The following is a 288,358-nucleotide window of genomic DNA, read 5'->3' as shown; positions in this document are numbered from 1 at the left end:
AGGAGGAGAGGGGAGAGTACCGCACTGAACGTGGAGTAAAAGGAGTTAATAAAACCATCAGGGCCGGGGGCCTTACCTTTTGGCAATTGATGAATTAGGAGTTGTATCTCTTCCAAAGACCAAGGGGCATTAAGGGATTGCAGGGTGTCTCCATCCAAGGAGGGGAAGGAAAGGCCATCCAAGAAGGCAGAGATAGAAGCCGCTGAGGGCTGAGGTATAGTAGAATCCTCACGCAGGTTATATAATTTGGCATAGAATTTGGAGAATAAATTAGCAATATCAAGGGGATTGAGACACGGTTTGCCTGAAGGGGCAATGAGGTATTTGATTCGATTACGGGCTTGGCGGCTACGAAGCTTGCGTGCTAACAAATGGGTGGCCTTGTTTCCTGCTGTGTAAAATTTGCTGCAGAAGCAAGCTAGGGCCGATTGCATACGAAGCATAAAAAGCTTCTGGAGTTGGGCTCGCACCTCCCGAAGCTGTTTACGTAAAGCCCGAGTAGGGTGGGTTTGATTCTGAGACTCCAAAGACCATAAAGACAACTCTAAGTCCGCCTGCGTTTTCTTAGCGCGAGCCTTGAGTTGAGCCCCCTTTTGGATAGATGGATAGACGTGCCACGGAGCACGGCTTTCAGAGCGCACCAATACGTGAAGAAAGAAGTATCCTCAGGGGCATTGGACTGCATATACATTGATGGAGAGTCAGTAAGGGCCTTTAGAGTCTCAGGATTCGTCAATTGATATTCCGGGAGTCGCCAAAGGCGGGGGGAGGGGATGCGAACCCAGGTCCCAGGACCACAATACACGGGCATGGTCCGACCAAGTAATGGGAAGGATTTTAATTTTACGAGTGTGTTGGAGAGTTCTCTTGTCCAGAAGAATAAGGTCGATCCTAGAATAACTGTTATGGACAGCAGAAAAAAAAAGTATAATCTCTCTCCGTAGGGGAGAAGACGCGCCAGGAATCATACAAGTCGAACTCCGCAAGGGACGGGCCCATATCTTGAGGAGGGGGATCAGGGCCTTGCGAGGAAGACCTATCCACTTTAGGATCGAGGACTAGATTAAAATCCCCTAATAATATAAGCACCCCTTGTCTAACCTTACATAACTCCTCGAGGAGTTCCCGCAAAAATGGAATCTGACGGGAATTGGGGGCATACAAGGATACAAGGGTCACTAAGGTGTTGTCAATAGTACCAACAAGGATGAGGTAACGGCCATTTCTATCCTGAATTTGTCGCTGTAGAGTAAAAGGGGTGTGTCTATTAAACAGTATAGCCACGCCGTTACATTTAGCGGGGCCATTAGCAGTATAATACGTGGGGTACCTATGATCTCGAAAAACAGGGGGGGGACAAAGAGGAGAAATGTGTCTCTTGAAGAGCCACAATATCAGCTCTGTAATTATGAAATGTAGAAAGAGCCAACCTACGCTTATGAGGGGAATTGAGGCATTTGACATTGAAAGAAATAACCTTAACCATCAATGAACAGAAAAGCATAAGTGCGTATGGGTGCCATGGAAGTACCTGTCAGGGGAACATGAGAAAGGGAAAAAATACAAAGGAAAAAGAAAAAGAGGGTGGGAAAAATCAGGAAAACACAACAAGAACCCAAAAGGCCCAGTATATCGGGCCACAGTAGGTGTCGCAAAAAAAAAAAGGTGGCAACATAGTTAACTTGTGGGGGGAGGCCATTGCAAGCCCCACCCATGGAACCTAAGACATAACAACACATGGAAGAACCACAAAAGGTACGTATATAAACGAAGCATGAGAGCATAAAAAATACGTCAGGCATCATATAGAGATACAAGAAATAAACAACACTTGCGAGTGCAACATCAGAACACAGTGCCAGTCCAGGAAGCAGAGTAACGAAAGTCCCTTCAAAAACCAAAATCCACGGCAGGGACAATCCATAATAACGTGAAGAGGTAGCAGAACCAAAGAACAGAAATTGTCGTGGCATCAGGCATCCTGGATCCAATCAGCAAGGACCAGAAAGGGTAAAGGCATCGAGTTGATAGAATGTCAGCCCACCTTGGACCAGTCCGATTGTACTGGAGGGCCTTGAGAAGACAGCGGGACCGAAGCAGGGATGTTCCAGTTAGAGATGAGCGGGTTCGGTTTCTCTGAATCCGAACCCGCCAGAACTTCATGTTTTTTTTCACGGGTCCGAGCGACTCGGATCTTCCCGCCTTGCTCGGTTAACCCGAGCGCGCCCGAACGTCATCATGACGCTGTCGGATTCTCGCGAGGCTCGGATTCTATCGCGAGACTCGGATTCTATATAAGGAGCCGCGCGTCGCCGCCATTTTCACACGTGCATTGAGATTGATAGGGAGAGGACGTGGCTGGCGTCCTCTCCGTTTAGACACTTGATTTACTAATTTTGGGGAGCATTAGGAGTACTCAGTAGTGTACAGTGCAGAGTTTTGCTGATAGTGACCAGTGACTGACCACCACTTTTATTTATAATCCGTTCTCTGCCTGAAAAAAGCGATACACAGCACACAGTGACTCAGTCACATACCATATCTGTGTGCACTGCTCAGGCTCAGGCCAGTGTGCTGCATCATCTATTATCTATATATAATATTATATATCTGTCTGACTGCTCAGCTCACACAGCTTATAATTGTTGGGGAGACTGGGGAGCACTACTGCAGTGCCAGTTATAGGTTATAGCAGGAGCCAGGAGTACATAATATATTATATAGTGAGTGACCACCAGACACACAGTGCAGTTTATTTAATATATCCGTTCTCTGCCTGAAAAAAGCGATACACACAGTGACTCAGTCAGTCACATACCATATCTGTGTGCACTGCTCAGGCTCAGGCCAGTGTGCTGCATCATCTATATATATTATATATCTGTCTGACTGCTCAGCTCACACAGCTTATAATTGTGGGGGAGACTGGGGAGCACTACTGCAGTGCCAGTTATAGGTTATAGCAGGAGCCAGGAGTACATAATATTATATTAAAATTAAACAGTGCACACTTTTGCTGCAGGAGTGCCACTGCCAGTGTGACTAGTGACCAGTGACCTGACCACCAGTATATATAATATTAGTAGTATACTATCTCTTTATCAACCAGTCTATATTAGCAGCAGACACAGTACAGTGCGGTAGTTCACGGCTGTGGCTACCTCTGTGTCGGCACTCGGCAGCCCGTCCATAATTGTATATACCACCTAACCGTGTTTTTTTTTTCTTTCTTTATACATACATACTAGTTACGAGTATACTATCTCTTTATCAACCAGTCTATATATTAGCAGCAGACACAGTACAGTGCGGTAGTTCACGGCTGTGGCTACCTCTGTGTCGGCACTCGGCAGCCCGTCCATAATTGTATATACCACCTAACCGTGGTTTTTTTTTCTTTCTTTATACATACATACTAGTTACGAGTATACTATCTCTTTATCAACCAGTCTATATATTAGCAGCAGACACAGTACAGTGCGGTAGTTCACGGCTGTGGCTACCTCTGTGTCGGCACTCGGCAGCCCGTCCATAATTGTATATACCACCTAACCGTGGTTTTTTTTTCTTTCTTTATACATACATACTAGTTACGAGTATACTATCTCTTTATCAACCAGTCTATATATTAGCAGCAGACACAGTACAGTGCGGTAGTTCACGGCTGTGGCTACCTCTGTGTCGGCACTCGGCAGCCCGTCCATAATTGTATATACCACCTAACCGTGGTTTTTTTTTCTTTCTTTATACATACATACTAGTTACGAGTATACTATCTCTTTATCAACCAGTCTATATATTAGCAGCAGACACAGTACAGTGCGGTAGTTCACGGCTGTGGCTACCTCTGTGTCGGCACTCGGCAGCCCGTCCATAATTGTATATACCACCTAACCGTGGTTTTTTTTTCTTTCTTTATACATACATACTAGTTACGAGTATACTATCTCTTTATCAACCAGTCTATATATTAGCAGCAGACACAGTACAGTGCGGTAGTTCACGGCTGTGGCTACCTCTGTGTCGGCACTCGGCAGCCCGTCCATAATTGTATATACCACCTAACCGTGGTTTTTTTTTCTTTCTTTATACATACATACTAGTTACGAGTATACTATCTCTTTATCAACCAGTCTATATATTAGCAGCAGACACAGTACAGTGCGGTAGTTCACGGCTGTGGCTACCTCTGTGTCGGCACTCGGCAGCCCGTCCATAATTGTATATACCACCTAACCGTGGTTTTTTTTTCTTTCTTTATACATACATTCTAGTTACGAGTATACTATCTCTTTATCAACCAGTCTATATATTAGCAGCAGACACAGTACAGTGCGGTAGTTCACGGCTGTGGCTACCTCTGTGTCGGCACTCGGCAGCCCGTCCATAATTGTATACTAGTATCCAATCCATCCATCTCCATTGTTTACCTGAGGTGCCTTTTAGTTGTGCCTATTAAAATATGGAGAACAAAAATGTTGAGGTTCCAAAATTAGGGAAAGATCAAGATCCACTTCCACCTCGTGCTGAAGCTGCTGCCACTAGTCATGGCCGAGACGATGAAATGCCAGCAACGTCGTCTGCCAAGGCCGATGCCCAATGGCATAGTACAGAGCATGTCAAAACCAAAACACCAAATATCAGTAAAAAAAGGACTCCAAAACCTAAAATAAAATTGTCGGAGGAGAAGCGTAAACTTGCCAATATGCCATTTACCACACGGAGTGGCAAGGAACGGCTGAGGCCCTGGCCTATGTTCATGGCTAGTGGTTCAGCTTCACATGAGGATGGAAGCACTCAGCCTCTCGCTAGAAAACTGAAAAGACTCAAGCTGGCAAAAGCACCGCAAAGAACTGTGCGTTCTTTGAAATCCCAAATCCACAAGGAGAGTCCAATTGTGTCGGTTGCGATGCCTGACCTTCCCAACACTGGACGTGAAGAGCATGCGCCTTCCACCATTTGCACGCCCCCTGCAAGTGCTGGAAGGAGCACCCGCAGTCCAGTTCCTGATAGTCAGATTGAAGATGTCAGTGTTGAAGTACACCAGGATGAGGAGGATATGGGTGTTGCTGGCGCTGGGGAGGAAATTGACCAGGACGATTCTGATGGTGAGGTGGTTTGTTTAAGTCAGGCACCCGGGGAGACACCTGTTGTCCGTGGGAGGAATATGGCCGTTGACATGCCAGGTGAAAATACCAAAAAAATCAGCTCTTCGGTGTGGAGGTATTTCACCAGAAATGCGGACAACAGGTGTCAAGCCGTGTGTTCCCTTTGTCAAGCTGTAATAAGTAGGGGTAAGGACGTTAACCACCTCGGAACATCCTCCCTTATACGTCACCTGCAGCGCATTCATAATAAGTCAGTGACAAGTTCAAAAACTTTGGGTGACAGCGGAAGCAGTCCACTGACCAGTAAATCCCTTCCTCTTGTAACCAAGCTCACGCAAACCACCCCACCAACTCCCTCAGTGTCAATTTCCTCCTTCCCCAGGAATGCCAATAGTCCTGCAGGCCATGTCACTGGCAAGTCTGACGAGTCCTCTCCTGCCTGGGATTCCTCCGATGCATCCTTGCGTGTAACGCCTACTGCTGCTGGCGCTGCTGTTGTTGCCGCTGGGAGTCGATGGTCATCCCAGAGGGGAAGTCGTAAGCCCACTTGTACTACTTCCAGTAAGCAATTGACTGTTCAACAGTCCTTTGCGAGGAAGATGAAATATCACAGCAGTCATCCTACTGCAAAGCGGATAACTGAGTCCTTGACAACTATGTTGGTGTTAGACGTGCGTCCGGTATCCGCCGTTAGTTCACAGGGAACTAGACAATTTATTGAGGCAGTGTGCCCCCGTTACCAAATACCATCTAGGTTCCACTTCTGTAGGCAGGCGATACCGAGAATGTACACGGACGTCAGAAAAAGACTCACCAGTGTCCTAAAAAATGCAGTTGTACCCAATGTCCACTTAACCACGGACATGTGGACAAGTGGAGCAGGGCAGGGTCAGGACTATATGACTGTGACAGCCCACTGGGTAGATGTATGGACTCCCGCCGCAAGAACAGCAGCGGCGGCACCAGTAGCAGCATCTCGCAAACGCCAACTCTTTCCTAGGCAGGCTACGCTTTGTATCACCGCTTTCCAGAATACGCACACAGCTGAAAACCTCTTACGGCAACTGAGGAAGATCATCGCGGAATGGCTTACCCCAATTGGACTCTCCTGTGGATTTGTGGCATCGGACAACGCCAGCAATATTGTGTGTGCATTAAATATGGGCAAATTCCAGCACGTCCCATGTTTTGCACATACCTTGAATTTGGTGGTGCAGAATTTTTTAAAAAACGACAGGGGCGTGCAAGAGATGCTGTCGGTGGCCAGAAAAATTGCGGGACACTTTCGGCGTACAGGCACCACGTACAGAAGACTGGAGCACCACCAAAAACTACTGAACCTGCCCTGCCATCATCTGAAGCAAGAAGTGGTAACGAGGTGGAATTCAACCCTCTATATGCTTCAGAGGTTGGAGGAGCAGCAAAAGGCCATTCAAGCCTATACAATTGAGCACGATATAGGAGATGGAATGCACCTGTCTCAAGCGCAGTGGAGAATGATTTCAACGTTGTGCAAGGTTCTGATGCCCTTTGAACTTGCCACACGTGAAGTCAGTTCAGACACTGCCAGCCTGAGTCAGGTCATTCCCCTCATCAGGCTTTTGCAGAAGAAGCTGGAGGCATTGAAGAAGGAGCTAAAAGGGAGCGATTCCGCTAGGCATGTGGGACTTGTGGATGCAGCCCTTAATTCGCTTAACAAGGATTCACGGGTGGTCAATCTGTTGAAATCAGAGCACTACATTTTGGCCACCGTGCTCGATCCTAGATTTAAAGCCTACCTTGGATCTCTCTTTCCGGCAGACACAGGTCTGCTGGGGTTGAAAGACCTGCTGGTGACAAAATTGTCAAGTCAAGCGGAACGCGACCTGTCAACATCTCCTCCTTCACATTCTCCCGCAACTGGGGGTGCGAGGAAAAGGCTCAGAATTCCGAGCCCACCCGCTGGCGGTGATGCAGGGCAGTCTGGAGCGACTGCTGATGCTGACATCTGGTCCGGACTGAAGGACCTGACAACGATTACGGACATGTCGTCTACTGTCACTGCATATGATTCTCTCAACATTGATAGAATGGTGGAGGATTATATGAGTGACCGCATCCAAGTAGGCACGTCACACAGTCCGTACTTATACTGGCAGGAAAAAGAGGCAATTTGGAGGCCCTTGCACAAACTGGCTTTATTCTACCTAAGTTGCCCTCCCACAAGTGTGTACTCCGAAAGAGTGTTTAGTGCCGCCGCTCACCTTGTCAGCAATCGGCGTACGAGGTTACATCCAGAAAATGTGGAGAAGATGATGTTCATTAAAATTAATTATAATCAATTCCTCCGCGGAGACATTGACCAGCAGCAATTGCCTCCACAAAGTACACAGGGAGCTGAGATGGTGGATTCCAGTGGGGACGAATTGATAATCTGTGAGGAGGGGGATGTACACGGTGATATATCGGAGGGTGAAGATGAGGTGGACATCTTGCCTCTGTAGAGCCAGTTTGTGCAAGGAGAGATTAATTGCTTCTTTTTTTGGGGGGGGTCCAAACCAACCCGTCATATCAGTCACAGTCGTGTGGCAGACCCTGTCACTGAAATGATGGGTTGGTTAAAGTGTGCATGTCCTGTTTTGTTTATACAACATAAGGGTGGGTGGGAGGGCCCAAGGACAATTCCATCTTGCACCTCTTTTTTCTTTTCTTTTTCTTTGCATCATGTGCTGATTGGGGAGGTTTTTTTTGGAAGGGACATCCTGCGTGACACTGCAGTGCCACTCCTAGATGGGCCCGGTGTTTGTGTCGGCCACTAGGGTCGCTAATCTTACTCACATAGTCAGCTACCTCATTGCGCCTCTTTTTTTCTTTGCGTCATGTGCTGTTTGGGGAGGGTTTTTTGGAAGGGCCATCCTGCGTGACACTGCAGTGCCACTCCTAGATGGGCCCGGTGTTTGTGTCGGCCACTAGGGTCGCTAATCTTACTCACACAGCTACCTCATTGCGCCTCTTTTTTTCTTTGCGTCATGTGCTGTTTGGGGAGGGTTTTTTGGAAGGGACATCCTGCGTGACACTGCAGTGCCACTCCTAGATGGGCCCGGTGTTTGTGTCGGCCACTAGGGTCGCTTATCTTACTCACACAGCGACCTCGGTGCAAATTTTAGGACTAAAAATAATATTGTGAGGTGTGAGGTATTCAGAATAGACTGAAAATGAGTGTAAATTATGGTTTTTGAGGTTAATAATACTTTGGGATCAAAATGACCCCCAAATTCTATGATTTAAGCTGTTTTTTAGTGTTTTTTGAAAAAAACACCCGAATCCAAAACACACCCGAATCCGACAAAAAAAATTCGGTGAGGTTTTGCCAAAACGCGTTCGAACCCAAAACACGGCCGCGGAACCGAACCCAAAACCAAAACACAAAACCCGAAAAATTTCAGGCGCTCATCTCTAGTTCCAGTTAGAGATGAGCGCCTGAAATTTTTCGGGTTTTGTGTTTTGGTTTTGGGTTCGGTTCCGCGGCCGTGTTTTGGGTTCGAACGCGTTTTGGCAAAACCTCACCGAATTATTTTTGTCGGATTCGGGTGTGTTTTGGATTCAGGTGTTTTTTTCCAAAAACACTAAAAAACAGCTTAAATCATAGAATTTGGGGGTCATTTTGATCCCAAAGTATTATTAACCTCAAAAACCATAATTTACACTCATTTTCAGTCTATTCTGAATACCTCACACCTCACAATATTATTTTTAGTCCTAAAATTTGCACCGAGGTCGCTGTGTGAGTAAGATAAGCGACCCTAGTGGCCGACACAAACACCGGGCCCATCTAGGAGTGGCACTGCAGTGTCACGCAGGATGTCCCTTCCAAAAAACCCTCCCCAAACAGCACATGACGCAAAGAAAAAAAGAGGCGCAATGAGGTAGCTGTGTGAGTAAGATTAGCGACCCTAGTGGCCGACACAAACACCGGGCCCATCTAGGAGTGGCACTGCAGTGTCACGCAGGATGTCCCTTCCAAAAAACCCTCCCCAAACAGCACATGACGCAAAGAAAAAAAGAGGCGCAATGAGGTAGCTGTGTGAGTAAGATTAGCGACCCTAGTGGCCGACACAAACACCGGGCCCATCTAGGAGTGGCACTGCAGTGTCACGCAGGATGTCCCTTCCAAAAAACCCTCCCCAAACAGCACATGACGCAAAGAAAAAAAGAGGCGCAATGAGGTAGCTGTGTGAGTAAGATTAGCGACCCTAGTGGCCGACACAAACACCGGGCCCATCTAGGAGTGGCACTGCAGTGTCACGCAGGATGTCCCTTCCAAAAAACCCTCCCCAATCAGCACATGATGCAAAGAAAAAGAAAAGAAAAAAGAGGTGCAAGATGGAATTATCCTTGGGCCCTCCCACCCACCCTTATGTTGTATAAACAAAACAGGACATGCACACTTTAACCAACCCATCATTTCAGTGACAGGGTCTGCCACACGACTGTGACTGATATGACGGGTTGGTTTGGACCCCCCCCAAAAAAGAAGCAATTAATCTCTCCTTGCACAAACTGGCTCTACAGAGGCAAGATGTCCACCTCATCTTCACCCTCCGATATATCACCGTGTACATCCCCCTCCTCACAGATTATCAATTCGTCCCCACTGGAATCCACCATCTCAGCTCCCTGTGTACTTTGTGGAGGCAATTGCTGCTGGTCAATGTCTCCGCGGAGGAATTGATTATAATTCATTTTAATGAACATCATCTTCTCCACATTTTCTGGATGTAACCTCGTACGCCGATTGCTGACAAGGTGAGCGGCGGCACTAAACACTCTTTCGGAGTACACACTTGTGGGAGGGCAACTTAGGTAGAATAAAGCCAGTTTGTGCAAGGGCCTCCAAATTGCCTCTTTTTCCTGCCAGTATAAGTACGGACTGTGTGACGTGCCTACTTGGATGCGGTCACTCATATAATCCTCCACCATTCTATCAATGTTGAGAGAATCATATGCAGTGACAGTAGACGACATGTCCGTAATCGTTGTCAGGTCCTTCAGTCCGGACCAGATGTCAGCATCAGCAGTCGCTCCAGACTGCCCTGCATCACCGCCAGCGGGTGGGCTCGGAATTCTGAGCCTTTTCCTCGCACCCCCAGTTGCGGGAGAATGTGAAGGAGGAGATGTTGACAGGTCGCGTTCCGCTTGACTTGACAATTTTGTCACCAGCAGGTCTTTCAACCCCAGCAGACCTGTGTCTGCCGGAAAGAGAGATCCAAGGTAGGCTTTAAATCTAGGATCGAGCACGGTGGCCAAAATGTAGTGCTCTGATTTCAACAGATTGACCACCCGTGAATCCTTGTTAAGCGAATTAAGGGCTGCATCCACAAGTCCCACATGCCTAGCGGAATCGCTCCGTGTTAGCTCCTCCTTCAATGCCTCCAGCTTCTTCTGCAAAAGCCTGATGAGGGGAATGACCTGACTCAGGCTGGCAGTGTCTGAACTGACTTCACGTGTGGCAAGTTCAAAGGGCATCAGAACCTTGCACAACGTTGAAATCATTCTCCACTGCACTTGAGACAGGTGCATTCCACCTACTATATCGTGCTCAATTGTATAGGCTTGAATGGCCTTTTGCTGCTCCTCCAACCTCTGAAGCATATAGAGGGTTGAATTCCACCTCGTTACCACTTCTTGCTTCAGATGATGGCAGGGCAGGTTCAGTAGTTTTTGGTGGTGCTCCAGTTTTCTGTACGTGGTGCCTGTACGCCGAAAGTGTCCCGCAATTCTTCTGGCCACCGACAGCATCTCTTGCACGCCCCTGTCGTTTTTTAAAAAATTCTGCACCACCAAATTCAAGGTATGTGCAAAACATGGGACGTGCTGGAATTGGCCCAGATTTAATGCACACACAATATTGCTGGCGTTGTCCGATGCCACAAATCCACAGGAGAGTCCAATTGGGGTAAGCCATTCCGCGATGATCTTCCTCAGTTGCCGTAAGAGGTTTTCAGCTGTGTGCGTATTCTGGAAAGCGGTGATACAAAGCGTAGCCTGCCTAGGAAAGAGTTGGCGTTTGCGAGATGCTGCTACTGGTGCCGCCGCTGCTGTTCTTGCGGCGGGAGTCCATACATCTACCCAGTGGGCTGTCACAGTCATATAGTCCTGACCCTGCCCTGCTCCACTTGTCCACATGTCCGTGGTTAAGTGGACATTGGGTACAGCTGCATTTTTTAGGACACTGGTGACTCTTTTTCTGAGGTCTGTGTACATTTTTGGTATCGCCTGCCTAGAGAAATGGAACCTAGATGGTATTTGGTACCGGGGACACAGTACCTCCAACAAGTCTCTAGTTGGCTGTGCAGTAATGATGGATACCGGAACCACGTTTCTCACCACCCAGGATGCCAAGGCCTCAGTTATCCGCTTTGCAGTAGGATGACTGCTGTGATATTTCATCTTCCTCGCAAAGGACTGTTGAACAGTCAATTGCTTACTGGAAGTAGTAAAAGTGGGCTTACGACTTCCCCTCTGGGATGACCATCGACTCCCAGCGGCAACAACAGCAGCGCCAGCAGCAGTAGGCGTTACACGCAAGGATGCATCGGAGGAATCCCAGGCAGGAGAGGACTCGTCAGAATTGCCAGTGACATGGCCTGCAGGACTATTGGCATTCCTGGGGAAGGAGGAAATTGACACTGAGGGAGTTGGTGGGGTGGTTTGCGTGAGCTTGGTTACAAGAGGAAGGGATTTACTGGTCAGTGGACTGCTTCCGCTGTCACCCAAAGTTTTTGAACTTGTCACTGACTTATTATGAATGCGCTGCAGGTGACGTATAAGGGAGGATGTTCCGAGGTGGTTAACGTCCTTACCCCTACTTATTACAGCTTGACAAAGGGAACACACGGCTTGACACCTGTTGTCCGCATTTCTGGTGAAATACCTCCACACCGAAGAGCTGATTTTTTTGGTATTTTCACCTGGCATGTCAACGGCCATATTCCTCCCACGGACAACAGGTGTCTCCCCGGGTGCCTGACTTAAACAAACCACCTCACCATCAGAATCGTCCTGGTCAATTTCCTCCCCAGCGCCAGCAACACCCATATCCTCCTCATCCTGGTGTACTTCAACACTGACATCTTCAATCTGACTATCAGGAACTGGACTGCGGGTGCTCCTTCCAGCACTTGCAGGGGGCGTGCAAATGGTGGAAGGCGCATGCTCTTCACGTCCAGTGTTGGGAAGGTCAGGCATCGCAACCGACACAATTGGACTCTCCTTGTGGATTTGGGATTTCGAAGAACGCACAGTTCTTTGCGGTGCTTTTGCCAGCTTGAGTCTTTTCAGTTTTCTAGCGAGAGGCTGAGTGCTTCCATCCTCATGTGAAGCTGAACCACTAGCCATGAACATAGGCCAGGGCCTCAGCCGTTCCTTGCCACTCCGTGTGGTAAATGGCATATTGGCAAGTTTACGCTTCTCCTCCGACAATTTTATTTTAGGTTTTGGAGTCCTTTTTTTACTGATATTTGGTGTTTTGGTTTTGACATGCTCTGTACTATGCCATTGGGCATCGGCCTTGGCAGACGACGTTGCTGGCATTTCATCGTCTCGGCCATGACTAGTGGCAGCAGCTTCAGCACGAGGTGGAAGTGGATCTTGATCTTTCCCTAATTTTGGAACCTCAACATTTTTGTTCTCCATATTTTAATAGGCACAACTAAAAGGCACCTCAGGTAAACAATGGAGATGGATGGATTGGATACTAGTATACAATTATGGACGGGCTGCCGAGTGCCGACACAGAGGTAGCCACAGCCGTGAACTACCGCACTGTACTGTGTCTGCTGCTAATATATAGACTGGTTGATAAAGAGATAGTATACTCGTAACTAGTATGTATGTATAAAGAAAGAAAAAAAAACCACGGTTAGGTCACTGGTATATACAATTATGGACGGGCTGCGGAGTGCCGACACAGAGGTAGCCACAGCCGTGAACTACCGCACTGTACTGTGTCTGCTGCTAATATATAGACTGGTTGATAAAGAGATAGTATACTCGTAACTAGTATGTATGTATAAAGAAAGAAAAAAAAACCACGGTTAGGTCACTGGTATATACAATTATGGACGGGCTGCGGAGTGCCGACACAGAGGTAGCCACAGCCGTGAACTACCGCACTGTACTGTGTCTGCTGCTAATATATAGACTGGTTGATAAAGAGATAGTATACTCGTAACTAGTATGTATGTATAAAGAAAGAAAAAAAAACCACGGTTAGGTCACTGGTATATACAATTATGGACGGGCTGCGGAGTGCCGACACAGAGGTAGCCACAGCCGTGAACTACCGCACTGTACTGTGTCTGCTGCTAATATATAGACTGGTTGATAAAGAGATAGTATACTCGTAACTAGTATGTATGTATAAAGAAAGAAAAAAAAACCACGGTTAGGTCACTGGTATATACAATTATGGACGGGCTGCGGAGTGCCGACACAGAGGTAGCCACAGCCGTGAACTACCGCACTGTACTGTGTCTGCTGCTAATATATAGACTGGTTGATAAAGAGATAGTATACTCGTAACTAGTATGTATGTATAAAGAAAGAAAAAAAACCACGGTTAGGTCACTGGTATATACAATTATGGACGGGCTGCGGAGCGCCGACACAGAGGTAGCCACAGCCGTGAACTACCGCACTGTACTGTGTCTGCTGCTAATATATAGACTGGTTGATAAAGAGATAGTATACTCGTAACTAGTATGTATGTATAAAGAAAGAAAAAAAAACCACGGTTAGGTCACTGGTATATACAATTATGGACGGGCTGCGGAGTGCCGACACAGAGGTAGCCACAGCCGTGAACTACCGCACTGTACTGTGTCTGCTGCTAATATATAGACTGGTTGATAAAGAGATATATTATAATATACTGGTGGTCAGGTCACTGGTCACTAGTCACACTGGCAGTGGCACTCCTGCAGCAAAAGTGTGCACTGTTTAATTTTAATATAATATTATGTACTCCTGGCTCCTGCTATAACCTACTGGCACTGCAGTAGTGCTCCCCAGTCTCCCCCACAATTATAAGCTGTGTGAGCTGAGCAGTCAGACAGATATATAATAAGATGATGCAGCACACTGGCCTGAGCCTGAGCAGTGCACACAGATATGGTATGTATGTGACTGAGTCACTGTGTGCTGTGTATCGCTTTTTTCAGGCAGAGAACGGATTATAAATAAAAGTGGTGGTCACTGGTCACTATCAGCAAAACTCTGCACTGTACACTACTGAGTACTCCTAATGCTCCCCAAAATTAGTAAATCAAGTGTCTAAACGGAGAGGACGCCAGCCACGTCCTCTCCCTATCAATCTCAATGCACGTGTGAAAATGGCGGCAACGCGCGGCTCCTTATATAGAATCCGAGTCTCGCGATAGAATCCGAGCCTCGCGAGAATCCGACAGCGTCATGATGACGTTCGGGCGCGCTCGGGTTAACCGAGCAAGGCGGGAAGATCCGAGTCGCTCGGACTCGTGAAAAAAAACATGAAGTTCTGGCGGGTTCGGATTCAGAGGAACCGAACCCGCTCATCTCTAGTTCCAGTCAGTCAAGATTTTGACGCCAGCGTCCAACGATGAGATGACGAAGGTGGAGCCATCCTTCCGAACCAGCAGTTTAATCGGGAAACCCCATCTATATTGTATTTCCTGGTCACGGAGGGCCTTCGTAATAGGTTGGAAGGATCTGCGTTTATTTATAGTGTGGAGTGACAGATCCGGAAATAATTGTAGATTATCCAGGACACCCAAGTCCTCTGCCATACGGGTGGCCTTGAGGATATCCTCCTTGATGTGAAAGAAATGGAGACGTAGGAGGACGTCTTGGGGAGAGCTACTCGGAGCGGAACTAGGCTTCGGCAGACAATGAATTCTATCAATCAATAAATCTCGGGCGTCAGCAGAGGGCAGCAATTTTTTAAAAAGGGAGAGAGCGAAATCCTGGAGGTAGTTGGTCAAAACCGGTTCCGGGACACCCCTGATTTTAATGTTTCTTCGGGATCTGTCCTCAAGATCGGCTAGCTTGTCTTTAACAGCCGACAGTTCCGCCAAGGCCGAGTTGTGGGAGGTAAGTAGCTCGTTGTGAGAAGAGACCAACTCCTGCACTTTATCCTCCAAGTTGTTGGTGCGGATGCCGATATCGGTCACTTCACCCGCAAGTTGAGTGATAGGAGACTGGAGATCGGTGGTGATATCCATTCGTAAGGCCTGGAGCATCTGGTGAAGCGTACGGACAGTAAGAGGTGCATCCGAGGCAAGGTCCGGCCCAGGGGCGGGGAGTGGGGAGTGTGTAACGGTGGACGTGGATATCGCACCGAACTTCCCCTTTGATACGGGTTCAGGGGTGCGGTTAGAGACAAACTTCATAGGAGGTGCGAGGGCGGATATCTTGGACTTTTTAGGAGGCATGATGCTCGTTCGAAGAGTGTAATAATAAACAGCAATAAAAATGTCAAAAAGGTATAAATTTGTGGTTCTGCTTCAGGCAAGAAGAAGTGTTAGCGGTTCCATCGGTGCATCGGAGAGACGTCACATGGGCAGCATGAAGGGAGAGAGCAGGTTAACCATCGAGAGTGTAAAATGTGTAAACCCCACCCGCTGCACCGGGGGTCTAGGAAAGCAGGTATCCAGACAGCAGTTTAGGATAATCTAGGGCAGAGTCGTCCAGCCAATAGACAATGTGATCGCCCCTAACAGCTGGGTGTGCCCTCAGGTGTTATCCTGATGAGAGGGCCCGAAGTGTAGCAGGGCGCACAGGCGGGGAAGCGGGGCGTAGGTGCAATAGACACTACCGCAGTGGCGCCAATCAGCAGGGTGTGGAGGCCAATAATAATGAAATATCAGCAGGGATCCAGCCCAACTCAGGGGGAGCTGGCTCTGTGTAGGTAGAAAAGCAAGCAGGGGATTCAAGTCGTAGTGCACCAGAGCCTGGGGGGGAGAGATGGACGACAGCTCCGGCGCAGTGCGGCCGGGGCTTCCGTGGCGGCGGGCGGGGATCCTAAGCCAGCGGGCGTGCAGGAGAGCAAGGGGGTCTCAGCCACTGCAGAGCGCCCACGATGTGAAGGGGAGCAGCCGCTGGACGTCTACACCATACCTGTGGTGATCTGACCCACGGGAGCAGGCTGCAGAGCGCTGAGGTCCTAGGTCCCGTCCGAGCCCTTTTCCAAGATGGCCGCCGGGCGTCTCTTCAGCCTGCTGGGCTGCAGGCTTCTCCGTCAGTCTCAGGCTGGATATGTAAGGTGAGGCAGCCAGGGAGGCAACAGCGGGGGGTCCGGCGGCAGCGGGTGTGCTACGGCGCAGAGGAGGCGGTGTGCAGCCGCGTAGGGGCCTCCGTAACAGAGTGTCGGGGCAGAGGTAGAATTGAGGCCTCGGCCTGAGGGGACCGGACAGGCCGCAATCCGCGGGTGCTCAGAGAGACTCTCCCCGACTCTGCAACCAGCGTCCGTCCACTCCAGGCGGTGCAGCAAGGTTCGGGCTGGCAGGGGAGAGGAATAGCAAACTCGGGTAGGGGCACTTATGGGGTTTTATTCCCCTGTCCAAAGGTGGCTATTCTCATTAGCAGCTAGGCCACACCCCTCCCGCCATCTTATTTTCTGTCATATTTGTATTTACTACTAACCTTAGCTGGCGATTAAGACTGTTGATACAGACCTACATTTTTTTGTTACACAACACCTTCACCGCCTGATAAAAAGATGTAAGAAGAACACCTGTTATACCCAAATAAAATGTATATTTTATACAAACTGACGCATTTGTTCCTGTTCTAGAAAGAATAAAAAAAAGTATAGTAGCAAGCCAACCAGATCGGACTTTAATCCTTCACAATTGAGTAACTAATACTCTCTTGTGTAAGGTAACGCTAATCCTGTGACTAACTGAGACTACATTTCCATATTACCACCTGGGTGCAAATACTCTGCCCGTTTAGTTTTACTAGTATGACACAGGGCCTGCTCTAAGCCGGACGCATGCCAGTTTACAGGGGGTATCTTGCAGTTTTTTGCACACTCTGGAATGAAGCAGACGCAAGTATGAGTGATGCAGCAAGGCCGCATTTCAGTTGCACCTCCACTTGCGACTGGCCTGTAATGGAATGTCACGTAAACAAAGTCCAGTGAGGTAATGTCAACAGCACTATGGCCAAAGTAGGCTCAGAAACAGGAAGCGTGACGTCCTTCAAGTACATGTGATACCATGCACAAGAAGCAGGGCCTTAACTAGGAGTGTGCAAGCGATGCTGCTGCCCAGGATTCAAGGCCCTGTGGGCACCACTGTCGCTGTCCCATGGCACCTGCACTTGGCTTGCCTGCACCATTCTAAAAAAAAATCAAAAAAAATCAAGACAAGCGATTATTATATTGCCTGTGTTTTCATTGCTTTAATTTCGGAACACTGGCCTCCAGAACACATCCTAACCCCTGGCCTCCAGAACACACCCTACCGCCGGCCTCAAGATCTTACCCTAACATCCCCCCCCCCCCATCCCCCCCGGCTTCCAGAACATTCACTACTGCTGGCCTCCAGAACATAACCCACCCCAGCCCCCGGCCTCCAGAACATATTCTACTTTTACAATCAACCTACAGAACAAAGCCTCCTCTTGGCCTCCATAGCATACCCTACCACTGGCCTCTAGAACATAACTTCCCACCTACTTCCAGAACATAACCTCCCCCTGGCCTCCAGAACATACCATTCCCCCAGTTTCCAGAACATACCCTACCCATGGCCTCCAGACATACCCTCCCCCCCGGCCTCCATAACTTACCCTCCCCCCAGCCTCCACAACGTACCCTACCCCTGGAATCCAGAACAAAGCCTCCTCCAAGCCCCGGAAGCAAGCCCGGCCTCCAGAACATATCCTCCCATCAGCCTCCAGAACATAGCCTCCACCCGGCTTCCCAAACATACTCGCCTCCAGAACATACCTACTCTACCACCACAGTACCAGAATGTACCCTACCCCTGGCCTCCAGAACAAACTCCCCCCCCCCCCCCCATTCCCCAGCCTCCAGAACATACCCTCCGCATCTAGCATATGGAACAAACCCTACCCCCAGCCTTCACAACATAACCTCCCGCAGCCTGCAGAACATACCCTCCCCGGCCTCGAGAACATAACCTCCCCCCGGCCTGCAGATCATACCCTATCCCTGGCCACAGGAACATAACCTCCCCACCGGCCTCCAGAACATACCCTCCCCTGGCCTGCAGATCATACCCTATCCCTGGCCACAGGAACATAACCTCCCCCCATCTTCCAGAACATACCCTCCCCCTGGACTCCAGCACATAACCTCCCCCCGGCCTGCAGATCATACCCTCCCCCCGGCCTCCAGGACATATCCTTCAATTCACAGCTCAGCTCGCACTGCATGGAGCCACAGCACTTTTATACGTACGTGGACAAACGCACTGGAGGACAGCATACAGACAGAACAATATTTTTTTTCCTTTTTTCACTTTGCAGCTCAGCTCACAATGGGTAGAGCCACATTGCTTTTATATGTATGAGGTAAACGCAGTGGGGTACATAACAGAAGAAGTAATGCAAACAATAGAACTATATATTATATGTATATATATTTTTCTGCATATGACGCTCACACTGCGGCGTATTACGGCGCTTATATGTATGTGAACAAACGCAGTGGTTTACAGCACACACAGCAATTTGTACAAAAACCAACATTTTTTTTTTTTTTACTTTTTTTAAGTTGTTTTTAATGTATTAACTTTTTTTCAAATGACACTGCGGAGTCCCACCGCTTGTATTTGGAGTGGACACATCACAGCGCAACAGCAGCCAGTGACTGGAGTGTATGGGCAGAATACATTGGAGACAGTACAGCCCTGCAGCCAGCACAGCAGCGTGGGCAGTGCGAAATGGCGTGAGTCACCGCCGCGGGGTCCTTATATAGAATCCATGGTGGAAGGAGTACATGATTAGCTATTTATATTATGCGGGATGCCACTCAAACACGGATGCTTTTTTTAAGGAGCAATCACTTACAAGGCATGGTTTTGGCTTGTAAGTGATTGTCACTTTAAAAAAAGTCAGAGTTCGGCTGGCATTCTGAACTTGGGCGTCAATACATAGTGAATTAGACTCTATGGGTGGAATTCAATTGTTTGAAAAGTCGGTTGGGTGTCTGTTTTTACCTGTCTATTAGAAAACAAACACCCAACTGACTTTTCAAACAATTGAATTCCCCCCTATGTGTTTATTACACTCAAAACGGCAATCAGGGTTTACAGAAATAGATGTTTTACGAAAAATGAGTCAATAAATAAAATATTTTATTGTCAAAGTTATATTGTAAAACACACATTTATCTCAAAGCGTGACCCACCAAAATAATCTGTGGGAGGTAACCAATTACCCACGGTCATTGACTGCGGGTAATCGCTTCACCAGGGATATCCAATTAGCCCCAATAAGCCGGCACGGCAGCCAGGCAAAACGAAATCCCCGAAAGCAGCCCTCTGCGGCTGGCGAATAGTTACACACAGGTTTCACTGAACCTGTGTGTTTTTGTGAGAAAATTTATTTTTTAAAGGACGATCTAGTTACATAGCCTATAAAAAAAATATCGTTAAAAAAAAAGCAATTTTTTTTTTTTTTGCACACTATGGTGGTCATTCCGAGTTTATCGCTTGCTAGCAGTTTTTAGCAGCTGTGCAAATGCTATGCCGCCGCCCACTGGGAGTGTATTTTAGCTTAGCAGAAGTGCGAACGAAGGGAGCGGCTACAAAATAATTTTGTGCAGTTTCAGAGTAGCTTCAGACCTACTCGGCGCTTGTGATCACTTCAGACCATTCAGTTCCTGATTTGACATCATGAACACGCCCTGCGTTCGCCCAGCCACGCCTGCGTTTTTCCTGGCACGCCTGCGTTTTTCCGAACACTCCCTGAAAACGGTCAGTTGACACCCAGAAATGCCCTCTTCCTGTCAATCACTCTGCAGCTGCCTGTGCGACTGAAAAGCATCGCTAAACCCTGTGTAAAACGACATTGTTCGTTGTAATAGTGCGTCACATACGTATACGCATTGTGCCGCATACGCATGAGCAGAAGTGCCATTTTTTGGCCTCACCGCTGCACAGCGAACAAATGCAGCTAGCGAACAACTCGGAGTGACCCCCTATGTTCTGTCGTGGGTTATTGGATACCCCCCTAACTCTTTATGTTGTGGTGCTCTGTGGCAATAATTTCAACATATAAATACATACATACTGGTTTTAATTTTGACTGTGGGGAGCGCCACCAACATCACTAATAGCTAACATTCTGCTAGGTCAGGGGTGGGGAACCTTTTTTCTACCGAGGGCCATTTGGATATTTATAAAATCCTTCGGGGGCCATACAAAAATTCTCAACTGAAAAAATTACCCTGCCCCCCAGTAGGTCTGCCCCTTAGAGGCTCTGTGTGTGCGCGCCGGAGGCGCGCGCGCGCCAAAAAATGGGTGTGGCCAGTTAAAATGGGACGTGATACACATATGCCCCCAATAGTGCGGTGCCAGATCCACAATTGCCCCCACAGTGCCAGGTATACAGATGCCCCCACAGTGCCAGGTATACAAATGCCCCTCACATTGCCAGGTATACAAATGCCCCTCACAGTGCCAGGTATACAGATGTCCCCACAGTGCCAGGTATACAGATGTCCCCACAGTGCCAGGTATACAAATGCCCCTCACAGTGCCAGGTATACAGATGCCCCCACAGTGCCAGGTATACAGATGCCCCCACAGTGCCAGGTATACAAATGCCCCTCACAGTGCCAGGTATACAGATGTCCCCACAGTGCCAGGTATGCAGATGCCCCCACAGTGCCAGGTATACAGATGTCCCCACAGTGCCAGGTATACAGATGCACCCACAGTGCCAGGTATACAGATGCCCCTCACGGTGCCAGATATAGAGATGCCCCCACAGTGCCAGGTATACAGATGCCCCTCATAGTGCCAGGTATACAGATGCCCCCCACAGTGCCAGGTATACAGATGCACCTCATAGTGCCAGGTATACAGATGCCCCCCACAGTGCCAGGTATACAGATGCCCCCCACAGTGCCAGGTATACAGATGCCCTGCCCCCCCCCCCCTCCCCTCCGTCATGCTTACCGTGCTGCTTTCGGCGGGACACGGAGGAGAGCGCGGCTATGTTGGGCGGCGGCGGCATGTAGGATTTGAAACCAGCCGACGGTTCGAGAGCCAATCAGAGCTTGCGGAACGGCAGCCACGGCTTCCGATTGGCTGCCGGTCCGCGAGCTCTGATTGGCTCACGAACCGGCGGCTGGTTTCAAGTCCTACACGCCGCCGCTCCCACCCGACAGCCGCGCTCTCCTCCCTTTTCTGACAGCTGAGACACGCTGCTGCCGGACTGAGCGGCAGCGTGTCTCACTGACACAAGCTGGTGGGCCGGACCAAACGGCTTTGCGGGCCTTATACGGCCCGCGGGCCAGAGGTTCCCCACCCCTGTGCTAGGTACAGAATCAGGGCCGAACTGCCCCTCAGACACTGCTGGCAAATGCCAGAAGGGCCGATGCGCTGGTGGGCCAGTCCGGTCAACAGAGAGCCTGGAAGGCCGCGCACAGCACAGCTTCCGGCTCTCTGGTTTGTACCCCGCTGCCGCCGCCCTTAGTGCCCTGTTGTAATCAATATGGGAGTTTGCCACGAGTCCTTGCGGCACGCCCCCATTTGCAGTGTCCGCTAGCCCCTTTTGCGTCACGCGCCCATTTTAACATGCGCCAGGGCCGCAAAGAGGTCCCAGTCCGTTCCTGCACAGAATATTGAGTATTTCTTATATGGTTGGTTTGACACAGGACTGATGGTAGCTCTCACCCTTCCTTCTCTGGACAACGGCCATAAAGAAACCACTTCTCTCCAGGAAAAACCTCAGGGACAGACTGATATTCTGCAAAAGGTACAGAGATTGGACTGCTGAGGACTGAGGTAAAGTCATTTTCTCTGGTGAATCCCCTTTCAGATTGTTTGGGGCATCTGGCAAAACGTTTGTCCGGAGAAGGAAAAGTGAGCGCAACATCAGTCCTGTCTCATGCCAGCAGTAAAGCATCCTGAGACCATTTATGTGTGGGGTTGCTTCTCTCAATTATACCAAAACATCCTTCAAGAGCAACTTCTCCCAACCACCCAAGAACAGTTTGGTGAGAACAATGCCTTTTCCACCATGATGGAGTACCTTGCCATAAGGCAAAAGTGATAACTACTGTAAGTGGCTCGGGGAACAAAACATCAAAATTTTAGGTCCATGGTCAGGAAGCTCCCCAGACCTTAATCCCATTGAGAACTTGTGGTCAATCCTCAAGAGGCGGGTGGACAAACAAAACCATACAAATTCTGACAAACTCCAAGCGTTGATTAGGCAAGAAATGGCGGCCATCAGTCAGTATGTGGTCCAGAAGTTGATTGACAGCATGCCAGGGCGAATTGCAGAGGTCTTGCCTTTGACACTTATGAAATGCTTGTAATTTTACTTCAGTATACCATAGAAACATCTGGCAAAAAGTTCTAAAAACACCACAGCAGCAGACTTTGTGAAAATCAATACTTGTGTCATTCTCAAAACGTTTGGCCACGGCTATACATTCATCTTTCATCCTATGTATACTCTCTAATATGTTTGTTGTCAATTCTTGTGCAAGTTCACACTTCTTAGTAAAAGTTGGGTAACTCCATGGGAAAATCTTGCAACATATGTACCAAAGAATATATATGTCATTAATATAAAATGCTGATGAAAGACATTACCAGAAGTGTGAGTGATGCCACCAGCTGCAGATTAGCCAAGAGCACCTGGGTAATTTCTAACACAAATGTTGTTGCCCCAGGAGACGGCTGTATCTGTGATCTGGGTGGGTCTGAAGGAAGCCCTGGGTTAGAATCTCCTTAACCAACGTCCTAATTAGTTATTCTGATTTGTGGTTTTGCAGAGGTTTGGCGATAAGTGTAAAAAACAATTTCCTCACCAAGCCCTCTGTCTTCATCTCCAATGAAGAAAGTGGAGAAGTTGCCCATAGCAACCACACAGCTCTCCAAGATTTGGTAAATCTCCCCCATAAGGTCAAATTTCAAACGTAACTAATCCTATATAATAAAAGGCTAACGCTACTCCTCACCTCTATGGGGGGGAATTCAAGTGTTTTGTGGGCTGGTGGGTACTAGATGGTGTGCTGTAGGAGATTGAATGGAGTTACACGGGTCTCGCCCACTGTGACACAGATGTGAGTGGGATACAGGAAGGCTAGTGCTCTCCAGGGAGCTCAGGGAACTCCCCCGAATTTGTGAGTCTCCCGGACAGTCCGGGAAGCTAGAGAGGGTTACATTGCGCCCACGGATTGTATGCTCTGCGCACGCTGATAGCCTCAAAGCGTGACATTGCGGGAACATTTCGAGAGGAGCATCATACACATCTACAAATATTAGGCCAGAAACCAGACTTCTCTCATGTAATGACACTGTTTATATTAATATAAAATAAAAAAACATTTTTCCCTAAAATCGTGCTGTTTATTTGTTACATATTAGAGTGAGGTGTTTTTTTTATTACATGTGGCATTTTTATATGTCTGATGCCTCTTAAGATATTGCTCTCGCAGAGCACCTAGAACAGAGCTTCTATGCAAAGCGCAACATGGCGGGCCCAGTATGGGCCCCTGTAAAAAATGTAAAAACATATGACAAGACCCAAAGACAACCAGTCCCGGGTGGAAATGGCTGGGTGCACTGACGCATCTATAATGGGTGCAGTATGTGCTGTGCACAAGGGCCCCTGGGTCCAAAGGGGGCCCACACCACACACACTGCACCCATTTCTTCTATATACTTACCTTTCTGGTGTCTGGGTGTGGGTCCCCTCCTCTCCCGAGTCCCGCAGCCGGCAGCTGCAGCAGCTAGAGCGCTAGAGACTCTGGCACAGAGTCTACAGCGCATGCGCAGGTCTCCGAAAAAAATGGTCGCTGCGCAATTTTTTCGGAGACTTGGGCATGCGCTGTAGACTCTGGCACTGAGTCTCTAACGCTCAGACAGAGCGCTAACAGCGCTGCTGCCGGCGATGGGAGAGAAGAGGGCCCACACCCGGAGACTGCACACGGGTCTCCTCCTCTCTAGATACGCCCCTGGCTGGCTGCCTCTCCGCACAAAATGGACGCCCCTTGAAATGCCGCCTCCCCTCCATGGTTTTGATTTGATAGATTTGCTCCTCAAGGGGAAATAGCAATCCTGACACCAACTCATTGTCATCACATACTAAAGCCATTCATGGGGATAGATTTATCAAACCTCCTAAAGACAACCCGCAGCCATCACCAGTGCTGTACCTAGACATTTTAGCGCTGTGTGCATCGCCCCTCCCCCCCCCCCGAATTTAAAATAGGGCCAGTGCTCGGCATAGGCGCGCAACAACCATTTGGGGGCGTGGCTTCATGGGGAAGGGCATGGTCACAAAATAATACCATTTCATATTACACTGCACAGTAATCCACTATAACACTTTAAACACATTACGCCAGGTAGGATCCCCTTTTACACATTACTGCAGGTAGAGTCTCCTTTTACACAGTACGGCTGGTAGAGCTCCCTTTTACACTGTACAGCAGGTAGAGTCCCCTTTTACACATTAAGGCAGGTAGAGTCCCATTTTACACATTACGCCAGGTAGAATCCCCTTTTACACATTACAGCAGGTAGAGTCCCCTTTAACACATTACTGCAGGTAGAGTCTCCGTTTACACAGTACGGCAGGTAGAGCTCCCTTTTACACAGTACAGCAGGTAGAGTCCCCTTTTACACATTAAGGCTGGTAGAGTCCCCTTTTACACAGCACGGCAGGTAGAGTCCCCTTTTGCACAGTGCGGCAGGTAGAGTCCCCTTCTACACATTACGGCAAGCAGAGTCCCCTTTTACACAGTACAGCAGGTAGAGTCCCCATTTACACATTACGGCAGGGAGAGTCTCCTTTTACACATTACGGCAGGTAGAGTCCCCTTTTACACATTACAGCAGGGAGAGTCTCCTTTTACACTTTACGGCAGGTAGAGTCCCCTTTTACACAGTACGGCCGGTAGAGTCCCCTTTTACACAGTATGGCAGGTAGAGTCCCCTTTTACACATTACGCCAAGTAGAGTCCCCTTTTACACAGTACAGCAGGTAGAGATCCCTTTTACACAGTACAGCAGGTAGAGTCCCCTTTTACACATTACGCCAAGTAGAGTCCCCTTTTACATAGTACGGCACGTAGAGTCTCATTTTACACATTACGACAGGTAGAGTCCCCTTTTACACATTACGGCAGGTAGAGTCCCCTTTTACACTTTACGGCAGGTAGAGTTATGAGAGAGAGAGAGATAGGGTTGGGAGGGAGAGAGAAAGAAAGGTGGCAGGTAGAGACAGTGGTGGATCAAGACTTTACTTTTAAGGAGGGGGGCAGTTTGAGAATACTGACTTCTCCCTTCTACTCATATAGTTATGCCCTTCCCATTTTCAATATTGAAGAAGAAAAAAACAGAATATTCATTAACAAGAAATAGATCCAAAGCAGAGGCATAAGGACACTGAGGAGGAGGAGGAGGAGCGGGCACGGCCAGGGGAAGGGGGAGAGGGGGAGCAGGCGTTGAGGAGACAGTGACACACTGCTCACCTCTAAGACACCTGCATCATTAAGAACACATAAGTATATAACTATAAATGATCTGCTCTTGCAGATAGGTCACTCCCTTGGAGGAGGTAATGAGTTGGGTTTGTGGGTGTCACCAGCACCGCCTGAGGCTGTGGAGGGAGACCCCAGGGGAGGGAGAGTGTAACAGAGACACATATATGCCAGAGGGAGGGTGACGGAGTCTATGATAAGGATGAGAATTAAAGTTTGCAGAGCGCTGCAGTCCAAGCTTCCCCAAATACAGGGAGTGGGGACACTCCTCATATTAGTGAAGCGTTAGGTCAAAGCCGCCTCCAGCTGACAGACCTCCAGCTCTCTGCAATAAGACTGTGTAGATAGACAGAGAGAGAGTGGTGGGAAGGAGACAGAGAGAGGGGTGGGAGGGGGAGAGAGAGAGAGATGGGGATACATGATGGCTGGAGTGCAGGCAGCCATAGCGGCGGTGGGGGGATGTTTCTGTCCTGGTGACGGCTGTAGCTGTGGTACACTATGGAATCAGAGCTGCTGCTGCTGGAGCTGCCACCACTCCATCCTTTCCGGCTCCTGGCATACCCTGATGGCTTCTGGCATCCCCTACCTGGCTCCCAGCATCCCCTGCGCGGCTCCCTGCCTGGAGGAGGCGCGGCTTTCGCCAGGGCTGGTGCAAGAATGCTGCTGAGAGGAGCGGGCAGAGCACATGGGGAGACTGAGCAGCGCTGCCGGCTATAATGTACATAAGCAGCTGTGCGTCTGGCAGAGGAGCCGGGGGCGCAACGCTACTGTTATAGCGGGTAGCGCTGCAGCTGGCGGTGGCCAATCAGGGTGAATGCGGATGGTGCACCCACAGTGCAAATGCGCTGTGGGCGAAGCACCATCCGCCCACACCTAGTTACGGCCCTGGCAACCACTGCCCGTAGCAACCACTCAGATTCTAGCTATTATTTTATAGAATGTACTAGATAAACGAGTCACCTGTTTTAGGGATGCAGAAGATTTTTGTCGCGGACCGCAGTCAAACATTAACTAGGGCTGTCTGACTGACTCATATCGGCAGCCTCCGTCCCTGCCAGCACCCGTTTGCCTCAGAGAGGAGCTGCTGTATCTCTGCCAAATGTTACGCTTTGACTCATCATCGGCAGAGATTTCTATCATCTGATTTCTGCAGGCAGACGGGAGGGGACGAGGGGTTCTCAGAACTACTTAACCACAATGTGAGGCACGGTGGCAATGTGCTATTTAGGACACACGGGCCTACTTTAGAGATTACTGATATAAGTTAAAGGGGGGGGGGGGGGGGGGGGGAGTTCATTTACCACAGGCAATACCACTCTGCAAAGGAACATGATTTTTGCAGCCGGTCCCGTCCTGTATTACTAATATAAAGCACTGTGGGGGGATCTCAATTCTAAGTGTGCTATGCCTAATGTAGAACAACACACAAAGGTTTCACATGCTGCGTCCATCACTCAAAGTGTTATTTAGTGTCAGCAGTGGTTCCAAAAGTGCCTGGAGGCTGGACTACAGCAAAAATGCATAGGCACCTGTAGGGCGGGGCCAGATTTACAGTGGGGAGAATGGGACCGCAGTCCCAGGCCTCCACGCATAAATAGGCCCATCATCATGATAGCTAGTGGATGACCAGCTGCCTACACAGTTGATAATCATACATAGGGGTCTATTCATGAAGTAGTGAAAAGTGTGGAGAAGTGAGCCAGTGGAGAAGTTGCCCATGGCAACCAATCAGCATTGAAGTGACATTTATAATTTGCATACTATACAATTGTACGGAGCAGCTGATTGGTTGCCATGGGCAACTTCTCCACAGGCTCACTTCTCCACTCTTTTCACTGCTTCATGAATAGACCTTCTAAGAATTAAATTGTAGCCCAGATTTATCAAGCCTTGGAGAGTGATAAATAGCACAGTGATAGAGTACCAGCCAATCAGCTCCTAACTGTCATTTTTCAAACACAGCCTGTGACATGGAAGTTAGGAGCTGATTGCTTGGTACTTTATCACCGTGCTATTTATCACTCTCCAAGACTTGATAAATGGGGGGGCCTAAATTTCTGTTTTCCTCACAAAATGATATAATTTTTCCACTTGTACGTATTTAGGTAGAGGTTGGGGCTGATTGATACAGGGGATGTACATGCCCACATGGCACTTGCCACACCACACAGCACTGGCCACACCCACACAGTACTGGTCACACCTCCTCCGCTTCTTACAATAGGCCCTTGATCATTTTCAGCCCCAGGCCCTTACGGCCCTGCTGTCAGGAGATGAATACCTTGCGGCAGGGCCGGCTCTAGGCATGTTCGAATAGAGCGGCCGCGCAGGGCGCCACCCTTAATGAGCGCCGCGCGCTGGCGCCGCCATATTCGAAGCTGGAGCCGGCCCTGTGTGTGCAGCGCTGTCCCGTCCGTGTGTGCGCTATGCGGCGCCGGTGTCTAACGTCAGACGCCGGCGCCGCGCATAGCGCACACAAGTGGCCGCCCGCCCACCCGCACCCGGACCCTCACTCTCCCGCCCGCACTCCTCCTCCCCCTCTCAGCGCCTCAGGTATTTGGTGGGGGGGGGGTCGCACATTTATGGATCGCACTGTGGGGGCATTTATCTGGCACTGTGGGGGGCATTTCTGGCACACTGGGGGCATATCTGGCTCTGTGGGGGCATTTCTGGCACTGTGGGGGGCATATCTGGCTCACTGGGGGCATATCTGGCTCACTGGGGGCATATCTGGCTCTGTGGAGGCATATCTGGCACTGTGGGGGCATTTATCTGGCACTGTGGGGGCATTTATCTGGCACTGTGGGGGCATTTCTGGCAATGTGGGGGCATTTCTGGCAATGTGGGGGCATTTCTGGCACCGTGGGGGCATATTTGGAACACTGGGGGCATATCTGGCACACTGGGGGCATATCTGGCACACTGGGGGCATATCTGGCTCTGTGGGGGCATTTCTGGCACTGTGGGGGGCATTTCTGGCACTGTCTGGCACCGTGGGGGCATTTCTGGCACCGCAGGGGCATTTCTGGCACTGTGGGGGCATTTATCTAGCACTGTGGGGGGCATTCATTTATCTGGCACTGTGGGGGGCATTCATTTATCTGGCACTGCGGGGGGGGGGGGGCATTTATCTGTGCACTGTGAGGGGGCATTAATGTATCTGGCACTGTGGGGGCATTTCTGGCACTGTGGGGGCATTTATGTATCTGCACTGTGGGGGCATGCATGTATCTGGCACTGTGGGGGCATTTCTGTATCTGGCACTGGGGGGGCATATCGGCACTGTGGGGGTATTTATGTATCTGGCACTGTGGGGGTATATCTGCACTGTGGGGGCACTTATTTATCTGGCACTGGGGGCATTTATTTATCTGGCACTGTGGGGGGCATTTATTTATCTGGCACTGTGGGGGCATATCTGGCACTGTGGGGGCATATCTGGCACTGGGGGCATTAATGTATCTGACACTGTGGGGGGCAATAATGCATCTGGCACTGTGTGGGCACTTATGCATCTGGCACTGGGGGCATTTATGCATCTGGCAATGTGTGGGCATTTATGTATCTGGCACTGGGGGCATTTATGTATCTGGCCCTGTGGGGGCATATCTGGCACTGTGGGGGCAATTTTATATATGGCACTGTGGGGACATATCTGGCACTGTGTGGGCATTTTTATATCTGGCACTGTGGGGGCACTTATGTATCTGGCACTGTGTGGGCATTTATGTATCTGGCACTGTGGGGGGCATATCTGCACTGTGGAGGCATTTATGTATCTGGCACTTTGGGGGCATTTATGTATCTGAACTGTGGGTGCATATCTGGCACTGTGTGGCCATTTATGTAGCTGGCACTGCTGGGGGGCATGTCACGTGTAGCTGGCACTGCTGGGGGGGGGGGGCATGTCGCGTGTAGCTGGCACTGCTGGGGAGCATGTCGCGTGTAGCTGGCACTGCTGGGGGGCATGTCACGTGTAGCTGGCACTGCTGGGGGGCATGTCACGTGTAGCTGGCACTGCTGGGGGGCATGTCACGTGTAGCTGGCACTGCTGGGGAGCATGTCATGTAGTGTTCCCGCTAGGCGTCTGTGGCTAGGCAATGTGTCTCAGTGCTGTGCCTGGCGCAAAGTGTATAGGAGGTTCTACCTGGTGCAGTGTGTATTAGCTGCACTACTGTGTGGTGTAATGCAAATTGCCACTATTATGTGGCCACGTACCTTCCCCACGAAGTAACTCCCCTTAAGTTTTGCTGCGCGCCTTCGGCGCGCACTGTCCATTCTTTGACATATAGGTATGGGAACAACAAGCAGTATGTACATCATTTTGCCCTCCTAACTTAAAAATGTGCCCTCCCTGTGATCAGCACCATGCCCTAAAAAGTGAACACTATCATGTGTAGCTGGCACTGCTGCGGGGCATGTCATGTGTAGCTGGCACTGCTGCGGGGCATGTCATGTGTAGCTGGCTAGCTGGCACTGCTGCTGGGCATGTCATGTGTAGCTGGCTAGCTGGCACTGCTGCGGGGCATGTCATGTGTAGCTGGCACTGCTGCGGGGCATGTCATGTGTAGCTGGCACTGCTGCGGGGCATGTCATGTGTAGCTGGCACTGCTGCGGGGCATGTCATGTGTAGCTGGCACTGCTGCGGGGCATGTCATGTGTAGCTGGCACTGCTGCGGGGCATGTCATGTGTAGCTGGCACTGTTGCGGGGCATGTCATGTGTAGCTGGCACTGCTGGGGGGCATGTCATGTGTAGCTGGCACTGCTGGGGAGGCATGTCATGTGTAGCTGGCACTGCTGGGGGGCATGTCATGTGTAGCTGGCACTGCTGCGGGGCATGTCATGTGTAGCTGGCACTGCTGCGGGGCATGTCATGTGTAGCTGGCACTGCTGCGGGGCATGTCATGTGTAGCTGGCACTGCTGCGGGGCATGTCATGTGTAGCTGGCACTGCTGCGGGGCATGTCATGTGTAGCTGGCACTGCTGCGGGGCATGTCAGTCGTGTATCTGGCACTATACTGGAGACATTGTGTGTAAGGAACACTACTGTGGCTATGTGTAAGGCTGCTAATTGTGTGAAAATATGTTTATAGTTTGATGATATGAAGTTATGAGGCCACGCCCACTTTTCCAGAGGCCACACCCACTTTTCCGGGAGCGCGCGCACATGGGGGGGGGGGGGGGGGGCACTTTTACATTGCTAGTAGGCCTGGAGCCGGCCCTGCCTTGCGTTCTTGCGGGCACCTGCTACTGCTGCAAGATATGCACGGATTAGTGATTATGTCAGTCAGCAGTCACTTCTGATTGGCTGAAGCGGGTCCTGACCCCTCCTACGGATTCTATTAATATTATTTTTATGACTGCAGCAATCTATTTGTATTATTTAATAGATATTTGCCATCGGTCAGTGGCAGGAAAGAACATTCTCATTTGATTTTGTGAAAACAAAGACAGTGGATGTTTTGGATTTATTTGAACTTTTTATTTTGTATTTGCGTCCGGATTTAAAAGTATTTTATATGGTCAATATTCCTCAAATTGTGTCTTTTCCTATGGGCACGTTTCATGCCTGTGATTTGTGATCAGTGATTCTGGACAGCAATGTATTAGACTGGGATGCTACTGTGATTTAGGGTGGGATGTATTAAGATACGTCGCCGCCCCTCGCCGCTTACCGCAGCGATGTTGATCGCATATGTACTAACATATGCGATCAATATCGCGATGCGGTGACGGAGGCACCCTGCGATACCTGTGAGGTGGTCTGCTGGGGGTCTCCGTCACCTCCCTGGGATCTTTACACTGGCTAGACGCCGGGAAGCAGCAGCAGGCTGCCCCCGGCGCCTCCTCCTCCCCCCTGCAGTCGGAAGGACCTCCGGCTGCGTTGCTAGGGGGAGACGGAGATTACCTTCCGGGTCCAGGGCAGCCTGGAGGAAGGTAAGCCGGGGGGGAGGGGGGTTGGCGTCTGCGGCAGGGCCGGCGGAGGCGGCGGTCGGCGATAAGAAGCCCATAGGCTTCTATAGGGTACCGCCTATAGCAGGGACGGATCTAGACTTTTCTTTAGGGGGGGCGGTTTACTGTTTAATCTTGACTCCTCCCTCTACAGTCCCAACTCCTCCCATCTGCAATTCTAACTCCTCCTCCTCTCAATTCTGACTGAACTTTTTGAGTGAGACTGAGCTAGAGCTTTGTGATTGTTCTATGTACATGTGACTGTGCTATGGTGTAATTGTATTTATTAGCCCTAGTACCCACACACCAGCAAGTGAGGGGCAAATGCTCTGTAACCCTTGCTCTCCTGGCTCCTCTGTGCTGCTGTGGTATAAGCTGCAGCACATCGTTCTGCCTCAGGCTCTCCCCGGAGAGCTCTCTTCTGCTCAAAAGTGGGCATGGCTATGACTGTGTTAGGGGGGGGGGGGGCGATCGCCCCCTTCGCCCCCCCCTAGATCCGGCCCTGGCCTATAGACGAAAACGCTGCGGTACGGTCTTAGTAAATTTGAAAATACGGTAAAACCCCCGTTTTCGGGGGTTTTACCGCATTTTTGCTTTAGTACATCCTGCCCACAGTGAGGCAGACACCTCCCTTGCAGTATAATGGGCCTAATTCAGACCTGATCGCTGGGCTGCTAATTTTGCTGTCCTGCAATCAGATAATCGCCGCCCAAGGGGAGTGTATATTCGCCTGTGAGAGTGTGCGATCGCATGTGTACGCTGTGTGAAAATGTCCCTCAGACAGCGGACAGCTGCAAATCCGTTCCCACCTCACTCACCATCGAATGTTATTACCAGTGTGTGCAGTGTGTGCGTAGCCCAGGACTTACTCCTACAGTGCGATGAGAACGGGCTGATCGGGGCCGGAGCTGACGTCACACACCCTACTAGAAAACGCTTGGGCACGCCTGCGTTTTTCCTGACACTCCCAGAAAATGGTCACCACCCGCAAACGTCCTCTTCCTGTCAATCATCTTGCGAATGGCTGTGCGATCGAAATTTTCGCACCAGCTTGTTGCTGTTTGGTGATGCTTGTTGTTGTTTGACGATGTGCGTGCGCATTGCGGTGCATACACGTGCGCAGTCAATTGATAATCGCCCACTGTGCGAAAACGCACAGCAGCAATCAGGTCTGAATTAGGCCCATTATTCTGTGTTCCTCATCAGAACTAAAATATCAAGGGCCTGATTCCGAGTGTGTACGCAGCTCTGTATACGGCCGCAAATAGCAAATGTTATCAAACTGCGCAGGCACCAAGGACGTGCGGTGAGCTAAATGGCTCAGGAGGGGCTGGCTAGCACCATAGCCAGATTTACACACAATTTGCAGGATGTACTAAGGGAAAAATGTGGTAAAACCCCCGTTTTCGGGGTTTTACCGCATTTTTAAATGTACTAAGACCCCACCGCCGGTTTTTCGCCGCCCAGGGTATCGCCATCTCTGGATGGCGATACCCTATAGAAGCCTATGGGCTTCTTATCGCCGGCCGTCGCAACCCAAATAATGCAAAGAAGATATTTCAAACATATTCTTTGTATTTTTCATATACTTTATACAGTAAAAACTCTGGCTCAAACGTTAGTATGACAGGAAAGGCTCCCCCTCATCTGCCTCACCCCACCACACGTCACTGGCATGCACAGAATCTATAGTGGGTGCAGGGTGTGTCCAGGAGAGCCACACCGCACACCCTGCATCCGTATAATTATACGTACCCCTCCGGAGTCCTGCGGCGGCCAGCATTGCAGACATAAATCACTGGGAAAATGGTGCGGCAGCCATTTTCCTGGTGATTTGCCCATGAGCAATAGGTATGTCCCCGGAAACAAGGCGTGGGCTCCATGTTCCCGGAGACCTGCACAGTAGACTCTCACACAAAGCCAGAGTCTACAGTGCTGTTGCCACTGCCAGAGAGGAGGGGGCCTGAACGGAGCCTGCACATGGGCTCTCAGGGGCTATTTAAGAGAGGAGGGGGCCGTGTGCAGACTCCTGATGGGCCCCCACCTCTCCAGTGCACAGTAGGCTCCAGCATTGTGCCGGAGTTTACTGCACATGTGCAGGTCTCCGGAAACATGGCGCCCGCCATGGTTTGGAGACTACCAAATACGTATGCGCAGTTCCCATTTTTAAAGTGATTTTTGCAGCGGTTGCAGCATCTTCCCATGGTTTTTCATCTTCTCCGAAGAGGATCTAGCCACTACCGTCGCAAGACTCTGGAAAGGTATTAAATCAGCATGGGTGGTATGTCCTAAGTGGTCTTTTACAGTAGCGGATCTTGCCACGGGCAAGCAGGACTTTTGCCCGGGGCGCCGCCTTCCGGAGGGCGCCGCACCATGGCAAGATCCGCTACTGCTGTGCCCTCCGCTGCCCGCTGTGTCCCCCTGTGAAGGGAACTAGACACGTAGCGTCTAGTTTCCCTTCGTGGAGAGGACCTTTGCTGTGCGGTGCACAATGACGTCATCGCGCACCGCTCAGCATTTAAGCGGCGCTACTACTGTACAGGGGGCGTAACTGACCACGCCCCCTGTATTAAGCACGCACCCATTTCCTGCCCGGGGCGCAGAGAGGGCTTGAACCGGCCCTGGTCTTTTAACAAATCCAGGGCTGTTGCATTCCATATTGCAGCTGTCTGAAGATGGGTAATGGGAGATATACGGGGAGATTTATCAATGCTTGCAGAGAGATAAAGTACTGCCCAGTCAGCTTCTAAATGTCATGTTAAAGGCTGTGTGTGAAAAATGACAGAAGTTGATTGGCTAGTACTTTATCTCACTCCACTTTATCTCACCCCAAGCTCTGATAAATCTCCCACAAAGTTTGTCCACGGTGCTGAAGGTTACAAACCTTTACAGTAAGTATACTGCCTGTGGATACGATGCACAGTTGAACACAAATCAGGCTTAATTACACAAGCATTGTATGTACGAAATTAACTGTGGATGTTCGCCCATATGCTGAATAATCTGCTGCATGTTTATCATGTAATAATATAAACACATGTAATACAGGAAACCTATATGGGCACAGTCATTAAACAGCCTTTAGCTATCTGTTATCAATTAGCTTCCCTATGCCGCTACAAATGTCATTAAATACACTTTCTGGCGCCAGTCTGTGCTTTTCAGTAGTGTCTTCATAGTGTGTGTGTGTGTGTGTGTGTGTGTGTGTGTGTGTGTGTGTGTGTGTGTGTGTGTGTGTGTGTGTGTGTGTGTGTGTGTGTGTGTGTGTGTGTGTGTGTGTGTGTGTAGGGGGGTACGCTGCTCTGGGATTTGACACAAAGGTGCAACAAAAAAGTCTGCCTGATATAAAGAGACAACTGAAAAGCACTAAAGGTAGGCAGAATGATAAAGTAACGTGCATGGTAATCAATGAAAGTCATCTGAAGGGGTTGGTTATGAAATGCCGAAGGTTGGGATGCCGGCGGTCACCTGACCGGCTGCGGCATCCTGACAGTGAGAATCCCGACACCAGACAGGGGTAAGTATTTTGGGTGTGGTATGCAAGGTCGACCACACTTAGGTCGACAGTAACTAGGTCGACAGGGATTCTAGGTCGACAGGGTCTCTAGGTCGACATGATCTAGTTCGACAGGTCAAAAGATCGACATTAGTTTTCTGGTGTCGTTTTCGCCGTACGGTGACTGGGAACCCCAATTAGTGCACCGTGTCCCCTCGCATGACTCACATCGCTCGCCATGCTTCGAGCAAGGTGCCTCACTCCGCTACCGCTGCGCCCGGCACAGGTTACCGTTTCCAATCGTAGTCCACGTGGATCGTAAAGTATGAAAAAGTTCCCAAAAATTTTTTTTTTTTAAAAAACTCATGTCGATCTTTTGACCTGTCAACCTAGAACATGTCAACCTAGAAACCCTGTCGACCTAGTAACTGTTGACCAATAGTGGTCAATCTAGACACTGTCGACCTAAGTCTTGTTGACCTAGAGACCGGATACCAAGTATTTTTCCGTCTCCCCTCCCTTACCCTGACCCCGTGGGAGTGTTGGCTAGGGATAACTCTCCGGGGGTGTCAGCTACGGCTAACCCCCATCCCCAGTGCCTAACACTAACCCCCCCTAGTGCCTAACCCTAACCGTCCCCCCGCCACAGGCTCTACCTTATCCCCCACCCCGATACTCACCTTAAGGATTTCGGCTGTTGGTGTTCTTGCTCCGGTCTCCTGAGGGGTGTCGAGATTCATTTATCGGGTAAGAAAAAGGGGATCCAATTGAATAGCCCCAGGCGGTAAAGCTCAGGGCTACCACTCTTTTTCACCCCCGTTAAATTAACGGGGCTAATTGAATTCCCCCCTAAGGCCAATTATATAGTAGCACTGTATTAATATGAGCACCTATAACAGAGTGTTTATTCTTCAGTATAATAAACGCCTATCACTCAAAATGTACATATAGCAAGGATCATTTTCACAGTGATCATTTATTTCTGCTAGTCATATAAGGAGACAGCTGAGAGAATCCTATCCTCCTGAATCCAGACCACTTCATAGATGAAGTGTCTAGGATAGAGGCGCATCGACGCGTTTCGCAGTAGATTATATCATTGCAGCCTCACTTCCCCTTTATGATAACGCATAAAACAAAACTCCTTACACAGCGTTAATTGATAAGATTCTAATACACTCTTTAGAAGCCAACAATAAAACTAGGTTTCATGTTTTGCACCATTAAACCAGCCTTCTAAATTGCTGTACGTTTTGGTCTTGGGCAGGCCAGGGTATTTTGAACCAATTGTGCAAAACCTCTGCCTCCAGTCCATGTATACTTTCACCCCATAGGTTTCCCGCCAGCGGAAGAACTCTTGGTAGCGTTGTGGCGTCATTGACACTAGAAAGTCTGCCAGGTGTTTGGGCGATAGAAAATCGGACACATGGATAAACGAGTCAGCTGGTATGAACTTCTCATAGTTTTCCCGGGGTGGACCTAGCACCACGGGAACTGTACCGGCAAGAAAGGAGTTTTGCCACAACTTCTCTGTGATGTAGTCTTGGTGGACAGAGTTCTCCAAAGCCAGGTAGAAAAAGTAACGGGACAGAGTGGGGATTAAACACGTCGAACATAACGTTCTATTGCTAGCTTTTCCATAAACATCCACCTTGAGGTAGGAAGAAAACTCTTTGAAGAACAACGCTCTTTCTTGGGAACGATGGTAGTTACTAACAACCCAGGCCACCAAACCAGTCTTGGTGGAGTTATGAAACTTTGTTACTGGCTTAGGAACCAATTGCCCATAAGGTACGAAGATGTCAGAATCTTCTCGATAGGTCAAAGTCCAGTTGAACACGTTGCTCAATTTTTCTAGACCATTAGTGTTGGAAGGAGACTCTAGATTTGCCCAAACCCACATCTGTTTAGCAGGTCTAGATTGAGAGGGCATCTCACAGCCATTCTTACCAAGTTCCTTGTGGTGAAAGACCACCACATCGCTATGGTTGTAAATGTTCCGATCGGCAGTCAGTCTACAGTTCTTGATGTTGTAGAGCTCGGCGCAGACGTCTCCTGAAACGTTCATTGGCTTGTGGAAAGGCCAATCCCAAATCAATATGGTGGTCACTTTATGAAGGGGATCCATGCTTTCTTCATAGCCAATAAACAGTACAAACCTTATATTCCAGACTAGAGTTATCAGTGCGCAGACAAGTGCCAGCCGATGGAGCAGTGTGTATGCTACAGGCATGGGTAACCCAATTCTGATGTCACTACAGAGAGACACATACATGAAGTTTGTTAAACAGACAACTCAAAACAGTCACGGTAAACGTTTTTCTATGACGACGGGTGTCTCTGAGATGATGATCCCCCCTGTAAACATTGCCTCTCAGCTCTGAAGTACAGCCTTATTTTTCCTGATATTACACGTAGTAAGCATGATTTGGTGGTGGTAGTGGTGGTGGTGGTGGTGGTGGTGGTGGTGTGTGTGTGTGTGTGTGTGTGTGTGTGTGTGTGTGTGTGTGTGTGTGTGTGGGGGGGGGGGGGGGGGGGGTTTGAATCTTTTGGGCTCATAATACAGTGCATTTTTTTTGCCAATTTTTCGATGATTGAGGGGGGTGGGTGTATCAAAAGCAAAAAGTAGAGAGTGGAGAAGTTGCCATAGCAACAAATCAGCTTCTGTTAATTTTTAGAAGGTGCTAGATCCTCAGGGCAATAACAGTCCACGTTTAAAGGGTAGCCATGTTTGAGCAAAGATGCTTATATCAGAATAACTGAGGTACTTATTGAATCATCTGTGCTCGAGTATAGCTATCCTTGAAACCTGGATTGCTAGTATGTCTTGAGGACCGGGGTTGGGAAACATTGTGCTAAATAATACATAGAAACTAGTATGGTTTCTATGGACAACTACCCCACTTTTTCTCTTTGGATATTTGATACATCTCCCCTGAATCCACACTATTTACTAAAGGCCAAATTTTTAAAAATTCACATTGGCAATCACCGTCTCAATTTTTTTTACATGGTAAGAATATGAAGTGAACCATGAAATAGAAGAAGCTGCAGTTTGACTTATCACCAGGAAATGAGGTGTGAGGTGAGATTGCTGAAGCTGCATGCTGTCTGGAGGCACAATATACTTATTAGTTATGAAGGCAATCATTATCAATTGATTAAACAGTAAAAAATCAATGAATAATTGTTTTACCACCGGAATGTATTTTATTAATGTATTGGGAGGGGGATTAGTAAGGGGGAAAATGTGTTAATGATGGAGTCAATACTTTACTACATTATTTCATGATGTGGACACCATTTATTGTGCCATAAAACATACCTCCCAACATAACCCTCTCCAGGAGGGACACAATGCTCTGCCCCTGGACTTCTCTCTTAATTTGTTATTGCCATCACCTGTTTTGAATAGGTTCATGGATAAGAAAGGTGTTTCAGCACAGGTGACGGCAATCATACATTAAGAGAGAAGTCCAGGAGCAGAGCATTCTGTCCCTCCTGGAGAGGGTCATGTTGGGAGGTATGCATAAAATAAAAATAAGTATTGCCTAATTATAAATACACCCCCCATTCCACCCCCCATGATCAAATGAACAATCAGATGTAGTTCACCCTTTATTCTAATTTGGAAATAATATTACGCTCTTCCCTACAGGAGTTTGAGGGAAATGATTGTCTGCGATGTGCAGTGGTTTAAAAAAAAGATTTTTACTAAATGCAACCTCTAGCCATTTACATTTATTATTATTATGATTACTATTATTTATTATTATTATTATTATTATTATTAGTAGTAGTAGTAGTATTAGTAGTAGTAATATTGCTCATATTAGCAATTTTATTTTATAATTATTATTGTTTATGACCGGTTTTTGACACAAAAAACAAGACATGATAAAAGGGGTGTGGTATGGAAGGTAGATAGTAACTAGGTCGACAGGTCAAAAGGTCGACGTGAGTTTTTTATGTTTTTTAGGTGTCGTTTTCTTCGTAGAGTGACCGGGAACCTCAATTAGTGCACCGTGTCCCCTCGCATGGCTCGCGAGCTTCAGACAAGGTGCCTCGCTCCACCACCGCTTCGCACAGCACAGATTACCATTCCAATCGTAGTCCACGTGGATCGTTAAGTATGAAAAGGTTAAAAAAAATAAAAAATTGTGAAAAACTCATGTCGACCTTTTGACCTGTCGACATAGAGACCCTGTCCACCTAGTTACTGTCGACCAATAGTGGTCAACCTAGATAGTGTCGACCTAGTTACTGTCGACCTAGAGACCAGATCCCGATAACAGGAATCATCATTTAACAACACACGTGAGAGTATGTAACAAGATTATTATTCATTTATAACACAGTAAAGACACTTCTTTCAGTTGCTATATATATGATAGACGGGTGTGGTATGTTGGATAGACTAGACTAAAGGTGGGTACACACTGCGCGATATATCAGCCATTCTCTTGAACGGCCGATATATCGTGGGTCTGTCGCCCAGTGTGTACGGGCGATACGTCTGTGAACTCCGTTGTTCACAGACGTATCGCGTCGGCCCTGCAGCACAGCCGACGGCCAATATATCTACCGATATATTGGCGCGCCGCTGTGTGTGTACGGGCGGTCGGCCGACCCCCCGTACACATGCTGCGGCAGAGCCTGATCCTTCTATAGATATATCTGCCGATCAATTGATCGGCAGATATATCTACCAGTGTGTACCCACCTTTAGGTCGACAGTGTCTAGGTCGACCAATATTGGTCGACAGTACGTAGATCGACATGGTTTCTGTGTCGACAGGACTCAAGGTCGACATGTACTAGGTCAACATGACAAAAGGTCGACATGCGGGGGGGGGGGGGTCCACTTTTCTCTTACGTCCTAGAGGATGCTGGGGACTCCGTGAGGACCATAGGGTATAGATGGGCTCCGCAGGAGACCAGGGCACCTATAAAGAACTTTTAGTATGGGTGTGCACTGGCTCCTCCCTCTATGCCCCTCCTCCAGACCTCAGTTAGATCTTGTGCCCAGAGGAGATAGGGTGCATTACAGGGAGCTCTCCTGAGTTTTCTGTGTAAAAGAATTTTGTTAGGTTTTTTATTTTCAGGGAGCACTGCTGATAGGCTCTGCTTCTTAGGCTACTGGACACCATTAGCTTCAGAGGAAGTCGGAACACAGGTCTCACCCTGGGGTTCGTCCCGGAGCCGCGCCGCCGTCCTCCTCGCAGAGCCGGAAGATAGAAGCCGGGTGAGTATGAGAAGAAGAGAAGACTTCAAGGCGGCAGAAGACCTCAGATCTTCATTGCTCCCACACAACACACACAGGCACAGATGGGTGCAGGGCGCAGGGGGGGCGCCCTGGGCAGCAATAAACCTCGTTTTTGGCACAAATATATATATTAGGCTGCGGAGGCAGCAAATAGACGATCCCCCGCCATTTTTCTGAAATTGAAGCGGGACCGAAGCCCGCCGCTGGAGGGGGCGGAGCTTGATCTTTCAGCACTAACCAACGCCATTTTCTCCACAGAAGCTGCAGAGAACGCTGGCTCCCCGGACTCTCCCCTGCTGAACGCATCAGAGGGCTGAAAAAAAGAGGAGGGGGGCACATTTCAAGCGCAGTGAATGGGAATGGCATTGGCATTATATATAAAAGTGCTATCTGGGTTTTCCAGTGTCAGTTTGGCGCTGGGTGTGTGCTGGCATAATCTCTCTCTGTCTCTCCAAAGGGCCTGGTTGGGGAATTGTCCCCGTATAGTTATATCCCTGTGTGTGTGGGGGGTCGGTACATGCGTGTCGGCATGTCTGAAGCGGAAGGCTTATCAAAGGAGGAGGTGGAGGAGATGAGTGGTGTGTCCCCGACGGTAGTGCCGACTCAGGAATGGATGGATATGTGGCATATGTTAAATGCAAGTGTAGCATCATTCCATAAGAGGCTAGATAAAGCAGAATCCAGGGAGACATCAGGGGGTCAATCCATGGATTGGACCGACTCACAGGGCCCGTCAGGGTCTCAAAAGCGTCCCTTGTCACAAATTGTGGACACAGATACCGACACGGACTCTGATTCCAGTGTCGACTATGATGATGCTAGATTGCACCATAGGGTGGCAAAAACTATTCAGTATGTGATTATTGCAATAAAAGATGTTTTGCATATCACAGACGACCCCTCTGTTCCCGACACGAGGGTGCGCATGTATAAGGAAAAGAAACCTGTGGTAAACTTTCCTCCATCTCATGAACTTAATGAGTTATTTGAAAAAGTTTGGGAATCTCCAGATAAGAGACTGCAGATTCCCAAAAGGGTTCTTATGGCGTACCCTTTCCCTACACAGGACAGGGCACGTTGGGAATCCTCTCCCATAGTGGACAAGGCTATAACACGCCTGTCCAAGAAGGTGGCGCTGCCGTCTCCAGATACAGCGGCCCTCAAGGACCCTGCGGACCGCAGGCAGGAGACTACATTAAAGTCTATTTATACACATACTGGTACTTTACTTAGACCGGCAATTGCGTCGGCATGGGTATGTAGTGCAGTTGCAGCTTGGACAGATACCCTGTCAGCTGAACTTGATACCCTAGATAGGGATACTATTTTGCTAATTTTAGCACATATTAAAGACGCAGTCTTATATATGAGAGACGCTCAAAGAGACATTGGATTGTTGGGTTCCAGAGCCAATGCCATGGCTATTTCAGCAAGACGATCCTTATGGACCCGCCAATGGACGGGTGATGCGGATTCAAAAAAGCATATGGAGGTTTTACCCTAAAAGGGTGATGTGTTGTTTGGGGATGGGCTCGCGGACCTGGTTTCCACAGCTACCGCAGGTAAATCTACCTTTTTACCTTTTGTTCCCCAACAGCAAAAGAAAACTCCACAGTATCAGATGCAGTCCTTTCGGTCGCAAAAGCCCAGAAGAGGTCGGGGCTCCTCCTTCCTTGCCAGAGGTAAGGGTAGAGGGAAAAGAACACCTGCCGCGGCGGGTTCCCAGGAACAGAAGTCCTCCCCGGCTTCTACAAAATCCACCGCATGACGCTGGGGCTCCCTTGCGGGAGTCCGCAGCGGTGGGGGCACGCCTTCGACTCTTCAGCCAGGTCTGGGTTCGGTCAGACGTAGATCCTTGGGCGATGGAGATAGTTTCCCAAGGCTACAAGCTGGAATTCGAAGAGGTGCCCCCACGCCGATTTTTCAAGTCGGCCTTACCAGCTTCTACCCCAGAGCAGGAAGTAGTGTTAGCTGCAATTCAAACGCTGTGTCAACAGCAAGTGATTATCGGGGTTCCCCTGAGCCAACAGGGAAAAGGGTACTATTCGACCCTCTTTGTGGTCCCAAAGCCGGATGGTTCGGTCAGGCCCATTTTAAATCTAAAATCCCTAAATCTGTACTTGAAACGTTTCAAATTCAAGATGGAATCGCTCCGAGCTGTAATAGCCAGCCTGGAAGAGGGGGATTTTATGGTGTCACTGGACATAAAGGATGCTTACCTTCATGTCCCCATATATCCCGCTCATAAGGAGTACCTGAGATTCGCGGTACAGGATTGTCTTTTCCAGTTTCAGACGTTGCCGTTTGGGCTTTCAACTGCCCCGAGGATTTTCACCAAGATAATGGCGGAAATGATGGAGATCCTGCGCAGGCAAGGAGTCACAATTATCCCATACTTGGACCTGATAAAGGCGAGATCAAAAGATCAATTACTGAAGAACGTGTCACTCTCTCTGAGAGTGCTCCAGCAACACGGTTGGATTCTCAATCTGCCAAAGTCACAGTTGGTTACAACAACTCGACTATCGTTCCTAGGCATGATTCTGGACACGGAACAGAAGAGGGTTTTTCTCCCGTTGGAAAAAGCCCAGGACCTCCAGAACATGGTCAGAGACCTGCTAAAGCCAAAAAGAGTGTCCGTTCATCAATGCACTCGAGTTCTGGGGAAAATGGTGGCAGCCTACGAGGCCATTCCCTTCGGCAGGTTCCATGCGAGGACGTTTCAATGGGACCTTCTGGACAAGTGGTCCGGGTCCCATTTACAAATACATCAGAAAATAACTGTCCCCCAGGGCCAGGGTGTCTCTCCTATGGTGGCTGCAAAGTGCTCACCTTCTAGAGGGTCGCAGGTTCGGCATTCAGGACTGGGTTCTGGTAACCACGGACGCGAGCCTCCAAGGATGGGGAGCAGTCACCCAAGGAAGAAACTTTCAAGGACTATGGTCAAGCCAGGAGTCCTGTCTGCACATCAACATGCTGGAATTAAGGGCCATATACAACGGCCTTCGACAAGCGGAGGGTCTTCTTCGCAACCTACCGGTTCTGATTCAATCAGACAATGTCACAGCCGTGGCTCATGTGAACCGCCAAGGCAGGACAAGGAGTAGAGTCGCGATGGCGGAAGCCACCAGGATTCTTCGCTGGGCGGAAAATCACGTAAGCGTTCTGTCAGCTGTCTTCATTCCGGGAGTGGACAACTGGGAAGCAGACTTCCTCAGCAGACACGATCTCCATCCAGGAGAGTGGGGACTTCATCAAGAAGTCTTTGCAGAGATAACGGGTCTCTGGGGAGTTCCTCAAATAGACATGATGGCATCACGCCTCAACAAGAAGCTTCGGAGGTACTGTGCCAGGTCCCGGGACCCTCAGGCAATAGCAGTAGACGCTCTGGTAACGCCATGGGTGTTCCAGTCGGTCTATGTGTTTCCTCCTCTGCCTCTCATCACAAAGGTGTTGAGGATCATAAGACGGAAAAGAGTACAGACAATACTCATTGTTCCAGACTGGCCTTGAAGGGCCTGGTACTCAGATCTTCAGGAGATGCTCGCAGAAGATCCTTGGCCTCTTCCACTAAGGGAGGACCTGTTACAGTAGGGACCCTGCATGTTACAAGACTTACCGCGGTTACGTTTGACGGCATGGCGGTTGAACGCCGGATCCTAGCTGAGAAGGGTATTCCGGAGGAGGTCATACCTACTCTAGTAAAGGCTAGGAAGGAGGTGACGGCGAAACATTATCACCGTATCTGGAGGAAGTATGTATGTTGGTGTGAAGCCAAGAATGCTCCTACGGAAGATTTCCACCTGGGCCGTTTTCTCCACTTTCTACAGACAGGAGTGGATATGGGCCTGAAGTTAGGCTCTGTTAAGGTACAGATTTCGGCCTTATCGATATCCTTTCAGAAGGAATTGGCTTCTCTTCCAGAAGTCCAGACTTTTGTGAAGGGAGTGCTACACATCCAGCCTCCTTTTGTTGCCCAAGTGGCGCCATGGGACCTGAACGTGGTGTTACAGTTCCTTAAGTCACATTTGTTTGAACCCCTTAAAACGGTTGAGTTGAAATTTCTCACCTGGAAGGTGGTCTTGTTATTGGCCTTAGCTTCGGCAAGGCGGGTGTCTGAATTGGCGGCATTGTCTCACAAGAGCCCCTACTTGATTTTTCATGTGGATAGAGCACAATTGAGGACTCGTCCTCAATTTTTACCTAAGGTGGTGTCTTCATTTCATATGAACCAACCTATCGTGGTGCCTGTGGCTACGAGTGACTTGGAGGATTCCATGTCCCTGGATGTAGTCAGGGCCTTAAAGATTTATGTAGCCAGGACGGCTAGAATTAGGAAAACAGAGGCTCTGTTTGTCCTGTATGCAGCAAACAAGATTGGCGCGCCTGCTTCAAAGCAGACTATTGCTTGCTGGATCTGTAACACGATTCAGCAGGCTTATGTTACGGCTGGATTGCCGTTACCACATTCGGTTAAGGCCCATTCCACTAGGAAGGTGGGCACTTCTTGGGCGGCTGCCCGAGGCGTCTCGGCATTACAGCTTTGCCGAGCGGCGACTTGGTCGGGTTCAAACACTTTTGCTAAATTCTACAAGTTTGATACCCTGGCTGATGAGGACCTAGCATTTGCTCAGTCGGTGCTACAGAGTCATCCGCACTCTCCCGCCCGATTGGGAGCTTTGGTATAAACCCCATGGTCCTTACGGAGTCCCCAGCATCCTATAGGACGTAAGAGAAAATAAGATTTTAAAACTACAGGTAAATCTTTTTCTCCTAGTCCGTAGAGGATGCTGGGCGCCCATCCCAGTGCGGAAAATCTGCAAGACTTGTATATAGTTATTGCTTACATAAGGGTTATGTTACAGTTGGAATCGGTCTTGGACCGATGCTGTTGTTTGTTCATACTGTTAACTGGTTGTGTATATTCCAGGTTATGTGGTATGATTGGTGTGGGCTGGTATGAATCTTGCCCTTAGATTAACAAAATCCTTTCCTCGTATTGTCCATCTCCTCTGGGCACAGTTCTCTAACTGAGGTCTGGAGGAGGGGCATAGAGGGAGGAGCCAGTGCACACCCATACTAAAAGTTCTTTATAGTGCCCATGTCTCCTGCGGAGCCCGTCTATACCCCATGGTCCTTACGGAGTCCCCAGCATCCTCTACGGACTAGGAGAAAAAGATTTACCGGTAGGTTTAAAATCTTATTTCTCTAATGTCCTAAGTGGATGCTGGGGACTCCGTCAGGACCATGGGGAATAGCGGCTCCGCAGGAGACAGGGCACAAAAATAAAGCTTTAGGATTAGGTGGTGTGTACTGGCTCCTCCCCCTATGACCCTCCTCCAAGCCTCAGTTAGGTTTTTGTGCCCGTCCGAGCAGGGTGCAATCTAGGTGGCTCTCCTAAAGAGCTGCTTAGAAAAAGTTTTTAGGTTTTTTATTTTCAGTGAGTCCTGCTGGCAACAGGCTCACTGCATCGAGGGACTTAGGGGAGAGAATTTCAACTCACCTGCGTGCAGGATGGATTGGATTCTTAGGCTACTGGACACCATTAGCTCCAGAGGGAGTCGGAACACAGGTCTCACCCTGGGGTTCGTCCCGGAGCCGCGCCGCCGACCCCCCTTACAGATGCTGAAGATTGAAGGTCCGGAAACAGGCGGCAGAAGGCTCTTCAGTCTTCATGAAGGTAGCGCACAGCACTGCAGCTGTGCGCCATTGTTGTCACACACTTCACACCAAGCGGTCACGGAGGGTGCAGGGCGCTGCTGGGGGCGCCCTGGGCAGCAATATTTAATACCTTTATGGCTAAAGAATACATCACATATAGCCATTGAGGCTATATGTATGTATTTAACCCATGCCAGATATCTAAAACTCCGGGAGAAAAGCCCGCCGAAATAGGGGGCGGGGCTTATTCTCCTCAGCACACAGCGCCATTTTCCTGCTCAGCTCCGCTGTGAGGAAGGCTCCCAGGACTCTCCCCTGCACTGCACTACAGAAACAGGGTAAAACAGAGAGGGGGGGCATTTTTTGGCGATATTTTGATATATTTAAGCTGCTATAAGGAACAACACTTATATAAGGTTGTTCCCATATATATTATAGCGCTTGGGTGTGTGCTGGCAAACTCTCCCTCTGTCTCCCCAAAGGGCTAGTGGGGTCCTGTCTTCGATAAGAGCATTCCCTGTGTGTCTGCTGTGTGTCGGTACGTGTGTGTCGACATGTATGAGGACGATGTTGGTGTGGAGGCAGAGCAATTGCCGATAATGGTGATGTCACCCCCCAGGGAGTCGACACCGGAATGGATGGCTTTGTTTATGGAATTACGTGATAATGTCAGCACATTACAAAAATCAGTTGACGACATGAGACGGCCGGCAAACCAGTTAGTACCTGCCCAGGCGTCTCAGACACCGTCAGGGGCTGTAAAGAGCCCTTTACCTCAGTCGGTCGACACAGACCCAGACACAGACACTGAATCTAGTGTCGACGGTGATGAAACAAACGTATTTTCAAGTAGGGCCACACGTTATATGATCACGGCAATGAAGGAGGCTTTGCATATCTCTGATACTGCAAGTACCACAAAAAGGGGTATTATGTGGGGGGTGAAAAAACTACCTGTAGTTTTTCCTGAATCAGAGGAATTAAATAATGTATGTGATGAAGCGTGGGTTAACCCAGATAGAAAAGTGCTAATTTCAAAAAAGTTATTAGCATTATACCCTTTCCCGCCAGAGGTTAGGGCGCGCTGGGAAACACCCCCTAGGGTGGATAAGGCGCTCACACGCTTATCAAAACAAGTGGCGTTACCGTCTCCTGATACGGCCGCCCTCAGGGATCCAGCTGATAGGAGACTGGAAACTACCCTAAAAAGTATATACACACATACTGGTGTTATACTGCGACCAGCCATCGCCTCAGCCTGGATGTGCAGTGCTGGGGTCGTCTGGTTGGATTCCCTGACTGAAAATATTGATACCCTGGATAGGGACAGTATTTTATTGACTATAGAGCAATTAAAGGATGCTTTCCTTTATATGCGAGATGCTCAGAGAGATTTTTGCACTCTGGCATCGAGAGTAAATGCGATGTCCATATCTGCCAGAAGGAGTTTATGGACGCGACAGTGGTCAGGTGATGCGGATTCCAAACGACATATGGAAGTATTGCCGTATAAAGGGGAGGAATTATTTGGCGTCGGTCTATCGGATCTGGTGGCCACGGCAACTGCCGGAAAATCCACCTTTTTACCTCAGACCCCCTCCCAACAGAAAAAGACACCGTCTTTTCAGCCGCAGTCCTTTCGGTCCTATAAGAACAAGCGGACAAAAGGACAGTCATATCTGCCTCGGGGCAGAGGAAGGGGTAAGAGAGGGCAGCAAGCAGCCCCTGCCCAGGAACAGAAGCCCTCTCAGGGTTCTGCAAAGCCCTCAGCATGACGCTGGGGCCTTACAAGCGGACTCAGGAGCGGTGGGGGTCGACTCAAGAATTTCAGCGCACAGTGGGCTTGCTCACAGGTGGACCCCTGGATCCTGCAGGTAGTATCTCAGGGTTACAGGTTGGAATTCGAGAAGTCTCCCCCTCGCAGGTTCCTAAAGTCTGCTTTGCCAACGTCTCCCTCAGACAGGGCGACGGTATTGGAAGCCATTCACAAGCTGTTTTCTCAGCAGGTGATAGTCAAGGTACCCCTCCTACAACAGGGAAAGGGGTATTACTCCACGCTATTTGTGGTACCGAAGCCGGACGGCTCGGTAAGACCTATTCTAAATCTGAAATCTTTGAACCTGTACATACAAAAATTCAAGTTCAAGATGGAGTCACTCAGAGCAGTGATAGCGAATCTGGAAGAAGGGGACTTTATGGTGTCCCTGGACATAAAGGATGCTTACCTGCATGTCCCAATTTGCCCTTCACATCAAGGGTACCTCAGGTTCGTGGTGCAAAACTGTCATCAGTTTCAGACGCTGCCGTTTGGATTGTCCACGGCACCTCGGGTCTTTACCAAGGTAATGGCCGAAATGATGATTCTTCTGCGAAGAAGAGGCGTATTAATTATCCCTTACTTGGACGATCTCCTGATAAGGGCAAGGTCCAGAGAACAGCTGGAGGACGGAGTAGCACTAACCCGACTAGTGCTGCAACAACACGGGTGGATTCTGAATTTTCCAAAATCTCAGTTGACCCCGACGACACGTCTGCTCTTCCTGGGAATGATTCTGGACACGGTTCAGAAAAAGGTGTTTCTTCCGGAGGAGAAAGCCAGGGAGTTATCCGAACTTGTCAGGAACCTCCTAAAACCAGGGAAAGTGTCTGTGCATCAATGCACAAGAGTCCTTGGAAAGATGGTGGCTTCTTACGAAGCGATTCCATTCGGCAGATTCCACGCACGAACTTTTCAGTGGGATCTGCTGGACAAATGGTCCAGATCACATCTGCAGATGCATCAGCGGATAACCTTATCGCCACGGACAAGGGTGTCTCTTCTGTGGTGGTTGCAGAGTGCTCATCTGTTAGAGGGCCGCAGATTCGGCATACAGGACTGGGTCCTGGTGACCACGGATGCCAGTCTGAGAGGCTGGGGAGCGGTCACACAGGGAAGAAACTTCCAGGGAGTATGGTCAAGCCTGGAGATGTCTCTTCACATAAATATACTGGAGCTAAGAGCGATTTACAATGCTCTAAGTCTGGCAAAACCCCTGCTTCAGGGTCAGCCGGTGTTGATCCAGTCGGACAACATCACGGCAGTCGCCCACGTAAACAGACAGGGCGGCACAAGAAGCAGGACAGCAATGGCAGAAGCTGCAAGGATTCTTCGCTGGGCGGAAGATCATGTGATAGCACTGTCAGCAGTATTCATTCCGGGAGTGGACAACTGGGAAGCAGACTTCCTCAGTAGACACGATCTACACCCGGGAGAGTGGGGACTTCATCCAGAAGTCTTCCACATGATTGTGAACCGTTGGGAAAAACCAATGGTGGATGTGATGGCGTCCCGCCTCAACAAAAAACTGGACAGGTATTGCGCCAGGTCAAGAGACCCTCAGGCAATAGCTGTGGACGCTCTGGTAACACCGTGGGTGTTCCAGTCAGTGTATGTGTTCCCTCCTCTGCCTCTCATACCAAAAGTACTGAGAATTATACGGCAAAAGGGAGTAAGAACGATACTAGTGGCTCCGGATTGGCCAAGAAGAACTTGGTACCCGGAACTTCAAGAGATGCTCACGGAGGATCCGTGGCCTCTACCTCTAAGACGGGACCTGCTTCAGCAGGGACCGTGTCTATTCCAAGACTTACCGCGGCTGCGTTTGACGGCATGGCGGTTGAACGCCGAATTCTAAGGGAAAAAGGCATTCCGGAAGAGGTCATTCCTACACTGGTAAAAGCCAGGAAGGAGGTGACTGCACAACATTATCACCGCATTTGGAGAAAATATGTTGCGTGGTGTGAGGCCAGGAAGGCCCCCACGGAGGAATTTCAACTGGGTCGATTCCTACATTTCCTGCAAACAGGATTGTCTATTGGCCTCAAATTGGGGTCCATTAAGGTTCAAATTTCGGCCCTGTCGATTTTCTTCCAGAAAGAATTGGCTTCAGTTCCTGAAGTCCAGACTTTTGTAAAAGGAGTACTACATATACAGCCCCCGGTTGTGCCCCCAGTGGCACCGTGGGATCTTAATGTAGTCTTGGATTTTCTCAAATCCCATTGGTTTGAGCCACTCAAATCGGTGGAGTTGAAGTATCTTACATGGAAAGTAACCATGCTACTGGCCCTGGCTTCAGCCAGGAGAGTATCAGAATTGGCGGCTTTATCATATAAGAGCCCATATCTGATTTTCCATACGGACAGGGCAGAACTGCGGACGCGTCCTCATTTTCTGCCTAAGGTGGTGTCTGCGTTTCACCTGAACCAGCCTATTGTGGTGCCTGCGGCTACTAACGATTTGGAGGATTCCAAATTGTTGGACGTGGTCCGGGCATTGAAAATATATATTTCAAGAACGGCGGGAGTCAGAAAGTCTGACTCACTGTTTATATTGTATGCACCCAACAAGATGGGTGCTCCTGCTTCTAAGCAGACGATTGCTCGTTGGATTTGTAGCACAATTCAACTTGCACATTCTGTGGCAGGCTTGCCACAACCTAAATCTGTCAAGGCCCATTCCACAAGGAAAGTGGGCTCATCCTGGGCGGCTGCCCGGGGGGTCTCGGCATTACAACTCTGCCGAGCTGCTACTTGGTCAGGGGCAAACACGTTTGCAAAATTCTACAAATTTGATACCCTGGCTGAGGAGGACCTTGAGTTCTCTCATTCGGTGCTGCAGAGTCATCCGCACTCTCCCGCCCGTTTGGGAGCTTTGGTATAATCCCCATGGTCCTGACGGAGTCCCCAGCATCCACTTAGGACGTTAGAGAAAATAAGAATTTACTTACCGATAATTCTATTTCTCGTAGTCCGTAGTGGATGCTGGGCGCCCATCCCAAGTGCGGATTGTCTGCAATACTTGTACATAGTTATTGTTACAAACAAATTCGGGTTGTTATTGTTGTGAGCCGTCTGTTCAGAGGCTCCTACGTTTGTCATACTGTTAACTGGGTTCAGATCACAAGTTATACGGTGTGATTGGTGTGGCTGGTATGAGTCTTACCCGGGATTCAATATCCTTCCTTATTGTGTACGCTCGTCCGGGCACAGTATCCTAACTGAGGCTTGGAGGAGGGTCATAGGGGGAGGAGCCAGTACACACCACCTAATCCTAAAGCTTTATTTTTGTGCCCTGTCTCCTGCGGAGCCGCTATTCCCCATGGTCCTGACGGAGTCCCCAGCATCCACTACGGACTACGAGAAATAGAATTATCGGTAAGTAAATTCTTATTTTTTTTGTGTCGTTTTCTCCGTACAATGACGGGGAACCCCAATTAGTGCACCGTGTCCCCTCGCATGGTGAGCGAACCTACGGGCAGGGTTACCGTTGACCAATTGTAGTCCACGTGGATCGTAAAGTATGAAAAAGTTCAAAAAATGAAAGAAAAAAAAATGTGAAAAACTCATGTCGACCTTTTGTCATGTCGACCTAGTACATGTCAACCTAGAGTCCCTGTCAGCCTAGAAACCCTGTCGACCTACTTACTGTCGACCAATAGTGGTCGACCTATACATTGTCGACCTAGAGACCGGATCCCGTGATAGACACAGGGGCAACATGATTATCCTTAATGCATGGTAAAGTATCTTAAGTTGATTAAGGGATTACTTATTGAGAATTTAGAGATTCTTTACAGGAAAAGCACCTGCCAGCGAATGTTTTCCAGATATCCTCAGTTCACAAGTGAAATACTTAGCTCCACCTGTGGATCTTTTAAAACGTGTCAGCCAGTAATGACTACACCTGTGCACCAACTGGGAGATCTGGAAAACATGCACTGTTGGGGGTCCCTCAGGACTAAGGGGGTCATTTCGAGTTGATCGCTCGCCAGATACTTTTTGCAGCGCTGCGATCAGATAGTCGCCGCCTACACGGGAGTGTATTTTAGCTGTGCAAGTGTGCGAACGCCTGTGCAGCCGAGCGGTACAAAAAAGTTTTGTGCAGTTTCTGGGAAGCTCAGAACTTACTCAGCCGCTGCGATCACTTCAGCCTGTCCGGGCCCGGAATTGACGTCAGACACCCGCCCTGCAAACGCATTCCCAGAAAACGGTCAGTTGACTGCCACAAACGCCCTCTTCCTGTCAATCTCCTTGCGATCGGCTGTGCGAATGGATTCTTTGTTAAATCCATCGCACAGCAACGATCCGCTTTGCACTCGTACGATGCGCATGCACATTGCGGTGCATACGCATGCGCAGTTTTGACCTAACACCGCAGCGAAAAAACCTAGGTGCGATCAAGTCGGAATGACCCCCTAAGTTTGGGATACCCTGGCAGAGAGCTATAAAATGAAATGCATATACAAACATTAATTAGTCTAAGGGGGACATTTACTAAGCAGTGATAAGAGCGGAGAAGCAGCCACTGGAGAAGTTGCCCACGGCAACCAATCAGCACTGACGTAACATCTATAATTTGCATACTATAAAATTATACAGAGCTGCTGATTGCTTGATGGGGCAACTTCTCCACTGGCTCACTTCTTTGCTCTTATCACTGCTTAGTAAATGTCCCCCTGACTTCCCATTCAGGCACAATTTCTTACTTTCAACTTTACTGTGCATTTCATTACTTTGCTCCTAAGAGCGGAGGGGATGTGGGGAATAATTAACATTTCCCTTTATTATTTATTTTCCACAAAGTATCTGAAAATAATAAACATGTCCAAATATGTTTTGTATTACAGGTTGAGTATCCCATATCCAAATATTCCGAAATACGGAATATTCCGAAATACGGACTTTTTTGAGTGAGAGTGAAATAGTGAAACCTTTGTTTTCTGATGGCTCAATGTACAGAAACTTTGTTTAATAAACAAAGTTATTAAAAATATTGTATTAAATGACCTTCAGGCTGTGTGTATAAGGTGTATATGAAGCATAAATGAATTGTGTGAATGTACACACACTTTGTTTAATGCACAAAGTTATAAAAAATATTGGCTAAAATGACTTTCAGGCTGTGTGTATACGGTGTATATGTAACATAAAAGCATTCTGTGCTTAGATTTAGGTCCCATCACCATGATATCTCATTATAGTATGCAATTATTCCAAAATACGGAAAAATCCGATATCCAAAATACCTCTGGTCCCAAGCATTTTGGATAAGGGATACTCAACCTGTATTATAATAATAATAATAATAATAATAATAATAATAATAATTAATAACTTGGAGCACATTATTATTTTATAGACTAGGATTATATATCTAGTCAATAAAAGCACTTTATAATGAAGAAACTAAATGAAGATTCTATTTTAAAATATATGGGTTCATTTATCAGTGAGTGATAAATTTCACTGTGAGTGTTAAATTGCACCAGCCAATCAGCTCCTAACTTCCATGTCACAGGCTGTTTTTGAAAAATGACAGTTGGGAGCTGATTGGCTGGTGCAATTTATCACTCACAGTGAAATGTATCACTCATTGATAAATGAGCCCAATAGTTTTAAACTGTTGGATAATAACCTCTCCCCAATCTCGCTGCATGCTGAGTAACCTACCACAAGAGGAGCAGCTGCAGGTACCCTGGCCCCACAAGGGTGAGGAAATACAGATCCGTGCTGCAGGGAATACTGACTGGGAGCTCTCTGGCTGGAAGCAGTGTCACTCCATAGTGTGCAGCTGTCTCCTCTGTGCTGTGGCTGGCACTGTGCTGGGTGGCTGGAACTCTGTGGGGAAGCTGTAGACAGGTGCCTCTGGCAGTGCTGCTGCGGGGAGTCCGTGGGCAAGTGTTTGCTCTTCTGCCATTGTACAGAGTTCCTTCTGCTTTTGGCTTTGCTGTGCCCTCCTTCTTCCTTTCCACAAAACCTCTGCTTGTGTGAGCTGTGGCCATGGTGTTACGGTGATCTGCTGACTGTGCACAGTGCTGCAGGTTGGCATCTGTTCGCTGGCAGTCGTGTTCAGCGCACTTATATATAGATAGATCACTTTGCTGTGCCACGTCTGGGTCCCTGGCACCTGTCGACCACACAGGAAGTATCTGGGAGCGGACATTTTAGCTTGTTAATGACAGTGTAGAGAAAAGCTTCACATAATGCACTGGGTTCCCAGTTTTCTAATAGTACAACATAACCCTTGTGGCTTTTTCACACACCTCTGTGTTTGGTGCTCTCCCCCCTCATACAAATGGCGCTACTGGTGATTTAATCCCATTTCTAACCCTTCTTGTCTTCCAACAGTCCCTGTCTGCCTGTAAACCATGGCCTTCCACTTGATTCCTGTCAGTGAACCCACCTCAACTCCTAGCTTCGGCCTATGCTATCAGTGTTATGTGGCTTGTCCATCCATTTATGGTCTGTCTTTATTGCTATTGCTTATTGTTATTGTTTAGTTATACGGCGCCGCAAAGGTTCCATATTGCTGAAAGTGGAGTACGGTACTGCGCAGACTCCATATTGGTTCCTGAGAAGAGGCTTTCTTCCCTAACCAAGATTGCTGACCCAATTGCATCATGCTTTTGTCTTTTACTGTTTTCTGTCTGTCATGTTTCGTATATTCTTTAAAACAGGCACTTTATGTCTACTATCGTAACAAATAAAGAGAATAAAAAAAACAAAAAATGGGTTACAATGATTAATGCCCCTCAGTGCCCACTGGGCCTTAGGCAGGAGCCTAGGTTGCCTAATAGATGATCCAGCAAACTCTGTGGCAGATTTAAACCCGCACTGAGAAGCCCCTGCCTGGTATTTATGTAAACCTACTGCACAAATGTTAGTTTATGTTATTTGTTCTATCTCATTTGATATAAATGTTTATTTTTTTATTTTGATGACAGAGTTTTAACTGTTGGATTAGCGAACAGGTGCAAGAACCCCTTGATTATGATCAGGGTACACTGAGGTACAACAGGTGGTGAACCCTCTAATTAATGCCCCCCTGTTACGTGCAGCGTGTTCTGTCCCCTATTGAGATTTTTCCTTTATTCGTAGACAGAACTGGGTATAAATCTGTTACTGTGTTTTCTACCACATCAACTGAAAGTTTACTCATTTCACCTACTACACATTACTTTCAGTATAGAATTATCTTCTTGTACTTCCCCTGATAATTCCTACATCGGTTGCAGAAGGACTCCTCATGGGGCCTAATTCAGACCTGATCGTAGCAGCAAATTTGTTAGCAGATGGGCAAAATCATGTGCACTGCAGGTGGGACAGATATAACATGTGCAGAGAGAGTTAGATTTGGGTGGGGTGTGTTCAAACTGAAATCTAAATTGCAGTGTAAAAATAAAGCAGCCAGTATTTACCCTGCACAGAAACAATATAACCCACCCAACTCTAACTCTCTCTGCACATGTTATATCTGCTCCCCTGCAGTGCACATGGGGGGTAATTCAGACCTGATCGTGGGGGTAATTCAGAGTTGACCGCAGCAGCAAATTTGTTAGCAGTTGGGCAAAACCAGGGCCCTCATTCCGAGTTGATCGGTCGCAAGGCGATTTTAGCAGAGTTACACACGCTAAGCCGCCGCCTACTGGGAGTGAATCTTAGCTTCTTAAAATTGCGAACGATGTATTCGCAATCGCAATATTGCGATAACAAACTTCTTAGCAGTTTCAGAGTAGCTTCAGACTTACTCGGCATCTGCGATCAGTTCAGTGCTTGTCGTTCCTGGTTTGACGTCACAAACACACCCAGCGTTCGCCCAGACACTCCCCCGTTTCTCCGGCCACTCCTGCGTTTTTTCCGGAAACGGTAGCGTTTTCATCCACACGCCCCTAAAACGCCGTGTTTCCGCCCAGTAACACCCATTTCCTGTCAATCACACTACGATCGCCGGAGCGATGAAAAAGCCGTGAGTAAAAATACTATCTTCATTGTAAAATTACTTGGCGCAGTCGCAGTGCGAATATTGCGCATGCGTACTAAGCGATTTTTCACTACGATGCGATGAAAAATACCGAGCGAACGACTCGGAATGAGGGCCCATGTGCACTGCAGTGTGGCAGATATAACATTTGCAGAGAGAGTTAGATTTGGGTGGGGACGGGGTGTGTTCAAACTGAAATCTAAACTGCAGTGTAAAGATAAAGCAGGCAGTATTTACCCTGCACAGAAACAAAATAACGCACCCAAATCTAACTCTCTCTGCACATGTTATATCTGCCACACCTGCAGTGCACATGGGGGGTCATTCCGACCTGATCGGACACTGACGTTTAATAATAAAAAGGTCACTACTGCTCATGCGTATGCACCACAATGCGCAGGCGCGTCGTACGGGTACAAAGCGGTTAGTTGCTGTGCGATAGATTTAACGAAGAATCCATTCGCACAGCGGATCGCAAGGAGATTGACAGGAAGAGGGCGTTTGTGGGTGTCAACTGACCGTTTTCTGGGAGTGTTTGGAAAAACGCAGGCGTGTCCAAGCGTTTGCAGGGCGGGTGTCTGACGTCAATTCCGGGACCAGACAGGCTGAAGTGATCACAAGGGTTCAGTAAGTTCAGACCTACTCAGAAACTGCACAAAATGTTTTTGCAGAGCACAGCTGCACAGGCGTTCGCACACTTGCAAAGTGAAAATACACTCCCCTGTGGGTGGCGACAATGCGTTTGCACAACTGCTAACAAATTTGCTGCTACGATCAGGTCTGAATTAGGCCCATGGTATTACAGTTCCACTCATTGAAAGGTATTCAGTTGGCAGGCCCAGCGTGATACGGCATGGTTCCCTGCATAGAAAGGTAGGGATTGCAGCTAGTAGATGTGTCCTCACTTACTGTTTATCCTTGCATCATGCAGCGTGAGACGCCTGGCCCGAATGAGGCGCGCCAGGAGGAGTAGACTACTGTATTTTCCTTTAAATGTTGCATCTTATTCACACTGCGGATGCAGCAAAAAGCTGCTTACAGTGTACCAGAGGCGCTGGATGTGACTTTGGTGGCACAAAAATTGGTTTTACATACGTACAAAGTCACAGATGAAGCACAACAGAACTTGGCTTGAAGAAAAGCCGCAGATATTCGCATCGGAGCCCAAAGTTTTTACCCAGCTTCAGGCTCCGTCGCGTATGAAGGGCTCCGATACGAGCATCCATTGGCTTTTCTTCACGCCAAGTTCCGTTGTGCTTCATCTGTGACCGTATGCGTGTAAAACCATTTCCTGCGCCAAACACTGTGATCATTTTTTTGCTGTATCGCAAATAAGACACAAAATTTTCTGAAAAAATTGCTGCACTGCTCATCTTGTCCTCTCGTAGCATCTCCAGGCTTCTGACGCCATATGGCGTACTGACAACTAGTCCATGAGGACACAGCTGTAACATCTAAATGGAAAACTGCCACAACCTGAGGTGACATAAACTGTTATAAATAATCTGTTCACAGACTGGGGAAAGCGGGTGTTAATAAATAATGAGAACACTACACGTTATCACTACAACTGTCTGCATGTAGGAAACCACAAGAGGACCCTTCTTGGCCAGGCCTACAGTGCAAAGCAACAACACAAATGTATTTTAATTGTTAGGCACTTGTTACTGTAATACATCACACACCTGTGAACAAGCACTAAGCTACTCATATAAAGCAAAGCTAAATTTAAGGCACAACACACTTGATACTGTACGTGTAATAATGCACTACTCTTATAACACAGTATATCACTGTATGTAATACAGTACAATATTCCACTGATATTACTGCTCTTAGGGTCTGATTCGTATTTGTACGCAAAACCCAATGGTTTGTGTACAAATATGATGTTTGAGGGCTGCACAAAACAAGATTGACATAGGTGGTCATTCCGAGTTGTTTGCTCGCTAGCAGTATTTAGCAGCCGTGCAAACGTTATGCCGCCTCTCACTGGGAGTGTATTTTAGCTTAGCAGAAGTGCGAACGAAAGGATCGCAGTGCGGAGGCATAATTTTTTTTGTGCAGTTTTAGAGTAGCTCAATACCTACACAGCGCTTGCGATCACTTCAGACTGTTCAGTTCCTGTTTTGACGTCACGAACACGCCCTGCGTTCGGCCAGCCACGCCTGCGCTTTTCCTGGCATGCCTACGTTTTTACGAGCACTCCCTGAAAACGGTCAGTTAACACCCAGAAACGCCCACTTCATGTCAATCACTCTGCGGCCAGCAGTGCGACTGCAAAGCTTCGCTAGACCTTGTGTGATATTACTTCGTACGTGCGCATTGCGCTGCATACGCATGCGCAGAACTGCCATTTTTTTGCTTGAAGCATGTCCCGCTTCAAGCATACCAAAAGTTGGGCAGTATGTGATCTGGTGGTGAGTTTTGACTATAAAATGATTAGAATAATCAATTTATAGTTATTTTATAAAGAGGTCTATTCATGAAGCAGTGAAAAGTGTGGAGAAGTGAGCCAGTGGAGAAGTTGCCCATGGCAACCAATCAGCACTGAAGTCACATTTATCATTTGCATACTATACAATTGTACGGAGCAGCTGATTGGTTGCCATGGGCAATTTCTCCACAGTCTCACTTCTCCACACTTTTCACTGCTTCATGAATAGACTCCATAATCATTTGATTAGAATAATACAAAGATGATAATTATAAGTAATAAATATCTTCTTTGTTTTATTCTAATAATTTTATAGTCTACACTCTAGTATTCTGGAGTGCTAGTTACCAGCCCGTAAAAATAAGGAAATAACATAACAGTAATGTCGTGCGCGCCTGAATGGAGCACCATCTAGTGGCCGCCGGTGCGCAAAACACTTGAATTCCTCCCACGGATGTGAGGTGTAGCGTACGCATGCATTCGCACACTTGCACGGGGCGGGTTTTCACTCTATATGGGCGGCGGTTATCACATCGCAGACCGCTACAAAAACACAGCAGCGATCGGGCCCTATGATTGCGGCGCTGATGCAGCGATGTTTATAAGCCCTGTCCGTGTTCCGCAATGTTCTGTACTGTAAGTTACTTGTTTTGTTCATACTGTTTTTGTTTATGTACTCTGTAAGGCGCTGCGACCCCAAGTGGTGCCGTTTAAATAAAGGATAATACTATATAATTACTCACATACAAATGTGATTTTTACTGTGTTGCAGGCAGCACATAGGTATGTTATAAGGTGGTTTTGGCTCTCAGAATTCATATGATTTATTTTTTATTAGCTATAATTTAACGGTTAAACAACCTTAGCACATACTTTCCCCGTCATGTGTGTTTCACATGAACAAATCTGCCCTGACAACCAGTCTCTCTCCCTTCCCTGTGTGATTAGGTTCAATTTCTATTCCTCTGATTACGTAAACCACCAGTGGGTATGAAAGGTTCATGTGTGGTGACCCGCCCTACTGTAACATCCCCTTACTATATATTTCCTGTGTTTTATTTCAGCAGGTGCCAACCTCAAGTGTCACGTACCACACATGTGTCCAATATAGAGACGTGATAAAAGTGTAAACCTGTTCTGCAGGATACTGACCTCATTGCGCATTTGAGATACACAGTGATGGAAAATATCTGTATACCTTTATTTATTTATCTATCACACCCTCCTACATTTCTAATATCGTCTGCCTATTGGACGCCTCCACTTCTTGTGTATTATGTAACTGCAGGTGGGTTCAGATTGACTGGTCGTACAGAGGCCTCAAAAGTCAGTTCCCATGATGCACTGGTAACACGCGTTTCGCTAGCTTTATTGTAAAAGTTCAAATGATATGTTGTTATTTAAACATCCCTCAACCTACACATAAACCAACATAACTGTTCTGCATATTGCATGTCTGATGCTTCAAACCCACATTCAAACTCCCAACAGATTTTGGAAAGTCTTTTAACCCTAATCCTAACCCTGCTTCCACAGCCTAACCCTAACTGCACCCCCCCCCCCTCCCCCTCCCTACAGCCTAACCTTAACCCTCCCCCTAGTGCCTATCACCCAGTACTTACCATTGGGATCTGTGGGGATTCTGAAAGCTGAACTTGATAATTCAAATTGTATTAAGGATGGAAATCGACCATCAATGATTCATAATCATCGATGCTTTATGGACGATGTAGTATTTTTGCTATCGATGGGGGAGAACCAGATGGTTTCCCTCCATCGATGGCACAGCATAACCAAATTTGTATTTTTTTCCCAAGGTGCCGGGACACCGAGCATAGCGCCAACCCTGACACCCATCAAGCTCCACCCCCAGGTTCTGATTTGCCAACGGGCCAGTTAGTCGAAGATAAGGGATGACCCTTGGTTGGTGAAACCATTGATAGCCTAAATTTGCCATTTTAGCGGTCCCCATGGGAACCTATGAGGGCTGCTTTTGCGGTCAACCAGTCATGGGGACCTTAGTACCTCCTGAAAACAGACTGTTAAGATTGATAAATATGCCACATAGTAACCAAAGTGTCTTGTAGAATTGCATTAGTCTTATAAAAAGGCAGAATGTGTATCACTTTACATCAATGAGATCATTCTAGCTTCCTTCCTCATCAGCACCACCCCAAAGTCTTACTCAGTTCTTTACATCCTACTGACCATACGTTCTTCAAGATTGTTTTTGTGATTTGGGAGGAAGTTCTGCACTGCGCTGTGAGAGGCTTAAATCTGTCACAATCTGACCACGCGTTACTTATATATCGCCTGCGTGCTGCAGTAGCCGCTGGTGTGAATGGCCGGCTTGTCATGCCAATGTATATTGGGCCTAATTCAGACCTGATCGGTGCTGTGCGTTGTGGCAAAGCAGCCGATCAGGGTCTGAACTGCGCATGCCAGACAGCCGACGGCCGCCTCAGCCCTCCGATCACGTCTGCCTGATTGACAGTCGCTGGGCAGGAGGGGCGGGCCGGCGGCGTTTGGCAGACGTTTAGGGGGCGCTGTCCGGGCAACGCAGGCGTACCTGAAATGCGCGGGGAGCGCGCTGCGGCGGCTGTGTGACGTCACACGCAGCCGCTGCGACCCGCTGTACAATGCTTTTGTACTTGTACGGTGGTGCTGGGGGGGTCAGGCCTGACATGCGGGGCAGACTAGCCCTGTGCTTGACGTTCCCCTGAATGTCTGTCTGACTGATCGTAGATGTGCTAAATTTATCACATCTATGATCAGGTCTGAATTAGGCCCATTGTTGGACTAGTAAACTATAGACAATCAATAACTCCTGCTGGTACACTACAGTACACTATAGGCAACCAATAACTCCTGCTGGTACACTACAGTACACTATAGACAACCAATAACTCCTGCTGGTACACTACAGTACACTATAGACAACCAATAACTCCTGCTGGTACACTACAGTACACTATAGACAATCAATAACTCCTGCTGGTACACTACAGTACACTATAGACAACCAATAACTCCTGCTGGTACACTACAATACACTATAGACAACCAATAACTCCTGCTGGTACACTACAGTACACTATAAACAATCAATAACTCCTGCTAGTACACTATAGACAACCAATAACTCCTGCTGGTACACTACAGTACACTATAAACAATCAATAACTCCTGCTAGTACACTATAGACAACCAATAACTCCTGCTGGTACACTACAGTACACTATAGACAACCAATAACTCCTGCTGGTACACTACAGTACACTATAGTCAACCAATAACTCCTGCTGGTACACTACAGTACACTATAGACAACCAATAACTCCTGCTGGTACACTACAGTACACTATAGACAATCAATAACTCCTGCTGGTACACTACAGTACACTATAGACAACCAATAACTCCTGCTGGTACACTACAGTACACTATAGACAACCAATAACTCCTGCTGGTACACTACAGTACACTATAGACAATCAATAACTCCTGCTAGTACACTATAGACAACCAATAACTCCTGCTGGTACACTACAGTACACTATTGACAACCAATAACTCCTGCTGGCACACTACAGTACACTATAGACAACCAATAACTCCTGCTGGTACACTACAGTACACTATAGACAACCAATAACTCCTGCTGGTACACTACAGTACACTATAGACAACCAATAACTCTTGCTGGTACACTACAGTACACTATAGACAACCAATAATTCCTGCTGGTACACTACAGTACACTATAGACAATCAATAACTCCTGTTGGTACACTACAGTACACTATAGACAACCAATAACTCCTGCTGGTACACTACAGTACACTATAGACAATCAATAACTCCTGCTGGTACACTACAGTACACTATAGACAATCAATAACTCCTGCTGGTACACTACAGTACACTATAAACAATCAATAACTCCTGCTGGTACACTACAGTACACTATAGGCAACCAATAACTCCTGCTGGTACACTACAGTACACTATAGACAATCAATAACTCCTGCTGGCACACTACAGTACACTATAGACAATCAATAACTCCTGCTGGTACACTACAGTACACTATAGACAACCAATAACTCCTGCTGGTACACTACAGTACACTAAAGACAACCAATAACTCCTGCTGGTACACTATAGACAACCAATAACTCCTGCTGGTACACTACAGTACACTATAGAGACAACCAATAACTCCTGCTGGTACACTACAGTACACTATAGACAACCAATAATTCCTGCTGGTACACTACAGTACATTCTAGACAATCAATAAATCCTGCTGGTACACTACAGTACACTCTAGACAACCAATAACTCCTGCTGGTACACTACAGTACACTATAGACAACCAATAACTCCTGCTGGTACACTACAGTACACTATAGACAACCAATAACTCCTGCTGGTACACTACAGTACACTATAGACAATCAATAACTCCTGCTGGTACACTACAGTACACTATAGACAATCAATAACTCCTGCTGGTACACTACAGTACACTATAGACAATCAATAACTCCTGCTGGTACACTACAGTACACTATAGACAATCAATAACTCCTGCTGGCACACTACAGTACACTATAGACAATCAATAACTCCTGCTGGTACACTACAGTACACTATAGACAATCAATAACTCCTGCTGGCACACTACAGTACACTATAGACAATCAATAATTCCTGCTGGCACACTACAGTACACTATAGACAATCAATAACTCCTGCTGGCACACTACAGTACACTATAGACAATCAATAACTCCTGCTGGTACACTACAGTACACTATAGACAATCAATAACTCCTGCTGGTACACTACAGTACACTATAGACAATCAATAACTCCTGCTGGTACACTACAGTACACTATAGACAACCAATAACTCCTGCTGGCACACTACAGGTTATGCGTTCAGGATCCCGGCTGTCGAGATCCCTGAAGCCGTAATACCGACACCGGAATCCTGACAGCCGTCAGAATACCGACGACGGCAACCCGAAAATATGAGGATCTCGATTACGAAATCCCAACAGCCAGGATCCTGAAGGTAAGTATGACCTGCTGTGGTAGGTTTAGGCTAGGGTTAGGATGCAGGGGAGGGGGAGGGGGGGGGTTGGGTTAGGCTGAGGGGTGGGGGAGGTCAGGGTTAGGATGCAGGGAGGGGGGGGTTGGGTTAGGCTGTGGGGTGGGGGAGGTTAGGGTTAGGATGCAGGGAGGGGGGGTTAGACACCACTGGGGAAGTGTTAGGGTTAGGCACTAAGGGGGGAGGGTTAGTATAGGCTGCGGGAAGGGGGGGTTAGGTTTAGGCACTACCGGGGGGAGGTTAGGGTTACGCATCAATAGGGAAGGTTAGGGTTAGGCTGCGGACAGATAGGGTTAGAGGGTAGGGGAGGGAGGTTAGGGTACCGAATGCACCCTTGTCGGAATTGCCGCGATCGGCATGCTGCTGTCAGTATACTGACCGCTGGCATCCCGACTACTGGATTTTAATGCTGAACCCACTACAGGATCCTATAGACCAGTGGTCAGGGAACAGGGGTAAATTACCCCACATGGGGTAAAAATGAAATTCCTGGGGGTAATGGACGGTCGCGCTGCCGAGACACAGCCTCGTCCAGCACCGTCCGGCTTGCGATGTGACGTGCTGACGTCACAATGTGCTCCCTCCTGCCCGCCCTGCGCTGTGCTCCTGGCCGCCCTGTGCTGTGTTCCTGGCCGTGGTGTGGCATGCTGACGTCACACCGCGCTCCCTCATGCCCGCCCGTCCTGCGCTGTCCTGTCCGCCCACCCGCAGCACGCCATCCCACACACAGAACTTGAAGTGTTCTGTGGCTGACCGCTGACGGAGTTCCGCAGGATCAGACAGTGGCCACATAACAGTGGGAAATTCCCACTGACATTACTGAGGTGAGGATGTGACCATCTGTCTCCTAAAAGTCGTGTCCTCTCCCCTTCCGCCCACCTTCCCCCCTCATCCATCTTTCTTACATTCATTCTGGTGTTTTGGGGAGAAAGTGTCAATTAACCCATTCATTGCCAAAAAATAATTGCCGAAAATAATAATAAAAGAATAATTATATATATATATATATATATATATATATACACACACAGTATCTCAGAAATGCCATATAAACAGTGATAACCAGTACATACTGTATGCACAATAATATATGATTTCCTTCCTTTCAAATCAAGGGGGTAACGTCGGCGTATCTAAATATATTTTGGGATAAAAGGTAAAAAAGTTCCCTGACCCCCTGCTATAGACAATCAATTAAATCCTGAACGGTATAGGTTTTGTTGCTGTCCAAGCAGGGCGTATCTACAACGGGTCACACACCCTGCACCCATGCTCTTCAATACGTATCTCTGTGGATTCCCGCGTCGGCAGGGTTGCACTGGGAAAATGGCATTTCTCTCTCTTCTTCTTCAGATGGCATTAGCCATTGAGGCCTATGGGTTGCACTCTGCAAGATGTACCAGGAGACCGATCCCTTCCCTCAGAAGGATGGCTGCCAAGAGTGACCACGGACTTGGCTAATTGGGGGAGGGGATCAGTTTGTCCCTAATATTCATATTCTTTGTAATTTGATGAACTGTTGTCTGTCTGAGGGACTAAACAGGTCTGCTCACTCTCCGTTCTGCTCCAGCATTCAGCAGCCGTGCACTCAGGCCCAGTCTGCTGGTCCACTGTGTGTACACTTTAACAACTGCCACCCACAAACAATTCGGCCATTTTGATAATACTCGCACCGCTGGGGCTAAATAGGTTCTCAAACTCAGTCCTCAGGACTTCAAACAGTTTCCATTTACAAGGAGTACAGGGGCAGGGATGGCGCTCCCACTAGGCAGAGTTAGGCAGCTGTCTAGAGCAGAGGTTCTCAAACTCGGTCCTCGGGGGCACACACAGTGCATGTTTTGCAGGTAACCCAGCAGGTGCACAGGTGTATTAATTACTCACTGACACATTGTAAAAGGTCCACAGGTGGAGCTAATTATTTCACTTGTGATTCTGTGAGGAGACCTGCAAAACATGCACTGTGTGGGGTCCTGAGGACCGAGTTTGAGAACCTCTGGTCTAGAGGGTTGTGGAACCTGAGGGAGGCGGCCTGCTGGGGCTGCCTAGATAAGGTGGCATGGTACTACTTCTTTCTGGACAGCTTGATGTCGGGCCGGTAACAGCCGCCCCAACAAACCACCCCTGGCCGCCAAGCGATCCCATATTGCAGCCTCCAGCTCCGCCCCTACCCGGCACAGGTAATAACTTTGACAGCTCCTGGAGTTCTAGCCAGGGGTCACGTGCGGCACTGATCCACATTCCAGGCTCCTTCCCAGACTGAGACTACTCAGTCCAATCTCCACATCTCAGCCCGCAGGTAAGGTGGCTGCACAGTGCACTGTCTGCATTTGATAAGGGAGCGGGGAAGAGCAGCAGTCGGGCGGTGGGGGAGGTGGGGGGGAGCAGCAGGCATGCGCACAGATGGGGGAGGTGGGGGGAAGAGAGCAGAGTTGCTACAGACTGGAGTTGGGGGAGAACAGCAGCATGCACACGGAAAGGGGGGTAGTAGCATACTGCCAATATTTCAGGAGCGGGCAGCCTGGTCGGCGAACAGGGGGGCGTTTCCGGTAGTGAGGGTGTGTGTTTGGGTGCGTGTTGGCATGGAAACGTCATTGTGCTCCGCCCCCCGCTATTCAGTGCCGGGGAAACAGGTACTAGAGACCGGGGGGTGGAGCTACGATGGCTAATCGCGTCATCGGGTCCCCCTTGGACCGCCCACTGGTGCTCCGTTGTGGGCGGCCAAGGGGGGGATGCAGGAGCTGCTGGTGGATGCGGGAAACTTGCCGACCTTTCCGGGGGGCCGGGAGCGCCACCCAATTGTCGGGAGCCTGCCGGACATTACGGGAGGGTAGGCAAGTATCGGGAATAGTGCAGCTGCCATGCAACAATCTTTTACCTGAGGGAAGGGAGAAGGGGCGCTAGGCAGAAGTTTTGCCTAGGGTGCCGAGAACCGCCCCTGCACAGGTGTATTCATTACCCACTGACACATTTTAAAAGATCCGCAGGTGGAGCTAATTATTTCACTTGCGATTCTTTCAGGAGATCTGGAAAACATGCACTGTTTGGGGTCCCGAGGACCGAGTTTGTGAACCTATGTATTAAGAGCTGCTAAGAACAAGCCCCCTACCCTATGCATGTCTATCTGTATAAACTCTAGTATATACCTGCCCCTATCCTCCCACAAAATATAACCTACAATACAGTGTATATCACATAATACCAAGGGGGTCATTCCGAGTTGTTCGCTCGGTAAAAATCTTCGCATCGCAGCGATTTTCCGCTTAATGCGCATGCGCAATGTCCGCACTGCGACTGCGCCAAGTAAATTTGCTATGCACTTAGGAATTTTACTCACGGCATTTTCATCGTTCTGGTGATCGTAATGTGATTGAAAGGAAATGGGTGTTACTGGGCGGAAACAGGCCGTTTTATGGGCGTGTGGGAAAAAACGCTACCGTTTCCGGAAAAAACGCAGGAGTGGCTGGAGAAACGGGGGAGTGTCTGGGCGAACGCTGGGTGTGTTTGTGACGTCAAACCAGGAACGACAAGCAGTGAAATGATCGCAGATGCCGAGTAAGTCTGAAGCTACTCAGAAACTGCTACGAGGTGTGTAATCGCAATATTGCGAATACATCGTTCACAATTTTAAGATGCTAAGATTCACTCCCAGTAGGCGGCGGCTTAGCATGAGCAAATCTGCTAAAATTCACTTGCGAGCGAACAACTCGGAATGACCCCCTATATTCACCCATAAACATACAGCCACATACACAGTCATACCGACTCCGGAATCCCAACACTACTCGAAACGCTGGCTCCAGCATCACGACTGGGATCATGGGCCCAGCGCTGGAAGCACGACAGAGACGGAATCCCACACGAGTGTTTGCGGGGCCGCCGGAGAGAAGGAAGGGGGGGTTTAGGCTGTGGGGGAAGGGTAAGAGTTAGGCTGCGGGGAGGCGGGGTTAGGGGGGTATTGGAGAAAGGTGAGTATACTTACCTTGCCCCTGTCGGGATTCTCACCTTTCGGGATGCTGGGGTCGGTATTGTGACCGGCTGGCATCCCCACCGCCAGTGTATCAGACCCGACCCAACTGCCTGCTCCTCTCTTTGTTGTTGTTCACGTTTTGATAACATAAAAATGATGCAAGAAACCAAAACAAATCATAGTTACTATTTTTTAACATTATGGAAAAAAGTTATGGGTGATATCGCCCATGGGTAACATTACATTGGCGGTTCTGTAATGGGTGCACACATTGCACCAATATTTTAATACTTACCTCTCCGGAGTCCAGCGTCGGGCGCTGCAGCCGCAGCGAAAATTGCAGCCAAAATTGCTGCTGCGCATGCACAGTACTGATTTTGGTTTATGGAACATGGCGCGCGCCATGTTTCCGGAGACCTGCACATGCGCAGTAGACCGTGTACTGCGCCGTGCAGAGGGGAGGGCCCACCCACCCGGAGTCTGTACAGGGGCCCCGTCTTCTGTTAAAACGCCCATGGTGCATTGTGTATGTAGGCTCTCAGACACAACTGCAGCAACAGATCCAAAGAAGGCCGCAACTGTGTACAATCAGGCCCTATGATGAGAGTGAGATCCCTGCCCCTTCATCAGATCCCACCTCCTCATCAGACCGCACCTCTATTAGGGCTGCTTCCATAAATTTCTCGGGCTGGTTTTCTATCCTAATCTGTCCCTGTATGTAGTTTATTTTTAATACCAACATTTCACTTGTCACCCCTAATTTCCTGCGATGCACCCAGCCTAGCATAATAATACAGACATGTTCCCTGATACACTCACTGACTCACCCCATAAACTCTTATCACACAAGACCCATGCACTCACCTCTGTGCACCCATACCCACTGTCGGACTGGGGCATGTAGGGCCCACCGGGGGAATACAGTGGTAGGGGCCCATGTTTAGGGGTGTGGCCAGTCTGCAGAGGGGGTGGGGTCTGCCACCTCATTGGTTTGACTAACCATTAGAGAGTGCAACGTCTGGGCCCCTTCATAAATATATACAGTAAATTCAGCTGCTGCATGCATGATAATGTGCCAGATTAATAACAGATTAATAACTGCAATGCACTGTAGAATATACACCATAGTCCAGTATAAGGTAACATATGTATGATGTATAATTCAAGTGCACAGTCTAGAACCTGATCCTTAGAGCAGGAGGTGGGTCCCCAGGCAGTGGGGACAACAGTGGTTTCCCCTGTACCCCTGTGGGCCAGTCCAAGTCTGCCCATACCTGCTATATCCTGAATATTGGGAGTTCTCCTGCTCTCCTGGGAGACTCAGCCAGTCTCCTTCCTCCCGCCCACTTCCCCATGGCTTGATGACGGGATTTGCATGTCAACCAGCGTCAGCGTGGTTGCAGCATTACATAGAGAGGTGCTGGACTACAATGATTGCACCATCGTGACACCACTCACCTAGCAACCTAACCCACCTACCTTACCCTGGGACAGCGGCACAGTCCTAAAAAAACAATACTGTCCCGCTAAAAGTTGGGAGGTATGCAGTTAGGAGCTGATTGGCTGGTACTTTATCTCTAGGCTTAGTACATAGACCCCCTTAGACACATGATCAGTGTTGGATCCTTAACTACTTTTCCTGCCTCTCCTCCAGGAGTTCCAGGGAAAGGAGATACCAGTGGCGTAACTACTGCCCCCGCAGTCCTCGCGGTGGCTTGGGGGCGAGGGGCTGCGGGGGCGCCACTGACTTTGCACAGATTGACATGCGGACGAGCGTCCGCATGTCAATCTGCGGTCTCCCTCCCTGCTGTAAGGACTTGGAGGGACACGGAGCGCATAGCGCGTCTCTCCTGTGTCCCTCCTGGCTCTCCCCCGGCCGGTCTAAGTGCCGTTTGTGAGCTCTGATTGGCTCACGAACCGGCACTTCCTTTATTAGACTTGCCGGGGGAGAGCCAGGAGGGACACAGGAGAGACGCGCTATGCGCTCATTGTCCCTCCAACACAAAGGTGCGGGGGGGGGGGGGGGGGGGAGAGGAGAGCAGGCATTGGGCGCATATACCTGGCACTGTGGGGGAAGATCTGGCACTGGGGGCATATACCTGGCACTGGGGGCATATACCTGGCACTGTGGTGGTAGATCTGGCACTGGGGGCATATACCTGGCACTGTGGGGGTAGATCTGGCACTGGGGGGCATATACCTGGCACTGGGGGCATATACCTGGCACTGTGGGGGAAGATCTGGCACTGGGGGCATATACCTGGCACTGGGGGGCATATACCTGGCACTGTGGGGGTAGATCTGGCACTGGGGGCATATACCTGGCACTGGGGGAATATACCTGGCACTGTGGGGGAAGATCTGGCACTGGGGGCATATACCTGGCACTGGGGGCATATACCTGGCACTGTGGGGGAAGATCTGGCACTGGGGGCATATACCTGGCACTGGGGGCATATACCTGGCACTGTGGGGGCATATATCTGGCACTGGGGGCATATACCTGGCACTGGGGGCATATACCTGGCACTGGGGGCATATACCTGGCACTGGGGGCATATACCTGGCACTGTGGGGGAAGATCTGGCACTGGGGGCATATACCTGGCACTGGGGGCATATACCTGGCACTGTGGGGGAAGATCTGGCACTGGGGGCATATACCTGGCACTGTGGGGGAATATCTGGCACTGGGGGCATATACTTGGCACTGTGGGGGAATATCTGGCACTGGGGGCATATACCTGGCACTGTGGGGGAATATTTGGCACTGGGGGGAGCAGGCACTGAGGGGGATTATGTGGCACTGTGGGGGAAGATCTGGCACTGGGGGCATATACCTGGCACTGGGGGCATATACCTGGCACTGTGGGGGAAGATCTGGCACTGGGGGGCATATACCTGGCACTGGGGGCATATACCTGGCACTGTGGGGGAAGATCTGGCACTGGGGGCATATACCTGGCACTGTGGGGGAGCAGGCACTGAGGGGGCATATGTGGCACTGTGGAGGAATATTTGGCACTGGGGGTAGCAGGCACTGAGGGGGCATATGTGGCACTGGGGAGGGTATATTTGGCACTGGGGGCATGTACCTGGCACTGGGGGCATATACCTGGCACTGTGGGGGAATATCTGGCACTGGGGGCATATGTGGCACTGGGAGCACGGCACTAGCAACAAGCACTACCCCCTAGCAACGAGCATGACACCCAGTGCATGAAACCCCTGGCAACGAGCATGACACCCAGTGCATGAAACCCCTGGCAACGAGCATGACACCCTGAGCATGAAAACCCCTGGCACCATGCATGGAACCAAGAGCATGAAACCCCTGGCAACGGGCAGGTAATTTAAAAGTAATTAGAAGCCTTACTGTAGAACTTAATGTGTAATGGGCATTACGGTGTGTGGCATAATATATCACGGACATTGCGGTGTGTGTCATAATGTGTCGCGCATTACGGTGTGTTGTATACTATATCACGGGCATTGTGGTATGTGGTATAATGTCTCAGGATCATTGTGGTGTGTGTCATACTGTGTCACAGACATTGTATGTGCTATAATGTATCAGGGGCATTGCAGTGTGTAGCATAATGTATAACGGGCATTGCGATTCCTGTCATAATGTGTCACAGGCATTACGGTGTGTGGCATAATGTGTCGGGGGCATTACAGTGTGTGCATATTGTGTCATGTGCATTGTTGTGTGTGGCATAATGTCTAAGGGCCATTGCAGTATGTGGAATAATGTATACTGGGCATTACTATAAGGAGGAAAAATGACAAATAATGTAAGGGGCATGAATCAGGATTATTTTTCTTTCCTGTGGTGGCTAACGTCTGGGCGTGCAGGTTGCAAAACTGGGGTATAAGGTAGTATTTTCCTGCAATACCACGCCCCTTTACGCGAAGCCACGCCCATTTTTACGAAGCCACACCCCTTTTTGGCGGCGCGCGCCGTAGGCGCGCACATATTTGTCCCTTTGCTAATGCCAATTATGGGGGGTATGGGGGGGGGGGGGGGGCGCCGAAGGATTTTTTGGCTTGGGGGAGGAAAATTTCTAGTTACGCCACTGGGAGATACCGTGTGGGCACTGGGATGGTGGGTGACACAATGAAGCAATTGTGTCACCGAACCACCGGGCTGCCCGTTAGTGACATGGGCACCATCTGCGGGGCTGGTCTACTCTCTTGGGAACCCAGAAGTACTCCCTGGAACTTGGGAGTTTCTCAGACATTCCATGAGAGGTTGTAAGTTTTGTCTATAGTAAGAGATGTCCTAATGTGAGTCCAAACTTCTGTACGTGTCACGTAACCAGTCATTTGTGAATCACAAAAGTGCAGTGCAAATGATTATTTGTGATAACACATTTCTGCTTTGGAACAATTGTACACGGGTTTATAGGGAATACCGTTTGCCTTTGATGTCACCCTTTTTGGTGTTTCCTCTGTCCGCCAATTTGATTCCAAAGATCAGTACTTGGGGCATGCACCGGCTTAAATAGTGCTTAGTGGACAAGTGGGTGAACATGTACACAAAAGGGCACATTGTGTTATTCACAGATTTTGTTGTTCTCTCGAGGGAGATTTACAAATTCTTGGAGAGCGCTAAAGTTCCAACCAACTAGAAAAGTGACAGTTGGAAGCTGACTGATAGGTGCTTTAAATCTCTCCATTTTATCTTTCTCCAAGATTTTATAAGTCTCTCCCCACCGTAGTCTAAACCGATAAAGCCGACAGGAAAGCTTCAGCTTGAAAATATACTGTATGGTTATATAACATTGATTACAGGATGTACACTATACTTTAAAGCTTAAAACACACTGAAGATAAGACAAAACATTTTATTCAATGAGTTTTTGCATGAGAGATCCTAGCTTGACCCAGGATCCAGTTTCAAATCCGTGGAACAGTCTGTCTCTTCATTCCAGGGTACTGATAACGCCAAAGGTAATACTGTTCTGGAAATGTCAGCTTGCGTTACTGATATGGGAAAAAGCACCAATTATATTCTGCCCTTCACTGCGTATTATAATCTAGGCGCATTATAATTGGGGGCGTAATAAGCAGCTTTCTGACATGTCCCTATGTCTACTTTTACTTAACCCTTTCCTTTCTAAAAGCAATTATTCCCCCCCCACACACACACTCCCTGTATGGCAGGGTCCCCAGCAGGGAACTTCTGCCTCTTTACTACGAAGACCCCCTGAGACGACCAGACTTCCACAATGCAGGACTGGGTTTTCACAGCCGACCACAGCAGTATGTTATGTCGTTCTTGTGGTTTATTCAGCTGGTATAAAATCAACCCATGTGTTATTTTACATAGGCTCTCTGACCTGGTATAATAATCACTGGCGTGCGCAGCACATTTTATTAGGGGGTGCACCGTGGGAGGGGTGTGTCTAGCACCGCCTTGTGGGCGTGTCTAGCACCATCTATTGATGGTCAACGCATATAAAATATCCACCTTTGTACCAATCCTAATAAAGCAGATACATTGTCAGATGTTGTGGTGTGCACCAAACAAGCACCCCTGATGGCACTCATGCAGTTACACTGCTCCTCCTCAGCCTGGTCTGGCTCCCCCTCTCTTTCCCCTGCAAGCTGCAGCAGCTTACTTACAAGTCAGTCACTCACTGACACTGACAGTCACAGACTAGTTACTGCTGCTGCTGGAAAAACAAGTGACCTGTCAATGCTGCTGCCGGCCGTCTGCCAGTATTGAATTTGTCTTCCTAAGAGGAACGCTGGCTGCATGCTGCTCCTCATCAGTGGCTGGCGTTGGCATAGCAAAGAAGGAGAGAGGTGGGCGTGTGACGGATGGGCGTGCGAGCAGCATGAGGTAATCACATCACATCACACTGTTTTTGTACATGGAGGTGGAGCTGGGAATTTGAAAGCCGGTGGCAGTGGCACCCTTGATTAACCCAGGCGTAAGGTCAGTAATGCAGTCCTGCAGCGCAGAGGGGACAGTAATCAGCCTGCTCGGCAATCGCTGCATCAGGCATGTGAGATCGGGGTGCCAGACATTAGGGGGTGCCTGTGCGCACCAGGCACCCCCCCTGCGCACACCTATGATAATAATACAGTGGAAAGGACATAATAAGCTGCTGTGGCCTGGCCTGCAGATCAGGTCCTGCTTTGCGATGCTCCAATTTAATTTGGGCAAGAGGGCAGAGGCGGGGGAACCTCTTATAGTCAGGCACAACTGGTGTGAAGTGGGGTTTAGACTGTAAGCTCTAGCGGTGCATGGGCTAGTAAGAAAGACATATGTTCTCTGAACTGCACTGCGTAAATTGGTGGCTCTATAATATATATATGTGTATATATACAGTATATATATATATATAAATAAAAATAATAATATCATACAAAGTAATGATATGCTGCATATAATAAGGTACCACTGCATATGTCTGCCCTCTGCTGGTATATTCGAGTACTGCCACTAGCTGCAGTAGCTCCCATATACACAGTTTACAAGGCAGCACGTGTACCCTCCTGAGAGTGTGGGATATAATGGGAGATGTAGATAGTCGTCACTACAGAGACTTCCAACACATTAACAAACAATACCAGCATAGGTAAACAAAATACTTTTTAATGCATTTGCAAAGATTTTATTCTGCTTTATTTGCAGACAGGATTTTCTATCGTATCCAATTAAAATCCAATCAGAAGTGACATCACAGAGACAAAGTTATTGCGCTGCAGTGATGTCACTAACTATTAATAGCTTTATGGGTTACATATTCTGCAATCAAAATGACCACCACCATGGTGCCTTAGTGCTGTCACTGGTTCCACTTCCTAGTGAATGAATGGGCTGCATTTTCATAAATATTTGGTTCAGCCAACAAAATGGCCGCCTCCATGGTGCCTCAGTGATGTCACTGGTTTCTACTGAATCGAAAAGTTGCAGTTTCATAATGATTGGTCCGGCCAGAAAAATGGTCGCCACCACAGTACCACATGGAAGTCACGAGCTTCTAGTGGATTGATTGAATTTCCATGAGGACTAATTTAGCCCCACAAAAATGGCTGCTGGCACAAAGGTTTAAGTCAGGGGTGGGGAACCTTTTTTCTACCAAGGGCCATTTGGATATTTATAAAATCCTTCAGGGGCCATACAAAAATTATCAACTTAAAAATGAGCCTGCCCCCAGTAGTTATGCCCCCAGTCAGTATTTATGCCCCCAGTCGGTAGTTATGCCCCCAGTAGATATACCCCCAGTCAGCAGTTATGCCCCCAGTAGATATCCCCCCAGTCAGTTGTTATGCCCCAGCAGATATGCCCCCAGTAAGTATGCCCCCAGTCAGTTGTTATGCCCCATTAGATATGCCCCGTCACTTGTTATGCCCCATTAGATATGCCACCAGTCAGTTGTTATGCCCCATTAGATATGCCCCCTAGTAGCAACGCTTACACACACACATTAAAAGAAAAAAAAAACAATACTCACCAGCCCCACTCCTGCTTTCGGAGCGTTGCCCTCCGCCTGGCCGCTCGCTCCTCAGAACTATGGGAGAGAAGTCACGACATCTCTCCCATAACACCGCACAGCAGCACACGCACACTGACAGAGCCGGAAGCCGGAGCTCAGGAGTGAGCTCCTGCCTCCGGCTGCTACTGAGGGTTAGAAGCCAAACGTCCACTAGTAACAAAATCTCAGCGGGCGCCTGGCTAGGTGAGCCTGGCGCACCGGATCAAGTGGCTCTGCGGGCCTTAAAAGGCCTTCGGGTCTGAGGTTCCCCACCCCTGGTTTAAGTTAAAGGTCTACTCAAGAGCTACCCAATCCCGTACTCTGCTGGGTGCAGAGGACATTCCTGTGTAGTTTTGAGGGCATAGCGATGTATTTATTGTGACCTTCTTACAGATTATTCTTCATGCTACGTTGCATCTGTAACCTCGAAAAATATTATCTGCAAACAAAGAACTTGGAATACATTACCTCGGCAACCAAATCATCTCAGCTGCCTGCAGAGCATTGTCACTGCGGAAAATACGGTGTCATCGCCAGGGTTTATGTCTGCAGCTGCTTAGAAATGCAAGGGACAGATATCAGTGGTCGCATCCACAGCATACCGTCTCTTGCTGCTTAAAGTTTAGACATGCTTGCCTACCTGACCCTCTCCATGAGGGAGAAAATGCTCTGTTCCTGGACTTTCCTGGTAATGTATGATTGCCAACACCTGTGGTGAGCTAGTTAATGGATAAGAAAGGCGTTTCACCACAGGTGATGGCAATCATACATTACCAGGAATGTCCAGGAACAGAGCATTTTCTCTCATGGAGAGGGTCAGGTAGGCAAGTATGAGTTTAGAATGACTCTATGAGGATCTATTATCAAACAGTGGTGGTTGTAATGTCTTCATAAACCCCAGGCAATCACAATGATTGTGCCCCCTCCCTGGATCTGTTTGAACTTAAATTCATAAAGATCTGTTTTCTTCCAGCATTAGTCTGACATGAACCTCACATGACCACTCTGTGCTTTTGGGGGAACCTGCTACTTTATTTATCCAACTCAATCTGTTTCTTCCTGCTGCCTCCATTCTCCTCTTCACATCATGTCATTGACCCTGTCACATGCAGCCCTGTCTTTCTAACACATCACTTTTCTCCTGATATACTCTGTGCTGCTGGGGGACTCTGTTCCTTCCACTATATAAATCCCACTATGTGGATTCATGCTGCCTCCATTCCCTCATCACATCATGCATACCCTCCAACATTTGAAACATAAAGGGGGTAATTCCAAGTTGATTGCAGCAGGAATTTTGTTAGCAGTTGGGCAAAACCATGTGCACTGCAGGGGAGGCAGATATAACATGTGCATTGAGAGATAGATTTGGGTGTGATGAGTTCAATCTGCAATCTAAATTGCAGTGTAAAAATAAAGCAGCCAGTATTTACCCTGCACAGAAACAAAATAACCCACCCAAATCTTGCTCTCTCTGCACATGTTATATCTGCCCCCCCTGCAGTGCACATGGTTTTGCCCAACTGCTAACAAAAATACTGCTGCGATCAACTTGGAATTACCCCCAAAAATCGGTACAAATGCGAAAAGGGGGCGTGCCACGGGTAAAGGGGGCGTGGCCACGCTGCTTTTCCTATACTTTCAATGGAAGTTAGGAGAGCCAGAAATCGGTACAGACCATAAAAAAAGGTACTGTACCTACCAAAAAGGTGCAGTTGGAGGGTATGCATCATGTTTGTGCTCCTGTCACATACAGCTCTGTTCTCGCTAACATAACATCACTCATCTGATATACTTGATGCTGCTGGGGACCCTGCTCCTCCCACTATATAGTTAGCAGTTTGTGGCCTCCTGCTGCCTCCATTCCCCTCCTCACATCATGTCACTGCCCCTGTCACACGCAGCCCTGTCCTCACTGACACATCACTCATCTCCTGATATACTCTGTGCTGCTGGGGGCCCTGCTCCTTCCACTATAACATTAGCAGTTTGTGGCCTCCTGCTGCCTCCATTCCCCTCCTCACATCATGTCACTGCCCCTGTCACACGCAGCCCTGTCCTCACTGACACATCACTCATCTCCTGATATACTCTGTGCTGCTGGGAACCCTCCTCCTCCCACTATATAACTCTCAGTCTGTGGCTTCCTGCTGCCTCCATTCCCCTCCTCACATCATGTCACTTCCCCTGTCACCTGCAGCTCTGTCCTCACTAACACGTCACTCATCTCCTGATATACTCTGTGCTGCTGGGGACCTAGCTCCTCCCACTATATAACTCTCAGTCTGTGGCTTCCTGCTGCCTCCATTCCCCTCCTCACATCATGTCACTTCCCCTGTCACCTGCAGCTCTGTCCTCACTAACACGTCACTCATCTCCTGATCAGTGGTGCAAGTGGGCGGGTACGGGTGGGTACGGCGTACCCGTAAGAATTTAGCCGTGGGTACACCGTACCCACACCGACGGGCCGCCGCTCCTCGCACCGCCGCTGATGTGAGGGAAGGAGAGCGCAGCCTGTGCCTCTCCTTCCCCTCAGTCTCCGGCGGGTGTCATAGTTTAATTCAGCGCCGATCCGTGAGCCAATCAGAGCTCGCGGTGCGAGCTCTGATTGGCTCACTGATCGGCGCTGAATTAAACTGTGAGACACCCGCCGGAGTCTGAGGGGAAGGAGAGGCACAGGCTGCGCTCTCCTTCCCTCACACAGGACGGCAGCGGCAGCGGTGAGCAGGGAAGGGGGGGAGGGAGGGGGGGGGCATGTTATACCTTGCACTGGGGGATATCTGGCACTGGGGGGGCATTTCTATCTGGCACTGGGGGATATCTGGCACTGGGGGGGCATGTTATACCTGGCACTGGGGGATATCTGGCACTGGGGGGGCATTTCTATCTGGCACTGGGGGATATCTGGCACTGGGGGGGGGCATTTCTATCTGGCACTGGGGGATATCTGGCACTGGGGGGCATATATACCTGGCACTGGGGGATATCTGGCACAGGGGGGCATGTATACCTGGCACTGGGGGATATCTGGCACTGGGGGGGGCATTTCTATCTGGCACTGGGGGATATCTGGCACTGGGGGGGCATTTCTATCTGGCACTGGGGGATATCTGGCACTGGGGGGCATATATACCTGGCACTGGGGGATATCTGGCACTGGGGGGCATATATACCTGGCACTGGGGGATATCTGGCACTGGGGGGCATATATACCTGGCACTGGGGGATATCTGGCACAGGGGGGCATGTATACCTGGCACTGGGGGATATCTGGCACAGGGGGGCATGTATACCTGGCACTGGGGGATATCTGGCACTGGGGGGGCATGTATACCTGGCACTGGGGGATATCTGGCACTGGGGGCATATCTGGCACTGTAGCGGCATTTCTGTATCTGGCACGGGGGGCAATGTATATCTGACACAGTGGGAGCATTTGTGTATCTGGCACTGTGGGGCAATGTGTATCTGGCACTGTGGGGCAATGTATATCTGGCACTGTGGGGCAACGTGTATCTGACACTGCGAGGCAATGTATATCTGGCACTCTGGGGGCATTTCTGTATCTGGCACTGTTAGTCAATGTATATCTGGCACTGTGGGGCAACGTGTATCTGGCACTATTGGGGTCATACGTGTATCTGCCCCTCCCCCATATGTGTATCACGCCCCCATTTTCATTGGCCACGCCCCATGTGGCATTTGGCCACACCCATTTTTGCGCGCGCGCCGAAGGCGCGCGCACACAGTACCCGTAAGACATTTTTTCTACTTGCACCACTGCTCCTGATATACTCTGTGCTGCTGGGGACCCTGCTCCTCCCACTATAAAATTAGCAGTTTGTGGCCTCCTGCTGCCTCCATTCCCCTCCTCACATCATGTCACTGCCCCTGTCACACGCAGCCCTGTCCTCACTGACACATCACTCATCTCCTGATATACTCTGTGCTGATGGGAACCCTCCTCCTCCCACTATATAACTCTCAGTCTGTGGCTTCCTGCTGCCTCCATTCCCCTCCTCACATCATGTCACTTCCCCTGTCACCTGCAGCTCTGTCCTCACTAACACGTCACTCATCTCCTGATATACTCTGTGCTGCTGGGGACCCTGCTCCTCCCACTATAAAATTAGCAGTCTGTGGCCTCCTGCTGCCTCCATTCCCCTCCTCACATCATGTCACTGCCCCTGTCACACGCAGCCCTGTCCTCATTGACACATCACTCATCTCCTGATATACTCTGTGTTGCTGGGAACCCTCCTCCTCCCACTATATAACTCTCAGTCTGTGGCTTCCTGCTGCCTCCATTCCCCTCCTCACATCATGTCACTTCCCCTGTCACACGCAGCCCTGTCCTCACTGACACATCACTCATCTCCTGATATACTCTGTGCTGCTGGGTGACCCTGTTCCTCCCACTATATAACTCTCTGTCTGTGGCTTCCTGCTACCTCCATTCCCCTCCTCACATCACGTCACTGCCCCTGTCACATGCAGCCCTGTCCTCACTGACACATCACTCATCTCCTGATATACTCTGTGCTGCTGGGTGACCCTGTTCCTCCCACTATATAACTCTCTGTCTGTGGCTTCCTGCTACCTCAATTCCCCTCCTCACATCACGTCACTGCCCCTGTCACATGCAGCCCTGTCCTCACTGACACATCACTCATCTCCTGATATACTCTGTGCTGCTGGGTGACCCTGTTCCTCCCACTATATAACTCTCTGTCTGTGGCTTCCTGCTACCTCCATTCCCCTCCTCACATCACGTCACTGCCCCTGTCACATGCAGCCCTGTCCTCACTGACACATCACTCATCTCCTGATATACTCTGTGCTGCTGGGTGACCCTGTTCCTCCCACTATATAACTCTCTGTCTGTGGCTTCCTGCTACCTCCATTCCCCTCCTCACATCACGTCACTGCCCCTGTCACATGCAGCCCTGTCCTCACTGACACATCACTCATCTCCTGATATACTCTGTGCTGCTGGGTGACCCTGTTCCTCCCACTATATAACTCTCTGTCTGTGGCTTCCTGCTACCTCCATTCCCCTCCTCCCATCATGTCACTGCCCCTGTCACATGCAGCCCTGTCCTCACTGACGCATCACTCATCTCCTGTTGTACTCTGTGCTGCTGAAACACTCTGTCCACTTCAAACGGGGCATCCCAGATGAGCACAAATGGAGACTGATAGCAGCAAAGTGCTCGGACCTTTGTCAAATGCATTCTAAAAATGTATTGTTGTGTTGCCTTCGCCTTTATTTCACTGTGAATGTCTCTTATATGATTATCATTATGCCTCACACACATTGCACTGCTTCGCTATGCCCATAATTCCCGGTATCTTTATATTATAGCAAGTAAAATTGGATTCCTGTCACTAACTGTGAGTGCAAGTACTGGTATATAGATGACAGATGGGTCATTTCCTGTCATCCATATTCAACTTGTCTTATGCAACTTTATTGCTGCGATTTAGATGACACCCAAGGTTTATATTACTCACATTTATAATATATTAAATACAGGAGTGATGGGTTTCTTCCTGCGCTTCTTATTCCCTTACACATCAGGGGCCTGCTTCAGATGTGGCTGGAGGAGACATCGCTGCTGCTTATGTGGAAGCAGAGGCGAGGCACCAGTATAGTAATGCAACAAGAGGCGTCTGATATAATCAGACGCCTCCTGCTGCGCCCCAGGATGCAGTATCAAATTCCCTGCAACACCATTGGCCTGACCACAGTTCGATCACTGACAGTTTGCAGCCGTAGTGCGTACAATGATGCAGGACGCGTACTGCCCACGTGCAGTACAGGTTAGGCGCATGCACAAAGTACTGACCATCGATACTTTGCGCTAAGTGCCGCACCTCCATCCCCTATGAATCAGGCCTCAGGTGTGAAGTAACCGCCACACCACGTCCCAGACAGCAATTTGTGCTTCTAATATCCTTCCCACCACATGTAAGCATATAAAACATTTGCATGAAATAAGTTTCTGTGATAGACGACAGAAGATGCATTGTTCCACAGTGCTCACCCGAGTCTATTACATTAGTAACAGCAATTACATTCACACTATGCAACTGACTACACTATGAGCACAATGGCCCTCTTATACAAACTATCCGATCGGCAACGTTGGCTGTATTAGCGGAATGGCTGTGTGACTTCTGCAGTTTTCTGTCACTTGCATTAGATAGGACTTACCTCTGAAGGTGGGCGAATAGCCACACCCGCAGTGCGCCACTACCAGCGATTCCAGAGCCTGGTCAATTTATGGCCCCAGAACAATACCCAGGGTATAAACATTAAATTCCATACTGTGACGGACTGGGCAGGGTGGCATTGGGTCATAGTTGATTCTAAATCGGAGTGGGGTAAGGTACCTCTGACATCACCGGGGGCGGAGACACGTGACCAGGGGGAGGAGCCACGGCCTAACAGGGTACACAAAATGTGCCCTCGCGGGCTCCCTTCGCTCGCCGGGCTCCCTTCGCTCGCCACCCTTCGCTCGCCACGCTTCGGGCTTGGTGGCTCGCTCCGCTTCGCTCGCCACCAGGTTACTAAAGGTAATAGTTGGTGGCGTGGATAGTAAAGGAACTATTCCACTGGCCTAGCTCCTCCCCTTGTGTCGTAGCTCCTCCCCCTGATGTAAAAGGTCCCTTAGGCCACTTGAATCTAGCATCTACCATTAGGTCATGTGCCCCTGTCAAGCCGGATCCTAAAGAGAGCCCCTCCTACTGCAAAAATGCTTCCCATTTGTCTCAGGGCTGATGTGGGAGGAGCTTCCTGCGGTGCTGCAATTGGCTGTCCGTATCCCCCGGGAATGGCGTGAAGTGATCCACCCCGGCTGGTGCTTGCAGCAGGACTTGCCACCACTGGTGCAGCCAGGGCAGCCAACAGGGGGAGACTGTGGGGACTGGTGTTCCGTGCCCTTACAGAGAGGGGGGTCCACCCCTGGGTCCGACCACCAATACCTGGAGAGCTGCACAAGGCTGTGAGACAATAGCAGGCTGATGCACAAGGAAGACTTCTTGAAACAAGCCTTCCCTGAAAGGTAGATAGTGTATAAGGTCGACAGGCAGAAAGGTTGACATGACAAATCACATGTTTCTCAACAGTTGCGTGTTTTGCAGCCCACGTGGACATTTATTGGGAATAGTAACCTGTGGTGACTGATGGTGGTCATATGACATGAAATATACAAGATTAGGCCCCCCAAAAATAATGTGTTGACCATTTGTGTGTCGACCATTGGCATTCCGGTGTTGATTGGTATGCTGGTACAATAATGGAGCCCATACACCAGGCAGCTCTCAGGGCAATTCCCAGCTCTGCCGGTGCCTGAGTCGGTGGTTCGGGGAAATCCGGCTTGTTGGAAATCCACGATTCGCCAATTTGAAACATAAAATGAATGGGGATCATTGAGTCTGAGATTTTTAACATGCTCTACTTTGCAGATTCCTCAATGTATCAGTGATCATCGATGTCCACTGATTGGTATTTATAATTGCCGACAGGCAGATCGGATTGGCATCATCAGTATAGGGAATCACGGCTCAGATGTAAGCCCGCATTACTTGTTGGACAAGTGTAAAAGTATCAGCGCTGTTTAAAATCCCCGAACTGGATGCAGTGTGTGTATGTTAAATTATTCAGCCACGGAGAAAGGAATTGGTTTATGTTAATTCAATTTAAACATTTCATTAAAATAAATAATATATGAAAACAACAAACACAATAATAAGAGACGTGTTTTAGGACACCAAATTTGATGGGGACACATCAGCCTCTGATTGATCTGTAACACATTTTGTGACGTCTATACCAGCAGTGTTCAAGATGTTGCAAAATAATAGCAATTGTAGCAGCGGGATCAATTCCAGTGTACTGCTTAGCAGAGCTGTAAGTAGACATTTTGATGTCCTGGGCCTGAAAGATAATTGGTGCCCCCCCCCCCCCCCTCCCAATAATTAATTTAGGGACAGGGCGCAGCCCCCCCCCCCCCATAAAAAAAAAAAATAAGGGAAGGGGCATGGCCACATAACAGTACCAATTCCCATTACACCGCACAGTAGTATCCGTTATTAACATTAAATCACACAGTAGTTCCCCTTACACACGTTACGCCAGATAAAGCCCTTTATACACGTTATGCCAGGTAGAGCCCCTTACATACATTATGCTAGGTAGGGCCCCTTACACATATTACATCAGGTAGAGCCCCTTACACATGTTACGTCAGATAGACTCCCTTACACATGTTACGTCAGGTAGAGTCCCTTACACACTTTATGACAGGTATTGTCCCTTATGCACATTACACTAGGTACAGTCTCTTATACACGTTACGCCAGGTAGAGCCCCTTGCACATATTACGTCAGGTAGAGCCCCTTACACATGTTACATCAGGTAGAGCTCCTTACACACTTTATGACGGGTATTGCCCCTTATACACATTACACCAAGTACAGTCCCTTATACACGTTACGCCAGGTAGAGCCCCTTACACATGTTACATCAGATAGAGCCCCTTACACATGTTATGTCAGGTAGAGACCCTTATACACGTTATGCCAGGTAGAGTCCCTTACACACATTGCGCCTGGTAGAGCCCCTTACACATATTACATCAGGTATTGCCCCTTATACACGTTACACCAGGTAGAGCCCCTTACACACATTACGTCAGGTAGAGCCCCATACACACGTTACATCAGGTAGAGCCCCATACACACGTTACGCCAGGTGGAGCCCCTTACACACGTTATGTCGGGAAGAGCCCCTTACACACGAGACATCATGTAGAGCTCCTTACACACTTTATGACAGGTATTGTCCCTTATACACATTACACAAGGTACAGTCCTTTATACACGTTACGACAGGTAGAGCCCCTTGTACATATTACGTCAGGTAGAGCCCCTTACACATGTTACATCAGGTAGAGCTCCTTACACACTTTATGACAGGTATTGCCCCTTATACACATTACACCAAGTACAGTCCCTTATACTCATTACATCAGGTAGAGTCCCTTACACACATTACGCCAGGTAGAGCCCTTTAAACATAGTACACCAGGTAGAGTCCCTTATACACATTATGCCAGGTAGAGCCTCTTACACACGTTATGCAAAGTAGAGCCCCTTACATTATGCCAGACAGAGCCCCTTACACATATTATGTCAGGTAGAGCCCCTTACACACGTTATGCCAGGTAGAGCCCCTTACACATGGTACACCCGGTAGAGTCCCTTATACACATTACGCCAGGTAGAGCCCCTTACACACGTTACGCAAAGTAGAGCCCCATACACACGTTACGCCAGGCAGAGCCCCTTACACATATTATGTCAGGTAGAGCCCCTTACACACGTTACATCAGGTAGAGCTCCTTACACACTTTACGACAGGTATTGCCCCTTATACACATTACACCAGGCTCAGTCCTTTATACACGTTACGCCAGGTAGAGCCCCTTGCACATATTACATCAGGTAGAGCCCCTTATACATGTTATGCCAGGTAGAGTCCCTTAGACACGTTAACCAGGTAGGGCCCCTTACACACGTAACCAGGTGAGGTTGTCACAGTGACTGGTGACATTGTTACTGTCGACCGTGGGCAATAATGTTGTTCCAATTCGTGGGCTGACCCTGGTAACTAGGGTAGAGTATATAGTAATATAGTATATAAGTATATAGTATAGCAACCACTGGGGTGGTATGCCTAGTACCTGTCTGATTATCAGGTATGCAGTAACTTCTTTTAAAACCAGTCTATTTTGTTACCCCACAATAGCGGCACATGTGGGGTTCCAGATTAGAAGGCTGTGCTACCCTGATGTGGATTCTATTTTCAGCAATGTCAGTGTGCACATGATCACTTATTATGGAAGGTCAGGTTTTTATGTTGTTTAGTGATGCGCGTGCGCATTGCGATGCGTAAGCATGCACAGTCAATTGATAATCGCCGGCTGCAAGAAAATGCACAAGAGCTATCAGGTCTGAATCGGGCCCCAAGTTCCTTCCTACTCAGCATAGGAAAGACATAAGCAAAAATGCGCTAAATTTGCATATGTGCACGCAAAACTTGAGTTTGTGGCTGTACAGGGAGATCAGTCCGACTCGACATCAGGCCCCTAAAGGCTAATTGCAGCTATAATTCAAGTTGCACGATATTCAGAAGAAGTAGATCAGTTCAGCTCTATGAAAATGACCCCTTGCGTAAAGCTCATCCCAAGCAATGGTCTGCGTTCCCTCACTGACTGTGGGTTGCACAGCTTGTGCTCTGTCAGTAGGGGGTGCCAGCTCCAAAAAAAATAGAACAACCCACTATCATATCCAGATTCCAATCACAGAGATGACAGACAGATTTGTGTGATACGGGTAAACTATCATATCTCCCAACATGACCCTCTCCAGGAGGGACACAATGCTCTGCTCCTGGACTTTCTCTTAATTTATGATTGCAGGCACCTGTTTTGAACAGGTTAATGGATAAGAAAGGTGTTTCAGCACAGGTGATGGCAATCATACAGTAAGAGGGAAGTCCAGGAGCAGAGCATTGTGTCCCTCCTGGAGAGGGTCATGTTGGGAGGTATGAACTATCCATATTTGACCTTGTTTAACATATTTATTTAATAAGGCACCAACATATACTGTAGTGCAGTACAACTATCACCTATACAAAGAGGTTGGTTTTGCAGGGTTTACAGACATAGGCGTGCGCAGCACATTTTATTAGGGGGTGCACCGTCGGAGGGGTATGCCTAGCACCGCCTTTTGGGCGTGTCTAGCACCATCTATTGGCGTCAATGCAATATAAAATATCCACCCTTGTGCCAATCCTAATAAAGCAGATACATTGGCAGACAAACACCCCTGATGGCACTCACTGCAGTTACCCTGCTCGTCCTGAGCCTGGTCTGGCTGCCCCTCTCTTTCCCCTGCAAGCTGCAGCAGCTTACTTACAAATCAGTCACTCACTGACACTGACAGTCGCAGACTAGTACTGCTGCTGCTGGAAAAACTAGTGACGTGTTAATGCTGCTGCCGGCCGCCTGTCAGTACTGAACTGCATGCTGATCCTCATCAGTGTCTGGCGTTGGCATAGCATAGAAGGAGAGAGGTGGGAATGTGGCAGGTGTGATGGGTAGGCGGTGGCATCCTTGATTAACCCAGGCGTCTGGTCAGTAATGCGGTCCTGAGAGGGTGCAGCGCAGAGGGGACAGTAATCAGCCTGCTCGGCGATCGCTGCATCAGGCATGTTAGATCGTGGTGCCAGACATTAGGGGGTGCCTGTGCGCACCAGGCACCCCCCCTGCGCACACCTATGTTTACAGACACATGTAATATATAGGTCTGGTAAGCAATAAATATGGAAGCACACACTTGCAGCAAGGAGCATTCATTAGAGAAAAGATTTTCAAAGAGTTAAACTCACAGATGTCAGGGTCGGAGCTGCCCTGGACAGACACACTCAAGCTTCCGTGCACCAGCATGCACAAGGGGAGGGGGGTCTCAGAGACCCTAGTGCGGGAGGGGGGGGGGGGTGTCTCAGAGACCCTAGTGCGGGAGGGGGGGGTGTTTGCTTCACTTCATAAATCACCAGCAGCCAAGAACAAAAAGTATAAGCAGACAGCCCGTGCGGATGGAGTGAGACCCTACTGCATGCTCTGCTGGGAAAGGGAGGGAAGGGAGATCTGCTGGGGAAACTGGAGCCTCATGCTGCCGACACCACTGCCCATAGGCGCCAACTTCGTGGGTGCTCCTGGGCCTGAGCACACACGGACACTCAGGAGCACCCACGGAACCAGCCGCTAGCCGCCGTAGCCCCCGCAGTGCATTGAGACGCGCTGGGGGCTGCGGAGTTCTGTACAGTCACAGTGCAGTGTAAAAAAAGAACCCAGCAAAAAAGGCCGCAGACAGATGCTTGAGGTCACATTTGACCTCTAGCGCCTGTCCCCCCCATGCGGCGGCCATTTTTGCTGTTTTTTTTTTTTACACTGCACTGTGAATGTACGGAACTCCGCAGCCCCCAGCGCGTCATAATGTATCAGCGAGTGCAAAATATCACCAAGCTTCCCCTCCCCCAGGACAGTGTTTCACCATGCCTTCCTACCCCAGGACCCACTGTGTGTGTGTCACAATGACCCCACTTTCCTCAGGCCCCAGTATGTGTCACCATGTCATTCCTCATAGGACCCAGTGTGTGTGTGTCACCATGCCCCCCCAAGCCTGGTATGTGTATCACCATATTGCCCCCCCCCCCTCCCCCGGGCCCCAATTTGTCAACACACATGAAACCTCTGGCAATGCGCAGGAGACCCCTGTGAGCATGGAACCCAGAGCACGAAACCCCTGACAACGTGCATGAAACCCTTGGTAACGAGCAGGAGACCCCTGACAACAGGAAGGTCATTTAAAAGTAATTAGAATTCTTACTGTGTTGCTTCATTTGTAAGGGGCATTATTGTGTGTGGGGCATAAAATGGTGTCAGGGTCATAACTGTGTGGCATAACGCATAATGGGCATTACGGTGTGTGGCATATTGCGTAATGGGCATTATGGTGTATGGCATAATGTGTAATGGGCATTTGTCACTGCCGCGGACGCCCGTTCATTCCCACTGCCACCTCCCGCCAAGCACACCAGCAAAAACATAAATCGGCACCTATGCCACTGCCTATACAGTCTAACTGGCGGTGTGGCAGCCGGCAGCAGCAGAGTCACAGAGCAGGGAGAGCGCCTCTCTAAGCCGGCACCTACCTACTTTGCAGACTCTGAGTGGGTAGTGCCGGCACTGCTTCAGTGGAACCAGGATGACACATCTGACATGTTCCCTAAACCAGGCTGTGACGGGGTGATTACCAGGGTGAGTGAGACTCAGGCTGTGACAGGGGTGATTCCCAGGGTGAGTGAGACTCAGGGGTGATTCCTGGGGTGAGTGAGACTCAGGGGTGATTACTGGGGTGAGTGAGACTCTGGTATGATGGGGGTGATTACCGGGTGAGTGATACTCGGGCTACGACAGGGTGATTACCAGGGTGAGTGAGACTCGGGCTGTGACATGGTGATTACCGGGGTGAGTGAGACTCTGGTATGATAGGGGTAATTACCGGGATGAGTGATACTCAGGCTGTGACAGGGTGATTACTGGGGTGAGTGAGACTCAGACTGTGACAGGGTAATTACCAGGGTGAGTGAGACTCGGGCTGTGACAGGGTAATTACCAGGGTGAGTGAGACTCGGGCTGTGACAGATGTGATTACCGGAGTGAGTGAGACTCAGGGGTGATTACTGGGGTGAGTGAGACTCTGGTATGATGGGGGTGATTACCGGGGTGAGTGAGACTCAGGCTGTGATGGGGGTGATACCCAGGGTGAGTGACACTCAGGCTGTGACAGGGTGATTACCAGTATGAGTGACACTCAGGCTGTGACAGGGGTGATTACTGGGGTGAGCGAGACTCAGGGGTGATTACTGGGGTGAGTGAGACTCAGGGGTGATTACTGGGGTGAGTGATACTCAGGGGTGATTACTGGGGTGAGTGATACTCAGGCTGTGAAGGGGGTGATTACTGGGGTGAGTGACACTCAGGCTGTGACAGGGGTGATTCCCGGGGTGAGCAAGACTCAGGGGTGACAGGCGTAATTACTGGGATGAATGGGACTTAGGCGGTGATGGGGTAGATTACCGGGGTGAGCGAGACTCAGGGGTAATTACTGGGGTGAGTGAGACTCAGGTGTTACGATCCGTATACATGCGCAGTCGTTCGATAATCGCCCGCTGTGTGATTGGGTCTGAATTAGGCCTTTTATCTATGTAAAAAAATAAAACACTACATTTATAATGTTGACATTCCCACCACAATGTGGACAAGATGCCGACAGGTAAATAACGCAGACACCCAATCCTCAGCCTAGCTCTGACCTTAACATTACTGACTGTTATTTCCTGTTACGTCATTTTGGTGGTATTGACAATTTGGTTGTTGACATTATGACAGTCGACATCATAGTGTCAACCCTTTGACTGTCGGCGGTGTGACTGTCTATATAAGGACTGCAATGTGGAAATAGAACTTAGACACATTCTCTGTCACACCTGCAACAACTGGCCCGGGAATTAATGGTATATTCATATAAAAATACTGGCATGTATATCTATCTACAGCATGTATATAAAAACGGATGTACAGTATGTGTGTGTGTGTGTGTGTGTGTGTGTGTGTGTGTGTGTGTGTGTGTGTGTGTGTGTGTGTATATATGTACGTGCCAGCATAACTCTGGAATGCTTGGAGCAATTTACACTACACTTGGTACACATATGACTTACAATCCAGAAAAAATACTGTGAGGATAAGACACCCCTAGGGGTGGGGGTGGGGACTGGAGGGGGTGACATATAAAAATCCATCTTTTTTTAGGTCGCTGAGATGAACAGTGACACTCCTGATGCCGTTTAAGTCCAAGTTCAGCCCCCATCAGCCTGGGGGTGTGTGTGTGAGGTGTGAAAAATAAAATGTCCAAAATGACCGACATTTGTGTCAAATCCATAGTTTCCGGGTCCCTAAGCTGATCACATGTTGATAATTGATATGTTCCTTAGACCAGAGGTTCCCAAACTGTGTGCCGTGGCTCCCTGGGGTGCCTCGGGACACTTGCAGGGGTGCCCTGGGTTGGTGGTCAGGAACAATTCAAATTATTCATGGTCAATATAATAGGCAAAACCAGTGCTGGTGGCTGCCAGTCATAAAATATGTGGCCAAACAGAAGCAAATCTTGTGCCTCACCACACAACTGACCCTAAGGATGACATATAAACGCGATCTACTTAATGTAATATTTCTTTCTAAATTTCTCAATAAGAAATTTTTGGCCTAGGGGTGCCATGAAAAAAATTCTGATATTCTAGGGTGCCCTGATTCAAAAAAGTTTGGAAACCACTGCCTTAGACTGTCCGTTAACATATAGGCTATGGATCTTCACGCCAATTCTTTTAGGGGTTGGGTAGTGAACTTAAAGTTGAAGATGGGCGCAATGAAATCATATTGCGTTAAGCTTTCCACGTGGCTGATCTATATATATATTAAAGCGTAAGCCTTCACTCACTCACTCACTCACTCAATCACTCACCCACCCCCTCACTCACTGACTCATCACTAATTCTCTTACTTCCCAATACGTTAGGAAGATGAAATGTAACACAGGTATTCTTCAGGTGGGAAAAAGGAAATATACTGTATGTCATGAGAATTTTAATAAATCTCCCCTACGGGGATAAAAAGGGGTTGACATAATTATGTCATTGCTGATGCTTGGCTTGCGTTGCATGATACATTTGGATTGCACCTCCAGTGTGTGGAATGTAATAAACTACAAATATTGGGGGTCATTACGAGTTGATCGCACGTAGCAACTTTTTGCTGCTCGTGCAATCAACTTGACGCCACCTATGTGGGAGTGTATTTTAGCATAGAAGGGCTGTGATCGCTTGTGCAAAAAGTTTCAAGTAAAACAAGACCAGCCCTGCAGATAATTACCCAGTATGACGGGTCCAGCGATGAAGGTCCCAGCCGTGACATCAGACATCCCCGATCCTCCTTCCTGCTGTCAATCTTCTTGCGATCGCACCTGCGATAACTTTCGTCGGTCCAGGTGTTGTTGCCCGGTGACGGCCATTGCTGGGCAACCACGCGCATGCGCAGTTCCGACCCGTTCACACCGCAGCGAAGAACCGCTGCATGCGAACGGGTCGGAATGACCCCCATTGTCCTGTTACTTTTTACCGTATCTGCTACAGGTGCTCCTCGGGTAACGCCAAGAACCATGGATTAAGATGTACTTACATGAAGATATCTCAAATTTACATCTCTACATTTACCAACCCGCGCAAATCAGAAACTTCCATGCAAAGAACGGGTAAAACAGCTAGTTGAAAATAAAATGCAAGAATTCCTCTTGTAATAATATTATCCTACTGGCCGGGAATACGCTGATAATTGTGGGGTACTTGGATTACCCTTATTTACAAATATAAAGTGAATTTGTGAATTTCTGTATGCTATTCTGCCCTGCTTACCCCTATACACAGTCTGATCCTATATGTCATACAATTATTTCCCTGTATGGCTGCTGCTAATGTCTGTGCTATGACATCATAATGGCCCTATGTGCTGTGACATCATACTGATCCTATGAGCTATGACATCACAATGGCCCCACACGGTATGTTATAAGCCAGAGCAGCACAGTAGGGGCTTATTCTGTTACCTGACCTCAGTAGAGCAGGAAGCGATTGCTGAAGCTCAATTACCGAGTAATTATCAGGTTCCAGAGTTGAGAAGCGCCCTTCGTGTAAGGATAGCTACTTATATACAGGTTTTTTTGGATCAGAAGTGAGGAGGCTTTAGACATGGGTGGATCATTGCCGATTAAGTTTCGCTGGCCGATCCTCCGGGATAAGGTAAGTGAGATGTTATTTTTATTTATTGTACTTTGCACAATTAGGGGTTTTCACGGTTCTCAAGAGGGGCGGGGCTCGCGTGAAAGTGGGCGTGTCTGGGCACAGAAGGCGGTGCTTTGTCCCAATTTAGTAGGCCTAAATGCATAGTTGCCGACTTTTGGGCTGCTCTCTCCGGCAGAGAGCAGCCAGTCGGCTCAGCAGGGGGGCGGGCAGTGAGCTGATGTGAGGAGGGGGGCGGGCCAGAGGCGGCACGGGGGCGGGCCAGAGGAGGGACGGGGGCGTGGCTGCTGGATCGCGTCATGCAAGCCACGCCCCCACTGTGTAATGCCGCAATTACCGTCATTATACAGTGGGGGGCGTGGCTTGCATGACGCGATTCAACAAGAATCGCGTCATCGCCTGCCCGGACCGCCCACTTCACTCGCTAAGTGGGCAGCCGGGCAGGGGGGGACCCCTGTAATCGGGAGACTTGCCTGCTCTTCCGGGGGGCCGGGAGGGTCACCCGATTTTCGGGAGCCTCCCGGCCATTCCGGGAGGGTAGGCAAGTATGCCTAAATGTCAGGAGGTGTCTGTGCCTAAATCTGACTAAGCTAAGAGTATTATTATTTGCAGCATTTCTGGTTCTCAGTAGGCATTACATAGGAGCGGAAATGGCTGTACTAGCCAGAAACCTGTTAGTAGTTCAGGACTGGAGCTGAGAACCCTGGAATGAGGGGTTAGATCTGCTCCTATAGCCCTATATCTGTCATGTATTATATACAGATATGTGGCTGCATTAGTGTGTAGCAGTTACACAATAGCTGTGTATGTAACTAGATAGTGAATTGTGTCTTTCTGTAACAGGTCTCCAGATACAACTTGGCTGACACAGTAACAGTCTCTCTGGTAAAGGGGGATGGACATCTTGGAATGAGGCTGATTCAGAATGACGAGAACTTTCTCGAGGTTTCCCACATAGTACAGAAAGGACCACTCTTCAATGTACTACATATAGGTAATATAATCCTTCATATATGTAACAGCACATTAAGTATTATCTAAATAAGAACGTAACGTATATGTATTAGTACAAAGTAAGAGTAAAAAGGCACTTATATGACAATGGCAGTATATGGCATGCTGTAAGCTCTCACGTGCAGGGCCCTCTGCCCTCATGTGCTTCTCCTTCCCTTATACTGCCATCTACTCCCTACAGTGGCACATAACCCTCGGGTTCTGCCACCATGCTGCTTATTTGGCTATAATGACCACTGATGCAGCAACGTGTATATAATCCATGTCCTGCTATAGTCTGGCCTGTAAGTCGCTGCTTTCTTCTATTGTTTATACTGTTCCTGATTATATTTTATATTCAACAATGTTATCATTTACAGGAGACGAATTGATAAAGTTCAACAACAAAAAAGTTCTGGGATGGACCGTGAAGGAATTCTGGGCTCATGAGAGGAACACCAAGCCTGGAGATAAGATCAAGATATTAGTGTACCGCGGTCGCCCAGAAGGTTCAACTTTAAGAGTAGATGATTCGTCAGAGGAAGGGTGAGTTCCATATAAGCGCTATCTATATATGACCAATGCATACTGTAACAATACACAGCCATAATGTTATATACTAGAATGGTTCCTATTGTTATTATCATTACTGTGTGTGCACATTTAGGACTCAGCCATGTGTATATGATAACGCTGCCACATCAGGTGGAACATAACAAGCAGAAAATAGCGCTAATGCAGGTGACAGCCTGATGTAGAGTAGGCCGCCCAAACATCAGACACCTTGATGAGAATAAATCAGAAATATATATTGTGTGGCGTAACCCGTGGGCGAGGCAGTATTGCCACGTGGTATCCTCCTACATCCATGAGGAATATTTTTCCATCTGTCGGGAAGAGGTCCTATTCTACAAAAAGGAATAAAACCCTGATAGGACGATGAGGACTTGCTCCTAGCAGGGAGGACAGAAGGAAGAAGATTCCTCATAGATTTACAGTAATAATACAGTGGTAATCAAGAGACTTGGGTGACTATTTACTTCATTTGAACCATTAGTACGCACCCAATGGAATACATGGGCGGCATACAAAGGCACGGCTCAGCGCACTAAGCTGCACACGTACCTAGGCATTCCGCAGGCTGGATGAGCGTGGCTACATCTGTAACTTGAGCTTGCACGCCCCTGAACCAGGTACATATGACTTGTATATTTGCCATCTTCCGCCACTGGAAAATTCCAGGAGGGGACATGCAGCGGGTCACTGAGGGGGCGTGGCTGGACCCACCCCCTCACAACATAACGCTGTATATTACAGGTGTCGGGAGGGGACAGGGCCAAGATGATGCGATTCTCTGAGAATCAGGTCATCGTGTCACCCATTTCTCCCACTTCAGTAGGGAGACCGCTGGACTTCCTAAATAAATGTGGATGTTCCAGAAGAGTAGGCGAGGACAGCTTAATAGTATGCAGGGAAAAGGCGCTAATTGTTCAACTAGCGAGCACAGCACTAATGAGCAAATGATTTACTCACTCTTTATGTTTTACAGACCAGCACCAGCAGTTCAGCACGCCGCATCTAGCAGAGGACCAGCAGATAATGCCACACCTGCTGTATCACCAGTTCCTCATCATGCCGCATCTGCAATATTACCAGCATCAGCAGTTCAGCGTGCCGCATCTGCCATATTATCAGCAGTTCAGAGATCCGCATCTGCCATAGTCCCATCACCAGTTCCTCAGAATGGAGCATCTGCAATATTACCAACATCAGCAGTTCAGTGTGCCGCATCTGCCATATTATCAGCAGTTCAGAGTGCTGCATCTGCCATATCCACATCACCAGTTCCTCAGAATGGAGCATCTGTCGTAGATCCGGCGGAGAATCAGAGTGGCGCATCTGCCGTAGATCCAGAAGAGTATCAGAATGGCGCATCTGCCGTAGATCAGGAAGAGAATGAGAATGGAGCATCTGCCGTAGATCCGGAAGAGTATCTGAGTGGTGCATCTGCCAGTAAGCGTAGTGTTATCTCACACGCAGATAGGGTTGAAATATCACACGCAGCGCATGTTATAATCTCGCATGCAGCTCGCGTAGAAATCCTACATGCAGATAGTATTGAGATCGCCCACGCAGATCGCGTTGTTCTCCCACAGAGAGCCAGAGGAAAAAAGGTCAAGAAAATCAATTGGATGGGCAGATTTGTTAAATTCGTAGATGAAGCGATTGCAGATTTGAGTGACTGCTATAGCGCACCAGGATTACTGTGGTGCCTGTTGTAAAGCTGAATGCAGCACAGCGTAAGTGTCATGGCTCCTGGCACCGCTGCCAGCCACTTACCTCTCCATGGCTGAGGAGGTCTCCAGGGCTCTGCTGACCTCCTGCTGCTTCCATTCCAATGAACTACTCCAGCATAGCCGTTCCAACCCACTATACCAGAATAGCCAGTTGCCAATAACAGCACGGCATAGGTTTCCCAGAGGTTTCCCCCACAGGGGGTTTTACTCTGAGGATGACTCTTCGTGAGTCACGAGACTTAAATTACCAAAAGATCCAAGTTGTAAATAAAATATCTGATCCCTTTTCCCTCTACATCCGTCTCCTTGTCTTTATTTGAGTTGAAGTTCATGGGGTGGTGTAATCTGGGCTGAGAAGAGAGGGGAGGGGGGCATCAGCCATAAGACAGCGTATAGAGCCTGCTGGGGGAATTGAAATGTTATCGCACCCCCAATAAGATGGAAGATCAAGGGGCGAGATTCAAATGCCCACAGTTCTCGCACTGATCGCGCCCATTACACTCAGGTTTAGGCGCGCAAAGCACCTAAACCCGTTGAAAGTAATGGGCGCGAGCGTGAAAATACTTGTTTGGGCGCCCAAACGGGTCTCTTTATGCGCATTTCAACTTATCTATCCGGCCAGTCAGGAGGAGGGGACTAACCATACACTTAAAGATCAATTCATTTATACGTTAGGGAGCGATATACTGTTGTAACAGCGTGTAAACACCACCAACGTCACCGCAACTCACTCGTGTATGATCTCGCCCCTGACTGGTGGATTATTGGGGGTAATTCCAAGTTGATCGCAGCAGGATTTTTGATAGCAACTGGGCAAAACCATGTGCACTGCAGGGGAGGCAGATATAATATGTGCAGAGAGAGTTAGATTTGGGTGTGGTGTGTTCAATCTGCAATCTAATTTGCAGTGTAAAAATAAAGCAGCCAGTATTTACCCTGCACAGAAATAAAATAACCCACCCAAATCTAACTCTCTCTGCACATGTTATATCTGCCTCCCCTACAGTGCACATGGTTTTGCCCAGTTGCTATCAAAAATCCTGCTGCGATCAACTTGGAATTACCCCCTTTGTACACAGCGCTATGGGGCTGCAAACACAAATCTGCGAGTCCGGAGGTAATGTAAGTGTGCCGCATATAGTCGCACTTACTCGCGGACGTAATTAGCGGCTAACTGAATCTATCCTTATATTGAAGGTAATTATTATATATTGCAAAAGAAGTCAAAAACTGTTACATTGATAATGCTTTTAATGATGGCAGAGAATTAATTATTTTATGGCTATGTAAATGATACCCACATCATAAAATATATCAGGGCCTATTTATCACTAATCGCATGCTCAGTGTGTTCTGCGTGTAATATTGGCGCCCAGAGTCGCATTTTGGATGCGCGGTGGCCATTGCTGGGGAGAGTACCGGTGGAACCCTCTGTCGGCTAAATTTGCAATTTGTAGCCCATAAGTTACAATGGGCTAACGCCATCTTCAGATGGTATCAGATGCAGGGACAGGGCCGGTGCAAGGTCTCACTGCACCCTAGGCAAAGCTTCAGCCTAGCGCCCTCTAACCTTTTACAGCCCCACCACCTAACCTTCAAAACCCCCAGTACTGCATCTGCACATGGGGTCTGGTGGGGATATTTAATTGAATGTGTATATATACACTTACACTTGTATGCTCCTTATTGTGTTCCATCCCCCCATCTGTAAGTTCATTACTAACCCCCCCTCCTCCATATGTACTGTATTGTACCCCAGTTCCTGTGTTTTCTCTATTATGCTGTTTACAAGTGCAAACCACCCATTAGACGGTAAGATCTGTACTGCCTGTGGTCCCGCAGAACCCCCATAGGTTACATACACTAAAGTTGTTTTAACTTTTCCCTCATAATTGCCATGGTTCCTCTTACAGGCGTCATCAGCATTACAGCGACACTGCGGGTGCAGACATTTAGTCAGGTGATGCTTGCTGCTGGAGAGTCGGGATACAGGGGCCTGGAGGAGGTGCATCAGGGCTATGAGAGGCATCCGGGGGAGTTCCCCTTGGGAGCCATAGTTACATCCACCTCCTATGTGCCCTCACATGACTTGATGTTACACGTGTCAACAGAAGGAAGCGCTGAGTCACTATATGGTACAGCCTTATGTCAGCAGCTGCACCATATTAGACCCACAGCGGCAGCCAGCGCAGTGTAAGGAGGAGGTCGCATACAGGGACATACTTAAGTTTTTTTCTAGATGAATTTAGTGGCGCCCTCCAGGGGCCGGCGCCCCTAGGCAGCTGCCTAAAGCTGCCTAATGGTAGAGCAGGGACCAAGTTTAGTAAATCGGACTACTGTGATTCCTTCTTCCTGCTTGCTGTTGATACTAAATATCTACTAAACTTATTTACTAAATATTTGCTGCAAATAAATAAGCCACACATATTTAATGATACATGGGCCCCATAATTCCTCCAGAACTAAAAGCATTTTTAAACACCAATTAATAATTACTTAATATTGCCCCTATATAATATAATAAATAAATATGATCACTCTCTTATTAAAATGAAACAATCATTTTTCCAGTAAAATATGGCTAACATAGGGGGTAATTCCAAGTTGATCGCAGCAGGATTTTTGATAGCAACTGGGCAAAACCATGTGCACTACAAGAGGGGCAGATATAACATGTGCAGAAAGAGTTAGATTTGGGTGGGTTATTTTATTTCTGTGCAGGGTAAATACTGGCTGCTTTATTTTTACACTGCAAATTAGATTGCAGATTGAACACACCACACCCAAATCTAACTCTCTCTGCACATGTTATATCTGCCTCCTCTGCAGTGCACATGGGCCCTCATTCCGAGTCGTTCGCTCGGTAATTTTCTTCGCATCGCAGCGTTTTTCTGCTTAGTACGCATGCGCAATGTTCGCACTGCGACTGCGCCAAGTAATTTTGCTATGAAGATAGTTTTTTTACTCACGGCTTTTTCTTCGCTCCGGCGATCGTAATGTGATTGACAGGAAATGGGTGTTACTGGGCGGAAACACGGCGTTTTATGGGCGTGTGGATAAAAACGCTACCGTTTCCGGAAAAAACGCGGGAGTGGCTGGAGAAACGGGGGAGTGTCTGGGCGAACGCTGGGTGTGTTTGTGACGTCAAACCAGGAACGACAAGCACTGAACTGATCGCAGATGCCGAGTAAGTCTGAAGCTACTCTGAAACTGCTAAGTAGTTTGTAATCGCAATATTGCGAATACATCGTTCGCAATTTTAAGAAGCTAAGATTCACTCCCAGTAGGCGGCGGCTTAGCGTGTGTAACTCTGCTAAAATCGCCTTGCGAGCGAACAACTCGGAATGAGGGCCATGGTTTTGCCCAGTTGCTATCAAAAATCCTGCTGCGATCAACTTGGAATTACCCCCATAGTATATACCGCTTAAGAGATTTATCAATGTAACAGTTTCTAACTTCTGCAATACGGAATAATTATCGTCCTTATGTGTATGGCGATTCCTCGCCTCTGATTGGCCAGGTAGCTAAAACAGCAGCGTTTGAAGCCATCTCGCCTGTCACAACCACATCATCTATTGTCGGTGGTTTTTCAGCGGTTTCTGAAGCTGGAGTTTAGTAAATCTGGGGTTTCTATACTTGTATTGTTACAAACATCAACAGTAAGCCGATATTCTATTCTAAAGCGTGATTTTTTTTGGTGGTTTGGGCTTTAGTAAATGCAGGTATTGCAAAACTGATGAAGACCCCTAGAAAACCCACAACCAGCTCTTAGTAAATATTCCCCAAAATCATACTTACCTACTTTGCTGCCCCCTCCTCCAGGAGGAGGCAGCGTTGTAGGTGCATGGGGGCGTGGCTGGCAGCAGGATGGTCGTTCTGGGGGCGTGGCCAACAGGGTAGTGGACAGTCCAGGGGCGTGGCATCAGGATCACGTCATTGTGCCCCCCCCCCCATTATGCAGTGCCGAGAAAAGAGGTGGTGTATAGTGGGGGGCGGGGCTACGATGACGCGATTCAGCACGAATCGCGTAATCGGACCCCCTCGGACCACCCACTTGTTCTCTGCTACGGACGGCCGAGGAGGGTCGTGGAGGGGCAGCACGGAAAGCGGGAGGCTTGCCCACCTTTCCGGGGGGCCTGGAGGGCCACCCGATTTTCAGGAGCCTTCCGGCCATTCCGGGAGGGTAGGCAAGTATGCCCAAAATCCTTGCGTACCACACTGGTCACATGACAAAGTAGCTAGCTCATGACGACACATATAACACAGTAATTAACCCTTTTGCTGCCAGTATACACACACGTGTCAAGACTGTGCAACAGTAGATGCAAACAGACCAGGAAGCAATGTATAGAAACGAGGCTTTCCGGGGGGCCGGGAGGGCCACCCGATTTTCAGGAGCCTTCCGGCCATTCCGGGAGGGTAGGCAAGTATGCCCAAAATCCTTGCGTACCACACTGGTCACATGACAAAGTAGCTAGCTCATGACGACACATATAACACAGTAATTAACCCTTTTGCTGCCAGTATACACACACGTGTCAAGACTGTGCAACAGTAGATGCAAACAGACCAGGAAGCAATGTATAGAAACGAGGCAGCCTGTAGGCTGGGACTTGTAGTTCCACTTCTGCAGGTATGCCATATGTTGTCTAACTACTGGTGACTCTCCAGCAGCTGTGGAACTACAAGTCCCAGGATCACATTAGCTGGAGAGCCACAGGTTGTTGGAGTCAGACTCTATCCCCCCCCCCCCAGCATTTTGTAAGAGTTCCTGGCAAGGGCCTCTGCCTGAGCAGGGAGTTATTATTACACGCAATAAAATGCAATCAGCGGCCGGACTGGTGCGCTCCTGTAAATGAATGAAATATGTGTATGCAAGTAAATGAAAATAAGATTTTACTCACCGGTAAATCTATTTCTCGTAGTCCGTAGTGGATGCTGGGGACTCCGTAAGGACCATGGGGAATAGCGGCTCCGCAGGAGACTGGGCACAGCTAAGAAAGAATTAGGACTACCTGGTGTGCACTGGCTCCTCCCACTATGACCCTCCTCCAGACTTCAGTAAGGATACTGTGCCCGGAAGAGCTGACACAATAAGGAAAGGATTTTGAATCCCGGGTAAGACTCATACCAGCCACACCGTATAACGCGTGATATTATACCCAGTTAACAGTGTGAACATAACAGAGCCTCTCAACAGATGGCTCAACCATAACCCTTTTAGTTAACAATAACTATATACAAGTATTGCAGACAGTCCGCACTTGGGACGGGCGCCCAGCATCCACTACGGACTACGAGAAATAGATTTACCGGTGAGTAAAATCTTATTTTCTCTAACGTCCTAGTGGATGCTGGGGACTCCGTAAGGACCATGGGGATTATTATACCAAAGCTCCCAAACGGGCGGGAGAGTGCGGATGACTCTGCAGCACCGAATGAGAGAACTCAAGGTCCTCCTCAGCCAGGGTATCAAATTTGTAGAATTTTGCAAACGTGTTTGCCCCTGACCAAGTAGCAGCTCGGCAAAGTTGTAAAGCCGAGACACCTCGGGCAGCCGCCCAAGAAGAGCCCACTTTCCTCGTGGAATGGGCTTTTACAGATTTAGGCTGCGGCAGGCCAGCCACAGAATGCGCAAGCGGAATTGTGCTACAAATCCAGCGAGCAATAGTCTGCTTTGAAGCAGAAGCACCCATCTTGTTTGGTGCATACAGGATAAATAGCGAGTCAGTCTTCCTGACTCCAGCCGTCCTGCAAACATAAATTTTCAAGGCCCTGACTACGTCCAGTAACTTGGAGTCCTCCAAGTCCCTAGTAGCCGCAGGCACCACGATAGGTTGGTTCAAGTGAAAAGCTGATACCACCTTAGGAAGAAACTGGGGACTAGTCCTCAATTCTGCCCTATCCATATGGAAAATCAAATAGGGGCTTTTGAATGACAAAGCCGCCAATTCTGACACCCGCCTTGCCGAAGCCAAGGCCAAAAGCATGACCACTTTCCACGTGAGATATTTTAAATCCACGGTTTTGAGTGGCTCAAACCAATGTGACTTTAGGAAACCCAACACCACGTTGAGGTCCCACGGTGCCACTGGAGGCACAAAAGGAGGCTGAATATGCAGCACTCCCTTGACAAATGTCTGAACTTCAGGCAGTGAAGCCAGTTCCATTTTGGAAGAAAATCGATAGAGCCGAAATCTGGACCTTAATGGAACCCAATTGTAGGCCCATAGTCACCCCTGACTGTAGGAAGTGCAGAAATCGACCTAGCTGAAATTTCTCCTTTGGGGCCTTCCTGGCCTCACAGTACGCAACATATTTCCACCATATGCGGTGATAATGGTTAGCGTTCACTTCTTTCCTAGCTTTAAATAGCGTAGGGATAACTTCCTCCGGAATTCCCTTTTCCTTCAGGATCCGGCGTTCAACCGCCATGCCGTCAACGCAGCCGCGGTACGTCTTGAAACAGACAGGCCCTCTGCTGCAGCAGGTCCTGTCTGAGCGGCAGAGGCCATAGGTCCTCTGAGATCATTTCTTGGAGTTCTGGTTACCAAGCTCTTCTTGGCCAACCCGGAACAATGAGTATAGTTCTTACTCCTCTCCTTCTTATTATTCTCATTACCCTGGGTAAGAGAGGCAGAGAAGGGAACACATACACCGACTGGTACACCCACGGTGTTACCAGAGCGTCCACAGCTATCGCCTGAGGGTCCTTGACCTGGCGCAATATCTTTGTAACTTTTAGTTGAGGCGGGACGCCATCATGTCCACCTGTGGCCTTTCCCAACGGTGTACAATCATTTGGAAGACTTCTGGATGAAGTCCCCACTCTCCCGGGTGGAGGTCGTGTCTTCTGAGAAAGTCTGCTTCTCAGTTGTCCACTCCGGGAATGAACACTGCTGACAGTGCTAACACATGATTTTTCGCCTATCGGAGAATCCTTGTGGCTTCTGCCATCGCCATCCTGCTTCTTGTTCCGCCCTGTCGTGTACATGAGCGACCGCCGTGATGTTGTCTGACTGGATCAGCACCGGCCGGTGTTGAAGCAGGGGTCTAGCCTGACTTAGGGCATTGTAAATGGCCCTTAGTTCCAGAATATTTATGTGTAGGGAAGTCTCCTGACTTTTCCATAGCCTTGGAAGTTTCTTCCCTGTGTGACTGCCCCCCAGCCTCGAAGGCTGGCATCCGTGGTCACCAGGACCCAGTCCTGTATGCCGAATCTGCGGCCCCCTAGAAGATGAGCACTCTGCAGCCACCACAACAACGACACCCTGGCCCTTGGAGACAGGGTTATCCGCCGATGCATCTGAAGATGCGACCCGGACCACATGTCCAACAGATCCCACTGGAAAATCCTTGAATGGGACCTGGCGAATGGAATTTCTTCGTAAGAAGCTACCATCCTTCCCAGGGCTCGCGTGCATTGATGCACCGACACCTGTATACGTATTAGGAGGTCTCTGTCTAGAGACGACAACTCCTTGGACTTCTCCTCCGGGAGAAACCCTTTTTATCCTGTTCTGTGTCCAGAACCATACTCAGGAACAGTAGACGCGTCGTAGGAACCAGGTGCGACTTTGGAATATTCAGAATTCAGCCGTGCTATTGTAGCACTTCCCGAGATAGTGCTACTCCGCCGAACAACTGCTCCCTGGACCTCGCCTTTATAAGGAGATCGTCCAAGTACGGGATAATTATTTCGGCCATTACCTTGGTAAATACCTCGGTGCCGGGGACAGACCAACGGCAACGTCTGGAATTGGTAATGACAATCCTGTACCACAATTTTGAGGTACTCCTGGTGAAAAGGGTAAATAGGGACATGCAGGTAAGCATCCTTGATGTCCAGTGATACCATCCAGGCTTGCAATAATCGCCCTGAGCGATTCCATTTCGAACTTGAACCTTCGTATATAAGTGTTCAAGGCTTTCAATTTTAGAATGGGACTCACCGGACCGTCTGGTTTCGGTACCACAACATTTTGGAATAGTAACCCCGGCCTTGTTGAAGGAGGGGTACCTAGATTTCACCTGCTGGAAGTGCAGCTTGTGAATTGCCGCCAGTACTACCTTTCTCCGAGGGCAGCAGGCAAGGCTGAGGTGAGGTAACGGCGAGGGGGAGTCGCCTCGAACTCCAGCCTGTATCCCTGTGATACTATTTGCAGAACCTAGGGATCCACCTGTGGGCAAAACCACTGGTCCCTGAAGTTCCCGAGACGCGCCCCTACCGCACCTGTCTCCACCTGTGGAGCCCCAACGTCAAGCGGTGGACTCAGAGGAAGCGGGTGAAGATTTTTGATCCTGGGAACTGGCTGCTGGTGCAGCTTTTTCCTTCTTCCCTTGTCTCTGTGCAGAAAGGAAGCGCCTTTGACCCGCTTGCTTTTCTGAAGCCGAAAGGACTGTACCTGAAAATACGGTGCTTTCTTAGGCTGTGAGGAAACCTGAGGTAAAAATTTTTTTCTTCCCAGCTGTTGCTGTGGATACGAGGTCCCAGAGACCATCCCCAACAATTCCTCACCCTTATAAGGCAGAATCTCCATGTGCCTTTTTATAGGCAGCATCACCTGTCCACTGCCGGGTTTCTAATACCCTCCTGGCAGAATGGACATTGCATTAATTCTGGATGCCAGCCGGCAAATATCCCTCTGTGCATCCTTTATATATAAGACAACGTCTTAAATATGCTCTATGTTAGCAAACTATTTTTCCTGTCTTAGAGTATTAATATTATCTGACAGGGTATCAGACCACGCTGCAGTAGCACTATTTATGCTGAGGCGATTGCAGGTCTCAGTATATAACCTGAGTGTGTATATACAGACTTCAGGATAGTCTCCTGCTTTTTATCAGCAGGCTCCTTCAAGGTGGCCGTATCCTAAGACGGCAGTGCCACCTTTTTTGACAAATGTGTGAGCGCCTTATCCACCCTAAGGGATATCTCCCAACGTGACCTATCCTCTGGCGGGAAAGGGTACGCCATCAGTAACTTTTTAGAAATTACCAGTTTCCTATTGGGGGAACCCACGCTACTTTACACACTTCATTCATTCATCTGATGGGGGAACAAAACACTGGCTGCTTTTTCTCCCCAAAAATAAAACCCCTTTTATGTGGTACTTGGGTTCATGTCAGAAATGCGTAACACATTTTTTTATTGCCGAGATCATGTAACGGATGTTCCTAGTGGATTGTGTATATGTCTCAATCTCGTCGACACTGGAGTCAGACTCCGTGTCGACATCTGTGTCTGCCATCTGAGGTAACGGGCGCTTTTTTGAGCCCCTGATGGCCTTTGAGACGCCAGGGCAGGCGCGGGCTGAGAAGCCGGCTGTCCCACAGCTGTTTTACGTCATCCAGCCTTGTAAGGAGTTGACATTGTCGTTTAATACCTTCCACCTATCCATCCACTCTGGTGTCGGCCCCACAGGGGACGACATCCCATTTATCGGCCTCTGCTCCACCTCCACGTAACCTTCCTCATCCCACATGTCGACACAGCCGTACCGACACACCGCACACACACAGGGAATGCTCTGACTGAGGACAGGACCCCACAAAGTCCTTTGGGGAGACAGAGAGAGAGTATGCCAGCACACACCAGAGCGCTATATAATGCAGGGATTAACACTATAACTGAGTGATTTTTCCCCCAATAGCTGCTTGTATAAACAATATTGCACCTAAATTTAGTGCCCCCCCTCTCTTTTTAACCCTTTGAGCCTGAAAACTACAGGGGAGAGCCTGGGGAGCTGTCTTCCAGCTGCACTGTGAAAAGAAAATGGCACCAGTGTGCTGAGGGAGGTAGCTCCGCCCCTTTTTTGTGGACTTTTCTCCCGCTTTTTGATGGATTCTGGCAGGGGTATTTATCACATATATAGCCTCTGGGGCTATATATTGTGATATATTTGCCAGCCAAGGTGTATTTATTGCTTCTCAGGGCGCCCCCCCCCAGCGCCCTGCACCCTCAGTGACCGGAGTGTGAAGTGTGTATGAGGAGCAATGGCGCACAGCTGCAGTGCTGTGCGCTACCTTGGTGAAGACTGATGTCTTCTGCCGCCGATTTTCCGGATTTCTTCTTGCTTCTGGCTCTGTAAGGGGGCCGGCGGCGCGGCTCCGGGACCGAACACCAATGGCCGGTTCCATGCGGTCGATCCCTCTGGAGCTAATGGTGTCCAGTAGCCTAAGAAGCCCAAGCTACCACCAGTTAGGTAGGTTCGCTTCTTCTCCCCTTAGTCCCTCGCTGCAGTGAGTCTGTTGCCAGCAGATCTCACTGTAAAATAAAAAACCTAACATATACTTTCTTTCTAGGAGCTCAGGAGAGCCCCTAGTGTGCATCCAGCTCAGCCGGGCACAGGATTCTAACTGAAGTCTGGAGGAGGGTCATAGTGGGAGGAGCCAGTGCACACCAGGTAGTCCTAATTCTTTCTTAGCTGTGCCCAGTCTCCTGCGGAGCCGCTATTCCCCATGGTCCTTACGGAGTCCCCAGCATCCACTAGGACGTTAGAGAAAATAAGAATTTACTTACCGATAATTCTATTTCTCGTAGTCCGTAGTGGATGCTGGGAACTCTGTAAGGACCATGGGGAATAGCGGCTCCGCAGGAGACTGGGCACAAAAGAAAAGCTTTAGGACTACCTGGTGTGCACTGGCTCCTCCCCCTATGACCCTCCTCCAGGCCTCAGTTAGGATACTGTGCCCGGACGAGCGTACACAATAAGGAAGGATTTTGAATCCCGGGTAAGACTCATACCAGCCACACCAATCACACCGTACAACTTGTGATATGAACCCAGTTAACAGCATGATAACAGAGGAGCCTCTGGATAGATGGCTCACAACAACAATAACCCGATTTGTTAACAATAACTATGTACAAGTATTGCAGATAATCCGCACTTGGGATGGGCGCCCAGCATCCACTACGGACTACGAGAAATAGAATTATCGGTAAGTAAATTCTTATTTTCTCTGACGTCCTAGTGGATGCTGGGAACTCCGTAAGGACCATGGGGATTATACCAAAGCTCCCAAACGGCCGGGAGAGTGCGGATGACTCTGCAGCACCGAGTGAGAAAACTCCAGGTCCTCCTCAGCCAGAGTGTCAAATTTGTAAAATTTCACAAAAGTATTTGACCCTGACCAAGTAGCAGCTCGGCAAAGTTGTAAAGCCGAGACCCCTCGGGCAGCCGCCCAAGATGAGCCCACCTTCCTTGTGGAGTGGGCTTTTACAGATTTTGGCTGTGGCAGGCCTGCCACAGAATGCGCAAGCTGAATTGTACTACAAATCCAGCGAGCAATAGTCTGCTTAGAAGCAGGAGCACCCAGCTTGTTGGGTGCGTACATGATAAATAGCGAGTCAGATTTTCTGACTCCAGCCGTCCTGGAAACATATATTTTCAGGGCCCTGACAACGTCCAGCAACTTGGAGTCCTCCAAGTCCTTAGTAGCCGCAGGTACCACAATAGGCTGGTTCAGATGAAACGCTGAAACCACCTTTGGGAGAAATTGAGGACGAGTCCTCAATTCTGCCCTGTCCGTATGAAAAATCAGGTAAGGGCTTTTACAGGATAAAGCCGCCAATTCTGACACACGCCTGGCTGAAGCCAGGGCCAACAGCATGACCACTTTCCATGTGAGATATTTTAAGTCCACAGTGTTGAGTGGTTCAAACCAATGTGATTTTAGGAAACCCAAAACAACATTCAGATCCCAGGGTGCCACTGGAGGCACAAAAGGAGGCTGTATATGTAGCACTCCCTTAACAAACGTCTGGACTTCAGGCACTGAAGCCAGTTCTCTCTGAAAGAAAATCGACAGGGCCGAAATCTGGACCTTAATGGATCCTAATTTTAGGCCCATAGACACTCCTGTTTGCAGGAAATGCAGGAATCGACCCAGTTGAAATTCCTCAGTCGGGGCCTTTTTGGCCTCGCACCACGCAACATATTTCCGCCAGATGCGGTGATAATGCTTTGCGGTTACATCCTTTCTGGCTTTTATCAAAGTAGGGATGACTTCATCTGGAATGCCTTTTTCCTTTAGGATCCGGCGTTCAACCGCCATGCCGTCAAACGCAGCCGCGGTAAGTCTTGGAACAGACAGGGTCCCTGCTGGAGCAGGTCCCTTCTCAGAGGTAGAGGCCACGGGTCCTCTGTGAGCATTTCTTGAAGTTCCGGGTACCAAGTCCTTCTTGGCCAATCCGGAGCCACGAGAATAGTTCTTACTCCTCCCCGCCGTATAATCCTCAGCACCTTGGGTATGAGAGGCAGAGGAGGGAACACATACACTGACTGGTACACCCACGGTGTTACCAGAGCGTCCACCGCTATTGCTTGAGGGTCCCTTGACCTGGCGCAATACCTGTCCAGTTTTTTGTTGAGGCGGGACGCCATCATGTCCACCTTTTGGTTTTTCCCAACGGTTTACAATCATGTGGAAGACTTCTGGGTGAAGTCCCCACTCTCCCGGGTGGAGGTTGTGCCTGCTGAGGAAGTCTGCTTCCCAGTTGTCCACTCCCGGAATGAACACTGCTGACAGTGCTATCACATGATTTTCCGCCCAGCGAAGAATCCTTGCAGCTTCTGCCATTGCCCTCCTGCTTCTTGTGCCGCCCTGTCTGTTTACGTGGGCGACTGCCGTGATGTTGTCCGACTGGATCAGCACCGGCTGACCTTGAAGCAGAGGTCTTGCTTGGCTCAGAGCATTGTAAATGGCTCTTAACTCCAGGATATTTATGTGAAGTGATGTCTCCAGGCTTGACCACAAGCCCTGGAAGTTTCTTCCCTGTGTGACTGCTCCCCAGCCTCGCAGGCTGGCATCTGTGGTCACCAGGACCCAGTCCTGAATGCCGAATCTGCGGCCCTCTAGAAGATGAGCACTCTGCAACCACCACAGGAGAGACACCCTTGTCCTTGGGGACAGGGTTATCCGCCGATGCATCTGAAGATGCGATCCGGACCATTTGTCCAGCAGGTCCCACTGGAATGTTCTTGCGTGGAATCTGCCGAATGGGATTGCTTCGTAGGAAGCCACCATTTTTCCCAGGACCCTTGTGCATTGATGCACTGATACTTGGCCTGGTTTTAGGAGGTTTCTGACTAGCTCGGATAACTCTCTGGCTTTCTCTTCCGGGAGAAACACCTTTTTCTGGACTGTGTCCAGGATCATCCCTAGGAATAGAAGACGTGTCGTTGGGATCAGCTGCGATTTTGGGATATTGAGAATCCAACCGTGCTGCCGCAGCACTACTTGAGATAGTGCTACTCCGACTACCAACTGTTCCTCGGATCTTGCCCTTATCAGGAGATCGTCCAAGTAAGGGATAATTAAAACTCCTTTCCTTCGAAGGAGTATCATCATTTCGGCCATTACTTTGGTAAAGACCCGGGGCGCCGTGGACAATCCAAACGGCAGCGTCTGAAACTGATAGTGGCAGTTCTGTACCACAAACCTGAGGTACCCTTGGTGAGAAGGGTAAATTGGGACATGGAGGTAAGCATCCTTGATGTCCAGAGACACCATATAATCCCCTTCTTCCAAGTTCGCGATCACCGCTCTGAGTGACTCCATCTTGAATTTGAACCTCTGTATGTAAGTGTTCAAAGATTTTAGATTTAAAATAGGTCTCACCGAGCCATCCGGCTTCGGTACCACAAACAGCGTGGAATAATACCCCTTTCCCTGTTGCAGGAGGGGTACCTTGATTATCACCTGCTGAGAATACAGCTTGTGAATGGCTTCCAATACCGCCTCCCTGTCGGAGGGAGACGTCGGTAAGGCAGACTTTAGGAAACGGCGGGGGGGAGACGTCTCGAATTCCAATTTGTACCCGAGATACCACCTGAAGGATCCAGGGGTCCACTAGTGAGTGAGCCCACTGCACGCTGAAATTCTTGAGACAGGCCCCCACCGTGCCTGAGTCCGCTTGTTGAGCCCCAGCGTCATGCTGAGGACTTGGCAGAAGCGGGAGAGGGCTTCTGTTCCTGGGAACTGGCTGTTTGCTGCAGCCTTTTTCCTCTCCCTCTGCCACGGGGCAGAAATGAGGAGCCTTTTGCCCGCTTGCCCTTATGGGGCCGAAAGGACTGCGCCTGATAATACGGCGTCTTCTTATGTTGAGGGGCTACCTGGGGTAAAAAAGTGGATTTCCCAGCAGTTGCCGTGGACACTAGGTCCGATAGACCTACCCCAAATAACTCCTCCCCTTTATAAGGCAATACTTCCATATGCCTTTTGGAATCAGCATCACCTGACCACTGCCGCGTCCATAACCCTCTTCTGGCAGATATGGACAGCGCACTTACTCTTGATGCCAGTCGGCAAATATCCCTCTGTGCATCACGCATATATAAAAATGCATCTTTTAAATGCTCTATAGTCAGTAATATACTGTCCCTATCCAGGGTATCAATATTTTCAGTCAGGGAATCCGACCAAGCCACCCCAGCACTGCACATCCAGGCTGAGGCGATTGCTGGTCGCAGTACAACACCCGTGTGAGTGTATATACATTTTAGGATATTCTCCTGCTTTCTGTCAGCAGGTTCCTTAAGGGCGGCCGTATCAGGAGACGGTAGTGCCACCTGTTTAGACAAGCGTGTGAGCGCTTTATCCACCCTAGGGGGTGTTTCCCAACGTGCCCTATCCTCTGGCGGGAAGGGGTATGATGCCAATAACCTTTTAGGAATTATCAGTTTTTTATCGGGAGAAACCCACGCTTCATCACACACTTCATTTAATTCCTCAGATGCAGGAAAAACTACAGGTAGTTTTTTCTCACCAAACATAATACCCTTTTTAGTGGTACTTGTACTATCAGAAATGTGTAAAACATTTTTCATTGCCTCAATCATGTAACGTGTGGCCCTACTGGAAGTCACATTCGTCTCTTCATCGTCGACACTGGAGTCAGTATCCGTGTCGGCGTCTGTATCTGCCATCTGAGGTAGCGGGCGTTTTAGAGCCCCTGATGGTCTTTGAGACGCCTGGACAGGCACAAGCTGAGTAGCCGGCTGTCTCATGTCATCAATCGTCTTTTGTAAAGAGCTGACACTTTCACGTAATTCCTTCCATAAGCCCATCCACTCAGGTGTCGACTCCCTAGGGGGTGACATCTCCATTATAGGCAATTGCTCCGCCTCCACATCATTTTCCTCCTCATACATGTCGACACAGTCGTACCGACACACAGCACACACACAGGGAATGCTCTGATAGAGGACAGGACCCCACTAGCCCTTTGGGGAGACAGAGGGAGAGTATGCCAGCACACACCAGAGCGCTATATATATGTTGGGATAACACTATACAGAGTGTTTTTCCCCTTATAGCTGCTGTTTATATTATACTGCACCTAATTAGTGCCCCCCCTCTTGTTTTACCCTTTTCTGTAGTGCAGGACTGCAGGGGAGAGTCAGGGAGACGTCCTTCCAGCGGAGCTGTGAGGGAAAATGGCGCCAGTGTGCTGAGGAGATAGGCTCCGCCCCCTTCTCGGCTGACTTTTCTCCCGCTTTTTTCAGGAATCTGGCTGGGGTTAATATACATCCATATAGCCCTGGGGGTTATATGTGATGTATTTTAGCCAGCCAAGGTGTTCATATTGCTGCTCAGGGCGCCCCCCCCAGCGCCCTGCACCCATCAATGACCGGAGCGTGTGGTGTGCATGAGGAGCAATGGCGCCCAGCTGCAGTGCTGTGCGCTACCTTGGTGAAGACTGATGTCTTCTGCCGCTGATTTTCCGGACTTCTTCTTGCTTCTGGCTCTGTAAGGGGGCCTGCGGCGCGGCTCTGGGACCGGACTCCGAGGCTGGGCCTGTGTTCGGTCCCTCTGGAGCTAATGGTGTCCAGTAGCCTAAGAAGCCCAAGCTGGCTGCAAACAGGCAGGTTCGCTTCTTCTCCCCTTAGTCCCTCGATGCAGTGAGCCTGTTGCCAGCAGGTCTCACTGAAAATAAAAAACCTAAAACTAACTTTTCCTAAGAAGCTCAGGAGAGCCCCCTAGATTGCACCCAGCTCGGTCGGGCACAAAAATCTAACTGAGGCTTGGAGGAGGGTCATAGGGGGAGGAGCCAGTGCACACCAGGTAGTCCTAAAGCTTTTCTTTTGTGCCCAGTCTCCTGCGGAGCCGCTATTCCCCATGGTCCTTACGGAGTTCCCAGCATCCACTAGGACGTCAGAGAAAATGGTTTTGACACACTGGCGTATTTATAATGGTCCAGGGGGGCCACACCGCACACGCCACACCCATTTTTCAATACTCGCCTCTCCGATCCCCCATTGGCGGCAGCAAGCGCACAAATAATCACGGGAAAACAGCGTGGTGGCTATTTGCCTGGTGTTTTGAATGTGCGCACTAGAGAAAGTGTCGGGAAAATGTTGCGACGGCCATACCGCCCCTCGAGATCCCGCCCTAGCGCTGGTATTCTGGAGGGTGGGATGCCGCTGTCGGGATATTGGCAGCCGGCATCCCGTCCACAGGTAAATCATACTGAAGCCGTCATCAGGGATGAATAAAGGGTCACACAGGCCTGGGGTAATAGTCAAAGGCCTATTTTGCAAAGCATCACTTTGATTTGTAGCTGACGGCGTTGCAGCTGGCCATTATCATGCTTTCATAATGGTGGCCCTCCTCCGTCTTCCTCTGTCTGTTATTACCCAATTGTAAAGCGCAATGGTATATGCTGGCGCTACATAAGCAACTGTTAATAATAAGTATCTGGTTCTGCATGTTGGTGCATTATAGGTACGAGTTGGATCATTTTGCTGTGCAGGGATATCACGTGACTGTCCCTTTAACAGTGGGCTGGGCCAGGAGAGACTGGCAGGGGATGTAGCTGTATGCAGCAGCAGCAGCAGAAGAGGAGGAGGAGGCAGCAGCAGCAGCAGCAGCATAGGAGGAGGAGGAGGCAGCAGCAGCAGCATAGGAGGAGGAGGAGGCAGCAGCAGCAGAGCAGCAGCAGCAGCAGCACATAGGAAAACACAGCTGATCCCTGTCCAGAGTCCAGACCACAGAACTGGGCTGAGTGCTGGTCAGTGCGGATCAGCGCAGAGAGGGGGCTCTGGGATCCAGCACAGGCTTTCTCCCTATCCATTGCTGCCCTATGTTCTGCACAGCCTTGGTGGGGACTGGGTACACTGGGTGAGACAATGTATCTGCTGTCAGCACCATGGATGGGAATTCTGCATCTTCCCCCCTGTTTACATAAGCTTCTGCTGTAAGGATCAGGGGGAAAACCCGGGAGCTGACAGGAGACCACCGACCATGGGTTTCCTGCACCAGCTGCATCTCCTGCTCTGGAAAAATGTCACCCTGAAGAGGAGAGGCCCGGTGAGTACCAGCAGGGTGCAGGCTGAAAGGGTTAATGCCACCTGGCACAGGATGGGTTAATGTGAGTGTGGCAGGGCCTTGGTTCAGGCTGGGTGGCACATTCCTGCGCTGCTATGTCTGTGGTGGCTGTGTCAGTGACAGGAGGCTGCTGGGTGGCTCCTGGGAGAAGGTGATAAATGTCACCAGCAGCAACAGGGCACAGCCAGGAGCTTCCAGCATCTCACTGACCTGGTTCTCACTACCTGCCATCTTGTCTCCCACCTGCCTGCGTGTATCTGTCACTGGCTGTCCTTCTCATGCTGGCTGTCTCTTGTGTAACCTGGCGCTCTCTGCTTCATCCTCGCTGTCTCTTACCTGTGTAACCTGGCGTTCTCTGCTTCATCCTCGCTGTCTCTTACCTATGTAACCTGGCGCTCTCTGCTTCATCCTCGCTGTCTCTTACCCGTGTAACCTGGCGCTCTCTGCTTCATCCTCGCTGTCTCTTACCTGTGTAACCTGGCGTTCTCTGCTTCATCCTCGCTGTCTCTTACCTATGTAACCTGGCGCTCTCTGCTTCATCCTCGCTGTCTCTTACCCGTGTAACCTGGCGCTCTCTGCTTCATCCTCGCTGTCTCTTACCTGTGTAACCTGGCGTTCTCTGCTTCATCCTCGCTGTCTCTTACCTATGTAACCTGGCGCTCTCTGCTTCATCCTCGCTGTCTCTTACCCGTGTAACCTGGCGCTCTCTGCTTCATCCTCGCTGTCTCTTACCCGTGTAACCTGGCGCTCTCTGCTTCATCCTCGCTGTCTCTTACCCGTGTAACCTGGCGCTCTCTGCTTCAACCCTGCTGTCTCTTACCCGTGTAACCTGGTACTCTCTACTTCACCCCTGCTGTCTCTTACCCGTGTAACCTGGCACTCTCTACTTCACCCCTGCTGTCTCTTACCCGTGTAACCTGGTGCTCTCTACTTCACCCCTGCTGTCTCTTACCCGTGTAACCTGGCACTCTCTACTTCACCCCTGCTGTCTCTTACCCGTGTAACCTGGCACTCTGTTCCACTCTTGCTGTCTCTTACCTGTGTAACCTGGCACTCTCTGTTCCACTCTTGCTGTCTCTTACCTGTGTAACCTGGTACTCTCTGTTCCACTCTTGCTGTCTCTTACCTGTGTAACCTGGCACTCTCTGTTCCACTCTTGCTGTCTCTTACCTGTGTAACCTGGCACTCTCTGTTCCACTCTTGCTGTCTCTTACCTGTGTAACCTGGCACTCTCTGTTCCACTCTTGCTGTCTCTTACCTGTGTAACCTGGCACTCTCTGTTCCACTCTTGCTGTCTCTTACCTGTGTAACCTGGCACTCAATGTTCCACACTTGCTGTCTCTTATCTGCGTAACCTGGCGCCCTCTGTTCCATCCCTGCTGTCTCTTACCTGTGTAACCTGGCACTCTCTACTTCACCACTGCTGTCTCTTACCCGTGTAACCTGGCACACTCTACTTCACCCCTGCTGTCTCTTACCCGTGTAACCTGGCACTCTCTGTTCCACTCTTGCTGTCTCTTACCCGTGTAACCTGGCACTCTCTGTTCCACTCTTGCTGTCTCTTACCTGTGTAACCTGGCACTCTCTGTTCCACTCTTGCTGTCTCTTACCTGTGTAACCTGGTACTCTCTGTTCCATTCTTGCTGTCTCTTACCTGTGTAACCTGGTACTCTCTGTTCCATTCTTGCTGTCTCTTACCTGTGTAACCTGGCACTCTCTGTTCCACTCTTGCTGTCTCTTACCTGTGTAACCTGGTACTCTCTGTTCCACTCTTGCTGTCTCTTAGCTGTGTAACCTGGCACTCAATGTTCCACACTTGCTGTCTCTTATCTGCGTAACCTGGCGCCCTCTGTTCCATCCCTGCTGTCTCTTACCTGTGTAACCTGGCTCTCTCTACTTCACCACTGCTGTCTCTTACCCGTGTAACCTGGCACACTCTACTTCACCCCTGCTGTCTCTTACCCGTGTAACCTGGCACTCTCTGTTCCACTCTTGCTGTCTCTTACCCGTGTAACCTGGCACTCTCTGTTCCACTCTTGCTGTCTCTTACCTGTGTAACCTGGCACTCTCTGTTCCACTCTTGCTGTCTCTTACCTGTGTAACCTGGTACTCTCTGTTCCACTCTTGCTGTCTCTTACCTGTGTAACCTGGCACTCAATGTTCCACCCTTGCTGTCTCTTACCTGTGTAACCTGGCACTCTCTGTTCCACTCTTGCTGTCTCTTACCTGTGTAACCTGGCACTCAATGTTCCACCCTTGCTGTCTCTTATCTGCGTAACCTGGCGCCCTCTGTTCAATCCCTGCTGTCTCTTACCTGTGTAACCTTGCACTCTCTACTTCACCCCTGCTGTCTCTTACCTGTGTAACCTGGTACTCTCTACTTCGCCCCTGCTGTCTCTTACCTGTGTAATCTGGCACTCTCTGTTCCACCCTTGCTGTCTCTTATCTGCGTAACCTGGTGCCCTCTGTTCCATCCCTGCGGTCTCTTACCTGTGTTATTTTCTGCAGCTCTTTTCCATTCCAGCTGTCTCTTACTTGTGTTATCTGCAACACTGTTCCATCCCTGCTGTCTCTTACCTGTGTTACAGTATCTGCAGCTCTGTTCCATCCCAGCTGTCTTATACTGTACCTGTCTTATCTGGCTCTCTCAGTTCCAGCTGTCTCTTACTTTACCTGTGTTATCTGCCTCTCACTGTTCCATCATAGCTGTCTCTTACTGTACCTGTGTTACCTGCCTCTCTCTGCTCCATCCCAGCTGTCTCTTTCCTGTGTTGTCTGCTGCTCACCTCTCCTTCTCTGATGTCTATTATCTGCATATTCCTGCTTTGACTACAAGCTGTATTTCACTAGTGTACTGCCAATACGTGACCCTGCCCTGAACAGAGAGTCTCTTACCTGTGTGATCTCCTGCTGTCTCTTACCTGTGTGATCTCCTGCTGTCTCTTACCTGTGTGATCTCCTGCTGTCTCTTACCTGTGTGATCTCCTGCTCTGTCTCTTACCTGTGTGATCTCCTGCTGTCTCTTACCTGTGTGATCTCCTGCTGTCTCTTACCTGTGTGATCTCCTGCTCTGTCTCTTACCTGTGTGATCTCCTGCTGTCTCTTACCTGTGTGATCTCCTGCTCTGTCTCTTACCTGTGTGATCTCCTGCTGTCTCTTACCTGTGTGATCTCCTGCTGTCTCTTACCTGTGTGATCTCCTGCTCTGTCTCTTACCTGTGTGATCTCCTGCTCTGTCTCTTATCTGTGTGATCTCCTGCTGTCTCTTACCTGTGTGATCTCCTGCTCTGTCTCTTACCTGTGTGATCTCCTGCTGTCTCTTACCTGTGTGATCTCCTGCTCTGTCTCTTACCTGTGTGATCTCCTGCTGTCTCTTACCTGTGTGATCTCCTGCTCTGTCTCTTACCTGTGTGATCTCCTGCTGTCTCTTACCTGTGTGATCTCCTGCTCTGTCTCTTACCTGTGTGATCTCCTGCTCTGTCTCTTACCTGTGTGATCTCCTGCTCTGTCTCTTACCTGTGTGATCTCCTGCTGTCTCTTACCTGTGTGATCTCCTGCTCTGTCTCTTACCTGTGTGATCTCCTGCTCTGTCTCTTACCTGTGTGATCTCCTGCTCTGTCTCTTACCTGTGTGATCTCCTGCTCTGTCTCTTACCTGTGTGATCTCCTGCTCTGTCTCTTACCTGTGTGATCTCCTGCTGTCTCTTACCTGTGTGATCTCCTGCTCGGTCTCTTACCTGTGTGATCTCCTGCTCGGTCTCTTACCTGTGTGATCTCCTGCTGTCTCTTACCTGTGTGATCTCCTGCTCGGTCTCTTACCTGTGTGATCTCCTGCTCGGTCTCTTACCTGTGTGATCTCCTGCTGTCTCTTACCTGTGTGATCTCCTGCTGTCTCTTACCTGTGTGATCTCCTGCTGTCTCTTACCTGTGTGATCTCCTGCTCTGTCTCTTACCTGTGTGATCTCCTGCTCTGTCTCTTACCTGTGTGATCTCCTGCTCTGTCTCTTACCTGTGTGATCTCCTGCTCTGTCTCTTACCTGTGTGATCTCCTGCTCTGTCTCTTACCTGTGTGATCTCCTGCTCTGTCTCTTACCTGTGTGATCTCCTGCTGTCTCTTACCTGTGTGATCTCCTGCTCGGTCTCTTACCTGTGTGATCTCCTGCTCGGTCTCTTACCTGTGTGATCTCCTGCTCGGTCTCTTACCTGTGTGATCTCCTGCTCTGTCTCTTACCTGTGTGATCTCCTGCTCTGTCTCTTACCTGTGTGATCTCCTGCTGTCTCTTACCTGTGTGATCTCCTGCTCTGTCTCTTACCTGTGTGATCTCCTGCTCTGTCTCTTACCTGTGTGATCTCCTGCTCTGTCTCTTACCTGTGTGATCTCCTGCTCTGTCTCTTACCTGTGTGATCTCCTGCTCTGTCTCTTACCTGTGTGATCTCCGGCTCTGTCTCTTACCTGTGTGATCTCCTGCTCTGTCTCTTACCTGTGTGATCTCTGGCTCTGTCTCTTACCTGTGTGGCCTGCATCAGTCTGTCTGTCTGTGTGGGTGGGTTGAGGAAGGGGTGGAGAGGGGTTCTAGTAATATATGGGGTACAGGAAAATAAGAATTTACTCACCGGTAATTCTATTTCTCGTAGTCCGTAGTGGATGCTGGGAACTCCGCAAGGACCATGGGGAATAGACGGGCTCCGCAGGAGACTGGGCACTCTAAAAGAAAGATTAGGTACTAACTGGTGTGCACTGGCTCCTCACTCTATGCCCCTCCTCCAGACCTCAGTTAAGGAAACTGTGCCCGGAAGAGCTGACACAACAAGGAAGGATTTGGAATCCAGGGTAAGACTCATACCAGCCACACCAATCACACCGTACAACTTGTGATAACCATACCCAGTTAACAGTATGAACAACAACTGAGCCTCATTCAACAGATGGCTCATAACAATAACCCTTTAGTTAAGCAATAACTATATACATGTATTGCAGAGAGTCCGCACTTGGGACGGGCGCCCAGCATCCACTACGGACTACGAGAAATAGAATTACCGGTGAGTAAATTCTTATTTTCTCTGACGTCCTAGTGGATGCTGGGAACTCCGTAAGGATCATGGGGATTATACCAAAGCTCCCAAACGGGCGGGAGAGTGCGGATGACTCTGCAGCACCGAATGAGCAACGGCAAGGTCCTCCTCAGCCAGGGTATCAAACTTGTAGAACTTAGCAAATGTGTTTGAACCCGACCAAGTAGCAGCTCGGCAAAGCTGTAAAGCCGAGACCCCTCGGGCAGCCGCCCAAGAAGAGCCCACCTTCCTTGTGGAATGGGCTTTTACTGATTTAGGATGCGGTAACCCTGCCGCAGAATGAGCTTGCTGAATCGTGTTACAGATCCAGCGCGCAATAGTTTGCTTTGAAGCCGGAGCACCCAGTTTGTTGGGTGCATGCAGGATAAACAGCGAGTCAGTTTTCCTGACTCCAGCCGTCCTGGCTACATAGATTTTCAAAGCCCTGACTACATCAAGTAACCTGGAGTCCTCCAAGTCCCGAGTAGCCGCAGGCACCACAATAGGCTGGTTCAAATGAAACGCTGATACCACCTTAGGGAGAAATTGGGGACGAGTCCTCAACTCTGCCCTGTCCATATGAAAGATCAGATATGGTCTTTTACATGACAAAGCCGCCAATTCTGACACACGCCTAGCTGAAGCTAAGGCCAACAGCATGACCACCTTCCATGTGAGATACTTTAGCTCCACGGTCTTAAATGGCTCAAACCAGTGTGATTTCAGGAAATCCAACACAATGTTAAGATCCCAAGGTGCCACTGGAGGCACAAAAGGGGGCTGAATATGCAGCACTCCCTTAACAAACGTCTGAACTTCAGGCAGTGAAGCCAGTTCTTTTTGAAAGAAAATAGATAGGGCCGAAATCTGGACCTTTATGGACCCCAATTTTAGGCCCATAGTCACCCCTGACCCATTTCTTGTAGTTCTGGGTACCAAGTTCTTCTTGGCCAATCCGGAACGATGAGTATCGTTCTTACTCCTCTCTTACTTACTATCCTCAGTACCTTGGGTATGAGAGGAAGAAGAGGGAACACATAAACCGACTGGTACACCCACGGTGTCACTAGTGCGTCCACAGCTATCGCCTGAGGGTCCCGTGACCTGGCGCAATATTTTTTTAGCTTTTTGTTGAGGCGGGACGCCATCATGTCCACCTGTGGCAGTTCCCAACGATTTACAATCTGTGTGAACACTTCTTGATGAAGTCCCCACTCTCCCGGGTGGAGGTCGTGCCTGCTGAGGAAGTCTGCTTCCCAGTTGTCCACTCCCGGAATGAACACTGCTGACAGTGCTAGCACGTGATTCTCCGCCCATCGAAGAATCCTTGTGGCTTCTGCCATTGCCATCCTGCTTCTTGTGCCGCCCTGGCGGTTTACATGGGCGACCGCCGTGATGTTGTCTGACTGAATCAGTACTGATTGGTTTTGAAGCAGGGGCTCTGCTTGACTCAGGGCGTTGTAGATGGCCCTTAGTTCCAATATATTTATGTGTAGAGAAGTCTCCAGACTTGACCACTGTCCTTGAAAGTTTCTTCCCTGAGTGACTGCCCCCCATCCTCGGAGGCTTGCATCCGTGGTCACCAGGACCCAGTCCTGTATGCCGAACCTGCGTCCCTTGAGAAGATGAGCACTCTGCAGCCACCACAGCAGAGACACCCTGGCCCTTGGGGACAGGGTGATCAACCGATGCATCTGAAGATGCGATCCGGACCATTTGTCCAACAGATCCCACTGAAAGTTCCTTGCATGGAACCTGCCAAAGGGAATTGCTTCGCAAGAAGCCACCATTTTTCCCAGGACTCGCGTGCAGTGATGCACCGACACCTGTTTTGGTTTCAGGAGGTCCCTGACCAGAGATGACAATTCCTGGGCCTTCTCCTCCGGGAGAAACACCTTCTTCTGTTCTGTGTCCAGAATCATTCCCAGGAAAAGCAGACGCGTCGTAGGAATCAGCTGCGACTTTGGGATATTCAGAATCCAGCCGTGCCGTTGCAACACTTCCTGAGAGAATGCTACGCTGACCAACAACTGCTCTTTGGACCTCGCCTTTATGAGGAGATCGTCCAAGTACGGGATAATTATAACTCCCTTTCTTCGAAGGAGTATCATCATTTCGGCCATTACCTTGGTAAATATTCTCGGAGCCGTGGAGAGACCAAACGGCAACGTCTGGAATTGGTAATGACAATCCTGTACCACAAACCTGAGGTACTCCTGGTGAGGTGGGTAAATGGGGACATGCAAGTAAGCATCCTTGATGTCCAGCGACACCATAAAATCCCCCTCTTCCAGGCTTGCAATAACCGCCCTGAGCGATTCCATTTTGAACTTGAACTTCTTTATATAAGTGTTCAAGGATTTTAAATTTAGAATGGGTCTCACCGAACCGTCCGGTTTCGGTACCACAAACTTTGTGGAATAGTAACCCCTGCCCTGTTGAAGGAGGGGGACCTTGATTATCACCTGCTGGAGGTACAGCTTGTGAATTGCCGCCAGTACTAACTCCCTTTCCCTGGGAGGAGCTGGCAAGGCTGATTTGAGGTAACGGCGAGGGGGAGTCGCCTCGAACTCCAGCTTGTATCCCTGAGATACAATTTGTACAGCCCAGAGATCCACTTGTGAGCGAACCCACTGGTTGCTGAAGTTTCGGAGACGCGCCCCCACCGCACCTGGCTCCGCCAGTGGAGCCCCAACGTCATGCGGTGGACTCAGTGGAAGCAGGGGAGGATTTTTGTTCCTGTGAACTGGCTGCCTGGTGCAGCTTCTTTCCTCTACCCCTGCGTCTGGCCAGAAAGGATGCGCCTCTGACCCGCTTGCCTTTCTGAGGCCGAAAGGACTGCATTTGATAACACGGTGCTTTCTTAGGCTGTGAGGGAACCTGAGGTAAAAAAGTCGACTTCCCAGCTGTTGCTGTGGATACGAGGTCCGAGAGACCGTCCCCGAACAATTCCTCACCCTTATAAGGCAAAACCTCCATGTGTTTTTTAGAATCAGCATCACCTGTCCACTGCCGAGTCCATAATACTCTCCTGGCAGAAACGGACATTGCATTAATTCTAGATGCCAGCAGGCAAATGTCCCTCTGGGCATCCCGCATATATAAGACGACGTCTTTTATATGTTCCATGGTTAGCAAAATAGTATCCCTGTCGAGGGAATCAATGTTGTCTGACAGGGTATCAGTCCATGCTGCTGCAGCACTACACATCCAGGCTGAAGCAATAGCAGGTCTCAGTAGAGTACCAGAGTGTGTATACACAGACTTCAGGATAGCTTCCTGCTTTCTATCCGCAGGATCCTTTAGGGCGGCCGTATCCTGAGATGGCAGTGCCACCCTTTTAGATAAGCGTGTGAGCGCCTTGTCCACCCTAGGGGATGTTTCCCAACGTAACCTATCCGTTGGCGGCAAAGGGTACGCCATCAGTAACCTCTTAGAATCACTAGTTTCTTATCAGGGGAACTCCACGCTTCTTCACACAAATCATTTAATTCATCAGATGGGGGGAAAGTCACTGGCTGCTTTTTCTCCCCAAACATAATACCCCTCTTGGTGGTAACCGGGTTAACGTCAGAAATGTGCAATACATCTTTCATTGCAGTAATCATGCATCGGATGGCCTTTGTAGACTGTACATTTGTCTCATCCTCATCTACACTGGAGTCAGACTCCGTGTCGACATCTGTGTCTACCATCTGAGCCAGAGGGCGTTTATGAGCCCCTGACTGCCTCTGAGTCGCCTGGGCAGGCGCGGGCTGAGACCCCGGCTGTCCCAAGGCTGCTGCGTCATCGAACCTTTTATGTAAGGAGTTGACACTGTTGGTTAAGACCTTCCACATATCCATCCAATCAGGTGTCGGCCCCCGTCGGGGGCGACACCACACTAATCTGCCCCTGCTCCGCCTCCACGTAACCCTCCTCATCAAACATGTCGACACAGCCGTACCGACACACCGCACACACACAGGGAATGCTCTGACTGAGGACAGGACCCCACAAAGTCCTTTGGGGAGACAGAGAGAGAGTATGCCAGCACACACCACAGCGCTATATAACACAGGGATGTACACTATAATAAGTGATTTTTCCCAATAGCTGCTTACTTATCTTATTTGCGCCTAAATTTAAGTGCCCCCCCTCTCTTTTTTACCCTTCTTGTATCCAGATACTGCAGGGGAGAGCCTGGGGAGCTGCTTCCAGCGGAGCTGTGAAGGGAAAATGGCGCTGGTGTGCTGAGGAAGAAGGCTCTGCCCCCTCAGCGGCGGGCTTCTGTCCCACGTTTTGTGTGAATTAATGGCGGGGGTCTGCACACATCTACAGTGCCAGACTGTATTATGTGTATAATTTGTGCCAAAAGATATTATAATTGCTGCCCAGGGCGCCCCCCCAGCGCCCTGCACCCTACAGTGACCGGAGTGTGTGGTGTGCTGTGGGAGCAATGGCGCACAGCTGCAGTGCTGTGCGCTACCTTAATGAAGACAGGAGTCTTCAGCCGCCGTTTTCGTCGTTCTCTTCTGTCTTCTGGCTCTGCAAGGGGGACGGCGGCGCGGCTCCGGGAACGGACGATCGAGGTCAGGCCCTGTGTTCGAACCCTCTGGAGCTAATGGTGTCCAGTAGCCTAAGAAGCACAAGCTAGCTGCACGCAGGTAGGTTTGCTTCTCTCCCCTCAGTCCCACGTAGCAGTGAGTCTGTTGCCAGCAGATCTCACTGAAAATAAAAAACCTAACAAATACTTTCTTTTCTAGCAAGCTCAGGAGAGCCCACTAGGTGCATCCAGCTCTGGCCGGGCACAGATTCTAACTGAGGTCTGGAGGAGGGGTATAGAGGGAGGAGCCAGTGCACACCAGATAGTACCTAATCTTTCTTTTAGAGTGCCCAGTCTCCTGCGGAGCCCGTCTAATCCCCATGGTCCTTACGGAGTTCCCAGCATCCACTAGGACGTCAGAGAAATATAGGAAAGTGTTGGCACTGAGGCTCTGCAGCTGATGCTGGACATATGAATGGACTGTGTATTGTGTGATGCTGTCCGTAAGCGATCACTGAGCCTCATGTTATATTGTGTATATAACTATCTGCACATCTTTCTCTCTGCATTCCGCTTCTGTATATATATGTCTGTGCTCTTGTCCGTCTATATACCATCAGCAGCATACAATACAGGAATCTCAGGCAGAGGCCGCCTTTCATATGCTTTCCCTGCTTATGACCTGTAGTTTATATACTTCCCACGCTGCAGGCAGTAAATGACTAAATACTGCTCACGCTGGTTAACAGCCCCTATTTCTCTATCGTCCTAGTGGATGCTGGGGTTCCTGAAAGGACCATGGGGAATAGCGGCTCCGCAGGAGACAGGGCACAAAAGTAAAGCTTTCCGATCAGGTGGTGTGCACTGGCTCCTCCCCCTATGACCCTCCTCCAAGCCAGTTAGATTTTTGTGCCCGGCCGAGAAGGGTGCAATCTAGGTGGCTCTCCTAAAGAGCTGCTTAGAGAAAGTTTAGCTTAGGTTTTTTATTTTACAGTGAGTCCTGCTGGCAACAGGATCACTGCAACGAGGGACTTAGGGGAGAAGAAGTGAACTCACCTGCGTGCAGGATGGATTGGCTTCTTGGCTACTGGACATCAGCTCCAGAGGGACGATCACAGGTACAGCCTGGATGGTCACCGGAGCCTCGCCGCCGGCCCCCTTGCAGATGCTGAAACATGAAGAGGTCCAGAATCGGCGGCAGAAGACTCCTCAGTCTTCTAAAGGTAGCGCACAGCACTGCAGCTGTGCGCCATTTTCCTCTCAGCACACTTCACACGGCAGTCACTGAGGGTGCAGGGCGCTGGGAGGGGAGCGCCCTGGGAGGCAAATGAAAACCTATTTGGCTAAAAAATACCTCACATATAGCCTCCGGGGCTATATGGAGATATTTAACCCCTGCCAGAATACACTAAAGAGCGGGAGACGAGCCCGCCGGAAAAGGGGCGGGGCCTATCTCCTCAGCACACAGCGCCATTTTCCTTACACAGCTCCGCTGGTCAGGACGGCTCCCAGGTCTCTCCCCTGCACTGCACTACAGAAACAGGGTAAAACAAGAGAGGGGGGGCAAAATAGTGGCAAAAATTATATTATAAAAGCAGCTATACAGGAGCACTTATTATAAGGCTATCCCTGTCATATATAGCGCTTTTGGTGTGTGCTGGCAAACTCTCCCTCTGTCTCCCCAAAGGGCTAGTGGGGTCCTGTCTTCGTTAAGAGCATTCCCTGTGTGTCTGCTGTGTGTCGGTACGTGTGTGTCGACATGTATGAGGACGATATTGGTGTGGAGGCGGAGCAATTGCCAAATATGGGGATGTCACCTCCTAGGGGGTCGACACCAGAATGGATGCCTTTATTTATGGAATTACGGGATAGTGTCAACACGCTAAAGCAGTCGTTTGTCGACATGAGACGGCCGGACAATCAGTTAGTGCCTGTCCAGGCGCCTCAAACACCGTCAGGGGCTGTAAAACGCCCTTTGCCTCAGTCGGTCGACACAGACCCAGACACAGGCACTGATTCCAGTGGCGACGGTGACGAATCAACCGTATTTTCCAGTAGGGCCACACGTTATATGATTTTGGCAATGAAGGAGGCGTTACATTTAGCTGATACTACTGGTACCACTAAACAGGGTATTATGTGGGGTGTGAAAAAACTACCTATAGTTTTTCCTGAATCAGAAGAACTAAATGATGTATGTGATGAAGCGTGGGTTGCCCCCGATAAAAAGATGCTAATTTCAAAGAAGTTATTAGCTTTATACCCTTTCCCGTCAGAGGTTAGGGCGCGCTGGGAAACACCTCCTAGGGTGGATAAGGCGCTCACACGCTTATCTAAACAAGTGGCGTTACCCTCTCCTGAGACGGCCGCACTTAAAGATCCAACAGATAGGAGGATGGAAAATATCCAAAAAAGTATATACACACATACAGGTGTTATACTACGACCAGCTATAGCGTCAGCCTGGATGTGCAGTGCTGGAGTAGTTTGGTCAGAGTCCCTGATTGAAAATATTGATACCCTGGATAGGGACAATGTTTTACTGTCTTTAGAGCAAATAAAGGATGCATTTCTTTATATGCGTGATGCACAGAGGGATATCTGCACACTGGCATCACGGGTAAGTGCTATGTCCATTTCGGCCAGAAGAAGTTTATGGACGCGACAGTGGTCAGGCGATGCGGACTCAAAACGGCATATGGAAGTTTTGCCGTATAAAGGGGAGGAGTTATTTGGAGTCGGTCTATCAGATTTGGTGGCCACGGCTACAGCCGGGAAATCCACCTTTTTACCTCAAGCTACTCCCCAACAGAAAAAGACACCGACTTTTCAACCGCAGTCCTTTCGTTCCTTTAAAAACAAGAGAGCAAAGGGATATTCATATCTGCCACGAGGCAGAGGAAGGGGGAAGAGACAGCAACAGGCAGCTCCTTCCCAGGAACAGAAGCCCTCCCCCACTTCTACAAAAGCCTCAGCATGACGCTGGGGCTTCTCAAGCGGACTCGGGGGCGGTGGGCGGTCGTCTCAAGCATTTCAGCGCGCAGTGGGCTCACTCGCAGGTAGATCCCTGGATCCTGCAGATAATATCTCAGGGGTACAGGTTGGAACTAGAGACAGATCCGCCTCGCCGTTTCCTGAAGTCTGCTTTACCAACGTCCCCCTCCGAAAGGGAGACGGTTTTGGAAGCCATTCACAAGCTGTACTCTCAGCAGGTGATAGTCAAGGTACCTCTTCTACAACAGGGAAAGGGGTATTATTCCACTCTATTTGTGGTACCGAAGCCGGACGGCTCGGTAAGACCTATTCTAAATCTGAAGTCCTTGAACCTGTACATAAAGAAGTTCAAGTTCAAAATGGAGTCACTCAGAGCAGTGATAGCGAACCTGGAAGAAGGGGACTTTATGGTGTCCTTGGACATCAAGGATGCGTACCTCCACGTTCCAATTTACCCCTCACACCAGGGGTACCTCAGGTTCGTTGTACAAAACTGTCACTATCAGTTTCAGACGCTGCCGTTCGGATTGTCCACGGCACCTCGGGTCTTTACAAAGGTAATGGCCGAGATGATGATTCTTCTTCAAAGAAAAGGCGTATTAATTATCCCATACTTGGACGATCTCCTAATAAGGGCAAGGTCCAGAGAACAGCTAGAGAGGGGATTAGCACTGTCTCAAGAAGTGCTAAAACAGCACGGCTGGATTCTGAATATTCCAAAATCCCAGTTAATGCCGACAACTCGTCTGCTGTTCCTAGGGATGATTCTGGACACGGTTCAGAAAAAGGTTTTTCTCCCGGAGGAAAAAGCCAAGGAGTTGTCCGAGCTTGTCAGGAACCTCCTAAAACCAGGAAAGGTGTCTGTACATCAATGCACAAGAGTCCTGGGAAAAATGGTGGCTTCTTACGAAGCAATTCCATTCGGCAGATTCCATGCACGAATTTTCCAGAGGGATCTGTTAGACAAATGGTCAGGGTCGCATCTTCAGATGCACCAGCGGATAACCCTGTCTCCAAGGACAAGGGTATCTCTTCTGTGGTGGTTGCAGAGTGCTCATCTATTGGAGGGCCGCAGATTCGGCATACAGGATTGGATCCTGGTGACCACGGACGCCAGCCTGAGAGGCTGGGGAGCAGTCACACAAGGAAGAAACTTCCAGGGAGTGTGGACGAGCCTGGAAACGTCTCTTCACATAAACATTCTGGAACTAAGAGCAATCTACAATGCTCTAAGCCAGGCAGAACCTCTGCTTCAAGGAAAACCGGTGTTGATCCAGTCGGACAACATCACGGCAGTCGCCCATGTGAACAGACAGGGCGGCACAAGAAGCAGGAGTGCAATGGCAGAAGCTGCAAGGATTCTTCGCTGGGCAGAGAATCATGTGATAGCACTGTCAGCAGTGTTCATCCCGGGAGTGGACAACTGGGAAGCAGACTTCCTCAGCAGACACGACCTTCACCCGGGAGAGTGGGGACTTCATCCGGAAGTCTTCCACATGCTGGTAACCCGTTGGGAAAGACAAATGGTGGACATGATGGCGTCTCGCCTCAACAAAAAACTGGACAGGTATTGCGCCAGGTCAAGAGATCCGCAGGCAATAGCTGTGGACGCGCTGGTAACGCCTTGGGTGTACCAGTCGGTGTATGTGTTTCCTCCTCTGCCTCTCATACCAAAAGTATTGAGAATTATACGGCAAAGAGGCGTAAGAACGATACTAGTGGTTCCGGATTGGCCAAGAAGGACTTGGTACCCGGAACTTCAAGAGATGATCACGGAAGATCCGTGGCCTCTACCTCTAAGGAGGGACTTGCTTCAGCAGGGTCCCTGTCTGTTTCAAGACTTACCGCGGCTGCGTTTGACGGCATGGCGGTTGAACGCCGGATCCTAAAGGAAAAAGGCATGCCGGAAGAAGTCATTCCTACTTTGATTAAAGCAAGGAAGGAAGTAACCGTGCAACACTATCACCGCATTTGGCGAAGATATGTTGCGTGGTGCGAGGATCGGAGTGCTCCGACGGAGGAATTTCAACTGGGTCGATTCCTACATTTCCTGCAATCAGGATTGTCTATGGGTCTCAAATTGGGATCTATTAAGGTTCAAATTTCGGCCCTGTCGATTTTCTTTCAAAAAGAATTGGCTTCAGTTCCTGAAGTCCAGACTTTTGTTAAGGGAGTGCTGCATATACAGCCTCCTGTGGTGCCTCCAGTGGCACCGTGGGATCTCAATGTGGTTTTGGAATTTCTAAAATCTCATTGGTTTGAACCACTAAAAAAGGTGGATTTAAAATATCTCACATGGAAAGTGACCATGTTACTAGCCCTGGCTTCGGCCAGGAGAGTGTCAGAACTGGCAGCTTTATCTTACAAAAGCCCATATCTGATTTTCCATTCGGACAGGGCAGAACTGCGGACTCGTCCGCATTTTCTCCCTAAGGTGGTGTCAGCATTTCATCTGAACCAGCCTATTGTAGTGCCTGCGGCTACAAGTGACTTGGAGGACTCCAAGTTACTGGACGTTGTCAGAGCATTAAAAATATATATTGCAAGGACAGCTGGAGTCAGAAAATCTGACTCGTTGTTTATATTGTATGCACCCAACAAGATGGGTGCTCCTGCGTCTAAGCAGACGATTGCTCGTTGGATCTGTAGCACAATCCAACTTGCACATTCTGTGGCAGGCCTGCCACAGCCTAAATCTGTAAAGGCCCACTCCACAAGGAAGGTGGGCTCATCTTGGGCGGCTGCCCGAGGGGTCTCGGCATTACAACTTTGCCGAGCAGCTACGTGGTCAGGGGAGAACACGTTTGTAAAATTTTACAAATTTGATACTCTGGCTAAGGAGGACCTGGAGTTCTCTCATTCGGTGCTGCAGAGTCATCCGCACTCTCCCGCCCGTTTGGGAGCTTTGGTATAATCCCCATGGTCCTTTCAGGAACCCCAGCATCCACTAGGACGATAGAGAAAATAAGAATTTACTTACCGATAATTCTATTTCTCGGAGTCCGTAGTGGATGCTGGGCGCCCATCCCAAGTGCGGATTATCTGCAATAATTGTACATAGTTATTGTTAACTAATTCGGGTTATTGTTAGGAAGCCATCTTTCAGAGGCTCCTCTGTTATCATACTGTTAACTGGTTTTGATCACAAGTTGTACGGTGTGATTGGTGTGGCTGGTATGAGTCTTACCCGGGATTCAAAATTCCTCCCTTATTGTGTACGCTCGTCCGGGCACAGTACCTAACTGGCTTGGAGGAGGGTCATAGGGGGAGGAGCCAGTGCACACCACCTGATCGGAAAGCTTTACTTTTGTGCCCTGTCTCCTGCGGAGCCGCTATTCCCCATGGTCCTTTCAGGAACCCCAGCATCCACTACGGACTCCGAGAAATAGAATTATCGGTAAGTAAATTCTTATTATATTCAGCATTGATAGGCGGCCATTTTGCCCTCATTATCACCTGTATCGGGTCTGTGAATTCTCTGAGGAGAAAATGCAGAAGGGACTGTTCTGATAGAAGTTGTCCCCCGTTATTTGGCCAGGCAGTTAGGCCACTCGCGTGGCGGTAACGGCAATAATGCAGCCTGAGTGTAAGCTTTATCACCATGGGGGGAGATGTATCAAGCCTCAGAGAGAGAGAGAAAGTGGAGACGTTACCCATGGCAGCCAACCATCTTCTGTCATTTATCTGGCACGTCCTTTAAAATGACAGTCAGCCACTGATTGGCTGCTTTGGGCATCTGAAGTAATGGGCGCCCCCAACGACAGCTATTCAGCAGTTTGCCGCTTGGGCGGTTTCTGCTCGCTGCCTCCTGAGGTGCTGAGCAGAAATCGGCGAAACGTCTGCTGTTTTGGCGCGCTAACTGGTAATGCGCAATAGTCGAAACAACTGAAAAGCTCCATCAGGTGTTTATTGCATAATGCTGGCCAAAAAATTTAATTGAATTCCCCCATAAGGCTTGACACATCTCTCCCTGTGCCTCTGACAGCCCATAAATGTGTTGCTGTGTTGTGCCCCCCTGCTCCTGTATGAGGCTACAAGCACACTGGCATTAGTATTCTGCATTTCAGGTGCGTTACTAACACAAATGAAATAAATGTAAAGAGCTGTGAGAATAACCACCGTTGCACCAACCGTGACCTTATGTATTGGTTTTTATATTTGCATATAACTTGCCGTGTGTCTTTTTTTTTTTGTTAAACATCCCTGGTATGTCTGTGTTGTTGGAAACTGCCTCCTATTATCAGAGACAGTCCCTGGTTTTAAGGAATAACGACAACATGTAACTTCTCGTTTAATACAGATCACTATTTATCGTGTGTAGAAGGTACTATTTACTGAAGATGAGCACGCATCTTACATTGTAGCCCAGATTAGTACACATGTGTAAGAAGTACCGCAGTGTAGTGTAAGAAGTACCGCAGTGTAGTATAAGAATTACCTCAGGGCATTACGTGTTTGCTTCTGGGGAAGTGCATTTAACCCGTCCCAGGAAATTATTTTCAAATGTCAGCTGTGGCTGCTGTATGCCGGAGAGACGTACCAGTCCGACACTAAATCTCCGCTCCACCTTTCAGATTTCCTATCACCCACAGGGCAGCCGATTTCACAGCCTGCTTCTGCAAGACTTCCATTGTAGGGGAGTTTGTACTATTTACTTGTACCAGACAGACAATTACCATGCCATGACAGGTGGTAGAATGTAGATGTTTGTGCTTACGCAAATAGCTATTTCAGATAGAGTACATTATGTAGCTGGAACGTTGCTGTGGTTATTAGAACTTTCCTGTTACCTGGCACTGGGGAACCGCTATGGGGTCCGCGACCATGTAAGTTGATATTGGACCATCAGAATACCCACCATGAACCTCCATCTCAAGCCACAGAGGGGGTCATTCCGAGTTGATCGCACGCTAGCTATTTTTTGCAGCTCTGCGATCAGGTCAAAACTCGGCAAAACTGTGCGGCGCGTCGCACGGGTACAAAGCGAATCGGTGCTGGGCGATGGGTTTAACGAAGAATCCATTCGCACAGCCGATCGCAAGAAGATTGACAGAAAGAGGGCGTTTGTGGGTGGCAACTGACCGTTTTCTGGGAGTGTTTGGAAAAACGCAGGCGTATCCATGCTTTTGCAGGGCGGCTGTCTGACGTCAATTCCGGGACCAAAAAGACTGAAGTGATCGCAAGGGCTGAGTAAGTCCAGACCTACTCAGAAACTGCACAAAATGTTTTTGTACCGCTCGGCTGCACATGCGTTCACACACTTGCAAAGCTAAAATACACTCCCCCATAGGCGGCGACTTTCTGATCGCAGCATTGCAAAAAATAGCTAGCGAGCAACTCAGAATAACCCCCAGAGACCGCTCTACCGGGCAGATTGAGCGATGGATGCCGTGGGTCTTTGTACGCAGTGGTTGCGCTGGAATATGTAAAGGCAGCAGGCGGCGGCTTGAGTATGAAGATGCCCGCTGCCAGCTTTTGTGATCCACTGCTGCTTCCAAATACTTGGCATCGGATCAGTCTACGTGAACATTGGTCATCTGAGTAACCCTCAGGTTATTCAGGGCGGCCGGTGTTTTCACGCTTCCGGGCCAGTGAAGCTGCATCGGTACAATGCGCCGCTGTTTTTTCAGTACACTGCCCGTCGCCGCCCCTTCCAAGCCCCCAAACCTCCGCAGCATGTCAATCACACGCGGCTTAGGGGGCACTGCCTGCGGTCTTGCAGAACAACATCTGCACGTGTGCAGTGTACGTAAACCATCCGGTTTTTGTACATCTGTGAGTTAGGCCCTACATCTCATGGTGGCCATAGACACACTGTCACCCTATCGCACGCTCGCCTAGATGGCGAGATTGGCCAAGGTGTTGTCTATAGTCTCCCTGATAGGTCGCTTCTGGTTTCGTTGGTGCACTTTGAAGTTGACCTCAGGCTTTGGCCAATTCCTGTTGTCTTCTAAGTAAATTTACCTATGTCCCTGATAAAGATCCAGTCGATGCTCTGTGATATGAGGTTCATTACTGGATGTCTGGCCAGCTTAATATTCCATGCGTGAGCTGTACGTCGTTCACATCAGCGCCGTGTATAAGTGAGAGCGTTATTAGTGTCTACCTGAAGCCACATTCAGCCCCAGTGCTTTCACACAGCAAGTTTTGCATTTTCTTTTCCTTCCTATGTAAAGCAGGTGCATGGCGTGCACTTTTTTTCCCTTTCAGATGACCAGTGATGAGTGTAAGAGAAAGAAACCTGCATGTTTTACCCAGAAGACACTAGGTTATGCTGTTTTTAAAACAAATGATGTTTTGGAACAACTGCCCAGGGATTCCAGTTCAGTCAGGATTACAAGCACGTGGCAATGTCAATTCCGGGAAATTCTTGTAACTAGTTGCATGGCGCGATCTCTAAGCTATGATCTCTCAGCTCCGAGCTGCTTTGGTGCAATTGGCTGACAGTATTTAAAGTAAGCTGCAGGTATTGATGCACAAATGTGTCCTTATACACCTAGCCTCAATACGCCATATGGCGAGAGACTCCCAACATAACTGAGCAGCACTGAGTAGTGTAGCGCAGCAACATTTTCTTATCGCATTCGTATCGCAGATGCAGAGAAACACCACTCTTGGTGTACTAGAGACTCTGGACTGTGACTTCAACCACACAGGAATTTGTTTTAAACACGTGCAGGTATTGAAGCACAATGGAACTTGGCGTGATAAAAAGCTGCGGCTGCTGCAACGCAGCACTACGTATACAGATTCAGACTCAGTCGCACACATACACAAATGTCGCACATCATATTGATCAGTGCATCTGGCTAAGTCGTTTTGTCGCTTCCACTTGTTTTATTTGTGCGAATAAGATGCTCGGCGCGGCTGAGTCGGCCGGGACCTGGTGCGCAGAGAGGGACTGTTTGGCGCAACTGGAGCAGATAACTATGTCAGAACTTTGGGCCTAATTCAGACCTGATCGCTCGCTAGCTATTTTTTGCAGCGCTGCGAACAGATAGTCGCCGCCTATAGGGGAGTGTATTTTCACTTTGCAAGTGTGCGAACGCCTGTGCAGCCGAGCGGTACAAAAACAGTTTGTGCATTTTCTGAGTAGCTCAGGACTTACTCAGCCGCTGCGATCACTTCAGCCTGTCCGGGCCCGGAATTGACGTCAGACACCCGCCCTGCAAACGCTTGGACACGCCTGCGTTTTTCCAACCACTCCCTGAAAACGGTCAGTTGACACCTATAGACGTCCTCTTCCTGTCAATCACCTTGCGATCGGCTGTGTGAATGGATACTTCGTAAAACCCATCGCACAGCAACGATCCGCTTTGTACCTGTTCGACGCGCCTGTGCATTGCGGTGCATGCGCAGTTCTGACCTGATCGCAGCGCTGCAAAAAACGCTAGCGAGCGATCAGGCCTGAATCACCCCCTTTGTCTTATATTTGGATATCTAACTGCATTTTATTGTCCCAATACAGGAGATCTGACATGATTGGTTATTTTTCGTAGTAGGTAATATCCCATGATGCAATTGGTTGCTCATGCAGTGGCGCCAAGAGGGGGGGTGCAGGCCGCTCACAGGTGTCACCCTTCCAATGGGTGACACCAAAATGCCGACTCCTCCACAGGAGCCGGTTGTTGCAGTGTGACATTAACCTGCAGCACTCGGCTCCCGTTACTGAGAAGTAGCAGAGTCTCTGGGGAAGCCTGCACGCCCCTGGAGTGAGGTAATTGGGGGGCTTCCCCACAAAGCCACACCCCCTTTAACGATGTCAGCGGGGCTTCTGTGAGGCCACACCCACTTTACGTGAAGCCGCACACCCTTTTCAGACGTGTGCGCGAAGGATCTCTTGGTAGCACCAGATGCAACCGACACTGGTGCCACCACTGCATAAGGGCAAACATTTTTGTGGGCTTTCATTCAGTTCACCAAAAGCCAGTGATGGCATTGAGACCAAGGGGGAGATTTATCAAACCTTTCTAAGAGGAGAAGTGGAGATATTGCCCATAGCAACCAATCAGATTCCACGTCATTTTTCTAGTACATGCTATAAAATGATAGCTGGAATCTGATTGGTTGCTGTGGGCAACACCTCCACTTCTCCTGTTTAGAAGGTTTATTAAATCTCACGCAAATTGCTCTCCTCCCAACGATGTCACTTGCTCCAAGTAAAACTATGGCTGACTTCTAGCCACACAAAAGATGGCTGCCTCCACTCTGTGTACATGGTTGGTGATAATGCTGTGCAGGGGCATTTAATGTGAGGGCCAGGTAACAAATTACCGAAGCCCAGACCTACCAAAGTGCTGCAGCCACCCTCCAAAATGGCATGGCCACTTTGCCTTCTGTGGTGTGTAATGCTGTGGTCAGCGTTGCGTCATGCTGTGGTCAGCGTTGCGTCATGCTGTGGTCAGCGTTGCGTCATGCTGTGGCCAGCGGTGTGAAATGCAATGGTTACTTAGTAACGGGGCAAAAAAATCTCATGGCAGCCGTGATGCGGTGCCGGCGGTTACACTGATATACAGGGGGTAATTCCAAGTTGATCGCAGCAGGATTATTTTTAGCAGTTGGGCAAAACCATGTGCACTGCAGGGGAGGCCGATGTAACATGTGCAGAGAGAGTTAGATTTGGGTGGGGTGTGTTCAATCTGCAATCTAATTTGCAGTGTAAAAATAAAGCAGCCAGTATTTACCCTGCACAGAAATAAAATAACCCACCCAAATCTAACTCTACCTGCACATGTTATATCTGCCTCCCCTGCAGTGCACATGGTTTTGCCCAACTGCTAAAAAAAATCCTGCTGCGATCAACTTGGAATTACCCCCACAGTTCAATGATATTCTGCACATACCGGCATCTATCTATAAAATATTAATAGTCTTCTCACTGTGTTTGCTTAAGAAGCCTCCAGAGACCAAGACTTGTTTTTAGAGCAGCCGCCTTTCCCCCAAGGTGCCGGCCTCAGGAGCCGGCTGTTGTGTATAGAGTGTAGGCAGTAAACTCGGTGTAATTACTAAACAAAGAGGACACTATTAACCATGAAATGTCAAGTTGTCAATTATAGACGTTCTCTAAAGGTCATTTCCAGGACTGTAAAAATGAAGGCCTGCTGTGCGCTCTCACTGTAACGATCCGTGTCACCGCTTACAGTAGGGGTGCACTTACTGTCCTTGGTCCGAGGGCTGCATTGGAAGATACACTAGTGCACATTTAAAGGTCCTGCAATAACATGAAACTCTGGACATTGTGAACACAATAAATAACAAATTTCATATATAGCAAACAAGTTAAATATAATTTCAGCTAAAACCGCCTCCACCCCCTTTTTTACTAGCATTTAACGGATCATTTTTTTTCAAGCATCTAACCCAGCCAGATGTCTCAGGGGTAGATGTAGTATGTCGCGGTACGTCAGAATCACGATCAACGGCGTCTTTGACAGATTGGGCGAGATTCAAATGATTTCTTGGCCGGCAGCCACTAGATGGGCACCGGACGGAGATTTTCAAATGTAGCTCCGCTCAGGTGAGATCGGCTGCCAGCGTCTACATTTCAGCAAGCGCCCACCCGGGGGGGGGAGCTGAAATGTATCACGAACTGATCCGTTTGGGTGCCCAAATGGCACTTTTCTCGATCGCGCCTAAACCTGACACTAATGGGCGCGATCAGCGCGATAGGGGGCATCAAATGAATATCGTCCCCTGCGATCTGCCGTCACTTTAGACTGGAGATCGGGGTCGATAACATTTGAATTCCCCACATTGTTTTAAAACCTGATTTGGCGCTTATTACAAATGCCATTTTAAATCCATCGGTCAAAGCCGCTGATGCATCTTCTTGGCAATGCGACACAACTGGATGCACCAGGTGACTGTGCTGATTGATTTGATATGCGACACTTGTATATCCGTGTGCGACTGAGTCTCGGAACCTGTATGTGCTGCAGGGTAGCAGCTGCAGCTTTTGCCCACACCAAGTTCCGTTGTGCTCCGTATGCAGACTCAGTCCACTGGCGTATCTATAATGGGTGCAGTGTGTGCGTTGCACACGGGCCCCTGAGTCCAGAGGGGGCCCCCACCGCACACACTGCACCTATTTTTAAAATACTCACCCCTCCGAAGTCCAGCGCCGGCATCCGCAGTGCTATTAGAGCTCCGTGAAAATAGCTCAGCGGCCATTTTCACGGAGTTCTGCGCATGCGCAGTAGAGAAATCTCAGGGAAAATGGGCGCCGCACCATTTTCCCGGAGATCTGCGCATGCGCAGTAGAGTCTGAGCCCTCTAGTGCGCAGATCTCCGGGAAAATGGTGCGGCGCCCATTTTCCCTGAGATTTCTCTACTGCGCATGCGCAGAACTCCGTGAAAATGGCCGCTGAGCTATTTTCACGGAGCTCTAATAGCACTGCGGATGCCGGCGCTGGACTTTAGAGGGGTGAGTATTTTAAAAATAGGTGCAGGGCCGCCTCCTCTCTTAAAACGCCCCTGACTCAGTCGCACACCGATACACAAGTACCGCATATCTAAGGAATCAGCACTGGCTCCTGGTGCGTCCTAGTCGCGTTGCAACTAAGACACATTTTTCGGTAAAAAGATTTAGAAACAATCCCCGACGCTACCAGAAGTTGCACAGAACCTGGCGGCGCTACCAGGTGTATTGAGGCTTGATGTATGAGGACACATCTGTACTACATGACGGCCAGTAAGCTTCCAGCCTAAGGGCAGAAGGGAGAGATTGCCGGAGAACTAGCTCATTGGTACCTTTATATAGTATTTAGCTAGAGAGAAGCGTCACAGCCTCCTCTCTGTACGCCTGCAGCCGAGGACATTGGATTTCCATTAAATGACCAATAAATCAGGGCGATTTGCGTATCTACAGAGTCTCTGTGCACTCTCATCATTCACCGCTCTCAATAGGAAGCTAAATCAATGGGGATTGCAGAGGACTTGCAGATGTGGGGCCAGGAAAATTTATTTGCAGATACGTATGGATGGAACACAGAGTTTGCAATAAGTCGTGAGTTTCAGCTTTGAACTGATGATTAGGACCGGTAGAGAACTGGGGAGAGGGAGGGTTGTTTTTACCATATGGCTGAAAGCCCTATAGCGGTAACCCCTTGATGTGTTGGCCGAAGCCATTTCGCTGATGCAACCCCCCATTACAGTTTGCCAGGTATCGCTGTAAGAGGGAGGCAGTGTCGGCCCCTCACCCTAAATCCATGACATCGTGACATCACACCTAGGGGACCCTGATGCCAATGTCTGGGATGTAATTAAAATGCCGCCAAAATACAGACGCCGGAATCTTGAACAGCGGCATAATGCCGGCATCAAAATCCCTGCGGTGCTTGGGATCTCGGCGGCAAAATACAGACACCTGGAATCCTGAATGTTCTTTTAGCGGGACGCGCTTGCATCCTGCCGCGCGGGGGGGGCGGTTAGGTTTCGGCATTAGAATGGGGGGTTAGGGTGCAGGGACAGGAAGGGGATGGTTAGGTACCGGAGACGGAGGGTTAGGGTTTGGCACCAAGTGGGGAGGGTTAAGTTTAGGCAACGGGGAAGGGAGGGTTAGAGTGAGGCACCCACAAAGGAGAGTTGGGATAGGGGGCAGGGGTGGGTTAAGGTACTTTCTGGGGGGATATGGCTTTTACAAGACGCCATAAGTGGTAAGCGGCGGCTTTTACAAGATGTCTAATAGCAAATAAGCCCCTATGTGAATTTCTTACTAATTGATGCATTTATTACGTTCGAAAATAATTGAAAGACGTGTGTCGGTGACACCACTATGAATTAGCATAAAAGACGCTAGTTATTCAGACGTAATCAATACTCGGCATATTATAAGGCTGAATGATATGTGGGTTCTATGCCAGTGATTGATGGATAAATATAGATTTTTCTTTAAGGAGCGCAATATCCATGTGATGTAATGACTACTACAGCAAAATGAAGAGTTATCGACTGAAATACCGTAGCTCCTGGTGGTGGGCGTAGGATAATGGGATTGCTGTGAAGGCTGACGCGTAAGGGAAAAAATAAATGAATGTCATGATATATATGTGGTATATGAAACCTAGACCACATTATAATTAAGTAGGTCAGACAACATGACTCAATAAGGAACCCACATTGTAAGCGTGATGCAATATTTCCCAGAAAGGCCGACCCATATCATTATTTCCTGGCTTTAACTGATTTCTTTTAGATACAACCCAATTACATTTTTATATATTTATATTTATATATATAATTGTTTTTTGTTGTTTTTTTTACTTGCCTTCCGTGCTCAGTTAACTGGATCGACCTTGTGGTTCAGCGCTGTACTCCAATCCCTTCATTCCGCTAGGCCTGTCTGACAGATAGCCGGTGGTGGTCTGCCACCCCTTTCATTATCTCAGTTACCCTGAATTGAAAGTCCGCAGGGGACCCCCATTGTATCATCCAGGCAGAGTGGAATGAGAAGTGAGTACTACGCCAAAGCATTTGACCCATTGTGAGCGCAGCCTGATCTGACAAACTGAATGGACGATAAAGTTGTTTGTTATTAAGTGTCACCCAAAGCTAAATTGTTAGTTATAAATAACGCTCTCCTTTCATCAATGGATATTCAGTCCCCTGAGCCATGCTGGATGCACGTGTGTGTGTGTGTGTGTGTGTGTGTGTGTGTGTGTGTGTGTGTGTGTGTGTGTGTGTGTGTGTGTGTTTATACATCTCAGACTAAGCAGCTTTCCTAAAATGCTAGGGCCACTCTCCGCTTCTATGGCACGCCCAGAGAACTTCCCCCGGCACGCCTGCGTTTTTCTAGCCATCCCCCTTTACCTCCCCCGAACGCTGACTACCTGTCACTCACTTTGCAAATAAATCTCCTGCGTGTCTGCAATCGCTACTCATTCCCTGAGCATGCTCAGTGCGGCTTTGGCACACGCACCGTGGCAACAAATCGCTCCACCAAAGGGTGTATTCAGTAACTGTCAGAAGCTGCCGTTTTGTCGGAAAGACGGCAGCTTACGACAGAAATAGGTGGGAAGTGGTTCCGACCGATACAATAGGGGCTGATTTTTTCCGACAAGTTGGGAATTCCTGACTTGTCAGAAAACACGTGGATCGGCGGAGTAGCCGCCGATCCGCGTGCTTCTGTCGGAAATGGGGCCAAATCCGACAGGTTTTGGCCCCCTTTCCGACAAACTCAATCTGACTTGAAAACAGAAGTATAGATTTTCCAACAGGTGCGCACTAATAAAGCAGCTAGATTGCGTACAATGGTGACTCTGAGGTAACTTCCTAAAAACCTCCACCCTATAAAATAGGATCAGTGCAGAAAGAAAAAGGTACCAGTACGTGCAACCATGCGCATCACAGGGGGAACTTCTTGGAATGGTAAGCTTCCTGTACTCAATGGTCTGTTCCCGCAGATTTTGGATATAATCCCCAATGCAAAAAATATATAAAGTGCATATAGTGAAGTCCAGTTAAGAAAACATTTATTACAGTACAATGATAACAAATTCTCTAAAAAATGGCAACATCTTGAATAAAATAGCAGCAAGTGGTAATGATCACATATCCATCCCCAATGAGAAATATAGCCAATGGGTGGATATATACAATGGATAATGTATAGTCACATAAAGCATCTGTCCAGACAGGGAGTCCAATCAAAGTAATTACCAGAGGAAAGTTTTCATGAGCGTTTGGGTAAAGATGTCCCGTGGCAATCGCAGCGCCTTCTCCCCCTCTCGTCTGGTATCGCGTCAATGTTCTCCCTGTGGTCCTGGAGTGGCTATATGCACTTTATATATTTTTTGCATTGGGGATTATATCCAAAATCTGCGGGAACAGACCATTGAGTACAGGAAGCTTACCATTCCAAGAAGTTCCCCCTGTGATGCGCCTGGTTGCACGTACTGGTACCTTTTTCTTTCTGACTTGAAAACAAGTCGGAATGAGGTGAGGAGACGAGCGGTGCTGCGGGCGGCTGGGGGAGCTGAGATCGACGGGTGGCGGGGGGAGCTGGCAGCAGGGGGAGGCGCTGCAGGGAGAGAGGTGCCTGGCCATCCCCCGGCCAGGTACCTCTCTCCCTGCAGCACCTCCCCCCACCGCCGCAGACATGTCCCCCCCCGCAGCCAGCTCCTCCCGCCGGCCGCCGATCTCCGCACCCCCGCCGCCGTCCTGCTCACACCCGCCGCCGTTAATCCCCCCCTGCCGGCCGCTGCCGTCTGCACCCCTGGCCACTGCTGTCAGCGCATCCGCAGCCTCTGACAGCAGCGGCAGCACAGGACCCTGTGTACGGCCAAATCCGAAAGTCGGATTTGGCCGTCCATTGAATAGGGGTTGTCTGATCCATTCCGACAACTGCATGTCGGAATGGATCCGACTCTTATTGAATATACCGCTAAGTCTGACATCACTGTTGCGTCATCTCTGAACACGGCCTGTAGGCCATAGCATTTCCGTCATGATGCCATCTTTTGTGTTGTCAGTGTATCCGGCAGCGCACACTTCCTGCGGGTTAATCATTACTGCTCCCAGACAGGTGAGCCTGAGATTGTAGACCTGATATACGTCCCTTATAAGGCTGGTTACCCGCTGGCAACAGTAAAGTTGCCAGCTACACCCCGAGGCAAATGCAGCTGGCATGCAGGGCGAGGTAATCTGGTGCTTGTGGATGGGGGGTGGAGAGGTTCCATTGATCCGCTTGTGCTCACCTGCAGTGACAGATAGTAAATGATGCATGCAGCGTGTAAAATCCTATGCAGGAATATGTGGGTCTGGAGTCATTGGATCTAGAAGGTTCCATCCGCAGACCTGTTTACGGGCCTGATTGTAAGTCGGACACTGGAGCGTCCGTGTCTGCGTCTATTACCGGTATTGTGTCTGCGGCTGTATGCAGCTGTCGCTACAAAGCGATTCCCTGGTGTGTATCTGTGCGTCTTGATTGTGCCAGGACTGAGACACCCACTGTCAGTGTCTTCAGGGACTCGGATGCCGACTGGTGCGTCTTTGGACGCAACCATCGGCTGCACCACCAAAGCCTGCACCAGCCCCACGGTAGATGCAGATTCTCCATCTGAGTATGGCCCCCATTGTGAGCGACTATGCATCTGGGCTCCCAACCACTTCAGTAACACACCCGTAATATGCGCATAAGATGGACTGTCTCCCAATATATTATCATGTGCAACACAGACTCGGATGTTGGGTCTGAGAATTGTAGTGGGTGTTTCTGAGAGATAACTGGGGGGTGGGGGGAATCAAAGCCGGCACAGGCCTGTCTACCTCAGAATCAGGGACTAGAGCTCAAGCAATGTAATAAAGCCTAGATTCCGGCTTTCAGTTCCAGTCATATAAAAAATAGAACCCTATAAAGTAGGATTTTAATTACCTACTGGTAAATCCTTTTCTCGTAGTCCATAGAGGATACTGGGGTCCATTTAGTACCATGGAGTATAGACGGGTCCACTAGGAGTCATGGGCACTTTAAAAATTTGATAGTGTGGGCTGGCTCCTCCCTCTTATTGCTGACGAGTTACGAGTTCAGCTCTGTCCTCATGGAAAATTAGGGACTATTATGAGACAAAGCCCCCAATTCCGACACACGTCTTGCTGAAGCCAAGACCAACAGTGTGACGGTCTTCCACGTAAGATATTTTACGTCCACTTCCTGTAACGGTTCAAATCAGTCCGATTGGAGGCACTGCAGCACCACGTTGAGATCCCAAGGTGCAGTGGGAGGCACAAAGGGAAGTTGGATGTGCAGAACATCTGGACCTCGGGGAGAGAAGCCAATTGTTTTTGAAAGAAAATGGACCAGGCCGAAATCTGGACTTTTATGGAGGCCAGACGTAGGCCCACATCCACAACTGCCTGCAGAAAATCAGGAAACGTCCCAGATGAAAGTCTACCGCAGAACAAATTCTGCTCTCACACCAAGAGACGTATTTCTACCAAATATGATGGTAATGCTTAGACGTAACCCCCTTCCCGGTTTGGATTATAGTCTGGATTGAGCTTCTTGTTAAACCGAGAGACCATCATGTCGATCTGTGGATATTCCCATCGACTTGTCAAACACCTGAGCACCTCCAGTTGAAGGCCCCACTCCCCCGGGTGCAGGTCGTGTCTGCTGAGGAAGTCTGCTTCCCAGTTGTCTACACCCAGAATGAAAACCGTAGACAATGCCACAGCATTTCTTTCTGCCCAGAGGAGAATTATTGACACCTCTGACCTTGCTGCTCTGCTCTTCGTTCCGCCCCGTCGGTTTATGTACGTCACTGCCGTCACATTATCCGACTCGACCTGAATGGCCCGATCTTGAAGAAGATGTGAGGCCTGCAGAAGGGCGTTGTATATGGCCCTGAGTTCCAGAATGTTGATTGGAAGGACGACTTTTCTGACTTGACCATCTTCCTTGAAACTGCACCCCCTGAGTGACTGCTCCCCAACCTCTGAGGCTTGCGTCAGTGGTTAACAAAATCCAGTTCTGAATTCTGAACCTCCGACCCTCGACGAAGTGAGAAATCTGTAGCCACCACAGAAGGGAGATCCTGGCTTTTGGCAACAGACAGATCATCTGGTGCATGCGAAGATGCGATCCGGACCATTTGTCCAACAGATCTAGCTAAAAGGGTCTTGCGTGAAACCTTCTGTATTGTAGAGCCTCGTAAGAGGCCACCATGTTCCCCAGAAGGCGAATGCGTAGATGTACCGACACCCGGGTTGGCTTCAGGACATCCCGAACCATCGACTGGATCACCAATACCTTTTCCAACGGAAGGAACACTTTCTGCGACTCCATGTCCAGTATCATTCCCAGGAATGGGAGCCTCCTTGTTGGCTCTAGGTGAGATTTCGGAAGGTTCAGAATCCACCCGTGATCCTGGAGAAGTTTGGTTGAGAGACCAATGCTGTCCAGCAACCTCTCCCTGGATGGTGCCTTTATCAGAAGATCGTCCAGGTACGGAATTATGTTCACTCCCTGCTTGTGGAGTATAAACATCATCTCTGCCATCACCTTGGTGAACACACTCGTGCCGTGGAGAGACCAAAGGGTAGTGACAGTCCTGCAGTGCAAACTGTAGATAGACCTGATGAGGCGGCCAGATCGGAATGTGAAGGTACGTATCCTTGATATCCGGAGACACAAGGAATTCCCCCTCCTCCAGACCTGAGATTACTGCCCTCAGAGACTCCATCTTGAATTTGAACACTTGTAAGTACGAGTTCAAAGACTTGAGGTTCAGAATCTGTCTTACTGAACCGTCTGGTTTCGGTACTACGAACAAGTTGGAATAGTACCCCTTGTTGAGCAGATGAGGTGGAACTGGAACAATGACCAAAGTCTGTACCAGTTTTTAGATGGCATACTGTAAAGGTATACTTGCCTTTTGTGAAACTGGCAAGCCTGATTTGAAGAATCTGTGAGGTGGAAGCTTTTGGAACTCCAGTGATTTAGGTTAATGGTTAAATGTCCTACAACTTGTGTGTAGGATAAGCTGACAACGGCAGGCCGGGCAGCTGTACAGTTGGACTCGCGTCACTTGGAATTCCTTCTCATATCTGACTTGCAGATTAGCTGTATCTCTATGTAAATGCATCTGAACCCTGTTCCTGCAATCAAGCGCATGATTGTCACACATCGGTCACACTTTAACCAACGAGGCTAGGCCTAGCCCGTCCATCCTCCTTCAGCCGGAGCTGAGGGCACCCTGGGTGTACTGTGTGCTCCACAGATGTGTAACTCTACTCACAGATATCCTGTAATTCTTTTCATGCCACTGAGGTACAATCTATGTCAGCGATGTCCCACGTTTAGGTCGCCTGTCGCCGACACAGATTGTGCAGCAGGTGGTTCTCTTGCAGACGGGATTGCTAGCTGCTGTTTGAACGTGGGTCACATACACCCTTGACCTCTCCTGGCCAAATTGTATATCTATTACATACTTAAAGACAATTTTAGATTAGAATTTTATATTATTTACCGGTCACCTTGTTAGATGTTTGCAGATGCCATAGAGAAAAGTGTTTTTTCTCTATGTTATCTGCTTTCATACATGACGATGTTTAATGTAAGTGTCAAATAGTGCTGGTTATCACCTGCCGTGGCCACCATCTGCGGTCACCTGCCGTGGCCACCATCTGCGGTCACCTGCCGTGGCCACCATCTGCGGTCACCTGCCGTGGCCACCATCTGCGGTCACCTGCCGTGGCCACCATCTGCGGTCACCTGCCGTGGCCACCTTCAGAAACATAATTAAGAAGAAACTATTTCCACCTTAGATGTTGCTTTGGAACTGCACATCCGGTGTTACTTTGATTATTGACGGATATCCCTGCCCATGTCGCAGTGGGTGTGGCCAGCATGACTTACTTAGTCTGCAGATAGGAACCTGAAGTAAAACAGGAATTGACTCCTGACAGACAACAGCGCTAGAGAAAACCTTGTTTGTTCTACCTTGGTTTTTTAAATTAATATTTACATAGCACATGCAGTTATACACTGCGCTGTAAACATAGAACAGTTCTGCCGCCCGGAACGCTGAGGAAAGAGACTTGTCTGGGCTGACAAATGGCTGAGGAGCTGGATACAAATGTAATAAATGTGGAATGATGATGTTTTCTAGTCTGCTGATAGCATTGTAGAAATGCGTCACTGTGGTCAGGCAGTGGCGGGTAATGCATCTAATCCCTCACCGCTGCCAGAATGCGTATTCCAGTACACTGCATGTAATCCCTCACCGCTGCCAGAACGCGTATTCCAGTACACTGCATGTAATCCCTCACCGCTGCCAGAACGCATATTCCAGTACACTGCATGTAATCCCTCACCGCTGCCAGAACGCGTATTCCAGTACACTGCATGTAATCCCTCACCGCTGCCAGAACGCGTATTCCAGTACACTGCATGTAATCCCTCACCGCTGCCAGAACACGTATTCCAGTACACTGCATGTAATCCCTCACCGCTGCCAGAACGCGTATTCCAGTACACTGCATGTAATCCCTCACCGCTGCCAGAACGCATATTCCAGCACACTGCATCTAATCCCTCACCGCTGCCAGAACGCATATTCCAGCACACTGCATCTAATCCCTCACCGCCGCCAGAACGCATATTCCAGCACACTGCATCTAATCCCTCACCGCTGCCAGAACGCATATTCCAGCACACTGCATCTAATCCCTCACCGCTGCCAGAACGCGTATTCCAGTACACTGCATGTAATCCCTCACCGCTGCCAGAACGCGTATTCCAGCACACTGCATCTAATCCCTCACCGCTGCCAGAACGCATATGCCAGCACTCTGCATCTAATCCCTCACCGCTGCCAGAACGCATATTCCAGTACACTGCATCTAATCCCTCACCGCCGCCAGAACGCATATTCCTGCAGACTGCATCTAATCCCTCACCGCCGCCAGAATTCATATTCCAGCACACTGCATCTAATCCCTCACAGCCGCCAGAACGCATATTCCAGCACACTGCATCTAATCCCTCACCGCCGCCAGAACTCATATTCCAGTACACTGCATCTAATCCCTCACCGCTGCCAGAATGCATATTTCAGCACACTGCATCTAATCCCTCACCGCCGCCAGAACTCATATTCCAGCACACTGCATCTAATACCTCACCGCTGCCAGAACGCATATTCCAGCCCCCTGCATCTAATCCCTCACCGCCGCCAGAACTCATATTCCAGCACACTGCATCTAATCCCTCACCGCTGCCAGAACGCATATTCCAGCACACTGCATCTAATCCCTCACCGCTGCCAGAACGCATATTCCAGCACACTGTATCTAATCCCTCACCGCTGCCAGAACGCATATTCCAGCACACTGTATCTAATCCCTCACCGCTGCCAGAACGCATATTCCAGCACACTGCATCTAATCCCTCACCGCCGGCAGAATGCATATTCCTGTACACTGCATCTAATCCCTCACCGCCGGCAGAATGCATATTCCTGCACACTGCATCTAATCCCTCACCGCTGCCAGAACGCATATTCCAGTACACTGCATCTAATCCCTCACCGCCGGCAGAACGCATATTCCTGCACACTGCATCTAATCCCTCACCGCTGCCAGAACGCATATTCCAGCACACTGCATCTAATCCCTCACCGCTGCCAGAACGCATATTCCAGCACACTGCATCTAATCCCTCACCTCCGCCAGAACGCATATTCCAGCACCCTGCATCTAATCCCTCACCGCTGCCAGAACGCATATTCCAGCACCCTGCATCTAATCCCTCACCGCCGGCAGAACGCATATTCCTGCACACTGCATCTAATCCCTCACCGCTGCCAGAACGCATATTCCAGCACACTGCATCTAATCCCTCACCGCTGCCAGAACGCATATTCCACTACACTGCATCTAATCCCTCACCGCCGGCAGAATGCATATTCCTGTACACTGCATCTAATCCCTCACCGCCGGCAGAATGCATATTCCTGCACACTGCATCTAATCCCTCACCGCTGCCAGAACGCATATTCCAGTACACTGCATCTAATCCCTCACCGCCGGCAGAACGCATATTCCTGCACACTGCATCTAATCCCTCACCGCTGCCAGAACGCATATTCCTGTACACTGCATCTAATCCCTCACCGCTGCCAGAATGCATATTCCAGCACCCTGCATCTAATCCCTCACCGCTGCCAGAACGCATATTCCAGCACTCTGCATCTAATCCCTCACCGCTGCCAGAACGCATATTCCAGCACTCTGCATCTAATCCCTCACCGCTGCCAGAACGCATATTCCAGCAGACTGCATCTAATCCCTCACTGCTGCCAGAACGCATATTCCAGCACACTGCATCTAATCCCTCACCGCTGCCAGAATGCATATTCCAGCACCCTGCATCTAATCCCTCACCGCTGCCAGAACGCATATTCCAGCACTCTGCATCTAATCCCTCACCGCTGCCAGAACGCATATTCCAGCACCCTGCATCTAATCCCTCACCGCCGGCAGAACGCATATTCCAGCAGACTGCATCTAATCCCTCACTGCTGCCAGAACGCATATTCCAGCACACTGCATCTAATCCCTCACCGCTGCCAGAATGCATATTCCAGCACACTGCATCTAATCCCTTACCGCTGCCAGAATGCATATTCCAGCACACTGCATCTAATCCCTCACCGCTGCCAGAATGCATATTCCAGCACACTGCATCTAATCCCTCACCGCTGCCAGAATGCATATTCCAGCACACTGCATCTAATCCCTCACCGCTGCCAGAACGCATAGTCCAGCACACTGCATCTAATCCCTCACCGCTGCCAGAACGCATATTCCAGCACACTGCATCTAATCCCTCACCGCCGCCAGAACGCATATTCCAGCACACTGCATCTAATCCCTCACCGCCGGCAGAACGCATATTCCTGCACACTGCATCTAATCCCTCACCGCTGCCAGAATGCATATTCCAGCACTCTGCATCTAATCCCTCACCGCTGCCAGAACGCATATTCCAGTACACTGCATCTAATCCCTCACCGCCGGCAGAACGCATATTCCTGCACACTGCATCTAATCCCTCACCGCTGCCAGAATGCATATTCCAGCACTCTGCATCTAATCCCTCACCGCTGCCAAAACGCATATTCCAGCACACTGCATCTAATCCCTCACCGCCGGCACAACGCATATTCCTGCACTCTGCATCTAATCCCTCACCGCTGCTAGAACGCATATTCCAGCACACTGCATCTAATCCCTCACCGCTGCTAGAACGCATATTCCAGCACACTGCATCTAATCCCTCACCGCTGCCAGAACGCATATTCCAGCACACTGCATCTAATCCCTCACCGCTGCCAGAATGCATATTCCAGCACCCTGCATCTAATCCCTCACCGCTGCCAGAACGCATATTCCAGCACTCTGCATCTAATCCCTCACCGCTGCCAGAACGCATATTCCAGCACTCTGCATCTAATCCCTCACCGCTGCCAGAACGCATATTCCAGCAGACTGCATCTAATCCCTCACTGCTGCCAGAACGCATATTCCAGCACACTGCATCTAATCCCTCACCGCTGCCAGAATGCATATTCCAGCACACTGCATCTAATCCCTCACCGCTGCCAGAATGCATATTCCAGCACACTGCATCTAATCCCTCACCGCTGCCAGAACGCATATTCCAGCACACTGCATCTAATCCCTCACCGCTGCCAGAACGCATATTCCAGTACACTGCATCTAATCCCTCACCGCCGGCAGAACGCATATTCCTGCACACTGCATCTAATCCCTCACCGCTGCCAGAATGCATATTCCAGCACTCTGCATCTAATCCCTCACCGCTGCCAGAATGCATATTCCAGCACTCTGCATCTAATCCCTCACCGCTGCCAAAACGCATATTCCAGCACACTGCATCTAATCCCTCACCGCTGCCAGAACGCATATTCCAGCACACTGCATCTAATCCCTCACCTCCGCCAGAACGCATATTCCAGCACCCTGCATCTAATCCCTCACCGCTGCCAGAACGCATATTCCAGCACTCTGCATCTAATCCCTCACCGCTGCCAGAACGCATATTCCAGCACTCTGCATCTAATCCCTCACCGCTGCCAGAACGCATATTCCAGCACTCTGCATCTAATCCCTCACCGCTGCCAGAACGCATATTCCAGTACACTGCATCTAATCCCTCACCGCCGGCAGAACGCATATTCCTGCACACTGCATCTAATCCCTCACCGCCGGCAGAACGCATATTCCAGCACACTGCATCTAATCCCTCACCGCTGCGAGAACGCATATTCCAGCACACTGCATCTAATCCCTCACCGCTGCCAGAACGCATATTCCAGCACACTGCATCTAATCCCTCACCGCTGCGAGAACGCATATTCCAGCACACTGCATCTAATCCCTCACCGCTGCCAGAACGCATATTCCAGCACACTGCATCTAATCCCTCACCGCTGCCAGAATGCATATTCCAGCACACTGCATCTAATCCCTCACCGCTGCCAGAACGCATATTCCAGCACACTGCATCTAATCCCTCACCGCCGGCAGAACGCATATTCCAGCACACTGCATCTAATCCCTCACCGCTGCGAGAACGCATATTCCAGCACACTGCATCTAATCCCTCACCGCTGCCAGAACGCATATTCCAGCACACTGCATCTAATCCCTCACCGCTGCCAGAACGCATATTCCAGCACACTGCATCTAATCCCTCACCGCCGGCAGAACGCATATTCCAGCACACTGCATCTAATCCCTCACCGCTGCCAGAACGCATATTCCAGTACACTGCATCTAATCCCTCACCGCCGGCAGAACACATATTCCTGCAGTTGTCTCACAACCCCATAGAGATACTTTATTGTGACCACCAAAACTGTCTTTGATTAATGGTGCCAGGTACAAAGGAAAGACCATCCTAGACATGGATACATGGCTATGAGCAACCTGCCACCTCTATAACATTATTATTCTTTATTTATATAGCACACACATATTCTGTAGCGCTTTACAGGGAATATTTCTGTCAGTGGGATCGGTAAACGCCCCAGTGGAACTCACAATCTATATTCCCTCCTCATGTGGCGTAGTCGGGAGGGTGGTGCAGGGGAAGCAACTGCACCTATACATGTACTAATGGCGCCCAGAACCCGTGGTTAACGTGATTTAACAACTTCGACACTGCCGGAGGAGGAGGCATGAGCGTCAGCACTGCAGGAGCGGAGGCTGACAGGATTGATAGATGGTATGTGTGTGTATGTGTGGGTGGGGGTGGGGGGGTGTTAGGAGCACCGTAATAAACATTGAGACTGTATGTGTGTATTTGGGGAGGGAGGTGAGAGCACAGTAAAAAAAAACATAGAGACTGGGGTAGGGAAGAGTGGTGGATACAAAACATGCAGATGAGGGGGGCAGCTCAGTATACAGGACATACAGATAAGATTGTGAGGGCCAAACAGAAATGGGGCCGTGTATACAACAGAACATACAGGTGAGGGGAGCTGTTAGACGCTGTGTGCATGGCATCTATTCAGTGATCACCAGCTGCGTTGCTGTGTAGAGCAGTGATAATCAAAGGCTCCCCCAACCTTCCTCCCACCCCGCGGGTGGGACAGCGAGACGGTGTCCGAATAGTGGGGCTGTCCAGCTGTAATCTAGATAGTTGGGAGGTATGTTGATGAGTCCTAATCATCAATGGTTTATGGCCATTGTCAAATGACTTTGCCATTGATGGGGGAAAACCAGATGGTTTCCCTCCATCGATGGCACAGCATCATAACCGTTTTAGGGGGTAATTCCAAGTTGATCGCAGCAGGAAATTTGTTAGCAATTGGGTAAAACCACATGCACTGCAGGGGGACAGATATAACATGTGCAGAGAGAGTTAGAATTGGGTGGGTTATTTTGTTTCTGTGCAGGGTAAATACTGGCTGCTTTATTTTTACACTGCAATTTAGATTGCAGATTTAACTCACCTCACCCAAATCTATTTCTCTCTGCACATGTTATATCTGCTCCCCCTGCAGTGCACATGGTTTTGCCCAACTGCTAAAATTTTTCCTGCTGCGATCAACTTGGAATTACCCCCTTATTTATTTATTTTACAAGGTGCCGGAACATGGAGCAAAGCTAATCCACCCTCCTCCTCACACACACATGTTATGACTGCACCACCGGCCAGTCTGTTAAAGAGCAGGGATAACCATCAGTTGGTGAAATCCTTTGTTGACCATCCTTTGTCTATTTAACAACCATCGATGGCCACTTGCCATTTTACCATTGATGGTAACCACACCGATGGCGATCCCTAGCACAAAGTCCCGCACTTCTGGCAGCTCGCAGGCTATTACATTTAGGGGGTCATTCCGAGTTGATCGCTAGCTGCCGTTGTTCGCTGCGCAGCGATCAGGCTAAAAATCGGCATTTCTGCGCATGTGTATGCTCCGCAATGCGCACGTGCGACGCACGGGTACAAAGCCCTTTGTGGTTTTGCACAGGTTCTAGCAAAGTTTTCATTCACACTGGCGGCCGCTAGAAGATTGACAGGAAGGGGGCGTTTCTGGGTGTCAACTGACCGTTTTCAGGGAGTGTTTGCAAAAACGCAGGCGTGTCTGGAAAAACGCAGGCGTGGCTGGGCGTTCGCTGGGCGGGTGTATGACGTCAAATCCGGACACGAATAGGCTGAAGTGATCGCAAGCGCTGAGTAGGTTCAGAGCTACTCAGAAACTGCACAAACTGTTTTTGCAGAGCTCGGCTGCACAAGCGTTCGCACTTCTGCTAAGCTAAAATACACTCCCCAGTGGGCGGCGGCATAGCGTTTGCACGACTGCTAAAGCTAGCCAGCGAGCGATCAACTCGGAATGACCCCCAAATCCCATGGAGAGTACAAAACTAACCTAACATCGCACAAGTACAAAATAAAGTGACACGATCATCATACAGGGCGGGATGTATTAACATACATCGCCGCACCTCGCCGGTTACCGCAGCGATGTTGATCGCGTATGTACTAACATATGCGATCCACATCGCGATGCGGTGACTGAGGCCCCCCGCGATACCTGTTAGGTGGTCTGCGGGGGGTCTCCGTCACCTCCATGGGGTCCCCACACTGCCTTGATGCCGGGTAGCAGCAGCAGGCTGCCCCCGGCGCCTCCTCCTCCCCCCTGCAGCCGGAAGGACGTCCGGCTGCGTTGCTAGGGGGAGGAGGAGATTACCTTCCGGATCCGGGGCATCATGGAGGAAGGTAAACTGGGGGGGACGGGGGTCGGCGTCTGCGGCGGTGTCGGCGGTCGGCGAAAAGAAGCCCATAGGCTTCTATAGGGTATCGCCATCCAGAGATGGCGATACCCTGGACGCCGAAAACGCGGCGGTAGGCTGTTAGTAAATATGAAAATGCGGTAAAACACCCGTTTTCGGGGGTTTTACCGCATTTTTGCTTTAGTACATCCCGCCCACAGTATGTTAGAGAGTGAAGAACCCCTGGGAGATGGATCAAACCTTGGAGAGAGATAAAGTACTAACCAGCCATGTTATAGGCTGTTTGAAATACGACAGGAGCTGATTGGTTTGTACTTTATCTCTCTCCAAGCTTTGATACACCCCCCCTTCCTTCCCCGTTCACTGTATGTTTCTGACATGTTCCTTTCAGCAGTGCAGACCTAAAAAACATAGGAGCATATGTATCAAAGCTAAGTCTTGGAGAGTGAAAATTGGAGAGAGCTAAAGTACCAGCCAAACAGCTCCTCACTGCCATGTTACAGGCTGAGTTTAAAAAAAGACTGGAGCTGATTGGTTGGTACTTTATCTCTCTCCACATGATCACTCTGCAAGGCTTAGTACATCTGCCCCATAAACTGGAGAGAGATACAGTAACAGCCTATTAGCGCCTAACTGTCCTTTTTCAAACACAGCCAGTGCAAACTGACAGTGAGAAGATGATTGGTTGGTACTTTATCTCCAAGCTTTGATACATATGCCCCATAATTACATAAAATGTACTGTTGTTTTGTCCAGTAACATAACACATAGGGGGTCATTCCGAGTTGTTCGCTCGGTAAATTTCTTCGCATCGCAGCGATTTTCCGCTTAGTGCGCATGCGCAATGTCCGCACTGCGACTGCGCCAAGTAAATTTGCTATGCAGTTAGGAATTTTACTCACGTTTTTTTCCTCGTTCTGGTCATCGTAATGTGATTGACAGGAAGTGGGTGTTTCTGGGCGGAAACTGGCCGTTTTATGGGTGTGTGTGAAAAAACGCTGCCGTTTCTGGGAAAAACGCGGGAGTGGCTGGAGAAACGGAGGAGTGTCTGGCCGAACGCTGGGTGTGTTTGTGACGTCAAACCAGGAACGACAAGCACTGAACTGATCGCAGATGCCGAGTAAGTCTCGAGTTACTCAGAAACTGCACAGAGATGTCTTATCGCAATATTGCGAATCTTTCGTTCGCAATTTTAAGAAGCTAAGATTCACTCCCAGTAGGCGGCGGCTTAGCGTGTGCAAAGCTGCTAAAAGCAGCTTGCGAGCGAACAACTCGGAATGACCCCCATAGTGCACTGAGTGCATGTGGTGAAATGGCAACATGGGGGACAAATACAAAACATCTCGGAGACACAAAGCTGGTATTGAGGACACACAAGGGCCCCACTCTCCTCTCCTCCTACACACCCCGAACGCTACAAGGCGGGGGGGGGGGGGCGGTGATACACATAACTGGGATAACAAATGTCCCGCTCTCTGCCACTGAGACAAACCCCTGCTGTATTGCTGACTGACTCACACAAAGCCGATATTTGCGCAAATGGTCAATGCTTTTTAACCGCACATATGCCTGAGGTCACACATCGCATGCATCCCACATCATAGCTGTCATCGAGACGCGTGGTCTCAGAAAATTATTGAGCAGGACGCTAAAACGGGCGCAGCAGTGAGCCACTCAGGACTCCGCTGTGTGTGTTAGTTTGCGGGATAAACTATTACCAGCGTTAGATCAGTGAATATGATGTGATATTGTAAAAATAAATCTCAGTCCTTTATTTAAGATGATAGGATTATTCTCTGGGTGCCAAGAACGTGACAATGCTGCCTGTAGTAGTGATCACTACGGGCCGAATTCAGACCTGATCGCAAAAGCAAAATCTTTCTCTAATGGGCAATACCATGTGCACTGCAGGTGGGGCAGGTGTAACATGTGCAGAGAGAGTTAGATGTGGGTGGGTTATATTGTTTCTGTGCAGGGTAAATACTGTCTGCTTTATTTATACACTGCAATTTAGATTTCAGTTTGAACACACCCCAGCCAAATCTAACTCTCTCTGCACATGTTACATCTGCCCCACCTGCAGTGCACATGGTTTTGCCTATTAGAGAAAAATGTTGCTGTTGCCATCAGGTCTGAATTAGGCCCAATGTTTTCTCTGTACAGTGGAACCCAGACTTGGCTAGTGGTTGTTATACGCTATATAAATCCCCTCTCCCCCATCGCGCCCCAGCAACGAAAACTCTCCACCACTTACCGGACACCTAAAACGAGCCGATGCCCCCCTCCTCTCTCACTAATAACCCCCCCTTATCCCCTCCAGCTCCCTATCGCCAGATGCCAGCGCGGGCTACAGCCTGCCCATTTTCCCAGTGAGAACACCAGCAACAATCCGTCCCCAGCCCTTCTATAATCCTCTTTTGTACCTAACATATCTCATACATTGGAACAGAGGCCAAGGGGGGACCTATTTGCATAAGACTGAACTTTTACGTAACATGTGACTCCAGGCTTCTTTCTCTCAGCCATATAATGGTGCTTGGCGCTAAGCGCAGTGAGCATAAACCTCCTTTCTTCCCCGTATAAACACCCCCAGTGTTTGTGGCTGCATGTTTATCTCAGCCTGCCCCTTATAATTGGTTCCTTGTTCTGGAAATGACTGGTACGGGTAACGCAGTCTAGACTCCGACCATCTGATTAGAGGTGGGTGGCCACAAGTTCTGTAACAAGATAGAATAATAAACCACTGCGGTCTTCTCTGACAGGTGCCAGCCAAGCAGACGATTGTGACTGAAAATAACGCTTTATAGACTAATGCTGACCTATTGTCTGAGCGCAGTATCATACGCCATTGTGTGGGTGGAGCCTGTGTTAGGAAGTCTGCGCAGTACCCCACATGTGACCCCCCAGCATCCTGGTAGGGCTGGCCATCGGAGAATTTCCATTGATGGTTACCATCAATTGAAATTATGGATGGAACCATTGATGGCAAGAATCTGTGCAATGGAGTAACATCGATGGGTCCTGCCGGCTGCAGCGTAGGGCTACTGGCTGACAGCCTAGTAACTCTGCGCTGTAGTGCAAATGCAAAAAAAAAAAACATCGGCCCCACGGCTACCATCGATGGTGGAAAACTATCGCCATCTTCTCCATTGATGGTAAAACCATCTATTTCTTCAGTTCTGACAAGTACCCGATGAACGCTTGCAGCAGCTCTTTTGGGGACTGGGTGAAAGCCGGAATGGTCCGGACTCCGGAATGCCAGACCGGCTCCCTGCAGCGATCTGTGGAGCTCACTGTGCGTGTCCCCATGTATGACCCACAGCAAGTGGTGCAGTGAGATGTACAGCCCTCTCCTGACTCGCAGCTGCCGCACTCAGGCAGAGAGAATGGAAGTAGCGTGGCCGGAACGGTCCGGACTCCGGAGCGCAGGACTGGGCCAGCTCCCCGCGGCGACTTTAGCCGCTGCCGATCTCTCTGTGCCGTCCCCGTGTATGTGACCGCCATCACACAGCAAACCGGGCACAGAGGACTCCACAGTGGCCAAGGTCGCTGCCCTGGCGGTCCGGAATCCGGACTGTTCCGGCTTTCACCTGCTCTTTTGTATCTGGCTGTAGTGCATTGGAAGCAGGGCTCTCGTCAGTATATGATCATTTAATATCTTCCCATTGTATGTATATCCTTTCCTTACCCAGGGACAGAAACACTGAGGGGTAAATTTACGAAGATGGGAGTTCTATTCAAGATGGGATGTTGCCCACAGCAACCAAACAGATTCTACTTCTAGAAGATAATACTTGGAATATGATTGGTTGCTATTGGCAACATCCCATCTTAGTAAATTTACCCCTGAGTCTGGCACCTGTTTCCAGGCTGAATCCATCGCTTGGTATAATGTCCAGGCCCCATTGTAATGTCATTAATGTCCCTCCCTTCTTCCAGCTCGTGGGGGCACGGATTGACCGTAGTGTAAATGGGTCATAGATTCCTGCATACACTATGAGGATTTATCAATGCCACATCTCTATCCGAGTCCTGTAGGGGGGGGATGGCAGAACCTGTCTTCCTGCGTCACAGTGTCTGTGGGTGGGAAATATCTCTCTGATCATTGCAGAGCTTCATTACCGAGTCTTGATGAGTCTACAAACATCTGTTGTGTTTACCAGCTTAGTGTGTCAGCTACAGGGTAAGCGCGGCTCCCAGGCCGCAGCATCAGCCTCCTGAGAGGGGATTGTCGTGTAATCTATAAGTGCAAAGCAGGAAACCAATTCTCCGCTGCTCGTCTGTTTCATAGGGTCACATTTATAAGGAATGTATTTGTGCGAGTGTAAGCATTACAATATATATGGAAAGGGCTGTAACTAGGGTGTGCAAGCAGGGCCCGGGGGGCAGTGGTTTGCCTTGTAGGGTCCCTGAAATGGCTCCCTGCAGTCAGTGGGATTGCTGCAGAGCTGCCTGGAGTGCACATGTTGTAGATCTGCTTTAACCAACAGCAACCGATCAGATAAAACATTTAAGAATATTCTGACTACGTTATACAGGTTGAGTCTCCCTTATCCAAAATGCTTGGGACCAGAGGTATTTTGGATATCGGATTTTTCCGTATTTTGGAATAATTGCATACCATAATGAGATATCATGGTGATGGGACCTAAATCTAAGCACACAATGCATTTATGTTCCATATACACCTTATACACACAGCCTGTAGGTCATTTTAGCCAATATTTTTTATAACTTTGTGCATTAAACAAAGTGTGTCTACATTCACACAATTCATTTATGTTTCATATACACCTTATACACACAGCCTGAAGGTCATTTAATACAATATTTTTAATAACTTTGTGTATTAAACAAAGTTTGTGTACATTGAGCCATCAGAAAACAAAGGTTTCAATATCTCACTCTCACACAGAAAAGTCCGTATTTCGGAATATTCCGTATTTCGGAATATTTGGATATGGGATACTCAACCTGTATATCTTCTATGTGATTGGGGCCTATTTTTTTCTGAAAATAGGCTGTAGGGGCCACAGGTCTTCTGTTCTTTCTTGAGCAACCAAATAGAAGCTTTCATTCTCCCTAAACTGGTGTAGAAAAATGACATATACCTAATAAATATATATATATATATATATATATATATATATATATATATATATATATATATATAACCTCCTCTCTTGGCCTCTCCCAATGGACTGACTCCCCTACTCATCAGGAGGGCCACTGCCTTGATCTTGTATTCCCCAGACTATGCTCAGTTTCTGAACTCACTGACACTCCTTTCCCTCTCACAGATCACACACAACCTTATCACCTGCATGCTCTCCTCTATTACGTCAAACTCAATGGGGGTGATTCCGAGTTGATCGTAGCTGTGCTAAATTTAGCACAGCTACGATCAGGAACACTGACATGCGGGGGGACGCCCAGCACAGGGCTAGCCTGCCCCGCATGTCAGTCCCTGCCTCTTCACAGAAGTACAAAAGCATTGCACAGCGGCGATGCTTTTGCACTTCAGGAGTATCTCCCGGCCAGCACCCTCTCATCCCCTCTCATTATATCAAATATAATGTAGAAGGTGCACATACATGAAACCCCCCCATCCTTACAAATCATGTTTGCCTTTAACGACAGCATATACATTTACTAGGAACCAGTGACATCACTGAGAATGCAGCCTATCCATTCACTAGGAGCCAGTGACATCACTGAGAATGCTAACTATTCATTCGATAGGAGCCAGTGACATCACTGAGAGTGTAGCCTATCCATTCACTAGGAGCCAGTGATATCACTGAGAATGCAGCCTATCCATTCACTAGGAGCCAGTGACATCACTGACAGTGCAGCCTATCCATTCACTAGGAATCGGTGACATCACTGAGAATGTAGCCTATCCATTCACTAGGAATCAGTGACATCACTGAGAATGCAGCCTATCCATTCACTAGGAATCAGTGACATCACTGAGAATGCTGCCTATCCATTCACTAGGAGCAGTGACATCACTGAGAATGCAGCCTATCCATTCACTAGGAGCCAGTGACATCACTGACAGTGCAGCCTATCCATTCACTAGGAATCAGTGACATCACTGAGAATGTAGCCTATCCATTCACTAGGAATCAGTGACATCACTGAGAATGCAGCCTATCCATTCACTAGGAATCAGTGACATCACTGAGAATGTAGCCTATACATTCACTAGGAGCCAGTGACATCACTGAGAGTGCAGCCTATCCATTCACTAGGAATCCGTGACATCACTGAGAATGCAGCCTATCCAGTCACTAGGAATCAGTGACATCACTGAGAATGTAGCCTATCCATTCACTAGGAACTAGTGACATCACTGAGAATGTAGCCTATCCATTCACTAGGAACTAGTGACATCACTGAGAATGTAGCCTATCCATTCATTAGGAGCCAGTGACATCACTGAGAATGCAGTAGGGATGGCCATCGGTGGGTTATCCATCAATGGTTACCATTGATGGATAACCTAAATGGTGGGAAACCATCTATAAGGTAACCATTGATGGTTTCAGCCATTGATGGTCAGCCCTAGTTTAGTATAGAGCAAGTCACGGACCAATCAGGGCCCGGAGGCATGGCTTTGCAGGTGTCATGCGGCAGAGCTATGCTCCATGTCCCCGACACCCTGGAGAAGGAAAAAAAAAATCAAAAACTTCTTATTGATGGCGGGAAACCATCTATTTCTCCCCCATCGATGGTAAAAGTACGTAACATTGGTCATAGACCATCGATTATTTTGAATAATCGATGGTCGAAGGCCATCCCTAGAATGCAGCCTATCTGCTCACTAGGAATCAGTGGGTATGGGTCGTTGGGTCGACACAACTTAGGTCGACAGTCATTAGGTCGACCACTATTGGTCGACGTACATTAAGTCGACAGGGTCCCTAGGTCGACATGTACTAGGTCGACAGGTCAAAAGGTCGACAAGAGTTTTTTTTACTTTTTTTGGTGTCGTTTTTTTCGTAGAGTGACCGGGAACCCCAATTAGTGCACCGTGTCCCCTCACATGGCTCGCTTCACTCGCCATGCTTCGGGCAAGGTGTCTCGCTGTGCTCGGCACAGGTTACCGTTCCCAATTGTAGTCCACGTGGATCGTAAAGTATGAAAAAGTCCATAATTTTAAAAAAAGGTCAAAAAATAGGATTTTAATACCTACCGGTAAATCCTTTTCTCTTAGTCCGTAGAGGATGCTGGGGACACCATAAGAACCATGGGGTTTATTTCAAAGCTCCAGAACAGGCGGGAGAGTGCGGATGACTCTGCAGCACCGATTGACCAAACATGAGGTCCTCATCAGCCAGGGTATCAAACTTGTAAAATTTAGCAAAAGTGTTTGAACCCGACCAAGTAGCTGCTCGGCAGAGTTGTAATGCCGAGACCCCCGGGCAGCCGCCCAGGATGAGCCCACCTTTCTGGTAGAGTGGGCCTTCACTGATTTCGGTAACGGCAATCCAGCCGTAGAGTGAGCATGCTGAGTCGTATTACAGATCCAGCGCGCAATAGTCTGCTTGGAAGCAGGCGTCCCAATCTTGTTGGAAGCATACAGGATAAACAGAGCTTCTGTTTTCCTAAGTTGAGCCGTTCTGGTGACATAAATCTTTAAGGCCCTGACAACGTCAAGATATTTTGACTCCGCGAAGGCATCAGTAGCCACCGGTACCACAATAGGCTGGTTCATGTGGAACGATGAAACCACCTTCGGCAGAAATTGTTGACGAGTCCTCAGCTCTGCTCTATCTTCATGGAAGATTAAATTAGGACTCTTGTGAGACAAAGCCGCTAACTCCAATACCCGCCTTGCGGATGCTAAGGCCAATAGCATGACCACTTTCCAAGTGAGAAATTTCAACTCTACCTCCTGTAAAGGTTCAAACCAATGTGATTGAAGGAAATGCAACACCACGTTAAGATCCCATGGTGTCACTGGGGGCACAAATGGAGGTTGGAAGTGCAAAACGCCTTTCACGAAAGTCTGAACTTCTGGAAGGGAGGCCAATTGTTTTTGAAAGAAAAACCAATAAGGCCAAAATTTGTACTTTAATCGAGCCTAACTTTAGGCCCGCATCCACACCTGCTTGCAGGAAATGGAGAAAACGCCCTAGCTGAAATTCTTCCGTAGGCGCCTTCTTGGATTCACACCAAGACGCATATTTTCTCCAAATACGGTGATAATGTTTAGACGTTACTCCTTTTCTAGCCTGAAGAAGTGTGGGAATGACTTCACTGGGAATACCCTTTCGGGCTAGGATTCGGCGTTCAACCGCCAAGCCGTCAAACGTAGCCACGGTAAGTCGTGATATATGCACGGCCCCTGCTGTAACAGATCCTCTCGTAGAGGAAGAGGCCAGGGATCTCTTATGAGTAATTCCTGAAGATCTGGATACCAAGCCCTCCTTGGCCAGTCCGGAACAATGAGGATCGCCTGAACCTTTGTTCTTCTTTTTTTTTTTTTAAACATAATTTTTATTCGTGCGATCACAAAAGCGAACAGAAACCAAACAAATAGTGGTTATAGCATAGTACATTGCAAATACAGCTTAACAGTTGGTGACTATAAAGATGACCAAAAAAAACCCCAAAAACCAGTGATCCATTTTTGACCCATAAAGCGGGTAGTATAAAATAGAAAGAATGGCAGTCAGCAGAGAAGCTAACCGACTGAGACTGAAAAGTAAAAGTAGAAAGAGGTCGAGAAGAAAGAAAGACAGAGAAAAGGAGAGAGAAAGAGAGAGACAAAATAAGGTAGGGTAGAGTCCCGGGGGGGGGGGGGGGGGGGTTGGGGGGTTTCCCATCAAATATAGTGCAAGGCATCACTAATTAAAAGGTGAAGGGGCATGTTGGATAGTCAGCCATGGGCTCCATATTTGATCGAATGACTTAGAGGAGCAATTTATAATGCTAGTCATGTAGTCCATGCGGTAAACATACCAGATACGGGTAATTATAGATCGCATGGAAGGTGGGATAGGGTTTTTCCAATCTGCAGCCAATTGACATGTCATTGCAGAGACTATATGACACAACAGTTTATTTTGAAATGTTGTCAGCGTTGGTAGGTTTAAGGGGAGAAGAATGTATTTAGGGTCAAAAGGAATAGGAGTCTGCAATAAGCTGGAAATAAAATTAATCACCTCCCTCCATATGTTTACTATTTTAGGGCATGACCACCATATGTGTAGGAAAGAGCCCTCTGCTCCACATCCTCTCCAACACCTATCCGATGTATCCGGGTACATTTTACTCAAACGAGACGGTACATAATACCATCTATATAAAAATGTATAAACATTCTCCTTGATTCTAACGCAGATGGAGCTAGCTGCCGCGTTACCCCAGGCTTCAGACCATTCCTCGTCATCTAAGGCCGAGCCTAGGTCCAGTTCCCATGCTTTCTCATGAGGATCATGCTGAGAGGAAGTTTCCCCAATGAGAGTAGTATATAAAAGGGAGATTAGGCCCTTGGTCGAATGACGTCTGAAACATATAGTCTCGAACATGGTCAGGGGTCTGCTAGAGAGGACGTGGCTCAGTGTGGAATGAAAGTGTCGGAGTTGTAAAAATTGGTAAAAATATCTGGAGGGAATATCACTACTTTCTTGAATCTGAGAAAATTGAGGAAAGCTAGTGTCCCTGGTGATATCATTCAGATAGAAGATGCCTCTATCCTGAAAAAGGAGCAAACAATGATTTATTTGTACCAGGAGGGAATGCAGGATTGTGTTATATAGGGATGACAGGGGATGGGGCCGGGGCCAAGCCATATTTCCTATTGGCAAAGTCCCAAACCGTCAGTGAGCGGGAAACTATGGGGTGGGATGCTACATTTCTAGGACGGCAGGGTTTCGGAAGCCAGAGAAGAGAAGAGAGAGTAGAGAGACCCAGTTCGGCGGCTTCTATAGATACCCAGATCCTTTGAGATTCAGGGTTGCACCATTGTACACAGTGTGAAAGCTGTGTGGCTAAGTAATATCTTTTAAAGTCTGGGATGCCTAGGCCGCCACTGTGTGTGGGGCGCTGTAGAAGTTTCAATCAGACTCGGGGACGCTTATTTGCCCATATGAATTGTGACGTGTGTAATTGTAAGAATTTGAAAACAGATGGAGGAATAAATATCGGGAGGGTCTGGAATAGGTAAAGTATCCGAGGGAGCACGTTCATCTTCATTGAGTTTACCCTACCTATCCAGGAGATAAAGAGGCTAGACCAAGAAGACAAATCCAACTTAATGCGATCTAAAAGTCTAGGGAAATTAGCTTGATCAAGTTGATGATGGCTATGTGTTAGGAAAATGCCTAAGTATTTAATTTTTTGCTTGTGCCATTGAAATGGAAAGGAATTTTCCAAAGAGAGCTTAATTGGGCCAGGGATATAAAAATTCAATACTTCAGTTTTACCCATGTTAAGTTTATACCCTGAATGTTTAGAATAGAGGTCTATCTCAGAGAGGAGTGGCTGTAACGACTGAGACGGGGATCCCAGGGATATAAGGACATCGTCAGCGTATAACGCAATTTTGTGTTCAGAAGGACCTACCCGCACTCCAGCTATAGCTGCATTAGCTCTATATAACCAAGGCAAATAGCAATGGGGAGAGCGGGCATCCCTGTCTGGTGCCGTTAGTTATACCAAATGTGGAAGAGGTGAGGCGATTAACAGAAACCGTGGCAGTAGGGGATCTATAGAGCGCCGAGACACCATCCAGAAATTTGCCAGAAAAAGCCCATCCTCCGGAATACCGAGAAAGCAAAGGGTCAGGAAATCCTATCAAAAGCCTTCTCGGCATCCAGTGCTAGCAACAATGAGGGTAGCTGTTGTTTATGGATGGAGTAAATCAAATCTATGGCTCTCCTGGTATTATCGGAGGCCTGACGGCCAGAGATGAAGCCCACTTGGTCCGGGTGTATCAATTGTGTGAGTAGGGGAGCTAAGCGGTTGGCTAAGATTTTAGCATAAATCTTAAGATCAGCGTTCAGCAATGAGATCGGGCGATAGTTGGAACATTGCGTTGGAGTCCTTCTCCGGCTTTGGAATCACAATAATGTCGGCTTGCACAGTTGCTGGCGCAAACGATGCTCCCTCCAGAACATTATTAAAGAGTGAGGTAAGATAAGGGGCTAATTCCGTAAGGAATGTTTTGTAATAGTGAGCGGTAAAGCCATCTGGGCCAGGTGCAGCCGACGACCGCATAGATTTGATAGCGGTAACCGTCTCTTCCAGCGAGATATCCTCATCGAGAAGAGAAATCTGTTGCTCTGTCAGGCATGGTAATGGGGTATCTGAGAGGTATGAACGTACTCCCTCCGGACCGTCGGAGGGGAGAGGGGGGGCGGGGAGATTATACAAGGAGCTATAAAAGTTCAGAAATTCCTCCACCATCAGTTTAGGATCATAAGTGAGTGCGTTTATTGTAGTAGAATGCAGTTTTTCTATCCTTCCCATAGCTCGCTTACTTCTCAGTTTATTGGCTAAAAGACTATCTATTTTATCCGCTTTGTCGTAAAATTTTTGACGGAGCTTCTGTAGTATAGCTGCCGCTCTTCACGATAAAAGGGTATTTAACTGACCCCTGAGGTTATTTATCTGGGAAAGTAGGGAGTCACTCGGGGTATTTTTATGTTGGGCTAAGAGCGCAGAAATTTGAGATTCCAATGAGGAAACTTCCTGTGCTGCTTTCTTACGTATGGCTGAGGCCTTGGACATGAAATGACCACGAATGGTGGCTTTATGTGCCTCCCAAACTAGACTAGGAGAGACTTCTGGGGAGGCGTTTTCCTCAATATAAATATTTCAGGTTTAATTTAGTGTCTGAGAGAGTGGAGGGATGCGAAAGAAGGGTATCATCGAGATGCCACTTACGTGTCTTATTAGGGGTTCTGTAGAATTCTACCAGGATATAAACCCCCGCATGGTCCGTCCATGAACAGGGAGTAATGCCTGCATCAGCAATCAACGTCGTGCGTGACTGAGACACATGTATCATATCTATTCGAGAGTAATGTTGATGAGGTGCAGAAAAGTGGGTATAATCTCTAGTAATGGACTGTTTAAGACGCCAGGTGTCTCGTAGATCAAGCTGTGTGAGGGAGGATATTAATGTAAGGGCGGCTTCAGTCGGGGACGCTTCCTTCTTATTTTTAGGGGGATTAGAGTTATCTAAGAAAGGATCAATCACAGTATTAAAGTCTCCACCTAAAATGATATGGCCCTGCGCTACTCTATTAAGACGCAAAAAGAGTGTGTGGAAAAAAACGTGATTGGTTTTGATTAGGGGCATATACTGACACAAGTATTAGAATTTCAATGTGGAGTGTACCAATCACTATCTGGTATCGGCCGTCAGGATCAGCTTTGGTTGTGGTGTGCACAATGGGATGTTACGGTGGATCAGTATAGCTACCCCCCCTTTTCTTACAGTCAGCAGAGTCAAAGAAGGTTTGGGTAAACTGCTTACCTTGAAGTCGGGAATGTGTACCAGTGAAATGGGTCTCCTGAAGTAAAACTATATCAGCCTTCTCTCTCCGACAGGCGGACAACATCACTGTACGTTTCTTGGGAGAATTAAGCCCATTAACATTTATAGAAAACAATTTAAGTGCCATGTGATACCAAAGAACGGAAAAGGATCAGTGGAAACCCATCCCGGGGAGGAAAAGAAAGAAGAGAAGAAGAAGAACGGCAAGAAACAAGAAGCGGAGATGTAGGAGAAGAGAAAGTAACAGAGAACCCATACGGGAAAAAAACCTGGAATATAGGGTCCTAATCAAGGACCGCTACACAGATATTAAACATTATACTTCTTAGTAACAAATAAAGGGAGCACAGAGGTAGCGAGAACCGCAAACCAATGCAGGAGAAACAGGTCCCTCTGGACCGCAATAGTTGAGTCGGCCGGAGCCGAAGATACAATCATTTAACCCAGAATACAGAAAAACATACTGTGTCATAACAAAACAAAACAAAAAGGGGGAGGGGGGGAATCAAGGGATAATAGGGTGAGCAAGGTAAGCCAAGTGCAACAATATAAAGCTAGGCATGACATATAATGAACATTAAAACCTGGTAAGCAATATCAGAACAAACATTAAAGTCCGGTAAGTGATATCAAAAGCCATTAACATTCGCATTAAAGAAAATAGGATGGAGAACAGAGTCCCCGCCTGTCAACAAAGAACATAATACAAGGAGATGTATCCCTAAAACAGTGATGACTATCTGCTTAGAGCTAAGAGCGTCCGCTAAGATCAAGGGGGGTCATTAGTGCCAATGCGATGACGAGTTACCCTCGTCCATTCAGGCGGTGGAATCTGGGGGCGTTTTGGCCCAGATGAAGAGGCATTTCCACCATCAGGTGACGATACAGGGAGAAGATCAAGGTTAGCCAACAGCTCCTGACCCTGAGTCAAAGTTTTAACGGAGTGAGTGGAGTTGTTCACCGTAACCTGTAGCATAAAAGGAAATCCCCATCTATAGCGTATTTGATGCTGACATAGTATCCTAGTAACAGGCTGGAGGTCTCGTCGCTTTTGAATAGTAGAGGGGGCCAGATCTTGAAAAACCTGCAGATGCATATCTCGGAAATCGATCACTGGGGAGTCTCGAACCGACATTAGGATCCATTCCTTGGAACGATAATAATGTAGACGAACTATGACGTCTCTGGGTGATTGAGTCAGAGCAGGCTTTGCCCGAAGCACTCTGTGAGCTCTATCGCAAAGACAGTCGCCATCTGAGAGATCGGGCAATACGTGCTGAAAAAAGTCTTTCAAGAAGGATGGTAGAGCGGAGCTAAGGATCGATTCCGCCACGTTACGTATACGCAGATTATTTCGACGGGAGCGATTCTCCTGATCTTCTTGACGTTCTTTGAGATCCTCCATCTCATCGTGGAGTCTAGAGAGTCAAGACGTTGTTGAGAACGGCAGAGGTCATCCGTCTTAGATTCAAGAGCGTCCGTACGATTACCAAGGGCCGTGAGATCAGACTTGAAGTCTGCAATAGCTGTGGAGAGTTCTTGTTTAAAGGCAGATTGAACCCCCTCAAGTAAACTGGTCATAACTGCTTGGATCTGCGGGTCTATACCCATCTCTGGAGAACCGGGGGAGGAAGGAGAGTCGGAGGGCCCTTAGACTTTGATCCAAAAAAATTTGTGGGGGGCTGTGTATTTTTCTTATTTTTTTGCGCCATTATAGAGGACTAGTAGGGTAGGCGGGGAATCACAAACGTAAAAGAAGACCCAGACGCTGCTTGTGAAATGTATGTTAAGTAGAAAAGGGAATGGTGTAAAGACTACTATTACGGTCCAGGTAGGACAAACTGCGCTGCTAGGCCAGCATTCCGGGTAGCAGATAAAGGGCAGGCAGTGCCCTAAGGTGGCATTCGTATGATATCAGAACAGAGCAGGCGGCTTCAGTGATGCCCCTGAGCCTGTGCGTTGTGCAAGGAGCCAGCAGCTGCAGTGTGATCAGTATAGTCCTAGAGCCTGTCTCCCCCCAGAATGGCTGTCCGGCAGCGCAAGGCTCCAGGAGCAGGTGGCAGCTGTGCGGCTCCCGCGCTTCACTCTCCGCTCGTCAGGAAGAGCAGGGACCAGGCAGCGCCGGAGGGGATGCACACAGGATGGCTGGCTGTAGCGGGTGACCGCAGTTCTGCTCCAATTATACGTCTCCTATCTGGTTGGTGATCGAAGGGAATAAGGGGACCGAAGGTGTTTGGATGTCACAGCTCCCACTTACCGCAGGCACCAGGAGTCAACAGGATCAACAATCTGCCGTTCAATGGCTGCAGTCCATGGCAGCGCTCCCCAGTTCCAGGAAAGCTGCAGTCTGTGGCAGTGCTCCCCAGCTCCAAGAAAGCTGCAGCCGGTGGCAGTGCTCCCCAGCCCCAGGAAAGTTGCCAGATGGTTGCGTGGGTGAGCGATGGAGGCCGCAGCAAGCGGGCACCTCCTCCAGCGGCGTGCAGGCAGTCCGGCTCCAGGAAAGGTGCAGAGGTTGAGCGCCGGGTCCGGCGGGAGCAGCGTCAGTGACCCCCGCCGCGGGCGGCCTCCCGCCCCGCTTCCGCAAGCGGCTGTGCAAATCGCAAGAGGAGAGGCAGACAGGTGCCTGAGCTGGTCAAGGATGATGAGGCAGGCAGCGGGGTGAGCCGCCTGGCGGGTCCGTATTGGAGGAGGCGTCAGGTCGTGCCGCGGGCGTCGGCAGCAGCTACTTCGGGGTGAGGGGAAAAATCGAGTCCCCGGCTTCAGCAGGGGAGACAGGCCGCAACCTGCGGAGAGGTAGGAGACCCCTCCCGGCTCCGCAAACCTGATTCCTGCAGCGGGGAAGCTGTGTAATCTCCCAGGGAGCAAGCAGGGAGGAGGTAGGAAGCTCCGATTAGATGTTATTAAGTGCTGTTAAGGTTGGAGCCCAGGTGAAGCACGTCCTAATGCAATGGCTGCCAAGCCACACCCCACCTTTGTTCTTCTTATGATCTTTAGCACCTTTGGAATGAGTGGAAGCGGAGGGAATACATACACCGACTGAAACACCCATGGTGTCACCAGCGCGTCCACTGCTATTGCTTGAGGGTCCCTCGACCTGGAACAATATCTCTGAAGTTTCTTGTTGAGGCGAGACGCCATCATGTCTATTTGAGGAATTCCCCAAAGACTTGTCACTTCTGTGAAGACCTCTTGATGAAGACCCCACTCTCCTGGATGGAGATCGTGTCTGCTGAGGAAGTCTGCTTCCCAGTTGTCCACTCCTGGAATGAAGATTGCTGACAGAGCGCTTGTATGTCTTTCCGCCCAGCGAAGAACTTTTGTGGTCTCTGCCATTGCTGCTCTGATCTTTGTTCCGCCCTGGCGGTTTATGTGCGCTACTGCTGTTATATTGTCCGACTGTATTAGGACGGGCAGGTTGCGAAGAAGACGTTCCGCTTGAAGAAGGCCGTTGTAAATGGCCCTTAACTCTAGAACGTTTATGTGTAGACAAACTTCCTGGCTTGACCATTTTCCCTGGAAGGTTTCACCCTGTGTGACTGCTCCCCAGCCTCAGAGATTCGCATCCGTGGTTACTAGGATCCAGTCCTGGATCCCGAACCTGCATCCCTCTAGGAGGTGAGAGCTGTGCAGCCACCACAGGAGTGAGATTCTGGTCTTGGGGGACAGGATTATTGTCCGGTGCATGTGCAGATGGGATCCGGACCACTTGTCCAATAGGTCCCACTGAAACACTCTGGCATGGAATCTGCCAAATTGAATGGCCTCGTAGGCCGCCACCATTTTCTCCAGCAATCGAGTGCATTGATGGATTGATACTCTCGCTGGTTTCAGAATTTATTTGACCAAACTCTGAATTTCCAGAGCCTTCTCTTCTGGAAGAAAAACTCTCTTTAATTCTGTGTCCAGAATCATTCCCAAAAACAACAGTCGTTTCGTCTGATTCAACTGTGACTTCGGCAAGTTTAGGAGCCAACCATGTTGTTGCAGAACTGTCAGGGAGAGCGCAATGTCCTGCTCCAGCTTGTCTTTGGATCTCGCCTTTATCAGGAGATCGTCCAAGTAAGGGATAATTGTGACTCCTTGCTTGCGAAGGAGAACCATCATTTCCGCCATTAACTTGGTGAAAATCCTCGGAGCCGTGGACAGACCAAACGGCAATGTCTGAAACTGGTAATGACAATCCTGAATAGCAAACCTCAGGTAAGCCTGATGCGGAGGATATATGGGGACGTGTAAGAAAATTCAAATTCAAGATGGAAAGATTGAGGGACTTTAGGTTCAGAATTGGTCTGACCGAGCCGTCCGGTTTCGGGACCACAAACAAGCTCGAATAAAAGCCTTCTTCCTGTTGTGACGGGGGAACCCTGATAATGACTTGATTCAGACACAACTTTTGTATTGCATCGCATACTACCTCCCTGTTCGGAAGAGAAGCTGGTAAGGCCGATTTGAAAAATCGTCGAGGGGGAACATCTTGAAACTCCAGTTTGTACCCCTGGGACACTATTTCTAAAATCCATGGGTCCAGGGCCGAATGAGCCCAGAATTGACTGAAGTGCTTGAGATGTGCCCCCACCGGTGGGAGAGATTCCATATTTTTCTTTGAGTCGGCATCAGCATTCCATTGATGAATCCACAATGGCCTCCTAGCTGAAACTGCCATGGCATTGGCTTTTGATCCCAAAAGGCCAATATCTCTCGCCGCTTCCTTTAGGTAGGCTGCAGCGTCCCTGATATAACCCAGCGTTAAAAGGATGCTATCCCTATCTAGGGTATCTATATCAGATGACAAGTAATCTGCCCACTTTTCGATAGCACTACTCACCAACGCAGATGCAATGGCTGGTCTGAGTAGTGTACCTGTGGTGACGTAAATTAATTTTAACGTATTTTCCTGTCTACGATCCGCAGGATCCTTAAGGGCTGCCGTGTCAGGAGACGGTAAAGCCACCTTTTTAGAAAACCGTGATAGAGCCTTGTCCACAATTGGAGGTGACTCCCACTTTTCTCTATCCCCAGAGGGGAACGGATACGCCATCTGAATCCTTTTGGGAATCAGAAACTTTTTGTCAGGATTTTCCCACATTTTTTCAAAAAGGGTATTTAGTTCATGAGAGGGAGGAAAGGTTACCTCAGGTTTCTTTCCCTTATACATACAGACCCTATTATCAGGAACAGCAGGGTCCTCAGTGATATGTAATACGTCTTTTATTGCCACAATCATGTACTGAATGCTCTTTGCCAATTTTGGGTCTAATCTGGTATCACTATAGTCGACACTGGTATCTGTGTCTGCCAACTGAGCAAACTAACGTTTATGTGACCCCGAGGATGTCTGGACTTGTCATAACACATCCCCCACAGATTTCTTCCATGCCTGGTTCTGAGACTCAGATTTATCTAATCTCTTATTAATAAGAGCCACATTAGCATTTAAAGCATTCAACACATTTACCCAATCAGGAGTCGGCGGTGCCAACAGGGTCACTCCCACCGCCGTTTCTGCCCCAACACAGTCTCCTCCTGGGAAGATCACTCCGCCTCAGACATGCCGACACACGTGTACCGACACCCACAGACACACTGGGCAAATAGGGGACAGACCCACAGTAAAGCCTGTCAACAGAAGGAAACACAGAGGGAGTTTGCCAGCTCACAGCCCAGCGCTTATCCCGGTTCTGAAACTTTAATATAATGCCTCAGACCCTGCAGCGCTTTTATAATAACTTATTTTAGCACCAAATTAACTATGCCCCCCTCGTTTTGCTCCCTGTTACTTGTACAGCAGTGGTGAGGAAGGACCAGCGTCTCTGCAGCTCTGTGAAGAGAAAATGGCGCTGATGAGAGCTGTGAGGGCTAAGCCCCGCCCCCTTCATGGCGCGCTTCAGCCCCGCTATTTTTAAAAATAATTATACTGGCGGGGGTAAGGATTTAGTGCCTAGGCACTTCAATCACACTTTGCCAGTCTCAAATGAGGAGTTTTATGCTGCCCAGGGCGCCCCACCCCCCACCCCCCGCACCCTGTTATGCCGCTGTGTGTGGGAGCATGGCGCGCAGCGCGATCGCTGTGCGGTACCTCAGAAGCCGTCACTGAAGTCTTCTATCTTCTTCTACTTACCTGTCTTCTGACTTCTGGCTCTGCAAGGGGGGTGACGGCGGGCTCTGGGAATGAACCACTAGGCGTACCTAGTGTTCCAAACCCTCAGGAGCTAATGGTGTCGTGTAACCAAGAAGCAGAGCCTTTAAACTCACTGGAAGTAGGTCTGACTTCTCTCCCCTAAGTCCCACGAAGCAGGGAGACTGTTGCCAGCAGTGCTCCCTGAAAATAAAAAACCTAACATAAAGTATTTTCCGAGAAACTCAGTAGAGCTCCTCAGTGTGCATCCAGTCTGCCTGGGCACAGATTCTAAACTGGAGTCTGGAGGAGGGGCATAGAGGGAGGAGCCAGTTCACACCCCTTTAAAAGTCTTAAAGTGCCCATGTCTCCTGCGGATCCCGTCTATACCCCATGGTTCTTATGGTGTCCCCAGCATCCTCTAGGACGTATGAGAAACTCATGTTGACCTTTTGACCTGTTGACGTAATGACATGTCGACCTAGTGACCTTGTCGACCTAATGCATGTCGACTTAATGACTGTCGACCTAAGTGGTGTCGACCTAACGACCGTACCTCGAATCAGTGACATCAGTGAGGTATGAGGCACTTCATGTGATGCCATTAGTGAATGTATAGGCTGCAGTCTGATGAATATTGGTTCTGCTAGCAATAAAGATCTCTCTGCAGCCTGCAGGTTACACATGAACTAATTCCTTTATGTGTATTGTGCTTACGCATATTGCACATCCAGTGACTGGTATCCCCCCTGTATGACAGGCCTCAGGAGCCTGCCATGATGTGGTTAGGCGGGAGATGAAGGATGGCTTGGAAGGAACACACTGCTGCAGAATTGTACACTCTGTAATCTGTCAGAACCTTGTGATCTCCTCCCACACATCTCTGTTCATCTTCCAGGCTGCAGTACGCCAGACCGGCTGCTAATGGAGCCGTCGCATTACAGGAAGCCACACATCTGTCACCCGGATTTGAGGAGATTTGTCAACCACCAGTAAATAATTTCATTCTAACTCTGGTGCAGTTCCTAATAGAGAAATTATCTTATTGTTGCTAATGGTTTCAGCAACATTTCCCTGTGCAATTTTCTCCCTGAAAGTTTCCACAGTGTAAAAAAAAATTGGTGTACATATATCCCCTGCTTTTGGTGGGATAGTCCTGCTTTTCGGGCACCATCCCACCCACAGGCTGCAGTGTCCTTCGGGGGGAGCACTACACAGGGGAGAACCTGGGGGTAGACAAGCATCTACCTGAGTGTTGGCCACGCCCCCAGAGTGATGAGTATAGGGGCTACCATAAGGCCACGCCCCCTTCCCTGTAGGCATGTAGTTAGGTGGGGAGGGAGCATTGCCAGGTTGTCATTTATCAGGAGTGGGTGATGATGATAATGGCGTCAGCAATAGCGAGCTGATTGTGATTAGCTGTTTGCAAGTACTGCGCAGGCACTGATTGGTCATTTCTACGTTCAATCTGGAATGGGTTATGATTTCGTGAGCTTATTTAAGCTTATTTTAAAATAAGTAGTTTATAAGATGGATGTAAGCGGGGCTCAGCTTGTGTTGCGAACGTGGCCACACCCCCTGCTGTGCAATGCCAAAATTGTTGGCATTGTACAGCGGGGGAGGGGGGGGGCTGGCTACGATGACGCAATACTGGCCAAATCGTGGCATCACCCACAAGGTCAGCTTCACTTCACCTGAGCTCAGGAAACTTGTCCACTCTTCCAGGGGGGCTGGGTGCACCACCCAATTTTTGGGAGCCTCCCGGCAGTTTCGGCAAGCATGAGGCTACTGCACACTGGTACGCATCAATGTTTTTATTTCTCCAAGTGCGCCTAGAGATGCGCTTTACCACCAATGTGCAATACTAAGGTTAACAATACGTCTCATTAAAAGTATAGGATGAGGTCTGGTTTGCACCAGGTCTGAGCATAACAAAAATCTGGACCCTTTGTGGGAGGAAAAATGGTGAACAGCACCCCCTGAAACGCGCCTTCCCTTCTGCCTCATTGAAATAACCCTATTTGCAAAACAAATGATTGTTTTTCCATTTAAGCCCCCACAGTTCTCCCATCGAAACACACAAATGCTTGCCCCTCTGCAGATGCCACCATTTGGTCCTACATATAAAGAAAATTGGGCGTCCTTGGGTAAAAGTAAGGGCGCGATGATAAAAAGAACATTTGCTCTTTAACATCAGCTGTATATATAAACTCCACATGTGGGATCTGAAATCTATCCATGCGCTGAGGCTCTTATAGGTTTATGAATTTTACAAAACATGGGAAGAGTTTGCAGGAAGAAATCGATTCTTACCATAACGTTGCAGTAGGCCCACAAACCCTAAACATTTAGGTAAGACAGGAAAGTTTAGTGATGACGATGAGCTTAACCCTAAAGCATGTAGTGAATTCAAAAGTATTTATCGAACGCTTTTGTTATTTGCTTTTGTGTTCAGCAGAGATTACATTGAGGCCAGGGAGCGGCTTGTTCCATAGAGAAAAAAGTGAAAGCAAACAATTATTTTTGTCTATAAGCTACTGTATATCGTTGGCCAGGACCTTCCTGTGAATGGCACGTCTAGTTTTACTTCACCTAACGGGCTCTTAAGATCCACTTGTCATCCGTACACAATGGAGTCGGCCATTTTGAAATACAACAGATCAGTTGGCTATTGTCCCACAATGCAACAGGCTGCACAGCATTGAAGCTTACCTGCCGCCAACTTGCAGTAATGGTGGCCATTCTTAAAGGCTATTTTTTAAATATACTAGTAATAACCGTCAAACAATACTACGGCACAACGGTGTCACTATATAAATGAACAATGATAATAATGATGCCTCCTGTCTCTGCGATTTTATGAATTTATGGTCTGCATTTTTATTCTTTCCACAAAATGGCTGCTTCTTTGGTGTGCTGGTGACCTCTACAGTTTAACACAATGAAAATAAAAAATAAAATGACCTCAAAGCCAGGGAAATATTAAACTGGTCATACACAGGGGGAGATGTATCAAGCCATGGAGAGAGAGTACTAGCCAAACAAAAAAGAAAATTGTCGACCTTTTCTGTGTTGTCTATTTCTATGTTGACTTTTTGACTGTGTCGACCTTTCGTACCCGACTATCTTTTCAAGTGCCTACCTTTTTACTTGTCGGCCTACTGACCCTGTCGATTCGTTGCATATCGACCATATGGGGTCAACCTACTTTCTGTCGACCTAATAATCGACACCCTTGTGTATGAGCTAAGTATAGAAGAGGTGGAGGACTAATAATACTGTACACAGTATCCCGTATAATTATACCATGTGAATGCTTCTAGCAGCATACCAGTACAAGGCATTGCCTCAGATGGAAATGTGACAAAGCTGCAGAATCGCCCAGAACCCAACACTTGACTGTAAAGTAAACCGGGAGGCTTTCTCCAGACTCCTTCTAATAGTACATAGCCTATAGTCAGAAATTCTCTCTCTCTGACTAGTAACTGGCAGTGACTTCCCATTGGACGTGCTTCCTGCCAATCACACACACGGCATGCAGGCCCATTAGGAGGTGTTTTCTCCGTCTGGAGCTGCCAGTACAGGCTGCCATGCCAGATCTATTGCGCAGGTGCTGGGGCCAGGCTGTCCGGGTTTCTCCTTCTCTCATCCTAATGCAGGCAGCACGGGTAGAGGGAGCTCCTCCAAAGAGGTAGGAGCCGCCGCTGATGAAGATGCATGTTGGATACAGTTGCACGCATGGGGACGCAGCTGCGGCTGTCATTGCGGGTTTTTTTGCTGCAGTTGTGTCTGTGACTTTATGCTAATGCAGTTACAAAGCCCTTTCCCCGATGTACAGCCGTGCCTATGAGTGTGCAAAAACGGAAGCGCTCACTAGCAGTGTCTATAGACGCCGCGTTACCGTCTGGCGTAGCTTTGGGGGCCCGGTTATCATTGTATGTTTGCGGCTATATACCCAAAGACATCGGGAAGGGGGGGTATCCAGTCTCTAGGTCGACAAGACTTAGGTCGATAGTGTATAGATCGGCCACTATTGGTCGACAGTAAGTAGGTCGACATGGTTTCTAGGTCGACAGGTACTCTAGGTCATCATGACAAAAGGTCGACATGAGTTTTTCACGTTGTTGTAAAAAAAAAAAATTGCACTTTTTCATACTTTACGATCCACGTGGACTACGATTGGGAATAGTAACCTGTGTCGAGCACAGCAGCAGTAGCGGAGCGAGGCTCCTTGCCCGAAGCCGCATGCGAGGGGACACGGTGCACTAATTGGGGTTCCCTGTCACTTTATGAAGAAAACGACACACCAAAAAATTGTAAAACTCATGTCCACCTTTTTTCATGATGACCTAGAGTCCCTGTCGACCTATAAACAATGTCGGCCTACTTACTATCGACCAATAGTGGTCGACCTAGACACTGTCAATCTATGTCTAGTCTATCTAACATACCACACCCTTTCGGGGGTTAGCTGCTAATACTAAGTATCCCCCGAGTGTAAGAAGGAGGGGCCGCAGCAGGCAACTCTGATACCTGCTGCGACCCCCCCCCCATTCCCGCCGGAGTGGGGATGCGATGCTGCCCGAGTTACCAATATCCGCAATGCAATGCTTTCTCGATATTGACCCCCCGCAGCTAACGTCATCTGAAGATTACAGGAGCCCATTGTAGCCTGTGGGCCACAGATTTTAATTGTAGCCAGCGGCGGGTTCCCCCGGAAACCTCCCTGGAAGCGGCCTCTGTGCAGTGCTGCCTTAGCTGACCACGCACGTTGCAGGAGCCCTTGTCCCTGCGGCTGCTCATTAATACATTAGGCCGATGTGATCGTATGATAAATGGCCCTCTAAGAACCTTACCCCAGCCCTGTGGTAGCGGCATCCGATGTGAGCGCTGGAGCATTTAGTTATGTTCAGGAATTTCTGCACAGATTAAACAAGCAGTGCTACAGAACTAAGGAAAGCCGCCCCCCCCCCCTATATATATATATATATATATATATATATATATATATATATATAATGTGAAAAGACCTATTGACTTTTACCTTTGGGTCAGGCTACGGGTAGGGAGGGTTAGGGGGCTTTTGAGGAAAGGTACGTATACTTACCTTTCCCCTGTTGGGATTCCAAACGTCGGGATGCCGCAGTCGATATTCTGACTGCCGGCATCCCAGCCGTAGGCATTTTATACCCATTGTGAGACACATAATAATGTAATACTATATATATGTATAGTGTTTGTACTAGGATGTAACCCGCTGTGTTTGTTTTTCAGTGGGTGCTGGCGTTTGAAATCTTCATCCCCCTGGTGCTCTTTTTCATCTTGCTGGGACTGCGCCAGAAGAAGCCTACGATCCACGTGAAGGAAGGTAAGGAGCGCGGAATTACTGGGCCGCAGTGGTGAAGCCGTTGTCACCCGCCGAGCTTCATATTATCTTTGTTTCACACGCAATAGAGGAAGAGCAGGTCAAAGCTCAGCGACAGAGTGGTATAATAATCTCGCTTATCTGACAGTGGCTTGTTATTCAGGGAGAGGCTGATATGACTTCCTTTCCCTGGCTGGTGACACACAGTGTGGTAAACCATGTCTTCCGTGCATGCATATGCAAGACGGGGCTGGAGCCGGTGCATTGAGAGCTTACAGAGACACCTGGCAATCATTAATCTTCTTCATATATCCGTAAATGCAGTGGAGGTCAAACTTCAGGCTTCAGTGATGTCACCGGTTCCTAATGAATTGATTGGCTGCAGTCTCGTGATTACTGGTTCAGCATACTTGCCTTGTAGTATTTGGGCCTAGGTCCAGGTTCTAACGCGTTTCGCACCACTTTCGCCACCCATGCTGTTAGATGCTTTGCACACTTTACAAGAATCGGGATGTACCATGGCTAGTACCAAGTGACCTAGGGGCCAGTATATACTATATTGTATTCGGATTCGGAAGCAAGTCTTGGGGCTTCCTGCGTGTGCCGGAACGCACATGTGCAATGGAACTGGACTCTGGATTTGGGCTTATAGATCTACTTTCATAGAAAATTTATATTTTAAATAGTCTAAAACAAATTATTTCAATTAGAATTCAATTAGAAGAAGCTCATTACATATATAGATAGATATTTTTGTTAAAAAAAATGTTTTATTTCCATGAAATACATAGATTGTTATGCTCTGCAGATTCTCTGCTATGACCATCCCGATATGGCGATAGTGGTGAGGGTTGTGGTGATATGTGTATCACCATGATCCTTCATAAAAGGTTTCCCCATACTTCGCATAGGGAAGCTATCAGCTGAGGTATGCGGCATAGGATATTATTGGCGATACCTAGAGGCCGAGGCTTCTTACATGACAAGTAATCCTACTTAGGGGTTTTCTCCCTTTCATAAATAGGCTAGGCCTCTTAAGAAGTTGCTTAACTCAGAATCTGACGCGTTCCGCGTAGCACCAACATCCTCCCCTGATTAGCCTGCGTACCACCTCCCACTCAGCCAGAGCCACTGCAGTGATGTCATCAATGATGTAAACCAACAATGGTTTCCTGTCGATGATTCCTTACCACCTAGGTAAACCTGCAGTGGCACCTTCAGTGGAGACTATCGATGGTGATCCATTGTATGCTCGTCTCTACTGAGCAGCCAGTGATAAGAAAGAAGCAGTAAAGTGATAAGAAGCACGATGCTTATAATGTATATACATATTTAATGAGGTGTATTATTTTATAGACGTCTGACTGTTACAGTCAACAACATTTCTGCACATTGGTGCCCAGTAAAAAAATAAAGTGATGTAACCTGTAACATCCAATCAGATGCTTGCTTACATTTTCTAAACTGTGCTAGAAAGAGACAATTGAAATCTTATTGGTTGCTATAGGTTACAGCCTATTGTCTCCACTTGAACATGAATTGTCTGTTTTATTATCTCTAGCCTATAGATAGAACGAGAGCTGCGGGTCATCTGAGTTTCAGCTCTTGGGATCACGGTGGGAACATTTTGTGATAAATGTCTTCCCTGTGACAGGACAGAGTAGTATATAATAAATCCAGATAAGCGCCTAGTGATGAGATCTCGCCGTTTGTCATGCCAATTCCTTCATGTTTAATTTCTGCCTTTTACATGAGGCATAAATTAAGAAATGCTGGATATTAAATAGAGGCAAGCCGTTATTTATGGACGTCTAGCTCTGCAGCGTATTGTTAATTTCCTCCCGGGGCTTAATTGGTATATAGAGAGTTCTCAGCGCTAACAAATGATGTGGTATAACATGAATATTTCATTTATATCTATTTATTGGCCATGATTGACCTTCAGCTGGCAGACAATGGGGCAGATTTATTAACCTGGAGAAGTGATAAGATGAAGGTGATAACGCAGCAGCCAATCGGCTCCAATATGTAACTTGACAGGAGCTGACTGACTGGTGCGTTATCACCTTTATCTTATCACTGGTTTATCACTTCTCCAGGCTTAATACATCTGCGCCATTGTGTCATGAGGCGTCCCTGTTACTGGGACTATCCAGACACACCCGGCCGAGGTGTGCGTACATACTGCCCTCCTGGCACACAGTAACGAGGCTGTATGTGAAGTACCTGTTGCCAGGCTGCCGTCGTTTATGTGCTCGACCAGCATCCATTCCCTGGGAACCAGTGACACCATTTAGGGTTCTCACACACCTGTCCGCTATTAATGCACACTTCAGCTGCCGGCTAAACGGCCTTCAGGATAGAGACGGGATATGGTTTCTTACCGCCTTTGTCCCACCACTGCGTCCTAAAATTTTTTACTCTTCAATTTAAAACTCAAAATTGTAGATCAAGGAAATCGCGATACGAGATTTTACTGGCAGAAGTGACACGCAGGAAGCAATGTATTGTTTGTCTATTGAATTTTATTTTTATTCCATTTTATGCTTTTGGTGTTGTTTATTCATATATGTTTGTTGGTGAGCATGACTGCACTGCATGAGAATAAATGTCATTATGTTCTGGGGGTTCTGCAGACTTTGGGCCAAGTTCAGACCTCAAAACTCCTCTGCGTTTTTGCCGAGGTCTGCAATCAGATAGCCGCCGCCCATAGATAGTGAAAACCCGCCCCGTGCAAGTGCGAAAACTTCACCAGAAAGCGGACATCTGCAAAACCATTCGCAACTCACTCACTATCGAATGTTTTTTTCCAGTCTGTGCGCAGCCCAGGACTTACTCCTACAGTGCGATACGTACAGGCTGATCGGGGCCGGACCTGACGTCACACACCCTCCCTGAAAACGCTTGGGAACGCCTGCATTTTTTCTGACACTCCCAGTTACCACCCCCAAACGTCCGCTTCCTGTCAATCAGCCTGCATTCACCTAGCGATAAAAATAAAAAAAATTTGGGGTGTTTAGTGACGAGCCTGTGCATTACGATCCGTACGCATGCACAGTCATTCGATAATCGCCCGCTGTGCGAATTCGCACGACAGCGATCAGGTCTGAATTAGGCCTCTTATTTCAGTCTTGTGAACTATATTACCGGCAGGATCCTGTCAAGTTCTCAGTTATTAATACATTTCCAGTCATGATTCTTTTTAAATGACCAATGACATATAGTGCTCCGTTATTGGTGCATAGTGGCGGCATATTTTATAATTGCTTATTATGTGCAAAGTATCTCAGCTTAAAATTCAAGCACTTGGTCTAGGGTTATGGCACACGGAGGGAGATGGCGCCACTGCACCGACTCCTGCTATGGAACGAATCTGCAAATAGGAAGGAAAGAATGGAAATTCTGCGTACATTCCTCCATATTGTGCCACACACCTTCCTTCATATTATGCTACATTCCCCCCCTCACTGTGCGGCACTTTCCTCCATATTGTGCCACACTTTCCTTCATATTATGCCACATTCCCCCCCTCACTGTGCGGCACTTTCCTCCATATTGTTCCACATTTTCCTTTATATTATGCTACATTCCCCCCCTCACTGTGCGGCACTTTCCTCCATATTGTGCCACACACCTTCCTTCATATTATGCTACATTCCCGCCCTCACTGTGCGGCACCTTCCTCTATATTGTGCCACACTTTCCTTCATATTATGCCACATTCCCCCCCTCACTGTTCGGCACTTTCCTCCATATTGTTCCACACTTTCCTTCATATTATGCTACATTTCCCCCCCTCACTGTGCGGCACTTTCCTCCATATTGTGCCACACTTTTCTTCATATTATGCCACATTCCCCCCCTCACTGTGCGGCACTTTCCTCCGTATTGTGCCACACTTTCCTTCATATTATGCCACATTCCCCCCCTCACTGTGCGTCATTTTCCTCCATATTGTGCCGCACTTTCCTTCATATTATGCCACATTTCCCCCCCCCCCCCCCTCACTGTGCGTCACTTTCCTCCATATTGTGCCACACTTTCCTTCATATTATGCCACATTCCCCTCCTCACTGTGCGGCACTTGCCTCCATATTGTGCCACACTTTCCTTCATATTATGCCACATTCCCCCCCTCACTGTGCGGCACTTGCCTCCATATTGTGCCACACTTTCCTTCATATTATGCCACATTCCCCCCCCTCACTGTGCGGCACTTTCCTCCATATTGTGCCACACTTTCCTTCATATTATGCCACATTACCCCCCTCACTGTGCAGCACTTTCCTCCATATTGTGCCACACTTTCCTTCATATTATGCCACATCCCCCCCCCCCCCCCCCTCACTGTGCGGCACTTGCCTTCATATTGTGCCACACTTTCCTTCATATTATGCCACATTCCCCCCCCCACTGTGCGGCACTTGCCTCCATATTGTGCCACACTTTCCTTCATATTATGCCACATTCTCCCCCTCACTGTGCGTCACTTTCCTCCATATTGTGCCACACTTTCCTTCATATTATGCCACATTCCCCCCCTCACTGTGCGGCACTTGCCTCCATATTGTGCCACACTTTCCTTCATATTATGCCACATTCCCCCCCCTCACTGTGCGGCACTTTCCTCCATATTGTGCCACACTTTCCTTCATATTATGCCACATTCCCCCCCTCACTGTGCAGCACTTTCCTCCATATTGTGCCACACTTTCCTTCATATTATGCCACATCCCCCCCCCCCCCCCCCCCTCACTGTGCGGCACTTGCCTTCATATTGTGCCACACTTTCCTTCAAATTATGCCACATTCCCCCCCTCACTGTGCGGCACTTTCCTCCATATTGCACCACACCTTCTTCCATATCACACTAATCATTTTAAACAAAAGTATAGATGTTGTAACTTATGCCGTCAGACGACGAAAGAATTAGGCATAACATATAAAATGCACAATGAAATGAGTTCTCACCCCCCAGGCGTGTTCTCAAGGCTGAAGGCCACGTAATACTGGTCAGCACGTTCTAATCATGCATCAGCTATGGTGATAAAACCTTGCAGGTGTCTCTGTAAAAAAAAACAACACAGAGGCACCTGAAGCATTCATAGAGCATAGTTATTTATAAGCAGAGAAAAGATTGGATTTAATATAGCATTCACATTGTTCTATTAGCGCACAGTGGGAATAATTATACCGTAACGTTATACTATAATAACACTCTATACTATATAGCAATGATATATGATCTCTTCATCACCACAACAGCCAACAAAAAACAAATCATTATAATTGTAATTATCTAGTTAATGAAACAAACTACCACTGACGCCAATAAGACCTTTTCAAGGTGTGTTGGAAATAAATCTGCAGTGTTCTAGATCCCGGTTTCTTGACTAGTTAATTGGCAACGATTGCTGCAGTCAGGATTTCCCCGTGTGAGGAAATTACTGACGAATAGTCGATTGCATCATATGCATAATTAATGTGGCCGTTCTCTTTGGACATTCCCATTTTCCTGATGCAAACTGCAGTATTGATGTGGCAGGGGAACGCTCTAGTGTGGGGATCCAGTTCTCATCGATGTGCGGTTGTGATGTTCAGCTGTGACCATCCCTGAGATGTACGGTAGCCTAACGTCACTGGTTTTCATACAGGTCAGGGTAACTTAGCTCATCATAATAAGTGCCACCAACTGGTCAAGTTTTGTGGATTTTTTTTCATCCTGCACAGTTGAGTGAATCTGTTTTGCTAGATCAGTAATTATCCCACCTGCTTTCACAGACAGAAATCCAGAAAACATGACCTGCTCGGAAAGCTTGAGGGTCGAGGTTGAGAGCCAGTGATTTAGAGAATTCCGTCTGCTGGGTAGAGAGGCGGGGGGTTAATATGGCATCTGATTGGAGGGCTCGTCTTCCCATCCAATCAGGTGTTAAACTTCCTTATTCCAGTTCCGTGTTAAACTTCCTTATTCCAGTTCCAGGAGATCTGACCTTCCTCTCCTCTCCCAACTACCAAACACCATAGTTCCCCATTGCACTGCCACGTAGGTCTACACTACCTAAGGAGGAGAAGTTGTCCCATGGACAACTTTAAGGCAATGCACCAAATATGTTGGAATCCAAGCACCGGACTCAAGAAACCCAGGGGGAGATGTATCAAGCCTTGAAGAGAGATGACGTGGAGAATTTGCCCAAAGCAACCAATAAGCTACTGTTTCCCAACCTCAGTCCTCAAGGTAAACTAACAGTCCAAGTTTTAAGGTTAACTGTACTTGAGCACAGGTAACTTTAGCACGTTATTTTGATTTAAGCATCTGTGCTCAAGCAGGGATATCACTAAAACCTGGACTTTTCTTAAACCTGGACTTTTATCTTTGCAAATGCCGGGTCACACCCTGGAACTGGAAACAGGTCCTTCCCGGGTGCGACCCGGCATTCAACGTTTTCACTTGGCTTCCCGACCCAGCACATTGCCAGGTTGGGTTGCCATCAGGGGGCGGGGGCCACAGCGGCATAGGGGGCGGGTCTCGAGGCGGCGCTGCGAGATTAGATCATCTACGCGCCGCCTCTCCCTATGACGTGAACGGGTCCCAGGTCGCATCGACCCGGGTAACCTGTTCACACTGCACCTGACCCGGGAATAACCCTTCTTTACTCCCGGGTTGAATTACTGGGTCAGGCGACCCAGGAATTCGGGAGTGACCCTTTCACACCGCAGGACGACCCGCGTCAACCTGGCAATACACCGGGTCGATACCGGGTTATTTGTGCGATGTGAAAGCGGTATGTGTGCGCCTTGAGGAAACACTGACATAGAGGATATCAGTAGATGCAGGTGCTTCATGAACTGCTGAGATTGAGGTATGGGCAGGCGCTTCATGAACTGCTGAGATTGAGGTATGGGCAGGCGCTTCATGAACTGCTGAGATTGAGGTATGGGCAGGTGCTTCATGAACTGCTGAGATTGAGGTATGGGCAGGCGCTTCATGAACTGCTGAGATTGAGGTATGGGCAGGTGCTTCATGAACTGATGAGATTGAGGTATGGGCAGGTGCTTCATGAACTGCTGAGATTGAGGTATGGGCAGGCGCTTCATGACCTGCTGAGATTGAGGTATGAGCAGGCGCTTCATGAACTGCTGAGATTGAGGTATGGGCAGGCTCATCCTGGAGTCTGACTCTGAGATCACATTGGTCTGATAATAGAGAACTGAGAGTAACATTGTACGCAGGCCTCAGGCTGGCATGGGCAAGGTCCCCAGTGCACCCACTGCATGTGCCCCCAGGAAACGTGTCATCTTTTCATCTTTATTGGTCATTGACTATGTACAGTGTTGAACGCTTGTTTTATTTTAATTTCTGTTTTCCCTTTTTCCATGCATTTATTTTGTTATTCGTTCCTCCTCATCACTGCCTGACTCCACATCGCATGCTGCAGTCTGTAAGTGCTCAAAGCGGTTTCCCATTTAAGTTACTGTATGTGTGTAACAAGAAGTTCTGGGATTGTACCTCGTTCCCGGAGATCATCTGTCGTCTTGTCCTCTCTCCATGCTATACAGACTCTCTGCGCTCCATCGCCATAACGAGGACACCGGAGTGGCATACCTCATAGGTCACAAGCGTGTGTTTCTCATGTCCGTAGGGGATCCGGTCTCTAGGTCGACAATGTTTGGGTTCACCACTATTGGTCGACAGTAACTAGGTCGACATGTTTCCAAGGTCGACCGGTTGTCTAGGTCGACATGTTCTATGTCGACAGGTCAAAAGGTCGACATGAGTTTTTCAAAAAAATGTAACTTTTTTTTTACTTTTTCATACTTAACGATCCACGCGGACTACAATTGGGAATAGTAACCTGTGCCGAGCGCAGCGGTAGCAGAGCCAGACGCCTTGCCTGAAGCATGGCCAGCGAACACGGTGCACTAATTGGGGTTCCCGGTCACTGTACGGAGAAGACTACACCAAAAAAAAACTACAAAACTCATGTCGACCTTTTGACCTGTCAACCTAGAACATGTCAACCTTGAAAACCTGTCGACCTACTTACTGTTGACCTATAGTGGTCGACCTAGACACAGTCGATCCTATGATCCACACCCGTCCGAAGACTGATCCATACTCTGGGGTCTATTCATGAGCAGTGAAACGTGTGGAGAAGTGAGCCAGTGAAGAAGTTGCCCATGGCAACCAATCAGCATTGAAGTAACATTTATAATTTGCATACTATACAATTGTACGGAGCAGCTGATTGGTTGCCATGGGCAACTTCTCCACAGGTTCACTTCTCCACTGTTTTCACTGCTTCATGAATAGACCCCTCTATATCCCCTGTATTTGGCGTCGGTATGCTGACCGCCAGGAAGGCAACTACATCCCTCATCTACCATATACTTTCCTAAAATTGGTGATTTCTGGCCTTAATGCTGGAACATACACAGTATTCATGAAGCAAATGAAACCTATTGCTAATTAGAGCCATGAATTCCCCTCAGGGGATGCGAGAGAGGCAGAGGCTAGCTAACATGGAGACACTTATGTTCCCTCTCTCAGTAACTAATTCTCCAGACAGGTTCTGTACGATAACTGTTTTTCCTGAGGTATCATGTTGTGCTATAGACTGACCTTAGACTATAATGGCGGGAACCCATGTGTTTGATGCTTGGCTGTCTGACGTGGGTTCCCATTAATCGGTATGTATTATGTGATTACACAGGGACAGGCGCATAGTTGCCAATATTCTAAAGTAGTTCCCAGGGAGACTCCGCTACTGCTCTGGTGCATCTAATCAGGTCTGGGGCAAGATGGTCTCTGTAAACTGCGGACCACTGCAATTACCATTACAGCTCTGGTGCATCTATTCAGGTCTGGGGCAAGATGGTCTCTGCCAGCTATGGAGCACTGCAATCACCATTACAGCTCTTATGCATCTAATCAGGTCTGGGGCAAGATGGTCTCTGCCAGCTGTGGAGCACTGCAATCACCATTACAGCTCTTATGCATCTAATCAGGTCTGGGGCAAGACGGTCTCTGCAAACCGCGGAGCACTGCAATCACCGATACAGCTTTGGTGCATCTAATCAGGTCTGGGGCAAGACGGTGTCTGCAATCACCATGTTTTCGAAACATGACTATAACACTTTTAAATAAATATTAACTTATACAACCAAAGGAATAATAATAATAATTATAATAATAATAATGCGTGGCTTGCATTGCTTCAGACACTCAGGAAAAGAAGAATTGCATTACGCAGTGGGGTCAGTAATACACAAATAGGGACTTTTCAAGGAACGAAATGTCCTGGGACAAATAATTAAAACCCTGAACTGTCCCTGGTAACTATAGAGACAATTGGCAGCTATGCAGGTCGTGTCCCATCCTCTAAAGCAGTTCCTCCAGCTTCTAGTATTCCCAGGTCCTGACAAGACAGCTTCACTGGGGCCTATTCAGTAACTTTTGCACTGAACAGCCACACCCAATCAGCAATCGGCTTTCATGTGTCTAGAGCAAGGCAGACAATGAAAGCAAGTCTCTGGTTGTGTGGTTGGCCTGGATGTTGCAGTGTGAGTGAATGATCCCTAGTGTCTCATCTTGCTCTGTCAGTCATTTGGACCCGCAGAACTGTGGAGAGACCACTTTCATTATAGCTCTGGGTTTTGAGGAACCAAAGACAAAGGGGTATATTTACTAAGGTGTGGGTTTTTAGAAGTGGAGATGTTGCCCATAGCAACCATTCAAATTCTTGCTAATATCTTCTAGACAGTGCTAGATAAATATAAGCAGAATGATTGGTTGCTATGGGCAACATCCCCACTTCTAAAAACCCGCACCGTAGTAAATATACCCCAAAATGTCTGACTGGTTTCTTCATTGCTTTAGTGATGGGGAAATTGACTAATACTGTTTCTCCATTCCTAGTGTGTCTTCCTCCCTCTTATTTCTTCTAATCCTTCATCTAAAACCAACTAACACTCAATTCTTCTTCTTCATGTCTCTTCTCTGCATTGTTGGTTCGCTGAGCCACTTAATTAGATTCTCTCCGGCCTCTCATTCCTCTGTCCTGACTGACGGGCGTGTGTATCAAAGCTTAGAGAGAGAAAAAGTGGACGGAGATAAAGTACCAGACAATCAGTTCCTTACTGTCATTTTTCAATCACAGCCTGTAACATGTCAGTTAGGAGCTGATTGTTTGGTACTTTGGGGGGGGGGGGGGGGGATTCAATTGCCGGCCCGGCCGCTCGATTCCCACAAAAGTGCTCACTTTTCTGCAAGATTCTTCTGCTGCAAAGTGCGGCAGGTGCTGTACAGATTCGGCCAGGCGAACAATTCGCCAATTGAATTCCCCCCCCTTTATCTCTCTCTCCACTTTATCACTCTCCATGATTTGATACATATCCCCCTCTCTATTATTGTCCGGTTTTCTTACCCCAATCTCTGTCGCCTGTATCCCAGCCTTCTACACTGCGGCTCCGCTGACCTCTGCGGGGATCCTGCCGGTCATGCAGTCTCTGTGCCCTGATGGTCAAAGAGATGAGTTTGGTTTCCTGCAGTACACGAACTCCACGTAAGTAGTGTCCGCCCCGTGACATTTTTACCCCTTCCCCATGGTGGCTGGTGCGCAGGCAGCTTAGATCAGACCCCTGTCCTGTGAATGTATATTTACAAAATTTATTGCTGCCAGATGTATTGATCAGTAAAACTAGCCTACAAAAGAAATAATTTCAAGTCCATTCAGGAGATGACCTGAGCTGCACCATCTTGCCAATATAGCCCCGGCTGATCTGGAAATACTTACAGTTGCCTACTGCATGTTACCATATTTCAGTACAGTGTGGCCCGCTGATTTTAAACAAAGAGTCCGGTCTGCAACAATATACAGTGCAGAATCTGTTTACATATAACAAAGTTATAGCAAAACAAAGCAATAAAGTGATGGGCTACGTATATCTGTTCTGGGGTTTATTGGTCCTATAAAGGACAGGTTCTTCACCTCTATATCTATGTCTACTTATCCCTCCTGTGACATTTACTGTACCACATTGCTCTTCTGTACCATCTTTCTGTTGTTTTCAGCCATGTCTTTATATGAGTTGGGTTGTTTGTTTTCATTGCTGTTGAATATGGCACCGAGCGGCTTTATATCTAGCAGATAGCGCCACGGAGCTGTATCTTGTCCCAGGACAATAAGAACCAACAACGCTACATGATGCTATAAACACCTGGCTGAAAACAAAAGAAACCAGAAGATAAAGACGTTTATTAAGTTCAGTTTGACAAAGGCGCAGACAAGACCATGAAAGATAGTCTTCTGAAGGTGGATGTTTAAGGTGTTTGATGTAGGTTAAGTTGAGTGTTCTGTGCCTCTCTCATACCGCTGTGCAGGGTCACCCAGCTGCTGGAGAGGCTCACAGAGGTGGTGGAGAACAGCAACCTATTTGATACAGACAGACCGGGCCTGGAGGATGATCTGGAATCTCTGAGGCACCACCTGGAATCACTGAGCAGTGACCACAGCTCCCTGGAGGATCACTTTCACCGACAGCCAGGTACGGGGACAGACAGCACCTTGGGGGGGCTTCCGCTTGCCCAGCAGAGCTACGTGTACAGACAGGCATATGTGGTGACAGGCTTCGGCTACTCCAAAAACACGAATGTCATTAGTTAATACAATTAGATTCTTACATTGTGACCGGTATGGCTGTTTTATAGGGCTATCGTCTTTCCCTCCACCCCACCCGCACACACATCCAGTGGACACAAGCCCAACTTAATTACAGGAATATAAATGGCACAGTAGATAACACTTATAGGGCCTACACACTGGCCGATTTGTTTGAAAGATATCAACGATCTCGTTCATAAATGATCGAGAACTCGTTCATATCTTTCAGTGTGGAGGCTCCAGCGATGAACGATGCGCGGCCCCGCGCTCGTTCATCGCTGGTCCCCCGTCGGCTGTGCATGCAGGCCAATATGGACGATCTCGTCCATATTTGCCTGCACTTCAATGGAGCCACGTGACGGGGGGAGTGAAGAAACTTCACTCCCCCCGTCACTGCCGACCCGCCACCGGGTCGCTCGTCGGCCGTATCCACCGTCGGGCAGCTCGGCGGCGGATCGGCCAGTGTGTAGGGCCCTTAAGAGTCTGATGGTGAGCTGAACGTACGCGCGTGTGTCGCCCCTGTTTTGTAGGAGTGACAGGCCCAGGGTCTGCGCCATCGGATGCAGACTTCCAGGACTTAGGGGTCCGGGTCCTGTAGCCAGTTTGTGTAAGCTTCAGCTTACGCTTCCCTGCGCCTGTGCAATTCCTTACAATTCTAAATCAGGCCCCATAGCCGCCCAGTTCTGTATTAGGCCCAATATGTTTCATTGCAGTGTGGCTATTACTGAACAGGCAGTTCACACTTGATGCACATTAGCAGACAATGGATGTTTGCTGATTAATTAGGTGGGAGCACGCGTCTGATTAACAACACTACAGGCGAGATGCTTTATGAGAAGTGCTGGCGGTCCCTCAGAAACGCCTCTGCTGAATTACACAGCGTGTTTACCGATATACTCTCCTGGGAGAGATCCCACGCTATACCCAGCGACAGTCATGGGTGGACGGAGTATTCCTGGTGCTTGCAGGTCTTATATTATTATGGAAGGTCTTGATTAATTAATATTAGGAGGATTTAAATTTGCACATGGTTTAATCACTGTATAATCTTGTAACTACCAACATTCCTTGCTCTGGCAGTCCCCGTCCTGGATAATAGATAATGTATGTCTCATCCATGGGAGTTGTGTTGTACAAATTGGGAATACACAATACAACAGTAATTAAATGACACTGGGTGGTAACAGACAGATAGGGGCGGATTCTGAGTCTGTATCTGCGTCTTATGCCGCTGTTGCGTCTGCTCTTCCCTGGGATACAGCTGCACCTACAAATGTGCAAGGACTGAGACACCCACTTTGAGCCTCTTTAGATGTTTCTGCCTGATGCATCTGTAGATATAGACGACGCACCATCGATTCTTCTGGTTCCATGCTCAGTGCCAATATTCCATCCGAGTGCGGCCTACAATGTGAGCGATCGTCGGCCCGATGTGTCAAACCTGACAACACAACTGGGTGGGCGTTTACCTGTTTCCGCCCAGTTGGGATGCACGTCACTGGCGGGCCCTGCAGCAAATGTACGTGCGGTCGACTGACCACCCATACACACAGCGTGATGCACCGCTGTATCTGCAGATAGTTCGGCTGTGCTGCAGGGCTGATGCGATATGTCTGAACGACGGTGTTCACAGAAATATCGGGGGGTGAACACCCGCTGATGATCCCGCGATATATTGGCAGCTCAATTGAAAGGCCAATATATTGTCCAGTATGTACCCTGCTTTATGGTGCGCACACACTAGGCCGATATCGGCACAATATGCCGTATTGGCGTGACAAATCGTACATATTGCCTAGTGTGTACTCACTGTTGCACGCTCCCACAGGTCGCATGCAGAGTCTTCTGGTCGGCCTGCTGTACGGCCAACCGGTAGATATCGCCTGCGACCCATTGCATATTAATGTAGAACGTAACAGTGATCGTTCCATCCTTCATTAAATCTTCCTGGTGTGTTGGCCAATCGTGCATGGTCCAGGACGAAGGGAATTAGTCCCGACCATATTAGACACATGCATCCAATATCAGCGTGTACGACTTGAAACCAGGCCCATAGCGAGGTAAGAGGGTCCTGCTCACAAGTTTTCAATCTTCCAATGGCATATAAAACATTATAACATTAAAAACCAATGCTAGTAGGTAATTTTATTCACCGGCCTTCATTCTCCGTGTTTCCCTGGCACAGGCTTTACACTGGATTCTGTGGTGAAAAACCAGACAAGTTTCCGGGAATTCCTCCGCTCCAACCTCTCTCTGCCCGGTAATGTTGTGGATTTACTGGCCGGGTCCAGCATCAATTTGCAGGAGGTACGTATAGCGTTTATGCACCCGGGATATAGGTGGTCATTCCGGGTTGTTCGCTCGCTAGCAGTTTTTAGCAGCCGTGCAAACGCTATGCCGCCTCCCACTGGGAGTGTATTTTAGCTTAGCAGAAGTGCGAACGAAAGGATCGCAGAGCGGCGGCAAAGTTTTTTTTGTGCAGTTTTAGAGTAGCTCAATACCAACTCAGCGCTTGCGATGACTTCAGACTGTTCAGTTCCTGTTTTGACGGCACAAACACACCCTGCGTTCGCCCAGCCACGCCTGCGTTTTTCCTGGCACACCTGCGTTTTTTCGAACACTCCCTGAAAACGGTCAGTTGACACCCAGAAATCCCACTTCATATCATTCACTCTGCGGCCAGCAGTGCGACTGAAAAGCTTCGCTAGACCCTGTGTGAAACTATTTATTCGTTGTAATAGTAGGTCGCGCGTGCGCATTGCGCCGCATACGCATGCGCAGAAGTGCCGTTTTTTTGCCTCATCGCTGCACAGCGAACGAATGCAGCTAGCAATCAACTCGGAATGACCACCATAGGGAGATGCATGCTGCAGAACAGCCCAACACTCTCCAGTCTTCTAGAGAATGAACGGATATCAGGCTATAGAAAGTTCTGGTCTTCTAGCCTCTTATTGCTATTCTCTGTGAATAATCTGAGATTTTGTTTCTGAGGCGCTGGGAATATAAATAGTTTATAGTACAATAAAGGAAGAGAATGCTGCAATTGTCCTGATATACTCTCCCTTGTCCTGATATACTCTCCCTTGTCCTGATATACTCTCCCTTGTCCTGATATATTCTCCCTACTCTCATAGTGTAACACAGAAAATGCTCAGTGGGGTTTGTGTCTGTGTCAGAACAATCAATGTGTGCTACTTACTCTGCATTGCAACGTCTTGTATATTTTCAGGTCTACCATCTGCTCTTCAGCTCCGCCTACCTGCCTAGCGAAGACCTACTGGCCCGCAGCCCCAGGGACGCTGCTAGGTCAACGGGCGGACAAATCCTCAATTTACATGTGCGTGTCTGAGCAGTAAATGGCGCCCTCCACTCTGGGTTTAGTGATTAAAAACTAGTCTTAAATTTAAGCGAACTGCTTCTAGTAGTAGGACCACACTGTTTCTTTACGGTACTTACTGGTATTTGTAGTTCCTCCAGCAAACATATGCAAATTCTTCCAGATTAGGGAGGCCAATCCCGGGCCGTTTTATTAATCACAGGACTCTGAATTGAACAACGGTCAATCTCAGGATACCCGTGATTGGCTAGGGGGAAAAAAAACAAAAAACAACCCTCGGGTCCGGATGTTGTCGGGCGCCGTAGGTAGGTGGTGGGTCCGGCTGTCGTCGGGCGCCGGGTCCGGCTGGTGGTGAGTCTGGGCAGAGGGTACGGGCATTCCGAACAGAGGCGTGGCTTGTGCTGTGCTGCGCAGCATGCCCTGTAACACCACGTCGCAGTGTGCACAGCCGGGGGCAGGGGGAGCCAGGCAGCATCTGAGTCGTATGCTGCGACGGCTCAGACGCTGCCGAGCTTTAAAAAAAAAAAAAAGCACTGGCCCGAATCCTGTGATTGGAAGCTCAAATCCCGGGATTCAATCCCAGCCAATTTTAGGCCAAATTCCCGATCCTGGGTTTGGCCACCCTATTCCAGATTAGGAAATTTCTGACAGCCTGTGTGTCACAAGAGCTTTAGTGGGGATCAGTATGATTTACCGGCAGCCGGTACCCTGACCGCCGGGCTCTCGACAGACGCCAAATGAACTGCATCCCCTTTAGTGGGCTTGCACATATCCGGCAGCATGCCTGGAGAACTAGATTATTACCACCACTTCCAAGGAAAGCAATGAGGGGGTTGTTCAGAGTTGTTAGCAAACCAAAAAAGCACAGATGTAACATGTGCAGAGAGAGTTAGATTTGGGTGGGTTATATTGTTTCTGTGCAGGGTAAATACTGGCTGCTTCATTTTTACACTGCAAGTTAGATTACAGTTTGAACACACCCCACCCAAATCTAACTCTCTCTGCACGTTACATCTGCCCCACCTGCAGTGCAGCATGTTTTTGCCCATGAGTGTGCTTTTTTGGTTTGCTAACAGCTCTCAATAAACCCCTGAGTATCTTCAGGTCCTGTACTGTACATATATGTTTTGTCACTAAACAAAAATCCTGATAACTCAGTCTGTGAAATCACTAGCAGCTTCCAGCATCGATAAGGCCTTAGGCTGGGTACGCACTATGCGATATATCGTTTGTGCAGTCAACAAACCGGTGTATCGGTAGTGTATCAGCCCCTGCATATAGCTAACAGGTCTGTGAATGACTTTTATTCACCATGCAGCACGGCCGATGCCAGTATATCACCGATATATCCGTACATCTTACTGTGAGTACAGGCGACCCACTGATCCATTATGCTAGCCGCAGGAACTGGCGACAGTGACATCACAACTGAGCGGGCAAATTTAAATGCTCGCCAAGTTGTGATGTCTTGCCAGATATATCGAGCGGGCCGATTGGTAAAGGTGTATAGCTTTATCAAATCGGTCTCGCAGTCGGCCAAGTGTGTAGCCAACCGTAGGCCCTTTGTGTATCCATCCTCTATGTACAGTGGTGACAATCCATTTTCAGGAGAATCCCAGAGATCTGGGTATTATGAACTAGTTACATTATTAAGGGATGAGGCTGTATTCTCAGTCCACACAAAAATGGCTGCCACAATGGAACGCCGGTAATATTGCGATTTCATTACTTACCATTTGCTATGTTTGCGCCGTGTGTATGCACACAATGGGGAAATTGTAGCAAACCTTATAAAGAGGACACGTGGAGGTGTTGCTCATAGCAACCAATCAGATTCTAGCTAGCATTTATCAAGTAAAGTCTGCAAAATGATAGCTAGAAGCTGATTAGTTTGCAGTGGGTAACTTCTCCATCTGTTGCTACATCTCCCCCAATATATAATATGCATTAGGTTGGAATGTGACTTCGGCTATCATGTCCTAGGGTAACATATTCGATAAATGGAAATCTTTGCACGAAGGGTTGATCCATAAAGCTCTGAGGGATCCCTTGAAATCTGGACACAGGCTGGCTCTACTCCGGCTCCTAACGCTTGCCCTTGGCCTTGCGGTGCCCAATGCATCTTCTGAAACCTATGACCCTCAGGCCATGGTGAAAGAGCTGGAGGTATGGACCACTTTCGACCATTAATTGTGCCACACATGTCTGCGATGCCCCGTGCTTGATCCCTATGTCCTCCTTCTTCCCGTCAGGAGATTCTCTTCACTCCGACGGCGCTGGAGTCCGTGACCTGTGAGGGCAGTATGGACAAGCTGGGGAACATCCTTGGGGTCTCTGAGGCCAAGTGGTCCCTGTTGACCACCTACAAGAACATTGTATGTGATGGGAGTGAGCCGAAACGTATGGAACGTTTTCAAGAGCTGTCAGAAGAACTACGGGAGCAGGTGGACGTACACAAGACTGTCAGCCGTGTAAGTGACCACCTTACACCCGCTTCTGTGCTGCACCCCATCTTTGTACTTTCACCATTGTAATCAACCCTGAACCCAGCTATGATATGGCACTTCACTCCATATGGGTATATTTACCATAAATGTAATAGTTGGGAGGTTACTCTACCTTTATACGCTTACTTTAGTAGGGGCCACTATTCTTTCCACCTGTGTTCATTGTAAGTGGCACCAACCATTGTATTACCTATGATTATGTTCTTAATGGACAATTGATATGTCTCAGCTACGCCTGGATGAGGTGAACACCACAGAAACCCAACATAGACTGCACTCTCTCCTGGAAGACCTGCTTCAAGTTGAGAAAATCCTAAAGGACGTGGACATCCTCTCAGCCCTGGCCAAGCTGCTGCCCAAGGGAGCCTGTGCCAGCAAGACCAGCCCTACACCCACCAACTCCACCAGCTGGAACTTCAACTCCAGCAACAGCTCCAACTCCACAGCAGACGGGGAAGAGGGCAAGGTCCAGGAGAGCGAAGAGGAGAACCCGCGCAGCCAGTTCTCAGCCTTTGTTCAGCTCTGGGCTGGCCTGCAGCCCATCCTCTGCGGCATCAACCGGTGAGTGCCAATGTGTGCATACTAATTGTAGAGTTCCCCCCAGACACCATCAGTAGTTCCATCATCAGCAATCTTAATATTAATTTCTCTGTTATGGGAAAACATGAAGATATAACAGACTGCCTTGAGTTTGACTTCTAATTGTCTTGGCTTGCTTTTCTACTGCATACCAGGCTTCATTCTATTACTGCAGTTACATGCCTGGGGGCGGACAATATTTTGTTAGGGTGATGGTCTTAATATACCCCCACCACCTGTGTGCTGTATAGCAGGATACTAGCTGTATTCTGCAATATCTGGCCTGATATCTCTGGGTATGTAACCCCCGGGATTAAATCAATCAAAATTGATTGGATCATTAATTTACACGTCAATAAATGCATTCAGAAGATTGCCACTAACGACCCTCTGTGGTCATCCACTGCGCGAATTAGGAGACTGACAGATGACAGAGGGAATCCGTCTGCCTGGCCAAATCGTAAACGGCTGGATCATGTCTAATGTAGACACGTGTATTCATATTTGCCTCTAGCTAAGTCTTTACGTATTAATGTTACCAGCTGTCCATCGATATGCCTCCTCATAACTAGCATAACTGCTGGGGTTCATTCAGAAGATATAATGATCTGTTACTGGGGCTACATGGAGTTGGGGTAGATCCTATCCACATAAAAGTAGGGGTCCCATGCCTAGAATCATCCTACACTATTTAAATATCAGATAGTATTATTCCATATTTACAGCTATGTCAGATTTTTTTTTTAAAGATAAATGGCTGTGGGAAAATTTTCAAAACTGACCCCCAAAATTTTACTTGTGTCTTCCAGAACCATTGAGCCGGAAGCCCTGAAGCAGGGGAACATGAGCTCCTTGGGTTTTACCAACAAAGAACAGAGGAACTTGGGGCTCCTTGTGCACCTTATGACCAGCAATCCCAAAATCCTCTACTCTCCCGTGGGGACGGAAGTGGACCTGGTCATCCGCAAGGTGAGTTCAATATTACAGGGTGCATTTGTGATGGTTTAGGATCTTGTATTGAAGACTCATGCCATTCCATAGAGGAGAGGTTCTCAAATGTGTTCCTCAAGGCACCCCAATGGTCCAGGTTTTAGGCATATCCATAAATAAGCACAGATGGTTCAATCAAACTGCTGAGGTCATAATTAAGTCACCTGTGGCCAAGCATGGGTAAACTTAAAACCTGGACCGTTGGGGCCTTGAGGACTGCGTTGGAGAATCTCTGCCATAGAGGATATTAGGAAAGGTATAGACTTAGGGGGTAATTCCAAGTTGATCGCAGCAGGATTTTTGTTAGCAATTGGGCAAAACCATGTGCACTGCGGGGGAGGCAGATATAACATGTGCAGAGAGAGTTAGATTTGTGTGGGGTGTGTTCAATCTGCAATCTAATTTGCAGTGTAAAAATAAAGCAGCCAGTATTTACCCTGCACAGAAATAAAATAACCCACCCAAATCTAATTCTCTCTGCACATGTTATATCTGCCTCCCCTGCAGTGCACATGGTTTTGCCCAATTGCTATCAAAAATCCTGCTGCGATCAACTTGGAATTACCCCCTTAGCTTTTCTCTTCTGGTTACATACTTTGTATGTAATTCCAATAAGGGGAGCTGCAGCGCCACCTTTTGAAAGATTGGTCTAACTGCATTTAGGGTAGATAAAAGGACGCAGCTTTAAGTAAAAAAAAATGTCAATGCTTTTAGTTCTCTTTTGCATTACAGTGATATGAAATCAGAATTCTGAATTGGAATATTCAGATCTAGGAATAAATTAATTTCTCTAACGTCCTAAGTGGATGCTGGGGACTCCGTAAGGACCATGGGGAATAGCGGCTCCGCAGGAGACTGGGCACAACTAAGAAAGCTTTAGGACTAACTGGTGTGCACTGGTTCCTCCCACTATGACCCTCCTCCAGACCTCAGTTAGATTTCTGTGCCCGGCTGAGCTGGATGCACACTAGGGGCTCTCCTGAGCTCCTAGAGAGAAAGTATATTTTAGGTTTTTTATTTTACAGTGAGATCTGCTGGCAACAGACTCACTGCAGCGAGGGACTAAGGGGAGAAGAAGCGAACCTACCTAACTGGTGGTAGCTTGGGCTACTTAGGCTACTGGACACCATTAGCTCCAGAGGGATCGACCGCATGGAACCGGCCATTGATGTTCGGTCCCAGAGCCGCGCAGCCGCCCCCCTTACAGAGCCAGAAGCAAGAAGAGTCCGGAAAATCGGCGGCAGAAGACATCAGTCTTCACCAAGGTAGCGCACAGCACTGCAGCTGTGCGCCATTGCTCCTCATACACACTTCACACTCCGGTCACTGAGGGTGCAGGGCGCTGGGGGGGGGGGGCGCCCTGAGCAGCAATAAAAACACCTTGGCTGGCAAATATATCACAATATATAGCCCCAGAGGCTATATATGTGATAAATACCCCTGCCAGAATCCATAAAAAAGCGGGAGAAAAGTCTGCGAAAAAGGGGCGGAGCTATCTCCCTCAGCACACTGGCGCCATTTTCTCTTCACAGTGCAGCTGGAAGACAGCTCCCCAGGCTCTCCCCTGTAGTTTTCAGGCTCAAAGGGTTAAAAAGAGAGGGGGGCACTAAATTTAGGCGCAATATTGTTTATACAAGCAGCTATTGGGGGAAAAATCACTCAGTTATAGTGTTAATCCCTGCATTATATAGCGCTCTGGTGTGTGCTGGCATACTCTCTCTCTGTCTCCCCAAAGGACTTTGTGGGGTCCTGTCCTCAGTCAGAGCATTCCCTGTGTGTGTGCTGTGTGTCGGTACGGCTGTGTCGACATGTGGGATGAGGAAGGTTACATGGAGGTGGAGCAGAGGCCGATAAATGGGATGTCGTCCCCTGTGGAGCCGACACCAGAGTGGATGGATAGGTGGAAGGTATTAACCGACAATGTCAACTCCTTACAAGGCTGGATGACGTAAAACAGCTGTGGGACAGCCAGCTTCTCAGCCCACGCCTGCCCAGGCGTCTCAAAGGCCATCAGGGGCTCAAAAAAGCGCCCGTTACCTCAGATGGCATACACAGATGTCGACACGGAGTCTGACTCCAGTGTCGACGAGGTTGAGACATATACACAATCCACTAGGAACATCCGTTACATGATCTCGGCAATGAAAAATGTGTTACGCATTTCTGACATGAACCCAATTACCAAATAAAAGGGGTTTTATTTTTGGGGAGAAAAAGCAGCCAGTGTTTTGTTCCCCCATCAGATGAATGAATGAAGTGTGTAAAATAGCGTGGGTTCCCCCAATAAGAAACTGGTAATTTCTAAAAAGTTACTGATGGCGTACCCTTTCCCGCCAGAGGATAGGTCACATTGGGAGATATCCCTTAGGGTGGATAAGGCGCTCACACGTTTGTCAAAAAAGGTGGCACTGCCGTCTTAGGATACGGCCACCTTGAAGGAGCCTGCTGATAAAAAGCAGGAGGCTATCCTGAAGTCTGTATATACACACTCAGGTTATATACTGAGACCTGCAATTGCCTCAGCATAAATAGTGCTACTGCAGTGTGGTCTGATACCCTGTCAGATAATATTTATACTCTAAGACAAGGATAATAGTTTGCTAACATAGAGCATATTAAAGACGTCGTCTTATATATAAAGGATGCACAGAGGGATATTTGCCGGCTGGCATCCAGAATTAATGCAATGTCCATTCTGCCAGGAGGGTATTAGAAACCCGGCAGTGGACAGGTGATGCTGCCTATAAAAGGCACATGGAGATTCTGCCTTATAAGGGTGAGGAATTGTTTGGGGATGGTCTCTGGGACCTCGTATCCACAGCAACAGCTGGGAAGAAAATTTTTTACCTCAGGTTTCCTCACAGCCTAAGAAAGCACTGTATTTTCAGGTACAGTCCTTTCGGCTTCAGAATAGCAAGCGGGTCAAAGGCGCTACCTTTCTGCACAGAGACAAGGGAAGAAGGAAAAAGCTGCACCAGCAGCCAGTTCCCAGGATCAAAAATCTTCCCCCGCTTCCTCTGAGTCCACCGCATGACGTTGGGGCTCCACAGGTGGAGACAGGTGCGGTAGGGGCGCGTCTCGGGAACTTCAGGGACCAGTGGGCTTGCCCACAGGTGGATCCCTAGGTTCTGCAAATAGTATCACAGGGATACAGGCTGGAGTTCGAGGCGACTCCCCCTCGCCGTTACCTCACATCAGCCTTGCCTGCTGCCCTCGGAGAAAGGTAGTACTGGCGGCAATTCACAAGCTGTACTTCCAGCAGGTGAAATCAAGGTACCCCTCCTTCAACAAGGCCGGGGTTACTATTCCAAAATGTTGTGGTACCGAAACCAGACGGTTCGGTGAGACCCATTCTAAAATTGAAATCCTTGAACACTTATATACGAAGGTTCAAGTTCAAAATGGAATCGCTCAGGGCGATTATTGCAAGCCTGGAGAATTTCATGGTATCACTGGACATCAAGGATGCTTACCTGCATGTCCCTATTTACCCTCTTCACCAGGAGTACCTCAAAATTGTGGTACAGGATTGTCATTACCAATTCCAGACGTTGCCGTTGGTCGGTCCCCGGCACAGAGGTATTTACCAAGGTAATGGCCGAAGTAATTATCCCGTACTTGGACGATCTCCTTATAAAGGCGAGGTCCAGGGAGCAGTTGTTCGGCGGAGTAGCACTATCTCGGGAAGTGCTACAACAGCACGGCTGGATTCTGAATATTCCAAAGTCGCAGCTGGTTCCTATGACGCGTCTACTGTTCCTGGGTATGGTTCTGGACACAGAACAGGATAAAAAGGGTTTCTCCCGGAGGAGAAGTCCAAGGAGTTGTCGTCTCTAGACAGAGACCTCCTAATACGTATACAGGTGTCGGTGCATCAATGCACGCGAGCCCTGGGAAGGATGGTAGCTTCTTACGAAGAAATTCCATTCGCCAGGTCCCATGCAAGGATTTTCCAGTGGGATCTGTTGGACAAGTGGTCCTGGTCGCATCTTCAGATGCATCGGCGGATAACCCTGTCTCCAAGGGCCAGGGTGTCGCTGTTGTGGTGGCTGCAGAGTGCTCATCTTCTAGGGGGCCGCAGATTCGGCATACAGGACTGGGTCCTGGTGACCACGGATGCCAGCCTTCAAGGCTGGGGGGCAGTCACACAGGGAAGAAACTTCCAAGGCTATGGAAAAGTCAGGAGACTTCCCTACACATAAATATTCTGGAACTAAGGGCCATTTACAATGCCCTAAGTCAGGCTAGACCCCTGCTTCAACACCGGCCGGTGCTGATCCAGTCAGACAACATCACGGCGGTCGCTCATGTAAACCGACAGGGCGGCACAAGAAGCAGGATGGCGATGGCAGAAGCCACAAGGATTCTCCGATGGGCGGAAAATCATGTGTTAGCACTGTCAGCAGTGTTCATTCCCAGAGTGGACAACTGAGAAGCAGACTTTCTCAGAAGACACGACCTCCACCCGGGAGAGTGGGGACTTCATCCAGAAGTTTTCCAAATGATAGTACACCGTTGGGAAAGGCCACAGGTGGACATGATGGCGTCCCGCCTCAACAAAAAGCTACAAAGATATTGCGCCAGGTCAAGGGACCCTCAGGCGATAGCTGTGGACGCTCTGGTAACACCGTGGGTGTACCAGTCGGTGTAGGTGTTCCCTTCTCTGCCTCTCTTACCCAGGGTAATGAGAATAATAAGAAGGAGAGGAGTAAGAACTATACTCATTGTTCCGGGTTGGCCAAGAAGAGCTTGGTAACCAGAACTCCAAGAAATGATCTCAGAGGACCCATGGCCTCTGCCGCTCAGACAGGACCTGCTGCAGCAGGGGGCCTGTCTGTTCCAAGACGTACCGCGGCTGCGTTTGACGGCATGGCGGTTGAACGCCAGATCCTGAAGGAAAAGGGCATTCCGGAGGAAGTTATCCTTACGCTATTTAAAGCTAGGAAAGAAGTGAACGCAAACCATTATCACTGCATATGGTGGAAATATGTTGCGTGCTGTGAGGCCAGGAAGGCCCCAAAGGAGAAATTTCAGCTAGGTCGATTTCTGCACTTCCTACAGTCAGAAGTGACTATGGGCCTAAAATTGGGTTCCATGAAGGTCCAGATTTCGGCTCTATCGATTTTCTTCCAAAATAGAACTGGCTTCACTGCCTGAAGTTCGGACTTTTGTTAAGGGAGTGCTGCATAGTCAGCCCCCGTTTGTGCCTCCAGTGGCACCGTGGGATCTCAACGTAGTGTTGGATTTCCTGAAGTCGCATTGAGTTGAGCCACTTAAATCCGTGGAGCTACAATACCTCACGTGGAAAGTGGTCATGCTGTGGGCCTTGGCGTCGGCCAGGCGTGTATCAGAATTGGCGGTTTTGTCATGCAAAAGCCCTTATCTGTATTTTATATGGATAAGGCGGAATTGAGGACTCGTTCCCAATTCCTTCCTAAGGTGGTATCAGTTTTTCATGTGAACCAACCTATTGTGGTGCCTGCGGCTATTTGGGACTTGGAGGATTCCAAGTTTTCTGGACGTAGTCAGGGCCCTGAAAAATATATGTTTCCAGGATGGCTGGAGTCAGAAAGACTGACTCGCTATTTATCCTGTATGCACCCAACAAGCTGGGTGCTCCTGCTTCTAAGCAGACTATTTCTCGCTGGATCTGTAGCACGATTCAACTTGCACATTCTGCGGCTGGACTGCCGCACCCTAAATCTGTAAAAGCCCATTCCACGAGGAAAGTGGGCTCTTCTTGGGCGGCTGCCCGAGGGGTCTCGGCTTTACAAATTTGCCGAGCTGTTACTTGGTCGGGGTCAAACACTCTTGCAAGAGTCTACAAGTTTGATACCCTGGCTGAGGAGGACCTAGAGTTTGCTCATTCGGTGCTGCAGAGTCATCCGCACTCTCCCGCCCGTTTGGGAGCTTTGGTATAATCCCCATGGTCCTTACGGAGTCCCCAGTATCCACTTAGGACGTTAGAGAAAATAAGATTTTACTCACCGGTAAATCTATTTCTCGTAGTCCGTAGTGGATGCTGGGCGCCCATCCCAAGTGCGGATTGTCTGCAATACTTGTATATAGTTATTGCCTAACTAAAGGGTTATTGTTGAGCCATCTGTTGAGAGGCTCAGTTGTTATCATGCTGTTAACTGGGTATAGTATCACGAGTTATACGGTGTGATTGGTGTGGCTGGTATGAGTCTTACCCGGGATTCAAAATCCTTCCTTATTGTGTCAGCTCTTCCGGGCACAGTATCCTAACTGAGGTCTGGAGGAGGGTCATAGTGGGAGGAGCCAGTGCACACCAGTTAGTCCTAAAGCTTTCTTAGTTGTGCCCAGTCTCCTGCGGAGCCGCTATTCCCCATGGTCCTTACGGAGTCCCCAGCATCCACTACGGACTACGAGAAATAGATTTACCGGTGAGTAAAATCTTATTTTTAATTTAAATTAATAAACACTTTAACCCCTTGGAAACTAGGGGCTTCTATAGTGTGTAGATCAGGGTTACTCTATAATTAAGGGCCCGGCATATAGATCTTAGTCAGCTTTAATACTGTGTTTGGTAACGTCTCCATCTGCATAACAGGCAAATGAGACGTTTGCGTTTGTGGGGAATGTGACGCAGTACGCCAAGATGTGGATGAACATCTCTTCAGAGCTCCGCAGTTTGCTGGAGGATGGAATATTGCAGCAGCGCATTCAGTGGCTGCAACAGGTGGGTGAAACGCAATGAGATCTCATTGGCTGTGTCAGTGCTTTACAGTACTTGATTCACATACTCTTATGCATCAGGTTCATTGTAGCCCTTCAGACAACGCTATGTACAATACATATGGCGGACCCACCCCTACCCAGGGGTTCATAATTAGTCCCACCTTGCAAAGGTTAATTTATCGCCACATCGTAAAGCAGACTTGGCTAATATATGTCTGTGAGCTAATTATGTACAAAGTAGAGGCTTAACCACATTGGAGAGGCAGAATCATTCCTTGTTACAGTGGGGGTCATTCCGACCCGTTCGCACGCATTGGTTTGTCGCTGTGGTGCGAACGGGTTTGGAATGCGCACGCGCGGCGGCCACACTGCGCACACGCGTCATTGCCCGGTGACAGGGGTCGCCGGGTTACGTCGCGGACAACGAAGAAAGATTGACAGAAAGAAGGCGTTCCTGGGCGTCACCTGACCGTTGCCTGCCGTTTTCGGGGAGTGGTGAAGAAAACACAGGCGTGTCCAGGAGAACGGAGGGCGGATGTCTGACATCAAAGCCGGTCCCAGCATCGCAGAGATCGTCACACAGGGTAAGTATGTCCAGTATTTAGCTTAGCAGGGTTGCACAAGCGATCGCAGCCCTGCTAAGCTAAAATACACTCCCCCATAGGCGTGGACTATTGATCGCAGCAGCAGCTAAAAGTTGCTGGCTGCGATCAACTTGGAATGACCACCTGGTATTTCTGAGATTTGGTTGCATTTTCCCGGTAAATGTGACTAACGCGTTTCACATGCCTCTGACACTCATCTCCTGTCAGTTCAGATCTCACCCTGTCTGATCACTTTTCTTGCAGTTTACTAGTGATCTTCAGAAACACCCGGAGCTGCTGAACAGCTCAGACAGCGAGCTCCTCCGCCGTGCGCTCAGTTCCAACTTCACCGCCCTCAACGCCAGCACTCTGCTACAGCAGCTGGACACCATTGATAACGCAGCTTGCGGATGGACGCGTTTCATGTCTAAGGTAAGGGAGCGTGTCCAGGATATGCGTTTCGCTTTTCTGCCTGTGGCATAGGATAACCAGCTTTCTCTCCCCACATAGGTGAGCGTAGACATTTTTAAAGGCTTCCCCAATGAGGACAGTATTGTCAACTACACCCTGAACCAGGCATATCAGGACAACGTTACAGTCTTTGCAAGTGAGTTGTATAGATGACTATGGCTACGAGGAAAGGCTACAGAGATTAGTCCTATTGTCCAGTGTTTTGTGATGTCTGCTTTGTCCTATCCGTGTCATTTCCAACCCTGCGATTCCTTATTGATCGCCAAACTTAGCCACCTTCTCGTCTCAACTTTTAGGCGTGATCTTCCAGACTCAACCAGACGGCTCCCTCCCTCCGCACGTCATGTACAAGATCCGGCAAAATTCCAGCTTCACAGAAAAGACTAATGAGATCCGTCGGGCCTACTGGAGACCCGGACCCAACACTGGCGGCCGCTTCTATTTCCTGTATGGCTTTGTGTGGATACAAGGTTATTACAGTGCTTTCCGTAGACCTCCTGTTACTTTAGGTTATAGCAGCAACAACCACCGATGGTGGTAGCCCGTTGAGCTGTAGACGTTTGTGTTGGATGTTTACATCAGCCTAAATTATTACCAGTAGCGCTAACATATTACACTGAGCTTTACACTTCAATAATTCACATTATTCCCTTTCACTATGGAGTTTACAGTCTCATTTCTCAACTGAGTGCTTGGAGTGTGGGAGGAAACTGGAGCACCGGGAATAAACCCACGCAGACACCGGGAGATGGGGAGAAAATAAGTAATCAGTTGTCATTCTCTTTACAGATATGATGGAGAGAGCCATAATAAATACAGTTGTGGGGCGTGATGTGGTAGAGCCGGGGAACTATGTGCAGATGTTTCCTTATCCATGTTACACGCGTGATGAGTAAGTGTGACACTACATGACAATGCTAGATCTGCAGGCATGCTACAAAATCAGTTTGTAGTACCCTGCCGTTATGGGGGCAAATTCACACCTAATCGGTGCTGTTCGTGTTCGTACAGCAGCTATCAGGCCTGAACTGCGCCGGCGCCGCACTGCGGCGCCGGCGCATGGCAGACAGCCGACGGCTGTCTTAGCCCTGCAATCGCCTCTGCCTGATTGACAGGCAAAAGTGGTCGCTGTGCGGGAGGGTGCGGGCCCTGTCCTTTAGGGGGTGCAGTCCGGGCAACGCAGGCATGTCCGGACCATTGGGGGGGGGGGGGGGGCCGCGGCGGCTGCGTGACGTCACACGCAGCCGCTGCGACCCGGTCTGTGACGGGTAGCTCACTGCCAGCGCGCAGGAGCTGCGCTGGCTGGGAGCTACTCATCCAGTACAAAAGCATCGCTGCTGTGCGATGCTTTTGTACCTGGGCGGAGGAGGTTGCCCTGACGTGCGGGGCGGACTAGCCCTGTGCTGGGCGTCCCCCCGCATGTCAGGGAAGCTGATCGTAGTTGTGCTAAATTTAGCACGTCTACTATCAGGTCTGAATCACCCCCATTGTGCGAATGCAGAACATACTGTAGGTGCTTGGACAAGCTCATAAAGTTACATAGCTCCTGACATGACTGCTACTGATCTCTGCTTATCTCCGTGAAATGTTTGCATTCAGTTTCTCTTTGCCCATTTGTGAGAAATATTGGGGAAGATGACTCAAACCTTGGAGATGAAGCAACAACCAACCAGCTCCTAGCTGTTATTTTTCAAACACAGTGGGGTCTATTTACTAAGCCTCGTGTGGAGATAAAGTACCAGCCAACAAGCTCGTAACTGTCATTTTTCAAACCAAGCTTGTGACATGGCAGTTAAAAGCATTGGCTGGTACTTCATCTCCGTCCACTTTATTTCCACACTAGGCTTTGTAAATAGACCCCCACAGCCGGTAACGTGGCAGTTAGGAGGTGACTGGTTGGTCGGTCTGCCAACAGCCCGTGCACTTGCTGCAGGGGCTAATGTCCGAGCTGGGTGGGCAAGTTCAAATGCCCGCCCAGCTGGATGATAGGGACTGACACATGGAGGGGCCGATTGGTGACTGTGTATACTTGCATGTATTGACTGCTCTGTTGGCACGATGGCGGGTCCGCCGACTTGTTGCTTCGGTGTGTACCCGGCTTTACAGTTATTGGCGTCCGTGATAGAAGATGTTGCCCAGAATCTGACACACAAACGTTGCTTATGTGAAAGGGAAATGTAAAAGAAATATGTGTGTTGCCACAGCTTCCTGTTTGTCATCGAGCACATGATGCCGCTGTGTATGGTCATCTCGTGGGTGTATTCCGTGGCCATGATGATCCAGCACATCGTGGCGGAGAAGGAACATCGGCTGAAGGAGGTATTCAGAGAGCGTGGTGGGATATGGCGAGGTTCACATAGACCATCTCAGTTTCTTTATTAGTATCGTGGCTGCACTGCTCTAAAACATGGGGGATAATATCCCCAAAATTACTGGATTTAAAATTAAACATTTTTTCAAAATGTGCACCAACCTCTTCTTATTTTCCTGCTCGGTTTCCAGGTGATGAAGATGATGGGTCTGAACAATGCTGTACACTGGGTGGCCTGGTTCATTACTGGCTTTGTCCAGCTCTCTATCTCTGTGACTGCTCTAACCGGAATCCTGAAGTATGGTCAGGTCCTCATGCACAGCAACGTTTTCATCATCTGGCTGTTCCTCTCCATCTACGCTGTGGCCACCATCATGTTCTGGTGAGGAGAGAGTAGGTGATGGTTGGGGGCTTATCATTGGGTCTCCAGTCAGTTCTTTAGCTCACTGACTCTCATGGAAGCGGCTAGGTGTGAGGTCTAAGGCCACATCAATATCACTATGACCAATGGATGTCAGTCCTGGACCTATACTTTAGACTATGAGCCAGATGTGAGCTCCTATATAATACCCTTTACATTAAACAGTTCTGAAACACCAGGCTGATTCAGTAGGAATCCTTGCGTCCGAGAAGTAGTGTCCCTTTTAGAGCAGTCACATACTGTAGACCCATTAATCTCAGCAACAGATATGATTATTGCTTGTATCCTGTTTACTGCTGTTGAGACTGCCCTCCAGAGTATATGTCATTGAGGTTGCCACCAGCTGAGGACTGATCTTCTTATTACCTTACTAGTAATAGTGATCTGGTCATTGACCGGTGGTGAGTAGAAGTGTAGTGACCTTACCTGAGATCTTCTGTATATATTATGTAGTTTGTTATGTAGGGGTCATTTTGAACTAAATTGCTACAAGGATCATACTTTGCAGGTAAAGTGCATTGGGGGAAGGGCAACCTATAAAGTGCCACATGTGGTGGAAACATTTAGCTGCAGCGGGATGGTGGCATCCTTAGTCAACACTGCATATAGTATATATGACTGCATATAGTGACTGCATGAACGCTGTGTCCTTCCACACTTTGTATTGTATTACAATTGATCCAGATAGGGAACACATGTAAACACATCCTAAACAGTCTTCACTACAAATAAGTATGTGTATACATGTGTATACACCCACTGACCACGTTCTTCACCTTCCCGCAGCTTTCTGGTCTCTGTACTCTACTCCAAAGCTAAGCTGGCCTCTGCCTGTGGAGGTATCATCTACTTCCTGAGCTATGTCCCCTACATGTACGTGGCCATCAGGGAGGAAGTGGCCCACGATAAGATCACCGCCTTTGAGAAGTGCATTGCTGTGAGTAATATCTCCTCTCCTCTGTCTATCTCACACCCCACATCTCATATGGATACTTAGGGCACCAAACGCCTGGCTGGCATATAAACATAAACTACCATGTTCACCAAAGAGGAGACACCCGCTCCTCACCCTGGTCTCTGCATCATTCTTAAAGTTACCCATCATGTCACTCTACTGCAGGTCCACTGACCATGCACTCAAGGTGGCTTCCAGTTAAGAGGTATATGTAATACATAAGATTTCTATTTAAAGATCAAACAGTCTTCTCCTGGCAAGTGACCCAAAGTAGAAGACAAAAATGAATTGAATTTGTCAGCAGATCACTGAACACCGTTGACTGTTGTGTCCTATCCATTTACCATATACTGTGTCTACAGTTTGCTACTATACTCTGACTGTCCTCTCGCTGTAGTATTGTTCTCTATGTCGACTGTCTGCTACCATTCTATAACGGTCTTGTCCTCTCCCCATACAGTCACTTATGTCTACAACAGCCTTTGGTCTCGGCTCCAAGTACTTTGCGCTGTACGAGGTGGCTGGAGTAGGGATCCAATGGAAAACATTCAGCCAGTCTCCAGTGGAAGGAGATGACTTTAACCTCATGTTGTCTATGATGATGCTGATCATAGACGCAGTCGTCTATGGCATTCTGACCTGGTACATTGAAGCCGTTCACCCAGGTAAGTGACGAGAGCCCTATGTGTCTGCCATATTCCTGTTCTGCAGCTGGTAATATCCCATCTCTGTGTTATCCTATGGAGCCTTTTCTCAATTTTCTCGGAAAACCTCTTCGGAATAAGGCTCCACAAAATTTCTTATGACCAGAGTTTTCATCTGGATTTACAAGGGCCTCACTTATTCTTTTTGCGTCACTCCAACCATAACCAGTTCTCTGCACATGATGGACTCGTCCTTGTCAGAATATACTAGGATAGGATACATAGGTAATTGGAAAACTCCCTTGTGTTCTAGGCATGTATGGTCTCCCCCGACCCTGGTACTTCCCATTCCAGAGATCCTATTGGCTTGGAAGTGGTCGTATAGAAAGTTGGGAATGGTCTTGGCCTTGGTCCCGTCCATCTCGTCTTAGCATCATGGAGGAAGACCAAGCATGTGCTATGGAGAGCCGCCTACTAGGTAAATCTGTTCCAGAGTAGTCCTCAGCTAAACATCTAATTACACACAAACACATATATTGTTTACATATTGGGGGTCATTCCGAGTTGATCGCTAGTTGCCGTTGTTCGCAGCGATCAGGCTAAAAATTGGCATTTCTGCGCATGCACCACATTGCGCACGCACGACGTACGGGTACAAAGGCCTTTGTGGTTTTGCACAGGTTCTAGCGACGTTTTCATTCGCACTGGTGGCCACAAGAAGATTGACAGGAAAGGGGCGTTTCTGGGTGGTAACTGACCGTTTTCAAGGTGTGCTTAGAAAAACGCAGGAGTGCCAGGGAAAACGCAGGCGTGGCTGGGCGGGTGTGTGATGTCAAAAGCCAACCCTCCAACGTTCATCGCACGTGAAGAGTAAGTTCAGGGCTGGTCTTGTTTTGCACAAAATGTTTTTGCAGGCGCTCTGCTGCACAGGCGTTCGCACTTCTGCAAAGCGAAAGTACACTCCACAGTGGGCGGCGACAGTGCGTTTGCATGGCTGCTAAAAACTGCTAACGAGCGAACAACTCGGAATGACCCCCATTATACTAACTATTCCCCTTTGAATTTCTCAGAGGAGACACGTGGTATTGAGGAGGAACCTAGTCACCTACCATTAGTTGTGTGTATTGACAAGCTCACCAAAATCTACAAGACTGGCAAGAAACTGGCACTGAACAAGCTGAGTCTAAATTTACATGAGAACCAGGTGGTGTCTTTCTTAGGACATAATGGAGCAGGCAAAACCACCACCATGTAAGTCTGGATGATCCTCTCTGCATTCAAGGAGGAGAGCAGAAGAGAGAGTCTCATAATGCTCTTACCCTAACAGGTCTATCTTGACTGGGCTCTTCCCCCCAACCTCTGGTTCGGCTACCATATATGGGCATGACATCCGAACGGAGATGAACGAGATCAGGAAAAGCATGGGAATGTGTCCTCAGCACAATGTGCTCTTTGACAAGCTGACGGTTGAAGAGCATTTGTGGTTCTACTCCCGCCTGAAGGGGATGGCTGAGGAGGCAATACGCAAGGAAATGGACAAGTATGAACTGAGAGATGGTGATTGTGGGTGTGTTAGAATTGTTTACTGGATATGTTGGGTCTTTTATTGGATGAGGATGGTGGATCTTCAGATGGTCAGAAATTGTTGACTGGAGGATGAGCTGACCATGGTTCAGGAAACAAACTGCAGATGGTCAAAGTTGGTTGGCTGGGGAATGGGTTTGTCCATGCCTCTGGTTTCCATGTACTTAAATAGTCAATGAGCGTGTTTGCAGCTTACGTTATACTGTAGATGGTCAGAAGTAATTGACTAAATTACAAGGTTTTCTATGCCATATTTGGTGACCTAAGTGGTCCAGTATGCCCATGTGTGGTGGTAATTAGTGATCCTGTATTCTCTCCTCTTCAGGATGATTAAGGACTTGGAGCTATCAAACAAACGACACTGCCTGGTTCAGACGTTGTCTGGAGGGATGAAGAGGAAGCTGTCTGTGGCTATTGCTTTCGTTGGAGGTTCCAGAGCTGTTATTCTAGATGAGCCTACGGCGGGTGTTGATCCATATGCGAGGAGGGCAATCTGGGATCTTATTCTAAAATACAAGCAGGGTAAGGGCATTGAAAATGGAATATTCTGTAATGTTTGGTGGCCTTTGCTCTACTGTTTATGCACACTGAATACTCCACAGGCCGCACAATTCTTCTGTCCACCCACCACATGGATGAGGCCGATCTACTCGGAGACCGTATAGCCATTATTTCCCATGGAAAGTTGAAATGCTGCGGATCTCCACTGTTTCTTAAGAGTACCTATGGGGATGGCTACAAATTGACAGTAGTGAAGAAGCAAAGCAGGCCAGGTCAGCACTAAATGGTGACACAAGCCAGAAATTGATGGGACATTGTCGGAAGGGGAAGACCTTCTCATTTGTATACATAATTGTCCTTTGCCTTACACTCCACTGTAGATATCGGTCATACTCCCACCTCCTGCCTCAGCCACTGCTCAGAGCCGCGGGTGTCTCAGTTTATAAAGAAGTACGTAGCCTCTTGCCTTCTGGTCTCGGACACAAATACTGAGCTGTCCTACATTCTCCCCAGCGAGTCTGTCAGGAAAGGCTGTTTTGAGCGCCTCTTCCAGGTAACTGAACATCCAGGTCACTATCTCCATGTAATGGACTTATGTACATTTGCCTTGTCTGTACTCTTGCCTCAAACCTCTTCTGGTTTGTGTTATCCCTTGCAGCATCTGGAGCAGAACCTAAGTGACCTGGATCTGACTAGCTTTGGTCTGATGGACACAACACTAGAAGAAGTTTTCCTAAAGGTATCTGAAGAAGACCACTCTCTGGAGAACAGCGATGCAGGTTACTACCAAGTGTTTCAGTAGAGTGAAAGTTGTTCATTATGATGGGTTGATGTCCTCAAAGCGATTTCCTTGTACCTTAATACAGTGTTTCCTACTTTTTAGATTTAAAGGAGTCCAACAAAGACACATTTAGACCTGTCATCCAGCCTGACGGCAGCACCGAGCCCCCATCATCGGCTGATGCACTGGATAAGCCAGAGGTGGAACTTAACAACTTTGCATCAGGAATTCTTCCTGGCCAGTCCCCTGGTTCTATGCGTTCTGGCTCCTCCTCTTCTGTGGGCTCTGTGCGAGGAGAAGAAGGTGGAGCATATGCAGAGTTCTATGGAGACTACTCTCCACTGTTTGATACCTCGCAGGAGGCGGAGAATCTGAGTCTACATGGTAGGTGGAATAGTTGGCGATTGAGTCAGTGGCATAATACTCTGAGGAACCATTACATGACCTTTCCGTAACCATAGATGGAATTAGGCTAGTTCAGTTCAACCTCGCATATCAAATGAATCAGCACAGTCTCATGATGGATACTAGTTAAGTGCGACTAAGACGCATTTTTGGCAAAAAAAGACACATGGTGCTAGCAGATTTGCACAGGACCTGGCGTCTCACTCACACCAGGAGTTTAATACATAAGGTTAATTGACAAATTGCAAACTGTTTGGCATAAGTGATCCAGTTATGCAGCAATGCTGATATGAGAGTTGTTTGAGTATCGAAAGAGAACACATGTAAGTTTTGTGCGAACTGCATAGAGGGGAGAAAATCTGATACAGCTGAATATGGGGTTGGCTATTACGTAAAATAGCTTAGAGGGTTATGAGAGCAGTTTGAGAATTTGATAAGCTGCCCGAGAAGATCAGTTTTGAAGTATGTGTGGGTACATCCCGAAAAGTCCTGTAACCAGGAATGGGAACAGGTAATGAGTGTGGTTGAGAGACGGATTTAGTAAGCATTTGTGTCCCTTTAGCTGCTATATTATTTCAACCTATATTAATTCCAAATAATAAATGTGAGTATGGACAGTTAAATGGAAACGGTCATATAAGAAGCATGACAGTAAACAAAATTGCCGGGTCCTAACCTGAAAGTGGCATTACCCAGTCTACTCTGTGTTTGACTTTCAGATCCAGAGGTAGAGGAGCCGGTAGAGGATGGACAAGGCAGCTTCAAGCTGGAAGGCTCCTGGTTAAAATTACGCCAGTTCCATGGACTTATCGTGAAACGTTTCCACTGTGCCAAGAGAAACACAAAGGCCCTCTTCTCCCAAATCCTGCTCCCGGCCTTCTTTGTGTGTGTCGCCATGACGGTGGCACTGTCTGTTCCTGAGATTGGTATGTGCCAGGTGTACCTATCTGTGTATGGGTACAAGTAGGTTCAGCACTGTATTATATCTCTAGCCTTCAGTTGAGAGCATGTGCCAATAAATGTTTACTCTTATGGGGGCTGGATTGTATTTTTAAATTGAATATATTTTGACTGCAAACAACTTTTAGTTTTTCATTTCTTAAAGCTTATATACATTTCTTAAAGCCATATATGATAATTATTGTGTTTTTCAATCAGGTGACCTCCCCCCACTGATCCTGTCCCCGTCTCAGTATCACAACTATACTCAGCCCAAAGGGAACTTTGTACCGTATGCCAATGAGGAGCAGCCTGAGTACAGGTGAGCTGACGGAGCCTGTTCTCTGTGCATACAGAGGGAGCCACGGTCATCTAGGCTGCTCTGATGCGCCTAGGTGCACCAAGGCTTATTAGCATAAGCCTTTCATCTATTGTTCTCAGCTGCAATACAATACAGAGAGAACAATACAGCAGGGGATTAAGTCAATTAATCATATTAAAGGGATAGATAAGCATGGCTCCATCTGTACATCTCAGGTGATCATTGGTGTTAAATACTGTAGATGTAGCATGCTTTAATTGCTGTTTTATTGCTAGAACCCTGAATCTGGCGGATATATAGCATTTTATGTACTGCTGAAGTACTGTTTATTAATGCACCAATTACCATTAATGGACAACCCTGATACAAAAGCTGGTGGAAGGAACTGTACATGTATATTGTCCTAATCTCCCATCGTTCTTTCAGACTGAAACTGTCCCCAGACGCTAGCCCACAGATGCTTGTCAACACCTTCTACCTGCCCTCTGGTATCGGGGCCACCTGTGTACTGAAGACTGCGTTTAATAGCACCCTGGACCAGCTGGTGCAGTCCCTCAACCTGAATAGCAATGAGTCCAAAATGCTGGCGGCACAATACTTCGATGCCATGTGTGTGGATTCCTTTACACAGGGGCTGCCGCTATCCAACTTTGTGCCGCCGCCGCCCTCCCCGGCCCCCTCTGACTACCCCACCGATGAGGACCCTGCACACCTGTGGAATACCACTACCTACTCGCCGCCCTCTGTGCCAGGTTAGGAGAAGTCAGGGATGTATGTTTAGATTGGCTGCTTTATAGGGACATTGGTAAAATGGAACGTCACCTTGAGAATCTGCTGTTCAGTGCTATCCTGCAGAGGGCATTTTTGCCGTAAGTGCTGTTTTTATTCCCAGTTAATTAACAGTAGGGATAAATTTATAGTAAGGTTTGTTTATATTACTAGATGATCCTCTTTAGCTATCTTTAGGTCCTGTTTAGATATTTTGGGGTCCTGTATTGATATTTTCGGGTCCCATTCAGACACGTTCAGTCCTGTTGAGATATTTTCAGGTCCTGTTATTAGGTAGATTTAGACATCTTCAGGTTCTGTTTAAATATCTTCAGGTTCTCTTTAGGTATCCTCAAGTTCAATATAATATTCTTATATATCCTTGGGTCCCTTTTAGATATCTTCAGGTCCCATTTAGGTTTCATTATGTCCCCTTTAGATATTTTTGAGTCCCAATTAGATATCTTCGGGTCTCGTTTTAGATGATTTCAGGTCCCTTTATGGTATCTTCAGGTCCCCTTTAGTACCATTGCTCCTGGTATAGCGCCTCCTGGATCATGAGCCATACATGTGTATATTTCCAAGTGTTTTATTTATGATACATCCATCACCCACCTACAAGACTTTCGCTGACCTCAACTTCTCTCCCAACAGAGGCCATCACCACCACCCCTTCTCTCCCCCGTCGGATCCACGAACCGGTCAGGTGCACTTGTTCCATGCAGGGAACCGGCTTCTCCTGTCCCAGTGGGGTGGGTGGTCACCCTCCGCAGATGAAGGTGGTCACAGGAGACATCATGGTGGATATCAGTGGTCGGAATGTTAGTGAATATGTGCTGTACACGTCGGATCGCTTCAGACTGCATCGGTGAGTGACACTGCCCGTCCTGTGGTCTAAAGAGATCCAACTAAGAGTGGACTTTACATGACTTAAAGCCAGAGCCGGCCCTAACCAATATGATGCCCTAGGCAAGATTTTGGCTGGTGCCCCCTAGCAACACCGCTAGTTCTGCCTCTGACCCTGCAACCCTTTCCCAGCACCATCACCCCCCAACATTAGCAGTCCTTTTTTTTTTTTTTTCCTTCCCCCTGTAATTTAAATAAGAACAATGTGCACATTGTTCAATTTATCATGCGATAGTGTCCCTTATTCACATTACATCACACAGTAGTACCACTTTACCTTATATACGTTACTCCTCACAGTAGTGACCCTCATTCACATAACATCATACTGAATTGTTCCTTATTCACACTACACCACACCATATTGCTCCTTATTCACATTACACCACACCATATTGCTCTTTATTCTCATTACACCACACCATATTGCTCCTTATTCACATTACACCACACCATATTGCTCCTTATTCACATTACACCACACCATATTGCTCTTTATTCACATTAAACCACACAGTAGTGCCCTTTCTATACATTACGCCACACAGTAGAGCACCTTATACACATAATGCCACACATTAGTAATGCATTTATACACACAATACCACACAGTAATGCCCCCTCACACATATGACACACATTATTAATGTCCTTATAAACATAATGCACCTTACACATTATGCCAACCCTTATTAATGCCCTTATACACATAATTTCCCTTACACATATGCCACACATACCACACAGTAATGCCCCTTACACATATGACACACATTATTAATGTCCTTAGAAACATAGTGCGCCTTACACATTATACCAATCCTTATTAATGCCCTTACACATAATTTCCCTTACACATATGCCGCACATTGTTAATGCCCTTATACACGTAACGACACACATAGTGCCCCGTACACATATGTTACACATTATTAATGCCCTTATACACATAATGACACACATACAGTAGTGCCCCTTACACATATGTTACACATTATTAGTGCCCATATACACATAATGACACATATAGTTCCTGGCGTGAGTCAACTGGCAGCTCTGCTAACGTCAGGTGCCTGTTTTTTATGAAAATGCATCTTATTTGCATTGCTATGTGGCTAGGATGCACAAGCTGCTTCTGCTGATTAAAATGATATGCAGCATGTCTATATTCTGTGTGAGACTGTGGCTGTATCTGCATATGAAATGCTACACACAGAATATAGGCATGCCGCATATCGGGGGTTATTCTGAGTTGATCGCAGCAGGAACTTTGTTAGTAGTTGGGCAAAACCATGTGCACTGCAGGGGAGGCAGATATAACATGTGCAGAGAGAGTTAGATTTGGGTGTGGTGAGTTCAATCTGCAATCTAAATTGCAGTGTAAAAATAAAACAGCCAGTATTTACCCTGCACAGAAACAATATAACCCACCCAAATCTAACTCTCTCTGCACATGTTATATCTGCCTCCCCTGCAGTGCACATGGTTTTGCCCAACTGCTAAAAAAATTTCCTGCTGCGATCAACTTGGAATTACCCCCATCATTTTAATCAGCAGAAGCTGCTTGTGCCTCTAGGCATATCAAATGCCCTAGGCAATTGCCTAGTTTGCCTATGCCTTGGCCCGCCTCTGCTTAAACCCGTTCCTATATCCTCGTAACACACAACACCTGTGGTTCTCAAAGCAATTTTATAGTGTTAAAACTATTTTTCTCTTACGTCCTAGAGGATGCTGGGGACTCCGTAAGGACCATGGGGTACAGACGGGCTCCGCAGGAGACATGGGCACTATAAAGAACTTTTAGTATGGGTGTGCACTGGCTCCTCCCTCTATGCCCCTCCTCCAGACCTCAGTTAGATCTTGTGCCCAGAGGAGATAGGGTGCATTACAGGGAGCTCTCCTGAGCTTTCTGTTTAAAAGAATTTTGTTAGGTTTTTTATTTTCAGGGAGCACTGCTGGCAACAGGCTCCCTGCATCGTGGGACTGAGGGGAGAGAAGCAGACCTACTTAAATGATAGGCTCTGCTTCTTAGGCTACTGGACACCATTAGCTCCAGAGGGAGTCGGAACACAGGTGTCACCCTGGAGTTCGTCCCGGAGCCGCGCCGCCGTCCTCCTCACAGACCCGGAAGATAGAACCCAGGTGAGTATGTGAAGAAAAGAAGACTTCAAGGCGGCAGAAGACTTCAGATCTTCCTGAGGTAAGCGCGCAGCGGTAACGCTGCGCACCATTGCTCCCACACACAACACACACAGAGCAGGCACAGATGGGTGCAGGGCACAGGGGGGGCGCCCTGGGCAGCAATGAACCTCAACACTGGCATTATACAGTTTATTAGACTGCTAAGGCAGTAAATAAAGTAACCCCGCCATTTTTTGTAAAACAGAGCGGGACCGAAGCCCGCCGCTGGAGGGGGCGGAGCTTGATCCCTCAGCACTAACCAGCGCCATTTTCTCCACAGAAGCTGCAGAGAACGCTGGCTCCCCGGACTCTCCCCTGCTGAACGAGCTCAGAGGGCTGAAAAAGAGGAGGGGGGCACATTACAGGCGCAGTGAGTGGGAAAATCAGTGAGATATATATATATATATATAAAAGCGCTATCTGGGTTTATTCCAGTGTCAGTTTGGCGCTGGGTGTGTGCTGGCGTACTCTCTCTCTGTCTCTCCTAAGGGCCTGGTTGGGGAATTGTCCCCTTATAGTTATATCCCTGTGTGTGTGGGGTGTCGGTACGTGCGTGTCGGCATGTCTGAAGCGGAAGGCTTATCCAAGGAGGAGGTGGCGCAAATGAGTGGTGTGTCCCCGTCGGTGGTGCCGACTCAGGAATGGATGGATATGTGGCATATGTTGAATGCAAGTGTAGCATCATTACACAAGAGACTGGACAAAGCAGAGTCCAGGGAGTCGACAGGGGTTCAATCCACGGATTGGACCGACTCACAGGGCCCCTCAGGGTCTCAAAAACGTCCCTTGTCACAAAAAGTGGACACAGATACCGACACGGACTCTGATTCCAGTGTCGACTATGATGAAGCAAGATTGCACCCTAGGGTGACAAAAAGTATTCAGTGTATGATTATTGCAATAAAAGATGTTTTGCACATCACTGATGAACCCTCTGTGCCCGACACAAGGGTGCACATGTTTGAGGGAAAGAAGCAGGTAGTAAACTTTCCCCCGTCTCATGAACTTAACGAGTTACTGTATGTGAAAAAGCTTGGGAAACTCCAGATAAGAAACTGCAGATTCCCAAAAGGATTATTATGGCATACCCTTTCCCTACACAGGACAGGGTCCGTTGGGAATCCTCTCCCACAGTGGACAAGGCTTTAACACGCCTGTCTAAGAAGGTGGCGCTGCCGTCTCCTGATACGGCGGCCCTCAAGGATCCTGTGGACCGCAGGCAGGAGACTACATTAAAGTCTATTTATACACATACTGGTACTAAACTTAGACCGGCAATTGCGTCGGCATGGGTATGTAGCGCAGTAGCAGCTTGGACAGATACCCTGTCAGCTGAACTTGATACCCTAGATAGGGATACCATTTTGTTAACGTTAGCACATATTAAGGACGCGGTCTTATATATGAGAGACGCTCAAAGAGACATTGGATTACTGGGTTCCAGAGCCAATGCCATGGCTATTTCTGCGAGACGATCCTTATGGACCTGCCAGTGGACGGGTGATGCGGACTCAAAAAAGCATATGGAGGTTTTACCTTACAAGGGTGATGTGTTGTTTGGGGATGGTCTTGCGGACCTGGTTTCTACAGCTACCGTGGGTAAATCTACCTTTTTACCTTTTGTTCCCACACAGCAAAAGAAACCTCCACAGTATCAGATGCAGTCCTTTCGGTCGCATAAGTCCAGAAGAGGTCGGGGCTCCTCTTTCCTCGCCAGAGGCAAGGGTAGAGGTAAGAGAACACCTGCTTCGCTAGTTCCCAGGAGCAGAAGTCCTCCCCGGCTTCCGCTAAGTCCACCGCATGACGCTGGGGCTCCCCTACGGGAGTCTGCACCGGTGGGGGCACGCCTTCGACTTTTCAGCCAAGTCTGGGTTCAGTCAGACGTGGATCCTTGGGCGAGGGAAATTGTTTCCCAGGGCTACAAGCTAGAATTCGAGGAGGTGCCCCCGCGCCGGTTTTTCAAGTCGGCCTTACCAGCTTCTTCCCCAGAGATGGAAGTAGTATTATCTGCAATTCAAACGCTGTGTCAACAGCAAGTGATTGTCAGGGTTCCCCTGAGCCAACAGGGAAAAGGATATTATTCGACCCTGTTTGTGGTCCCGAAGCCGGATGGTTCGGTCAGACCCATTTTAAATGTAAAATCCCTAAACCTGTACTTGAAACGATTCAAATTCAAGATGGAATCGCTCCGAGCGGTAATATCCAGCCTGGAAGGGGGGAATTTTATGGTGTCACTAGACATAAAGGATGCTTACCTTCATGTCCCCATATATCCCTCTCATGAGGAGTACCTGAGATTCGCTGTACAGGATTGTCATTACCAGTTTCAGACGTTGCCGTTTGGGCTTTCCACGGCCCCGAGGATTTTCACCAAGGTAATGGCGGAAATGATGGTGCTCCTGCGCAAGCAGGGTGTCACAATTATCCCATACTTGGACGATCACCTGATAAAGGCGAGATCAAGAGATCAATTGCTGAAAAACGTGTCGCTCTCCCTGAGAGTGCTCCAACAGCACTGGTGGATTCTCAATCTGCCAAAGTCGCAATTGGTTCCAACAACTCGACTATCGTTCCTAGGCATGATTCTGGACACGGAACGAAAGAAGGTTTTTCTCCCGTTGGAGAAAGCCCAGGACCTACAGAACATGGTCCGAGACCTGCTAAAGCCAAAAAGATCGTCAGTTCATCAATGCACTCGAGTTCTGGGAAAGATGGTGGCCGCTTACAAGGCCATCCCCTTCGGCAGGTTTCACGCGAGGACGTTTCAATGGGACCTCCTGGACAAGTGGTCCGGGTCCCATCTACAAATACATCAAAAAATAACACTGTCCCCGAGGGCCAGGGTGTCTCTTCTATGGTGGCTGCAAAGTGCTCATCTTCTAGAGGGTCGCAGGTTCGGCATTCAAGACTGGGTTCTGGTAACCACGGATGTGAGCCTCCGAGGATGGGGCGCAGTCACCCAAGGAAGAAATTTTCAGGGACTATGGTCAAACCAGGAGTCCTGTCTGCACATCAATGTGCTTGAATTAAGGGCCATATACAACGGCCTACGACAAGCGGAGAGTCTTCTTCGAAACCTACCGGTTCTGATTCAATCAGACAATGTCACAGCCATGGCACATGTGAACCGCCAAGGCGGGACAAGGAGCAGAGTCGCAATGGCGGAAGCCACCAGGATTCTTCGCTGGGCGGAAAATCACGTCAGCGCTCTGTCAGCTGTCTTCATTCCGGGAGTGGACAACTGGGAAGCAGATTTCCTCAGCAGACACGATCTCCATCCAGGAGAGTGGGGACTTCATCAAGAAGTCTTTGCAGAGATAACGGATCTCTGGGGAATTCCTCAAATAGACATGATGGCGTCACGCCTCAACAAAAAGCTGCGGAGGTACTGTGCCAGGTCTCGGGACCCTCAGGCAGTAGCAGTAGACGCCCTGGTGACACCATGGGTATTTCGGTCGGTCTATGTGTTCCCTCCTCTGCCTCTCATAGCAAAGATTTTGAGGATAATAAGACAAAAAAGAGTACAGTCAATACTCATTGTTCCAGACTGTCCTCGAAGGGCCTGGTACTCATCTTCAGGAAATGCTCACAGAAGATCCTTGGCCTCTTTCTCTCAGGGATGACCTGTTGTAGCAGGGGCCCTGCGTATTCCAAGACTTACCGCGGTTGCGTTTGACGGCATGGCGGTTGAGCGCCGATTCCTAGCTGAGAAAGGTATTCCGGAGGAGGTCATACCTACTCTGATAAAGGCTAGGAAGGAGGTGACAGCGAAACACTATCACCGTATCTGGCGGAAATATGTCTCTTGGTGTGAGACCAAGAATGCTCCTACGGAAGATTTCCATCTGGGCCGTTTTCTCCACTTCCTACAGACAGGAGTGGATATGGGCCTAAAGTTAGGCTCTGTTAAGGTACAGATTTCGGCCCTATCTATATTCTTTCCGAAGGAATTGGCTTCTCTACTAGAAGTCCAGACTTTTGTAAAGGGAGTGCTGCACATCCAGCCTCCTTTTGTGCCCCCAGTGGCGCCCTGGGACCTTAACGTGGTGTTACGGTTCCTTAAATCTCACTGGTTTGAGCCCCTTCAAACGGTTGAATTGAAATTTCTCACCTTGAAGGTGGTCATGTTATTGGCCTTGGCATCTGCAAGGCGGGTATCAGAATTGGCGGCCTTGTCTCACAAGAGTCCCTACTTGATTTTTCATGTGGATCGTGCAGAGTTAAGGACTCGTCCTCAATTTCTGCCTAAGGTGGTGTCTTCATTTCATATGAACCAACCTATCGTGGTGCCTGTGGCTACGGGTGACTTGGAGGATTCCAAGTCCTTGGATGTAGTCAGGGCCTTAAAAATTTATGTAGCCAGAACGGCTAGGGTTAGGAAAACAGAGGCTCTGTTTGTCCTGTATGCAGCCAACAAGATTGGCGCGCCTGCTTCAAAGCAGACAATTGCTCGCTGGATCTGTAACACGATTCAGCAGGCTTATTCTACGGCTGGATTGCCGTTACCAAATTCGGTAAAGGCCCATTCCACTAGGAAGGTGGGCTCTTCTTGGGCGGCTGCCCGAGGCGTCTCGGCTTTACAGTTGTGCCGAGCAGCTACTTGGTCGGGTTCAAACACTTTTGCTAAATTCTACAAGTTTGATACCCTGGCTGACGAGGACCTCGCATTTGCTCAGTCGGTGCTGCAGAGTCATCCGCACTCTCCCGCCCGATCTGGAGCTTTGGTATAAAGTATAAACCCCATGGTCCTTACGGAGTCCCCAGCATCCTCTAGGACGTAAGAGAAAATAAGATTTTAAACCTACCGGTAAATCTTTTTCTCCTAGTCCGTAGAGGATGCTGGGCGCCCGTCCCAGTGCGGAAAATCTGCAAGACTTGTATATAGTTATTGCTTACATAAGGGTTATGTTACAGTTGGAATCGGTCTTGGACCGATGCTGTTATTTGTTCATACTGTTAACTGGTTATGTGTATTCCAGGTTATATGGTATGATTGGTGTGGGCTGGTATGAATCTTGCCCTTAGATTAACAAAATCCTTTCCTCGTATTGTCCATCTCCTCTGGGCACAGTTCTCTAACTGAGGTCTGGAGGAGGGGCATAGAGGGAGGAGCCAGTGCACACCCATACTAAAAGTTCTTTATAGTGCCCATGTCTCCTGCGGAGCCCGTCTATACCCCATGGTCCTTACGGAGTCCCCAGCATCCTCTACGGACTAGGAGAAAAAGATTTACCGGTAGGTTTAAAATCTTATTTAAACCTAGGTACGGGGCCCTGACCTTTGGAAACGTGCAAAAATCTATCCCAGCATCCTTTGAGGCCAAGGCTCCCCCAATGTTACGGAAGATCGCGGTCAGACACACGGCACAGGTTGGTGTAACCACATCACTTCTGCATGGCAGGTCGGATTAAGATTGCATGCCAGTATATCTAAGGATTGGATTTTGAACATATAGGTTGTTTTAATACTTCTAAATCATTCATATTATTGATGCTGGATGGCCATTCTGACATTTATAGCTCGTTTCAGGAGTAGATGAGTAAGAAATTGGTCCATTGAATGTATTTGGCACTGAGTAGATATATGGATTCAATCTCAGGCGTTGGTGGACTTTATTTGTAGCATCTAGATTGTCTGTGCGCAGTGATGTAAAGTCACCCAGAATTTTACCAATGTTACCGCCTATTATTATGATGAGAATTACTGCTTCCCAACAATGGGAAATGGCTGCTAGCCAACCATAGCCATGATAAAACCAGGATATAGGGGGTCATTCCGAGTTGATCGCTAGCTGCCGTTGTTCGCTGCGTAGCGATCAGTTAAAAAAACGGCAAACCTGCGCATTTACCGCAATGCGCGCGCGTCGTATGGGTACAAAGAGCTTTGTGGTTTTGCACAGGTTCTAGCGACGATTCCATTTGCACAGCCGAACGCAAGGAGATTGACAGGAAGTGGGAGTTTCTGGGCATCAACTGACCGTTTTCTGGGAGTGTTTGGAAAAACGCAGGCGTGGTCGGGCGTTTGCTGGGCGGGTATCTGACGTCATTACCGTGTCACTCGTCGCAGCAATCATCGCACAGGATAAGTAACTACAGGGCTGGTCTTTTTCTGCACAAAATGTGTTTGTAGCCGCTCGGCTGCACAGGCGTTCGCACTCCTGCAAAGCGAAAATACACTCTCCCGTGGGCGGCGACTATGCGTTTGCACGGCTGCTAAAAGTAGCTAGCGAGCGATCAACTCGGAATGAGGGCCATAGCCCGGATGCTGGCTCGTGCAGCTTCTGAGGTTTTTATGGAGATATTAGAAGCACTGCTCTCTGTGTTCATGTAATAGGCAATTCTCATATTGTTAGAATTCTGATATATGTCCCAAACAATTGTAGGCATGGTTAGCTCCCGGGGTTTCATGCTTCGCTTTAAAATAAAACATGATACATGTGATGGAATTATATTATCATTGAGTCAGTGGGAGGAGCTACTGGTCATGTGGATGCACGCATGGCTACTAACCGTTCTGATCACTGCAGGGGGGCGTGGCTAAGCCCCGTCATGGTGACCATCCTTTGGAGCGTGTGGAGGGGGTGTGGCTGGCCATGTGGTTAACATCAGGCAGGCAAGGCTACTGGGGGTGTGGCTATGCCCCATTATGGTGCGTATGGGCGTGTCATGTCAGTGGGGGGGCGTCATGGTTACACCTCACCTGCACTTCTGTGCCCTTACAGAGGCCTGGGTACAATATCCTGTTTCGGCATTCTAATGTACATGTGGTTGCCATCATAAATTGTCTTTTTGTTAAGTTTCTTTACCCCATGTTAAAGTTATTCTACCTTTGTAGGCATTTTACAATAACAAAGGATACCACAGCATGCCCACATACCTCAATGCGTTGAATAATGCCATCCTGAGAGCCAACTTACCTGCATCCCGTGGAAACCGCGCCGCTTATGGTAAGAGGCCAGCCCTCGGTGTGGGGACATCTAACAGTACAATGGGCCTCATTGTAATATGTTGTCTCTTGTTCCTGCAGGTATCACCGTCACCAATCACCCAATGAACAAGACCAGCGCCAGCCTGTCTTTGGACTATCTGTACGTAGCTGATCTTCCACCACCATACCTGGTTATCTAATACAACAATAACTGTTCCTACTATTGATCTCTGTTTTGCCCATACTTAGGTTACAGGGAACTGACGTGGTGATCGCTATATTCATCATCGTTGCAATGTCTTTTGTTCCTGCAAGTTTTGTGGTGTTCCTGGTAGCGGAAAAATCAACCAAGGCCAAGCACCTTCAGTTTGTCAGCGGTTGCAACCCGGTCATCTACTGGTTGGCCAACTACGTGTGGGACATGGTAAGCTGAGCAAGAACAGGCCACACTGGGAGCACTAGTTTCATGGCAGAGGGTGTAAAGCATTATAACTGTCCAATATCTGTGAAGTCCCAACAAATAATTCTATGGAAGATGTTGGCCAGAGGTGGAAGTTGTTGATGTTCTGGGTCCTATTGGACGTTGTGATAAGTCTTTGTTTGGACATTTCGGCTTTCCTATGTAATAGTTCCATGACTGAGACAAGGGGGTGCATTCTCCTTGGTGGTCTTTGGGCCGTAGTCATATGTGGTGCATAATTTGTACTGTACATAAGGGGGGTATTTACCAAGATTTCTAAAGACGACAAATGGAGCTGCTGCTCGTATCAACCAATCAGATTCTAGCTACCATTTTATAAATGGTAGCTGGAAGTTGGTCGGCTGCTGTGGGCACCACCTCCACTTGTCCTCTTTCGAAGGTTTGATACATCTCCACCAGAGCATATGATTAATCCTCTACATTTGCAAGCTCTCCTATAACCGTTTCTACATCTCTCTGCCTGTTGCAGCCCAATTACAGTAACAATTAGTAGACGATCCGTGTGATTCCGTCACTGTTTAACCAGTTGCTTGTTTTTTTCAGTTGAATTACCTGGTTCCTGCCACCTGCTGCATCATTATTCTGTTTGTATTTGACCTTCCTGCGTATACGTCTCCGACCAACTTCCCAGCTGTCCTGTCCCTTTTCCTACTCTACGGGTAAGTCCTGCAGCTATATTTTTTTATAGCGTTGACCCTTCTCATTGGTTCTGCCACAGGAGATGATCTCTCCCAATCTACAGAACATTTTCTTACCTGCTTTATTTTACTTCAGTTGGTCAATCACCCCCATCATGTACCCGGCTTCCTTCTGGTTCGAGGTGCCCAGCACGGCCTACGTCTTCCTCATTGTCATCAACCTGTTCATCGGGATAACGGCCACCGTGGCCACCTTCCTGCTGCAGCTGTTTGAACATGATAAGGTGAGTGACGATCTACACAGAATGTTCCTGGTATACAGTAGCTCCATTCCGTCACAGAACCGGTGCTGGGAACAGTCCATCTATTTAGATAACCCCTGTGTACTGTAGATATATATTGACACACCTGTGCTGTAATTTAGAAGAGTTTCAAGTGTCACCTCAGAGCTGGGTCTCCTGTTATAACAAATTAGGATCAGGTGGTCCCTATTAGCAATGAATGACTTCTGTATCCCATCATCAACAGAGGGAACGAGACAAAACACTGCAGCGTGTGTGTCAGGGGCCGTAGGAATTCCCCTGAGGTATCAGTGCAGGACTGCTGGCCAGGTTTAGTTCTGAACAGCAATGGTCCCTAGCTTGGGGCAACCACCTGCTTTCTGGTGGGAGGGGTAATCTTCATAATAAATATCTTTTTGGGTGCAGATAGCTTTATATAACGTATCAACCTTCCACTCCACTACAGACTGTTGAATCCACATCTTTAGGAAAATGTGGTTTGATGTAGGCCACAGTAAAAGTTAGGCTGCCAGCATTGACTGGTTCCCTAATCCTGATATAATGTAAACCTATAATCTAACCAGAAGCCAGCCATGGTCTTGAAAGACGTTAATTGGATGAGTGACAGTAGCCATCCATGCAAACCTTCACTGTATCCTTCTCTGATTCAATAGCTCTCAAGTCTTCTAGGCACGGAGGAGACTTGGGGTTCTCCTGTTGTGGTGGAAGGCATCTCCAGGAGTTTCCTTTAGATATCTTTCTTTTTATATTTATGTTTACTCTTCTTTAAACTTCTGTGCTGGTACTATGACGTTACTTGTCCTGCAGGATCTGAAGTTGGTAAACAGTTATCTCAAGAGCTGTTTCCTTATCTTCCCCAACTACAACCTGGGACATGGGCTGATGGAGTTGGCCTACAATGAATACATCAATGAGTACTACGCAAAGATAGGTAAGACCTCCACCATCCGTGGGTGAAATGTGAACTAGAATAATGATCAACGTGGGAGCCACTCCAGTCCTCCAGATAGTAACCGAGATTTTCCAGATAAATTCACAATCATTCACTTACAGTCAAGCAGCTAAATATTGGGTTTACTACACACTTCTAGACAACGTCCATTGATGTTATAGAGCAGGACACATCCTTGTTCACTGTCTGCCTCTAAGTTGTACGGATCTTATTTGTTTTTTTTTCCACGTTTTAGGTCAGTTTGATAAGATGAAGTCTCCGTTTGATTGGGACATCGTCACCCGGGGTCTGGTGGCCATGACTATAGAAGGATTTGTGGGATTCTTTATCACCATCATGTGTCAATACAACTTTTTCCGCAAACCGCAGTAAGTAGTCCTCTACGTTCTCCGACCATATAAAGACTCCACTGTTGCTCCTAACCAAAGCAAGCACCAACCACAGGCAGCGGCCACTTATCTGCCAATTGCCAACAAAAATACCATTACTCCCACCAGTTTCTATCTATTGTTGTAGACCACGAAGGTGGCCTCATTTCACATGCAGTGTTCCCATCTGACATTCAGCCAGGGCAAGTGTCAGGAGAATAGGAGCTACTCTGAAAAGGTGGCATTTTAGATATAGGCCAGGTCATCCACTTGGTTTGGGCCGGGTTATTTGTCCCTTAGCCATATTTTGGCACGTTTTGGGAACGGTATGCTGATCTCATTGTTTCTCCCGTCTTACAGACGTCTCCCCATTTCCGACAAGCCTATTGAGGATGACGACATCGATGTGGCAAACGAGAGGCAGAGAGTTTTGAGGGGAGGAGCTGATAATGACATGTTGAAGATAGAGAACCTGACAAAGGTATTGCAGCAGCTCTGCTCACGACATGCGTAATATATATTTATCACAGCGCAGAAACTGGTCACATTATTTTTACACTTGTTTTCCTTCCCCACCTCGGTGAGAGGCTTTCGATGGCTGTATGAAACCCAATTCCCGACCAACCTTGTGCTTCCATCTCCAGGTGTACAAGTCCCGTAAGATGGGGCGCATCTTGGCTGTGGATCGCCTTTGTGCCGGTGTCCAGCCTGGCGAATGTTTTGGACTTCTTGGTGTAAACGGCGCTGGGAAGACCACCACCTTCAAGATGCTAACTGGGGATGAGAGCACGACAGGGGGAGAAGCTTTTATTAATGGCCACAGGTATCTTTTTCTGTTTCATAGTTAACTACTTTTTATAGATCCCCTTTGTTATATCAGCGCTCTCAGTTATGGCTTTTTGGCATCCGTAATGGAACGTAGATAGATGGCGGCCATCTCATGCTGAAATGGCCAGTTACAGAGAAGTGTCTAATTCTAGCTTATCAAGTGCAAATAAAACCTCAAACCTCTCAAGAATGTAAATAGAGAAACTTTTTCATATAATATTTGGAAATTTAAGTGTAGTTTTTATAGAAGACAACATAGGTTTTAGGTTTAATGCTACTTTTACAGAGCTGCAGTAGAACGCAGATGGAATAACGCATTTCGCCGTTACGTATAAACCATTTGTGTTTAGTCCTATGCAAGAAGGCAACTTCTGAAAAGAAGCTTGGTTAAGTCTCCGCACTGGCCTGGGCTATTCTCCTAATTCCTGGAAGGTAACGCATAACTCATACGGCTGACTTGTAAATGGAAATTTCCCAGATTTCCTTTTCGAGAAAATGCTTATTTGTACGTTGTCAGTCAAGAAAGAGAAAGCAAACTCTCAAGAAAGAGAAAGCAAACTCTCCCAAACCCATCCCACTGGTTCAGTGAGGCTGTAACTACACGGTGGAGTCACACTATTATGACCACCTCCGACATGTGACGTCTGTAGCGCGTAGCCCATGAAGTACGTCACGTGTCCTGCGCTGGCTTGGTGGGTATATAAGGTGTGCGATAGGCCGTCTGCGCACACATCACTCGTTGCTGTCATGGGTAAGAGGGGCGATTTGTCCGAGTTGCAGAAAGGGATGATTATCGGCTTTCGGGTGGCGGGTAGCAGTATCTCTGACACAGCGCAGTATGTGAACTGTCCGCGTGCTGCTGTGGTGAAGGTATATCGTGACTGGACAAATGGCTCCACTACGAATAACCAACGTGGAAACTGCGGAGCACCGCGTACCACTGATGTGAGAGGTGAACGTTGGCTAGGAAGGTGCGTGAGGGCCGGCCGACACGCTACAGTGCGGCAGCTCACCGTCACAATGAACCTGGGGGCTACCAGACGTGTGTCTAACATGACCGTACAGCCCGTCTAGCTGCTGTCCGTGCTGCACACGGCGGTTACTCTGGCTCCTAGCTGGTGGTTATAATAATTGACCGTGTAGTTACAGCTTTTAAAACGGTGACAAGAGTGCAGGCGTCCTTATAAGTCTTTGAATAAACTAACCAATCTGTGTTGCTGACACTGATTTATCACCCGTTTATCAGAGATACGCCGAGTCTGATTGGTACTTGTCATTTTCCTCTTGTGTGACAGCATTTTGAAGGAGCTCCTCCAGGTACAGCAAAGTATCGGATACTGCCCCCAGTTTGATGCGTTATTTGATGAGCTGACGGCACAGGAACACCTCGAGCTGTACACGCGCCTGAGGGGGATACCCTGGAAAGATGAGGAAAGGGTGAGTCTCAAAGACTGTGTGGTGGAGGGATGGACATCGGCAACTTCAAATGGTTACCGGGCTTCAGGCATCAAATCACAGGTGCGATGGCTACTAACCGTCGCATAGAAACCATTCGATGTTATAACAATCGATGTATATACTGTGTGCAGGTGCACATTAGCTGAGCTGCGGATACCACTTCCGGGTGTCTACAGCTGAAAAAACAAAGTCAGCCATGGCATGGGCGTCAGAAAGCAGTATCCAATGGCTGGCAACCTCAAATACCTGCAATTTGATGGAAAAAGTACTTCATCGATGGTTGCTAGTCATCGGCTTCCCTAGTGTGTTGTGCTGATGTGGGGGCCACTTGTGGTTTTCTTGTTTACTGAAATGCCTTGAAATCATCCAGTGTATTAGGAATAAGCGTAAAGAATCTGCTGCCTGTTTGAGTAGTTTACGCTGTGTGATGCTTCTGTTACACACAGGGAGCTGACAGGTAATCCTGCAGCCTTATATTGGTGTGGTGAGCTTGCCTCCGAAACTCCTCCATGTGCCTTTACTATGGCTGGCATGGGAATGGTAGGATGGCGTAAGAACAATAGGGACCCCATATGTGTCACCCCTCTCTGTCGGCCACTCTCCTTTAGAATGTAAGCTCTCACGAGCAGGGCCCTCTTCCCTCATGTGCTTTTCCTCCTCTTACTTAAACCATCTTCGATGGCACCACATCCCGCGGTTTTCTGCCACCCTGATACTTATTTCAGTGTCGTCTGCTGATGCAGCTATGTGTATATGCCCTGTTCTTCTCCTATATTGTCTTGTACTGTAAATCTCTGTTTTCATATTTTATTTGTTTATGTACTGTATTTGGGCGCTGCAGATCCCTGGTGGCGCCATATAAAGGATAATAATAATACAATTATGACTGTCATATGAATAATATGACGGCTTAAGAACAATGCTGGATCACAACCTGCCCTAAGAGAGCTTTGGGGTTGGCCTGTCTCTAAAGCACTTAGCACAGGCCCAGCCATGGCTCCTGATGTGTGAGACTGAGGTGTTTTCTTTCTACCAGGTGGTGAAATGGGCATTGGAGAAACTGGAGTTGGCCCAATACGCAGACAGACCAGCGGGCACCTACAGCGGCGGCAACAAGAGGAAGCTGTCCACCGCCATAGCACTTATTGGCTACCCATCCTTCATCTTTCTGGTGAGCCGGGAGTCATGCCTGCGTTACCAGATGCCTGTTTCCGGCTATCAGTTGTGAGAATTAGTATATTAAGAGCAATTAGCGTCACAGTATATTTATTAAACTGTCCTGTCCTACTAAACCAATCCGGTTTCATCGAGTACATCTCTACATTATACAGTGTGTATCATATTTGTTGTTCCCAGAATCCCACTGGTACCCGTGACTTGGAGAGGGCGGGGGTTGTGCAAACACTTAGCCTGTATCATTTTGCACACCGCTGTACATATATCTCTCATATGAGCTTACAATCTAATTCTCATGTTTGGGAACCTGGGAGACAAAGTGACAAAGGCCACAAGGAGATGCCGGGATTCCAAACATGGGCCTGATTCAGTTTTGTACGTGTTGGCTGTAGTGAATAAATCGCACTGCGCATGTGGCCAGTGGCAGTGACCTCTCTATTCCTGTGTACAGGACGAGCCCACGACAGGAATGGATCCCAAAGCTCGCCGCTTCTTGTGGAATCTAATCCTCGACATCATCAAAACAGGGCGGTCCCTGGTGCTGACATCACACAGGTATAGTGGTGACATCACTACTGGGAGATAGTTGGGTTTGTGCAGAGGGAAAAGGTCTCCATTTGAATTGAATTGAATTATTTCTTGTGTGACACATAAACCAGGCGCGGCTCAGTGGTTTGTGCTGGTTGTAAAAGCATTCAAGTGTGCTTGTTGTCTGCACATAGTGGAGGCAGCCATATTGGATATCAATTAATATTGCTTCAACAAAATGGCTGCCTCCACTGGTCTTTCTCCTACAAATGTCACCTGTTTTCCCCAGCATGGAAGAATGTGAAGCTCTCTGCACGCGGCTGGCGATTATGGTCAACGGGCGCCTGAAATGTCTCGGCAGCATCCAGCATCTGAAAAACCGGTAAGAAAATCTTTATGATACCCGTCTGTGTGACATGAGGTAATATTATACATAGGGGGTGTCGCCGAGTTGAACAAGCGCAGTTTCAGAGCGTGACTTGAGAGAGTCCGCTCTGCGCATGGTCAGAAAATAAGCGGGAATGAAGAATTGAACCCAGTCTGTCAGGAGACGCGTCATTTGCATCTGGTATAGACATGTGCAAGCAGTCACTGATAGTCAGAGACTAGCGCATTTGCTGTTTATTTTATGTGCATGAGTAAGATTTATTCGCAGGAACACTGCACCCAAATTCCGCATCGACCCGGTGTGTCCATTCCTATCGCTGCTGTCCGTGACACATCATGTTATATGCTACACAGGTTTGGCGATGGCTACATGATCACCGTGAGGATGAAATCCAGCGTCAATGTCAAAGAAGTTGTGCGGTTTTTCAACAGGAACTTTCCGGAAGCCGTTCTCAAAGTGAGTATGAGCGTGAGCTCCTGGCGTGAGTGTGACTTGCCCTGAAGTGCTGTAGACCTGTTTTCTGCTACGTTATCTCCACGTCACATGGTGTGGTCATGTGATTTATACTAACACGTTTGTGTCCCGCAGGAGCGGCATCACACCAAGGTCCAATACCAGCTGAAGTCTGAGCAGGTGTCTCTGGCCCAGGTCTTCAGTAAGATGGAGCAGGTGGTGGACGTGCTGGGAATAGAGGATTATTCTGTCAGTCAGACCACACTGGACAATGTAAGTTCTCCTTGTGTGATAAAGGGATGCGTGTAAATCATGGGAAAGTAGAATAATACATTTTACAACGAACTATAGATAGGAACAGATTTAACAACGAGTGAACAGGTGTGGCTATGCGTCTTTTTTTTATCAATGCTTCAGCGCAAAATCTACAGAGGGAAGCCTGAAATTCCTGCTGTGACGAGTCCCCCCCCCCCCCCCCCCCCGTATTCATGACAACACCCCCATCATACGTTCTCTCCTTCAAGACATCGTTCTGATGTGTACCGCTCTGTCGATATTCGACATCACTCCAGTGTGTACCCAGCTTTAGACAAGCCTGGGCCCGCTGCTGGGTCCCTTAGACAAGCCTGGGCCCGGGTAAATTGGTTCCTGCGCCCCCCCTCCCTCTTGGCACCCTTGGTAGCTACAAACAGCCTTACTCATGGCCGACAACAGAAATCTTGGGGCCGGTACATGGATATCTCTGGGGTCCCTGCAACCCCCCTTGACTTGGCAGAGAGTTTCTGTAGAAAAGAATAGTACATATGTATGTGTGTGTGTGTGTATGTATATATATATATATATATATATATATATATATTGTAATCTTCAGTTATACGGTGAGGAGCAGGATTTGCTTCTGTGTGTGCACATAGTTTATGATTAGCAGCCACCAGCGCTGGTTTTGCCTATAACATTGACTATAAATAATTTGAATTGTTCCTAGGCCACCAATCCAGGGCACCCTTGCACGTGTCCTGAGGCACCCCAGGGAGCCACGGCACACAGTGTGAGAACCACTGGTCTAGTGTGCACCCAGCGTAATGATTGCAGCTGGTCTGTGGGTTACAGCTCCCAGCTCAGCTCTGCAGAACAATGCAACAATGTAATGTGAGTGACAAGCTGCAGAGATGAACCCTTTCTGTGACTGCTGCACAGGGATCACGCTCCCTCTATTCATAGGGCTGAATTCACTTAGGGGAGACGTTCTCGAATTTTACTGCAGGCAATAGGGTTAGTTTAGGGGTCTGGAACAGAAATCTTGGGGCCCATTACACTGATATCTCTGGGGCCCCCTTAACTTGTCAGAGGAGATCTTTAAAAAAACATGGAGCCTTTGATTTGGCCTGTCAGTGAGCCCGGCAGGTGGTTTTCCAGCTCTTCGGTGGCGGTGGCAGGGACATACAGAACAGCGCCAGCGCAGCGACATGTATAATGATGGCAATAAAGCGTGGACCACAGGGACTGGACAAAGAGATGGGGTAAAAGGAAGGGGAGGGTTTAGGGGGCCTAAATTGAGCAGTTGGAGCATACACTTTAAAAAGCAATATTGGCACTGTGGCCCTGTTTGTGTCCCTGATCCTTGGGGCCCCCCTGAACTTCGGGGCCCTGCACAAGTGTCCCCTTTGTTCCCCCCTGTCGCCGGGCCTGGTCTTACTACTGAGTAAGTTAGTGAAGTAAAGACCTGTGCTCCTTGTCTTCTTCACATATACGTGTTTTGCCCTTGGTAACAAAGTGCCCACCATCTCCTTACCTGCAGGTGTTTGTTAACTTTGCCAAGAAGCAGAGCGATAACCTGGAGCAGCAAGAGGCCAGCCATAGCTGCACGGTTCCGTCTCCCGTGGAGCGAGTGCTGAGTCTTCTACGGAACCGGACTACGCCCACCGAGCTCCGTGCCCTGGTTGTGGAGGAGCCGGAAGACCTAGAGACGGATGATGAAGGACTGATCAGCTTTGAGGAGGAGAGGGTAAGACCTACAGAGTGGATTCAGGTTTACACAGTGCTCCTCGAAGCTCACCACAGGCTCTATATGGGGGAGAGGTGTCAAATCTTCAATAGAGTGGAGAAGTTCAACTTCTATCTATCATTTTATAGAATGTACTGATTGGTTGCTATTGCTGACTTCTCTGTTTAGAAGACATTTCCGACTAGGGGTATATTCAATTGAAGTCGGATCCATTCCAACATTCAGTTGTCGGAATGGATCCGACTTGGTCTTTTCAAATGACATTTTAATTCGACTACTTAAAAAAGTCGAATTGAGATGCGGGGGAGGTGGGGGGGGAGCCGTGGCCAGACGGGGAAGAGCAGCGGCAGCGGGGAAGAGCAGCGGCAGCGGGGAAGAGCAGCCCCCCCCCGTCTGGCTTCCCGCGGCTCTCCCCCCTCTCCTCCACTAAGGTCCCTCATCTCAATACGACATTTTTTTTATGTCGGACTGAGATGGTCGGAAACGGGGCCAAATCCTGTCGAATTTGGCCCCGTTTCCCTCTAAAGTAAGTGAGTCGGCAGCTATACCGCCGATTCACGTACTATTTGACAAGTCAAATTCCCCGACTTGTTGAATAAAAACTGCTGGGACTGAATAGGTCGAATCACTATTCGACCTTAAAAAGTCGAAACTGACGTCTTTTCGACAGATGGCAGCTTTCAACACTAATTGAATACACTTCTAGGTCTCTCCACCTTCATGTTGGCTATTTCAGCGACTGGGTGCAAAGGAGCAATTACGTTCATTGACAAACACGACTGGATTTGTATTGAATACAAGTGCTGAAGACGCGGCACCTTTGCAGAGAGCTGAATAGTAAATTAGCCCTGTCTCAATTAGCCCTGTCTCTCAGTAGCCAGGCTGTCCCATTCTCTCCCTCCCTTAATTTCCCTGAGTTTTTGTCTCTCCATTGCTTGGCAAGTCCAGGACCGCTGCAGGAGGACTAAGCTAGGCTAATAATTGTCAGGCAACCCGAACCTTGCCCAAACTCAGATCTTACCGGGAAGGGCAGGCTGGGAATTGTAGTTCCTGGGGAGTTGGAGATCCCGCACTGCAGAGAGGGAGGACAATCTGAACTTTGAACGTTCTCACTTGCATTATCTTGCTTTTGTTTCCCCCAGGCTCAGTTGTCATTTAATACAGACACGCTCTGCTGAGAAGAAACCTCTGCAGCGGTAATGACTACCCGATGTACTGGAGACCACTACCCATTTTTACGATAGCCCCCCCAAAAAAAGAGACCGGGTTGTGGGAAAAGAGGAAGTGACAATGTTCTCCACAATACTGGACAGATGTGTACACAACATACACACAGATCTGGCGCCAGACGTCGCGGATACCTGCGTTGGTGCGCAGGCGGCGCTGCTCTGAAAGGGACAGAATGAGCAGAGCCCACAACCGCTTAAAAAAGAAAATCGGGCTGCAGCAACCTAGGATGCAGACTTGTCCGTGGACCTGGGTCACTGTGGACCTAAAGACTGGCCAATACTAGTGTTGGTTGGTGTTACTGCGGCCAGTGAATGGATGAGACTGGCCGTAGCAGACGATTGTTGCAATGATCTTGTGCTGGGGGCCCGTCTGTCCTTGACGCACTTTTATTTTCAGGACATTTGCAGCAGACGTGGTAATCTGCTCTGTGGGCATTATGTAGCTTTTAGTTTGTCATTTTTTTTTCCGGGAGGGTTTTGTTCATCTGTTTTTGTGCCGACTTCCCCTCCCTCTCTGTCCTTTGCAATATAATGTGCCAACCACTGTACATAGTGTCGCTACAGAGGGCGCTCACAGCCAGCAGAAACCATTGTGGGCATTTTAGGAACTGCACTGCCAAAAAAACCATGGGAAACGTATGTTGTATATATAATGCTTTATTTTGTGTTTTACTTTTCCAAAAATTGCAAATGAAATGACCAAATACATGCACTTTACCTGACGTCTGTCTGTTTCTGAGTAAGATGCAGGAACGTGTGAGAAGGGTATGGCGAAATGCGTGAGTATTATGGTGTAAGAGAAGGGGGCTAGAGGTGAGGTTGGTGGGGGTGTAGAATCTGTTAACCCCAGGGGCTAACGGATACCAAAACCACACATGCAGTCATTTTCTATTAATTTAGCTGTATTTTAGCAAGCAGCCATCACTGTGCAATTATTTCTAACTAACCACCCACCTGGCTACGGCGTGTATCGCTAGTTATAATGCAGAGCTGTAACATTTTCAATTTGATGGCAATCTATGGTGCACTGCCCGAGGAATGTCACTAGGTGGCACTGTTCAATCAAGTCACATAGGGGCCCATTTATCAAAAAATATTTGCAGCTTATTCCCCGAAAAAAAAATTTTTTCAGTGGGTAACCTCAAATATTTAGTATCACACAAATGTATTTATTGAGGAACCGCAGCAGATATCTCTGATAACTGTTGCGATCCCTCCATTGCCGCTGGGGGATGCGATAGATAGATAGATAGATAGATAGATAGATAGATAGATAGATAGATAGATAGATAGATAGATAGATAGATAGATAAAGATATAGGGGGTTATTCAGCGATGAACGGAATTCGGTGCATACGCAACCAGCATGTGTGAGGCTGCCTCCCGATGCGTTCCAGATCTAATTGCGGACGCATCGCAACTAAGATCGCAACGCCATAACTCCCCCCCCGCAACGCTCGCCATTGTCAATTACATTGCAGTCGCATCTATCCAAAATCAGCATTAGCGGCAGCCCCATTGTATATTATTACAAATTGTGTAGATGCAAAACTATACGATGTTATTGTTCAAAACACTTTTTAATATTCATTCTATATTCATTATAAAACCATCCCGCACTGGAACACAATTATAGATACTTATATACACATATAATTAAAGCCACAACAGACAGCAGGGAATGTTAATACGCATCACAATGTAAACCACAACATAAATATCAATCTCTTTAGTGACTAATCACCCAAAGTGGTCATAGACTGAGTTACGGAGTGTAATTAAGTACAGATGGAGCCTCAACCATGGTGCACCAAGGCTTATTAGCATAAACCTTTCACGTATTGTTCTCAGCTGCAATACAATACAGAGAGAACAATACAGCAGGGGATTAAGTCATTCATAGGGGTCTATTAAGCGGTTCCGGTATGAATGGTCGACCATGTTATGGTCGACAGTCATTAGGTCGACCACTATTGGTCGACATTGACATGGTCGACATGGACACATGGTCGACACATGAAAATGGTCGACACATGAAAAGGTCGACATGAGTTTTTTTACTTTTTTTGGTGTCGTTTTTTGCGTAAAGTGACTGGGAACCCCAATTAGTGCACCGCGTCCCCTCGCATGGCTCGCTTCGCTCGCCATGCTTCGGGCATGGTGCCTTCGCTTCGCTCGGCACAGATTACCGTTCCAATCGTAGTCCACGTGGATCGGAAAGTATGGAAAAGTTCCCCAAAAGAAAAAAAAGTTAAAAAAACTCATGTCGACCTTTTCATGTGTCGACCTTTCACGCGTCGACCATTTTCATGTGTCGACCATGTGTCCACGTCGACCATGTCAATGTCGACCAATAGTGGTCGACCTAATGACTGTCGACCATAACATGGTCGACCATGTGAACGGATACCCTATTAAGCAATAATCGCAATATTCGTTTACATTTTTTTATATATTTTCAGGAAAAATCCTTGCAGGGACATCAGTTGCGTTATCGTGTGGTCCCTGCAAAGTCCCCGTAAGGCTGTCCAAAAAGACTGTCCTGCCTTTTTCTGGGAACACTGGCAGTGTAATTGCTGAAAGCGGGGAGGGGAGTGTGCAGAGAGTGGGTGGAGTTACAGCCAGCAGCAGTGAATGATTGGATGAGATCCCCCTTTCCCTGATCTCGTCCAATCATTTTACCGACCGGTTCAATCTACAAAGTTTATGAGAAATGTATTCAGCTCCTTGGTGGACCTCAGATTTTTTTCATCCATTGCTTTTAGCGTCAATCTTGTGAACGTACAGTTCTTCTTACACATCTAGGAGCCTATGTATTATTAAGAACCCATTAATGAAGATGAGCAATTTTTTGTAATTTTTTTATTTATTGCAGTGTTGCTTCAGCCCTTTATCCCATTATTTAACCCCCCAAAAGAGGCGTTGTTGATTTACAGCGTCAGAAAACAAATCTCTCCAGTTAGGCACAGACTAAATTTCCCACCCCAGCCTTTAGTCGTATCACGGTTTTCCATATTCCAGAACAAAGTTCTTTAGTCCCCTAACTGTTTAGATTGGGACAGGGTAGGAGTGATGAGAAGGGACCATCAAGGACCATTTATGGTTGCTCGCTGTGCGTAAATAAGTTGTCCTCCCAAAAACATTTTTTATCCGAGGTCACTACTGAATGGTTTTGAGCAGTGGTTCTCAAACTCTGTCCTCAGGACCCCACACAGTTCCTGTTTTCCAGATCGCCCAGTAGGTGCTCAGGTGTATTCATTACTCACTGATACATTTTAAAAGATCCACAGGTGGAGCTGATTATTTCACTTGCGATTCTGTGAGGAGACCTGGAAAACATGAACTGTTGGGGTCCTGAGGAACGAGTTTGAGAACCTGTGATTTAGAGAATACGCATGAAACAGATTAGGAGTAAAAAATATTGAACAGGAAGAACTTTCAGCTCAGATTATTGTATTCAATTCCACAGCGAATGGAAAATGGGCAAAAAAGAATTTATCCCAGTCGTTTTTGGATGGATAGGAAGACCCAAGATTGGCTGTAGACCACCAAATTGAGTCCTACAAACAGATGTACAGCCCTTTGCAGGTTGGATGGCTGCGTATGTATGTCCGTTTCGTAGCACCGTGCTAGACAATAGGTTCAAAGCAAAGATGCCAAGTTTGCAAGTGTGTTGCTGAGATTAAAATTATTATTAAATGATTATATTATACAACTAATACCTATAATTGGTTCATGATTTATTCATAAGAAGGACTGGCATATTTAAAGCAATGTAAGTATATAATGGGCTACTAAGCATTCACTCCAGTTGCATACTATTAACCTTTTTATGCAGTCCGTGCTCAGGATACAGAATAGACTTTTAGAAATATGAATTATTTATAGTCACAGATTAATCACCTATTACAGGGGCAAACGCAGGATATCTGGAGGGGGGGTTTCCAAATGTTGGATTTTACAGTGATTGTTGTCTGCCCATGAAGGGTGCATAATTAGCATGTAACAGGCTATAGTCTTCCCCAAAAACAGTGCAGTGTATGTAATACAGGACATCAGACATAAGCAGGCCCAGTGATCACAGGAAGCCAGTTACCAGATTCTCTCTCTGGCCCGATGACTGGGCACTCAGATCCACAGACACACACAGCAGACTTGGTAGGAGAATCTGCAGCATCTGGGCATGTGCAGCAGCTCCATTCCGCCTTTTATACTGCATGTAGTGGCAGCTGGTCAGGCTGTGGAGAAGGGTGTCAGGGTTCCAGGCAACTGGAACCCCTCCCTGGGTTTGCCTATGTACAGTATTAACTAGACTGATGCTCTGGGAATCTCCCATCTACTAAAGCCATACATTACATTTTTGGACTAGACTCAGACCTCTTGCTGCGTTACACAGAGAACATCAGTAATCAAACTTAGTAGCAATCTGAGGATGTGAAAAACCCCACTGCAACCCCATAACCACCATAACCACGGCTATGTTTCGGTATCCCTTACCTTGTCTCTGGATCTTTTTTTTTTTTTTATGTCATTTTAGCTATGTCTGTTTTTAGGTCATACATGTTTGGGCGTGGTAAGTCTTAATGATCTAAAATATATTTCATTATACAAGTATACAATCTCTGCCCAGCTCAATATCACTCTGCATGACTGCAATAAAATGAAGCTAAAATACACAACAGGAAAAAATAAAATAATAACAATAAAAAATGATGGGAAGCCCCGGCCTGTGCTCACCTGTGCATGTAGTTTGGACCATCTGTGGCTATGGCAGGTCAGGGTGTCGTTCCCTAGGCTGAGGTACTGGGGCTGCAACTGTACCAGCAGCGCTAGCGGTAACACAGTGATCTCACAGTTACCCGTGGTAACGGTGGCCAGTATCTCCATCCTGCAATGCTTGTCCCCAGTGCCGTAACTAGGCATTTTAGCGCTGTGTGCAAGAAACAGCATTGGTGCCCCCTATGCAAGACATGGGCAGTGCGCGCCGCAGGCATGCAAAAAATATATAGGGGCATGGCTTCATGGAGAGGGGGCGTGGCCACAAATTAATACCAATTCATACTAGGGTGTACAGTAGCGCCACTACACCAGGTAGAGCCCCTTTTACACATTACGGCAGACAGCGTCCCTCTTTCTTACACATTACGGCAGACAGTGTCCCCTTTCTTACACATTACGGCAGACAGTGTCCCCCTTTTTACACATTACGGCAGACAGCGTCCCCTTTCTTACACATTACAGCAGACAGTGTCCCCTTTCTTACACATTACGGCAGACAGCGTCCCCTTATTACACATTACAGCAGACAGCGTCCCCTTTTTACACATTACGGCAGACAGTGTCCCCTTTTTACACATTACGGCAGACAGCGTCCCCCTTTTTACACATTACGGCAGACAGTGTCCCCTTTTTACACATTACGGCAGACAGCGTCCCCCTTTTTACACATTACGGCAGACAGTGTCCCCTTTTTACACATTACGGCAGACAGCGTCCCCTTTTTACACATTACGGCAGACAGTGTCCCCTTTTTACACATTTACGGCAGACAGCGTCCCCCTTTTTACACATTACGGCAGACAGCGTCCCCTTTTTACACATTACGGCAGACAGTGTCCCCTTTGTAAGTAAGTATCGGTCTGTCTCTCTCTCTTTCTCTCTCTCTAACTATCTATTCTGTCTGCTGCAATGTGTAAAAAGGGGGACTGGCCGCCGTAATGTGTAAAAAGGGGACGCTGGCTGCCGTAATGTGTAAAAAGGAGACACTGTCTGCCGTAATGTGTAAAAAGGGGGACGCTGTCTGCCGTAATGTGTAAAAATAAGATTTTACTCACCGGTAAATCTATTTCTCGTAGTCCGTAGTGGATGCTGGGGACTCCGTAAGGACCATGGGGAATAGACGGCTCCGCAGGAGACTGGGCACATCTAAAGAAAGCTTTAGGACTATCTGGTGTGCACTGGCTCCTCCCCCTATGACCCTCCTCCAAGCCTCAGTTAGATTTCTGTGCCCGGCTGAGCTGGATACACACTAGGGGCTCTCCTGAGCTCCTAGGAAGAAAGTATATGTTAGGTTTTTTATTTTCAGTGAGACCTGCTGGCAACAGGCTCACTGCACCGAGGGACTAAGGGGAGAAGAAGCGAACCTACCTAAGTGGTGGTAGCTTGGGCTTCTTAGGCTACTGGACACCATTAGCTCCAGAGGGATCGAACACAGGACCCGACCTCGTCGTCCGTTCCCGGAGCCGCGCCGCCGTCCCCCTTACAGAGCCAGAAGCAAGAAGGTGGTCCGGAAAATCGGCGGCTGAAGACTTCTGTCTTCGCCAAGGTAGCGCACAGCACTGCAGCTGTGCGCCATTGCTCCTCATGCACACCACACACTGCGGTCACTGATGGGTGCAGGGCGCTGGGGTGGGCGCCCTGAGCAGCAATATTAACACCTTGGCTGGCGAACTGACACCATATATAGCCCCAGGGGCTATATAGGTGTTTATTAACCCCTGCCAGAACTTTTACAATAGCGGGAGAAAGCCCGCCGAAAAAGGGGCGGAGCCATCTCCCTCAGCACACTGGCGCCATTTTCCCTCACAGCTCTGCTGGAGGGATCGCTCCCTGGCTCTCCCCTGCAGTCCTGCACTACAGAAAAGGGTTAAAAAGAGAGGGGGGGCACAAATTAGGCGCAGTATATATATATTATGCAGCTATAAGGGAAAACACTCTCTATAGGTGATATCCCTGTGATATATAGCGCTCTGGTGTGTGCTGGCATACTCTCCCTCTGTCTCCCCAAAGGGCTTTGTGGGGTCCTGTCCTCTGTCAGAGCATTCCCTGTGTGTGTGCTGTGTGTCGGTACTGCTGTGTCGACATGTATGATGAGGATAATGATGTGGAGGCGGAGCAAATGCCTGTGAATGGGATGTCACCCCCTGCGGGGTCGACACCGGTGTGGATGGACTTATGGAAGGAATTACGTGACAGTGTCAACTCCTTACATAAAAGGTTTGACGACATAGTACAGCCGGCTGCTCAGCTTGTGCCTGTCCAAGCGTCTCACATGTCATCAGGGGCTCTAAAACGCCCGCTACCTCAGATGGCAGACACAGATGTTGACACGGATACCGACTCCAGTGTCGACGACGATGAGACTAGTGTACCTTCCAATAGGGCCACCCGTTACATGATTGAGGCAATGAAAAATGTATTACACATTTCTGATAATACCCCAGATACCACAAAAAAGGGTATTATGTTTGGTGACAGAAAACTACCAGTAGTTTTCCTGCATCTGAGGAATTGATATGAGGTGTGTGAGGAAGCGTGGACTTCCCCCGATAAGAAATTGATAATTTCTAAGCAGCGTACCCTTTTCCGCCAGAGGATAGGTCACGTTGGGAAATAACCCCTAGGGTAGATAAAGCGGTTACACGCTTATTAAAAAAGGTGGCACTACCGTCACGGATACGGCCGCCCTGAAGGACCTGCTGATAGAAAGCAGAAAACTACCCTTAAAGCTATATACACACACACGGGCATTATATTGAGACCTGCTATTGCCTCGGCATGGATGTGCAGTGCGGCAGCTGCGTGGTCAGATTCCCTGTCGGATAATATTTATACTATAGATAGGGACAATATTTTGCTGAAAATAGAGCATATAAAAGACGCTGTCTTATACATGCGTGATGCACAGAGGGATATTTGCCGACTGGCATCACTAATAAGCGCTATGTAAAACCATTGCCGCCAGACGGGGGTTATGGACTCGGCAATGGTCGGGCGATGCCGGTTCAAAACGGCACATGGAAGTTTGCCCTAGAAGGGGGTGGAACTGTTTGGGGATGGTCTTTCAGACCTCGTTTCCACAGCTACGGCTGGGAAATCAAAACTTTTGCCACAAGCTACCCCACAGCAAAAGTAAGCACGGTATTATCAGGTACAGTCCCTTCGGCCCCAGAAAAGTAGAGGGCTAGAGGCTCATCTTTTCTGCCAAGAGGAAAAGGTAGAGGGAAAAAGCTGCAGCACACAGCTAGTTCCCGGGAGCAAAAGTCCTCCCCTGCGTCCGGTAAGTCCACAGCATGACGCTGGGGCTGCTCAGGCGGACCCCGGTACGGTGGGGGCCCGTCTCAGAAATTTCAGCGCACAGTGGGCTCTCTCACAGGTGGATCCCTGGGTTCTTCAAACAGTATCTCAGAGGTACAGGCTGGAATTCGAGACGTCTCCCCCCCGCCGTTTCCTAAAATCTGCCTTACCGGCAACTCCCTCTGCCAGGGAGGCATTGTTGGTGGCTATCCAAAAAACTGTATTCACAGCAAGGGATTATCAAGGTACCCCTCCTTCAACAGGAAAAGGGTTACTTTTCCACAATGTTTGTGGTACCGAAACCGGACGGTTCGGTGAGACCCATCTTAACTTTAAAATCCTTGAACACATATAACAAAAGATTCAAGTTCAAGATGGAATCGCTCAGGGCGATTATTGCGATCCTGGACGAGGGGGATTACAGGGTCTCTCTGGACATCAAGGATACTTACCTGCATGTCCCCATTTACCCTCCTCACCAGGAGTACCTCAAGATTGTGGTACAGGACTGTCACTATCAGTTCATGACGCTGCCGTTTGGATTATCCACGGCACCGAGGGTCTTTACCATGGGTAATGACCGAAATGATGATACTCCTTCGCAAGAAGGGAGTTTTAATTATCCCGTACTTGGACGATCTCCTGATAAAGGCGAGGTCCAAGGAACAGTTGGTAAGGGGGTAGCACTTTCTCTGGAAGTGCTGCAACAGCAGGACTGGATTCTCAATTCCAAAGTCACAGCTGGTCCCGACGACACGTCTTCTGTTCCTGGGAATGATTCTGGAAACAGACCAGAAGAAAGTGTTTCTTCCAATGGAAAAAGCCGAGGAGTTGTCATCTCTAGTCAGAAACCTCCTAAGACCGGGACAGGTGTCGGTACATCAATGCACACGAGTCCTGGGAAAAATGGTAGCTTCGTACGAAGCAATTCCATTCGGAAAGTTCCACGCAAGGATTTTCCAGTGGGACCTGTTGGACAAATGGTCCGGGTCCCATCTCCAGATACAGCAGCGGATAACCCGGTCGGCAAGAACCAGGGTGTCGCTGCGGTGGTGGCTGCAGAGGGCTCATCTACTAGAGGGCCGCAGATTCGGAATACAGGACTGGGTCCTGGTGACCACGGATGCCAGCCTTCGGGGCTGGGGTGCAGTCACACAGGGAATAAAATTCCAAGGACTGTGTCCAAACAGGAGTTTTTCACTTCACATAAATTTTCTGGAGATAAGAGCCATTTACAAGGCCCTAAGCAAAACAAGGCCCCTGCTTCACCAGCCGTACTGATCCAATCAGACAACATCACGGCGCTCGCCCATGTAAACAGGCAGGGCGGCACAAGAAGCAGGAGGGCGATGGCAGAAGCCACAGGGATTCCCCGTTGGGCGGAAAATCATGTGGTAGCACTGGCAGCAGTGTTTATTCCGGGAGTGGACAACTGGGAAGCAGACTTCCGCAGCAGACTCCACCCGGGAGAATAGGGACTTCATCCAGAAGTCTTCCAAATGCTGGTAAACCGTTGGGAAAGACCACAGGTGGACATGATGGCGTCCCGCCTCAATAAAAAAGATATTGCGCCAGGTCAAGGGAACCTCAGGCGATCGCTGTGGATGCTCTAGTGACACCGCGGGTGTACCAGTCGGTTTATGTGTTCCCTCCTCTCCCTCTCATACCCAAGGTACTGAGGATAATAAGAAAAAGAGGAGTAAGAACTATACTCATTGTTCCGGATTGGCCAAGAAGGGCTTGGTACCTGGAACTTCAGGAGATGATCTCAGAGGACCCATGGCCTCGGTCACTCAGACAGGATCTGCTGCAGCAGGGGCCCTGTCTGTTCAAAGACTTACCGCGGCTGCATTGACGGCATGGCGGTTGAACACCGGATCCTGAGTGAAAAAGGCATTCCGGAGGAAGTCATTCTTATCCTGATCAAAGCCAGGAAGGATGTCAGCCTGAAGTTCAGACGTTGTAAGGGAGTGCTGCATATTCAGCCCCTTCTTTGTGCCCCAGTGGCACCTTGGGATCTCAATGTGGTTTTGGAGTTCCTGGAATCACATTGGTTTGAGCCACTTAAAACCGTGGATTTGAAATATCTCACATGAAAAGTGGTCATGTGTTGTCTCTGGCTTCGGCCAGGCATGTGTCAGAATTGGCGGCTTTGTCATAAAAAAAACCCTTACCTGACTTTCCATATGGATAGGGCAGAGTTGAGGACTCGTCCTCACTTTGTCCCGAAGGTGGTATCAGGTTTTCACTTGTACCAACCTATTGTGGTGCCTGCGGCTACTAGGGACCTGGAGGATTCCAAGTTACTGGACGTAGTCAGGGCCCTGAAAAATTATATTTCCAGGACGGCTGGAGTCAGGAAAACTGACTAGCTGTTTATCCTAGATGCACTCAACAAGCTGGGTGCTCCTGCTTCTAAGCAGACTATAGCGCGCTGGATTTGTAGCACTATTCAGCTTGCGCATTCTGCGGTGGGACTACCGCAGCCTAAATCTCTAAAAGCCCATTCCACAAGGAAGGTGGGCTCATCTTGGGCGGCTGCCCGAGGGGTCTCGGCTTTACAACTTGGCCGAGCTGCTACTTGGTCAGGGGCAAACACGTTTGCAAAATTTTATAAATTTGATACCCTGGCTGAGGAGGACCTGGAGTTCTCTCATTCGGTGCTGCAGAGTCATCCGCACTCTCCCGCCCGTTTGGGAGCTTTGGTATAATCCCCATGGTCCTTACGGAGTCCCCAGCATCCACTAGGACGTCAGAGAAAATAAGATTTTACTCACCGGTAAATCTATTTCTCGTAGTCCGTAGTGGATGCTGGGCGCCCATCCCAAGTGCGGATTGTCTGCAATACTTGTAAATAGTTATTGTTACACAAATCGGGTTGTTATTGCGAACCATCTATTCAGAGGTTCCATTGTTATCATACTGTTAACCGGGGTTCCTATCACGAGTTATATGGTGTGATTGGTGTGGCTGGTATGAGTCTTACCCGGGATTCAAAATCCTTCCTTATTGTGTCAGCTCTTCCGGGCACAGTGTCCTAACTGAGGCTTGGGGGAGGAGCCAGTGCACACCAGATAGTCCTAAAGCTTTCTTTAGATGTGCCCAGTCTCCTGCGGAGCCGTCTATTCCCCATGGTCCTTACGGAGTCCCCAGCATCCACTACGGACTACGAGAAATAGATTTACCGGTGAGTAAAATCTTATTTTTACACATTACGGCAGCCAGCGTCCCCTTTTTACACATTACGGCGGCCAGTCCCCCTTTTTACACATTGCAGCAGACAGAATAGATAGTTAGAGAGAGAGAGAGAGAGAGAGAGACAGACCGATACTTACTATCTCTCGGAGGAGGAGGGAGGGGGACTGGAGCCGCAGCAGCGCTATGTAATTGGTGGAGGCGCCGCTGCAGCAGTCCCCTCTCCTTCTGCATTGGCTGGCTGCCGCCGCTGTGAATGCTGGGGTGAGGAAAGCGCATCCCAGCTTTCACAGCAGCGCCGGGCAGCCAATGCGGAAGGAGAAGGGACTGCTGCAGTGACGCCTCTACCAATTACATAGCGCTGCTGCGGCTCCAGTCCCCCTCCCTCCTCCTCCTTCTCCCCTGCCTCCGGCGCCGTTTCTCTCCTCCCTGGCTTCTCCAGCGCGGCGCACACAGCAGAGGCGGCTTGTAATTAGTCAATTTGACTCATTACAATCCGCTGGCCATTGCGCTCTCAGGGCAACTGCGCTGTGTGCCAGGCACACACATAGTTACGGCGCTGCTTGTCCCAGCTTACTGCATCGCGCCAGCTCTGGATCCAAGGAAGATGTGTGCGGCAGTGTGCAGGGGCCCTGAGCGACCATCTCATTTCATAAGACAGTTGCAGAACCACAGTGGGTGTGGCTATTACAGGGTCAGAAGGTTTTAGGGCATGCCTAGCCAACGTGACAAAGGGGGCCTGGGATACAGTATGCCATGCGGCCCCCCCTTAATCTGGCTATGCCCAGCATGCCCTGCGACAGTTTTGCTATTAGGGAATGGTAAAATTGTGTCAAGGCATGCTGGGATGTGTATTTTCAAGACAGCTGGAGAGCCACAGGTTGGCCAGGCATGGTTCGGGGAAGCCGTGCAATGCTAAGCTCCGCCCCCGGTACTCCCCTCCCCTCATTTTCCTATGTGGCCTAGCTATGTCAATTTCCACCACGGGTTGATGGTTGATATCACAGATGAGACCACACACCCTGTATGGAATATCTGACAATATTTAATTAAAGAAAATATTCAATATCATCTTATTTTCTCCCCAACTATGACATAGAATATAACTACAACATATTCACTCATCTGTGATTTTACAAACCCCACCCAGTGTTACAGAAAGCACGCCTTTTGTTGTTGGTGTACTTTGATCTTATCCAAACGACAGCGTTTACTGTGTTACTGTCCTGGCGCAGGACACACGACCACACGACTGCTCCCTCCGATACAGGTGTAATCAGGGCAGAGAGCAAGGCTGAAATGGGTTATGAAAATAAACAGCTCTGCCTTGATGATATAATGGTTTGGGTGAAAAACTCAGAGGGAAGTAATGCAATTTATTTGCTAAAATATATCGTAGATTGTAGATTTAATCTAGATTTCAATTCGTCATTGGCCTCCGCTGATCTGGATCACAGCTACAAGAGTTACGACAGTTCTGTGCCTGGATTTATATAACTGGTTCTCTACATTCTTATATTTTGGATTTCATCTTAATTTTATCTAATACCTTCCAACTGGGCGGATTCAGCCAGGACAGTCTTGAATTGAGGGGTTTTGTCCCATTTCCAGTTGGGAGATAAAGTCCGTGCCACTGATTAATGCACCTTTAACACTGATTGGGACTAAAAAGGGGGCAGGTGTGTGCTGGACTTGCACAGAAATATGGCACAGACAGTGAATGGCTTTCAGCATGCGGATTGGTGGATGGCTGGAGCTATCCACCAATCAGAGTGCTGACAGCGATTCCCTGTATGGAAGCCTGTGGACTGCATGAGAGGCATATCATGAATTTTTATAACTGGTTCCCGTGAATGGGTGTGTCGGGGGCCTCAGTGCATTGCTTCCCCCAGGGCCTACTATGCTGCCAAGATGGCCCTGCACCCGCATCTCATATCTCCAGGCGCAAGTGAGCGTAACCTTCACACAAATCTGCGTTGGTGCGTATGCGCGCGATTTATTATCTGGCCATGCGTAGACCGAGTTCACAGATTTTATGCTATGCAAATTGTGTTTCTTGGGCAGCACGGTGGCACAGTGGTTAGAAGTACTTGACCAATTTACTATGGGGGTCATTCAGAGTTGATCGCAGCAGGAACTTTGTTAGCAATTGGGCAAAACCATGTGCACTGCACGGGAGGCAGATTTAACATGTGCAGAGAGAGTTAGATTTGGGTGGGGTGTGTTCAATCTGCAATCTAAATTGCAGTGTAAAAATAAAGCAGACAGTATTTACCCTGCACAGAAACAAAATAACCCACCCAAATCTAACTCTCTCTGCACATGTTATATCTGCCTCCCCAGCAGTGCACATGGTTTTGCCCAACTGCTAAAAAATTTCCTGCTGCGATCAACTCAGAATTACCCCCTATGTGTGTGGAGTTTGTATGTTCTCCCAGTGTTTGCGTGGGTTTCTCCCACACAGGCAAAAACACACTGGTAAGCTAATTGGCTGCTGTCAAAACAATCCTAGTGTGTGTCTGTGTGCATGTGGTGGGGAAAAGCGATTGTTAGCGCCACTGGGGCAGGGACTGATGTGAGAGACTAGGCCCGTTCTCTGTAAAGTGCTGCATTATATGTCTGCACTATATAAATAGCTGCTAATAAATACATCCTGACATGAGCCGGTGTCTAGGTATTAGCGTGATTCAGGATCGCCAGTATTGCAGCATGGTGGAGCGGCATGGGTGGAATGACAAAAGGAGATGGTGCAATGTGGCTACTGAATCAGTGATGCCCAGAGGAACATCTCTGACTGGCGTGTGACATGCAGGAATGCTGTCAGTACAGGTTTCATAGAAGAGGGAGTGTCAACAACAGTAGCAGGGAGAAATACAGGCGGCAGGCGCACGAACAGTCTGACACAAGATCGGGCACTTACAGGCTGCAGTCACCAGAAGGGGCACAGAATTCCATACTTCCTATGGCATCCCAGAGACCGCCCAACGCAGCAGCGGCAGCCGAGCCAAAGATCGAGCTCTATGTCAAGGTAAGAACCAAACTTTACATCCTTTGCAGAATTCCATACATGGGAAGTAATTGCACAAGAACCAAAGTATTGGGGAGGTGAGGGGCACATAACATATATATATATATATATATATAGACCGTATCTGCTAAATACCAGTATTCTGCATTTTATTACTCATTTGGTTTGTATATAAGATTTATGGAAGGAGTTTTGTATGATGTCTGTCTGACGCTGCAGGATTTTGCGCCGCCTTAAACATAAAGGCAGATGATGGTTAAATTGCACCTCCCAATTGTTTCCGATGCTTGCTGGAGTAATGATGTTTCAGTGACAAAGGTGACAGGTTACTATGACTCGTTCATAGCGCAACAAGTACAGATACTGGTTGATACTGACATCATGAGCGGTTTCTATGTATTTATACACATATAACACAATTAGTGCCAGGGGCTGGCTTGCAACTTTCGGCCTGGGGGGCAGACTCAAGCTAGCAGCCCAGTTTTTCACAGGGAATCTGCAGACTGGTGGCCCTGGAACACTTAAATTGCACTGGCCCAGGGGGCAGATGGCACACTGCCCCCCTGCCAAGCCAACCCCTGATTAGTGCGCAGTGTCTGCACCAGTAATGGTGAACTCTGAGAATGTTTGCACACGTTGAACAGTTCTTATGCCTTTTTTTTTTTTTTTTATTGCGCTGTTAAGTTTTGCTTTTATTTTTGCTAAGAGGGTTTATGTGATCTAAATGCATAACTTAGTACAGAAGGTGCAATTATAACTTTTCACAAACAGGATATAGCAAGACCATACTCCATGTTTTACAATTGGGAACAAACACAGCAATAAAACAAAAAACTAGTCATACATCGACAGGAGAGGTAGGAGGGACCGATTTACAAAGTTATAATCTATGGGGAAATTATAATCTAGAGCACAGGTTCTCAAACTCGGTCTTTAGGACCCCGCACGGTTCATGCTTTTGACAATGCTAAATTCCCTTGTCGTATAAACAACCCTTTATGAAGCTAAGAACACTGTACGCTGTTTACTTAAGAAGTACCGTAATGGTACGCTAGTTGCGTAACGATCGCTCAGCCGTAGGCGAGACGCTCAAGCGTCACGTTCGCTCACGGCCCAGCGATCACAGGACACGTTATTGGCTATGACTAGAGTAATGATTCGCTATGGCGTAGCGGACGCTCGAGACCACGAGGAGATCACCAGCGGCGCAGACGCTCACAACGCTATACCTTTATGTCTAAACCTTATACCAATGAAATACACGGAATACCTTAATGTGAATACAGGGTGTAAGTGCAACCTTGTGTAACCTGACTAACTACAAAGCTGCTTGAGCGTCACCGACGCTCAAGTGAACACTTAACACTATAGGAAATACACAGATACTGGTTTAGGGTCCAAAGCCTATTAACTGTATTATATCTAGTATACTTGTAAAAAGGGGATAACAGTACAAATGATACACTACAATATAACAAAGACTTCCTAACCAAAATACAATACTATCTAATACAATACAATACTAGTCTAGGGGAGATACGAGAGAAAGAGAAGGGAAAGAGAGAGAGAGAGACGGAGAGAGATGAGAGAAATTGGCTCACAGAAAGACAATGATAACGGAGAGAAACTTACGCACAAGGGTAAACGATCGCATGCGCCTGGACATCCAGCACCCGATTTTCAGCAATGAGAACCGTTGAAGAGTGAGAGCTGGATGTGGTCGGCCTGCCTATTTATGCCCCACACACAATGCAATCTCATAGTCCCTACAATCCCATTGTCTATTGGATGAAGGAATTCGACCCTGTATCACAACAAAAGGTCATAGGTTGATTCATACAGGTGGGCTGTGACGATTTCAAACAGCTCAGGTGGGTGGGGAACTAGGTTTCCCGCCGCATACCTGAGTATGAGTAAATAGTAGAAATGGACATAAACTTCTTATGTCCATAACTATTCGCACGAGCGATTAATACGCTCCAAACCAACACCGGAATATTGCTAATTAAATACTCTTCCGATGGGTACCAAACACTGCTGTATGATTCCTGTTAGACCCTTCGTACGATACAAAGAGGGATTCCTTAGCTCAGGGACCTTCTATATTAACCAAACTTTCAGAAACTATCAAAGGGACCATGATCTATAAACTACATTAATTGTGAAAATATGTAACGAATGAGTCGCACGCTACGACTACATAAACTCTACCGTAAATACGCATACCGCGCCTGCGAGTGCACGCTATTGCGGGTATGCGCCTTCACGGGAGAGCGTACGCATGCGCAGCACGGACCAGTGTGCGGTGCAAATATGGCAACGTGCATAGAGACATTTTTCTGACTTTGACACTTTGCAGGTCACCTGTAGATTTTTAAAATGTGACAGTTGGTGATACACAGTGCAGCTGCTGGGTGAAATGGAAAACGTGAACCGTGTGGGGTCCTGAGGACAGAGTTTGAGAACCACTGATCTAGAGGTTAAGTGTTATTGGTCCAGCCAGATTGTAAGGGTCATGAGTGTTTTGTGGGTTATATGATCCAGTCAGACAGCAATGTTGGCCTGGGGTCAGAAGGTAGTTTGAACATGGAAATGGAACACATGTGAATTTTGTGCGAACTGTATAGAACAGAGGTAATCGGGTAGAGGACCTTAGGGAGGTTAATTGGTGGTACAGGGATTTGATAAGATGTCTGTAGAGGTGAGTTTGCAGAGAACACTTGAACGTTTGGAGGCTACAGAAAAATCTTGTTGTGCGAGGGAAGGCATCACAGAGTGGGTGCAGCACAAAATAAGTCCTGTAACCAGGAATGGGAGCATGTCATCTGTGTGGATGAGCGATACAAGTCTTGCGCAGAACAGAGGGGTCCCGTTGGGAGCTATTATGAGACAAGGGAAGAGATGAAAGTTGGCGTAATCTTTATATTTTACTAGAAGTATTTTATATTGGATTCGTTAAGATACAGGCAGCAAATGTGGGGACTGACAGCTGAGCAGCAGAGGAATGTTTTGCATTGATGATCAGATCAGTCTAGCCGCAGTGACGAGGACAGATTGGGAGGCTATTGCAGTAGTCAATGTGGGAAATAATGAGTGCATGAATTAGAGATTTTGTAGTATCTTATGTGAGATATGTACAGATCCTGGGAATACAGTATATCTTGGATGGATGTAACATGTAGGATTTGTAAACATATTGAATGTGGGGAGCAAAGGACAGTTCAGAGTCAAGGATGACACCTAGCGGGTGTGAGGGATTGGGTTGGTTGGTGTGTTGTCAGCAGAGACAGAAATGTTAGGTACTGTATATAGGACATCCAAGGTGAAATGGCACAGAGTCCATCAGTGACACAGGCCTAAACAGACTGTGAGAGAACAGTGACAGAGCAGGGCTGTATTTAGGGGGGGGGCGAAGGGGGCGACCGCCCCCCCCCCCCCCTATCACAGTCATAGCCACGCCCACTTTTGAGCTGAATAGAGCTCTCCAGGGAGAGCCTGAGGCAGAATGCTGTGCTGCAGCCTATACCACAGCAGCACAGAGGAGCCAGGAAAGCAAGGGTTACAGAGCATTTGCCCCTCACTTGCAGGTGTGTGGGTACTAGGGCTAATAAATACAATTACCCACAGCAAAGTCACATGTACATAGAACAATCACAGAGCTCTATCTCAGTCTCACTCAAAAAGTTCAGTTTTTCAGGAACTGAGAGAGGAGGAGTTAGGATTGCAGATGGGAGGAGTTGGGACTAGAGAGAGGAGGAGTCAAGATTAAACAGTAAACCGCCCCCCCTAAAAGAAAAGTCTAGATCCGTCCCTGTGACAGAGCGAATGGATAAGTAGGATGAGAACCAGGATAGGACAGTGTCCAGGAGACCTAGGGATTGTAAGGTATGAATGAGAGGAGAGTGGTCCATAGCGTCAGAGGTAGCAGAGAGATTCAGGAGAATTAGAAGTGAGTACCGACCTTTAGACCTAGCAGTGATCAGATCAATGACCACCATAGATCAATGACCACATTAGGAAGTGCTGTCTCTGTGCTATGTTGGGAATGATCGTCTTACTGATGTGGGTCCAGTAGGCTGTGCGATGAAAGAAAGTGTGTGAGGAGCCTGTAGGCAAGTCTCAAGAAGGTTGGAGGTACAGGGGAGCTGAGAGATGGGATGGTAGCTTGAGTGAGAACTTGGGTAAGAATTTAGGGGTCTATGTATTAAGCCTTGGATAGATATAAAGTGGAGAGAGATAAAGTTCCAGCCAATCCACTCCTAACTGCCATGTCACAGGCTGTGTTTGAAACATGACAGGAGCTGGTTGGATGGTTCTTTATCTACGTCCACTTTATCTCTCTAAGGCTTAGTACAAAGATCCCTTAGTCTTTCCAGAATAGGAGTGATGGGATGAGCACAGGAGGTAGGGATCAACTGACTTGTTAGGACATAATAATAATAATCATAATAATAAGCAGAGAGCTAGTAGATCAGTGGGAAGAGATGAAGAGAGCAGGAACTTCAGCTTCATTTGTGGGACCTCCCATGAATTCAGCAATGACCCCAGTCCTTAGTGGCCTATAAACAATACAAAGACCTGTGGCTACTGCATAGCACTGAGCTCAGCTCCACGTGGAGAGTGAACATTACAAAGCTCAGCACTACATAACATTTCCACATAAGAGAGCATGGAGGAGCGGTACTTTACAGATCATGTGATATGTTTTGTCCACATAGCGAGCATGACAGATATACTATGCACACAAAGCCGTAGCAGGATGCAAGGACATCCAGTGCCAGCATCTTCTCCCCATCCCTGGTCCACATGACATCACAAAACAGCCCTGGAGGAGCAGAAAGTCCTAGGGACATGTCCTGCACCTTTTTAGGTGCCAGATCCCTCTTAGGGCGCCTCACAAGCTGCAAAAAGGTATCACCCATGCCATCCACTTGGCCTTGCTCCCTGGATGGCAGCACCATCCGCACATCCCCCCTTACGGCACTGTATACAAGTGAAATTCCCAGGCAGGGAGCTTTTATACTACAAAGCTTCCTAACTGTTATAGGAGTATTACTTAGTAACACCACCATTTTAAGTACCCATGAGCCTGCCACCTGAGTGTAGCTCAGTCTCTTTCTCCTGGCTGAATTGTACAACCGGAGCCCCGGCACCTGAAGGTCTGGCAACAGCAATCTCTCTGTGGTACAGTACAGCCGCCGCAAGAGTATAAAAGTTACCAATTGGTGCAATAAGGGGTAATACTGTATCTCTCGGTTTTTCTTTGTTGGACATAAATCAGAACTTCTCCCTGGGAACTCATATGCCATCGATAACACAGCAGCCACATAATTCGACACGGTCACAGTCGAGGGGGTAACAATTCGGAGGACAGTCATTACATCACCTCCACTGCTTGGTAGTCTATTGTCCTTTTGCTTTGCCCCACTGAAATGAAATGCCAGAGAGGCAGTGATTGGTTTACGCACTGAAGTCTAACTTGCACCCTCTCGGAAGAAACGCACTGCTTGGAAGCAAACTAACGCCACTCTTTGATAAACCTGGCATTGGCGCCAATGGGACGGGGTATACCGTAACTATAATCCAATTTTTGAGATGTTAAAAAAATCAGCAAATTAAAATAACCAACATTAAATAAATAAATAAATAAATGGTTTATATTATGTTTATTTTTACTACATTTATGACAATTAATTAAAAAAATTAAACAAATGCATTTCTGCATTAATTAAAATGGTTTTGTCCCGGTAACGCCATTCTGAGGTAAAATGTATAAAGCGCCGATAGATAACAGGGCTCTGCATGATTAGGGGAAATACAAATGACATAAACCTTCTACAGAGGATATATGATGCATTTCCCACCAATCAGCTTTTAGCTATCACTTTATATAATGTATAGAGAAATGGTAGCTAGAAGCTGATTGGTGCACGGGAAATCCCTCCACTTCTGGTTCTGGAGAAGACTTTGGTCAGATCTCAGCGACACCTTGTACAGTAACTTCCTTCACACATTTTCGACGGTTTTCTATTTGTGGGAAGATGGCTATGTGGTGATGAAAAGCGCAGCCAGCTCTAACTACTGTCCACATCCCCACATATCCTGAGAAAATCATTAATCACGCTCTGCGTTTGGCAGTCGGTAATTGTCAGGTATGTGGCCTTAAAGGCTTACGCTACTTCAAAGCTTATTTAGCAAGCTTGGGCTGGTTCTAATTAGGGGCTTACAATAACAGCTAGACCAATCACTTGCGCTAAGTGCACCTGTTACCTGTGGACTTTTGGTCTAGATGAGCAATAAGGTCATCACATAAAATGACAGGTGTGTATATGACACCTGTAATGCTGAGGACAATGCATTAGGACATACATGTCCGGCAGAGGAATACACGGATAAATGACTGTCCTGGCACACAGCGGGAACAATACTCCTTGTACCTGGGCTTGAAGACTCTCTTGATGAGTTATGGAGGGTTACTCATCCAACTTGACAAGTAAGGTGCCTGTAGAGGGTGCAGCCACTAATTGCAAATAACACACACCAAAAAAAAAACCTCACTCGCACACATAATTACCATAGGCAGAAAGCTTGTTGCACACACCGGGGGTAATTCACACCTGATCGCTGGGGTGCGTTTTTTGCATCCCTGCGATCAGGTAGTCGACGCTAATGGGGGGGACGGGGAAATCGCTGTGCAGGGGTGCGATCGCATGTGAAGAAGTTTGTGCAGTCTCCGCACAGCCCAAGAATGACTCTTCCAGTGCGATGACCGGGGCCGGAGCTGACGTCAGGAACCCTCCCTCCAAACGCCTGGTCCCTCCTGCGTTTTCCCGGACACTCCACTAAGACGGTCAGTTGCCACCCACAAACGGCCTCTTCCTGTCAGTCACCTTGCGATCGGCTGTGTGATCACTTTGTTCGCACCATTCAATCGCTCCCTGGCGCTGTGGACGACACACCTACGCATTGCGGTTCATACGCATACGCAGTTCAGACCTGATCGCCCGCTGGGTATTCTCATTATGGGGTATTGTGTGTAAAATGTTGGGGGGGGGAAATGAATTTATTCCAGTTTGAAATAACTTAAGGCTGTAACATAACTAAATGTGGAAAAGGTGAAGCACTGTGAATACTTTCCGGATGCACTGTATATAACGTAATTAACGCTAATGCATGTTGTGACCCGCCTTGTGCAGCAATAAGGGGGATACATATTGCATGTGTTACTGTCTATAGTGTGATATTCTGCAGCGGTGAGGATATACTTGGTCAGCCTTGTGCTGTAGCCCGGGTGGTCTTCAGTATGCCGGCTGTCAGGATCCCGGCGCACAGTATACCGGCGCCGGAATCCCGACACCCGGCATACCAACACTTATTCTCCCTCATGGGGGTCCACGACCCCCCTGGAGGGAGAATAAAATAGCGTGGTGTGCCACCGTGCCCGCAGCGTGGCGAGCCCGCAAGGGGCTCATTTGCGCTCGCCACACTGTCGGTATGCCGGCGGTCGGGCTCCCGGCGCCGGTATGCTGGTCGCCGGGAGCCCGACCGCCGGCGTACCATACTACACCCCTGTAGCCCATGTCAGACCATAACCACATATTGCCACATGCACACCAGACAATATATAACTGAGGAAACTGAAGCAGATGAAAGGCAGTACTCCCTAGGGCACAGTGGGACTCACTTACTTCTATTACCTGCATTTGCAAGGTGTTTATTGGACCACAGAAACCAATGAGCAGTTACAATGTAGCTGTGTAGTGCCGAGCAACCCAATGAATGCAAGAGACTTGCTGCTGTGGTTCAGTGCAAATTTCACCCACCAATGCTAAATACTAAAGCCCCTTTCGGACATGGGGGGTCATTCCGAGTTGTTCGCTCGCAAGCTGCTTTTAGCAGCATTGCACACGCTAAGCCGCCGCCCTCTGGGAGTGAATCTTAGCTTATCAAAATTGCGAACGAAAGATTCGCAATATTGCGAAAAGACTGCTCTGTGCAGTTTCTGAGTAGCTCGAGACTTACTCTGCCAGTGCGATCAGTTCAGTGCTTGTCGTTCCTGGTTTGACGTCACAAACACACCCAGCGTTCGCCCGGACACTCCTCCGTTTCTCCAGCCACTCCCGCATTTTTCCCAGAAACGGTAGCGTTTTTTCACACACTCCCATAAAACGGCCAGTTTCCGCCCAGAAACACCCACTTCCTGTCAATCACATTACGATCACCAGAACGAAGAAAAAACCTCATAATGCCGTGAGTAAAATTCCTAACTGCATAGCAAATTTACTTGGCGCAGTCGCACTGCGGACATTGCGCATGCGCATTAGCGACTAATCGCTCCGTTGCGATAAAAAAATAACGAGCGAACAACTCGGAATGACCCCCATGGAGTCTATTCATGAAGCAGTGAAAAGAGTGGAGAAATGAGCCAGTGGAGAAGTTGCCCATGGCAACCAATCAGCTGCTCTGTCTAATTTTTTATTATGCAAATTATAAATGTTACGTCAATGCTGATTGGTTGCCATAGGCAACTTCTTCATTGGCTCACTTCTCCACACTTTTCACTGCTTCATGAATACACCCCATAATTACCCGGCTTGGACCCATGCACAGAGCACGGGTTGAACCTAGGCTTCATCACCGGTTCTGGGTCTTCCGGCATTCAGTGGGTGCTTGGACCCCGACCAATCAATTTCTTTTAGGCGTTACCCAGGTAGCACCTTTCAGCCCTAAACCGTGTTGTCTACCAGAAAAAACCCTGCTAGGGATTACGGTCCCGGACCTAGGACTCTCCACCCGGGAAGAGACCCTTTCACACATAATCCGTACCCGGGTCCATGCACATTCAAGTGCAAAAACCCGGATATCAGGCTTATGTCTGAAAGGGGTATAAATGGGTCGGGTGTGGTATTGACAGTCGATCACACTTAGGTTGACAGTGATCAAATCAACCACTATTGGTCGACAGTAACTAGGTCAACAGGGATTCTAGGTCGATAGGGTCTCTAGGTTGACATAGTCTAGGTTGACAGGTCAAAAGGTCGACATGAGATTTTTAAAAATCTTTTATGGTTTCGTTTTCACTGTACAGTGACTGGGAACTCCAATTAGTGCACCGCGTCCACTCGTATGGATTGCTTCGCTCACCATGCTACGGGCAAGGTGCCTCACTCTGCTACCGCTGCGCTCGACACAGGTTACCGTTCCAAATCGTAGTCCATGTGGATCGTAAAGCATGAAAAAGTAAAAAAAAAAAAAAAACATTTGAAAAACTCATGTCGACCTTTTGACCTGTCGACGTAGAACATATCGACCTAGAAACCCTGTCGACCTAGTTACTGTCAACCAATAGTGGTCAACCTAGACACTGTCGACTTAAGTCTTGTCGACCTAGAGAGCGGATACTAAATGGGTCCTAGCATCAAATGAATAAACTGATGCACTCAGGATATAAAAACACATTGTACGTGGCACAACTATTTCTGGGCTTGTGCTGGAGCAAGGTGTGGCGAGAACAATTAAAAATGACGCCTCTAATTAAATGAGTCATGTGGGAGAATCTCGGTGGAATAGAGCGCTGCTGGGTTTCGTCTGCGGTATTGAGAACAGAACTGGGTTGGTTTCTGTTCCTGATGTTTTTTACACATAAATCGTAACATTCATAAAAGGCGTTTGGGCGCATATCTCCCGACTGACGGCAAATCAGACAGGTTATAGACCCCCAGCTGTTGCCATGGGCCCACAATGTGAACAAACTGGGTTCAACACATTTCAAAGAAAACACCAGTGAGGTCCCCAAAACTGCATTTGGGCTGTTTATTGTCAGTGGGGGTCATTCCGAGTTGATCGCACGCTGCAACTTTTTGCAGCCCATGCGATCACGCCGCCTATGGGGGAGTGTATTTCAGCATAGCAGGGCTGCGATCGCTTGTGCAGCCCTGCTATGCGAAAAAAGTTTTGTGTAGGACAAGACCAGGGTAAGAGTTACTTACCCTGTGCGATCAATCCAGCGTTGCAGGTCCCGGAATTGACGTCAGACATCCGCCCTCCAAACGCCTCGACACGCCTGCGTTTGGATCTCCACGCCCAGAAAACGGTGAGTTGACGCCCGGTTCCACCTTCCTCCTGTCAATCTTCTTGCGGTCGCCGTTGCAACCGATTTCTTCGTTAGCGGCGTCGCTGCCCGGCGACAGCAACAATGCGCCCACCGCGCAGGCGCAGTTCCGACCCAATCGCACGGCTGCGAAGAAGTGCAGCGTGCGATCGGGTCGGAATGACCCCCAGTGTACGGTAAGATACAAACAGGGACTGTGGGGTCTATTCATGAAGCAGTGAAAAGTGTGGAGAAGTGAGCCAGTGGAGAAGTTGCCCACGGCAACCAATCAGCATTGACGGAACATTTATAATTTGCATGCTATACAATTGTACGGAGCAGCTGATTGGTTGCCATGGGCAACTTCTCCACAGGCTCACTTCTCCACTCTTTTCATTGCTTCATGAATACACCCCTCTATGAGGTAAATTTACTAAAGCTTTTGAAACAGAGAATTGGTGATGTTGCTCATAGCAACCAATCAGATGCTGTTTATCATTTTCTAAAAGGCAATAGAGAAACGATAGCGTCTGATTAGTTGCTATGGGCAACATCATCAATTCTCTGTTTTAGAAGCTTTAGTAAATGTTCCCCCATGAATATTACGCAGCATTGTCAGTGACTGATTATCTGCTCGATCTGTATTGGGAATCTGTCCTCAGATACAAATATCCCATTGTGCTGCCCACTCATTATAGAGGCAGATGTTGTGGTGACAGGATTCAGTGCAGATACTCACGCGTCTGGTTTTTCTGGTAAATCCAGCAGGTGTCCCATCAGTATTTTCATTAGTCTCAGCGGTGAGACCACCACCCATGGGTGGGACTGATAGGTGTGTAACCGCACAAAGAAGTGCAGGAAAGACATTCACATGCCGGCTTCACAATTGCACAAGGAGCACGGCCCTAGGGATGCCTGTCATTCCTCGGCTCTCTCTCAGGTTAAGTCATTGCATTCTATGCCTGGAGAATGCAAACGGAAAATGCAATGAAACTCTGACACCCACAAAAACTTTATTGAGCAACTCACACTTCTGTATCCCCAGCAAGTACTTCATCACAATCACCGGACTGTGAATGATCAGCTCACTGGTATCACATCCAGTACAGGGACAATATAGTATCCATACCCCAAGCACTGGGAGTACTCAATATAACATCACTGTACCAGGCACTGGGAGTACTCAATATAACATCACTGTACCAAGCACTGGGAGTACTCAATATAACATCACTGTACCAAGCACTGAGAGTACTCAATATAACATCACTGTACCAAGCACTGAGAGTACTCAATATAACATCACTGTACCAGGCACTGGGAGTACTCAATATAACATCACTGTACCAAGCACTGAGAGTACTCAATATAACATCACTGTACCAAGCACTGGGAGTACTCAACATAACATCACTGTACCAGGCACTGGGAGTACCCAATATAACATCACTGTACCAGGCACTGGGAGTACTCAATATAACATCACTGTACCAGGCACTGGGAGTACTCAATATAACATCACTGTACCAGGCACTGGGAGTACTCAGTATAACATCACTGTACCAAGCACTGAGAGTACTCAATATAACATCACTGTACCAGGCACTGGGAGTACTCAACATAACATCACTGTACCAGGCACTGGGAGTACTCAACATAACATCACTGTACCAGGCACTGGGAGTACTCAACATAACATCACTGTACCAGGCACTGGAAGTACTCAATATAACATCACTGTACCAGGCACTGGGAGTACCCAATATAACATCACTGTACCAGGCACTGGGAGTACCCAATATAACATCACTGTACCAGGCACTGGGAGTACTCAACATAACATCACTGTACCAGGCACTGGGAGTACCCAATATAACATCACTGTACCAAGCACTGGGAGTACTCAATATAACATCACTGTACCAAGCACTGGGAGTACTCAATCTCCTATATAATAGCCCAGATCTGTGACTTTGTGACTCATTTGCTAACGCTGGGTGGAGTCACAACACTGGGCGGAGTTAGTCAAATTAGTCACAGATCTGAGCAAATCTATAGGAGACTAGGAGCAGAAGCAGATGGTATGGGCATGGCACAGGCAGGGGTGCATATCTCCCAGCTTTCTGCAGGCAGAAGAGGGACACACAGGCAACGAACAGGGGGCGTGGCCAATTAAAAGGGGCGTGGCTTCACGGGAGGGCCCCCGTTTTTGTCAGTGAGGGGGCATGCCCAGTGCTCTGTGAGCTGCTGGCATGCCCCCAGGGGTGGATTATGAGTCCGGGGGGCCCAGGGCACTTGAAAGGCCCTGTCACCCCTGTCCTGGCCCTGTCACCCCTGTTCTGACCCTGTCACCCCTGTCCTGGCCCTGTTACTGCATACCCTAAAACTACCTTTTTGGCAGGTACATTACCCGCAGCGCCTCCAGACCCCACCCCAATGCACCACACCTCCGTACCTTCCCCTCCCCCACACGCTGTGCCTCCAGACCCCCTACACCACCCGCGGCTCCCACTCCCCCGCCCCTCCACCACCCACAGCACCTCCAGGCCCCCTCCACCATCCTCTCCCCATATGTCTCCCCCCCACACCTGCCCCCCCTACACCCGCAGCATCTGCAGACACCCTCCTCAATCCGTGGTCCCACCCCTCCCCCACCCACGGCACCCCCACACCTGCCCCTCTACCACCTGCAGCACCTCGAGACCCCCTTCCCCATCCGCCGCATCACCTGTACCTGCTCCTCCCCCACCCATGGTGCCTCCGGACCCCCTACCCCACCCCCGGCACCCCCGCCCCTTCCTATCCCACAGCACCTCTGGAACGCTTCACCCATCCACAACATCCCCGCACCTGCCCCTCTCCCACCCATGGCACCCCTGCCCCTCCCCCACCTGCAGTGCCTCCGGACCCCTCCCCCATCTGCAGCCCCCACTCCTCTGCCCTTCCCCCATCCGCAGCACCTCCCGACCCTTCCCCATCCGGGCCCCCTCGCTTCCGCCCCCCTCCACCCGCAGCATCTACAGACACCCTCCCCCATCCGCAGTCCCCCCCGCACCCGCTACATTTTGTACTTCATGCCCTGCAGGTGCTGTTCACGCTGTCGCAAGGGGCTGCGCCTCCTTCATTATCGCACGCCCTTTCATTGTGCAATATTTAACCACTAACAAAGGAATGCAGGTAATACTCCATATAATACAAATATTGAACCCCAGAAAGGCATGCAAGGGTTAAGGGGGCGTAGCCCCTTGCGACGGTGTGAAGAGCGCCCGTAGGGCGCGATGAAGCACCTAGTATAACATCACTGTACCAAGCACTGGGAGTACTCAATATAACATCACTGTACCAAGCACTGGGAGTACTCAATATAACATCACTGTACCAGGCACTGGGAGTACCCAATATAACATCACTGTACCAAGCACAGGGAGTACTCAATATAACATCACTGTACCAGGCACTGGGAGTACCCAATATAACATCACTGTACCAAGCACCGGGAGTACTCAATATAACATCACTGTACCAAGCACCGGGAGTACTCAATATAACATCACTGTACCAAGCACCGGGAGTACTCACTATAACATCACTGTACCAAGCACCGGGAGTACTCACTATAACATCACTGTACCAGGCACTGGGAGTACCCAATATAACATCACTGTACCAAGCACCGGGAGTACTCAATATAACATCACTGTACCAAGCACCGGGAGTACTCAATATAACATCACTGTACCAGGCACTGGCAGTACTCAATATAACATCACTGTACCAGGCACCGGGAGTACTCAATATAACATCACTGTACCAAGCACTGGGAGTACTCAATATAACATCACTGTACCAAGCACTGGGAGTACTCAATATAACATTACTGTACCAGGCACTGGGAGTACTCAATATAACATCACTGTACCAGGCACTGGGGAGTTCTCAATATAACATCACTGTACCAAGCACTGGGAGTACTCAATATAACATCACTGTACCAAGCATCGGGAGTACTCAATATAACATCACTGTACCAAGCACTGGGAGTACTCCAGTGCTTAAAGTGGTCCCAGAGAGGTGGTGGAACTCACCCCCCTCCCCACGGTGCCCATGAAATAAAGGTATTGCACGCGCCTACGGTGCGCGCAGCAAAAAGGGGGTGTGGTCTCAAAAAGAAAGGGGCGTGGTCACACAATAGTAATAATGCCCACAGTAGTAGTACCCAAGTGGAAATTTTGAAGTGGGGGTATGGAAAAGTGAAGGGTGCAATTATGAGCGCGCCGAAGGCGCGCGCACTCCTGACAAGGGGGCGTGGCCACGTAAAAGGGGGCGTGCCCTTCAGTGTAGTTTACCACACCATATACCCCTTATACACATTATGCACCACAATAGTAGGACCCCTTTCACATTATAGCTCACAGTATGAGCCGAAATTCACATTTATACCACACAGTATGAACCACATTCATATTACACCACACAGTATGAGCCAAATTCACATTACACCACACAGTATGAGCCGAAATTCACATTATAGCACACGGTATGAGCCGAAATTCACATTATAGCACACAGAATGAGCCAAAATTCACATTATAGCACAGAGAATGAGCCGAAATTCACATTATAGAGTGACAGAGTGACAGGGAGAGTGACAGCAGGGACATGGAAAGTGACAGCAGGGATATGGAAAGTGACAGCAGGGGAATACAGTAGGGACTAGGGAGAGAGAAAGGCAGCAGGTTAGATTACCTGTTTAGCAGCGGCGGTGGTCTGCGGTGCTGTGGATGAGTAGGCTGTGGTAGGCGTGACGTGGAGGCTGTGGGCCTCGGAGATAGTGCGGAGGAGGAGGCTGTGGGTGCGCAGAGGTCCGAGGGCGGGGCGGCAGAAGAGGCTGAGGGCGGCTGCAGTGGATCTGGAACCAGGCTGGCTTTATTATCCCTGCCGCCGCATCGAGCTCCTGTGACCACGGCGCTAATATTTCAAAACTGCTGCGGACCGGCAGCCAATCAGCGACAGATTTTAACTAGTAGTGCCGCGGTCACAGAAACTCGATGCAGCGGCAGGGATAATAAAGCCGGCCTGGTCCCAGATCCGCTGCAGCTGGGAGTCTGGAACCTGGGCTTCCAGTGCGGCGGCGATGGTAGGGGCGGAGCGACGGAGGGCGGACCGGGAACGCAGCTTCTTTGTCGGCCCATACAGTAATGCCCCCAGCAGTAGCATCCCTTATACAATGCCCACAGTAGTAGTGCCCCTTATGCAATGCCCCCAACAGTAGTGCCCCTTATGAAGTGCCCCCTTTACAATGCCCTCAGCTGTGCACCCCATCAGTAATGCCCTTAATGGTAATGCCCCTGTGTAGTATTGCCCCTAGTCGTTTAGCCCCTGTAGTTTAGCCCCAGTAGTCATGCCCATACTGGTAATGCCCCTGCAGTTATGACCCCAGCAATTTACTCCCCCCCCTCTAGTTTAGCCTCTGAGTGGTAATGCCCCCAGTAGTTTTGCCCTCATGTAGTTTGCCCCATGTAGTTTAGCCCCCAGTGGTAATGCCCCCTGCAGTTGTGCCCCCAGTTGTTTAGCCCCTGTAGTTTAGCCCCCATGTAGTTTGCCAAAGTTAGTAATGTCCCCAGTAGTTTGCCCCCTTGTATGTAGTTATACCCCCAGTAGTTTAGCTCCTGTAATTATGCCCCCTTGTAGTTTAGCCCCCAGTAGTAATGCTGCCAGTAGTTTGCCCCTTTGTAGCTTGCCCCCTTGTAGTAATGCCCCCAGTAGTTTGCCCCTTGTAGTTTGCCCCAGCAGTAAAGCCCCCCAGTACTAGAGCCCCCCAGTAGTTTGCCCCTCTGTAGTTTGCCCCAGTAGTAAAGGCCCCCAGTAGTAAAGGCCCCCAGTACTAGAGCCCCCCAGTAGTTTGCCCCTCTGTAGTTTGCCCCAGTAGTAAAGGCCCCCAGTAGTTTGCCCCCAGTACTAGAGCCCCCCAGTAGTTTGCCCCTCTGTAGTTTGCCCCAGTAGTAAAGGCCCCCAGTAGTTTGCCCCCAGTACTAGAGCCCCCTAGTAGTTTGCCCCTCTGTAGTTTGCCCCAGTAGTAAAGGCCCCCAGTAGAAACGCCTGTGGTACACATATAGGAGGGAGGGAGGGAGGGGGGGGGGAGAACTATACTTACCTAGCCCCGCTCCCGCCGCAGTCCTCTCTCGCCGGCCGCTCCTCTGCACTATGAGAGAGACGTCATGACGTCTCTCCCATAGCGCGCACTGACAGAGCCGGAAGCCGGAGCTCAGTACTGAGCTCCGGCTGCCGCTGCGGAGAGGGAGACGGGCGCCCGCTGGTAACGCGATCTCAGCGGGCGCCCGGCATCTCCCTGCAGCGCCGCCCGGCACATCGGGTTAGGTGAGCCGGGGGAGGCGGAACTGCGTTCCGTCTCCTGGTGGAACTGACGGAACGCAGTTCCGGCCCGTTCCGGCTCACTTTAACCCCTGGAGTACTCAATATAACATCACTGTACCAGGCACTGGGGAGTTCTCAATATAACATCACTGTACCAAGCACTGGGAGTACTCAATATAACATCACTGTACCAAGCACTGGGAGTACTCAATATAACATCACTGTACCAAGCACCGGGAGTACTCAATATAACATCACTGTACCAGGCACTGGGAGTACTCAATATAACATCACTGTACCAAGCACCGGGAGTACTCAATATAACATCACTGTACCAGGCACTGGCAGTACTCAATATAACATCACTGTATCAGGCACTGGCAGTACTCAATATAACATCACTGTACCAGGCACTGGCAGTACTCAATATAACATCACTGTATCAGGCACTGGCAGTACTCAATATAACATCACTGTACCAAGCACTGGGAGTACTCAATATAACATTACTGTACCAGGCACTGGGAGTACTCAATATAACATCACTGTACCAAGCATCGGGAGTACTCAATATAACATCACTGTACCAAGCACTGGGAGTACTCAATATAACATCACTGTACCAGGCACTGGGAGTACTCAATATAACATCACTGTACCAAGCACTGGGAGTACTCAATATAACATCACTGTACCAAGCACTGGGAGTACTCAATATAACATCACTGTACCAGGCACTGGGGAGTTCTCAATATAACATCACTGTACCAAGCACCGGGAGTACTCAATATAACATCACTGTACCAAGCACTGGGAGTACTCAATATAACATCACTGTACCAAGCATCGGGAGTACTCAATATAACATCACTGTACCAAGCACTGGGAGTACTCAATATAACATCACTGTACCAGGCACTGGGAGTACTCAATATAACATCACTGTACCAAGCACTGGGAGTACTCAATATAACATCACTGTACCAGGCACTGGGAGTACTCAATATAACATCACTGTACCAGGCACTGGGAGTACCCAATATAACATCACTGTACCAGGCACTGGGAGTACTCAATATAACATCACTGTACCAGGCACTGGGAGTACTCAATATAACATCACTGTACCAAGCACTGGGAGTACTCAATATAACATCACTGTACCAAGCACTGGGAGTACTCACTATAACATCACTGTACCAGGCACTGGGAGTACTCAATATAACATCACTGTACCAAGCACTGGGAGTACTCAATATAACATCACTGTACCAGGCACTGGGGAGTTCTCAATATAACATCACTGTACCAAGCACCGGGAGTACTCAATATAACATCACTGTACCAGGCACTGGGAGTACTCAATATAACATCACTGTACCAAGCACCGGGAGTACTCAATATAACATCACTGTACCAAGCACCGGGGAGTACTCAATATAATATCACTGTACCAAGCACCGGGAGTACTCAATATAACATCACTGTACCAAGCACCGGGAGTACTCAATATAACATCACTGTACCAAGCACCGGGAGTACTCACTATAACATCACTGTACCAAGCACTGGGGTTAGGCATTACAGGGGGGAGTTAGCCATAGCCGCCAAACAGCACATGATGCAAAGAAAAAAAGAGGTGCAATGAGGTAGCTGTGTGACTAAGCTAAGCGACCCAAGTGGCAGACACAAACACCTGGCCCATCTAGGAGTGGCACTGCAGTGTCAGACAGGATGGCACTTCAAAAAAATAGTCCTTAAACAGCACATGATGCAAAAAAAAGAGAACAAGAGGTGCACTGTGGTCGCTGGACGGCTAAGCTAAGCGACACAAACACCTCAATATTACAGGAATTATTCGTTCTAATCAATGGTATTATTGGTCCAAATCACTGGAAAAAAATGACAAAATCACTGGAATTATTTGGCAAGATCACTGTAATTAATAATGATAAATTACTGATATTAATTGGTAAAATCTCGCTATCGCCTGCCTAGTGAAGTGGAATCTAGATGGGATTTTGTACCGGGGACACAATAACTTCATCAATTGTCTAAATCCCAATGCACTAATGGCGGAAAATGGGCGCACGTCTAACAGCGCACTGATTATATTGATCACTGATTTTACTGAGCACTGATTTTACTGAGCACTGATTATACTGAGCACTGATTTTACTGAGCACTGATTATACTGAGCACTGATTTTACTGAGCACTGATTTTACTGATCACTGATGATACTACGGAGAACTGACACTGAGCAGCGAGAACAGCACTGGACTATTGTACTGTAGTATACTGGTCACCACAATGCAGCACTGACACTGAGCACAGATATTAAGCACTGATCAGGATACTAGAAGTGACACGGTGCAGCAAGATAACGCTATGGCCTACTGTACTGTACTACTATATACTGGTGGTCACCACAATGCAGCACTGTACTACTATATATACTGCTCACAAAAATGCAGCACAGATATGGAATGGATACTTGCAGTGACACGGAGCTGCAAGATACAGCAATGCCCTACTGTACTGTACAACTATATACTGTTGGTCACCAAAATGCTGCACTATACTACTATATATACTGCTCACAAAAATGCAGCACAGATATGGAATGGATACTTGCAGTGACACAGAGCTGCAAGATACAGCAATGCCCTACTGTACTGTACAACTATATACTGTTGGTCACCAAAATGCTGCACTATACTACTATATATACTGCTCACAAAAATGCAGCACAGATATGGAATGGATACTTGCAGTGACACAGAGCTGCAAGATACATCATTGGCCTACTGTACTGTACAACTATATACTGTTGGTCACCAAAATGCTGCACTGTAATACTATATATACTGCTCGCAATAATGCAGCACAGATATGGATACTTGCAGTGACACGGAGCTGCAAGATACAGCAATGGCCTACTGTACTGTACTGTACAACTATATACTGTTGGTCACCAAAATGCTGCACTGTACTACTACAGTATATATACTGCTCACAAAAATGCAGCACAGATATGGAATGGATACTTGCAGTGACACGGAGCTGCAAGATACAGCAATGGCCTACTGTACTGTACAACTATATACTGTTGGTCACCAAAATGCAGCACACTGAGCACAGATATTTGCAGCACACTGAGCACAGATATGGAGTACTCAATATAACATCACTGTACCAGGCACTGGGAATACTCAATATAACATCACTGTACCAAGAACTGGGGTTAGGCATTACAGGGGGAAGTTAGCCATAACCGCTAGCCCCCCCTCCCCGCCCCCCCCCCCCAGTGTTTGGCCCAGCCGCCACCCCCTATGATTATCCATAGCTAACACCCCCACTTTCTTGGCCCAAGCCGCCACCGCAGGCGGGTTAGGTTTAGGGTAGGGGGCAGCGGAGGGGTAAATTAATTTCCCCATCTCCTGACGGCATTCTAAAAGATGGGCATCCCGACCGCTGGCATATCATATCACACCCCTTCAATCTACCATCTGTACAGGGCAGTTCTGTTCCCTGGAAATCTCACTCTCCAATCCCGCATGCTCCTGCTTTGTGCTACTGCAAGACAGAGACTCACCACCCTCCTAAACTATAGCCTGTATTTAGTGACAGACAGAACAGACTCACATTTACATCGGGTATATAATTTAGCCCAGCAAAACAGACTGCTATATAGGTTAATGTCTATTTAAATGTTAAAAGGTTTATTTTATTGCTCTTTAAATGAAACCTCTCCTAAACAAAAATGCACAGTCACTTATATATAATGCACCTAACAACATTTTCACTGTCTGAATTGGGAGCACGTCACATTATATGCCAACAGACCTGCAAGTTGTGACGGCCTGCACCAATCGGGACTGTCACACTTATATCAGGACAACGGTTATGTATCGCTTATGCTCACTGGTGCAGAGGAAAAAGGTGGCATTTACACACAGCACCCAATAGGATGTTAGCTTTGATTGTCTAAACTGCAGCAACAACTTAAAACTGGAATTTCACTGGTTGCTATTGGCAACACCAGCTTTCAACTAGAGATGTGCACCGGAAATTTTTTGGGTTTTGTGTTTTGGTTTTGGATTCGGTTCCGCGGCCGTGTTTTGGATTCGGACGCGTTTTGGCAAAACCTCCCTGAAAATTTTTTGTCGGATTCGGGTGTTTATTTTTAAAAACCACTTAAAAACAGCTTAAATCATAGAATTTGGGGGTCATTTTGATCCTATAGTACTATTAACCTCAATAACCATAATTTCCACTCAGTCATTTCCAGTCTATTCTGAACACCTCACACCTCACAATACTATTTTTAGTCCTAAAATTTGCACCGAGGTCGCTGGATGGCTAAGCCAAGCGACCCAAGTGGCCGACACAAACACCTGGCCCATCTAGGAGTGGCACTGCAGTGTCAGACAGGATGGCACTTAAAAAAATTGTCCCCAAACAGCACATGATGCAAAGAAAAGAGAACAAGAGGTGCACTGTGGTCGCTGGACGGCTAAGCTAAGCGACACAAACACCTCAATATCACAGGAATTATTCGTTCTAATCAATGGTATTATCGGTCCAAATCACTGGAAGAAAATGACAAAATCACAGGGATTATTCGTTCTAATCAATGGTATTATTGGTCCAAATCATTGGAAGAAAATGACAAAATCACTGGAATTATTCGTTCTAATCAATGGAATTATTGGTCCAAATCATTGGAAGAAAATGACAAAATCACAGGAATTATTAGTTCTAATCAATGGTATTATTGGTCCAAATCACTAAAAGAAAATGAAAAAAATCACAGGAATTATTTGGCAAGATCAGTGTAATTAATAATGATAAATCACTGATATTAATTGGTAAAATCTCGCTATCACCTGCCTAGTGAAGTGGAATCTAGATGGGATTTTGTACCGGGGACACAATAACTAGTGATGAGCGGGCTCGGTTCCTCGGAATCCGAACCCCCCCAAACTTCAGCCTTTTTACACGGATCCGAGGCAGACTCGGATCTTCCCGCCTTGCTCGGCTAACCCGAGCGCGCCCGAACGTCATCATCCCGCTGTCGGATTCTCGCGAGGCTCGGATTCTATCGCGAGACTCGGATTCTATATAAGGAGCCGCGCGTCGCCGCCATTTTCACACGTGCATTGAGATTCATAGGGAGAGGACGTGGCTGGCTTCCTCTCCATTTAGATTAGAAGAGAGAGAGTGAGAGTGAGACACTTGATTTACTGGAGCTTAGGAGTACTCAGAGAGTGCAGAGTTTACTAGTGACTGACCAGTGACCACCAGTGCAGTTTTATTATATTATTATTTAATATAATCCGTTCTCTGCCTGAAAAAAACCGATACACAGTGACACAGTAACAGTATACCATATCTGTGCTCAGCCTCAGTGTGCTGCATCATCTATGTATATCTGACTGTGCTGAGTGCTCAGTGCTCACACAGCTTAATTGTGGGGGAGACTGGGGAGCAGTAGCAGGAGTACATATTATTTAACAGTGCACACTTTTGCTGCCAGAGTGCCACTGCCAGTGTGACTGACCAGTGACCACTGTCTGACCACCAGTATATTGTGATTGTCTGCCTGAAAAAGTTAAACACTCGTCGTGTGGTGTTTTTATTCTATAAACGCATTCTGCTGACAGTGTCCAGCAGGTCCGTCATTAATTATATAATATATACCTTTCCGGCTGCAGTAGTGATATATATATATATTTTTTATATCATTATCATCCAGTCTATATTAGCAGCAGACGCAGTACGGTAGTCCACGGCTGTAGCTACCTCTGTGTCGGCAGTCGCTCGTCCATCCATAATTGTATACCACCTACCTGTGGTGTTTTTTTTTTTTTTCTATCTTCTTGATACTAGTAGCTTACTTTAGGAGTCTGCAGTGCTGACAGTGTCCAGCAGGTCCGTCATTATAATATATACCTGTCCGGCTGCAGTAGTGATATATATATATTTTTTATATCATTATCATCCAGTCTATATTAGCAGCAGACGCAGTACGGTAGTCCACGGCTGTAGCTACCTCTGTGTCGGCAGTCGCTCGTCCATCCATAATTGTATACCACCTACCTGTGGTGTTTTTTTTTTCTATCTTCTTGATACTAGTAGCTTACTTTAGGAGTCTGCAGTGCTGACAGTGTCCAGCAGGTCCGTCATTATATAATATATACCTGTCCGGCTGCAGTAGTGATATATATATATTTTTTATATCATTATCATCCAGTCTATATTAGCAGCAGACGCAGTACGGTAGTCCACGGCTGTAGCTACCTCTGTGTCGGCAGTCGCTCGTCCATCCATAAGTATACTAGTATCCATCCATCTCCATTGTTTACCTGAGGTGCCTTTTAGTTGTGCCTATTAAAATATGGAGAACAAAAATGTTGAGGTTCCAAAAATAGGGAAAGATCAAGATCGACTTCCACCTCGTGCTGAAGCTGCTGCCACTAGTCATGGCCGAGACGATGAAATGCCAGCAACGTCGTCTGCCAAGGCCGATGCCCAATGTCATAGTACAGAGCATGTAAAATCCAAAACACCAAATATCAGTAAAAAAAGGACTAAAAAATCTAAAATAAAATTGTCGGAGGAGAAGCGTAAACTTGCCAATATGCCATTTACCACACGGAGTGGCAAGGAACGGCTGAGGCCCTGGCCTATGTTCATGGCTAGTGGTTCAGCTTCACATGAGGATGGAAGCACTCAGCCTCTCGCTAGAAAAATTAAAAGACTCAAGCTGGCAAAAGCACAGCAAAGAACTGTGCGTTCTTCGAAATCACAAATCCACAAGGAGAGTCCAATTGTGTCGTTTGCGATGCCTGACCTTCCCAACACTGGACGTGAAGAGCATGCGCCTTCCACCATTTGCACGCCCCCTGCAAGTGCTGGAAGGAGCACCCGCAGTCCAGTTCCTGATAGTCAGATTGAAGATGTCAGTGTTGAAGTACACCAGGATGAGGAGGATATGGGTGTTGCTGGCGCTGGGGAGGAAATTGACCAGGAGGATTCTGATGGTGAGGTGGTTTGTTTAAGTCAGGCACCCGGGGAGACACCTGTTGTCCGTGGGAGGAATAGGGCCATTGACATGCCTGGTGAAAATACCAAAAAAATCAGCTCTTCGGTGTGGAAGTATTTTAACAGAAATGCGGACAACATTTGTCAAGCCGTGTGTTGCCTTTGTCAAGCTGTAATAAGTAGGGGTAAGGACGTTAACCACCTCAGAACATCCTTAATTATACGTCACCTGCAGCGCATTCATCATAAGTCAGTGACAAGTTCAAAAACTTTGGGCGACAGCGGAAGCAGTCCACTGACCAGTAAATCCCTTCCTCTTGTAACCAAGCTCACGCAAACCACCCCACCAACTCCCTCAGTGTCAATTTCCTCCTTCCCCAGGAATGCCAATAGTCCTGCAGGCCATGTCACTGGCAATTCTGACGAGTCCTCTCCTGCCTGGGATTCCTCCGATGCATCCTTGCGTGTAATGCCTACTGCTGCTGGCGCTGCTGTTGTTGCTGCTGGGAGTCGATGGTCATCCCAGAGGGGAAGTCGTACTCGTAAGACCACTTTTACTACTTCCACCAAGCAATTGACTGTCCAACAGTCCTTTGCGAGGAAGATGAAATATCACAGCAGTCATCCTGCTGCAAAGCGGATAACTGAGGCCTTGGCATCCTGGGCGGTGAGAAACGTGGTTCCGGTATCCATCATTACTGCAGAGCCAACTAGAGACTTGTTGGAGGTACTGTGTCCCCGGTACCAAATACCATCTAGGTTCCATTTCTCTAGGCAGGCGATACCGAAAATGTACACAGACCTCAGAAAAAGACTCACCAGTGTCCTAAAAAATGCAGTTGTACCCAATGTCCACTTAACCACGGACATGTGGACAAGTGGAGCAGGGCAGGCTCAGGACTATATGACTGTGACAGCCCACTGGGTAGATGTATGGACTCCCGCCGCAAGAACAGCAGCGGCGGCACCAGTAGCAGCATCTCGCAAACGCCAACTCTTTCCTAGGCAGGCTACGCTTTGTATCACCGCTTTCCAGAATACGCACACAGCTAAAAACCTCTTACGGCAACTGAGGAAGATCATTGCAGAATGGCTTACCCCAATTGGACTCTCCTGTGGATTTGTGGCATCGGACAACGCCAGCAATATTGTGTGTGCATTAAATCTGGGCAAATTCCAGCACGTCCCATGTTTTGCACATACCTTGAATTTGGTGGTGCAGAATTATTTAAAAAACGAGAGGGGCGTGCAAGAGATGCTGTCGGTGGCCAGAAGAATTGCGGGACACTTTCGGCGTACAGGCACCACGTACAGAAGACTGGAGCACCACCAAAAACGCCTGAACCTGCCCTGCCATCATCTGAAGCAAGAAGTGGTAACGAGGTGGAATTCAACCCTCTATATGCTTCAGAGGTTGGAGGAGCAGCAAAAGGCCATTCATGCCTATACAACTGAGCACGATATAGGAGGTGGAATGCACCTGTCTCAAGCGCAGTGGAGAATGATTTCAACGTTGTGCAAGGTTCTGCAACCTTTTGAACTTGCCACACGTGAAGTCAGTTCAGACACTGCCAGCCTGAGTCAGGTCATTCCCCTCATCAGGCTTTTGCAGAAGAAGCTGGAGACATTGAAGGAGGAGCTAACACAGAGCGATTCCGCTAGGCATGTGGGACTTGTGGATGGAGCCCTTAATTCGCTTAACAAGGATTCACGGGTGGTCAATCTGTTGAAATCAGAGCACTACATTTTGGCCACCGTGCTCGATCCTAGATTTAAAACCTACCTTGGATCTCTCTTTCCGGCAGACACAAGTCTGCTGGGGTTCAAAGAACTGCTGGTGACAAAATTGTCAAGTCAAGCGGAACGCGACCTGTCAACATCTCCTCCTTCACATTCTCCCGCAACTGTGGGTGCGAGGAAAAGGCTCAGAATTCCGAGCCCACCCGCTGGCGGTGATGCAGGGCAGTCTGGAGCGACTGCTGATGCTGACATCTGGTCCGGACTGAAGGACCTGACAACGATTACGGACATGTCGTCTACTGTCACTGCATATGATTCTCTCCCCATTGAAAGAATGGTGGAGGATTATATGAGTGACCGCATCCAAGTAGGCACGTCAGACAGTCCGTACTTATACTGGCAGGAAAAAGAGGCAATTTGGAGGCCCTTGCACAAACTGGCTTTATTCTACCTAAGTTGCCCTCCCACAAGTGTGTACTCCGAAAGAGTGTTTAGTGCCGCCACTCACCTTGTCAGCAATCGGCGTACGAGGTTACATCCAGAAAATGTGGAGAAGATGATGTTCATTAAAATGAATTATAATCAATTCCTCCGTGGAGACATTGACCAGCAGCAATTGCCTCCACAAAGTACACAGGGAGCTGAGATGGTGGATTCCAGTGGGGACGAATTGATAATCTGTGAGGAGGGGGATGTACACGGTGATATATCGGAGGATGATGATGAGGTGGACATCTTGCCTCTGTAGAGCCAGTTTGTGCAAGGAGAGATTAATTGCTTTTTTTTTGGTGGGGGTCCAAACCAACCCGTCATTTCAGTCACAGTCGTGTGGCAGACCCTGTCACTGAAATGATGGGTTGGTTAAAGTGTGCATGTCCTGTTTATACAACATAAGGGTGGGTGGGAGGACCCAAGGACAATTCCATCTTGCACCTCTTTTTTCTTTCATTTTTCTTTGCGTCATGTGCTGTTTGGGGGGTGTTTTTTGGAAGGGACATCCTGCGTGACACTGCAGTGCCACTCCTAGATGGGCCAGGTGTTTGTGTCGGCCACTTGGGTCGCTTATCTTACTCACACAGCTACCTCATTGCGCCTCTTTTTTTCTTTGCGTCATGTGCTGTTTGGGGAGTGTTTTTTGGAAGGGCCATCCTGCGTGACACTGCAGTGCCACTCCTAGATGGGCCAGGTGTTTGTGTCGGCCACTTGGGTCGCTGAGCTTAGTCATCCAGCGACCTCGGTGCAAATTTTAGGACTAAAAATAATATTGTGAGGTGTGAGGTGTTCAGAATAGACTGAAAATGAGTGGAAATAATGGTTATTGAGGTTAATAATACTTTGGGATCAAAATGACCCCCAAATTCTATGATTTAATCTGTTTTTTAGGGTTTTTTGAAGAAAAAAAAAAACGAATCCAAAACACACCCGAATCCGACAAAAAAAATTCGGTGAGGTTTTGCCAAAACGCGTTCGAACCCAAAACACGGCCGCGGACCCGAACCCAAAACCAAAACACAAAACCCGAAAAATTTCCGGTGCTCATCACTAACAATAACTTCATCAATTGTCTAATTCCCAATGCACTAATGGCGGAAAATGGGCGCACGTCTAACAGCGCACTGATTATATTGAGAACTGATTATACTGATCATTTATTATACTGATCATTGATTATACTGAGCACTGATTTTACTGAGCACTGATTTTACTGAGCACTGATTTTACTGATCACTGATTATACTGAGCACTGATTTTACTGAGCACTGATTTTACTGAGCACTGATTTTACTGAGCACTGATTTTACTGATCACTGATTATACTGAGCACTGATTATACTGAGCACTGATTTTACTGAGCACTGATTTTACTGATCACTGATGATACTACGGAGAACTGACACTGAGCAGCGAGAACAGCACTGGACTATTGTACTGTAGTATACTGGTCACCACAATGCAGCACTGACACTGAGCACAGATATTAAGCACTGATCAGGATACTAGAAGTGACACGGTGCAGCAAGATAACGCTATGGCCTACTGTACTGTACTACTATATACTGGTGGTCACCACAATGCAGCACTGTACTACTATATATACCGCTCACAAAAATGCAGCACAGATATGGAATGGATACTTGCAGTGACACAGAGCTGCAAGATACAGCAATGGCCTACTGTACTGTACAACTATATACTGTTGGTCACCAAAATGCTGCACTGTAATACTATATATACTGCTGACAAAAATGCAGCACAGATATGGAATGGATACTTGCAGTGACACGGAGCTGCAAGATACAGCAATGGCCTACTGTACTGTACAACTATGTACTGTTGGTCACCAAAATGCTGCACTGTACTACTATATATACTGCTCACAAAAATGCAGCACAGATATGGAATGGATACTTGCAGTGACACAGAGCTGCAAGATACAGCAATGGACTACTGTACTGTACTGTACAACTATATACTGTTGGTCACCAAAATGCAGCACTGTAATGCTATATATACTGCTCAAAAAAAGCAGCACAGATATGGAATGGATACTTGCAGTGACACAGAGCTGCAAGATACAGCAATGGCCTACTGTACTGTACAACTATATACTGTTGGTCACCAAAATGCTTCACTGTACTACTATATATACTTCTCACAAAAATGCAGTACAGATATGGATACTTGCAGTGACACAGGGCTGCAAGATACAGCAATGGCCTACTGTACTGTACAACTATATACTGTTGGTCCCCAAAATGCAGCACACTGAGCACAGATATTTGCAGAGCACAGATATGGAGCTTTTCAGGCAGAGAACGTAGATATTTGCAGCACACTGAGCACAGATATTTGCAGCACACTGAGCACAAATAGGGAGCTTTTCAGGCAGAGAACGTAGCCACGTCATCTCCGTTCAATCTCCAATGCACGAGTGAAAATGGCGGCGATGCGCGGCTCTTTATATAGAATACGAATCTCGCGAGAATCCGACAGTGGGATGATGACGTTCGGCCGCGTTCGGGTTAACCGAGCAAGGCGGGAAGATCCGATGCTGCCTCGGACCCGTGTAAAATAGGTGAAGTTCGGGGGGGTTCGGATCTCGAGGAACCGAACCCGCTCATCTCTATTGTAAACCATTTATTTTTTAATTTTTTATTAAATGTCAGAAATAACATCTTGCCATATTTTATCACAGGATTAAATCGTTTCCTGTTTTACCTGGGGGGGAGGGGGGAACGGGATTAAACAGGCACTTCCTGCTTTTCTGTTAATGTCCTGTGCACCTTCTTTCATTCTAGTCCAGCGATGATGGTGAAAAAGTTGGGGCGAATCCTTTCTCTCAGCGACTCTTCATGCTCTTAATAGCCAAAGGGTGCGACATGACGCTCAACACTGTGGACACGAAGAGGTGAGACGCGAATATGGATTCTCTTTCTCCACGTTCAACACTCGACTTAAGGGGGGGGGGGGAATGGATTTATAAAGAAGAACATATAAATATTGTTTGATGTTAGAATTCAACAATTACATATTATCCGTCATGGGCATCAAGGTCACTCACCCTCATTCAGATCCCGAAGGATCTATGGCGGATGCTGCAAAGTATTGATGTTCGGTACTTTCTGCGCATGCGTCGGACCTGTACTGCGCTTGTGCAGTAGGGTCTGCGACGGCGGATGTAGGAAGACATGGGCCTGATCGTGACTGACAGTCTGATGCTGCTTGGGTGTGGGGAGGGGGTGGCAAAGGCCTCTGTTTCTTAAAACGGAGGCTTGTCGCTGGCGTTGCAGGGGAGGGAAGAGGCCAGGATCTCTGTCAGAGGATGGAGATTTCCTGGCCTCTGTGTTGCAGATGTGGCGATCGGCTTGCGTGACCAGGGCTGCCATCAGAATTTGTGGGGCCCAGGACTAAAGATTCTGCCGCACCGCTCCACCCGTATATGATGTCATACATTGTGACGTTACATATAGGTGGAGTATTGCGGACCTACAGGAACGGTTCACAGAGAGCTGATACGCAGGAAAGACTTGTTTTAGGTAGTCCTTCCTGCCCATCAGCCCACTGTTGATTCACAGCCTGGGTCAGCTCCCCTGGGCCCACCTCTCTGAAAGGGCCCGGGACCCTAGTCCCCACAGTCCCCCCCCTGGTGGCTGCCCTGTGCGTGACACCATCAGTCACACAGCCGGCCGATAGTGTCGGATATGATCTGATACTGCGTCCTTGGACACAGCTCAGATTGGTAATGTAGGTCTGCAGTTAGTGAAGGCTACAAATCATTGTCAGATGTTCCGTATTTCATTGTAGCTCTTATAAACCTTATATCATTCACCACATTCTCTTCCCAGAGCCGCAGAATACCTGAAAGACCTCGCCCCAGGAACTCAGCTCCCATTCCTCGTCTACAACAGTGAGGTGAAAACAGATGTAAACAAGATAGAGGAGTTTCTGGAGGAGACCCTGAAGCCCCCCAGGTGAGGAACAGTGTATCATTAGCAGCACCCAAACCTCACATCAGTCCATACAGGGCACATGGGTCAGTGTAAGCCATGCAACTATCTGCCCACACTTAGAGCCACCAAGCCCATACCAAAGCTTCATTTCCCTAGGAAGCTGAACCCCATGCCCCTTTATGGCACAGAAAACGGGACTGTCCAGCCTAAAAGCCAGACTGCGGATGGGTACACCACGTCACTTTAGAACAAACTGTAAACAGTAAAGACATCCTGTAGCCATTTTCAGTGCAAATAATACTTTTTGGAGGGAAATTCATTTGTACGCAATAGACGTGATGTGCCAACCCGGAACGCCAGGAACGCAGGTTTTCCCAGACTTGTGAAATCGGCGATACTATAACTGGCCGGAGGGCGCGCAGACACGCATGCCAGACGCATATCATAGACCTGAATTCTCTAGAATAAATGATTTCTGTGGGATTGTGACTATAAGCACTCAGAAATTGCGGGCGTTAGCGGCGTGTGGGGTGAGGCAGAGCAGATTCGTGGTGTACAAAGTGTTCTCCTATTTCTTAAGGGACAAGTCCTACTGTTCATAAAAATATATTCACCCAAGATCCAGGTTGAACGCCAGGTAAAAAAAAAAAAAAAAGACCAACAAAAAAACTTTTGGTATAGCGTATAAATTATTATTATTATTATTATTATTACTAGGTGCTTCATCGCGCCCTACGGGTGCTCTTCACACCGTCGCATGGGGCTACGCCCCGTTAACCCCTGCATGCCTTTCTGGGGTTCAATATTTGTATTATATGGAGTATTACCTGCATTCCTTTGTTAGTGGTTAAATATTGCACAATGAAAGGGCGTGCGATGGTGAAGGAGGCGCAGCCCCTTGCGACGGAGTGAACAGCACCTGCAGGGCACAATGTACAGAATGTAGCGGGTGCGGGGGGGACTGCGGATGGGGAAGGTGTCTGTAGATGCTGTGGGTGGGGGAGGGGCAGAGGAGTGGGGGATGCAGATGGGGGAGGGGTCTGGAGGCACTGCAGGTGGGAGTTGGGCAGTGGTGCCACGGGTGGGGGAGGGGCAGGTGCAGGGATGTTGCGGATGGGTGAAGGGTTCCGGAGGTGCTGTGGGATGGGAAGGGGCGGGGGGAGCCTGGGGGTGGGGTAGGGGGTCCAGAGGCGCCGCGGGTGGGGGAGGGGCAGGTGCGGGTGGTGCGGCAGATGGGTAGGGGGTCTGGAGGCGCTGCAGGTGGCGGAGGGGCAGGTGCGGGGGTGCCGTGGGTGGGGGAGGGGTGGGTGAGGGGGGGACCGCGGATGGAGGAGGGTGTCTGCAGATGCTGCAGGTGGAGGGGGGGGTGGCAGGTATGGGGGGTGGATGGTGGAGGGGGTCTGGAGGTGCTGTGGGTGGTGGAGGGGCGGGGGATTGGGAGCCGCGGGTGGTGAAGGGGGTGTAGAGGCACAGCGTGTGGGGGAGGGGAAGGTGCGGAGGTGTGGTGCATTGGGGAGGGGTCTGGAGGCGCTGCAGGTACTGTACCTGCCAAAAAGGTAGTTGGAGAGTATGCAGTAACAGGGACAGGACAGGGGTGACAGGGTCAGAACAGGGGTGACAGGGTCAGAACAGGGGGTGACGTGGCCAGGACAGGGGTGACGGGGCCAAGATAGGGGTGACGGGGCCAGGACAGGGGCGACGGGGCCAGGACAGAAATGACAAGGACAGGTTAGGGGTAACAGGGCCAGGGTAGGGGCGGCAGGACCAGGACAGGGGTGACAGGGCCAGGATAGGGTTGGCAGGGCAAGCACAGGGGTGACAGGGCCAGGATAAGGGTGACAGGGCAAGGCCAGGGGTGACAGGGACATGACAGAACACAGGGCACGGGAGAGATTGGTATTAGGGACAAAACAGTGGCGACAGACAGATGTGTCTTACCGGAGTCACTGCTGCTGGCTGCTGCTGTTCCACTCCAACCTGTTGGGATCTGCTGCTGGTGGAGACTTGGCATGGCTGACTCTCTCAGGCTGGAGTCCTGCTTCCTCTGCCCGTCCGCATCCCTCCCCCCCCTCCTCAGTCACACACCGCAGAACTCGCGCAGCTGCCAGGCACTGTGGTATGGGGAGACTGGGAGTGACTGGTTAGCCCCCAGGAGACGCTGCGGCTGGAGGGAGGAGGGGGTCATAGCGTGCATGCGGCGCGGACCTCGTGGCTGCTGGGCACTGTGGTAAGGGGAGACTGGGAGTGACTGGTTAGCCCCCAGGAGACACTGCGGCTGGAGGGAGGAGGGGGTCGGAGTCTGCAAGCAGCGCGGACTTCTGCAGCGCTACCCGCCGGCTAAAGTGTGTGAAGGAGCTGGGCGCACCTCACTGCAGGCGGCAACGCTGCAGCTAGCGGTGGGGTTGCCGGGGCTGGAGATAACAGAGGCGGTACGGAACCTGCACAGCGGCAGGTGCCCCACAAAACTGCAGCTAAGAAGCGTGGAGTGTGCCAGAAAGTGACGCTCCTCCGCGCCAGAGAGCCCCTGCTGAGTATGCCGATGTCGGGGGTCAAGCACACAGTTCATATTTAACCTCCAAGGGTGGTAAAATTTATGAAGTTACGAAACACCTTTTTTGGGTATCTGGGCTCTAGGTTGACCATGAAAAGGTCAACAGTCATTTGGTCAACCACTAATTGTCGACACACATTAGGTCGACGGGTATTGAGTCGACTCCACTTAGGTCGACAGTCATTGGGTTGACCACTGAAGGTCGACAGTTGCACTAGGTCGACATGTGCGTTAGGTTGATATGTGCTAGGTCGACAGGTAAAAAAGGGTCGACATGAGTTTTTTTAACTTGTTTTGGTGTCGTTTTCTCTGTAAAATGACAGGGAACCCCAATTAGTGCACAGTGTACCCTCGCCATGCTTCGGGCAAGGTGCCTCACTCCGCTACCGCTGCGCTCGGCACAGGTTACCGTTCCAATCGTAGTCCACGTGGACCGTTAAGTATGAAAAAATCCAAACATTTAAAAAAATTGTGAAAAACTCATGTCGACCTTTTAACCGGTAGACCCAGTACATGTTGACCTAATGTCCATGTCGACCTAACAGCATTGCCAACCTTTAGTGGTCGACATATTGAGTGTCGACCTAAGTTGTGTCGACCCAACAACCATATCCCGGTTCGACATAGCCAAAATGCCGACATGGTTAATAGGCCGACGGGTAAAAAGTCGACAGTGCTTATGGCAGACGAGTACAAAAGGTCGACAGGTTCAAATGGTCAAAACACATATGGTCGACGCCGCTTTTTGGGAGTTTTTAGCATTTCAATCAACTTTTTCATACTTTACCATCCACGTGGACTACTATTGGGAATAGTAACCTGTGCCAAGGCACTTGCACGAAGCATGGCAAGTGTGGTGGAAAGGCGACTTCAGGTGGCCACTGCGGAACAGGCCCAAATAATCCCAGAAGAACACTCAGATCTTCTCCAAATACACTGATCGCCGACACCGTCACTCGCATTCAGTGAAACGATCGGAGTTTGTCGTACGGCCTAGCTTTAAGCTCTTAATCGTTTGTAGTTTATCTTAGAGGTAACAAGTCCAGTCCAGCGATAGACCACCCTTACTATATCTAAGACTCACAGTAAGGGAGCAGTAGGTGTATACTGGTATGGATGTACCGGCAGAGGTGGATCGCCACCAGGCGATTATATCTACATTACCCAGTAACAGGCCAGAAACACCCTCTAACCTTCAAAAAGGAGCACACATTATCCTTACTAGATAAAACAAAAACATTTAATCAATGAAACAGTCACCTATCTGTAATAACATACCAGCAGAGACTTTACACAAGGGTCACAAACTGGGGGTGAAGGTTGTGGGGGGCTGCCTGTTGCCTATCACTGATACAATTACTAGAAGATGTTTGGTATAAATGTCTGCCCTTAGACAAGAATATCATTGTCTTATGTGACACTAATATTTCCGTTTCCAGGTACCCGAGCATGACACCCAAATACAAGGAATCCAACACAACCGGCAATGACGTCTTCCATAAATTCTCTACCTACATCAAGAACCAGTCACCGGAACATGAAGATCGTGAGTACACGGAATACACAATAATAATAATATTGGATCACAGTCAGATACATCCACGTTTCATGGCCTTGACTCCATCAATAGGGAATAACACTTAGCGGTCACTTCTAAGTAAAATGACCAGGTTCTGTGTTCCCGTGATCCGCTATAGATAGATGGTGTCTAAGGGGGATGTAGTTACATTGCCGGCAGTCGGAATCTCGGCGGTCAAGATACCGACGCCGGAATCCCAACCACTGACAATGCCGCAAGGTATAGTTGATCTCACAATTCAAGGTTTGTGTAATATTACAGTTAGTGTGAGACTACCAAATCTCCTGGATTTTCTTGTTCAAAAATAATTACAATTCTAAGACCAAATCTGCATTTGTGAGGGCGCCGCGGCAACTCGTGTTCTCACGCAGAAATAATCAGCGGCTGAGTGACAGACCCCATTCTATTTTCAGATCTAGAAAAGAGTTTCCTGAGGTCGCTGCTAATGCTGGACCGTTACCTGAAGACCCCCCTACCTCACGAACTGGCCAAGGACCCCAAAATAACTGTGTCACAACGGAAATTCCTGGACGGAGATAACCTGACCCTGCCGGACTGTAACCTTTTGCCCAAACTGTACATCATCAACGTAAGTGATCAATACGCAACTTCTCTGTTGTACATGCATTGTAATAAGGGACCAGCAATGATGGATGTAGGGACTAGGGAGGGGTCAGTAACTGTATAATTGTCCTGGTTGTTGGACCTCCTTAATTTTGGGTTTTAATGCCGTGCATTAAATTTAGCAGTTTGTAACATTTACTACATACATAGGTTTCCCTTCAGTGCTTTTCAGCCACGTTTTTATATGAGCAGGCAGACTCTCCTCATTGCCACTACATACAGCTGCTCTCTGGAAACAACTGTAGTCCATCAATACCTCGCAGTGCTGTATTGTAATTCCGGACATATTTGCCTGATGATAAAAAACGTAGCTGCAAAGCACAGAAGAAGTCAGAAGGATAAAGCAATACATATTTAAATGTATAAAAACAAATATATTTACAAATATATATTTTGCAATAACAGAAACAGAAACTGTGGGAAAATGTACAAGGCCTAATGCTGGCCATACATTAATACGACCAGCATCCGATCCGATTCCTCATAAGATTTCCCTTCAATCTCCCCGGGAGCTCCAAGCACATGATTTGGAGTTTTATGTGCATACGATGAATCATATAATCTTTCAATCGATTGTGTGCCTCACAAAAAGCACGTGATCACCTGGAAGGAAATGCCGCTCAAAAACACATTACTGAGACTCGTACGGACTGCAGGTACCAGAGGCCTGGCGTAATGATTCAGCAGCGCTACCTATCTAGCTACCTCTGATTGGCTGTTACCAGTGACACATCCAACTGATGGTATTTCATCCATTAGCACTGTAACTATATTATATTAATACATACGTATTGGGGTCGCTTATTGGCTATTTCCATTTGGACATCAGCAGGAAAGAAGATCGCCATTTGAATTTTAAAGACGTATTAAAAATCCAGCAATGTAATTTGCACAAAAGGCGCCCCCTTCTGGCACACCCACGCTACTGCAAGCAGACTAACTATTAAAAGTAAATCAAGAGTTTCCTACTCATTTAAAAGGCATCGTTACTGACAGGAAAAAGGCAAATGCACAAGTGTAATATCAGACAAAGGTATATTTACCAAAATGACAGCTACAATATTTCTATTTCAAAAATACTTCTAAGCGGTGTTGTGTTAGGAATGTTCTGGAACATGGTAATAAATCCACTTCTCCGAGGCCTTAGTGGAAAACGGAAAGGGGGAGATATATCAAGTACTGTAAAGAGGAAACGTGGTGAGGCGGCCCATAGCAACCAATCAGCTTTCAGCTAGCATTTGGATAGAATCATAGCATTTATTAAGTATACTTTATATAAAGTCTGATTGGTTGCTATGGGCAACTTCTCCACTATTTACACTACTTGCTATAGTTTGTTATATGTCACTGCTTGCAGTCAGGAATCATCAACCAGAAACCACTTCTCCATACTCCACCCTTTAGGAAACCAGACTGGTCAAGTTATACGCCTTTGACACAGACTACCTGGCTTTAACCCAGCTTGGACCCGGGACACTGTGCACATGGGGGTTTCAGTACTTACCCCTTTCACTCATGTGTGATGGACCCAGGTTATTTACGGGTCGTGACTCGTCACCGTTCACACCCGACCTGGGTCTTCCATTGACACAGGTCTTCCGGCTTATAGTGGACCCTTGGAGATGAAGTCATCTCTAAGTGCAACTTTCCCCACCAATCCAACGCTTTTAGGCACGACCACGGTCATCGTGACCCAGGTAATGCCGTTCACACCACAGGCGACCCGGGTCAGCCTCTGGCTTGGTCTGTTCACACATAATAGAGACCTGGCAAAGCCTACTGTGAACGAGGTTCTAGAAGCATTTCAGCACTGGGGAGGGGGGTTGCTCCAAAATGTATAAATATATACCAGAAAGCAAAAAGGACGCTCCTGTAGCAGAAGTTACCTTGTTACAGTTCATTATCTCAAGCTCCAGCGCAGCGAAGGCCGGACGCTACCTGTAAACTGCTAGGCAACCTGAATTAAGTGCCACCTGTAGCATATGGGAAGATTAAGGTAAGAGATCAGATGCAATCTGCAGCGCAAGCTGTCTATTAAAAAGGGTGAGACCCCGGAGCTGTCTTCTATAATGCAGAACAGAGCAGAGGTAGAAGCAGCGGAACAGGCAGAGCCGAATTAAGGCTCCGGGGGGCCCGGGGTAATGAAGACATGGGGGCCCCCTAAGAACTAATATATATATATGGTATCTCTCAACCTAGGAATATATCAGCAGTGCGGGTGGCACGCACGGGACTGGCATTCAATTCAAATAACTGGACACAAAAGTCTCCTTCACGATCGATGTTTCGGTATTATTGACCTTCGTCAGGATCCTGGCGTTGAAACGTTGATCGTGAAGGAGACTGTTTTTGTCCAGTTATTTGAATTGAATGCCTGTCCCGTGCGTGCCACCCGCACTGCTGATTATATATATATATATATATATATATATACACACACACACACACTGACGTTTCTGGGGACCCACGGGGCACCACCTCATCCTCCACCCACACACCACCTCGACCACCGAGAGAGAGGGAGAAGGAGAGGGGGGGGGGGGGCGGAGGGAGAGAGAGAGAGAGGGAGGAGAGAAAGAAAGGGGGATGATGAGAGAAAAAGAGAGAAAGGGAGATGGACAGAGAGGGAGCGGAGGGAGAGAGAAAGAGAGAGGGATAGAGAGAAGAAGGGGAGAAAGAGACAGAGGGGGAGTGAGAGGAAGAGAGGAAGGAGAGGGAGAAAGAAAGAGAGGAAGGGAGGGAGAGAGGAAGAGAGAGGGGTGGAGGGAGAGAGAGAGAGAAAGAGAGAGGGAGGAGAGAAAGAAAGGGGGATGGGGAGAGAAAAAGGGAGATGGACAGAGAGGGAGCGGAGGGAGAGAGAAAGAGAGAGGGATAGAGAGAAGAAGAGAAAGAGACAGAGGGGGAGTGAGAGGAAGAGAGGGAGAAAGAGAGAGGAAGGGAGGGAGAGAGGAAGAGGGGAGAGAGAGGGGTGGAGAGATTTGATGAGAGTGGAAATAAAGTAGTATAAGTATGCTGACACTTACTACACTGCCTCAGTGTCAGCTTCCTCATAAGTCAATGCCTGCAGCTGCTGTGTGGAGCCGGCCCGGCAGTGCTGCAGATTGTGCCCAGGTCCGTTTGCTTCCTCCTGCCGCTATCATGTCACACTGCGGCTCCTGTCACGACTGGGATATAGCAGGTGAGGCAGGGCGCAGCGTAGAGTGGGTGTTAGGAGATTCATAGGCAGCACGGTATGAGGACCGGATGGACACGTGACAGGGGGGGTTGTTACCAGAGTGATGTACTCCGCCTCCGCGTGATTGACTATGTTTTTTCAGCCTACCTGTGCCACAGTGCGTGCGGCGACAGGCTGGCAACCAGCGCAATCATTTCCAGGGACACGGGGGGGCCTGAGAGCTGGAGGGGGCGGGGTAACGTATCCCCGCCCCCCTTAATCCGGCTCTGGGAACAGGCGGCGGGAGGAACACGTCACTTTCCTGCCTTCCTTCTCTAACGCTGGAGAAACGTGACCCATCATCTGTCCCCATACTGCTAATATATACATTTATTCCACTTCACGTACAATAGTCACACCTCCCGGTATAGGCGGCTCTGCGGCACATTTATTCAGGCTAAGCACTGACCCCGCTGTCTCTTCTCTCCTGCAGACTGTGTGCAAACACTACCGGAACTTTGAGATCCCAAAGGAGCTACAGGGGTTATCCCGCTATCTCTGCCACGCCGGGGAGGTGAAAGCCTTCGTGTACACCTGTCCTGATCCCAAGGAGATCATTGACTTCTATCGCGGAGTGGTTAAGCCAATGAAGAAGTGAGGGGGCTTCAAGGCAACACACACTGAACTTTCTACCTTGCTGCGGGTCACTGAGAGCACCACGAGAGGCCTCCGCCACCCACCGCAGCCCGTCCTCCGCTCCAGCAACCACGGTGCTCTGACAGCGGACAGTACCTACAGCTCCCAACGTGTGGTACAGAGAGAACACAAACGCATAAAGACTTTGTCTCGGCTTATTACAGACTGAACACTGCAGCCGGGTGTCCAATGCCCTGCACCAGACTGCCACGTCTACGCCAGGTGCTCTGCCAACCCAAAAACCACACAATGTACTTATATTTATTTTATTGAAAAATTATAAATACTGATATGTACAATATGCTAATTTAATAGCATCTCTTAAAAATCGATCACCGCATTGTATTGGTGACCACAGAGATCCCTGAACTAGATTATGTGGCACCATCTGGGAATATAATGGAATTTTACCAATTAATGTTTCCATTAAATTCAGTTGTGTACAAAGGGGAAGGATGGGCGAGGAGGGGCATGGAAGGATGGGGGGAAGAAGGAAGGGAGGGAGGGGAAAGGAAGGGAGGGAGTAGGGAGGAAGGGGAAAGGAAGAAAGAAAGAAAGAAAGAAAGAAAGAAAGAAAGAAAGAAAGAAAGAAAGAAAGAAAGAAAGAAAGAAAGAAAGAAAGAAAGAAAGAAAGAAAGAAAGAAAGAGAAGGAAGGGAGGGAGGGGACAGGTAGGTAGGTAGGAAGGAAGGAAGAGGACAGGAAGGAAGGAAGGAAGGAAGGATGGATGGGGGGAGAAAAGAAGGGAGGAAGGGAGGGAGAAGGAAGGGAGGGAGGGAGAAGGAAAGGGGAGGGAGAAGGGTGGGAGGGGAAAGGAAGGAAGGAAACAGGAAGGAAGGAAGGGGAAAGGAAGGAAGGGGAAAGGAAGGAAGGAAACAGGAAGGAAGGAAGGAAACAGGAAGGAAGGAAGGCAGGGGAAAGGAAGGAAGGAAGGGGAAAGGAAGGAAGGAAACAGGAAGGAAGGAATTAAGGAAGGAAGGAAGGAAGGCAGGGGAAAGGAAGGAAGGAGGAAAGGAAGGGGAAAGGAAGGAAGGTTGGTTTCCCCAATACACTGGACTTTAGAAATATAGGAATTACGGACCTCATTCAGCTTCAGTTGCAGCTCTGCACACAATCGCCTAGCAAGACCCGCCCAGCACAGAACAAGCCGCCCACCGATGCATTCGCAATTCTGCCAATGCAGCTGTATAACTGTGAATGCATTGCATAAATCGAGCTCCATCGACAGTTGCGGATGACCCAGGGCCAGTCAGAATAATGAGAATGCAGTTGCACCAGCCGTCATGTTTTAAGTCGCAGCAATCGCAGCTGACATCAGATGCATGCACCAAAAATGGCCACGACACGCCTGCGTTTCCTCAACCACTCCCCACAAACGCCATACGCCCACAAACGCTTGCCGCCTGTTAATCAACCTGCGATTGCATCCTAGCAAGATGCGATCGCAGAAGAATCACAAATCACAGGTCGCACATGCGCAGTGCGTCCGCAGTGCATGTGCGGATGGCCGTTAATCGTCCGATCTGCGATTTTGCAGCTGAAGCTGAATAAGGCCCAATGTTCCAATGTGTACCTTTACTCTTTCCAGTGTCACCTTTGGTCACCAGTTCACGCAAACCAGTAACACCGACATTTTATAGAAAAAAACACCAAGTTGGCGCAGGGAACGCACACTGCCCCAATATAAAATCTGTATTCCAGTCTAATGAATCATTGGGTTAAACTATATCAAATGCCACAAAAAAAAACTATTAAAACAAAAAAAATTGTGGGGGAGCAAAAATATTCAGCACTAGTGAAAGCCCCCAACCTGTCCAACTCTGCTTTGTATAGGAGATGGTAACACTGTCGTATTATAGTCCTAAGTATAAATGTATGAAACTCCGGTGTCAGACGCCTCTACACAGCGGTGTCACTACGTTCTAGACCATACTCCTTTCAATGGCACCAAGGGCCTAATTCAGACCTAATCGCAGCACCAAACTGTTAGCTATTGGGCAAAACCATGTGCACTGCAGGTGGGGCAGATATAACATGTGCAGAGACAGTTAGATTTGGGTGGGGTATATTGTTTCTGTGCAGGGTAAATACTGGCTGCTTTATTTTTACACTGCAATTTACATTTCAGCTTGAACACCCGCCACCCAAATCTAACTCTCTCTGCACATGTTACCTGCAGTGCACATGGTTTTGCCCATTAGCTTACAAATTTGCTGCTGCGATCAGATGTGAATTAGGTCCCAAATCCCTCGGTTTTCTGCCACGTTCTGCAATATCATACCTCCCAACTTTGTCTGCCTGTGAAGAGGGACACACGCACGCTCCCGAAAAGGGGCGTGGTCTATGAAAAGAGGGCGTGACTTTGTTGGAGGACCCGCGGCCACGAGCCACGCCCCCGATTTCGTCACTGAGGGGGCATGCCCAGCGCTCTGTAAGCCGCTGGCATGCCCTCTCTCCCTCTGTCTGCACTGAATAGACGCTGTGCACATGCTAAGCAGGGCAGCGAGTGCAGGAGCCTCCCAACTGCCCCCTCCACCCCACCGCGGGACACTGCGGCCCGCGGGTGGGACAGCGGGACAGTCCCCAAAAAACGGGACTGTCCTGCGAAAATCGGTACAGTTGGGAGGTATGCAATATGTATATACCCTGTACTTGTCCTAGATTATCTGGAGCTGTAAGTCGCTGTTTGCTCCCCAACAGTCCAGGGTTTAAGGATATCCAGCATAGGCAGAGGTGACTCAATTAGTACATCAAGCAGTGTGATTATATAACAGTGTCAGTAATTCTATTGAGATCAACTACAGAAAATAAATAATAAGATTTAAAACCTACCGGTAAATCTTTTTCTCCTAGTACGTAGAGGATGCTGGGGACTCCGTAAGGACCATGGGGTATAGACGGGCTCCGCAGGAGACATGGGCAGGAGACATGGGCACTCTAAAAGACTTTAGAATGGGTGTGCACTGGCTCCTCCCTCTATGCCCCTCCTCCAGACCTCAGTTAGAGAACTGTGCCCAGAGGAGACTGACAGTACGAGGAAAGGATTTTTGTTAATCTAAGGGCAAGATACATACCAGCCCACACCATCCACACCGTATAACCTGGAACATACGCAACCAGTTAACAGTATGAACAAAACAGCATCAGCCAAAGACTGATCTCAACTGTAACATAACCCTTATGTAAGCAATAACTATATACAAGTCTTGCAGAAATATGTCCGCACTGGGACGGGCGCCCAGCATCCTCTATGGACTAGGAGAAAAAGATTTACCGGTAGGTTTAAAATCTTGTTTTCTCTTACGTCCTAGAGGATGCTGGGGACTCCGTAAGGACCATGGGGATTATACCAAAGCTCCAGACCGGGCGGGAGAGTGCGGATGACTCTGCAGCACCGATTGAGCAAACATGAGGTCCTCATCAGCCAGGGTATCAAACTTGTAGAATTTTGCAAAAGTGTTTGAACCCGACCAAGTAGCCGCTCGGCAAAGCTGTAAAGCCGAGACGCCTAAGAAGAGCCCACCCTCCTAGTGGAATGGGCCTTTACCGAATTAGGTAACGGCAATCCAGCTGTAGCATGAGCCTGCTGAATCGTGTTACAGATCCAGCGAGCAATAGTCTGCTTAGAAGCAGGAGCGCCAAGTTTGTTGGCTGCATACAGGACAAACAGTGCTTCTGTTTTCCTAACCTGAGCCGTCCTGCCTACATAAATTTTTAAGGCCCTGACTACATCCAGGGACTTGGAGTCCTCCAAGTCACCCGTAGCCACAGGCACCACAATAGGTTGGTTCATATGAAATGTTGAAACCACCTTAGGCAAAAATTGAGGACGAATCCTCAACTCCGCTCTATCCACATGGAAAATCAGATAGGGGCTCTTGTGAGACAAGGCCGCCAATTCGGACACCCGCCTTGCAAATGCCAAGGCCAACAACATGACCACCTTCCAAGTGAGAAATTTTAATTCAAACGTTTGAAGAGGTTAAAACCAGTGAGATTGCAGGAAACGTAA

General features: G+C 48.4%; 3 protein-coding genes across 3 annotated transcripts; 2 read left to right on the top strand and 1 right to left on the bottom strand.

The window, feature by feature from the left end:
- Window positions 1-36,147: 36,147 nt before the first annotated feature.
- On the bottom strand, window positions 36,148-54,151 carry FUT7 (fucosyltransferase 7). The gene is made up of 2 exons (XM_063935544.1): window positions 53,686-54,151; window positions 36,148-37,525 (listed from the first exon to the last, which is right to left on the bottom strand). The coding sequence occupies exons 1-2, from the start codon at window positions 54,015-54,017 to the stop codon at window positions 36,472-36,474; spliced, it is 1,386 nt and encodes a 461-aa protein (XP_063791614.1). The 5' UTR covers window positions 54,018-54,151; the 3' UTR covers window positions 36,148-36,471.
- Window positions 54,152-111,683: 57,532 nt separating this feature from the next.
- ABCA2 (ATP binding cassette subfamily A member 2) lies at window positions 111,684-232,461 on the top strand. The gene is made up of 49 exons (XM_063936251.1): window positions 111,684-112,104; window positions 174,368-174,461; window positions 184,909-185,020; window positions 185,839-186,002; window positions 188,304-188,425; window positions 189,348-189,455; window positions 191,439-191,621; window positions 191,708-191,926; window positions 192,192-192,523; window positions 193,351-193,510; window positions 200,106-200,234; window positions 201,082-201,249; window positions 201,328-201,424; window positions 201,585-201,758; window positions 202,078-202,180; window positions 203,493-203,607; window positions 203,791-203,981; window positions 204,807-204,957; window positions 205,436-205,640; window positions 205,933-206,097; window positions 206,690-206,870; window positions 206,947-207,159; window positions 207,529-207,725; window positions 207,806-207,976; window positions 208,085-208,257; window positions 208,363-208,483; window positions 208,588-208,869; window positions 209,610-209,816; window positions 210,049-210,151; window positions 210,578-210,903; window positions 211,574-211,787; window positions 219,270-219,375; window positions 220,841-220,952; window positions 221,033-221,093; window positions 221,183-221,357; window positions 221,958-222,073; window positions 222,189-222,336; window positions 223,162-223,285; window positions 223,542-223,674; window positions 224,035-224,155; window positions 224,319-224,497; window positions 225,798-225,939; window positions 226,997-227,131; window positions 227,588-227,691; window positions 227,954-228,046; window positions 228,406-228,508; window positions 228,641-228,778; window positions 230,304-230,510; window positions 231,653-232,461. Exons 1-49 carry the CDS (start codon window positions 112,039-112,041, stop codon window positions 231,686-231,688), a joined length of 7,479 nt encoding a protein of 2,492 aa, XP_063792321.1. The 5' UTR covers window positions 111,684-112,038; the 3' UTR covers window positions 231,689-232,461.
- Window positions 232,462-245,972: 13,511 nt separating this feature from the next.
- On the top strand, window positions 245,973-284,587 carry CLIC3 (chloride intracellular channel 3). Its single transcript, XM_063938482.1, has 6 exons — window positions 245,973-246,038; window positions 274,592-274,701; window positions 275,639-275,764; window positions 279,734-279,840; window positions 280,287-280,462; window positions 284,145-284,587. The coding sequence occupies exons 1-6, from the start codon at window positions 245,973-245,975 to the stop codon at window positions 284,307-284,309; spliced, it is 750 nt and encodes a 249-aa protein (XP_063794552.1). The 3' UTR covers window positions 284,310-284,587.
- Window positions 284,588-288,358: the final 3,771 nt, after the last annotated feature.

The sequence above is a fragment of the Pseudophryne corroboree genome, chromosome 8 (genome assembly GCF_028390025.1).
Source record: "Pseudophryne corroboree isolate aPseCor3 chromosome 8, aPseCor3.hap2, whole genome shotgun sequence".
In the NCBI taxonomy this organism is placed as follows: Eukaryota; Metazoa; Chordata; class Amphibia; order Anura; family Myobatrachidae; genus Pseudophryne; species Pseudophryne corroboree.
Note: the sequence above shows the minus strand (reverse complement) of the source record. Positions and strands in the feature narration are given on the sequence as shown.

What these genes read in the sequence shown, in the direction of transcription:
- CLIC3 (XM_063938482.1), top strand. Translation starts at nt 245,973, where the DNA reads ATGGCATCCCAGAGACCGCCCAACGCAGCAGCGGCAGCCGAGCCAAAG. An exon ending in GAGACCCTGAAGCCCCCCAG is followed by an intron (nt 275,765 to 279,733) that starts GTGAGGAACAGT and finishes TTCCGTTTCCAG; the next exon opens with GTACCCGAGCATGACACCCA. An exon ending in CCAAACTGTACATCATCAAC is followed by an intron (nt 280,463 to 284,144) that starts GTAAGTGATCAA and finishes TCTCTCCTGCAG; the next exon opens with ACTGTGTGCAAACACTACCG.
- FUT7 (XM_063935544.1), bottom strand. Translation starts at nt 54,017, where the DNA reads ATGGCCACAGCTCACACAAGCAGAGGTTTTGTGGAAAGGAAGAAGGAG. An exon ending in CTGCAGCTGCTCCTCTTGTG is followed by an intron (nt 37,526 to 53,685) that starts GTAGGTTACTCA and finishes GTCTCTCTGTAG; the next exon opens with TGACATCAGAATTGGGTTAC.
- ABCA2 (XM_063936251.1), top strand. Translation starts at nt 112,039, where the DNA reads ATGGGTTTCCTGCACCAGCTGCATCTCCTGCTCTGGAAAAATGTCACC. An exon ending in TCACTTTCACCGACAGCCAG is followed by an intron (nt 186,003 to 188,303) that starts GTACGGGGACAG and finishes TCCCTGGCACAG; the next exon opens with GCTTTACACTGGATTCTGTG. An exon ending in GCAGGCAAAACCACCACCAT is followed by an intron (nt 206,871 to 206,946) that starts GTAAGTCTGGAT and finishes TTACCCTAACAG; the next exon opens with GTCTATCTTGACTGGGCTCT.